The 288,358-nt window shown below is 38.7% G+C and overlaps 4 protein-coding genes across 7 annotated transcripts; 1 reads left to right on the top strand and 3 right to left on the bottom strand.

The window, feature by feature from the left end:
* Positions 1-130,004: 130,004 nt before the first annotated feature.
* Positions 130,005-179,537, top strand: CEP162 (centrosomal protein 162). Of its 3 annotated transcripts, XM_081942130.1 has the most exons (29): positions 130,005-130,180; positions 132,585-132,681; positions 137,984-138,093; positions 139,708-139,831; positions 144,128-144,250; positions 145,618-145,767; positions 146,332-146,518; positions 147,423-147,490; positions 148,569-148,651; positions 150,105-150,132; positions 151,126-151,245; positions 152,482-152,667; positions 155,014-155,095; positions 157,135-157,402; positions 158,295-158,550; positions 159,118-159,254; positions 160,503-160,727; positions 161,220-161,357; positions 162,665-162,777; positions 164,609-164,714; positions 165,517-165,643; positions 166,716-166,879; positions 168,396-168,500; positions 169,455-169,685; positions 171,660-172,312; positions 173,145-173,286; positions 173,997-174,095; positions 174,682-174,816; positions 176,551-179,537. In XM_081942130.1, exons 3-29 carry the CDS (start codon positions 138,034-138,036, stop codon positions 176,758-176,760), a joined length of 4,320 nt encoding a protein of 1,439 aa, XP_081798256.1. In that variant the 5' UTR covers positions 130,005-130,180; positions 132,585-132,681; positions 137,984-138,033; the 3' UTR covers positions 176,761-179,537. The 3 variants fall into 3 exon arrangements, with proteins under 3 accessions (XP_081798256.1, XP_081798255.1, XP_081798257.1); XM_081942129.1 differs by lacking the exon at positions 132,585-132,681; XM_081942131.1 differs by lacking the exons at positions 132,585-132,681; positions 144,128-144,250 and having other exon boundaries at positions 176,551-179,536.
* A 1,257-nt stretch (positions 179,538-180,794) lies between these two features.
* MRAP2 (melanocortin 2 receptor accessory protein 2) lies at positions 180,795-195,937 on the bottom strand. The gene is made up of 4 exons (XM_081945728.1): positions 195,808-195,937; positions 183,226-183,362; positions 183,013-183,112; positions 180,795-182,002 (listed from the first exon to the last, which is right to left on the bottom strand). The coding sequence occupies exons 1-4, from the start codon at positions 195,903-195,905 to the stop codon at positions 181,636-181,638; spliced, it is 702 nt and encodes a 233-aa protein (XP_081801854.1). The 5' UTR covers positions 195,906-195,937; the 3' UTR covers positions 180,795-181,635.
* A 4,369-nt stretch (positions 195,938-200,306) lies between these two features.
* CYB5R4 (cytochrome b5 reductase 4) lies at positions 200,307-235,833 on the bottom strand. Of its 2 annotated transcripts, XM_081945882.1 has the most exons (16): positions 235,653-235,832; positions 234,139-234,292; positions 230,364-230,464; positions 229,009-229,093; positions 223,242-223,283; positions 215,290-215,344; positions 213,545-213,602; positions 212,953-213,046; positions 211,909-211,941; positions 210,423-210,545; positions 208,864-209,004; positions 206,026-206,178; positions 205,594-205,744; positions 203,818-203,904; positions 201,673-201,837; positions 200,307-200,909 (listed from the first exon to the last, which is right to left on the bottom strand). In XM_081945882.1, the coding sequence occupies exons 1-16, from the start codon at positions 235,725-235,727 to the stop codon at positions 200,855-200,857; spliced, it is 1,572 nt and encodes a 523-aa protein (XP_081802008.1). In that variant the 5' UTR covers positions 235,728-235,832; the 3' UTR covers positions 200,307-200,854. The 2 variants fall into 2 exon arrangements, with proteins under 2 accessions (XP_081802008.1, XP_081802009.1); XM_081945883.1 differs by lacking the exon at positions 223,242-223,283 and having other exon boundaries at positions 235,653-235,833.
* Positions 235,834-240,975: 5,142 nt separating this feature from the next.
* On the bottom strand, positions 240,976-247,376 carry RIPPLY2 (ripply transcriptional repressor 2). The gene is made up of 4 exons (XM_081944833.1): positions 247,219-247,376; positions 246,918-246,984; positions 246,068-246,132; positions 240,976-241,195 (listed from the first exon to the last, which is right to left on the bottom strand). Exons 1-4 carry the CDS (start codon positions 247,299-247,301, stop codon positions 241,030-241,032), a joined length of 381 nt encoding a protein of 126 aa, XP_081800959.1. The 5' UTR covers positions 247,302-247,376; the 3' UTR covers positions 240,976-241,029.
* Between the last annotated feature and the right edge of the window lie 40,982 nt (positions 247,377-288,358).

Raw genomic sequence — 288,358 nt, 5'->3', positions numbered from 1 at the left:
TACTGGTAAATGAGGGGTTGAATTCCAGAGGTATCAGTGGTGAGCTGCTGCATGTTTGCGAGGGCTCAGGCGAACTCTTAACTCTGATTGCTGGCTGGGCCCATCCACCCACCACTGTTCTATGGTTTCCATTTATAACTAATTTTCTGGTCGTTGGCTGGCCCAGCTGTGATCTGCGCCACCTCTGCACTGGAGCTGCCTGAGTTGATTAGGAGCATGTTTAAAGCTCAGTTTCTCTCTGTTTCTCTCCCAAAGGGGCGCATGTGAGCGTAGCGAGAGAGAGAGTGCTCGCAACCAGTGAACCCATTGTTAAAGAAAGGGCAGCCCACCTCTGAGAGGTATCACTTCTCTATGGTGGCTTTGGGTCTCTGGAATGGCTTCTTTCTGGAAGTTCACTAGGATGCGCTAATCTGAACTTCCAAACATGAATTCGCCACGGATGTTTTATTGTTTTCCACTAATTTTTATTCAATTATGATATACATTTTGCTATTGCAAATGTTTTATCAATTTTTGGATGTTGTACATCACCTAGTATAACTAAATCCAGTTGACTGAGGTGATAAATAAATCCACTCACTCACACATTCACTCAATTAGTTAAATTATTGCATTTTAAGCCGGCATGACATCAAAGGTCGTGCAATGTGGAAGTATTACAAATGTTAAGAAACAAATATCTGAATAGCAGAATACAAAAGGGTTCAATACTGCTTTAAAAAAACCAAAATAATTTCTAACCTGGAGCTTTTGACAAGCAGTTATAAAGACAAATGGCATTTTTGGTGGCTAGGAGCTACCTTTTGTTGTGGTAGTTGTTGTTATTTGCACTGTGGGGTGAATCCAAGAGCTGCAGTATTTAGTGTGATAACACAATGATATCATGCAAAGGAATAGGAATTGGATTTCCTGCCAAATGTGAGCAGTGCAATTTGCCGGGGACCCAGGGAGGGTCACAATAAAGGGGATTTATAAGCCTCCTGTGGCCTGCAAGCCATCACTTACCTACTCCAAATATTACTCAATTTATTAGCCTTGAGGGGAAGGGAAGGCCAAAAAGATGTTGTCACTATGGAACTCACTACTCATTCCTAAAATAATCAGCATGGCCCAAGGCACTTTTTTCTAATTTTTATTTTCTAATCTTCTGATTTTAAGTGATAAAGACAGTGTATGAAATATAATCTCTTGGGACTGTAGGCGATAAGCAATCAGTCAATTATTATTATAGATCAAACTCATGATTTAAATACTTTTGATTGACTAAAATATATTTTCAATTGGACTTTTTTTAAAAAAATCTTTTTGATACAGGAATTATGAGTGATCCTTAGAAGGATATTGGCTAATCTTTCAGAGATCTAGTATTGCCTCTCCTAAAGCTCCCCATGGTAATATTATAATGCATTGCTTAAAAATGTTTTTTTCATATTATAACATTGTACCCATCTGTAAATCTAGTACATTAGTTAACTCTGCTCAACTAGAATTTATGAAGAATTGACTCCTTGATAATTGAATGAAAGTCCAACAAATTGGCACAAATTTTTTCTCCTTCTCTATGTAACATGAAAGCAGAACCTTTGTATAATAAAATCTTTTGAATTTTTGCTATAAGAATTTAATGCTTTGATGAAAAAATACTTATGATATATTGCTATCATATTGTAATGACTGTATGCCCAAATTAATACTCTATCCATAGATAGGTGTCCATTCCTAATCATGACAATATCAAAATGACAAAACGTGCATCATGACACTCTTCCATTCAACCCATTATGACACGCTTCCATTCAACATCCTACACTAGCATGTAAGAGATGGAGTAAGTATCATGAAGTGACAGTGTTAAATAGCCTTTTACTCTCCCACAATTCTTCTGTTATAGCTTCATTTTGCTTCATGAAGTTATGTAATTCAAAAGATTTATACATCTGTATAATTCTGTATCTGGAATGGCCTTTATAAGTCATTACCGATATTTTGCAAAGTCTAAATTGCAGTAGAACTGATTTGTGAACTCTGTTTGCCTTTTAGTTATTCTAGTCCTTATTATTCATATTCATTGCTACTCACACTTAACCTTTTGACTCCAATTCCTTCTTTTGAAAGATGCATGGACAGAGACTTTGTTCTTCCTGACGTGTCTTATAATTTTTATCTGTTGTCTATTTTTTCAGCCATTAGAGGAATCCAAGCACTTGGTATCTAATTTGTTTACATTCTTCATTTACTTTGTTTTAATGTTCTTCTTTCAACTCTCTCTTTAAATGGTTATTTCCCCTTGTCTCCTGCCTTTTGCTTTTTATCCAAATGTCTTTCTAGGATATGGAAGATATAATGGTGCTTGAGGAATCATTTAATGTGCTTCGACTCTTGGGGTGAATGAAAATGGAAACATATCCATATACAGCAATAGGGCTAGCTAAAATGAGAGAAATGAGATGGAGACATGATGATGACTTATTTTTGTCATTTTACTGAAAGGAAAGTTTAAAAAGAAAGTCTTAACTTAAATATTAGCTCCCAAACCTGGGTTTTATATGACTGTACTGGTTCATAGTCTGGATGTCATAGTTTCTCAAAATTTTCTAAAATAGTAGTCTATTGTCATATGATGGTTGGGTTACTTACACCCTATTTTGTGGTTGATTATGACAATTGTTCATAAATGTCAATTCCTGAATGCAGAAAAAAGAACCCTTCCAGCAGTGGTCATTGATAAAGATTCTTTGCTCTTCCAGTTTTGCTGACACTATCAAACATTCCAGGCCAAAGTCCAAACAGAATATAATATAAATTACAGCATATCAAGCACATGCCTTCTTGCTGTTTCTAGCCAGTCTCTAAACACCTGAATGCACAATGTACAGTATTATTTTGCATGACCAACATCGCGCAAAAACCATGTTCTGTACCTCTCTTGATGCTATAGTAAATCTGGTGGTTTAGGAAGTCCTTGGTGGATATTTTCAGACTGACAAATCGGAGTTTGTTATATAAACATTATGATAATTCTATTGCAGTGAAATGAAAATGAGTGGCATTAACTGTATATTGATGATTGAGAATTTCTTACAAATGAAGCCAAATATACATGTTGCATGATAATTTTGCAGGATCTAATCTGAGTCGACCATCAGGTCCAGACTTTTATTCTTCCAAGCTTTTGGATTCGTGCCAAAGCCCATCCTCAGAGAATTTCTGGAAAGGGAGAAGTTTCGGGCAGATGGGCTCCAGCATGAGTCTGAAAGCTTAGCAGAACAAACCTCTGGTGGCTGACTCAAATTGGATCCTGTGAGAAATTCTTAACCTAATTTTGTATAATCTACAGGAAATCTTCTTTTAGCAGTATTTAGCATTTAAACAAAGTAAGTTCCATAATTTTGCTTTCAAATCTTTAAAAAGATGGTTTCTTGAGGGTAAGCATTCTAGGTGGACCACTGCTGGCACATTGACCTTCAGAGCAATATTGCTAGACTGCACATTTGCCTACTCCCAAAGTAATTGATTGGAGTTGACAGGGTCCAGTCAACACATAATGTCAACACATAGGAAATTGTCCCTTTTAAGAAGAACTTAATGATGGACTGCTGTTATCAATGGCAATCACTTATCTAATCTGCATTTTAGCTTTACCCCATGGTACTTTCTTGATTGTAAACATCAGGATGCTATGGAATTCACTTGGCAGATGGAAAAGTGCATTTACTGTAAATGTATACAAAATGGAAAATGAGCATGGATAGAAATAAGACGTTAATACAAAAGCATCCTTTGGCTTCCAGTCATATAGGAGTTAATATGTTTAAGGTACAAGTGTAATGTAGAGCTAGACTTGAATTCGAGATGCCCAGGTTCAGATCCACAGCTAACTATGGAAATTAACTGGATGGCTTTGGCTTGTGGCTCTTTCTCTCGGCTGAATCTATTTCAAAGGATTGCTGTTGAAGGGATAAAAGGGAAATCCCCATGTAAGCCACTTTGAGCTCCCGGAGGACAGACATTATGTAAGTCTGACATATAAATAAATCTCCATTTTTTTTCTGGTCCTAATGCAGCCCCTCCCCTCAGCCAATGAGATCCTTCTACTGGCTATTGGGTGGGGAGGGTCTAGCTGTCTTTGAGGTGGTGGCAGTGGTGGGCTCTTACTGGCGAACCGGTAGTGGTTTGGCAACCCAGGCCTGCCACGCCACCAAACCGGTTCTCCTGGTGGAGCCATAGGCACCACCATCTTGTTTTTTGGGTTCTGCGCATGCACAGAACATTTTTAATCGCATTGCTCATGCATGCACAGTGCACATCAAGCGTGCATGAAGCACGTGTGCGGCACACACACAAGCAAACCGGCAGTAGTGCCTGCCGGAACCCACCCCTGGGTGGCAGGTGTAAAATATGGATAGGTAGTAAGACATTTATAGTGCTTCCAACAAGCAGAATATTTTCAAAATATATTTTGGAAAATAGAATAATAATCCTTCCTTCCTTTCCTCCCTCCCTCCCTCTCTTGGTAGCAAAATCTAGAAACATTGGCTGATCTAAAAAAAAAGCTACACAGGATCAGACATGGTACATGAGAACAAGGGAAGTCTTGTATAATCTAACTGAAGAATTAGGGGGAAATATCTTGGCAAAAAGTAATCTGAAACTACAGAAAATTACAGATACTACTTAGCCAATGAAATTAGATTGAAACTTTATCTGCCTTATACTTACCTGCCAATATGCCCCCCTACACTAAACATAGAAGGGTATATTATAGAAAGAATATAAATATGCTGTATTGGTAGTGGAATTTGTCATCATATATCATTCTGGTTTTGGGTGGGTGGGTGGGAAATCCTCATTGAGTACTATTCATTTTGGAAATGTCATGTCTGACAACCATATTTAAACTGCATGAGCATGAAATGCAGTAATACTGTATGTAAATTGTGAGTCCGGTTACACTATTTTTAAGATGAACTTGTGAACCTCCTCATCAAGAGACAGAGGTACCATCATCCGTTGAGTCTGTTTTCTTACTGGAAAACGACCAAACTACACGTCGACATTGCTTGGCTGTTCTAGATAAGAAATACTGAAGTAGCAATAATAAATTAATGGCCATGCAAGATGAAACTCCAGTTGCTCAGACGGCTGTCTCCACATAATCTGTATTTTATACAAAAGGAGAAAGAACTCCTATGGAATCTCAGCTGTGACGGAGAAAAACTGCCAACACAGTGTGATAAGGAAAGTCTAATGTGCGTATTAATCATGTTTATAGCTCCTCATTTGCTGATATATTAGCTTAGACTCCCTTTACATTTTTTTTTTAAAAAATCTAGTAGATACATTTAATAGGATTCCTATTGTTGTTCTGAATTGGATTAATGAAAACAAATGGACCATGAGGGTTTTTACAGTAAATCATATTTTATTTTTAATGTAGAGTACATAATATAGTGATTGTATTATAGAATATATAAGTTTCAGAATGCCTAAAATAATTAACTCTTTGATCATTTGAATTTTTACCTTTTTATATCTTCCTATTAATATCTTCCTATTTCAATATATTGGAGAGCTTTACAAAGGGTAACTTCAAGTTGGCAGTACTGCAGAATACAGAATAACAGAGTTGGAAGAGACCTTGGAGGTCCTGTAGTCCAACCCCCTGCTTCAGCAGGAGACATTGTACCTTCCAGCTACTCAATGTCTTCTTTAAAAACTCCAGTGACAGAGCACCCACAACAGTTTAGGCAATGTATACTATTTAAAATAAGTGTAAATACTTTCTAAATATAGATTGTACCTAATTTCCTAAAAGTGATTTGTTTATATTTGTAGGAATTCAATGCTTATTTTTTTCTAGATGGACAGAATTTATAATGCATTTTTTCCTTTTCTTTAACTGTACCCAGTTTTCCCAGACTTGTTCTTGCTTGCTTGAATAAAATAATGTACATTATTTTGAAAAATCATATACATAAGAGAGTAGCTAGGCAGACAGAGAGACAATTGATATGTTAAAGTAATATTCCAGTTCATTAGTACTTGGAGTATTTCAATTTTCCAGTTTGCGATTGTTGCTTCTCTTTTAATTTTTGCTTGTAGAAGAAAAATGAATAGTTGCGTAGGTCTCGCAATGCACATTGTTGTTAATAACTTGAAAGCAATCACTTTAATTGTTTTCACGTAATTCTGTCCACAAATTGGTTTCAGCACATATGCTTCAATACAACAATCTATTAATGTTCATATAAAAATGAAAGTTAATTTTGAATGATCCTTTAAAATCACTGCCATTAATTTACAATAAGTGTCCCCAATGGGAACATTTGCATGTTAATCAAAATAATTTTACTATACAAACTATTTAAATAGTTTCTACTACAAACATGGTTTAAAATCAAAAGAAAACATTACAATAAAATCCCAACCTGTCTATCCACCATGGAGGCTCTGATGTACCCGAACCTATTGGACATAAACAAGATAATAAGATTTAAGACATATTAAACAACCAAGAAAGACTAAAAACAAGGCAAGAACTGAAAGACGAGGGAATAGATATTGGCTGGTGGCCCTATTTACAAATATAGGCAAGGTCTAAAAAAGACAAGGAAAGGGATGGATTCTATAAGGAGCCGTAAGAGCTGAATAAAATTTTACAGGGAACCGAAGAAAAATTGATTAAAAAAATATATCACTACTTATTAAAATTTAAAATGGAAGAAGAAACTGTGAAAGAAACGATGATAACATGGGCGATAAACTTTGGGTATAGTGTAGAATTGGTGGAATGGGAAAAAATTGGGGAATAAACTACAAATTAACAATGGCAACGGCTTATAGAAAGAACATGTACAAGATGTTCTACAGATGGCACCTTCCACCAGCGAGAATTGCAAAAATGTTCCCGGAGTGTTCACCTATCTGCTGGAAATGCAACAAACAACCTGGAACATACTCCCATATGTGGTGGACGTGCACAGCTGCGAAAAAGTATTGGAAAAAAATTAAAGATTGGCTAGAGGAGATTACTGCACATCAAATTGCATTAAAACCTGAATTATTTTTGTTAGGGATTATAAAAGGAAATTATGAAAAAAAAACTTGATACTTAATTTTACACATTGTTACGGCAGCTAGAATTATATTCGCACAAAACTGGAACAATAATTATATACCAACAGAAGAAAATGTAGTTAAAAAATATTGGAATGTGCAGAGATTGATAGGCTCACAAAAGAACTAAAAGAGAAAGACGAATCTGAATATTACTCTGTATGGGATTTATTGTACAATTGGCTAGAGGAAAGAAGGGGAAAAGCAGGAAAGCAAAAAAGAAAGGAAGAAAGATCAACAAAACAATAGACAACTACAAAACCGGAAAAGGATTAAAAGATTGAAATATGAGATAGACTATAGCAAATAAATATTTCACAAAATGACGTAAATGTAGTAAAAACTGTTATACATAGAATATATAGAATATTATATATAGAATGAAAAAATGTATGAAATAATGTAAATGCACAAATATATAAAGTCATAGTTATAAAAGATTTATTTGTATAGATAAAACAGATACAACAGATAGGTAAAAAAATGTAATGTGTTGCAAAGATGTGAAGTTTGTTCAAACAAAATAAAATTTAAAAAAATAGTTTCTTAGTTTTTCCTTAAACAGAAGATAATTTCCATGTCTGGAATGAAAAGTTCAGGTGATGATGTCTGATGGTAAAATAAAAAATTACTAAGAATTGCCTAATTTTAGCCCGTGAACTAATTTGTAATGCTTAATATGTTATGATACAAATATCTATTTCATTCAGGAAAAATTTATCCTTAATAACATGACTTAATCCAGCCATCTTAATTGTTTGTCAAATGCAAATGTTCTAATTAGGGATTCAAATTAGCATTGCCTCTATCCGATCTTTTTATATAACAGGAGAACATTATTGCTAATATTCACTGATTGCGCCACACAATTGAAAATAAGAATGATAATCTTTTGGCATACTGTATCAGCCGACAAGTATACAATCACTCCATTTACTATGCTATTTCTCTTATAAAATATTTTGAGTTAAAATGCATTTCAAATTTAACATTTTATCTGTAAATCAGGATATAGAGTTTGCAATTGGCTCGTGTTCACTGCTTGGTGAGTAAAATTCTTGGTACAAAGGTTGACCAGCAGTGTAATGCTATTATAAAACTTCATGATATTAATTACATTTTTAAAAAATCCAGAAGAGAATGTTACCCTTAGTAAACAAATTTATCAGCATCTATATTTTTTGATGGAAACATGTTAAAAATCTCTCTTAAGCTGTATTTTACAGTTTTCATTTAGGCTAGTCATACATTTTTATTAGCCTTGGAAATCCAAATTATAACATTTAATAATAAGTAAAATTTCCTATTGCATTTTAATCATACTTAGCCACAATCCTATATCCTTGTACCTAGGAGAAAGCTTCACTAAAATCAAAGGGGTATATTTTAGAAACGACACATGGGATTGCAAAGTTAGTACCATTGACAAAGAGTTTCCCTTTGTCTAGAAGGTTCTCTCTGTTTTCTTTGAAAAATTTTATTTTGGTTTCATCAACTGGTTTCCAAGCAAACAATGCAAGATTAGATGCTATCATGGATGAAATTTCCTGCAACTGGCATCTCAGGATAGTGACAAGTGATTGAGGAAATCCTTGTTATTGCAAGGCAACTCCAGTCAAAACTGGAACAAATTGCCATCTTCTCCCTCTCAGAACAACTGTCAAAATGCACTGTGGAAGTTAAAATCCATATATTAAAGGCCGCAGTTACCAAGAGAGTGTGTTGGTTCTGTAAGCCTGCGTACATAATACATCGATGCCAAAACCTAACAAAGTGTTGACTGAATTCCAGTTGGTGGCAACATATGGTACATCAGCAAGCTTATCTTGGATACCTCTATGTGCAAACAAATGTGCATTTGTTCCAGCACCAGATTGATTTCTCCTCTTGCCCCCTGGGAAAGAGTATCACCTTTTCAAGAAAACCCAGCAAACTATTTCACGTCTTCAGCCGTTAAGAATGAGGAATAAGCCTTGCTGAGTGTACTGGGATATGTCCAAGGAAAAATCTACCACACTGCACTGCCAGCCTCCATATACCATTATCAAACTCAAGATAGTGTTTCTCCCAAGAATTTAACAAGAGAAGAAAAATAACAACTTGCTTGACAGTTAACATAATACCCAGGATAGGCCAAGAGTGCCTGAAATCTATAACCAACCAACCCTTATATATTCGTTACATAGGCTAAAAAGTTGAAATTATCCATAACTACTATAATACAGCCACTTGTCATTATAAAAATGCAATCACTCTACAGTCTACAGCAGGGCAATATTCCAGTGTATCAATTTGTGCAGTGCTTTAATCTGTTATAAATCTACATATAATATAAATCTATATTTGTTTTTATTTTTTCTTAACATAATGAGCTTTATGCACAGGACTTCTTCTTTTTTCATGAATTTGTACAGATCTTGTCCATATGAATCCTTCCTTCTCTTCTACAGGCAAACACACAGTGTCTGAAAGGGGTTGCATTTTAATTTTGTAGATCAGTAAATCAGGGCTTGAAATGTTCTGATTTTGCCAAAACAAACCAAGCAATATTTATATCAACAGGGCCGGCATCTGAACAATTTAGTCTGGAATTTTGTCAGTTCAATCATGTAACATCTCTGTCCTGCTTACAACGTTGTAAAACTGTTGTTGTTGCTGCTGTTGTTATGACCCTCTGCTGGCTGCAGGAACAAGTTATTGCAGTTTTCCTGGCAAAATTTTCAGAGATGGTTTGCCATTCCCTCCTTCCTAGAGAGATGGCTTGATCCAACGTCACCCAGCTGGCTTTCACATCTAAGCCCCAAATTAGAATTCACAGTCTCCTGGTTCTAATCGAGGAGTCTCTCCGCTGACTGTTCATTGCATTTAGTACAATGCAATTTGCATTGTTTTTCTTGCATGTTTTTGACCTAAGGAATGGGAGAAATCTGTTGGGACAATCCAAAGTACTAACATACACTGCCTTAAATAAATTTGTCTATCTGATTATGAAGGACCGAGCTATGAGGCAATGACACTTTCCTACAATTGCCAGATTGCTTCCCCAAAGCCAATTCAATTTTATTTCCTTTAGACTGAAACAGGAAGTAATTGATAAAATGCAAGCAAAATTCAGTTTGCTTGTATGCAAAACAAATCTAGTGAAATTGGGCAGACATATATATGAATGTTTTCTCCTGGGAATGGGGGAAAACATGAAACATATCATTAAGCCTGTTTTAATTCTATGATCAACATAGTAATTTTACCAAGGGTTCCCAGAGGAATTCAAGCCTGGATTCGTATTTAAATAGTAGATATAAGAAATAGATTCTCATATAAATCGTAGCTCATCAATACAATGGGTAGAAGAATACAGAAACTTCTGATGCCATATACATAGGACCTGAAACACTATTGCTAATATATCACCAAATAGGTTTTTTTGGAACTTTATTTCTTTGGCATTATCAGACTTGCAAAACTATTCTATAGACTAATGTGAGTATTGTCTCTAATAAGGATCCTGGAGCAATACAAAACTATAACGATCAAGAAAGAAAGATCAAGAAAGAATTGATATATGTAACTGTACGAATTTTGTGGGATTCAACATGCTATTAAAGCAATAGATATTTTCCTGTGCTTTGCTGCTTTTTATCTTTTGGAGTGGGTAAGCTTATTATGGCATTCAATTTAATTTTCATGCCATAATTTCTCCATGAATAAGGATGTTCTTTATTAAAACTAGGATGGGGGGGGTTCATTGATGAGCACATAAATGAATGGCTTCTGGATTCTCTAAAACATATGAAGAACGGTTGCAGGAACTAGGTATGTCTAGCTTAAGAGAAAGAAGGACTAGGGGAGACATGATAGCAGTGTTCCAATATCTCAGGGGTTGCCACAAAGAAGAGGGAGTCAAGCTATTCTCCAAGGCACCTGTGGACAGAACAAGAAGCAATGGGTGGAAACTAATCAAGGAGAGAAGCAACTTAGAACTGAGGAGAAACTTCCTGACAGTTAGAACAATTAATCAGTGGAACAGCTTGCCTCCAGAAGTTGTGAATGCCCCAACACTGGAAGTCTTTAAGAAGATGATGGATAGCCATTTGTCTGGAACGGTATAGGGTTTCCTGCCTAGGCAGGGGGTTGGACTAGAAGACCTCCAAGGTCCCTTCCAACTCTACTGTTGTATTGTATTGTATTGGATGACAATCAATGAAAAGTTCACCTGCTGAAAAAGATTTCCTCAAGATCCTACAATTACAGCTTTATTCAGAACCAGCAAGTTAAAAAGTTAAAAAAGATAGAACCTTAGTGTTTTGATCATGGTTATGTCACTTGACATAGACATCAAAACAAATGTATAAACATTTCAGCCAAAAAAGGTAGAGTCAGCCAACAAAATATTCCTTTTTTAGCAAAATCTATCTATCTATCTATCTATCTATCTATCTATCTATCTATCTATCTATCTATCTATCTAATCTATCTCCAGGGAGAAAGCACTGCAAGCTCATAATGAGAAGATGGATTTGCATAGAAGGTAACTCTATATTTTGCAGGAATTTGAAAGATTCCTGCATTGGATATCATGGTGTATCTCTTGATAGAGTCTGGCTTCTTAATTTCAGGATGCTAAAGATTGCACTTTACACTTCATATGACTCCAAGGTTGACTTCTTAGCTGACACTAGCCAAAGCATAGAAAAACACAAAGAAATAGTGCAAGATCAGATGCTATAGAGAGATGTGGACCATAGAATTGCTAAGAGTCAGACACAAATGGATGGATAACATCATCATCATCATCATGATACAAATGGAAATCAAACAAAGTCTTAGAGAGTCTTTAGAGTGTGGATAGTACCCTTTTGCATCCCAGGTAAATAATTAGATCCAGAACTACTCCCAGGTTTTGGGAGTTCCTAGCAACAGCCACACACTTGAAATACTTCTTGAAATACTTAAAATAAAGTACTTCTTCTTTCCAGAAAATATTCACATAGGATCACAACAGAGGTGGTATTCAGCAGGTTCTGACCAGTTCTGGAGAACCGGTAGCGGAAATATTGAGTAGTTCAGAGAATCAGTAAATACCACCTCTGACTGGCCCCGCCCCCATCTATTCTCTGCCTCCCGAGTCCCAGCTGATCGGGAGGAAATTGGAATTTTGCAGTAACCTTCCCCTGGAGTGGGGAGGGAATGGAGATTTTACAGTATCCTTCCCCTGCCACGCCCACCAAGCCACACCCACTGAATCAGTAGTAAAAAATGTTGAATCCCACCACTGGATTGCAACCCTTTTTATTATTTGCTCCCCCTTTCCTCACATCATATTCATTCTCTCCAGAAGCAACAATTCTTTGCTTTGGCAGCAAAATCTGTCTGGTGAGTTTCATAAAATTCAATTATCAACAGTATTAAGTATTTCATAGTTGCTGATGAGCAAAACCGAGATACTCCAAAAGTTCATAAACATTTCGTTTCTTCCACAGGGGCAGACCCCCTCCAAAAATTATTTAATTTTTTTATAATTAACCAAGATTAATGAGACTCTCATAAATAAGATCATCTCTGTTTGTTTAATGACTTATTTGTGTCTGAAAGATTTGTTCAACTGGGACTGAAGTTTGATAATATTCCAGTATGTGAAAAATTCACAATCAGACACACCATTTTTTCCACATAAAAAAGCAATTACCTCATGTTTTTATAGCATTTACAGAATGATTAGATTTTAGCATCACGGGCCTATCTAAAGTTTCAAAATCACAGCTGCCTCTCTCAATGTGGAAAGACATTCTTTTACTATTTCGCCTCCCTGTCTCAGTTATCTATCTGCAAAACGTTCACTCCCAATGCTGGTGATGAGTATGAAATAAGACCTACCATAACTGCTAGGAAGTAATTTCATTAGAAGATAAATGGCTCCACAGATCTGCCTTCTTGAATCAGTGGGATGATCCAGCTTCATTTTCTCCTCACTATTTAATCGTGTATATAAGCTGAGGAATAATGCCAAACAAGGTCAGATAGTTGCTCCTAAGATGACTCCCAGCTTTGGACAGGCAGGGGTTTCACTGTGAGAGGAGGACAGTGGAACAAATCAAGACTTGTGAATGACAGTCATTTGGCAACAACAAACAAATCTTCATTGCGTTGAATCTTAAGTACACTTTGGCAGATAAATGCTATTTCTGAATGAACGTCATCCTGACAGGCGAATAAACAACATTCTATGCAGATCTTAGTTAGTCTTAAACACTTTAAAAATGGAATAATCCCAGTCAAAACAATGTAACCCATTTTTTTAACCATTTGTTCACTCTATGGAACTTGACATGTTGAATATGTTATGCAGAAATATACAATGCACAGAAATCCACATGCATGACAAACAGGTATGTCTCGAGAACTTTTCACAGCTTGCTATTTTAAACATAGATACTCATCTCAACTCCAAGAGAGTTACAGGAACATATCCAGGGACGTGCAGTCAGGGGAGGCAGGGGAGGCAGAGCCTCACCACTCTCATCATGAAAAAAAAGGGAAAAAGGAAAAGGTGCTGAGGAGCCTCAGAGAATGGGACTGCGTGAGCCGTGGTCCCCTTCATGTTGACTTAGGAAGGCAGGGAATGGGACCACGTGTGCAGGACAGAGGGAGGTGCAGGAGGTTCCTCTAGCCTCAACCTCCCTCCTGCACATGTGGTCCCATTCCCCGCCTTCTGTTGGGTTCTGACGCCGGAGCTCATGTTCCAGGGCGAATGTGCATGTGTGAGCGGCTCCCTTCCTTGCACTGAGCAACAGCAGGATTACGGGAAGTTGCTCGCGAAAGCAGAAAGTGCGACGGACTTTTCGGACTGTCGGCTACCGTTTCCCTGCCAGCTTGCTCGCGAAAGGACCCTGGAAACCGAGTCATGGCCGGCGCCTTGTTAAGAATTCCCCGCCTTCCTGATGACATCACCAGCCTCACCAGCCATAAACCTCACCGCACGTCACTGAACATATCCATGCAGCTATCTTGCTATGTGGAAAGTGGTTTGCCATTGCTTTCGTCTAGACATGATAATAATGTCATGGCACCAGTGAATAGGTATCCAAAGCCAACTATTTCCTAAAATACTGGAAGGAATTCTTGTCTTTTAAAAACTCAATTTAAGATGGCAGTATTTATGATTTCATGATGGTGAATATAGAAAAAGATTGATACCAACAAAAGGAACCGTTTTATTTGACCCCACATAAGGTGACATTTGGCCACATATAAATTAGTTTAGTAAAATGTCAATGCTACAAAACATACAATTGCCCAGGCTTTGCTTCCATTTTTCCTGTATTCAATAAAATAGGCTTTCAGGAGGTAGTGCCAGCAGGTGATGGAGAGAAGAAACAGAAACCTGTTGCATCTGAGGAAGCTTTGAGTTCAAACTTTTAAAAACCCTTAGACCTTGACAATTCAACAAAATTGTACTATGAGTGTAAGTTCCATTCCTTTTAAAACTTTTTTAAAATACAGCACATAATTTGCAAAGGACATTGCATTATGTTACTTAAAATATAATGAAGCCAGAGTTTTGTAAATGCTGGTCATAAAGAGATGGATTTGAAATCAAGCCAAACAACAGCAAGAAAGCAAATGTATCAGAGCTCTTCACCCATATGCGTGAATAATTTTATGTGTTATTTAAACAGAGAATCTTCTTAACGCTATTTATTTTCTTGGATGTTTATAGGCCAAGCTTTGTCAGCCAGCTTATGCTGCAAATGGCCAATAAGCAGAACTGTTCCTGCTGAAGTGAAAGTGGAGGAGGAACAGTGTTGTATAAATAAACATTGCCAGTCTGACCATTCCTCTAATTCTGCTTTCAACCAGGCATGCCATGAGTGAAAGTAATTAAAGACAGCATGCAAAGGTTGTTTCAGAAATGTGTAAACAGCCGTACAGCATGAGTCCGATCAGGAAAAAAGGAAGGAGTTTGGCAAGGTAGACAGTTCATGCTTCTTTGACAAAGGATGGCATTCCCAATCAGGAAGCAAACATTTGGAGAACCAGCAGGAAATTTTATCACTGCAAATCACTTCCAAATGACTTTTTCTTTTCTTTTCTTGCTTGAAGCATATGTCGGTTGAACTAAAACGACAAAGCAATCTTCCCGTTCAGTCTTAATTTTGAACACCTCTCTTCCTCACAGGCTAGGACACGTTTAATACTCTGGTTGCAGATCTTGTAAACCTTTTGCCTTTTTTTTTCTTAATGGTTGTGATACATCTGTTTTTGAAAAGGCAATATTTTGTAAAGCAGTGCCATGAATGTTTGAGTATTGAGGGTATCAAATTGTTCATCACATGATGTTTAATTCTTGGTTTACCTTTTGGGTTCCCATACTTCCAAAGGTATTGAAAGCAAAATTTGTCCGTAATGGAATTCAATTTGAATGTGTAATTCAGTCAGTTGGGACTACAGGTAGTCCTCGACTTACGGCAGTTCATTTAATGACCATTCGAAGTTACAACAGCACTGAAAAAAGTGACTTATGAGCATGACATTTCACATTTATGACAATTGTAGCATCCCCAGGGTCACTTCGACCTTGGGGATGCTACAATTGTCGTAAATGTGAAATGTCAAAATACGGATCTTGGCAACTGACTCATATTTATGATGGCTGCAGTGTCTTGGGGTCACATGATCAGCTTTTGTGATATTTTGACAAATAAATTCAATGAAGAAAACAGATTCACTTAACATCTATGCTACTAATTTAACAACTGCAGTGATTCACTTAACAACTCTGGCAAGGAAGGTCATAAAATGGGGCAAAATTCATTTAACAAATGTCTCACTTAGCAACAAAAATTGTGGTTGTAAATTGAGGGCTACCTGCAGTGGTGGGATTCAATTTTTTTTTACTACCAGTTCTGTGGGTGTGGCTTGGTGGGCATGGCATGGCTTGGTGGGTGTGGCTTGGTGAGCATGGCAGGGGAAGGATACTGTAAAATCTCCATTCCCTCCCGACTCCAGGGAAAGGTTACTGCAAAATCCCCATTCCCTCCCTATCAGCTGGGTCTTGGGAGGCAGAGAAGAGATGGGGGCGAGGCCAGTCAGAGGTGATATTTACCGGTTCTCTGAACTACTCAAAATTTCTGCTGCCGGTTCTCCAGAACTGGTCAGAACCTGCTGAATACCATCTCTGGCTACCTGTATTATCTGGAAAATGAAAATAGCTTTCCCAAAATGTTCAGGGAAATCTATACATGACTATGAAGCAGCTGAGGACATCTGAGTGATGGAGAAGAGAAAGAGATCAGAAATGGTTATTATTTTCTCAACCATAGTGTTACAGCGGCTTTGCTGCCTACACACATCACCACATAGTTTCATATGAACCTCCTCTGTGGACCATTATTGTTGCTTCTTGAAAAGAAGAGAGAAAACAAACGTTGCTGATGTCCTTGTCCACAAACTCCTACAGGTCTTAGAATGGTTTTTGACCACTACATAGGATAATTATATGCTACTGGGAATTCAATTGCTGCAAAATATAAACAGGGGGATGTCAGTGTTCTTATTTCTCTGCTTCAGCAAAACCTGTAGGTCGTGCAATATGCCGCTTTCTTAATCTGCCATCATCAGCAACCATCAAAAATAATTTTGTCCTGAATACAAAATTCAGGATACCCTTAACTCTCTGAAATTTTTCTCATTCTTTTGAAAAACCAACCACAGCCTCATCTTATAGCACTTTTGAGTTTACCCTCCTACTCTGTGATAAAATGTTTCTTTCTGCCTGTTCTGAAACTTCCTCCTGTGAACTCCACTGAATGATCTATGATTCTAGTCTTTCATGAATGAATGAGAGCTTCATTGGCACTCTTTCTGTTTAGTTCCTGGCATTAGCCTGCTTTTATTTCCATCACTATCCAGAAGCCTGAGCACCCACTTCTGCTTGGCACAAATTGTTTCCTACCAGTCTCCACATTAGGAGACTGGTAGAACCATCCTTTAGCCTAGTTTTGCAGATTTTGAAACTGCAGAATCTTAAGAATCAATTCTGTTTGACTAGAGAGGCTGCCAACTGTGGGGGAAAAATCTGTGCCAAAAACAAGAGATTAGAAACAAGTTATAGAGGGAAAAATATAAATCAGGTTTAAATATTGCTTTGTGTGTTACGTGCCCGGTGAGTTATTCATAAAGGGCAGCACTCAGATAGTAGTTTTCTTCCTGTTTGATTGTTTATCTTATTTATTTATTTAGTTTGTCAAACATGTTCAAGATAACAGATATAAGGATAAATGTGGACATGAACACAGGAAATAGGTATGAATAAGTAGGGGCAGTAGGCAAGACGGTAGGCACTCTAGCGCACTTATGCATGCCCCCTTACAGACCTCTTAGAAAAGAGGTGAGGTCCACACGAGACAGTTTAAGGTTAAAGTTATGGGGGTTTGAGAATATAACAACAGAGTCAGGTAGAGCATTCCAGGCATTGACCACTCTGTTACTGAAGTCATATTTTCTGCAATCCCGTTTGTAGTGGTTTACCTTGAGTTTGTATCTATTGTTTGCCCGTGTATTATTGTCTTAAGCTTTTAGTGCATTCCTTGATGAGTTTTCATTTTAATATTTAGGATTGTACTTAAAACTATTGTTATAAGACTTTTTAGATAATGCAACTTCCAAGTGAAAGAAAAGAGAGAGTTTTGGGGGGAGGGAATCAGAAAAGTGCTATCACATCTGAAGGTATTTTGTGTGACAAAATAATATGAGATAGGATTTTGCCAAGTCTGGAAAAAGATTTGACAGTAACTTTCCTTAGTTAGGAGTCTCTTCTTGCTGCTATACCACTTATGTTTGCTAACATTCATTTAGTAGTAAGCTTATTTACTGCAGCTTCTTTAAAATATTCTTTTAGATTAAAAGAGCACAATTATAACCCCTCTTACTGTCTCAGCAAACTAGCAGTCTCAACAAAAGGATTTCATTTGTCTGTCACTATCCCCAATTTATTTAGCATAAATGTTTTAATTATACTGTGAATGTAATACATAATAGAAGCTGCAAAGTCAAACAAATAAATTTGGATCTCCTTTCTCCATTTGGTGGGAATATTCCGTTTGTTTACCAAAAGCCCCTGCAAGAGGTGTTCATTTCAGTTGAGGGATTTACTGAACAAGCATAGCAATGGAGCACTGCCATGAAGTATCCAAAATTTCACATCAGTGCATTCAGTAAGCTCTAATCTTTAAAAGAAAACATCAGTGAAAATGTCTGTTAACATTTCCCGTGTCCTCCAGCCCACTCCCAAATCACCCCATTAAAAAAAATTGCTTTTTGCAAAGCTTTAATGGCCAGTGGCCTAGTCAGGCCCACAAATGGTACAATTAATATGTTTCTGCTCTTAAAATGAGGATTCTTAAAGTATCTTTCTATTTAACTGCAAAGACAGTTTCTCAACTGCACTGGTTTTCAACCTTGGCAATTTTAAAGTGTCTGGACTCCAATTCCCAGAATTCCCCAGCCAGCATACTGGCTAGGGAATTCTGGGCATTAAAGTCCAGACATCTTAAAATCCCCAGTATGCTGGCTGAGGTATTCTGGGAATTGAAGTCCATGCATTTTAAAATTGCCAAAGTTGAGAGACATTGTTCTAGTGCTGGACTTTACATTACAGTCAGTTGATGGAAAGCTGGCTAAAAGAGCACCATGTTAATAAAAAAAAGTGTATAACTTTGGACAAGATGGATCGTTCTTAGAGAATGAGCTAAATATTTATAAAGTGTGTCTATTGTAGGATTTTAATTCACACCAATGTTACCTATTTAAGATAGCTTTGGGAACTCGAGTCAGCCATGGAGTATTTTTGACGCCGCGAGGCAAAATATTAATTTTATGTAGGATGTGCCTGGGATAAAAATAAAAGATGTTTTTCTTCTATTCCAATATTCCATAGCAACTTTCTTACAGGTATGTATGATTCAGTGTCTCTTTGCACTTCTACCATCGGGCAGAAGACATCAAAGTATAGCCAGCCGAACAAATAGGTTTAAAAATAGTTTCTATCCTTGGGCTGTCAGACTTTTAAATACAACCACAATCACTCCATGCACATGCGGAAACGTATGACTATTTTTTTCTTTTTCTTTCTTTTTTTGTTTCCGCTATAATTTTGCACCAGCGAGGCTAAAACCAATTTCATTGTATTTATTTTGTACAATGACAATAGAGACTATACTTCTGTCTTTACTTTACTTTACTTTACTTTATTTCATATTTCTAGACCGCCCCCTCTCCCAAAAGGGACTCGGGGCGGTGTACAGTCAGGCTAAAACACAAATGGAATACATAAAAATGAATACATAAATACACAAATACTTAAATACTTAAATACTTAAATACTTAAATACTTAAATGGAGGAGGCATATAAAAACTGTACCTTAAAGTAAAGCATTAAAAAACAGTATTTAAAACGACCCCTAAAAATACCCCAAAAAATTAAATTTAAAACAATTACCCAAGAAATTCCCGATTAAAAATATCTGCCAGGAGGTAAGATAAAACTATGAGTGGGCCAAGCCGGCTAATCGAAACAGGTGAGTCTTTAGTTTTTGTCGGAAGGAGCGGAAGTCGGTGGTAGTTCTGATGTCGGGGGGGAGGTCATTCCAGAGGGTTGGGCCCATCACAGAGAAGGCTCTACTCCTAGGCGCCACCCGTTGGCATTGCTTGGTGGACGGCACCAGGAGGAGTCCCTCCCTGTGAGAGCGAATTGGTCGCAGGGATGTGTGCGGCAGGATGCGATCCCGCAGGTAGCTAGGTCCTGTGCCATGGAGCGCTTTAAAGATGGTGATCAACACCTTGAAACGCACCCGAAAAACCACAGGCAGACAGTGCAGCTCGCGCAGGAGAGGTGTTATGTGGGAGTACCTGGTACTCCCCGTGATGGCCCGCGCGGCTGCATTCTGGACTAGCTGTAGTCTTCGGGCGCGTCCCAGGGGAAGCCCCATGTAGAGGGCATTGCAGTAGTCCAGACGAGACGTCACCAGCGCATGAGTGACCGTGCGTAGGGCATCCCGGTCCAGTAGGGGGCGCAATTGGCGCACCAGGCAAACCTGGTGGAACGCCCCCCTTGCCACGGCTGCCACATGGTCGTCCATCGACAGCCGGGCATCTAGGAGGATGCCCAAATTGCGCGCCCGTTCCACAGGAGGCAATTGCTCGCCCCCTATGGCCAGTGATGGTGTCAACTGGCTGAACCGAGGTGCCGGTAACCACAGCCACTCAGTCTTGGAGGGGTTGAGCTTGAGTCTGTTGTCCCCCATCCAGACCCCGACGGCTTCCAAACACCGGGACATCATTTCGACAGCCTCGTTGGGGTGGTTTGGGGTGGAAATGTACAGCTGAGTATCATCAGCGTACAGATGATACTCGACCCCAAAACCACGGATGATCTCCCCCAGTGGCTTCACATATGCGTTGAACAGCAGGGGCGAGAGGACCGACCCCTGTGGCACCCCACAAGTGAGTGACCTCAGGGTCGACCTCTGCCCCCCTGCCAACACACATTGCATCCGGTCGGAGAGGTAGGAGCCGAACCACCGCAAAACGGTGCCTCCAACTCCCATCCCCTCCAACTCCTATCCCCTCCAGCCGGCGCAATAGGATACCATGGTCGATGGTATCAAAAGCCGCTGACAGATCTAATAGGACCAGGATAGAGGAACAACCCCTATCTCTGGCCCTCCAGAGATCATCAACCAACGCGACCAAGGCCGTCTCCGTGCTGTGCCCGGGTCGGAAGCCGGACTGGCGTGGGTCTAGATATTCGGATTCATCAAGGTGTCGCGGAAACTGCTGTGCCACCACATTCTCTACAACCTTCGCCAGAAAGGGAAGGTTGGAGACTGGACAATAATTAGCTAGCTCCATCGGGTCAAGGGAAGGCCTCTTGAGTAAGGGCCTCACCACCACTTCTTTCAAGGCAGTTGGTAAGGACCCCTCGCCCAACGAGGCGTTCACCAGGCCCAGGAGCCAGCCTCGTGTCACTTCCCAGGATGCCACTACCAGCCAGGAGGGACACGGGTCCATTAAACATGTGGTGGGTCGCAGCCGTCCACGCAACCTGTCCAAATCCTCGGGGGCAACAGAATCAAACTCCTCCCAGAATGGTCTCACAAGACTCACTGTTGACGGCTCCTCTGGTCCACTGAAGGGGGCCCATCCGCTCCGGATCTGAGCGACTTTGTCCAGCAGATAGTCCCCAAACTCCTCTGCTCTGCCCTGCAAAGGGGCTTCCCGCGTCCTCTGTGATAAGAGGGAGCGGGTACAAATAAATGTACAAATAAATCTATTTTAAAAATAATTGAATTATGTTCAGTTATGTTTTGGCCAACATGAGGCCAAGACATGGAAGGAATGAGAATACATTTCTGTCATTGTTACTGGATTCTTGTGCAACCTTCTTTAACCCACTTAGTATTGTTCACATATTACAGTAAGTGCAAGTAGTCCTCAACTTACAACCATTCATTTAGAGACTGTTCAAATACACAACAGCACTGAAAAAAATGACCACTGGTCCTCACACTTACGACTGTTGCAGCATCCTTGTGGTCACAAAATCATAATTCGAGCCTGTCGGAAGAAAAAAATCTGGTCCAGCTCCAAGCTGGGAGAAAGACACTGGAAATAAAATGGAATCAGGCTGCAGGAAAGGAAGTCTCTGTTTATTTAGCAGCCAGAAACTAGTGACAACAGAATGTTTTGGGGTGGCTGACAAAATGGGGTTGAAAGTAGATGGGCTTTTTAGGTGGGATTTGTGATTGAGATGTCTGTTCCTGTGCAAGGATATGTCCTTCAATATTTTAATGGCTGTTGCCAGATTTCTATGGGGTCATGGCTGGCTTTACAGGCAAAAGGGAATACAAATCCTAGGTGTTTGTCTGAGCTAATCTTGTCAGTTTTGGCTTGCCTGTTGTGTTGCTTATTTGGATTTTCTTTTTTTTATGAATAGATTGGCCCAGCCTTTCTGAATGGATACAAAATCTCTGTTCCTAAAGTCTAACCTTTTCAAGCTTCTGCTTGAGCAAGGGTGGGTTACTGCTGGTTCACTCCGCACTCGTGTGCAGTTGCCTTTAAATAGGTCTGCGCATGCGCAGAACATTAAAAATGTAAAAAAAAAAATGCCCTGGCAACTGGGGAACCGGTTCGGGGGCATGGTGAGCCTGCCGTCTCTACCAGTTCAGCGACCCCGTTACCTTTTTCACTAGCAGTTTTCCCGAACAAGTGCGAACCAGTAACAACCCACCTCTGTGCTTGAAGCTGTTTTCCTATGGCAGGAAGACTGGGGCTGCTTTCTGCCTTTGTTACGATTTTTCTCCATTTCTCCTTTAGGGGAAATATTCTATCTTGCCTCTTGTTAATATGAAGAATAAAGAATATTTTAATGGGGGGGGGGTGTTGCTCCTATAAGCCCTTCGAAACCAGCAAGTATTTATGATAGTTGCAGCATCCCGGAATCACATGATAGTCAGGGATGGGATGTTGCCAGTTTAACAACCATTTCAGTAAGTGCATGGTTTGTATGCGCACACGCCTAAAACACTTGCATGCAGCACTGAAAATGGGGCAACCAAGTCCAAGTAGAACAGGGAGGAGGGAAATAGCTGTGCCGCGCAATTAAGATGAGCTAGAAAGCAGGAAGTTAAGGACAGGATAGGGAAAGGGTGGGTGGGTGGATGGGGCCAACTGATGGTCAGCACTACCAGATTGCCCAAACCGGTCCGAACCAGCTGAATACGACCTCTGATGGTAGCCATTTGCATCCTTCCCAGCCAGCTTCTGACAAGCACTCGGTGGGGAAAGCTGTATTTGCTAAACGATCGCATGATTCACTTAATAACTTCACTTAATAACCATGGTGAAAAAGATTGTAGAATAAGACACCGCTTAATTAACAAAAGCCTTGTTTAACCACAGAAATTCTTGTCTCAATTGTGGTTGTAAAACAAGGACTACATATAAATTAGCAATTAATTATTCCTTCTGGAGTTGCCCGCCTTTGAGAATATTAACATTGCAATTCAATACCCATGGTTTCTAAGAGTGAATTTTACTGAACACAGGGGGATTACATTTCAAACAACATCTGTCTCAACAGATTAATTCCCTTCATGTCAAGTAATTGCTGAACTAGTTGTTTAAATTTGCATTCCGTCTTCAGTAATGATAATGTTATTATTTAAAATGAACACTCATAATTTATGACACAAAAAGTATGCAACAAAAAGAAAAATATATATTTTAATGTTTTCTTTTTCACTCCCTATTAAATATGTCAGAATTGAAGGAAGTTCAAAAGAATCCCAGCAAATGCCTTTGACTTTCAACACTACAGATTAAAACGGGCTTTTCCTGATGATTCAATTAAAGTTTTATTTCAGTCACCAACTGTATCAAGTATTGACAATTTCTGCATTTCACTGTGTGTTTTTGAGAAGATGAGGATCATAAAGATTATGGAAGATTTTACATCCGCTGTTAAAGAGCATATGAAAAGCCTGGCCACATTCCATAAACAGCTGGATGCACACTTGATTTTCATGGGTCTATAATCCTATGCACATTTATGTTGTGAGAATTGCTTAGTAATAAGCAACCCAAAATGTAGGCAATTTTATATTATGGTTGCTATTTTTCCATTAGCACTTAACCTGCTTTGCTGATATTCTTTTAAACTTATTATTTATTTATATCCTGACTTTATTATATTTTATAATAACTCAAAGCAGCAACTTAATACTCCTCTTTCCTCCTATTTTCCCCCAATCTTGTGAAGTGGGTTCGGCTAAGAGAGAGAGAGAGATTAGCCAAAAATCACCCAGTTGGCTCCATGCATTATAATTCTGCTCTGTTCTAAAAAGAAAAGTCATGAGAATAATAACCCTGCATTTATATTCCATCCATAGTCCTTTCCAGTGTCTGCTTATTACTTGGGCAAATCAATAAGTCCCAGCTCCTTCCTTCTGCTCCACCCTATATTCAGAAACAGTAGCTGAGGCCAAATATCAGGAAAGACATGAAAAGATACAAGAGATGCATGCTAACCAGTGGTGGGTTCCTGCCGGATCGCACCGGATCGCGCGCGCTCCCTTTCAGCGCTCCACCTGGCTCGCGCGCTCCCTTTCAGCGCTACACCTGGCTCGCGCGCTCCCTTCCGGCACTAAAACCGGAAGTACCGTCTTGCCCCGCCCCTGGCGAAGCGACGACGCCTGCCTGCGCTCCACCAGCTCGGCTGGAAACGGAGATGTGTAGCGCTGAAAGGGAGCGCGCGAGCCAGGTGGAGCGCTGAAAGGGAGCGCGCGAGCCAGGTGGAGCGCTGAAAGGGAGCGCGCGCGATCCGGTGCGATCCGGCAGGAACCCACCACTGGTGCTAACCTAAGAACCTGGGATTGATGTCACAGTCTGGAGCAAGAGCCTTTCAGTCTAGCATCAGAGGTGATATTCAGCAGGTTCTGACCAGTTCTGGAGAACTGGTAGCGGAAATTTTGAGTAGTTCGGAGAACCGGTAAATATCACCTCTGACTGGCCTCGCCCCCATCTCTTCTCTGCCTCCCGAGTCCCAGCTGATCGGGATGAAATGGAGATTTTACAGTATCCTTCCCCTGCCACGCCCACCAAGCCATGACACGCCATACGCACCAAGCCATGCCCACAGAACTGGTAGTAAAATATTTTGAATTCCACCACTGTTTAGCACGGTTGTGCATAATTGGTTGGCCTAAATGACTCAGGCAGCATTTTTTAAAAATATTGTTTATAACTTTCAGTATGCACTTCATTTGGGGGTATGGTTTTTCTCCCTTAAAATGAAGCCCCTACATCCTTTTCTAAACCATGGTCACAGGTTTTGGTTGCCACAAGTTCCTTTTTAGCTATCAAAGATTCCCTGGAAATCCAGCTCCTCCTCCTCAAGGCACAGATTCTGAGGTTAACGTGACTGGCTCTTGGCCCCCAGGAGGGGAAAAGTCAAAGTTCATTTGGAAATGACACACTGTGACCTACAGTCTGCTGTAGCACATTAAGCCTGACAAATGTTCAGAAATGATGACTAACACAAGCCAGGGGAGAGAGTCACACTTTGGTTATTGTACCCAGCAGTTAACCTTATGTAGTCAGAATGTGGATGGTAGCCACGTCTGCTGGTTGAGAATAAACACAGCCAGTAAAAGTGTTTCCTACATCTTCCCTTGTGTTAATGTGGTTCAGTGCTTCTGTCATGAAAATGAACTCAAATGACTGTTTCCCACACTCTGAGTCACAAAGAACGTAGTATGTAATGCATAGCAAGGTGGCATTTTAAACTGCCCTGAACACTTGCACGTTGCAATGTTATATTACATAATCTGGAGAAGTCAAGCAGGCAGGGGGAAAAAATCTAAGCTTTTATGTGTTTGTGTGGTTATTAGGTAGCTGGGGAAGAGAATTCAATCCAAATCACGAAGGATTAAGCCTCATTCTGTTCAAGGCAAGGATACACAATACAACAAAGTTGCAATTTGCCATTTGAACTCAGAATTATAAAGGAGCACCAAAAGAAGTCATTCAGCGTTGTGGTTAATCAACTCAAAGGATCGTTTTTGTTGTGTCATCTTTTGTTATGTTACCTTCACCTTTTTAAAAAAAAAAAAACTAAAGCTAAAGGTAAAAAAACAACGGTTGGAGGTGAAGTGTTACTTTGCAGGAGGTGATGATCTTGAGTGTTGTCCTGTTGTTGCTGTTTTGTTGTTTTGCATAAGAGGACCACGCAGCCTTCAAGAACCACATTTTATTGAATTCCAAGTTCAGCTTGTGAAGCCTTGCATTAGAACAGCAGTTCTTTACAGAACGCCATCTGTAGGGATGATCAAAACAGACAAAATGGCAGGAGAGAATGCAATATACCTGTTTAGCGCCACCCCTGAAAGGGCCGCTCAAGTCCAAATTCCTTGACCCCCTTTCTTCAGGTACCCAGGCTCTTCCCCCGTTACACAGTCACTCACCGGGTATTTCAGTGTCTGTCATTCTGGACATCAGTCCATTCTGATCTCTCAACCAGGCATCTCCATTTGCCCAGCTCAGCTCACTTCCGCCATCTGCTGGCATGTCTCATCTGGGTCAGCTGATCTCTGCTGTCTCCTGTTATGTCTGGAACCCCCTCTGGTCATTGGCTTGCTCACTCGCCTTGGTCAGATCGCCTCCATCGCATCTGGCGCCCCCTCTGGTCACTCTTTCACCCACTCATCTGGATCAGCTTGCCTCTGCCATATTCTCCCTCAGCTGAAGCTCCAGCCCTCCACTCACTGATTTATCATAGTACTTGTGGGCAGGATTTGAATAGTAGCTGACTACAAACATGTCAGCAATAGCTGCCAAAAAGGCAAATAAAATTTTACACTGCTTGTAGTGTACTTTCCCAATGCACTATTAGGGTTCAGTAGTTGGTATTTTTAAACATTTATTCTGAGTTGGTCGGACACAATCGTGAGTGTTGTGTCCAGACTGGACTGACACATGAAGGTTTCAAACCAAGTGGGACAGTTTTGGAAAAGGAAAACGATCATCAAGAGACTAAAAAGTAAGAGGAACAGCAGTCTTGAAAAGATACCAAAGAGAAAAAGGACCAGACCTATTTTATTTTATTCCAAAATAAGTGACACATCATAATGTATTGTAGCTATAAGAAAGAAGATTCTGGCTGAATGATATAATTTTTTTTTAAACTGCGATGATTTAATTTATTTATTTGTAAAGTGTATTAGCTTCCCATCTTGCCACAGGATAACTCTCTGGGCAGCTTATAATATTAAAAAAATAAAACTGTATGATTTATAACAATATAAACACAATACTGTGAATACTATAGAAATAATGAAGCAACCCAGAAACAAGGTGAGCCAAGGCTGGATATCTTTGGGGAACATCTATGGAATTTCTCAATCATCCAGGTCATGACTGTCCCAAAAGTGCTTTTTCAAGAAGCAACAGGACTTTCTGGGGTTTTTTTTTCTTTTGAAGATGTTTCGCTTCTCGTCCAAGAAGCTTCTTCAACTACCATTGGATGGTGGGGAATGGAAGGATTTATACTCCTTACAGACAGTTGGTCATTTGCATTCTTTTAGAGAGTCATTTAGGCCACTTAGAGGTTTATCTGTGTTGACAGGGTCACCTGAGTGGTGCAAATAGATGTTGAGCCTTCTTGGAACTGTTGAAAGGACTGTGTTGTAGATTGGAGATAGATGATGTTGTATCCCTCCCCCTCTGTTGAGAGAGAGCTGTTCAGTTTTGACATAGATGGCCTCTTTAACGCTTCTTTCAAACCAGTGGTCCTCTCTGTCCAAAATGTGGGCTTTGCTGTCTTCAAAAGAATAGCTTTTATCTTATAAATGCAGATGGACTACTGAATCTTGTCCTGATGGGTTTGTTCTCTATTTTGTGCCATGCGTTTATGATTTGGGGTATGATTTAATTTACAGGGCTGGATTTGCTTGCCTAAACGACCCCTTCCAACTCAAAAAATCTATTATGATATGATTTACAATTTTTATGCAAGAACTGCCAGCACTTATGTCTAGAAAACTACAGGATTCATTTGCACATTGTATTCTTGGGCATCTCCTTGTGTACATCTGTGTAAGATGAGCTTGATTGTGGCTGGGAATCTATTTTCAATAGCTAGTATCTTAAGTAAGGAAAAATAAACACAAAGTCAAAATTTCCCATAGGAAAGTTAGATGGGAAAAAAAATCCGGGTTTATGTGATCAGATTGACTCAAAGCTGATTATATGGCTCCCAGAAATGTTCCCCTCCATATTTCTTCCATCCTTTGCCTTTCTTCATAAGTAGAATTTCCCTATGGTTTAAAATATTTTATAGTTTCAAGGTAAAAACAGTTTACAATAGAAAACAATGGTTGATGTTATTTTTTGTCAAGTCAGTGCAGGCAGTTCTCGACTTACGATCAGAATTGCTCCCAAAATTTATGTTGCTAAGCAAGACAGTCGTTAAATGAGTTTTGTTGCATTTTATGACCTTTCATGTCACAGTTGTTAAGTGAATCACTGTAGCTGTTAAGTTAGTAACACGGTTGTTAAGTGAATCTGGCTTCCCCATTGACTTTGCTTGCCAGAAGGTCGCAAGGGAGGATCACATGACTCCAGGGCATTGCAACAACCTTAGATGTGTGTCAGTTGCCAAGCATCTGAGTTTTGATCACAAGACCATGGAGATGCGCCAATGGTCATAAGTGTGAAAAATGGTCATAAGCTACTTTTTTTAGTATCATTGTGACTTCAAATGGTCAGTAAGTGAACCGTTGTAAGTTGAAGACTACCTGTAGTTTATAATGGCAAAATACAGGTAGTCCTTGATTTTCAACCATTTGTTCAGTAACTGTTCAAAATTATGGCTGTGACATGGCAGGCAAGCCACTCCCACAAAGGAGGCCATATCTACAGAAGAGGTTCTAAAAAAATTGGAACCCACCACTGCACATCACTCATGTTGGGGCCGCCTGTGGTGGCCCAAGCGCTCTGCCACTGAAAACGGGCTCCCAATCTCCATTTTCGGCTGTGATGGCCTCCTGCACCCCTCTACTAGCGAAAACAGAACTGGGGAGGTCCATGCATTGGCCCTCCCTAGCTCCATTTCTGCTGGCAGTTGCACCATGGTTTGGTCCTTATTGCTGTGTCCAGGGTGACCCTATGGGCCAGATCTAAGCACTCCATGGTCTGCATTCGGCCCGCGGGCCTTGAGTTTGACACCCCTGGTTAAGGCTGTGCTATCTTGAGAAATCTGTGGTGGAGATTTCCGTAGTACTTGCTGGCACTTGCTGGGGAGCAAAAGAATGCTTGCTGACATGGCTTTCTGAGGCAGGTTGAGAAGCCACAGGGGCTGAGGGGAAAAACAAATGGGTAAATGAATGCTTGCTGAGGCATCCCAAGGCATGGCAAGCAGCTGCAGAGTTGTGCAGTTCTGGGGCTGCTTGCTACCCTACAAAGCTGATCCACCTCCAGACCCTTCAGCGGATGGGAGTTCAGAGGATGAAGGTGAGTCAGCAGAGAAAAGCATGGAGCTGAGTGTTGGTCAGGATCGGGGATCAGAGAGTGCTAGCCTGATAAAGCGGCCTCAACTGGGTCGACCGGACAAGGAACAGACTGAGGCTGAGGCTGAGAGAGGCAAGCAAGAACCAGGAACAGCTGTTCCCCTTAGCAATAATCCAAGGACAAATAGAGAGGAGACAGGCGCAACACTGGTCAGCTAGAGTTCTCACAAGGAGGCAACTTCGCCTGTCATGAACAGCTGCACTGGCATGGCCTATTAACCCTGCTGGAGGACTTACCATAAGTGTTTTTGGAGTAGCATGCCCAGTTCTGAGCCTTGTGTTTGTGCCATGTATCCTGACCCATCCGAATTGTGGACTGCTTTCTTGGACTTTGTATGTGCCCATTGGACTTGGTTACCCAGTGACTCTGGGTTGAGCTTGGAATCCGGATCTGTGCAACGGATGTTTTCCAAGGACATCTTTGCGGGTTGAATAAACACCTGTAGAACTCTTGCACCTTAGTACACCCATGGGGGAGGGGGGAAGTGGGGCAGTACAAAGGCAGGGTGCAGAGTGGCCAGAAGAGCAGTGATGGGGGAAGAGATAGAGGGAAGAAGTTGAAGCGCCCCTGTGGTTGTTTGGGCAGGCTACCAAGCACCCAAATTTTTATCATGTGATCATGGGGGTGCGGCAAGGACCACCTTAACTTCAGATACATATTGTAAGTCAATTTTTCAGCACGGTTGTAACTTTGGCCATTTAAATAGTGGTCGTACGTCGAGGGCTACCTGTATCACCTTGTTAGATCCACTTTGGGTCACCGTGAGCAAGTAGGCAGCAATATAAATTTTCCAAAATAATAAATAAATCCTGGCTAACCAGTGTTGACTTTTTATTTCACTGACATTGTTTTCATTGTTTTAATGTGTTGATAGCCATTACTGACAGCCGTGCACTGTCCATGAAATGCAAATGTTAGTGCAAGTATCCGTGTTTCTTGATTTGCATTATTTAATTCGTGAAGCTTTGTTCTGTAACCGAAATCATAAATGCAGAACACAGCTGAAAATTTTAATAAAACTTTAGGTATGACCTTTAGCATTTGAAGACTATTGGAAATTTGTGATCAGAACCTGAAAAGAGACGGTACCACTCTTGTGGTAGCCTATTAGATATTGTTCAGACTTTGATTTACTGCATAACAAAAGAACATGCAAAATTTACATTTGATAATCAAAAAAATTAAAAGTAATTAAAATCTTTGTTAGATTTCTTGGCTTTAAAAAATGTTGGAAAATATCAGCTTTGACACATCAGTAAGAAAGGAATGTCCTGCTCCCAATTACCAAGACTTGAAAATATATATTAAAAATTAAGGTATGCCATTTGGTATTAGAGAAAAACTGGAGCTTCTAAAAACCCATGCATTCCAGTTGTCACTTTGAACTTTGGAACAAAGGCTAGCTTGTAAAAGCAGTTTATATAAAGTATTATGAAATACTCCACCTGGCATTTTTATGATCTTATTAAACAACATTCAAGGAGTATAAATTATATGCAATGAAAATAAGTAGGTTCTTTGACTTGAATTTAACATCAGTTGTGTGTGCATTAGTTTCAGGGAGGACCTATCTTCTGTAGAAAAAAGACCCTTAATATTTTTGTTTTCTTGCCCTACCAGTTAAAGTCACGTGAAAATCATAAATGTCATCTTTCATTTAGTTCACGGAATAAAATTATAATCAAATCATTTGAGGTAATGGCCTGTTCTTCCCTCAAGGTGTTAATTTAAATTCAAAGCATTCTTGCTTATGTTAAAGCCGCATTAATTTTCCACATGTACAAGACGAATAAATCAGCATCTCTAGTTCCAAAAGGCCACTGCTCCTTGAAGAATAGGAAATTCTGAGTTTCCTGCCCTGTACTTTTTCTTTTAGTAAGAACTTCAGTGTTGCTATTTATTTAAGGTTCAGGATAGTAGGAATGGGCCTGGGAAGTTGGGAGGATGAGCTAATGATTTGTCATTTAGAATTATAATAATTATTGAGAAAATGTGGTTTCCTAAGTCTCCATCTGGTGTTTTGGGACTGATAGTAAATCCATTTTAAATGATCTGTGGACACTATCGAATTTTAACAAGGATAACATTTAAGACACAGTCTTTCACATACACAAACTTCATTCTGGAATTTGGATAGCAGCTTATTTACTGCAACACACACACAAAGCCATACACACACACACACACACACACAATTTGATATATTGTCATTAAACAAGACTTCTAAAAAGCTATGATATCTTTAGTTATCTGATATCTCTAGTACCTTACCATTTTACTTTTGTGAAAGTTATGACATTTTTGTTATCAAAGCAGCCTTCCGTTCTGCCATGAAAGTTATCCAAGGACCTCTGGTAAAATGAATTCAGATGTCTTCCTCCCCACCCACTGGACTAATAAAGACCACACTATGTTCCCTTTGAAATCTCTCTGCTGGAGAACAGCCATTTAATTTGCAGAGAACATATCGGCATATGGGATGGTCAGAATTTTATGGTTCATCCATCTGTAACTTCAGAGTGTCTGAAATTGGTCTCTGGGTACCACTAACATCAGGTGTGGTCTACTGCAAGAGACTTGATATTGGTTACATCATCCCTCGCTTCTTGATAAACTGTATTTTATCATTTTTTTAATCTGTAAGTATGGAAAAATGATACAAAGAAGGCACAAGACAATTGTAATCTTCTGTAGGAGATCTTTTTGTTAGAAGACATGAATTAAAAAAATGAGAGAGAGAGAGAAATCTTTATTAAAGAAAAGTGATCTATTTTTACTATGTATCTTTTCCAGAGTTATTACTGCATATTCCAAATTCTTAGAAAACTGACAAAATGGAACACAGTTTCTTAAAAAATACCATACTGCTATAGGACTTGCTTTTTCTTTTGCAAGTCTTGTGCGATTCATTTATTTATTTGAGGCTCAAGGTAGCATACAGAGCACTCCTCTCGCCAATATTTAAACTATAACCCAGGGGTGTCCAAACTTGGGAACTTTAAGACTTGTGGACTTCAACTCCCAGAATTCCCCAGCCAGCTGTGCTGGCTGGGGAATTCTGGGAGTTGAAGTCCACAAGTCTTAAAGTTCCCAAGTTTGGACACCCCTGCTATAACCCAACCCTTTGGTAGATTGAGCTGAGACAAGAGTCCCACTAGTCCAAAGGTAGGTGCTGAGTTTCCATGGCTGAAGGTGCAGAAGTAGTGAAACTTCCCCCCAAAAAATGTATCATGCCCTCTTTACATATGTTCTTTAGTTCAGATTGTGAAATGATAGAATAAAATAGTTGAATCTTAAAACAAATGGAATAAAAAACTGGTCATCCATTATGCTAAATCAAAGAATACCCCATCATAATCCCTTGTATGGGCTCCAGAACTCCCAGCGTGAGAAAAAATATGGGCAAAGTGTCATCTCTTTTTTTGTAATCTTGAGGTTACTTTAACGCAGATAGTTATTCAAAGCATTTGTGCTGCTCCCTTAAAACTCCTCAGGCTCACCCCAAAATGACTCCTAACCCACCCATCTTTGAAGTGCAAGACTGACATGTGATTCTGGTTCAGCTGCATTAACTCATTGTTGTTTTCCAAGTCACATTTGATTTACAAACGTGTCGTGGCTTGTGACCTGCCCATCCCAATATGTCACTAACTAGAAGAGCAGCTCCACAATTAAGAGTCACTTAGGATGTGAGGCCACCCAGAAAAGAGCAAGAAATAATTCGTCCAGGGCCTTCTTAGAGATGGCACCATGCTGTGAAATTCTCTTCTCCTTGAGGTACAGCCCTTGTCCTCTTGGCTGCATTTAAAGCAAATTTGAAAATCCACGTTGTAAATTAGCCTGTTCTTCTTGATTGGCACTTTATATTTGTTACTCACATATTGATATCTTATGTAGTAAATGTGTTACTTGACTCATTTTATATTTCATCAAATGCATATGTCAGGCCTGTAATTATATTCTTTTTTGGATCTTTGGCCTGCCACACTTTCTTATAATTTTCTATGCTGTTTCAATAGTGTAGTAGTTGGGAGGGGGGAATAGAAAGGAGTAGGATTGTAGAATGGATTGTTGACATTCTTTTGTAGAAGCCAAGGTCATCTTTTGTCTCAGCACCTCGACACCTGGCCGGAAGAAGATGGGTGTACATGCCAGCGTGGAAGATGATGATTGGAACATGTGATGGATTTGTGGGTGTGGGGAGAGATCATGAACTTTCAACTGGGTGAACCCAGAGCATGTACTTCCAGAGTTGGAATTTCCATAGCCGTGCTAAATTGCCTGCGGAATAAATTGCACCATTAAGGATGTTTTGCCTTGGACAATGATTTATTTCTGCATGGTATTTAGAACCCTAACAGCATATTTAACTACTTATCTTGTGTTGCCAGTTATCTAGAGCTGGACCGTATTTATGTAGGTAGAATTAGGACAATAAATCAATGGTTCTGAGATTTTCCTGATCCTGGAGAACTCTAGCCAGTTTATATAAAGTGCAGCCTTCTGACATTCTCTTCAGGTACATTATACACACCTTTGAAATATCCTACAGATACAACTCTGATTGTGATATTTCATCACTATAAGTTGTGTTAAAGTAATCTGATGGATCCAGCTGAGGAAGGATAGGCAGAAATCATAGTTCTTTAGAGGTAAGTCAATGAAACTGTCCATATCACTTTTGCCACTTTTCCTTTGTATAAATATATTTTCATTTCTGCATGGCTATACAGTAAGAAACCCTCCCAAAGTTCATAGATGCTACTCCCACTTGTTTGGCTCCTACAGATGCATCTTCGATGTTGATGTTCTTCAGATAATCTAACACTATATCACCCATCATCCCCTATCAGCCTATATCATTTTCTTTTATTCATAACCTATTCTGATATTGTAGGAGGCAGTGTCAATTGGGGGAAAGCTATTTTGTAAAGGTTACTTATACAGGAGGATTTGTCATGTTGATAAATCCCCAGAACTTAACATTTAAGCAGAAAATTGACTTCAGACTGTGCCCCAACAGTTTTCCTCACTACCAAAAAAAAAAAAATCCCCCTAGGAATAATAAAGGAGAGTAGGAGAGAGGAATGCCAGTCTGGTATAATGGTTAAGGCACCAGGCTAGAAACTGGGAGCTCTAGTCCCACTGAAGGCATGAAGCTAGCTGGATGACATTGAGCCAACCACTCTCCCTCAGCCCTTGGAGGCAGGCAATGGCAAACCACTTCCAAAAAAACCTTGCCAAGAAAACTGTAGGGAGTTATCTAGGCAGTTGCTAGGAATAAAAACTGACTTGAAGGCATCAAGAAAGAAAGAGAGACAGAAACAGAGAGTTGCCTTTCAGATTACACCTGTCCTGCAGGCATCTGAAAGAAAGAGTAGGGGCTGCACACTCCCACCATCTGCTCTTTCCATTGAAGAGGGCTGCAAATTGAAATTCCATTGCAGTGTTTTCGGATTCAGTTGAAGCAAGGAGACCGTCAGAAATCCTCTTTAAACTCACCCTTATCCAAACAGGAAGCTGACCCCTGACCCCCGGATGTAACTGAACACCAGTGGAAATTTCATTATCCTGTTTCAGTTGTACTAAGTGAAAATTAATTGTGTAATTATCTGGATAAGCGCATGTGTAAAGGTTTACAATGTGCCTGTTGCATTATGTAACTCGTTAGGGATATGGTTTTAAGCAGAGGCAAGATTCTTGTATTTAAAAAAATGGAAAAGATGTTCATAAATTCTTTTCATGGGCGTGCACAAAGGCTGTCTGAACAAACTTTGATAATGACAAAGGAACGCTGCACTTAATATTAGAACAGGATTATTTCTTTACATATGGTTTGGGAAAGAGTTTTTTATGTTATGAAATAGATTATGAACATATTAAAGACACAGCTTCCCCAACCACAATTTATGTGATATTTAATGCTTTGCCAATCGAACAAAAGGCCATTATGTTTGTTTGTATACACACACACACACATACACACACACACACACACACACACACATTAAAAGAATAACAAAAAAATGGATTTTTTTTATTATACAAGAGTTTAGCAGCTATGCATGACTGCAGCACAGTCCAATTATGCATTTAAATGTATAATGCTCATAAATTAAGGAATAATATTTTATGACTTACTCTCTGTAATCTTGAGAATAACACAAAAATTACCAGGTTATTTGCATTTCAAAGCTACTGTGCTGTTTGGATAACAGGATACCAGGATGAAAGGTGCAGTTTGGATCATTCTGCACAGGTTTTTGAGAAGGCATATTTCAACAGCCAGCATCTTAGTTAAATAGCCTTTATTTACACAAAAGGAAAAGTGGTGTGTGTGTGTGAGAGAGAGAGAGAGAGAAAGAATTTTGAACATGGTACATATTTGGAGAAAAAAGCAGCAGTTGATTCTTGATATAACTGTGGAAACTACAGTCATCAAGAATGAGACTTACTGCTATGGTAAGTGAAGAAATGGCTTAGTAAAAATGCAAAGCAGAAGTGAAATATTTGAGATTTCTTTTAGAATCATCAGTTCTTCCTAGCGCTAAATCATCCTTTAAAACAAGGACACATATGAAAACAATCAGTGAAATTTCCTTTGGATTAAGGCCGAATCTCAGCATAGAGGTGACGGAGAAGGTGGTTGGTCTTTAAATGCTCCATTGCAATTTTTAAATAGTTTGAAATGAGGTGGATAAGAACTTTTCTCATTTATTTGGGTTTTTAAAAAAATAGAACGCTACAAAATATATTCCTCCCTGTATCCCAGAATGGTTCAGGCCTCTCTGTTTCTTTTGTGCATTTCTATTACCCTATCCTCTAGATCATGGGTGTTAAACTCTATCCGTCATGTGATGTATTGTAACATATCGTGACGCTTTTTGTCTTTGCGGAGCTGGGATGGGCGTGGCCTACACATGACACATTCAGCCTGCGGGCCACCAGTATGACAGGCCTGCTCTAGATCCTCATCATCAACTTCATCTATTCCAGATCTCCAATATGTTACCTTCTTGGTACATCACATTCTTGGACCACATTAGAAGAAAGAAGAGAGAAGTTAATATGATTTACATGAGTCTGAAAAGCAAGATGTGACAGTACCCTCTTTATCTAGAAATATAACACTATAAAGGTATGAAATCCACTGAAACATCCAGGGGAATGAACCCAGTTCCTCATGATGAACCCATGACAGGTATGTCATGGGGAACTATGTGGCATGAGTTCCATCATTGAAAGGCTGGATCCATGGGCCAAATAACTTCTCCAAAGAGCTAAGATATATTTGATGATTTGAATCCAGGAGCTTTAAGTAAGGAACTTACTTATAACTTTTAGGAACTTTCTTCCTTAACCCTTAACCACAGATGTAATATTTTGGCTACACTATTACAGACATGAGGTCATAATGAGCGCTCGTACAATTTTCTTAATCTATGAAAATAATAGGTGGGATATGTTGTTAAATTTACTTTGTATAGTTACAATTTTCATTTACTGATCAAATTAACAAATTTTATAAATTCTGTTTGCAACCGGAATGGTCCGTTTCTAAAAATAGGGGTGTTCCAAACATTTTGGAAAACTGCTGCGGTCACTATGACCTCCGGTCTGTGGTTAAGGGGTTAAAAAAGCAAAGGCATGTCTCTCTCTGAGACTTCCCTGAGTCCAACCATAATGGACAACCACTACCATCTCCAAGTTTTACTTTCTTAGGAAGATTAGAGCAGGTAGGCATGTCAACAACAAATTGTCTAGGTGAAATGTATTCTCTGGTTGGACTCTTAGATGTCCAAAATCAGTATTGGGTTAAAAACTGCTTTAGTTGTTCTGGTGGAGAAGTACCACTCTCCTAATCCTTTCAGACCTTTCAGTTGCATTCAGGACCATCAATCATGGTACCTTGCTAGGCTGCCAAAAAGGGGCGGAGTTGGGGAATTCTTTTGACCAGTGGTTCTGCTTTTTCCTCTGTGGGAGTTCCAGTCAGTAGGGGTGAGGAGAGGTCAGCCAGATGGTTGCTCCCTTGTTTTGCAACGTCTACATGAAACTGCTGGGAAAGGCCATCTATCAGTTCAGGGTGAGGTATTATCAATATATCTTCATGCTGGGCCAAGCTGGAAATGTGATGGAAGTCTTGACCTGGTGTCTCAAGTTTGCAGGGGACTGGTTGGGACAAAGCAAGCTGAAATCAAACTCTCCTAAGACAGGAGAGACGTCTTGTTCTGCTTGTTCAAAAGCTAACTGGTTTTCTGTCTGCTTCCTCTTTGACTCTGGAAATGGTAGCACTCCCCCTGAAGGAGCAAGCATGGAACTTGGAGTCACTGCTGCTAGATTTACAGATCAAGAGTAGGAGAGCAGGGATGAAATTCAGCAGGTTCTGACAGGTTCTGGAGAACTGGTAGCAGAAATTTTGAGTAGTTCAAAGGACCGGCAAATACTACCTCTGAGTGGGGAGGGAATGGGGATTTTGCATATCCTTCCCCTGCCACGCCCACCAAGCCCACAGAACCAATAGTAAAAAAAGTTGAATTTCACCACTGCAGGAGAGCATTTGTCCAGGTTCTGTTGGTATAGTTGTGGTGATGGTCCTTCTAGAAAGAAAGGACTTGATTATAGAAATGCACGCCCTTCTCATCTGAATGTTAAATTATTGCAATCCTCTTTTTATGGGACTGCCCATGTGCAGCATGCCTGCTAACAGGAAAGATTCAGTACTAAAGGCTCTGCATTGGTTTCCAATAGCATTTTGGGAACAATTCAAAATGCTGATGTCAACCTATAAAGCCCTTTATAACTTCAGGTCCCAAGTGCCTGAAGGAGAACAGTCTCCTTCAGTAGAATTTCCCTGTCATCAGTCTTTTCTAGAGAAGAGATGTTTAAGGTCTCCTACTCCGTTCAAGAGGTTGGTGGATCGGAGGCAAGATGTCCTCTGCAACCATACTAGTCTCACCAGAGAAGCAGATGAAGAGTATCTCCCCATTAAAAAATATGGTGAGATGTAAATTACAGAAGCACATACCTGGGTCAAGAAGTCTTTCTTGACCCAGGTGTTGACCTAGCTGGTATGTGCTTCTGTAATTGCTAGGCAGGGGTGGGTTTTGGCAGTCACTACTGCCAGTTCGCTTGTAGCCACGCTGCCCGTGCATGCTTCACACGCATGTGTAGTGCAATGCTCTGCGCATGCGCAGAAGCAAAAAACAGGAGAACCAGTTTAGGGGTGTGGCAGGCCTGAGTTGCTGCCGGCTCCAGCGACCCAGGCCGCCATACCACTACCGGTTAGGCTAAACCAGTCCAAACCAGTAGGAACCCACCACTGATGCTAGGCATTGAAGTTCCTGAACTTCTGGTGAAAAATGGCCTACTGGACTGCAGAATGGCCTACTGGACTGCAGAATGTTGACTGAACAGCCAGGGCCAGCTGCTGCAGAAGTCCTGGGAGGAAAGGTGTCTACACCTTTCACAGAGGTAGAAGACAAAGAAATAAAGATCTGTTACTACAGATCAAGCTCAACAAGAAGAGGATATTTGAAATGAATGCACCAATTCTGGAAAGAACATCCAGCATCCGAATCAGAAATAACACAACAGAGGCTATGAGGTGTGATTTATAATACGAAATAAAGTACTCACAGAAGCAGAATTGGAAGAATTACAAAGTTCTACTCAGAGCAAAGAAACCAAAGTCTTGCCAGAAATAACTCAGATTGTAGGGGCAAACCAGGAAGGGGACAGGAGGGACACGGCAGTAGCTGTTGAATTATTTTCACAATCAATTTCTTGCAATTGGTCGTTTATTTGTGTATCTGTATATGTGACAGGAAAATCAGAGATATCCTTCAATCCAGATAATCTCATTTGCTGAATGACCAAACAGCCTGATCCAAAGTGGACCAAATAAAACCTCTTCCTGTTAATATTTGCAATAAATAAAGGAAAGGAGATGCTAATATTAAATAGTATTTTCTAGGTAGTTTGGAGTTAATGTAAGAGTCATAATATTGGGTCCTATGTGTGCTCAGAAAACACTATGAAATATTTCTCAGACCAACTGAACCATAATTTATCATTGCATTATTTTATTGAGAACCATTTTGGCATCTCCTATATTTTATCTGGCATCTGAAAGAGGGAAATCTAAGTAGGAAAGAAGAGACTAGAAATCTAGAGCCAGTCATATAAAAAGAGTCCAGTTTTCCTAACTATTATCTCTTTGAATTAGCTTCCATTGTTTTCAGTGTGTTTGACTTTTAGGGACTGCTTCCAAAGATGCAGTTTAAAGAAAATGAAACTGATATTGATTGTAAATTATCAGGAGAAAAAACAGAAAGAGAGAAACTGAACTCAAATAATTTGGCAAGCAATTCCCCTAGCAGAACTTAATAGAAAAGGACAACTACAGTGGTCTAGAATTGCGAGCCTCATTTTCACAGGTGTGGGAATATACCTGAAATAATGTTATGAAACATGAAAGGCATAATCAGGTTTACAGCCAGACTGCCAACCCTATTAGAAAATCAGAAAGGGAAAGTTAGAGAAGACAAATTATTCCTTCACATGGATTTTTTTTAAAGGAGGTAAAATGTAAAGTAATACTGCTGGTAAGCTAAAAATAAACTGCAAAGTATCAGATCTTAGAAAACATAACACATTTTCTTGAAAACAGAAATATAAGACAGCAAAGGGAATTCTTTCCTCACTGTCCCACTTTTATCCCAGAGATCAGAGGAACTCAAATGAAAATTTCCTGGCATCCTGGGGTAATAAAATAATCTCCATCTTCTTGTGAAACCGCATTTGTGTGGATGTTGAACAGTGGCTCTTTGAGAATCGTAAGTGCTATATAAGCATCATTTTCCCCTAGAAATTCAGGTTTTGCTTATTTGCACAGACTTAAGTAGGAATGCAATGAGAAATAAATAAAAAAGAGAGAATCCTGTTGGGTGAGAATCTAATGAGTTAGCTAATGGAATGAGTGGATGAGTCCATAATTTGCACTTGAAAGAACTGGTAATTATTATAAGTGCAATAAATATGATGTTCTTGTCCATTGTTTCATTTAATTTCTGCTGCAGACTTTCACAAATTCACAAATTCAGACTTTCACAAATTCATCTTTTTTATGTAATATAAATATGGCCCGATAATCCTGGAAAAGAACATGTAACACCATTGAAAGGCACTAAGTTGGTATGAATATGTGTTTGGCTGTCCCTAAATACAATCTGTTCTTTTTCCTAGGCAACTTGGTTTCCAGAATGAAATAATTAATAATTAAAAAAGCAGAAATGAAAATGCCTTCAGTTGATGAGCTGGATAAAGCTGAGAATTTCTTGGCTACATATCTGGAAGGGGCCAACAAGTATAGTTGTTATACTTGTTATACTTTTGCTAGTGCCATTCTCTAACATAAGATAAGTAATAACTTATCAGATGTTATAACTTCTCCCAATTTCCTCCTTCCTTCCTCACCCAGTCACCCTCCTACTCAACAAGTAGCATTCCTTTATCCATCTGTTGTGATGATTCTCAGCTCAAACATTAAGAACCCTCTCTATCTGAAGTACTGAGGCTGTTATTGAAGATGATATTTCTCATTATAGCATACAGATTGTGTCAGTTTGATACTGACGAGTCATTACAAAATGCTTGCATCTACCGCTGTTCATTTTTTTTAATGGCATTGTTTCAATTATTAAAGGGCACTAACCATTTTAAATATAGATTGTGTTTGTGCTTGTGGCATTATTTACTAAGGTAGAAAAGTGGATTAGGAAATAGTCTTTCCAACTTTAATTAGATGTCTATCTAGAATAGATTTTCTGGAGCTGCGAGAGATGTGAATGGATAGTAACCAAGATTATGTTTCACTTTGATCAATTTCATATGATTTGACTATTTGGGATCTGTTATATATTTCTTGTAGTTGTAGTCTGAATAACATCACATTGATTGTAAGTGTTAAACTGGCAGATAAGGACACCATTATATACCATTCAGACAAAAAAACTGGGCACTTAACAAGTATAGTAAATAAATAATATACACACACTCATATATGCATATATTCATGTCCTTTTTTCAAGTAGAAATTAGGTATAAGTTTAGTATTATTCAAATGTAGTCTAGCTCTTTCTGCTGACTTCAGTCTGAAATTATATTACTATTATCTGTTTCTGAAGTGTGTTTTATTTTTCCATTCTAGCCTATCACCCTTATACTTCTTGATACTCTTCCATCCAAATAGTAACCCTCCCCAACACTGCTTAGCTTCTAAACTCAGACTACATCTGCCAGGTGCTGCAACCAATCAAGACTTTTATTATTTAATTGCCTATAGCCTAATTAAATTTCTGCTGTAGCTACAGATGAATGAAAGTTAAACGCTTTCATGTAAATCAGTTTAATCTTATGAAACTTAATGAGACTGTAGGGCTTAACCATTTTAGTGGTTTGTGGAATAAGATTGTAGAATTGTAATGAATTAATGGTTATTTTTTTGTGGGCTTTGACCTGCATTTTATTTAGGTTCATTTTCCCCCTATATCCTTATTTCTAAAATATAGAGTTTCTTGTCTAATAACTAAATCCCCCAAGGGTTCTTTCAACTCAAAATATAACTGGACTAATTTATTTGATTTAGAGCAGGGTAGCCAAACACTCAAGTTCTCAAAGTATTTAATGGGCTTTTCTGACAGGCTGAGATGCTACAAAATGCAAACACTCCAAATAAATAACTAGGCAAACCCAAGCTTCTCTAATTATCAAGTCTCTGAAATGTGATTTGGAAGATAAGACACAGAGACAAAATATTTACACTGGGGAGGAAGAAGGGGGAAACAAGGATTAAAGAACATGTAGGTAAATCACCCAGAAAACATAAAATGGTACTCTGTGAGCTAAGGGGACAAAGTGAGCTTATCTAATCAAAAAGAAAATTAAAGATTTTCCTTATATATGTCATAGGGGAGTTGTGAGATACATCTGTAGTTTGCTTTGCTCCAGATTGAAAAAAATATTTATTGCTTTGCTCCAGATTTCTATGAGTTCTTAAAAGTTCTGTTCCCAAGACTGGGATTACTAATTACAGCCATGCTATCTTGTTAATTTCTAAATAATTATCATCAGTTTTACAAGATCTATTTGGTTTGGTTTGGGATTTTGTCAGTGGTGGGGTTCAAAAATTTTTTACTACTGGTTCTGTGGTAGGTAGGTGTGGATTGGTTTGGTGGGCGTGGCCTGGTGGACATGGCAGAGGAAGGTTACTGCAGAATCCCCATTTCCTCCCGATCAGCTGGGACTCAGAAGGCAGAGAATAGATGGGGGCAGGGCCAGTCAGAGGTGGTATTTAGCGGTTCTCTGAACTACTCATAATTTCCGCTAGTAGTTCTCCAGAACTGGTCAGAAACTGCTGAATACCACCTATGGATTTTGTATGTGTGAGCATGTATATGCGTCTTTGTTAGAACCTCTTAGAGTCCCTATTCAGAACCTGGTAAAAAAGAAATAAGCTTGCAGAATATTGAGGGATCACATCAAACTTTCTTTCTTTCTTTTTTCACAGTTGAATTTATGGAAGGGTCATTTTGCTGTCAGAACTCAGAAACCCATTCCAATCTTCCAAAATTGGTCAAAGATTTACCAGTATATTATACCTGGTTCTATCTTCTCTGCAAACCTTTTTTTAAAGCAAATACATATTGAGAATCCTAGCCACTACCTATTTTATTACATCCTGTATTCATGACAGCAACTTGCAGTAGAAATTTAAGGAGGTAACTTTTTTAAAAAAAGTTTAAAAAAATACTCAGTTAAGTGGACATGTATGGCCAGGAGAAGTAAGTAAATAGGAGAAAATGGAACGCCAGAGCAAAAATAAATGGGATACCATTATGTCATGCACTCCATAAATGATTATTTTAAAAATTAAATATCTGGACCCTGGGCCAGTCACTGTTTCTCAGCCCAACCCACCTCACACTTGTTTTTTTTAATAAATGTTTTTATATTTTTTAAACATTAAAAAAAACATTAAAAATTCTCATCCATTACGTACAGCATGTCGTTTGGTTACAAGCTTTGTGCATCCATATTTTCAGTTACATATACAGTCACAAATTTTTTATCTAGTATGAACAGGTACCTTACTTTCATTTTACATCATATGTTCAATTACAATTAATATTTCTTTCCTTTCAGCAAGCCTAATTCCCTTGCATTCTTATTTGTCTATTTAATAACAATATACCTTTATGTAATCACTTATCTCATTCTAATTGTTTTTACAATGTAAAATTTTTTCCAACTATTTATGTTTATATGTCACTACTTTCAATTATGTGTAGTCCCACTAATCATCCATCAAGTATGTTTATGTTCATTGTTGTCCTTGTACACCATACATTCCAACAAAAATATTGTTCCTTCATTTTTAAATAAAGTATTCTAAATGCTCGCTTCATAAATATGCCAATCTTTCATTACTTCCTTATTAAACTATTTATCAACAACAAAATATCTTTGTATTATACATCACCACCTATGGTTAGGCATAATATTGCCAATCATCTATTAAATGTACACAGATTCATTATTATCCTTATCCTTCATTTTAAAACAAAATATTCTAAATTATTCAATTCATATGTAAGTCAATCTTTCATTGTATCATTATTAATCTATTTAACAACATAATTGTATTATTACTTATGTCCTTCAATTAAAACATACGTAAAACATTTTTCATTTCCAGGTTTTTTTGTCCAACCACTGATAAAACAAGTCCCATATCTTACAAAATTGCTCATCTTCTTGTTCTCTGATTTCAAATGTCAATTTGCTCATTTCAGCACACTCCATTATCTTTCGAATAACTTCCTCTTGTTTTGGTATTGTTTCATTTTTCCAGTTTTTTGCAAATACTTCTTGTTGTGGGAAAAATAGGAAGAAGAAGGAGTATTAGCTATGTTCACTGCAGGGGTGGGTTCCTATACCGGTCAGTACTGGTTCGCTGCACACACGTGCCAGCCGCACATTGCTGGCACATGCGCAGTTAACTAAAAATTGTTCTGCGCATTCACAGAAACATGCCAGCAATGGCATAAGAGATCAGGGAACCAGTTCGGGGGTGAGGCCTGCCTGGGTCACTGCCAGTTTTGCGACCCAGGCTGCAATTCCACTACCGGTTCAGCCGAATCGGGAGCACCTTTCAACCTGAACATAAATGCTTGTCATTTGTCAATTTCATTCTGCTAATCCTAAGAGACACTAAGAAGCCTTATCAAAGTTGGCAGCAAACCATTCAGTCATATTTCATTACTAAATTAGTGGCAAATGAGGAAAGAGGCAATGTACATTTCTCAGCTTTGCTATAAGTGGATATGCATGGAGTAAGTACCAGTCAAGCAAAGAAGAAAGTCCTGTGTATCCCCCCAAAAAATCACATAAAAGAACACATAGGAGATCCTATCTCAATCCATCGCCCACAAGTGGATGTCATCCAGATATTACCTTGAATGATAACTTATTTCACATCTATCCGGGAAAATGAGCTAGTCCATTCAGAAGTCATAATAAAAGGGAACATTTTTTTTATAGTTTGGGATATATGATGATTTATTCTAACATTTCACCAACTCAACATCTCAACATTTAGCCACACCAAAATTCAAAGAATAAAAATATTTAACATTTTTGGCGCAGTGGTTAGAATGTAGTATTGCAGGCTAACTCTGCTCACAGCTGGGAGTTCGATCCTGACAGGCTCAGGGTTTGACTCAGCCTTCCCCTTCTGAAGCAGGTAAATTGAGGATCCAGATTGTTGGGGCAATATGCTGACATTTATAAACTGCTCAGAGAGTACTGTAAAGCACTATGGACCGGTATATAAGTCTAAAACATTTCTTGTTCTCTCTATGAAAGGAACAAAGGACCAACTGCTGATTGACAAGCTAATCCTAAAGAATTCAAAGAAAAGATGAACCAAGCTGTTCATGGCTTGGGTGGACTATAAGAAAGCGTTTGATTCAGTTCCCCACAGCTGGATCAAGAAATGCCTGAAAATCTTTGGCATCAGCAGCAGCATACAAAAATTCATGGAAACTTCAATGACCCTCTGGAAAATGAAGCTTATGGCTAATGGAAAAGAACTGGGTGAAGATGAAATTAAACGAGGCATTTTCCAGGTGATTCCCTTTCACCCCTACTTTTTATACTCTCAATGTTGCCACTGACAACCATTTTGAAGGTGAACTGTGGATACTAACTTGCAAAGAAAGGACTGAAAATTTCACACTTGGTGTACATGGATGATTCGAAGCTGTTTGATAAAACAAAAGCTGAACTGAATTTAAAAATTAGCCAAGACATTGGTATGCAGTTTGGAATTGACAAATGTGCAACAATGGCAACCAAGGCAGGCAAGGTCCTAGAAGATGATGGAGTACAATTTGAGAATGAAGAAATGATAAAGGCAATAAAACCAGAAGAAGGCTACAAGTACTTGGGGATTTTTGAAGCCTCTGACTTAATGCATAATAAAGTCAAGGAATTAACCTCAGCCAAGTATATTTGATGAATTTGCAAGATATTAAAGTCCAAACTGAGTGGAGGAAACATCATAAAAGCCATAAATACCTGGGCTATACCTGTAATTCAACACTCTGCAGGAATAATTGACTGGACCCAGATGGAGTTGGACAATTTGGACGGAAAAACAAGGAAGCTTATGACAATGAATCATGCTTTGCACCCTAAAAGTGATGTTGACCGATTGTAGCTACCAAGAGCAGAGGGTGGTCGAGGACTCCTACAAGTAAAGCAGACTGTGGAAGAAGAAAGACACAGCTTGAATGATTACATCTACAAAAGTGAAGAACCAATGATTAAGGAAGTAAATAAAGGAGGCCTTTTGAAGACAACTAAGTTAAAAGCTGAATATAAGAAAGAAGTAATTGAGAAGTAAGCTGAAAATTGGAAAAGCAAAGCTATGCAAGGCCAATACTTGAAAAGTATTGAAGGCAAAGCTGACCAAAAACTAACTTGAACTGGTTAAGATCAGGAGTACTGAAAAAAGAAACAGAAGGCTTTATTTTGGCAGCTCAGGAACAAACTGCATGAAAGCAAAAATTCAACATGATACCACCAACAGCAAATGTCGCCTCTGTAATGAGAAAGATGAGACAGTCGACTACTTGATCAGCGGGTGCAGCAAAATTTCACAAACTGACTGCCTACAACGCCATGACCACATTGCTAAAATTATTCACTGGAAATTGTGCCAAAAGTTTGGATTTGAGTACAGCAAAAACCACTGGGACCATCAGATTGAGAAGGTTTTAGAGAATGAGAAAGTCAAGATCTTGTGGGACTTCAGAATCCAGACTGACAGGCACTTGGCCTACAATACACCTGACATAACAATAATTGAAAAGAAAAAAAAGTATGGTTCATTGACATTGCAATACTGGGTGATGCACAAATTGAAGATAAACAGCAAAAAAATATCACAAAATACCGGGACTTGCAAATTGAGGTTGAGCAACTGTGGAAAAAGAAATCATGTGTTGTCCCAATTGTAATTGGAGCCCTTGGAGCAATACCTAAAGGGCTATCTCGCTATTTGAAAATTCTAAATTTAAATGATTTGAACATTCTGACTCTACAACAAACCACCCTACTTGGAACAGTTTATATCCTCCGATGTTACCTTAACAGTTCCTAGGTCCTTGGTTAGGACTCGAGCTGTTGAGCTACCAACCAGCCCCAAAGGCTGTGAATCTCACCAAAGATTAACATCATCATCATCATATATTAAATGTATATGCTGCCTGACATTTCTTACCCATACAGAAATTACATTGGGTTATATAATAGATAATTTTGGCTATGCAATTTTTAAAAAATTATTTGCCAGTAATTAATTCCTGTACACTTCAGGGTCAAAGTTGCCTGTTTTATCTCTCTCAGAGATGATGAAACATAGATTAAAAGAGCTAAACAATTTAGAGAAGTGTGGGGGAATATAATCTTGTGACAATTAGAACAGTTAAGTACCCTACTGACAGCTGTGGTGAAAACAGCAGTAAAATTACACTTTGATGAAATTAGAAAAGTTCCTTTCTTTTTTATCCCTACTCAAATAAACTGACATGCTTTGTATCACTAGCTAGTTCATTAGGTAAATTTATCTTTCTGGTGACACAGACATAAAACATAGCTTTAAATATTTATATACGATCCTTTCAGTTTGCATTTTTGAGTGGCACAGAATTTGAAATTCTTACACATGGAAACAATGCTAAATCTTCAATTACTCATAAAAAGCAAACTCCTTTTAACTGATAAATTAAAGTTCAAGTGGCATCAGGTTCAGATGCGGGGGTATTGATTTTACTTCTGCATGATGCCCAAAAAGATAGATTGCAATGTCGGTGCCAGGTAAGGTTATTTTGGAAGAGAATGCTGTAATCCGAGAGCCGCAGGTGAGAAGATTCCTTCCTAATTGAATAATACATTTCTAGTACAACAGACTTACCAAAGAAGAAGGAAATCTTGATATCAAAAGAAAGCCAACATTAACCACTCCATTAACTGGGACAAGCAGAGTGACAAATATTAATTTGCATTACTACTTGTTCTGCTTATGTAGATCTATGATGAAAAAAATGTAGCAGTTTGCCAAAGCAGTAAAGATTTGGTACTTTGAGGAATTTGAACCCAGCTAACCCGTGCCCACACCAGCCTTCATCTCTCCCAGCCCCAGGCTGGCTCAGCATCAGATGGAGCAAGTGAGAATAGTTTTGGTTTTGCTTTGAGTTATTTATTCCTAGCACTGAAGTGGAGCACACAATCATGTCTCCCAAGGAAGAGTGAGTTATGATCAAAATGCTGTTTTAGAGAAGAGACCGTTTCTCGTTTAAATAAAAAAATACAGCTGCTTCTTGAAGTCTTAACTCTCAAACACTGTATACTTAAGAGTATACTGTAAGAGTATTTTTTTTCTTTGCACATTAAACTGTGTTTGTTTTCTTTTTCCCATTTCTAAGACCACTGTGTCCTGGTACAAAGACAGATCTTCAAATGCCAATGGTCAGTCCCCCAAAAAATTAGTATTGCATGCCAGTGAAGATTAATTGTTTCTGCCAGCATTGTGCTTTCTTTGGTTTTTGTCTTAAGCGATTTAAGGTGATTAAAGAACAAAAATTCCTTCACTTTTTTGCTTCCCAAAAAGGAAAGGTTCAAAGGAAACCTGCATGCTGGCTGAGGAAGTCTGGGAGTTGAAATCCACAAGTCTTTAAATTGCCAAAGTTGGGGGCGCTTGTCATATGGTACTTCTCATGTAGACCTTAGAATTTCAGGATATTAAAAACTGAAATCCAAGGGCTCCTGGAAAAGGAACTAAAATAAGATTTACTAACAGTAACATGTGGTAAGAGTAGAGTCCTTGATACTCTCTGAGTTTGGTTCTTTTCCTGGTATCATCTTCAACAGTTGGGTAATGAAACATCTGCAAGAAGATGACCAAGCTCTCTGAGCCTCAAGGACCCCACAGTTTTAACTCAGACCTACCAATATTCTCTTCCATTAGTCTAAAACAGGGGTGTCCAAACTTGGGAACTTTAAGACTTGTGGACTTCAACTCCCAGCATAGCTGGCTGGGGAATTCTGGGAGTTAAAGTCCACAAGTCTTAAAGTTCCCAAGTTTGGACACCCCTGGTCTAAAAGGAGTTGAAAGCTTTAGGATCAGCCTACAACATCCACATTCTTTGGATGAGTTGCTGAATGACTCTTTCAACACCCCAGTTCATACTGAGTTAGACCAATATAGGTCACCTGTTTTATCAAAATAACAGGCATATACAGATGGATAATGAGAAAGGGATTTACAGCCCATATTCTGCCTATATGAAATATATAGTCTGATATCCGACGGGTATGATGCAAAACATGTATGTCAGAACAAGTTATGAAACATTCATTGATTTCAAGTGCACATTTGAACGCCCCCATCAAATATGGAACATAGTTCTCTACATGTGTATATTCAGCCAGTGAAAGTTGACATATGGGTGACATGTAAAAGATTTCCATTTAAAAATATAGAAATGCCATTGAGGAAAAAAAGAAACAATAGCCACAGAATTCAGTGATTAAAGCTTTGAATGTTTAACTAAAAGAGGTAACGGTTCCAAAATGTCTTTAAAAAGGATCACCCGGATTTGTTTCTGTTTGGAAACCACTTCTAAATTTTGTGCTTGAGGTAGGAAAAAAATAGGAAACTTTGATTTTGGGTTTTGCTGATTAGATAAATTTGTTGTTATACAAACGGCGAGTTTATATTCAATATGTAAAAATAAAAAAGCATAATAATATTCTTTTAGTCTACTGCAATGAAAAGAATTAGAAGTCAATTTTTTCCTCTCCCTATCCTATACTTTTCTCTCTCTCCTTTTCCTTTCACCAGTTTCCTTCTCTTTTCATTTTTATTGGTAGTTCATATTCTGATAAGTTTAATTTAAAAAAAAATCTCATGGAAGTTTAGTTACGAACAAAGGAAAAGGAAAACATTAAAAGAAAGTTAGATCCTTTCATAGAAAAGAGAAGAGGATACAAATGAAGAGTGCCTTAGGCTGCCATCCCCTGGTGATTCCAGGGAAAAACCCATTATTAACTATTTCTCTGTCAAGATAACTCAACAAGTACCTCCTCCATCTGCTTGTTTGAATGTTTCCATTTCTTTTCACATAGGAGTTTCAAAGTACTCATTCCTCACCTAGAGAAGTGCTCCAACTGCTTTGAAATTTGAGTGTAGTCGATTTTTTATTTACAAAAATCAATGTATCTTTGTAACATATAATGTATGTCAAGAAACCCCACCAAATGGGATACCATTATGTCATGCGCTCTATAAATGATTTGATTAAAAATTAAATATCTATTTTGAAAAAGACAGAAATACCAGAAAGGAGATAATATCAGAGGTACAAAGGTACATAGTAACAAGAGAATACAATATATTACCTGCAGTTATAATAATAGTAAAAACTGTGATCACCCAGTGTGCAAAATCCACAATAACTCAGGTCTATATCTTTCTATAAATACTTAATCTGGGTATGAAAATTGACTGTCGCTAATATTGCAGGAGATACTAATTAATGTGACTTTAAAATAATTTTTGTAATCAGAGAGCGCATTTACTAATGGTGGTGATAGTATTATTTTAGATTATTGAAAGCTACAGAGTCCCTGATGGAGATACAGTGACATCTTAGCGAAAAAGGATGGAATTTTCAGCTTCCTAAACTATATTCTTTTCTTAATAAACCTGTGTTATTACACTAGCTAAGATAGCCTTCCATTGCAAGTATATCTCCCTTCTTATAATTTTTTACCTTCTTGCTCCTCTCTTTCATTCTTTTGGTTCCTTCGACTGCAAAATTTACATTATTAGTTCCAAGAAGTGTATGCTACTTTCTGTATATGTCACTTTTTACGCTTTTCCTTTTTGCATTTAATAGTATTAGGCATCATTTATTAGAACATTTGTTATATTTCATTTGGAATAGTTATATTTAGTACTACATGCATCGCACTGCTTTGAACATAGAAATATTTTTATATGGTTTGCATAATAAACACATTTTGGCTAGAATCCTAGCCAAATACTGGGCTCCCATATATCAATGAAAATGGATAGTGCATATGATGGGATAGAACAAAGTATGGCTATTATTATGTATTCCGCCTAATACATAATAGGGAGTACGCTGATTGGGTTTAGACCAGTGGTTCCCAAAATGGGGGACAGGCACCACAAGGGACAATTTGATTTTTAATGGGGGCAATTTGAACCTTGTTAAACCAGGTTAGTGGCCTTTTAGGCTTCCTCCGCATGAGTAGAGTTCACTTTTTGAGTAAAATAAGAATTATATATCGGGGGGGGCATCAGGATTTTAGAGATGCTTAGGGGGGGCATGGCCAAAAAAAGCTTGGAACCACTGGTTTAGACTTAATGTTAAATTTTATGAACTAGCAGCTGAAAGGGAGAGAGGGGGAGGGGGGAGGAGAGGGAGAGGGGGGAGGGAGACAGAGAGAGAGTTCACATTTTAAAAGGCTGGCTGATCTGTTGGAATATCCTCATATATTGTGGATGAGAAGAATGAAATAAAACAGAAACAAGGAAGTCCAAATATTAACTGGAGATCAGCCATTGCTAGATGAATTTATCATTCTCAATGTCAAATTACACCAAGCATTTAGGACTAAATAAAAGCATCCTTTATACATAGACCTGCACACTGATCATTCTAAAAAACATAAGAGTAATGAATTCTCAATGTATTTCTACCTTTGCAACAAAGCCTGAAAACTAAATAGAGGCAAGTGATAAAGAATCGGTATAACATTTATATCAAGAATACATGACTGTAATGCTAGGTGGTACGCTGGGAAATAGCAGTCACCACCAAACAATTTCACCAAGGCAGGAAGAAGAGGCCAGAGCATAAAGCCCCAGAGAATTTATGGGAGAAGAAGGTTGAGATCTCCCTCAGTTCACTCTATGGCTTAATATCACAGGTTGGTATTTGCTGCAATGTATAACTTCAATACTGTTGTGTATAATGACAATAGTAATCTAGAATTAATTGGATGCAATGCTTGAAGATAGTGAACAGAACTGACATTTAAAATATGCTTGAAATCTGAAGAACAGGTTTCTAAAGAGAAGGGATGTATAAAAATAGGGATGTATGTGCAAACATTTTGAGAAAGTGCTTCTCAAACCAAAGCATGTTAGGATGATGAAATATGTCGTCTTGAACATGTTAAAGTCATTGTCCTCTGGAAAATTTAGGAGTTGCTTCTGAAGACTTTCCCCAGTGGTCTGTGTATGGGCATGGATGCAGATGTAATAGTAAAACATCTGCAACAGCATGTATGTATGTGGTTCAGAGACAATCTAACATCTGCAAAAGCCTTCCAAAGATATGACTGCTTCAAACCATTGAGGAGGGTCTTTGTGATCGGCAAAGTCTCGTTCCATGAATTAGAAAATTAAGACATGCTGTATGGATCAAGATATGGTTGGAGTTTTCCCATGATATAAAGATTAAAAGGCCATGGTGACTGAACTAGCATCTATGTTGTAGTGGCATAGGGTTAGATTGCGGTATTGCAGGCTAACTCTGCCCACAGCCTGGAATTCAATCCTGACAGAGCTCAAGGTTGACTCAGCCTTCCATCCTTCCGAGGTGGGTAAAATGAGGACCCAGACTGCCAGCAGCAATATGCTGACATTTGTAAACCTCCTCAGAGAGTGCTGTAAATCTAAGTGCTATTGCTAACTAGCAACTACCGTATTTTTTGGAGTATAAGACGCACCAAAGTTTTGAAGAGGCAAATTAAAAAAAGAAAGTTTTTGCACTCTGCAAACCTCCCAAAAATGGGCCGTTTTTCACGAAAACGGGCCCATTTTGTTTTCAAAAAAAGGGCATGAATAAACTTTAGGAGGCTTGTAGAATGCTCTTGGGGGGGGCAAAAACGAGCAAAAAAAAGACAATTTTCATGAAAAATGGGGCCATTTTTGTCAAAAAAGAAAGCCATGGATAGCCTTTAGGAGGCTTGTAGAATGCTCCTGGGGGGGGGGGCAAAAACGAGAAAAAAAGACCCATTTTTGTGAAAATGGGCCCATTTTGTGTCAAAAAAGGGCATGGATAGCCTTTAGGAAGCTTATAGAGTGCTCCTGGGGGCTGGGGGGGGGGTAAAATTGAGTTTAAAAAAGGGCTTTGTTTGCTCATTTCTGCCCTTCCCAGCCCCCAGAAGCACTCTGAAAGCCTCCTAAAAGCTATGCACAGCCATTTTGGTGAAGGGGGAGGGGTTTCAGGAGGCAAAATGCTGTATTCAGTGTATGACGCACCCACATTTTCAGCTTCTTTTTTGAGGGAAAAAGGTGCTTCTTATACCTCCAAAAATATGGGTAAATCATTTTCCTACTTAAGAACACAGCTAAAGGGTTTTGACCACATCAGAATGACCTGCTCCGGCTAATCATTCTTTTAACCTTGATATTTTTTTTCAGTTCTATACACTCATGTGCCTTAGATACATACTGCAGATACTTTCTTCCAGATGCTTTCTTTTCTCAGCCGTGACTTTAATGCAACTTGAACTTGGCCTGGAGTTTTTATGATACTGTCTCATGGAGTGACCTGACCCTGGTATCATTTATATTGGTATAATAATAGATAATAGCCATAGAACTCAGTAAACCTGGTGTAAAGAAGATTAGAATCAAGCACTAAATATTTTGACATTCCCAGTTTACAACCATGCAACCACACACATCTTTGAGAACTTGAAAGGTTCAACAAGATCAATGTTGCTGTCTTCAAAAAAAACATTTTAGATATTAAACATTTCTATTTATGTTGTCTCAACATTGCTCTTAAGGGTGCCATAACTTTTTTTTTTGTTTATATATTGCTTTAATGAAAGTTTATGGTGGACTACATTTTTATGTTTTAGGGGAAATAATATTTATTGCTTAATGTTTATCAAATATTCCAATAACCGGTATGGTAAGGATCATGACATATATTATTATACAGATGCCAACAATTCAAGACCTTCCATCCAGTTGAATTTACATCTTCTCAAAAAAGTTCATTTTTCTCTAAATGTTACATACTTTCTGAGAATACTATTGCAATGACTCAAATTGAACTATGAAAAGATAATCATCAGTAGCATATGTAAAGTTTCCATCTAAAAACCTGTGTGCTTTAATTGGGATCCAGTCATACGAAACTACTGGTTTGAATAGGCTGATTCATATATGATGCAAGCCATTATAATGTTATTAAACAATACTGTCTACCATGACTAGGATTTAATGAGCTTTACTGTTAATATTAATACTGTATTACAACTACAATTCTACTACTGAATGTCAATAGCAAATCCAGAAATGAACAAGAAGGGCAGAGAAAGATTCAGAGGCAGAGGAGAAAGACTTTACAATATGTTTTCAAATGTTAGTTTATTGATTCTCCTGAGGCACCAACCTTCATAAAAAAGCAGAAAGAACTTTCATATTTTAGCCATTAAAGGTTTGGACAAATATTCCAAGCAAAGATTGTTCTCCCTCTGATAATGAACAGGTAATACCAGACAATGGAATAGAAGAATACATGATGAAAGAGCATAGCATAGCATTCTTAGAGAAATCCATCAAAGAGGATATTTTTATATTCTTGACTCATGCCAATTCATTTTTTAATCATGCAGTAAGAGAAACTCCTATGTAGTCTTTGGCTCCTCATGTTCACCAAATGTAGTTTGTTAATTTGTTTACATTTTCACAGAACAATAGCAATAGAACTTAGACTTATATACCATTCCATTGTGCTTTGCAGCACTCTCTGAATGACTTACAATGTCAGCATATTGCCCCCAACAATCTGGCTCCTCCTTTTACCAATCTCGGAAGGATGGGAAGCTGAATCAACCTTGAGGCGGTCAGGATTGAACTCTTGGCTGTAGGCAGTTTGCCTGTAATATTGCATTCTAACCATTGTGCCACCAGGGCTCCAACATGCTATGACTGAATAAATCTTTGGGCTCCATACCAATACTGAAGGGCATTCACAATGGCCTCATGTCATGTCTCAGCATACCATTTCCCATCTCCCTAAGAAAGGACTCTGTTCTATATTATGGAAAGTCCTACAGTATTTCCTTCAGGAGGCAAAAATATGCTTCACCAAGTATTGGTGTCCAAGCCAATTTGCAATGCAGTACATTTAAAATTGTTTAAACCTCATATTTCTGATCAATATTTTACTGGAAGGATTTCTATCAGCTAGATTTCTGTTTTTCATTTTAGCTGCAACATTTTAAGTATAATTTTTATCTCTTGATATATGCTTTACTCTTAGCTGCCATGAATACTATTTTTATTGTAGAGGTGGGATAAACTATAATAAACAAAATAAATACAGGTGCTCAAAATCATGGAATGGGTTTGTTCAGATCTTTGCACATCCGGAGATTTTGCACACATGGATGCTGATTAAACCAGAATTTACTTTCACATCAATAGCAAAAGCAGTCACTGATGCTTGGTATAATAATCCCAAAGAACTTCATATTTCGCTTAGTCAATAGGGTTGAGCTGTCATTAGGCACCTCAGGCAGCTGATTGGAGATGCCATGAAAAGGTATCTCAAACCAACTGTCTGATTGGCTAGGTGATTTTGGGTTAGTCATTCACTCTCAACCCAACCCATTTCACAGGGTTATTGTTGTAGGGAAAATAGGAGGAAGGAGGTATACTGGATATGTCTGCTACCTTGCATTACTTATAAAAATAATAAAGGCAAGACAAACGAATTAAAAATAAATAAATAATAAGGCAACAAAGTGGTTAATGCAACATATTTACTTTGGGTTGGATCAAGTTGGATTGCGTTTGGGGTGAGAGTTGTAACAATGAAGGAGAGAGGTTCTTGTGTGAAATTCTCTCCTATCCATCTTTCCAAGGCTTTGAGATGAATGGAATAGTTTAATCAATTTGATCCAGTTCTTGCAAGCCATTTGCTCAACCTCCCTTTTCCTCTGAGGAAGAAACAGAGGTTCAGCAAGCTCAGACAAATGTCAAGCAGATGATCCCCAGCATATGCCACCCTGGCATAGACACATATAAATAAACAGAGGAGCTAGGGCAGTTTCCTGTTAGGCAAGCCAAGATGTGAATGCAGCAGGCCAATCAAACTGGAAGGGGAAGATTCAGGAGAGATCAAATAGGCCACCTGGGTCGAATCAGATGACCAAGAGATAATACAACATGATGACTGGGGTGCAAGTGCAGCATAGTAGTTAAGGCAATGGTGGGTTCCTACCGGTTCCTACCGGTTCGGCCGAACCGGTAGTGGTCACTGGAACCGGCCGGTCTGCCACGCCCCCAAACTGGTTCTCCTGGCAGTGCATCTTATTTTTGGCTTCTGCGCATGCGCAAAACAACATCAAGCATGAGTACTGTGTGCCCACAAGAAAACCAGCAGTAGTAGCTGCTGGAACCCACCCCTGGGTTAAGGAATCAGGTGGGACGTAAGAAAGAACTTGCATTCTTGAATTTTGAGTCTGAGTCCTGTATCCCCCACAACTGAGGTGGATATTTTGCAGCAAAACTCCCATTCCACCTGGATAAAGAAAGAAAAGATAACTTCCTTACCAATTCCACCCATCCGCCTACTTCCATCTGTCTCTCAGCATAGCCAGAGTACAACTTGTCTTATTAATTTTTGTTTTCAAATCTGCAGTCATGGGACCAGATTCTTCCTTTCATATCTGGCCACTGTTTGTTCAGAGGACACAACTCTGAATCACGGTGGCTGAAAAATACCCAAAGGCTCTCCAAAGTCAAGACCTGCCACCCCAAACCCATATTTTGCTCTCTATTTTTAAGCAGCAGAAGGAAAAGTAGAAGTAGAGATAGGGAAAAGGAAAAGGAAAAGGAAAGGGGTATGGTTAGAAATTTGGATTTTGTTGAGAGAGGTAAGGGAAGAAGAGAGGGATAGGAGAGAGGGCAGGGGGGAAGACAAGAAGAGAAAGAAGTAGTGGAAAGGGGAGAGAGGAGAAGGAGAGAGGAAGGGGAAATAGAAAAGAGAAGGATGACAGAGAGAAGAAAGAAGGTAGGGAGGAGGAGGAGACAGAGAGCAGAAGAGCCAATAATTGTTTAGTAATTGTTTTTGGAAGTTGATGGTAAGACAAATTGATGTAAACATTTAATAATATAATATGATGTTGGCTATGTAATAGTATACATGTGGTTATATGATATGAAAATGAAAAAAATAAAAAACTTTATACATAAAAAATAAAAAAAGAAATTTGGATATTGCCTAATTTTGTGTAGAATAGACTTGTCAGGAATTTGGGAATATTACACACAAGATAATGAAATTTGACTGTCTTCAATATGGCAGTGTAATGTGGTTATTTTGTTTTGAATATCCATTCAAGCCACTCCCTTGTTTTGAGTCCCGGGTTTATATTCTATCTTTTCAGTTCCTTTCTACTTTAGTGAACTGATTCCATAGTCCAGAATTTTCTCTAAAGCAATTAAATACTTCTGCCTTGTTTCAGAGCATATATGATGATTCCTTATTGTGCTATTCCTTCCACAAAAAATAACTTATTTGAAAGCATTGTTACATTATTCTGATTTATGGGATAATTAAAAACATTCTTCTTTGATGTAATTTAACTCTGCAATGTATCAAATATTCACAACTATCTTCAGATCTATTTGCAATTTGCCTATGAAATTCATTTCTTCTTCCCCATCCACAGTTCTGTTTTCTCAATGGGAAGGGATGACCTGCAGCATAAAATAACATTATGCTTGTTTTCTTCATGTTACCCCAGTGCTAATTCATGGAACAGCATACATTGGAATATTATGGGCAACAAATATATTTTTCAAATACATCTTTTCTTAAAAAGAAAAGCAAATTTCTTTTTAAATAGAATCTTCTGTCATGTGACCAGTGCAAATGGTTGAATTCAACTTTCTATTTCCTTTTAAGTTGATAACTGGTTTAAAATATCGAAGTTCTGCCAGTAATCTATGGGAGTTTTCAGCCCTTGTATAAGGCCCTTGAGGAAGGAACGAGTGCCATGGTCACTTCTGTTGAAGGCTGAACGAGAAGCCTAAGGCCATCTTTCAGCAACAGTATCAGATTTACTGTGCTGTAAATATTTTTCTGGGCTGCCACCTTGATTTTATTAAAGGTGTTGGGTTTGACTATTAAGCAGCTTTTTCCAAAACTCGCATAGAGTCTTTACATTGTCTCTGGGAATTTATAGAAGCCATTTGGTTTTAGACAACATCAGCCTCTCTTGTCATGGTTTATTTGGGGCATTTTTACAATTTAATCACTTCATCAATATTAATCTTTTACTAGGTATTCTACCTTGAAATTTCCACTGGTGACATAGCTGTGAAGTATGATCTTAAATCAGTTGAGGTAAAGGTAAAGGTTTCCCTCGCACGTATGTGCTAGTCGTTTCTGACTCTAGGGGGCAGTGCTCATCTCTGTTTCATAACCAAAGAGCCAGCACTGTCCGAAGACGTCTCCGTGGTCATGTGGCTAGCATGACTAAACTCCAAAGCCTCATGGAATGCTGTTACCTTCCCACCAAAGGTGGTTCCAATTTTTCTACTTGCATTTTTACATGCTTTCGAACTGCTAGGTTGGCAGAATCTGGGTCAAGTAACAGGAGCTCACTCCATTACGCGGCACTAGGGATTTGAACCGCCAAACTGCCGACCTTTCTGATCGACAACTCAGAGTCTTAGCCACTGAGCTACCACGTCCCTATTAAATCTGTTTACTGAGAAGTAAATCAGTACCAATTAACTCAGTGGAAAACTCAAATATGTGTGCATAGGTTTAGAGCTACATTATTTTGGGTTAATTAAATTTTCCTGAGCTAAAACACATGTACACATATACAAATATTTAAGATCATATGTTTGTACATTTATTTTAATAAGATACAACAATACATATTTTTGAAAAATACTCAGGAATCTTACTCAAGAGCATTATTTATGAACGTTAAGGATGATCTCTAATTTATGCTATCTTAATTTTTTCCAGGATCAAATATTTTGTCAAAATATTTCTGAACTCTTTTTTTTTCAATTACTGCTATACTGCTGAGTTAAAAGGCTTTAAGCAAAAATAATACATATACCCATGTGAAGATCTCTGAGCCTGCTGTTTATATAGCAAGGGTAAAGCAAGTATATGCTTAAAGGCTCCACATGCAAGCCAGAAGATTTGTGTGTGGTCTGAATGAAATTCTTTTTCTTTCTTTTTTTCTTTTAATCATCCTGTTTGGGAACAAATTCAGGAACTGTTTCTGTTGGCAGTTTCCTCCTGTTGTGAATATGCTACTATCGTTCTCAAGGTCTCTGTACAGATCGGCTGTGTTAACAGTGCGAGCCTGGGGGCTGATAAACTATCAAACTCCATCAAGTCAGATGGTTGGTAATGAGATGAAGAAGAAAAGATGATCTCACAAGAAAGAAAGAAAAATGAGTGGAGACCATGACCATGGAGTGGACTCTAACTGCCATCTGTTTCACCATAAATGTCCAAGAGGGCCTTATCTCGGCTCTGAAAAGATTATGGGAAAGAAGTCACTATACTCTAAGGAAACCAAGTAGATCTAAAGATTAACAACAACAAATCACAAACAGTCCTGCCAAATCAGATCAAAGCCTTATATAATCCTGGCATTCTGCTCTCTTCAGTGTCCAACAGCTGCTTAAAAGAATCCCATAAATAGGACATAAAAGCAGTTGCACCATATTGTCTGGTATTCCTAGGAAAGATCATTCAAAGAGTTTGGCCCCATCACAAGACAGGGAATGTTTTCTTTATGAATATCAGTATCAATTCCTAGCAGTATCGGTTCTTCTTTTTAGAACATTCACTCTGTTTCCTGGGAAGGAATAATCATCTCATCAAGGATCTTCAGCTCACTGCTGGAATGTTGAGAGGCTTCATGGAAAGTTTTAATAACCTGACAGTGGCAAATTTCTCCAAGTCTCAAAGATGCAATGTTTCTGCAATGTGAAAAGCACATCAAACAGAGATAGTTTCAAGGGGATTCCATGGGTAGAACGCAGTATGCAAATACGTTCAGTGTTCTCCTCTTAGTCTCCTTTTCATCTTAATACAAATTCTTCCTTTTTACACGTTTCTCCAACTCCTATATCTCAGCCTTTAATTTTTCTTCTTTTTTTCTGATGCAACATACACTTTAGAATTTGTCAATCCATTTTTCCTTCTGCCTTTCTGACTCTTTCTGTACCTGGACCTAAACAACTGTACATAATCTTGCAGTCAGATCTTATTTGCCCTCAAATCTTGTTTGTACAACTATATTGATGAATCAATGCTTCATTCATCTTTGCTTGCTCCTTCTACTTTAGACTGCCGAGGATTGAAACATTTCAATACTGGTAGGATCTTTGCCCTAGTGGACAATCTATGTAGAGGGAGAGATCCAGTTTGGTCCAGTGGTTAAGACACCAAGTTAGAAACCGGGTGACCAGGAGTTCAAATCCCACCTTAGACATGAAAGCGAGCTGAGTGACTTTAGGCCCAGTTACTCTCTCTCAACTCAACTCACCTTACAAGGTTGTAACTCACGCCTTGAGTCCTTTATTACAAGGAATAATAGGATATAAATAAAATAAATAAATAAATGTTGCACTCAGAAGAGTTCAATTAGCCTTATTATCAGTTGTGTCTGTAGGATTGTGTGGTGGAAAATAGTCTGCATTTCCAGGAGAGAGGAGATGCATTCCAGAGGGCAAAGAGGCAGCAAAGCTTGAATAGTCTGACTGGGGAAAAAGAGAGTTAAAAAGGCTCCACCCTAGCAGTTCCCAGAATCTGTCCACAGTGAAGCAAATAGTCACTTTAGCTTTGGCAAGATTTCTGTTTATAGCTGACTATATTACTAGGTGAGTACCAGCATTAATAAAATGCAAGTAGAAAAATAGGAACCACCTTTGGTGGGAAGCTAACAGCATTCTGTGTGCCTTTGGTATTTAGTCATGCCGGTTACATGACCATGGAGACATCTTCGGACAGCGCTGGCCCTTCGGCTTTGAAACAGAGATGAGCACCACCCCCTAGAGTCAGGCACGACTAGCACATATATTCGAGGGGAACCTTTACCTTAATAATAAAAGAAAAACTGCTAAGAAGCAATTCCAGGTATCTTTCTTGGGACCTGACAGATTGCAGCATAAAAGTTAGAGAAAATAGGAGCAATATTTTTTTTTATTGTATGTTTATCACCAGTTTTCTTCTATAAATATGTTGGCCTTGTGAAGTGGTCCAGACAAGAAGCACAATCAAAAGTTCTTGCTCTACTTGTATTAGATTACATTAACAGAATCTTGCAAGCCTGAGAGTATTTCTCTCTCCTTTTACTCTCTGGAAAACTAGGGAGGGGGCCTGTTGAAATGCTTCCTACACACACCCCATCCCCTCTCCTGTGTGTTGAGACTTCTTTTATATGCTGGTTGTCCAGTCTATGGCTTGCTGTCCCTTCTCTCTCCCAAGGTCATTCTTACATACCATGATTATACCAGATTTAATTCAGGATCTGGTATTCAAGTTATGTCCTTCTTGTGCTCTATGCATGCATAAGATTTCAGCCACAGTGAAGACCATATGAGGAATTATCCCCTTACAAAGACAGAACTGAAAAACAGAGATGCCCCAAGTTGTCGAAAAGAACTGGTGTCTGAGCTGAGATTGGATCTCAACTACTAACTTGATTTTTTTAAAATCTCATGAGTCAGTCTGCCTTCACAGTGCAAAAACAAAGACAAAATAACACTTAGCAAAATATATCATCTAAGATTCTCATCCTAATGATCTCATTGGAAAAGTTCAGTTCACTGACTGAATGATTGGATAATTTGACATCCTGAATGACCTTGTTTTAAAAGGATAAAGTGCACAATGTGTCAATCAGCTTCAACGTAATAGTCACAGAGCTGTAAGAGTAAGAAAGTGCTTATAATTATGGAGCAAACTTCAAAATACATCAATGCATCTGAAATCTTATGCATGCTTCTTTGGAAGGAACACAAGGATATGATGTCTGCAATTTTTTTAAGACGTTTCTTATACAACACACTATATTTGAGAGAAGAACCAATAAATCAAGGTCCTGAGAATGCTATTCACTTCCTAGATCATGATTCTAATCTAAACTGTTGACCATTTTCACATAACTTTGAGGTGACCCAATTTTTATATTACTGTATATCTGAAAAATTATTTATTTGTTATTTATTAAGTTTTCATACCACCCTTCTTATTTAAGTGACGCTGGGCAGTTTACAACATCACAATAAAACCATATAAATACATTTTAAAAGCATACATTAAATTCAGAATGAAAAACAATTTAAAACTTACAAGTAAAAATAACAATTGAAGTTAAAAAATCTGAACTTTGACATAGAGCATTCCAATGATGCTCTGTTTCACTTTTTAAAAACTATTTAAGATATATGTAGATTATGAGCAAAGCATTCAAAACTTCCAAGAGTCATCAACGATGTCTCTACAGTCAGAGTTTGATTCAAAAGCAATTAAGAGAGAAAATTGCTAACAATCTAATCCAGCCAAAAAGGGGCTATTCTAAATGCAGTGGATGCTAACCGATTCAAATGTAAATAATGTAAAGTAATTTATTCCTACTTTTAATGAACAGTATTTTATTTCTGCAAAGCATACCCGACATCAATTCCTATGCTATTTTAATGTTTGCCCTTTGTTTAAAAAAGAGGAAATATAAAATGATTAAGCTAATGTTCCCAAAATTTACACTTACTTTATATGTAAACTGCAGTTTGCTTACTAAATCTAACAATTATAGAATACTTAGTTTGAGGCAGAAATTTCTTCTTGCATCAAATGGTTTCAGTATAAAAATAAATAGTGTCTAGTTAAATATAACTTTTAAAAAATGATGTCTCCAAGATTGTTTAAGTCTCTCCAGGTAAAATAAATTACACGTCTAAAAATATTAAAAATCTTGAAAAGTAGCACTATCAGTGAAAGAAAGCATGCTACTCAGAATTCTTTAGATTTATCAGTTAGATTAACTTTCAAAACCTCATGCATCCTAGTTTTGTCCAACTTGTTCTATTTTGGTGAACTGACTGCATCACCAAATAATCACTTTAAGAGTGTGATAAAAGCATATGTCCCTAAGAGTAACTAATTTAATATATTGCTTAAGAGCTATGGTGGCACAGTGTTTAGAATGCAGTACTGCAGGATACCTCTACTGACTGCTGGCTGGCTGCAATTTGGCAGTTCGAATCTCACCAGGCTTAAGGTTTTATGGTTCGAACCCCTAGTGCCCGGTAATGGAGTGAGCTCCCATTACTTGTCCCAGCTTCTGTCAACCTAGCAGTTTGAAAGCATGTAAAAAAAATGCAAGTAGAAAAATAGAGACCACTTTGGTGAGAAGGTAACAGTGTTTCGTGCACCTTCAGCATTTAGCCATGCTGGCCACATGACTAAGGAGATGTCTTCGGACAGCACTGGCTTTTCTGCTTTGAAACAAAGATGAGCACTACCCCCTAGAGTCAGGAATGATTAGCACATATGTGCGAGGGGAACCTTTACCTTTATCTTTACCTTTATATATTACCACTAGCTGTACCCGGCCACGCGCTGCTGTGGCCCAGTCTGGTTAAATGGAAAAGAAAGAAAAGAGAAAGCGCAAGTTTCTAATATGTTTAATTTCACAATGCTTGTGGGTATACAATATTTTTGCTGTTTCATTGTGTGTGCAGATATAGAGATTGTCTGGTTTGCCGACTCTAGAACACGCAACATATAATTGTCCATGTGAGAAACAATCCGTGTCTAGATCTAAACCGCACAATTCTAAAGATTGGCCCTGAGCTTTATTGATGGCGATTGCAAATGCCAATCGAATTGGGAATTGCAAACTCTTAAATTGAAATGGCATATCCGTTGGAATCATAGGAATGAGAGGAATGAGGACATCTTCACCTTTGAAAGGTTCTGTCAAGATTGTTGCTTCTACGACGTTGGTCATAATTTTTTTACTGCAAGCGGCGTACCGTTGCAAAGCTTTGGCTGGTTGATATTTCGCAGCATGATAATTGGCACACCAATTTTCAATTGCAGTACGTGCGGTGGCACCCCTGGCAGATCGAATGAATTCAAAAATTCTGTTGGATAATTAACCGCTTCATCTGCTTCCACAACAGTGTCGACGGACTTGTATGTGACTGCCTCACTTTGAATGTTAGACTGAATAATATTGTTAGTTTGTAGACGTCTTTGTTTTTGGCCGCAAGAATAGCTCGTTCACTCAGCCAATCGTGATTCTTATAATTGGTTTGAATATGGGGAAATACTTTTTCAATCAATTCTTCTTTTGATGTCACTAAATTGCAGAAGTTATGAGGCAATGAAATTCATCCTGAGGTCAGATCAACCGGCATTTTTCCGTTTCCAATTTCCAGCAATTTATGTGAGAATATTTCAGCTGATCGATCATTTTGCAGCTGGACATGCATATTTGTAGTTAATTTTAATGTCTTCACATGTCGCCACAAAGTAGAGTATTTCAGGCAAGCATTTATTTCATCTGCTGGTGTCGATCGAGGAATTACAGGTAATGTTTGCCTGAAATCTCCTGCAAACAATATTAATGCGTTCCCAAATGGTCTGATGTTTCCTCACAAATCTTGCAATGATCGATCAAGAGTCTCGAGTAATTTGTTGTGCACCATTGTGCATTCATCCCAAACAATAAGTTTGCATTTCTGCAATACTGTTCCCATGCCGAAATGTTGCACGTGGGAGTTTCAATGAATTGCATGTTCAATGGCAATTTCAAAGCGGAATGAGCAGTTCTTCCACCTGGTAGCAATGTTGCAGCTATTCCTGATGACGCAAGAGCTAAGGCTATGTCCTTTTGGGATGGAATTGCTGCCAGAATCAATGTAATTAGGGACATTTTACCAGTTCCTCCTGGCGCATCTAAGAAGATTTCTCCAACCCCCCTTTTCCTGGCAATCGTTCTTTCCTTGGGATCTCAGCGCAGACGCACATCCCCCAAATGCTCTATCCGAAGCCTTCTCGGTGTCTGTGCAGAGTTCCCAAGGAAAGCACTGAAAAAGAAAGAAAGTTCTAACAAAAAAATATATAAAATTGCAAAACATTAAAAAAGCAAAAACACGAACTGAAAAACAAAGGAAAAACCTGGGAAGCTGAATTCCAACACAATGTCACATGAAATAATTAAATCAAAATGAAAATTAATGGAAATGTATGAAAAATCAATATAACAATGCAATCGGAAACATTGAAATGGAATCGTGAAATATTTAGTACAGCGTGTGTTGCTTTTACGTCCAGCAGGTGGTGCTGATTTTCAAAAAAGCACATTTTTACAAAAAAAGCATGTTTTACCTGTCACAGGTGTGACATCTATATAATATACATATATAAAAACATGCACGAATTCGAATACAACGTTGTGTCAAAATCTCAAAGCAATCGGTGAAGAACTTTTGGAGATTTGAGATTTTGAACAAACAAACATTACATTTTTATTTATATAAATCAGAGGATTCATAAGCATCCATTTTGTGTTCAATTTTTTGTTATTTTGTTAAGCTTCTAGGCAAGAGAGAACAACTGCTTGACCAGTCTAGTGTCATGCAGCAATTTAGACAAAGACCATTTCCAGCAGCCAGGAATTAAAAGTGCTGAGCCAAGCATCATGCAACGGGATCAGCTCCTGTTACTTGTCCTGCCAACCGAGCAGTTCAAAAGCATGCAAATGTGAGTAGATAAATACTGCAGGTACCACTTCGGTAGGAAGTTAATAGAGCTCCATACATTTTATTATATAGTCATGCTGGCCACATGACAAGGGAAGTGTCTTCAGACAATGCTGGCTCCCTCAGTTAGGAAATGGAGATGAGCACCACCCCCTAATGTGAGATATACCTGGATAGGGGAAACCTTTACCTTTATATCCAGCAGTCACAAGAAGGCTCTGACACAGAAACAGAAAGAATGCCACAGAGCTGCTTTTGATCCTTTCCTGCAAGCTTCTGGGTGGCTCATACTCACTTGGGAGAGGGAGAACATAACGCTACGACTGTGGTCGGTTGTGGAAAATCATCACAGGACCACCACCATCCACAATTGGGGTGCCAAAAACATGGCATGAAAACAGGCATTCATCCTGTGTCTTGATTTTAATCAACCCATAATCCCATCTTAGGAACATATGAACAATTTGGGAATTGGTAAATTGTTCTTCTCTGCCAATAGCTATTTGGGAAGAGAGGCATAATACCAGAAAGCCATGTATTCAGAAGATCCCTGTTGTCTGTCTGTCTGTCTGTCTGTCTTTCATAAAATGAAAGGAGAATCAAATGCACATTCTATGGAGTGTGTTCACAGAATTCTAGCAGGACGCTGACTAGCAAGTATGTACATAACTACACACACATGTATGAAGAAATTTACAAGCTATAACATCCAGACATCATGAGGTTCTGCTAATAATTTTCCCAAAGTTGCAGATTGAAGTTACATTTATGACGTGTAGATTTATTGATTTTAGTTATTTTATCCTTCTCATAATAGGAAAACGTTGACCTATGCTTGTTATAAATATATTATCTTTTTTTATCATAGCATAAAGCATTCCGTTGGAATTCTAGATGTTATTTTGAAGAAGATGGTTATTAAAAAAAAATAAGATTTAACTTTTCAAATATGTATCAAAGATCCTTTTTCACACATCTGTTACTGCAACCAAGCTGGTTAGCCAAATGCAACAAGTCATTGTGACAGCTTTGGCATATACGAACCATGTGGCTCTTTTAAAAGTACTGTGATTTGAGGAATAGTCACTAATGCAAACTACATGAATAAAGGAGGATCCACAGAAGACCCATAAGCTATTGATTAAGGGGAAATATTTAGGATCTAGTCATTTGTTATATTCACAGGTCCAGACTACTACAAATCTTACCCAAAATTACATTTCACTGCCAAACAAGCTACAAAGAATAGTATAGTTTTCCTTTAAAATACTCTACAGGATAAAAGATATTCAGTATTGGCGGCCCTTCAGATGTGGTTTTGCCCCTTGGCAAAGATGCTGGCAGCTATAATTCTCACACTATCTGGAGAACCACATATAAATGTCATATAAATCACTGACAGAATTTGGAGTGAGGTGACCTTTCCTAGAACTGACCAAAAATAATAATAGTCCAGTATTTGAGACAATCACTATATTTGTGCCTGGAATGTAACCACTGGAGACAATGAGCTACAGCAGGGATGTCAAACTCAAGGCCTGGGGGTTGGATCCAGCCCGCGGGGTGCTTAGATCTGACCCGTGGAAACAGCAAAGGACTGGCTCATGGCCCCTCTGTCTGTGAAAATACAGCTCATGAGGGCTGCATGTGATCCTCCCGAGCGCCCTTTTCACTGGCAGAGGGTTGCAGGAGGCTGAAAATGGAGCTTGCAAGGGCCACGGGCTGCTGTCCCAAGCTCCATTTATGGTGGCAGAGGGTTGCAGGAAGCCATCGCAGACAAAAACAGAGCTGTCCACCACCACCCAAGCTATGCCCCTCCAGCCCACCCCCCCAAGGTCCAACATAACTCTGACGCGGCCCTCAATGAAATCGAGTTTGATACCCCTGAGCGGTAATAATAAAATAATAAAACAAAGTTATCTAATATACTAATTTTACACATTCCAATACTTCTATCATTAGCTATCTTAATTCAACACCTCAGCAAGTGGCAATTCCTAGGTGACTGTGGCTGATGTCAGAAACTAAGTATAGTTTGCCTTGATTAGGACAGGGCAAGGGGATCACCATGGAATTCCGGAGGTATTGGTTGGATCAAGAAATGTTTTAAAAAGAAAAAAGAAAAAAAGCCTAAGCAACAAATGTAATATGAAGTGGTTTACTGTTCTAGATGGAGTTTTCTCAGTAGACCAGGGGTGTCCAAACTTGGGAACTTTAAGACTTGTGGACTTCAACTCCCAGAATTCCCCAGCCAGCCATGCTAGCTTACAACTAAGTGGAAAAATTAGGTGATTAGCAATTAAATTCTTTAAAATGTGTAAGAAATCTCAACAAACAAATAGAAGTACATATGCAATCCTTATTTGCTAACAAGACATGGAGCTTTCATTTAAATATTTTAAATTGGTCCCTTTACATATGGTTGCAATGTTGAAAAATATATATTTGCAAAGAAAAATCCATGTCACTGCAAAGTTTAATAATTAAACTAAATTGTCCCACACCCATACATGCATATGCACACTTGTGACCCCGCATGCACCCCGCATGTGCAGCACAGACCCAAAGACCAGCTGGCCAGCGGGAGGTGCACACATGCATGGTGGAGCTGGTTGGGGCACTGGCTGGTGTGCCCGCAGAGAGGGCTCTACATGCCACCTGTGGCACGTGTGCCATAGATTCGTCATCACGGCTATATAGTATATTGATGTGTTCAAAATTTATAACATAGCAACCCAAGGCAATATGATGTAAAAACCATGCAGGAAAGTCATTTCCTGTCCCTTTTTCTTTCTCACTCTATGTTTTGTGTAGTTTATTGGATGTGAATGTTTTATACAATGAAAATCATCTGGGAAAGATGGGAGATGTGTTCACCAGGAGTGAGGTTGTAGAGGAATTTGAGCGAAAGAGCTGTAAATGTTTGGGCCCTTCTGGAATTATGAAATAAAAGCTGCTTTGCAATCCTCGTTTACTTCCAAAAGATGAATAAGGGTTTTGTTTTTTTGTGGGAGGATTATATGTTTCAACAGTTTAGATTTAATATGTTTGTTTCTGTTCACATTAACAAGGAAACAATTAACTTGGAGTCAAAAAGCCTTTAAAAACAAACCGTTTTAATGTTTTTATTTTAGGGCACAAAAGATCCATTAATAATGTAGTATAAAGGAAAATTTGTCTCCTCACCTATGATTTAAAGCTTTTAAAAAACGACCTATTGAAGTGAATCAGATATTTTCTTGTCAGCCTTTGTAAAGAAGAGGAATAAGTTTGATAAAAACAGTAATATTACAAAAGAGAAATAACTATGTGTCCCTCCAAAGATGCTTCCACAACATCAGCACCACTGTTCCCCAGTCTCTCCCAAGTCAAATCAAATGTTAACCCACAATTGTCTTCACTTAGGTTGATCTTCAAACATCAGAGATCATGGAAAGAAGACAGTTCAGCCAAACACAAGTCACTTTCTTTCTCTTCCACCGAAATATAGAAGACAGCAAATAATACCATCCAATCAATGTCCAGCCTTATGGGCTACCGTGGAGTAGCAAGGAAAATATCTTCCCTTCACACCACACCAAAAGGAAACCAAATAAATTGCTAGCACATACAGAGATGTTTCTCAGTATATGGATTTGTATGCATTTGCCTGTGGTTTGGAACAGAAACTCAGAGGATGCTACGATGTGAAGCTCTATAGGTGAGGTGAGTGAAACAAACTGTAAACAAAAATACTGCAATCCTCCCAAGACTTCTCAGCTCCCTGCTGTCATTCCTTTGTTGTATTTTAAATCCACCCTGAATTCTGAAGCTCTAATGATAGCATGGCAGCCATTTTACAAGCCGGCAAGCTTCCAATCTGCGATGACCACGATTGTATATTGTTCCAGTGGTTGAACTGGAAGCGCAAGGCAGTAGATTCTGCGCAACACAAACTGGAGGAGACGACTTCCAGAAACACACCCTGGAGTTCCAGGAGGGAGGGGGTAAAGAGGAAATAATAGATGGCTTGAGCCCAGGAGCTAGAAAGCAGGGTGAAGCATGCTTCTTGCCAAAAAGAAAACAGATTGCCAGCAAGATGTGCAAAGACATAACAATTCAAAAGAAAATACCAGATTTGCTGCAGCTTCTAATAAGCTTGAGCATAGTCAAGAATAAATCAACTCAGCTCCCCAAACCAGATGACTGTGTGAGAGCAATCGTATCAGGAACTGATTCTAAGATGCTCAAAATCTAAATGAAACCATTAGGCTTTGAGCCTCAATTTAGAAGTTGAACTACGTTTTGATGTACACACAGTTAATTTGCCATTCTGAAAATGAAGAGTTATTGTTTAGACATATAAAAGAACCTGTTCTTTCCACGGGTCATGCATTTCCATTGAGGTAAATGATCAAGGCTTTAAAAAAATAGATCAGCTGGATGGATGGGCTTTGGTAGAATTCGCATGAATGCAGCAATGTTCTGATTGCTGTGATTTCCCATTTCCTCTTGGCTCAGTGAGGATATGATATGGAGTCTTTCATCCAAAGCAAAGTGTCCAAATGGAGTCCAAGATGCTGACATGAACTTGTAATTTTATATAATCTATATATATATAAAAGAGAAATGTCATTCACGTGATATCACGAAATGTCCAGAACCGTAAAGCCTACAAACTTGAAATTTGGCTCGTATGTTCTTCTTGACTTCTAGGTGCTTGCTAAGAAAAGATTTTTTGAAATGACCATCAGATCATTAATATTTCTTATACAGTAATTAACACGCTCTGGTGCTAAGGAATTCTACTTCCCCTCCCCACCTGAAAAGAACTCTGTTCCAACTTCCAAGTTGCCTCACATTCCGTTACTTCAGTTCAAACTGGCAAGCGTTCCACTCCATCACTCAGGAGCGGTCTGGGGCTCCTTTACAGTACTAAACATCAGTACCTCACCAAAATGTCTATGCCTTCCATCAATGGAACTGTTTCCGGACTCAAGCTGGCAGGAGCAATATTCCCTTATGTGTTTCAATCACCGACCACCACTGAGCCAACGGATTGAACTGGAGTGAACTGGATTTCTCCTGCATTGGCCAATCACATAGTTTCACCACGAAGCACAGGTATCTAATTAGTTAACTTATATAATTATATAATTAAATGATTTTTCTCTAAGAAGCAAAACTTGTTAAACAAAATTCATTTCTCAATGAAAGGTACCTAGACTCCTTCCCTCATCCTACTAAAGTATTAACCTCATGTGATTACTGAATGTAATACTAATGCTCCAGAAGTCCTAAAAAAGCAGCAATAAGCCTTCATTTTCTAAAAGACATGATAAGGAATTCCCCTGCCAAACATATGCCAGTGTTTTCTTGAGATTGTCCCTTTACTCTTCATTTTTATATACTATATTACCCATCTTACGTTATAATGATCATGATCCCCCCCCAAATAAAAATGGAATTTAAATATCTTAACCACAAAACTGTAAAGTCAACAGAAGAACCACAAAGGGGAAGAAACCCAAGCAACTTGAGACTTTTGAGTAAAAGTGCTTAAGATTGCACTGTGCGGTTGCAAAGATTATAGTACAGATAGCATTGCCTTGCCAGCTAATCATCGGAATATTGTTTCCTCATAAAGATAGATAAGTTTTTTAATATTTGCATAATGTTTTATAGCAACAGAGCACATTTAATTTCTTTCCTATTAAACAGAGCCAAGAGTTGGATTTGATACTATTGTTTTGAGCTTTACTAGCATAAGAGTTTAGGCAGAACAGAGCAGTTCAGATTAGGCATGGACCAGAGTATGAAGGAAGTTGCCAGTCTAAAGTAGCTTCTTTAGATGCTTTTGCGCCAGATGGCAGAGTTGGCAGCTAGAAGGAGGTAGCTTTCTCTCCTGAACGGAACGGATGGAACTGCTGCCATCAGTAAAGATCTGATTGTTCTTTCCAAGTTGCTGGCTATGTCTACTATGAGTCAGAACTGGATCAGGGCACCTACCCAGATAACAGTAAACAGATGATAAAGGGACAGAACAAGGTCTTCACAACAACAGAATGTAGATGGAACGGACTGAAGGCAGCTGAAGGGATGGAACTAGGATTCATTTCTCCATGTTTCTTTGCAGAGAGACCTGCAAAGGGTCAACAGCAGTGGTACACTCACAAGTGTGACTTTCTCAGTTACAGCCCTCCAGAGCTGGTCATTAATATTAGCAGATTATGTCTGCTCTTTCCTGTCCTCAACTGAGAAGGGAGAAAGCTACTGCATAGCTGGCTTCTTGACAACAAGGTGAAGGGTAGCACATAAGCATGCATAAGTGCGCCAACTTGCCCACTGTCCCTGTCCTACTGTCCCCACTTATTCATATCCATTTTCTGTATAATCATGTTTGTACTTATATCTGTTATCTTATACATGCTTGGCAAAATAAATACAATAAAAATAAAATATTCATTCTGCCACCGGATCTCTTCTTAAATGATTTCCTGCTTCTGTCATTCTCAGATAGGCATGGTCAAATTGCAGACTTCAGAAGAGAGTTCTTTTTCCCAAAAAACTTAAAGTAAGGCTATCAGGTTAATCGAGGAATAAATTGAAGACGCTTCTGAGAAGAGAAGTGAAACATCTTCAAGGAAAAACAAATTCCAGTTGCATTTTGAAAAAGAACCTTTGGGACAAACACAATCTGGATGACTGAGAATCTCCATAGACATATATAAGTGTTCATGGCAAGTGAGCTGCTGTTCTTCAGCTTTATCCCCTTTTCCCACCTTTATTCCCTCTTCCCTAGTAGCTCATTATTAATGTTTTACCTTGCTAGGTGCAAATTTATCTGGCATCTGAGTGTCAAATCTGTCCTTCCCAAGTCATTCTTTTATTCCTCACAGGTAGTGTCCTTTACTATGATCCAGGGAAGCTTCAAGGTCGTTTCTACTCTATGATACAATTATTAGAAATGCAGTACTGCAGGCAAACTCTGCCCACAGTCTGGAGTTTGATCCTGAGGGCTCAAGATTGATTCAGCCATCCAAGGTCAGTAAAAGGAGGAGCCAGATTGTTGAGGGAAATAAGCAAATAATGCTTACATTGTAAACTGCCCGGAGAGTGCTGTAAAGTGCTAATAGGGATGGTGTATAAGTCTAAATGCTATTGCCATTGTTACTGAATAATATAATAATATCACAAAAATATGCTGCAAAGGTCGTAAGTGTGAAAAATGGTCATAAGTCACTTTTTCCAATGTTGTTGTAACTTCAAATGGTTACTAAGTAAAGGGTTGTGTCGAGGACTACGGTGTTTGTAGTTGAAGGCAACATATGATCACCCCGGAAGCGATTTATCAGGAAGCCCTCTGATGGGTTTGTTGTAACACCCCTTCTTGAACCAGTCGTGTGAATGGCTTAACAGCCTGTGTTAGATTTAGATTGCAGCATGATCAGTCTGAATTCTCCCAACTTTTTAAATAACCTCTAGAATGTATTCTGTCTCTAAATTCATATGAAAGAAGCATGCACCGAACCACATGTGGAGACCATGTGGAGGAAGGTACTCAAATTACCTTCAGTTTAGAGAATAATAATAACTTAGACATGTCATCACCATGCCACAGAAAAAGTCACATGCTGCTGAGATCAGAATATTCTGCTAGGTTTCTAAATCGGTTACCGCTGTCAAAGAATTAATCTTTTAACATCAACTGAACAAAATCTACAAAGTGAGAAAAATTGTCTGGGTTAGATATGCTGTAAATTCTACATTTTGTGAATTTGGATGCAAATGAATGCCTGATGAAAAATGATTCGTTTTTCCAAGTTTGCATCTCTCCCACTTGTGCATTCAGGTTTTGGCCCAAGCTCTGCTAGGTGACAGTCGCTATTTGGCCTCAGCTAATCCTGGAAAGCTAAACAGGATTGAACCCAACTAGCATTTGGATGGGAAAGTGCTAGGAAATACCAAGATTGTGGGATAGTCTGGAAAATTGAAAAACAGTCTGGAAGAAGGCAATGACAAGCTGGTTTATATTGCTGCTGAGAAAATTACATGAAAGTGTTTGTGAAGTCATCAGAAGTTGAATCTGATCTGAAGGAAATTTAGCTTTATTTCTGAACTCAGAAATTCCTGTTTAATCTGTTTTGATCAGCTATGCTCATACTGCATCTTTTAGAATTCCCAGGCTGTGGAGCCAAAGATTGCTGGCTGAAAGACCATCTCTCAGACATGTCGTGGAGGGGGGGGGGACATGTTGTGAGAAGGTCAAGTGCCAGAATGCCTTTTAAATACTTATCATAACATCATTGTGCTTGACAGGATTTCACTTAGGTAAAATCAGTACAGAAAATGCAACCAGCCATTCTTATTATATCCCAGGTTAATGTGTGATAATGTATTAGTGAAATTAAAAAGGGCAATGGCCAGATAGTGACTAAAATTTAAGATATAAGTAAGTATAGTATAGTATAAATCTTTATTACGGTCAAAGACCAGCAATGCACATTACTTTTTACAATATGTTAAAAAGTACTGACATTAAAATATAATTAAAAAGTATTGATGTTAAAAGTGGATAACAACATACATGTTCTCAAATTGTTCGGGTCACTCCCTAGTTTACCTGGATGCAAAGCCGATAAGTATGGGAGTAAATACAATGGTCCAGAAATTGTTAGAGATATGTCCAAATAATTGGTACAAGATGACAACTATACTTCTGTAACCATTTTTTTTCTTGTGGACATTGCAGCAACACAGAACTTTGCCACTGCATACGTGGTAGCCAGGTTTGTGTCCTGGAGGAGAAAGCCTTAAAATATAAGTAAAGAAGTCCAACATTTTTTTTCAGTAATTATATTACATCACCAACAACATTAATAGTTAAATAAATGTCATAGGCCCATTTCGTTTCTCAACTATCTACACCAGTGGTCCCCAACCATTTGGGCACCAAGGACCAGTCCTGTGGATAGAGGTTTTTCCGCAGAGCAGAGGGGGCGTGGTTTCATGTGCTGCCGCCATCCTACAGATGGGGATTCGCTTGTTTGCGCGGCCTGGTTTCTGGCATGCCGCAAACTGGTGCCAATCCAGACTGGGGGTTGGGGACCCCTGATCTACACTATATTGTTAGTTAAGTACTTAAAAGTAATCATAAATAAAATTGATTCCTATAGATCCATTTGGTTTTATTGCAACTCAAGATTTATCTACCACCATCAAGAAATTATTACCTAAATAATATACAAATTAGAAAAATTAATAAATCTTCACTAATCATGTGTTCTTTAGATACATTGAAAGCCTCTGATTCTCTAGAAATACAATTTTTAAAAACAAATATTACACAAATTGATATTCAGAACTGGCTTTTATAAGATGATAGGTAAGAACTAATTAAAACTCAATAAAACTTAATTCTGATTCAGATTCTATTATAATTTTAAGATGTACCAAGCAGAGATGACCCCTATTATCTTTATTAGTCAACTTAGCTGTAGAAACATTGACAATAACACTGACATCCAACCATCAGATTTACAGGATAAAATGGAGTGACAAGACATATCTTTTAAATCTATTTGCAGACAGCACAATTCTGATTCTTTCAAATGCTTCCCATTCAGCTGATTATTTTAAGGAGAAGTTAGAACACTGATGTCAAACTCAATCATGTCACATGACATATCACAATGTTTTTTTGCCTTTGTGGGGCTGGGGGGGGCATGGCCTGCATTTGATGCATCCAGCCCGCGGGCCGCCAGTTTGACACCCCTGAGTTAGAGAATCTGCAAAGGTTTCTGTGCTAGAAGTTAATTTTCACAAATGACAACTCTTTTTTTAATACACTCCCAAAAATTCATGAGGAAATTTCTACGGATTTAGGAATTCCAACACATTAGTGCATAAATCTTAAAATATTATTCCTGAAAATATTAACATTTTTCCTAATAATTATGTATCAAAATATCTGTTTAAATGTGTTTATATATGGGTTTTTGTGCACACTTAAAAAATAGATAAGGATAATTTAGGAATGGAGAGGAAAGGAATAGGGTTTCACTTGGATCTGCTGAAACACTGCTACCAGAAGCTAAAAATGAATGCTTTATTGATTGTTGAACCACTATTTTATTGCAATTTCAACAGAAAAACCCAAAACAACCAAAAGTGCAACAGTAGGAAATCTGTTTGATACGTATCAATACAAGTTCCATAAATTCATGCAAATCGTCTGATTAATTAGCTTGTACAGTTTTTAACTCATGCTCTTCAAAACCATGCAAAAAATGCTTTCAGATCATGATGTTTTTCAGGGGAGAAACAGCATTGCTATTCCTGGCACACAAATTAACCTCCTCTTTTGCAAGACCTTCTTCAAGAATGTTCTTTCACCTATCACCATGCCGAGTCCTCTCTGGTAGCTGCAGGTGCTATTTGTAAATGTGATGCCCTTCTCAAGAGCCATTCAGGGAAGGGGAAACTGATAAAGTACATCACACCGTCACAATGCAAGCTCTGCTCCTTTTGTATGTGCTCTGGAGTGCCAGAGCACATGAGCATGCATATGGGATGAAGCTTGGGCTGTGCTGTCACAAGTTTTGACATTAAAACAGATTTTGTGGTTGATACAGTAAGGGCCTCTTTTTTTGTCCCACAATTCTTTTTTTGCCATTCATTAATTTTATTGGCATTAGATGCATTCTAAACCTGGATTAATGCTGATGTCAAGCCACCATGCAAACTGATTCATGGAAATACTCATACCGTAGTATTTAATACTTTACAATAACACTGTACTTTAGTTTGGTTAAAAGGCGATTGTTTTTAGCACAGCCTCGGGAATTATTTGGACGTGTTGAGAGCAGAAGGCAAATACAGCATTGATCATTGCCTTTGTCTTCGTTAGAGCCTTTAAAATTTCCAGACTGCTTTAGAATAAGGGAACAGTTTCCTCCACAAGAGAGAGGGATAATCCATTAATTTGATCCAACTGTGATGCTTAATAGTGTGAAATTCAAAAGCGCCCCCTCCTGTGATGGTAGCATCCTTTGATTTGCTTTGTGGGGGAAGAAAAGTTTTCTGGTGAGTTGTCTCCCTTTAATTGCTTTCTTGTGCTTTCGTACATCCACATGAGATTATAAATCTGGAGCTTCGTTAATGTCTACTGAGATACACATACACCCCAGCCTAGCCTCTCACAAAATCAACTTCCCAGCCCTCTAAAGCTTTTTCAGAAACACAGGAAACGGTTCTTCTGTTATGTGAATTTGCAGTGTGGGGTCAATTGGTGGGGGTGGGAGATGGGGTGAATTATTGAATTATTATTAGATAGTTTATAATATGCTAGAGCAGGGGTGTCAAGATGCATCACACAAGTAGGCCGTGCCCACCCCAGCTCCACGGAGGAGAAAAACATCGGGAAATGTCATGTGACGGCAACGTGACGCAGCAAGTTTGACACCCGTATGCTAGAGGGCCAGATTGGTGTAATGGTTAAGACATCGGGTTAGAAACAGGGAAATCATGAGTTCAAGTCCTGCCTTAGGCACAAAGCCAGCTGGCGGACCTTGAGCCAATAACATTCTCTCAGCCCTAGAAAGGAGGCAATGGCAAACTATTTCCAAAAACCTTGCGAAGAAAAGCTGCAAGGATTTGTCCAGGGAGACTCCAAGAATCAGACACGATTAATTTTTTTTAAAGCGCGGGGGGGGGGGCAGGATGTGCTAAAGTGAGACAGATCAACCTGATGTACAGCAGCAAATGCAAATAACCTTCATTGGGGGAACAATAAAGGTTTCTGGACCAACTAATATCACCTCTAAATGTCTGGTTTCTGGAAGAAACAATGTGAATAGAAATACTGCTGAGATTTGTTAGAAATAAGACACAGGTGAATATATAGCCTTGTCCCAAAAATAAAAGCGGAATTGTTATCTTATACTCATGCTTTTAAAAAATGTTTTCTTTGGAATTTGTTTGCTAATTATATATCACACAATATTGAAGAATAACCAGACCTGAGTAGAGAATTAGGAATTTTCATTTTTGAGATTAGTTTTGTCATCAATGGATGTTCCATTCATTACTAAAAAGAAATATAGTTGGTAAACGTTTCACCCATTCTTCATTTCTACTTATCTCCAATTTGACAATATCATTCCACGTAGGTGGTCACCCAAGCTGTTTAACTACCAAATCTGGAAGAATAGTTTGTCAACCACCGTAGTATGCAATGTGATACGGTAATAAAACATTTTAAATAATTGTTTTTAATCACACAGTTCCGCCAAAAAACATAGGATGGAATATATAGTTCGCCTTTAAATCTAAGCCCCCACCTCTAAAAAAAACCATAAAAATGAGCATAACACATAACAAAATGAAGGATATAGAACTACTGTATTTTTCAGAGTATAAAATGGACCTTTTTCCCCTCAAAAAAGAGGGTGAAAATCTGGGTGCGTCTTATACACTGAATACAGCATTTTTGGCCTCCCAAGACCCCGCCCCCTTTGCAAAAATGGCCATGCATAGCCTTTAGGAGGCTTCCAGAGTGCTCCTGGGGGCTGGGGAGGGCAGAAATGAGTGAAAAATGGACTGTTTTTTGCTCGTTTTTGGCCTTCCCCCCCAGCCCCCAGGAGCACTCTACAAGCCTCCTAAAGGCTATGCATGGCCTTTTTTTGACAAAAAAATATTCTTGTTTTTGGAAGGTCTGCAGAGGTTTGCCTCATCAAAATCTTGGTGCGTCTTATATTCCAAAAAATAGGGTATATGGTAATGATTTTTCCTGGAAAGGTTTTCTCAGAATATTGGTGCCACCACTTTGAAAATCCTTTGTTGTGTCTTGGGGCCATGTATTTATGTACAGAACCGAGGGGGGGGGAGTGGCGTATATAAAGAACGGTTGCAGGAATTGGGCGTGTCTAGTCTAGTGAAAAAAAGGACGCGGAGAGATTCCATAGCAGTGCTCCAGTATTTGAGGGGCTGCCACACAGATAAGGGAGGCAAACTAGTTTCCAAAGCCACAGAAGGCAAGACAAGAACTGATGAATGGAAACTAATCAGGGAGAGAAGCAACCTAGAACTAAGGAGGAACCCAGTGGAACAGCGTGCCATCAGAAGCTGAAGGTGCCCCATCACCGGAGGCTTTCAAAAAGAGATTGGACAATCATTTGTCTGAAATGGTATAGATCAGGGATGGCTCACCTTTTTTGCACTGAGTGCCAAAAGCATACGTGTGTGCACCCATAATGCAATGTGCGTGCCCCACACATGGCCTGCCCCCCCATGCATGTGTGCACGATTCTTGTGCATGGGCCTCACCACCCACCCATGCGCAGGCACCTCCCGCATGTGCCCTGCCCCCCATGCATGCGCAGCAGAGACCCGAAAACCAGCTGGCCGCAGGAGGCGCACACACATGCCTGGTGGAGCTGAGCTGGGACGACAGCTCGCGTGCCTGCAGAGAGGGCTCTGAGGTGTGCCACCTGTGGCACGCGTGTCGTAGGTTCGCCATCACGGGTATAGATTCTCCTTCTCAAGCAGGGGGCTGGACTCAATGGCCTCCAAGGTCCCTTCCAACTCTGTTATTCTATGACTATCTGTTGTTGTTTTCAAAGAAGCAAATTGACTTCTTTTTCTCTCAAAGCACAGAAGCTGAAATATGCCTTTCTGATCACCCCAGGAATGTTTCACAGCCTGATCGCTTTCTGTTCTGCAGCTGAAATGCATCATTTGCCTTCAGCCTGTTCTCTATTTGGAATGAAAAACGTCTGTGCAGCCTCTGATGATCCACTTGCTGTTGAGCCCCCCCCCCCTCTCCCAAGGATCAGCCCCAAAGTCTTTTCAAAGACTAGTCTCAGCTCTACTGGATACGTAAGAATTATAATAAAACTACAGTGTCTTCAAGCATGTGCAGATTGCTTTTTCCATCACCACAAAATAACTAAAGTCAGCCTCACACATTTAAGATGAAGTAGACAATGTTTCTGCAATAGAAATGTGTGATTTTCCAGGAAGTATGAGTTGTGGTTTCTTCTTCTCCCTTCCCCCACCATCTGGCAAAAATAGTTTACAAAAAATCCTGGCTAGAGTTGTCATGTTTTCAGTTGTGTGAGACAGAGACTTTATACCCAATTTAACACTTAGAAAGAACAGAACAGTTCTCAATACAGGAATCGAATTCAGTGTTGCTAGTGCCTCTACTGACAGTAGCTGGGATTGCACCTGTTTTGCATATATTAGATTTCAACAGGAATTTGCAAACCATAGAATCAAGATCTCACACGTGGCCGTGAGCTATTTAGTAGCAGTGGAGATGGGGTTGCAATATTGTTTTTAAATCTCAGGCACAGCAGACTGGATCAAGCAGAATAGACAGAAAAACCTGGAGCATATTTTTAGAGATGTCCAGTGTTCCAAAGTTCCAAAAGATCTATTAAAATATGCTTCAATTTTAAAAAAAAATCAATAACCATATTGTTCATGAGCAAATATGTCCATTGTTCCAAAGCCATGTTTCAATCGCAGCAATTTTATTTATCCATTCATTACGAGTCATGGTGGCACCGTGGTTAGAATGCAGTACTTCAGGCTAACTCACTGCTCACACCAGGAGCTCAATTCTGACAGGCTCAAGGTTGACTCAGCCTTCCATCCTTTGATGTCCGTAAAATGAGGACCCAGACTGTTGGGGGCAATATGCTGATTCTGTAAACCACTTAGAGAGGGACGTAAAGCACTATGAAGCGAAATATAAGTCTGAGTCAGTGGTGGGATTCAAAAAAACTTTTACTACTAATTCTGTGGGCATGGCTTGGTGAGCGTGGTGTGGCTTGGTGGGCGTGGCTTAGTGGGCATGGCTTGGTAGGCATGGCAGGTGAAGGATACTGTAAACTCTCCATTCTTACCCTACTCCAGGGGAAGGATACTGTAAAATCTCCATTCCCTCCCCACTCCAGGGGAAGGTTATGCAAAATCCCCATTTCCTTCTGATCAGCTGGGACTCGGGAGGCAGAGAATAGATGGGGGCGGGGCCAATCAGAGGTGGTATTTACCGGTTCTCCGAAATACTCAAAATTTCCACTACCAGTTCAAAACCTGCTGAATGCCACCTCTGGTCTAAGTGCTACTGCTATCATTCCATTTTAATCATGGGAGTGATGTAGTGGCCTAGAGATGCTGCCTCAAACTCAGGAGGCTAAAAGGCCAATTCTGGAAAGTGACATATGTTTCTCTATCAGCACAAAGAAAAAAATATCTGCTGCAAACTCCGCAAAGGCATCAGGAAGGGCATCCGGCCAGTAAATGCTGAACTGCATTCAGTTGCCTCGACTCCACCCCAATACAATGGATTACAGGATCATAAAAGCAAAAAAAGAATCCATTTTAATCATTAATTAAATCGTATAATCTGCCCCATACATCCCTACGACCCATCCGCTCGCACAGAGAGGGACTTCTCCAGGTGCCGTCCACCAAACAGTGCCATGGGGCGGCGCCTAGGAGCAGAGCCTTCTCTGTGGCGGGCCCAGCCCTGTGGAATGACCTCCCCCCGGATATTAGGACCACTACTGACCTCCGCTCCTTCCGTATAAAGCTCAAGACCCACCTATTCCAAATAGCCGGCCTGGCTCAATCATAACTTCATAACGCTCCTGATGGGTGTTTTAATTCAGTAATTTTATTTAATGGGATTTTAAATTGTGTTTTTTAATTGTCTTTCACTTATGAGTCTACCTCCTCCATGCACATGTATATGTCTTTGTTCTTTATGTATATATGTTTGTCTTGATCTGTATTTTATCTGTTTTGATTGTACGCCACCCCGAGTCCTTCGGGAGAGGGTTGCGGCTAATCAAATAAAATTATTATTATTATTATTATTATTATTATTATTATTATTATTATTATTATTATTATTATTATTATTATTATTATTATTATTATTATTATTATTATTATTAAAAGGCTTTTTCAGTGAGCAACCATATAGCAAAATGTGACTTATGACGCAACAAACCAGTTGAGAATACAGATGGCCATTAAAACAGAACCTGTGTTAATCTGAATTGGAATTTATGTATACATGTTTTACATAATTTAATTATACATCTGCTTTAATTTTTTTATACGCCATACTCCCTGAAGTATAAAATGAGCAACAAATAATTCAGTAAAAGCAATGTATCACTGGGTTTTTGGCAATCTCTGAGTTTTATTGTTTTTTTGCAGATGTATTATTAGGCTAAGTATCATTGGCTCAAGGAAGGGGAAGAGGTATATATAGGAGTTTGCCCTGCCAATCTCAGTGGGAGTGTTGGCTCCTTGTTGATTAGGAAGCATTCAAAAAGGCAATTCCTTATAATGAACATTTTAATTAACTTTTTGGAAGGACTGATGTATATCAGTTTCATTCCAGTTTGTCAGTGCTTCAAGATAGCAATGTTAAAAAGCAAAGACAATAACAGACTTGGAATATATTTTAATGATGTTAGGGAATTGTGACAGAATTCTGGAAACCTGTCAAAGTTCTTTTCTACTTCACTTTATATCCGCCTCAATCAAGGCAGAGTTGTTTTGAGGTTTTTTTCCCTTCTCCTTTCTATTTTCTACTAGTAGCAACATAAGCACTATCCATCCATACAACTACAAGTATAATTGTTTTTCATGGCTTATTGCAGATCTGCAAATGTTCTGAAAGATTTATAATTCAATCCTAAACTATCTACAGATAGTCCTCAATTTACAGCAGTTAATTTAGTGACCATTCAAAGTTATAACGGCACTGAAAAAAGCAGTTTATCGTATGACTGTTTTTCACACTCACAACCATTGCAACATCCCCATGGCCACGTGATCAACAGATGCTTGGCAACTGACCTATGACAGTTGCTGTGTCCTGGACTCATACAATCACCTTTTGTGACTTTCTAACCAGCAAAATAAATAGAGAAGCCAGATTAACTTAACAACCAAGTTACTAACTGCAAAATCAATGGGGAAACCAGATTCTCTTAACAACTGTGGTGAGAAAGCTCATAAATGGGCAAAACTCACGTAACAATTGCCGTATATCACTTAGCAACATAATTTTTTCACTCAATTGTGGTTATAAGTCTAGGGCTATTTGTACTCTGTAATGAAGCCCACCATGAACATGCACCTGTTCCTACGGAAAGTTTGTATTCGACTCCCATTTTCATTTGTATTCTGAAAAAAAAAAGTGATAAATCCTTCTGAAAGAAAGCGCGGAACTACACAATGAGTTACTGCTAGCGATCAGTCTTGGAAAGTGCTAATCTGTAAAGTTTACCTTTGCAAACTTTTATTCTTTCATAGACATAAAAGAATGCAAAATTTATGTGTGGCTTTAAAAAATAAAGAATGGCAATTCTTCATCTATCCATAAAAACTCAATGACTTCAATATAAATCCCCCCTCCCTTCCCCTCCTACATTTGGGCATAGATTCTTCTATTCCACACCAAGGTATTGTGGATTTCCTGTTTGTATTAATATTTTAAGTTCTTAAGAAGCAAATAGTCTTTCTGACTTCACTGATCCTCTATCATCTTTCCAGTCCCTAAGAATCATGTACAGTTTCTGTGGAATTGTTTTGCCAGTAAAGTCAAAACATCTGGATGAAGATGACATGTGCAATGCAGACATCCATGTTCCATGTGCACCTCATTATCCCCATCCTTGACTTCTGGAAGATGGGTCTCGGTCTTGGACCATTTGCTGTTTTATTCTGCAACAAAATTTTCTCGGCCAAAAAAAAAATATCCCCCTTAAATACAAAAAGCATTTAGAAGTTTTGGTGCTAAACGAAACTAAGCAGAGGGGACAGGAGAAAACTTTACATTGGTAGGAGACCTTTGCTGTGAAATTCTCCTTAATCTGTTAATTTAGAGTGTATTTTAGAATATATTAAATATTTTTAAGACCTCAGATTACTACAATAAACTTGTTCAAGTATATGGAGGACTTTGGCACTTGAAAGTCCCACTTGACTGAAAATGAAAAATAGATAAATAAAAATATAATTGATTCCAGTCTAAACGCTGTTGCTGTTACATTAATCCACAAGATTATAATTTGGGCATCTTTTAATAGTAGATCTGGCAGGGTACCAATATTTTGATTTTAACTAGCTATTGCATTGGTTTGCTAGTATTCTGCCTAGTATGTGGATAACCATGTAAAGCAGGCAATCACTCACCTGTTCAATTTAGCCGGCCTGGCCTAATCCCAATTTTAGTCCCTCAAGTCTGCATTTTTAAATATTTAGGGGTACGCTTTTTAGCTGATTTTAACTTTTATTATTCTGTACAGCTGAATTTAGGTTTAATTCGCTTTTAAGGGTATTTAAGGGTATTTATCTTTTGTATCTGGTTTTTAATGAAATGCCTGTACACCGCCCCGAGTCCCTTCGGGGAGAGGGGGCAGTCTATAAATCTTGAAAATAAATAAATAAATAAATCAAGGCACCCTTCTAAATCCCCTCTCCCTATACCTCCACCTAAATTAATCATCATCATCATCTTTTAATGACCCCATAATCCCTTGTGGGTGGAGTCCAGGCAACTGAATGGACCTAGCAGAGTGTTTAATGGCCGCATGCCCTTCCTGTTGCTAATGCGGAGTTTTGTTCAGCAAATATATTCTCATTGTGCCCAGAGAGAAAATATCTGCCTCTACCTAGGATCGAACTCACAGCCTCCTGATTGTGAGGGGAGAGCTCCACTTCAAGGCCACCACACCACTCCACCTCCACCTAAAGGAATGTAAAAGTCAATTGAAAAGAAGAATGCTAAGCAGTACCGTCACGCTAGCCTTCATGTTAACCACATCCAAAACAGCCTGAAATTTTAATTTTTAAATTTGCACTGAAGAAATTGCTTAGTTAAAGGTAATCCATTATGATGCATATTATGAAGCAGCCACAGGAAATCTCTGATCTAATTCATGCTACCTTTCACATTTCTCACATTTTAATGCTAGTTTCCTCTCCATCTGCTTGAATTGTTAGCAGCACATCTTCTTGTTTTCTTTTCTTTTTTTTCCTGACTGTACAAAGTCAGCTGTCACCAAAGCACATTTAAACTCCAGCTGTTAGATTCCACTGATTGACATGTACGTCCTCATGGCTTATGAAATCCGAAGAAGAGGAGAACAATTTTCTAAATACCCTGAATGTTTTTTCTAAAAGCAGGTCCTGGAACAAGCTCCTGTTTTGAATGTAGTGACGTGCGGTGAGGTTTATGGCTGGTGAGGCTGGTGACGTCATCAGGAAGGTGGGGAATGGGACCATGTGTGCTGGAGGCTGAGGCTGCCTCAGCCTCCAGCACACGTGATCCCATTCCCCGCCTTCCTGAGCACGCTCCACCGGCTCGCGCTCCGCGATCCCCAACAGCAGCTGCTTTTCAGTGCTTTTCTGTGCATCTGGCGTTTAGGACATCCGGCTATCTACCTAAACACCAGACGCACAGAAAAGCACTGAAAAGCACTTCGCCTCCAAGCCACTTCGTCTTGATGACGTTGCCGCAGCTGCCATGCGCGGACGGACGGAAGTAGCCAGAGTGGCGCCGAGGGATCCGGGCAGACGAAAGAGCGAGCAAGCGAGCGATGGAGGATCAGGCAGCCTGATCCTCGGTTGCTCGTCTGCCGGACTGCCTCGGCGCCACTCTGGCTACTTCCGTCCGTCTGTGCATGGCAGCTGCGGCAACGTCATCAAGCCCCTGCCACTTCTGGACGTCTATTGCAGTCGCGACGAGCGCGCAAAGTACAGCGGAGGCAGGAAGGTTATTGGCGCTTCCGAGAACCCTCCTGCCTCTGCTGGTTGCCCAGCTGGCACCGCCCCGCGCGCGCTCCTCCTCCTCCCTCCTCTTCCTCTTATATATATGAAACTCCCTTGTGGATATTATTATTATATATTATTATTTCATGATGAGAGGTGAGGCTCTGCCTCCCCTGCCTCCCATGATCGCACGTCCCTGTACAGCTACGTTCTAAATCAAGCAAACATACGATGTCTAGAGTAAAAAAAATGTAATACAGGTAGTCCTCAACTTACAACTACAATTGAGCCCAACGTTTCTGTTGCTAAGCAAGGTAGTTGTTGAGTTTTGCCCCATTTTACGACCTCTCTTGCCACAGTTATTACATGAGTCACTGCAGTTGTTAAGTTAATAATGTGGTTGTTAAGTAAACCGGGCTTTCCCATTGACTTTGCTTGAAAGAAGATTGAAAAAGTTGCTATGTACAAAGAAAATTAAGTACATATTAACACATCTGCTAACTACAGCTAGAATAGCATTTGCCCAATGCTGGAAACAAAATGATACCCCCTTCGGACGAATTAGTGATTAAAAAAAACTTTGGATTGTGCAGAGATGGACAAATTAACACTGAAATTAAAAGATAAAGAAGAGTCAGAATATTATGAAATTTGGAACAATTGGTACAAATGGCTGCAAAACAAGAACATTAATTAAGCCGAAAAACAATATATATAAATACATATAGAACTGTGTATAAAGGTGTGTAAATATAGAAGCGAAATATTATATATATATATGTATGTATGTATGTATGTATGTATGTATGCATGTATGTATGTATGTATGTATTTGTGTTACAACCCCTGGTATGCCTATATATATATGTACAGATATGATGACACAACAATGTTGATATAATGACTGTAATGTGTTGTAGAAGGGAAAAAATAATTTTAAAAATCTGCAATAAAAAGAAAAAGTTGATTACATGACCCCGAGACAGTCTAACCGTCATAAATATGAAACAGTTGCCAAGCATCTGAATTTTGATCACATGATCAGGGGGATGCTGCAGAAGTCGCAAGTGTGAAAACCAGTCATAAGTCACTTTTTTCAATGCCGTTGTAACTTCAGTCACTGAACAAATTGTTGTAAGTCAAGGACTAGCTGTACAGACTTTACAGTGTTCAATATCCAGAGGTTTGACACTACCAATATGATAAGGAGAATCCATCTTGCCCAACTTTCTGGCTAAGCAACAATCCAGGAGTGATATCATTGTGTAAGAAACTAAATGTTCATAGTGGAAGGAGATGATAGCAGAGTTCCACAAGTTAACCGCAGTTTCAAAACTGGATCAAATATTACGTAAGGAAAGTGAAAGCAGCCCTTGAATCATGATTACCCTCTTGGTCTTGGATCTTGCATTCGCCAGCCATCTCCCACCGAGTCCCTGTTCCAGAAATAGCAGACAAAGTGGCTCTCTTTGCAACGAAAAAGCTCTGTTTGTCACATAAGGCAGAATTTGGTTTTTTTTGTTTTTTTTTGAAGCTAGTCAAGCTAGGTAGAATATTTGGCTTAAATGGTGTGTTAGAAGTCCTTTTTAACATGGTTAATTCCACAATGAAAGAAAAGAGCAATTAAAGGGGCAGAGCATCATTGCAAATCACAACATTCTACTGTTGTTGTTTTTAAAAATGCTAGATTTTGAAACGACGTGTAGTTTAACATCCTTGACCTTCTTGGTGCCCTCTACAACTGTGACAAGTTTCAAACCAGTTTCATTCAAAATGCCAGTGATTCCTTAGGTACAGGGGTGAAATCAACTCCGCTATCGGTTTGCAAATGTGAGCACACATGTGCAGAACATCAAAAATGGGACGTGATTACTTCCAGGCGGGTAGGCAGAGCCTCCTGCCGCCGTCGCTACAGGTTCGCCCGAACCGGATAGAACCGCCAGAATAGCGCCACTGCTTCGGTATTGATAGAATGGATCCACAAAGATCCATACAGCATAATAGTTACCTCATTTAAGGAGCATATGGTGCATTCTGCAACTCATCCTCCTAAGTCTATTTTCATTCTTTTTTTAAAAAAAAATTACTTTTTTTCAGTTATCTTTTTTGCAATTATCACTTCCAAGGGCTGCTGAACACAATGTATAAAAGTAATTTTATCACCCTTTTCTGCGGCTACAGGAAAATGCATGCTGTTTATACCACTAGGGAAAAATAAACTGGGAAGATTTAATAGCATTCATGAAATAATGATAGGATGATGAAATCGACCAGCTTGGGGCTTTTGAGGAATCTAGAAATGTATAATTAATAAAAAGAGGTGCAAAGGACTAAAGAGACAACAGGCATGGAGTGTCTTCCATCCTTCCAAAATTGGTAAAATGAGGACCAGATCATTGGGGCCAATGTGATGACTCTGTAAACCACTTAGAGAGGGCTGTAAAGCACTGTGTAGTGGTATATAAGTCTAAGTGCTATTTCCATTGCTATTTTCTGGCCTCTTTTTCTGTGGAGAGATGCCACAGGAAATTTGAAGGAGGGATTTAAGATGGATCCAGGAAAGCTATCAGAAGAATAATGAGAAGGCATCAGTAACCACATGTGGGATCAGTTTTCTAATATAACAGCATCAGTGTTATGAATGCAAATGAAATAATGCATTCCAGCCAAATATTATGTACTAGCAGAGAGAGAAGAAATTGAATGCTGGTACCAGAGAAAATAGGTTGTATTTTCCTTAAAAGAGGATGATATGTCAGCCCCTCAAAAGAGAGACGCTCTGCAAATGCAGGAAGGCTTGAGCGAACCCTTCTGCATTGTTTAATCAACTATATCCTTTACAAGTCCATGGGACACAGAACCACTGATTGGTTTAAAATTGGGAAAGGAGTCCAGCAAGGTTGTATACTACCTCCCTACTTAACTTACAGTATATGCAGAGCACATCATAAGAAAGGCAGGGCTAGATGAATCAAAAATTGGAATTAAGATTGCTGGGAATCTTATCAACAACCTCAGATATGCAGATGATACCACTCTAATGGCAGAAAGTGGAAAGGAACTAAAGAGCCTCTTGATGTGGGTGAAGAAGGAGAGTGCAAAAGTTGGGTTGAAACTATGATCATGGCATCCGGCCCTCTCAATTCCTGGCAAATAGAGGGGGAAGAAATGGCAGATTTTATTTTCCTGGGCTCCAAGTTCACCACAGATGGGGACTACAGCCAAGAAATTAAAAGACGCTTGCTCCTGACGAGGAAAGCTATGGCAAATCTAGACAGCATACTAAAAAAGCAGAGATGTCACACTGCCAACAAGAGTGTATATAGTCAAGGCTATGATTTTCCCAGTTGTGTGCATGACTGTGAAAGTTGGACCATAAGAAAGGCCAAAGAATTGAGGCCTTTGAACTATGGTGCTGGAGAAGACTCCAGGGAGTTCCCTTGGACTGCAAGGTGATGAAACCAGTCAGTCCTAGAGGAGATCAACCCTGACTGCTCTTTAGAAGACCATATCCTGAAGATGAAACTCAAATACTTTGGCCACCTAATGAGAAGGAAGGATTCACTGGAGAAGAGCCTAATGCTGGGAAAGATTGAGGGCGAAAGAAGAAGGGGACAACAGAGAATGAGGTGGCGGGATGGAGTCACTGAAACAGTAGGCGTGAGCTTAAATGGACTCCAGAGGATGGTAGAGGAGAGGAAGGACTGGAGGAACATTGTCCATGGGATCGCGATGGGTCGGATACTTTGCAATTAATAACAACAATCCTTTACAAAGCAGACACAGCTCTGCCTCAAAAGCTGCTCCTGGTAGTCCCTGCATGAGTACAGATACTCCTCTACCACAATTGGGACCAGAATTTCCATTGCTAAGCAAGGTGGTTGTGAAAGTCTATGGAGATTCTCAGTCATCCAGGTCATAGTTGTCCCAAAGATGCTTTTTTCTGGAGGCAACTGGACTTCCTTATTTTTTCTTTTGAAGACGTTTCGCTTCTCGTCCAAGAAGCTTCTTCAGCTTCGACTGGATGGTGGGGAATGGAAGGATTTATACTCCTTGCAGACAGCTGGCCATTTGCATCCTTTTAGAGGGTTGTTGAAGCACTTGGAGGTTCCATTCTTGGAGGTTCCATTCCCCACCATCCAGTCAAGGCTGAAGAAGCTTCTTGGATGAGAAGCGAAACGTCTTCAAAAGAAAAAAACAAGAAAGTCCAGTTGCATCCTGAAAAAGCACCGTTAGGACAGGTGATTGTGAAGTAAGTCACCCTGATTTTGCTATCTTTTTCGCAATGGTTGTTAAGTACATCTTTGGTGACGCGAGTCCTGCCCTGGCTAAGTAAATCCAGCTTTCCCCACTGACTTTCCCCATCGTGGGAAGCTGGCTTGGGAAGTTCCCAAATGGTGGATCACATGACCCTGGGGCACTGTTGCCAAGCACCAGAATGTTGGTCATGTGACCATGGAAATGCTGCGAGAGTTGTAAGTGCGAGGAGCAGTTATAAGTCCCTGTTTTCAGTGCCATTGTAACTTCAAACGGTTGCTAAACAAATGGTTGTAAGTCGAAGGTTACCTACATGCAGGTGCAGCCTCTTCACCTGGTTTAGCAAGGCTAAAAAACGACATGTCTGTGTTCACACTCACTCATGTTGGGAAGCACTTTTTCTAAATGCTTCAAAGCTAGAAGCAGGGAGCTTGAATTAAAAAGTGTGCTCCTTGACAGAAAACATGAATAGGTTTTTACTAATGTGAAGAGAAGTATCTGTATCTACAGGTCGTCCTCAACTTACAACAGTTCATTTAGTGGCTGTTTGAAGTTACAACAGCACCAGTGGTGAAATTCAAATTTTTTTACTACTGGTTCTGTGGGCATGGCTTGGTTGGTGTGGCAGTGGAAGGATACTGCAAAATCTCCATTCCCTTCCCACTTCTGGAAGAAGGATACTGCAAAATCTCCATTCTCACCTTACTTCAGGGGAAGGTTACTGCAAAATCACCATTCCCTTCCCACCTCTGGAAGAAGGATATTGCAAAATCTCTATACCTACCCACTCCAAGGGAAGGATACTGCAAAATCACCATTCCCATCCACTCCTGGGGGGAGGATATTGCAAAATCTCCATTCCCATCCACTCCAGGGGAAGGATACTGCAAAATCACCATTCCCTTCCCACTCCTGGGGGGAGGATATTGCAAAATCTCCATTCCCACTCCATTCCAGAGGAAGGATATTGCAAAATCCCCATTCCCTCCCCACTCCTGGGAGAAGAATATTGCAAAATCTCCATTCCCATCCACTCCAGGGGAAGGATACTGCAAAATCACAATTCCCTTCCCACTCCTGGGGGGAAGATATTGCAAAATCTTCATTCCCACCCCATTCCAGAGGAAGGATACTGTGAAATCCCCATCTATCCCCACTTCTGGGAGAAGGATACTGCAAAATCTCCACCCACACCCCACTCTGGGGCTAGCCAGAGGTGGTATTTGCCAGTTCTCCAAACTACTCAAAATTTCCACTACCAATTCTCCAGAACCTGCCAGAACCTGCTCAACTCGCCCCTGAACAGCACTGAAAAAAGGGAGTTATGACTGTTGCAGCATCCCGATGGTTACACGATCAAAATTTAGACACTTGGCAATTGACTCATATTTATGATGGTAGCAGTGTCCTGGAGTCATGTTTTGCAACCTTCTGACAAGCCAAGTCAATGGGGAAGCTCTACTCACTTCACAACTATGCTGCTAACTTAACAACTGCACTGATTCACGTAACCACTGTGGCAGTGAAAGTCATAAAATGGGGCAAAATTCATTCAATAAATGTCTCACTTAGCAACAGAAATTTTGGGCTCAATTGTGGTCATAAGTCGAAGAGAACCTGTGTTTGCTTTTAGGATTTAAATGCATTTTACTGGAATTATCTATTTATTCATACATGCCTAATGTTTAATGGAAATACAGTGCTACTGTATTACAGTATTGCTGAGAGACATATGAAAAAAAATTCATGGAGGAAATTGTAGAGCAACTGATAGAAAAATGACACCCAGGGTCTGCATTTGTATCTTAAACCTAGCCAAAATCAAATTTCCCATAATACCAAAGATCTACAATACAATACAATAGCAGAGTTGGAAGGGACCTTGGAGGTCTTCTAGTCGAATCCCCTGCCTAGGCAGGAAACCCTATACCGTTTCAGACAAATAGCTACCCAACATCTTCTTAAAGACTTCCAGTGTTGGGGCATTCACAACTTCTGGAGGCAAGCTGTTCCACTGATTAATTGTTCTAACTGTCAGGAAGTTTTTCCTCAGTTCTAAGTTGCTTCTCTCCTTGATTAGTTTCCACCCATTGCTTCTTGTTCTACCCTCAGGTCCCTTGGAGAATATATTGATTCCCTCTTCTTTGTGGCAACCCCTGAGATATTGGAACAATGCTATCATGTCTCCCCTAGTCCTTCTTTCTCTTAAGCTAAACATACCCAGTTCCTGCAACCGTTCTTCATATGTTTTAGTCTCCAGTCCCCTAATCATCTTTGTTGCTCTTCGTTGCACTCTTTCTAGAGTCTCTACATCTTTTTTACATCTATGGGCATGTTGATATGTTTTTGTGGAGTATTTGCTGTACAATCCAATCTCAAACCTTAGAACCTAATAAATCAGTAAAGAGATAAATCAGCTAGTTGAATTATTAAAGTATGACTTGAAGCTGCAGAGTCAAATTGTAACTCTAGTAGTATTAAATTATACTGTAACTTTAGATGGACTAAAGCAAGTAACGAGCTACGTAAGAAGCATCTTTTACTAAAATATCAAGCAAGAAAAAAAGATGGTTTGTTTTTTTCTGGTATCCCTGAGAATGTGTTTCTCAGTGTGGGTGTGTGAATGTGTATGATTTTAACTATTCTGCAAGCTTTATGGCTTTCTGCAAAACCGAAGTCTTATGACAGTTACAATCCTTGATTCAGGGAATGTGCCTCACTACCAATACTTTATATTTATTTACCAGATAATACTTGGGGCTTTGCAGGCTGACAACTTCCAGAGACTGAGCCAACTTGTCACCTAATCTTTCTTACCAGGATGGACTTTTTTCATCAGGCTAGGCCAAAACCAACCAACTGCATAATAGTTTATTGTTATGTGTCAACCAGATTACGGAGTATCACAGTAGTTTAGGGAAGAACCAATTTATGATGGCATCACTTTGCATTATTAGATGCACGTTGTGTTATCTTGAGTTACATATGTATGATTAAAGAGAGGGATTAGAAACGGAATTGTGAACAGAAGATTCTGTGCACGCATCTGCATGCAGGGAGAATATTTCCCAGCAGTTATCAACTGGATGTTAACTAGTTTATTGTGTCCAGGGTTCCTGTTACACAAGAATTATGGCTTGTGATGCGATGAAAAGGCCATATGTAGGCCCGTTTTTCGCCCTCCCCGAGCGTCCTTGTGCGCCCTGCACTTACCTGCCTCCAAAACGGGCCATGTGGGGACTCCTGGGAGGGGCGGGATGGGATGGGCAGAACCAGCCAGGAGTGGGTTTTGGGGGTTCTCCGAACTGCACAGAATCTTAGCTAGAGGTTCTCCCGAACCCCTGCAAACTCCCAGCAGTCCACCTCTGGAAGAATCATTTGAGCACCAAAAAGATCATTGAGACATGTCATAGTGTAATTACAGTGACATTGCCATGACTTGTTACCTGCTTAAGGAAACTAGTTGAGAACCAAAACAGCTAAGGACAACGTAAGAAGTCTCTGAAGTTGGACTGGGAAGAGAAGAAGGCAAGATCGTGAGCTAAAACAATAACTCCAGCACATTCATTTCATGGTGGCCCAGACTCAGTTTGAACCACAAGATAGCAGCATATAAATTAATAAATAAATAAATATTTAGATGCAGGTAGGGAAAGGATTAGAGAGAGAGAGGATACAGTCAGTCTAACACACAAAAGTATAGCTAAACAGTAGCAAATCACAATACCTCCGTATACACCGACCAGCTTCTAACAAACAGAGAGAGATCTAACAGCCATTCTAGCTCCCTCTTATGGCTGCTTGAGGTAAAAAGCCAATTACATCTCTGAATCATTTAAAGTAACAGTAAAGTAATCATAGCTTATATACATTGCCAAGCCAAGCCTAGGGTTACATCCCTAACACTATCCCTGAATGTCTGCTAGGTATGCACTCTTTTGTAGATCTGCCTCTATGCTAGTGATGGCTAAACTTTTTGTCGTTGTGTGCCGACACCCAGAATGTGTGTGCCCTACTTCATGCATGTGCCACGTGCCCCTGCCCCCCATGCATGCGCACATGACCCACCCATGTTTTGGGCCTAATAGCCTCCCTGCAGCCTCTTGGGACCAAAAAGGGGCCATGGGGGGGTGCACCCCTCCGCGCCCCATTTTGGACCAAACAGGCCTCCCTGCAGTCTCCTGGGATCAAAAACGGACTGCAAGCAGGATGTGCTGCGCTCCCCTACCTCCACACATGCATGTGTGACCCCCCCCCATCACTGCACATGTGCACGAATCTCCCACCTGCGCCCCACCACCCATGCATGCGCCGTAGAGACCTGAAAATCAGCTGGCTAGCGGGGGGGTGCCCGCTAATGCACAGTGGAGCTGAGCTGGGATGACAGCTCACGTGCCCGCAGAGTCATAGTGTGTCCTGGGTTTGCCATCACGGCTCTATGCTGTAGGTGGCTTCAGAAAGCCGGGATATAATTCACTGGCTTGCCTTTTCCGTCCCACAGTTGAGAAAGAGGATGAATTCCCAGCAGAATTCATTGTTGAATACTTAGACCTGAAAGTGAAATGTTCACCAAAGGCTTTCCAGCAAACAAAAGTCTTGTAATCCAAACACAGCTTATCATAATCATTTGCTGCCTTCTGGGATTTTGAAATACAGCCCTGCTGGAGTTACAAGACCCTTTGAAGGTTTCACCTCCTCCCATTACTTGCCTTTCACCTATATTATCCCACAGATGAGAGCCTGCTTGCCTGCCAGAGCCCTGGAGTTTAATCTTTTATGAACTAGTGCTTCCAACCTGTTCCATGCCTGGAGATGAACACCTGGGAGCACTGGAACAAGGAAGACAATATTGCTGCAGGAACACCCCCTAAAGATGGTTCAGATGATCAGTGTCAATAATATGATCACTGCTGGGATACCTTACATGCAGTGTTTCTCAACCCTGGCAGTGTTAAGGTGGGTGGACTTCAACTCCAATGGTTTCCCATCCAGCATGCTGGCTGGGGAATCATGGGAGTTGAAGTCCACTCAATCTTAAAGCAGCTAAGGTTGGGAAACCATGCCTTACAGAGAATTAGGGATGAAAACTGATAACTCAACTTGTTTCTGCCTTTCCAAGATGATGGCATTTTTAAACTATATTCTTTGGAAAATTAGTGGGATGCCTCAAGGGAGAAGAAAACCTGCCACATGAGCACCTGTCCATACATACGCATACGCATAAACATGCACATATACATATACTGTTAGATCGGGTAATGCAAAAGCACACTCAGGCTTAGGCAACAACAGCTCTTTATTGTAACAGAACAAGTATGTACAATCCAGCGAAGGTTCAGTCTGGCAGCAGCCCTTTTATAGGGAGCTGTCAGACCCTTCGACCAATGAGATTGAATCTCTGTTCCCGTCGGAACAGAGGACCTTGGTGGAAACCATTATATCAGTTGCTAATATCTTATATACATATACATATGTGGTGGGATTCAAAAATATTGACTACTGGTTCGGTGGGAGTGGCTTGGTGGGCATGGCATGGCAGGGGAAAATTACTACAAAATCTCCATTTCCTCCTGATCAGCTGAGACTTGGGAGGCAGAGAATAGATATGGGTGGGGCCAGTCAGAGGTGGTATTTACCGGTTCTCCGAACTACTGAAAATTTCCACTACCAGTTCTCCAGAACTGGTCAGAACCTGCTGAATACCACCTCTCTCTCTCTCTCTCTCTCACTCTCTCTCTCTCTCTCTCTCTCTCTCTCTCTCATTTCTTATAAGCCAAAAGCTAGGGGAAACTATTTTTTTAATGAAATGTAAAAAAAAATTAAAAACAAAATGGAAAGTGATTCTATCAAAGCACGGTTTTCCATGATATGGAATGGGTAGAATGAGTGCTTGGTAGATATATCATTTCGGGATTTTAAGGAATATTGTAAATGGCTATTCCTCCATTTAAATCTCAGATATCTCTTGCCGAATGGTAAGTATTCCCAACAAAATGGAGTTCTGATCTCATTAAAATATCTGGAACTACTATTCTGGAGCTTGTTTGGAATATTTCAAGAATCAATACATCCAATACATGTGCATAACTCTCCAAGGTAATGAGAAAATCAGCCTGAGAGAAAAGATTGGGAAGGATCCTTGTAGCATCCTTTGCTGCTACCAGAGTTCAGGTACGGTGGGTATTAAAAATGCCATTATGCACTAGGAACACTGCAGAACTGATGTGGCCCATAAAACTGCCTCTGCAGCTATAAGATTTACCTTTCTCTCCAAGATAATTATGTCAGAGATTATATATAGAGCACAACAATAATGAGAACTATCTTGAATGCATTTGGGTCAATATTAAAGGTTGTGGGGGAAATGACATTGCCATAGGTCTATACTACAGGCCACCCAACCAAGCAGAGGAAGAAGATGAACTTTTTGCTAGTCAGCTAACTAAGGTATGTAGGAAGCACACCACAATAGTAATGGGAGATTTTAACTACCCTGACATCAACTGGGAAACAAACTCTGCACCAAGTGGAAGATCCAACAGGTTCCTAACAAACCTAGCAGACAACTTTGTTTTCCAAAAAGTAGAGAAGGAAACAAGGGGATCAGCCATACTGGACTTAATTCTCACTAACAGAGAGGAAATGATAGAAGGTGTTGAAGTCATAGGAACCCTGGGGGCAAGTGACCATGCAATATTGGAATTCAACATTATCCAAACACAAGTAGTAGAACAAAGTCAAACTAGAGTCTTGGACTTTAAGAAAGCTAATTTCAATAAACTTAGAGAGAGCTTGGGAAAAATTCCATGGATGAGAATCCTCGAGGGGAAAACAACTCAAGAAGCTTGGGAAATTTTGAAAAATGAGATTAGAAAAGCCCAGTCTAACACAATACCAATGAAGAAGAAAAACAACAGCTCCCAAAAGAAACCAGCATGGCTGCATAAACAACTATCTGACAAACTGAAAGACAAAAAAAGTAAGTATAAAAAGTGGAAGGAGGGGGACATAACTAAGGCAGAATATCAGCAAATAGCCCGAGCCTGTAAAGATGAAGTGAGGAAAGCTAAGGCTCACAATGAAGAAAGGCTTGCCACAAAAGTAAAAATTAACAAAAAAAAGCTTCTTCCAACATGTTAAAAACAAGAAAAAAGTTAAGGAAACAATTGGTCCATTGCTAGGAGAAAGTGGCAAGAAGGTGACAAGCAACAGGGAGAAAGCAGAACTATTTAACTCATGTTTTGCATCTGTCTTTACACAAAGGGATAAAACAGTCCAACCTATCAAAAGCAGCACCACAAAATTAGGAACACAAATTGAAATAGGGAAGAAAATGGTAAGTGAGCACCTGTCTACCCTAGATGAGTTCAAATCACCAGGACCGGATGGATTACACCCCAGAGTTCTGAAGGAACTAGCAGACGAGATCTCAGAACCACTGAATTATATCTTTCAGAGATCCTGGAACACCGGGGAACTACCAGAGGACTGGAAAAGAGCTGATGTGGTTCCCATCTTCAAAAAAGGGAAAAAATTAGATCCAGGAAACTACAGACCTATCAGCCTAACCTCAATACCAGGAAAGATTCTGGAAAAAATAATCAAGCAACGAATTTGCGAACACCTAGAAGCAAACAAAGTAATAGCCAAAAGCCAACATGGATTTGTCAAAAACAGATCATGCCAGACTAATCTTATTGCATTCTTTGATAATGTGACAAAATTAGTGGACCAGAGGAATGCCGTTGATATAGTTTACTTGGACTTCAGTAAGGCTTTTGATAAGGTAGACCATAACCTACTACTAGATAAAGTAGAAGAATGTGGGTTAGGCAGCATCACCACCAGATGGATTGGTAACTGGCTGACCAACCGCACTCAACGTGTAGTTCTCAATGGAACTGCATCTACATGGAGGGAAGTATGCAGTGGAGTACCCCAAGGCTCTGTTTTAGGCCCAGTACTCTTCAACATCTTCATCAATGATTTGGATGAGGGAATAAATGGGGAACTCATCAAATTTGCAGATGATACCAAGCTGGCAGGAATAGCCAACACTCCAGAAGATAGGCTTAAGATACAGAAGGATCTTGACAAACTTGAACATTGGGCACTATCTAATAAAATGAAATTCAATGGTGAAAAGAGTAAGGTTCTACATTTAGGCAACAAAAACGGAATGCACAGGTACAGTATAGGTGATACCTTACTCAGTAGTAGTAACTGTGAAAGGGATCTTGGAGTCCTAGTGGACAACCATTTAAATATGAGCCAGCAGTGTGCAGCAGCTGCCAATAAAGCCAACACAGTTCTAGGCTGCATCAACAGAGGGATAGAATCAAGATCACGTGAAGTGTTAATACCACTTTATAATGCCTTGGTAAGGCCACACTTGGAATACTGCATTCAGTTCTGGTCGCCACGATGTAAAAAAGATGTGGAGACTCTAGAAAGAGTGCAGAGAAGAGCAACAAAGATGATTAGGGGACTGGAGACTAAAACATATGAAGAACGGTTGCAGGAACTGGGTATGTTTAGCTTAAGAGAAAGAAGGACTAGGGGAGACATGATAGCATTATTCCAATATCTCAGAGGTTGCCACAAAGAAGAGGGAGTCAAACTATTCTCCAAAGCACCTGAGGGTAGAACAAGAAGCAATGGGTGGAAACTAATCAAGGAGAGAAGCAACTTAGAACTGAGGAGAAATTTCCTGACAGTGAGAACAATTAATCAGTGGAACAGCTTGCCTCCAGAAGTTGTGAATGCCCCAACACTGGAAGTCTTTAAGAAGATGTTGGATAGCTATTTGTCTGAAACGGTATAGGGTTTCCTGCCTAGGCAGGGGGTTGGACTAGAAGACCTCCAAGGTCCCTTCCAACTCTACTATTGTATTGTATTGTATTGTATATACCCAACATATGTGAGCCTAATGGGGCTTAATTTGCATAAAACAAAATTTGAAACTGAATAAAATGTTTCTCTGTACCACAATTCTATAGCAAACGATTACAAATTAAATCTATAGTTTCTTTTAGTCCACAAAAATATGCAAATCTTTCTGGAAAACTATACGTCGATATATACAGATATATTACTCTGTGCTGGTATTGTTAAAAAATGTGAGGGGTATTTCATTCACACAATTTGGTTATAGCTCTCTTTTGATTTCAAGTTATAATATAATATAGCCCTGAGGGGAAAGAATAGAAGTTAAAGAGACATAGTCCCAATATGTGGAATTTGACATTTTATGGAGAACTTTGATTCTACTAAGTGTAGGGCTAAGCAAAAAGAATAATTCAAAATCCACAAATCAAGGCTTGTCACTGCATTATATGCTTTCTCTACATCAACAAATAGATAATAAACTTTCTTTCTACTTACTGGTACCTTCCATGCTCTTTTGATCAGAATTGTGCCAAACACCTTCCAAGACAAGCATAACAAAACAAATCCCCCTGTAGTTTGTGCCTTCACTTTTGTTACTTTTGCTTTACAATGGAGAACAATGACAGCATTTTTCCCAAACATCAGGCATGGATAAAGTCTTGAGTGTTCAATAATTAAGCTGCACATCCTCTCCATAAACAAACCACACCCATATTTTAACATTTATTCAGTTACACCACCCCTTCCAGCTGCCTTAGCAGTTTTTGACATTTATGCCTCCTTTTTCATCATTTTTTCTTGCACACTTATATTTGTCACATCCGTTTCAATTCCACTCTGTGACATGCCACTATCATTCCCATTCAAATCTTTAAAATAGCATGTTTTCTAGCATGTTGTCACTTCATTTTCAATCCAAATCATTTCCGCGTTTTTTTATTTTTAATTTAATTCACTCTGAATGCTACTTCTTTAGCTTTCTACATCCGCTTCCAAAACAATACTTTGTTTCCATCAAATCAATCACTCAACATTTTCTCTGTCTTGTTTAATCTTAATCCTTTTATTACATTCCTTGGAAGCATTTATCCTTTCTGTATGCAATATACAGCACCTTTCTCTCGTCCTCATTTTTTTCAGAAATCATTCCCATTCATATATATATTTATTCTCATCCACCATCACTTTATCTCATCATGCCTCAAACATCATTTCTCATTCTTCCTATTAGTATAAATGCACAGAGTAATTATTTTTATTCTGTTCCAAATGGCTTCTGAGAACTCTCTTCTTATGTCTACTTTCCGTTCCTTTTACTGCTGGACTAATCTAGTCCCCATTATTTTTTCTCTTACAGAACTTTTCTTACATATTTTCTCTTCCTGAAATTTGTTCAGTTTAATTCTTCTATTTCCTTGTGTTTTCTCTTGAGACTACAAAAAATGTCTGTCCCATTTAATACCTTAGGGCAGTGATGGCGAACCTTTTGTGGCTCACGTGCCAAAAGCGGAGGGAGCGCAGGAGGTTGTGCGTGGGCGTGCCAACCCATAATGCTATGTGCACAACCCCAGTGCGCATGTGAACACGACCAGTGCGCTTTCCCATTTTTGGCACGCTTTTTTCGCCCTCCCCATGCTCCGGAGGTTTTATAGAAGCCTGGGGAGGGCAAAAACAGCCTCCCCACCCCCAGAGGCCCTCCGGAGGCTTCAGGAGCTTCCCTGAAGCCTCCAGAGCACAAAAAACCAGTCCTAGGGGGAAACCGGAAGTTCAGGTTTTAGCCCTTCGGAGCCTTCACGGGCCTTCAGGAGGCTTCCCTGAAGGCTCCAGAGGGCAAAAAACGACCCTACGAGCAAACCGAAAGTGATTCATAGGATCATCTTTTGCCCTCCGGAGCCTTCAGGGAAATCTCCTGAAGGCTCCGAAGGGCTAAAACCTGCCCTACAAGCAAACCGGAAGTTCCAGTTTGCTTGTAGGGCCAGTTTTTCGTGCTCTGGAGGCTTCCAGAGGGTGAAAAATGGCCTCAAAAGAAGGCCAAAGTCAGCTGACCAGTGTGAGCATGCATGCTGGCCAGCTGACAGGGCAACACCTTGTGTGCCCTGACAAATGGCTCAGCGTGCACTTGTGGCAAGTGTGCCATAGATTCGCCATCACGGCCTTAGGGTCATCCTTATACCATTTACTTTGTACCTCCTAATGTTCAGGGCTCTAATAGATGGGCTATGAAGCTGGATAACCAGAACATGGCAGAAAAAGAATGCTGAAAAACCCCTTTGCTGCCATTTATAGCACCAGTCTGGACATGTGTAAGCTGGAGATGGTAGCCCTAATGGTTGAATTTGTAGAGAAAACACTTGAAATGCTTCAGCCAGCCAAAAAAATCATTCATTCTCATTCTCTTTGATAAGAAATATCCAATGTCCCTCTTTTTTCAGTGTCATTCCCCCACCCCCCTCAGGTCTATGCATTACATATTTCCCCTTTCTTTGATTGTAAAATATGTAGTAGAGGAAGGAACTATGTTTTAAGGCTTGCTGTGCAGAAGAAATCAAACAGATTTTTGATTCTCCATAAGTACAGCCCATGCTTTGTTTGTTTTTTACATAATGATCTCTTTCTCTCATATTGATTTTGAAGAATGAATAGGAATATCTAAAATCAGTGTACATTGCATTTTAGCATGCTCCCCTGGGCACCAAGTTTTGTTAATAAGTTATAATAAAAATAAGCAAGCCCCAAAGTAGAAGTACAAAATGATAGTGGATTACCGGTAGAGAGGCAGTAGATTCATAAAGATGAAATGAATTATGATTTTTAGAACGAAGACATGCCCAGGCTCAACTTTCCATTTCCAGATGGCGGACAAAAAAAGAAGGGGAACTTTTTTTTTCCAAATAAATATGAGCATGTTTGTTTCATTTTTAGAAAATGAAGGATAGAGACTACTTCAGAGTCATTCTTTTAAGTTTTGTGTTGAGCTTTAAAGATCTGGTTTGAATAAGATTTTTGTCTTCCTTGAATAGAAATCATATGTGATTCCAGGCAATAGCCTGGACTATTTTCTAAAACTAATTGTTGGTTAAAAGTAGGGTAGAAGATTGTTAAAGCTTTCCCTGGAATTATAATGTTTTTTGCAGTTTAGGGGGAAAATACTTATTTTCAAAGACTGGCAAGAAATTCAAGACAGCTATGCATATATGACTTCTCCCAATCTCCAGACAAATAGATACCTACACAAATGATGCCATTTTCCTAGCTGAATGATTACATGTAATTTGGCTTATTCTTCCCCCTCTTTTTCCTCCACACCATCCTCTCATATATAAAAATGCCAATAGCAAAATAAAAAAATAATATTAATCCCAGTTTATATTTTACACTCAAAATATTTGCAATGTGAGACTGGGCTCATTCTCCTGACCCACCATCTGTGGCATGAAGATGTCTCATTAATGATTTTCTTGATATCATCTTTGTCTCATCTTCATCCCATTGCATTCTACATTTGTCTATAGTTTGTTTCAGTGTAGAAATAATGTTTGCTTCCTTCATCTGATACGAATCTTGACTTACAAATGATTTATAACCCCTTTTCAACACTTGTGCTGAATAGAAGCTCGTTTTGCTTTTAGCAGGAAGCTTGGCTCATCCCCTGGAAGTACTGGGTTTCCAAACCTATAAAATCTGGATCAGACATGGGTAACAAAAGAACTGCTCCCACCTTTCTGCAAGAGCACATGGTGTAGAAGCAAGCTCTTTCCTCACCAACGCTGCAATTGTCAGATGATCCATAGGATTGGACTCCTGTTAATGGGAGAAATAAAGAGAAAGGGATATTTCCCCCATACACACAGCCAAATCTCCAACAACATGGACTAATTCCCAGAATTTTCGAGCCAGCCATCAAGGAGTTTCCACAGAAGATTGTGGAGAATAATAGAGCTAAGAATCTGTGGGAGTTCCGGATCCAGAAGAACAGGCAGGCATTAGATAATCAGCCAGAGACACTGTAGTAGTAGACAAATTAATAAAGACCAGAAGAGCTTGGGAGGCCAGGCAAGTGGGGCGAGACAAGGTGCCCCTCGACATGAGTGATATCAAGTTGATCACACCCACCCAATCACATGACCACCCAGTCACACCCACCCAGTCACATGATCACCAAGCCACAACCAGCATGCCACACCCACAGAACCAGTTGTTACAAAATTTGAATCCCACCACTGGAACTAACCAGACCGGTTCAGCCGAGTAGGTAGTAACTCAGCCTGCCACGCCCCCGAACCAGTTCTCTCAGCAGTGTCGTAGGCGGTGCCATCTTGTTTTTTATTTCTGCACATGTGCAGAAGCATTTTTTCAGTCCTGCGCATGCACGTGGAGCGTGCATCAAGCGCGGCACGTCCCTGAGCAAACTGGTAGTAGCCAGAACCCACCCTTGGAACTAACCCATGTGATTGGAGAGCCAGTGGAGGAAAGATTGGCACTCTGCTATAGCCAGGAAAAGACCTGACACTTCCTACCCCCATTGCAGGTGTGAAGAGCTTCTGTTTCCTCACATGGTCTATCCATCTATTTTTCAACCTATTTGGAAACACAGGTTTAGTGTTCTTGTAGCAGAGCTATATTTAAATGCAGTATAGTGTTCCCTAATCTCCTGCCATATGCAAAAACAGGTGAGAGGTGGTAGAATAGCACAGTGAAGTAGGAGGAGGTCCCACTTTGTTACCCAGACGGACGAGCTATGTGGAGAAATGAAAAGAGCTATTTCTAAACCAGATCTCACATCCTTCTGATCTGTGGAATGAGTGAGCATTTTTCAATAAAGCAGACCAGCTTAATTGCAGCGAGCACATTTTGGGAAATGACTCCACAGCCTAAACATTTGTTTACCATAGGTCATTAGCAGTACATTAAAATATGGAGTCATGTAGCCCAGAAAAGGGTCATTATATAACATTATGCCATTTCATACCCACTATAAATAAGCAATTCCTCTGTTACTACTAAATGTGGGTTGACGTTCAGACTGCAATTTCATACACACATATTAGAAACAAAATCAGATTCTGATTGGCTTTACTTTTGAGTATATTGTGTTCTAGATTTTTTTTTTAATTAGTTGCTTGTAGAGAGGAAAATATGACTCAGGTGGCTCAGTGGCTAAGATGCTGAGCTTTTCGATCAGAAAGGTTGGCAGTTCAAATCCCTAGAGCCAGGTAACGGAGTGAACCCACATTACTTGTCCCAGTTTCTGCCAACCTAGCAGTTAGAAAGCATGTAAAAATGCAAGTAGAAAAATAAGAACCACTTTGGTGGGAAGGTAACAGCGTTCCATGTGCCTTTGGCGTTTAGTCATGCCGGCCACATGACCACGGAAACGTCTTCAGACAGCTCTGGCTCTTCGGCTTTGTAATGGAGATGAGCACCGCCCCCTAGAGTCGGGAACGACTAGTACATATGTGCAAGGGGAACCTTTACCTTTAGAGAGGAAAATAACATATAATTTGCTCATGCCCAGTGGTTCTCCTGTTAAGAATCAGACCTTGTCCTAAATAATGGTGTGTTCTTATTATTCTGGGGGAGAATTAGATACACTATCATCTATTAATCAAACCAGTCAATCCTAGCTATTGTTTTGAATTTTGAATTCAATAGTTTGAATTCAGAAGTTTGAATTTATTAGGTGATAATAGATATTCCATGTAACTCTTGCATTTCATTCTGTTCCTACTATATAGGCCCTGGGAATGATTTATTGCCATATGGGAGGAATTTTTAAATCTCATTGATTCAGCCTTGTTTACTCATGTGTTAAATTGATTGCAGCCAGGTTTATTCCTTGGTAACCCTGATTAGTACTGCAGATTTAAAAAGTGTTGGAAAGTTGCTAAAATAATGCCACAATTCAGTCATCCTTGAATCAGATTTCTCAGATTAGGGCATTAACTCGTACATCCTGAGATTGTGCCTGATAAAGAATAATCAAAAACCCACAACAAAAGAATGATTTGCAAGAGCTGGAGAGGGGTTGTCAGGTAGGCTCAGAGAAAATATGCTTTCCCCCCCAAAATTCATAAGAGGCAGGAGCTAACCTCGTTGACTGCAGGTAGTCCTTGACTTACGACCACAACTGAGCCCCAAATTTCTGTTGTTAAATGAGATATTTGTTAAGTGAATTTCACCCCACTTTATGACATTTCTTGCCCAAGTAAATCACTGCCATTGATAACCCTGGTTGTTAAGTGAATCTGGATTCCCTATTCACTTTGCTTGCCAGAAGGTCAAAAAAGGTGATTTCCATACATCAAATTATAGTCTGTTTCATCTTCAACCTTTCTCCTCTCCCTCTCTCCTCCTCTCTACCTTCTTTCTTCCCTCTGCCATCTCTCTCTTCTCTACTTCCCTTTACTCTCTCCCTCTCCTCTCTCTTCTTTCCACACCTTCCCTCTCTCCTTCTCTTTTCCTCCCTTCTGCTTGCCTCTCTCCTGTCTCCTCTCTCTCTCTTTCTCTCTCTTTCCCTCCGCCCCCTTCCACTCTCTAATTTGCATGGTGTATTTCAGTGTCTGAGCAAGCTCCATTTAATTTGATCTTAAAATTGGTTGATAATCCCAGTCCATGCAATGATGTGATTCTATTGCTCTAATCAGATTTTTAATCCATTATTTGAGCTACAAGTCATGTCTTTTATCTGTGCCAGCATTTGCCGTCTAAGGAAATCCCTACATATATCATTGAACTAGCTGGATACCTATGCTTCAGGATGAAACTATGTGATCAGGCTGTGCAGGACAAATTCAGTTCACAGTCCATTGGCTCAGTAGTGGTCGGTGATTGAAACACATAAGTGAATATCACTCCCACCGCCTTGAGTCTGGAAGAGGTTCCATAGGTGGAAGGCGTAGACATTTTGGTGAGGTACCGATGTTTAGTACTGTAAGGCGCCCCAGGCCTCTCTTGAGTGAAGGAGTGGAATATCTGCCAGTTTGAACTGAGGTAACAGAATGTGAGGCAACTGGCTGTTGGAACAGAATTATTTTCAGGTAGGGAGGGTGAGTAGAACTCCTTAGAATCAGAGCGTGTTAATTACTGTATAAGAAATACTAATGATCTGATAGTCATTTCTAAAAATCCTTTCTTAGTGAGTATCTAGAAGCCAAGAGGAACATACATGCCAAATTTCACGTTTGTAGGCTGTACGGTTCTGGCAATTTCGTGATGATGCCTGAGTGGTACTTGGCTTTTATATGTATGTAGATTAGATAAATTACATTCATAACTTCAGAAGTTTATTGTGGAAACTTTTTGTTGGCAGATCTGATTCCTGATTGGGTAAATTTTGTGATACTTAGAGGTTCTTTTGGAGCTGTAACTAAATGTAAGAACCTAACTAAGATCAACATAATATTTCATGATTACTAATGTTGCTATATATTAAGACCTTAGAGACAAGTACATGAAATTGTGCCAGAAGGATTGAAGTACCCAGCTATTATGGTAGAATTATATTTACATCTTCTGGCATGTGATTCAACTGTAAATACAAATTATAAGGCATACATGATCTTTCAAACTCTTCCTGTTATTCCCACATTCAGAATAGTGTGCACCAATGGTGGATTCTGGATTCCGTTCCAACCAGTACGGTTGAAACGGCTCCGACGTCACCCACATGCATGATTGCGGCATGCACGCAAACGCATGTGTCCTACCTGTGAGCAAGGCTTCTGCAAGCCTCCGCGACCGTCCAGCTGCTCAGTGGAGTGTCGCACAGGCACTGAACGTGCCGTGCGCAGAAGCACGGAAGCCTTAAAAGACAGGTAAGGCGCTCGGGCGGGCAGGCCCTCCAGAGCACCGGACCGGAACAGTATCCGGTGCTCCAGGCTGGCTCCGGTACACCCATACCGGGGCGTACCGCCTGCAACCCACCACTGGTGTGCACTGTTCTGTGCAGTGACGTGCGGTGAGGTTTATGACTGGTGAGGCACTGACACAGTGCTGGGTTTCAAATATTTTTAGACTTGTGGACTTCAACTCCCATAATTCCACAGCCAGGCATGCTCAGTTCCAAATTAAAGCGACAGCATTTGTTTTTCTCCTTTGCTCCTTCTTTCTTTTTCTTCTCCTTCCCCTCCTTCCTCCCTCTCTCCCTTCCTCCCCCTCTCTCAAACACACACACACACACACACAGAGAAGTTGGATTGGACTATCTCTCCTACCCCTTCCCTCTCTCACTCACTCTCAAACAAACCCCCCCACACACAAAAGTTGGATTGGATATCTTTTCCAGTGGTTTGAAAGCAGCTCCTCTGCCATCCCCCCCCCCATTCCCCTGCTGCCTTTCCCAAACACCTCTACCATTGCAAATGCAGCCTGCTGTCTGGGTGGAAAATGCCTGGAACACAATAAAGCCCACCTACCACCTCCTGCTGGCAGGCTGGGGTGAGAGGAGAGGTAGAGAAGCCGGAGGGGAGCCAAGCCGAGCCTTCCAAAAGAAAGAGGCTGGGGGGAAGTGTGTGTACTACAACATGGCTCTTTGCCTGGCTTCCTGCCTCCTCCTGTGGTCTCCTCAGTGCTCGCTTGTGCTCTCCCTCCCCAAGTGCATTTTAATTGCAGGTGGAGCCACGTTGCCTTTTCAAACTTGTAATCAGTGAAGCTGGGCTAGATTTTTATATAGTTTTATCCAGCTGTGTGTGTGTGAGAGAGAAATGAATGGGGGCCTGGGGAGGAAGTCACTACACTTGGGGAGGGAGAGCACCAGTGAGGTTAAGCAGAGTCATCCACGGTGAGGCAGCAACTAGCTCAGCTTTTTCCTTTTACTTTTTTTTTCATGATGAGAGTGCCTCACTTGCCTCACCTGACTGCACGTCACTGGTTCTGTGACACATGACAGTAGAGACCAGAATAGGATCTGCACCATTGTACAACCACAAAACAATAAATGGATATGAGAAAAGGAATACAAGTCGCCTTTGACGTAGAACTGCACATAAGACAAAAATTTCCATAGCTAAACAAGGCAGTGGTTAAATGAGTTATACCAAATTTTATAAACTTTTCCTCCACATGGTTGTTATGCAAATCACTGCAGTTGTGTACTGATTCAAATGGATGTTAAACAAAACTACTTCCCCGTTGACTTTTTTGTTGGACAAATAGCAATGAAATGACCTTAAGACACTGCAACTATTACAAATATATGCTGGTTGCTAAGCACTCAAATTCTGATCATGTGACACTGCATTAGTTATAAGTGTGAGGACTGGTCATTCGTCACTTTTTTCAGTGCTGTTGTAACTTCGGTCACTAAATGAATGGCCGTAAGTGGAGGACTACCTGTATGCGCATACGCACATGCACTGTTTAAACACATAAAGGCTCCAATGTAGATTCTCCCTTGGCTTCAATGAAAAACTACATTGAGAAAATGTATTCAATGACTAACTCAATGTAAGCAGTGATAGGGCTCTTGAAGGAAATTCCACAGCTGGGATGGAACACCAAGGGCCTGATACAATTTTGCAATTTGGTCGTCTGAGTCATCTTTTTGTTCCAGCCAGAGACTTGAGCCTCAGCAGGACAGTTGGCAAATGCTGCGGAATAATTCCACAAGAACTTCAAAGAGCTCTCTGGAATCCATCCATCTATTGAATCAAGTCCTCTGTCCCCAGAGAAGAGAAAAATCTCAGCAGATAATGAGCTATCTCTCACTCAGTCCTATACCAAATATCAGGTACAGCTTCCAATATGATATAGTCTAGTTGAAATGTTGCTTCAAGTATCATATTTATAATATGGAAGAGCAGTTGATCCTGAGCGTTATTTACACTGTCGGTAAGCATTTGGATGCACTGGACTAGTATCTGTTTGTTCATGCCAGGCGGTTATGTGTCTGCCTTTCATTCTTGCAGCCAAACTAGACAGATGTATCTCAAAGTATTTTTTGAAATCCTTTTTCTCCAAAGCAATGATGCCACTAACCCAAAAGGACCTGCCATTTTTTTTCCAATCATTTCTTTATAACTCTATGGAAATGTTGGAATATTTCTGAAATGTTATCTGAGAAGTCATTCACATCCCTGTTTCCAATAACCACTGTCCTGGAATTTCAGATTTTGTTCGTGAAGTAAATTTGACATCTGTAAGTGACTTCCTAGTGGGTACCCACCATTGAGTAGCCACCGTAATAGCAGTAGCTGTCATCCCAATGAATTAGCAATTTCAAGGCCATGACATTAATAAGAAAATAGAATTTGCGCCTACGTATCTCAAAATCAAGCTTCCTTTTTGCCAGTTATTTTTGCATACCCACTGAATATTGACCTCAGCCCAAAGCAAATTACTGTATAGACACAAATCCGGCTGAACTGCAATTTGCTAAATGCTCATCAATTAAATTGGCGTTTTAGGATATGTGAGTTTAATAGACCTAAACTGTGCATTGAAGCAAATACACAGCTTCCATAATTTCAATAACAGATGACGCTATAATGGTAGAACATAGTACCAGATGAATACAAACTAGATAAACAGCATTTTATCTTCATCTCACTTCCATGGACATTCGCTGACACTCCTAAGTAAATCAATAGAGGCAAAGCTGAAAGTTTATCCCCTATAAATGCTGGCTCCATAAGTGTTTTTCAGCACTATATCAAACTCTCAATTACTTATCTAACTATTTCTGCAAGCAATCCTCTTTGCAGCACAGTCTACGCAAAACTGGAGTCGCCAAGGGCATCACATTCTCTATTAAAACCGTTCTAATCTGGCATTTTCACACATTACTAGTCAGTCACAGCTCATACTGACTTCAGCCAACAAGCTCATAATCTTCACGGTATGTTACCATCCCATTCTCCCACTCATCCATTTCTATTCTATCTTATCCTCAGCATGTGCAAATATTACCTCATCCACTCCAGTGCAGCTCAAGAGATTAACCCCAAAGTGATATGATTAATGTCTCATTAAAAAGAATCCCCTGATATTTATTTCTACATTTTTCTTTTAAGCCTTCTGGAACAGTATGACATTGCTACTAGATATTGATTTACAGAATTCCCAGGCTTAAGACCAAACAGAACATTAAGTTTATATGCATTTTAGAAACTCAATCTTTGCTTAAGATGGACAACGCAGGGTTGACAATTTATTCTAAATTTTCCTCTTGCAGTGGGCTATGAAAGTAAATATATCATCATAGACCTCTATCATTGCCCTACATGAAGAGGGGGGGAGGGCGCATATATGTGATTCTTCAATCTTATCTCAGTGGAATTTCCCAAGGCTCAGTCTTAAATTGGGCCATTGTTCCTTTAACGCAAAGCATTAGCATGCTAGCATTTTACAATCTGGATGAATGCTATGTTGATATGATACAGCGTCACATGTAAGTGACAAGACAGAACTTTAACCAGACCTTGGCCATGGAGTACCACACAATGGTCATGTTTAAAAAAGAAGAAGTATTTCCTTTCGGAAATCAGTAGCATTTCTTTTTTTCTTTACCTTTTGATATAAAAATAGCTGTTAATAATCATCAATGCGCAGATGGGCCGATAGTCCGTTTCTTTTAATAGAATAAATTATTTGCATAGCCAACAGCTGAAATTAATATTTGTTTGTGGCAAATTATTATAAATATCAAGAACATCTGTTCGACTATCTGTCACTATCTGAAGAGAGGCCTTTTCCACTTACACCTTCCTAGTGAGTTCCCTCTACTGTAGCTATTTTATTACTCAATGCATAAAACACAAGGATGACCTAAAGAGATATTTAGTCTGAGCCACTATAGCCGTTCACTGTTTTTTTAAAATAACCAGAGTCATGTATTCTCCAAAATTGCATAGCGGTTACAAAATCCAATATGAACCCTTCTGCTCCATACATGTTTTGTAGAAGTGGAAAGTCCAACTTACACCACCGTTTTCAACCTGTTAAAAATAAAGATGATAAGTCCTTGGTGTTCTCTGACTTTGGTTGTCTTCTTGCAGAAGTTTCATTACTCAAACTAAATAACATCATCTGTTCTGCTCATAAATTAACAAAATAAAGGTGTCCTAACATAATGGAAGGGACGTGGTGGCTCAGTGGCTAAGACACTGAGCTTGTCGATCAGAAAGGTCGGCATTTCGGTGCTTCAAATCCTTAGTGCCACATAACGGAGTGAGCTCCCATTACTTGTCCCAGCTTCTGCCAATCTAGCAGTTCGAAAGCATGCAAAAATGCAAGTAGAAAAATAGGAACCACCTTTGGTGGGAAAGTAACAGCGTTCAGTGTGCCTTCACCGTTTAGTTATGCCGGTCATATGACCATGGAGACATCTTCGGGCAATGCTGGCTCTTCGGCTTTGAAACGGAGATGAGTACTGCCCCTTACAGTTGGGAGTGACTAACACATATGTGCAAGGGGAACCTTTGCCTTTTTAACATGATGGAGATATCCTACAGATTCTGTGAAAACTGCTTAGAGCTCTTTGGACTGCACAGTGGATTATAAAGTGTAATAAAAATTATGTTATTCACCGAAAAATGAATTGTAAACTATAGTGTCGGATGAAATTGGATTTTTTTTTCCTGCCTTCATATTTTTAAGCAATTGGATTTTTTTTAACCCCTCTAGTTCTCTTGTCCCCTTCAAATCAGTAATCACAGATCCAAGTTGCTTCAAGCCCCTTTAAAAAACTCAAACCATTAGGTAAGTAAGAATGAAAAAAATGAACAATAATCAGCATCTGTGGAGACTTGAGGTCCCTAGAAGAACACCCACATAGGACATTTGTCATAAGAGTGATGCAGCTGCTGTAGCTTCAGAAAACAGGACTTTTCTGCTGGTCAAAAGGAGCAAGCGGCAAATGGGTTTGGTTTACGTACAACTATTTTTGTTTGTTTTTGTTAAACACCCTTACTGATTTTAGCCATCTGTATTTGTGAACTTGTTTCGTTCTTTCGTACTTCGGAGTACAAACAGTACCATATGTGCATTCGGACTGCTGGCTCAACAAAGTGACATATTCCCGTAGGACCGCATTTCCAATCAGCCTAGAGGTAGATGAGCTTGGCAATGAAACTGGAAATATTCAAACTGATGGAAGGGGCTGAGAAAACAGAACAACATCGGCAGCATTATTTGCTGATAAAACATTTAAATATGTGTCAGTCTTCAGTCAAGGTATATGAGCTTTAAAAGGAAGAGATCGTTTTCAGTTTTCTAACCCAATTCTTTTCACGTCATAAAACTGAGAGAAAATTTGTGTTAGCATAATCCTCAGCAACCCAGCTTTTCTGCCCAAGGACAGTGCATGGCAATAACAAGAACATCTGGAATTATAAGATACATGGATCAAGATGAATAATACTAAAACTGGGAAATGATTATCGTATTTTTAGAGTATAAGACGCACCAAGATTTTGAAGAGGTAAATTTTTTAAAAAGATCTCCCAAACCCCCTGCACACCTCATTTTTTTTGTGAAAAACAGGGCATGCAGAGAGTTTGAGAGGCCTGCAAAGTGCTGCTGTGGGCTGCAAAAATGAGCAAAAAACAGCCCGTTTTTCACAAAAATAGGCCCGTTTTTTGTTTTAAAAAGAGCATGCATAGCCTTTAGGAGGCTTGTAGAGTGCTCCTGGGGGCTGGGGGGGCAGAAACAGGCCCACCTTTTGCCCCAAAAAGGAAATGCATAGCCTTTAGGAGGCTTGTAGAGTGCTCCTGGGGATTGGGGGGGGGGGCAAAAATGCACAGAAAGTGGCCCATTTTTCACTCATTTTTTGCCCTCCCCAGCCCCCAGGAGCACTTTGCAGGCCTCCCAAAGCCTCTGCATGTCCATTTTTGTGAAGGGGGTGGGGTTTCAGAAGGTCAAAAATGCTGTATTCAGTGTATATGATGCACCCAGATTTTCACCCTCTTTTTGGAGGGAAAAAGGTGTGTCTTATACTCCAAAAAATACTTAATGTCAGCTAAATGGGCAGGAACCATTCAAAAGCGATTTCATGTCTTACAATGTTAATACTATAGAGCTGCATATTTTAGAACTATATATTTGTATTATTAGACAGCTGGTTTGATGTTATGGTTAAGGTGTCAGGCTATATACCAGGAGATAGTGAATTCTAGTCCCACCTTAGGGATGAAGGCAACTGTGCCAGTTATTGCCTCAGCCCTAGGAAGGAGGCAATGGCAGACCACTTATGAAATCTTTCCAAAGAAAACTGCAGAGACTATCTAGGCCAGGGGTGTCCAAACTTGGGAACTTTAAGACTTGTGGACTTCAACTCCCAGAATTCCCCAGCCAGCATGGCTGGCTGGGGAATTTTGGGAGTTGAAGTCCACAAATCTTAAAGTTCCCAAGTTTGGACACCCCTGATCTAGGCAGTCTTCAGAAATCAACACACACACACACACACACACACACACACACACACACAAATGTACTGTTGTTCCTAAGCACTACAGAAATTTCATCAAGAATTTATCAGAATAAGAGTTGGAATTTGGAAGGGATTATATACGTCATGGATTCCAACCTCTCTTCAATGCAGGAATCCAGATTAAGAAATTCTCAACAGATTGCTGCAATAGCTTCTACTTGAACTAATCTGGCAATATAGCATCAATTGTGTCCCTCTGCTGTCAAACTGTTCTAACTATTATAAGTTTTTCCTCAAAGTCACTTAGAAACCATTTGCCTGTAACAAGCCATAATTCTGTGTCTTGTTTCTGGGATGATGAAGAATGCAACTAGACCCCTTCAGACAATTAAAAAGTATCATAATATCCTCTCTGTCATCTTTTCCCATACCTAAACATGTATATGCAGTACTCAACTTCTATTCATATACTGGAGGAGTTAAACTTAAGCAGTTCAATTAAAGGACTGTCTATGCAACTTGAACGATCAAAGTTTTTGTTTAGGATTGGAGGAAATGTTAAGCAAAGCCACTGATTAAACTCTCTGCCTTTCCTGCCCTCTCTTTCTTCCTAAAATTACCAGCTGCCAAGAAACCATCCACCAATCACAATTTGCAGGCGGCTTTGATAGATGGGTGATCCCATGATTTTAACCATTTGTCAAAAAAACGATTATCCCCCCCCCCAAACTGCTGAAAGGCTGAGCTTTGGGATAGGGATGCTGCATGAAAAAGCACCCTCTCCTGCCTTATTGGGAAGCCTCCAGAGCATAGAACTACTCAAAGTACTGGAAGATCCTTAAAAGTGGAAAAAACCACCAAGACTTAGACATGGCTGGATGGATATCATCATCATCATCACCTAGCCCCCAGATCAATCACTGAGCTTGCAGATAATCTATGTATGAGATATGGGAGGCTATCCAGTAAAACAGAGAAGGTTCAAAGCAAGTCCCAAAGGTGCTCTGAGCTGAAAAAGCTTCTTGGATGAGAAGCAAAAAGTTCTATAATTGCCAGAAAATGGATCCCTTTCTTCTCATGTACATCAATGGCTTTCTGGTGCAGTTCTCCTATATTAATTTCCCACCATCCCCTCTCCCCACCACTGTCTTTTACTCTCTTTCACTCGCTTCCTTCTGAACAAATTGTGTCCTTCCGCAGTTGCTTTTAACTCATAACAATCATACTATTAGGTCTCAGATATTCTATTAAAACCAAGTTGCCTTCCTGCCCTGTAGTAAGCAATCAAGCTTCTTTTGCTTGTTTCCTATCAGGGGTGGGCTGCTGGGGGTTTGCAGGGGTTCAGGACAACTTCTAGCTAAGATTCTGTGCAGGTCAGAGAACCCCCATATCCTACTCCTGGCTGGCCATGCCTGCCCCTCCCCTCCCAGGAGTCCCCACGTGGCCCGTTTTGGATGCAGGTAAGTGTAGGATGCATACAGAGGCTCAGGGAGGGCAAAAAAATGGACCTACTAGAAGTTCAGGAAGGCCAGAAATGGGCGGTTTTCACCCTCCTGGAGGCTCGAGGAAAGCCTCCAGAGCACGGGGAAGGCAAAAACGCCCCTCCTGTCATGGTGCAGGAGGCCGACTAGGCCACGCCCACCATGGCCACATGCACCTAGCAACCAGGCAGAGAACCCCTGGCTAAAATTTTTGAAGCCCACCCCTGTTTCCTATGGACGTAAGCATTATTATATTAGCCACAAAGTCCCTGCACTTTATGCATTAATGTCCTTCCTGACTTTTCATTTAGCAGTTTATTTGGTCCCATTAACTTACTTTTTCACTTATTCCTCAAAAAACCTAAATTCTTATCCATTTTATTTTCATCCCCAGCAAGGGATTCAGTTTGAATCCCTTCTGATGATACAAGGTGTGCTTTGCATTATGCGTGGCTTATAAACTTGTAATGTATATTCCTGGATGTAATTTAGAAGGGGAAAAAAGAGATTAGGCGTTTGGTCAAAAAACTTAATTTTTTTAAGATTTAGGATTAGGTGTTTGGCCAAACTGTCAGGAGAAATGTCCTGATAGTTAGAACAATTAATCAGTGGTGCGACTTGCTTCCAGAAGTTGTGGCTGCTCCAACACTGGAAGTTTTAAGAAGAGACTGCTAATGTGCTGATTATATTGCCTGAAATAGTATAGAGCCATGATGGCAAACCTATGGCACGTGTGCCAGAGGTGGCATGCAGAGCCCTCTCTGTGGGCATGCATGCCGTCACCCCAACTCAGCCAGCTGGTCGTAGGGTTTCTGAGGCGTGCATGTGTGCCAGCCAGCTGAGTGTTGGGTTTTCAAGGTGCGCATGCACACCGACCAGCTGGTTGGCGGGTTTCCAGCGATTTGGCATACACACGCACCTTCCAGTTTGGGCATTCTGTGCCTAAAAGGTTCACCATCACTGGTATAAGGTTTTCTGCTTGAGCAGGGAGTAGGACTAGAAGACTTCCAAGGTCCCTTCCCATTCTGTTATTCTGGTGATCCTAGTATATATAGTATACTAGGACATATATATATATAATATGTATATAGACTTTGTGATGTTGTCCCTGATCAAACATTGTCTATATAACCTTACAAACAAATAAAATGGTAATGTAAATATGTGAACATGTGTGAAATTGTCTTATGCTAAAACAGGATGAGACCCAGCTGAGATCTTTTGTAGCTCTGCTACAAGGGGGTCCTTTATCTTAAGTCATTTGGAATTAAATCAGGGAAATTCAGCACATCCCGGTACCACAGTGATACTGCAACATACATTGGCATTTATGCAATATAGTTGTCCTCTGGGTCAGCAGGTGCTTCAGCAGTTTAACAAAATTCTAACCACTGATCCATGTGGCCCAGCCAGTACAAGAAGGGGTACAAAGCTGCTTGTAAAACATCAGAGCTAATTGACTAGTCATGCCAATACCATAATGAAACATTACTAAGCTCCATGGTAACCAATGTTCTTTCACAGGATAATTATAGGAAGGAAAATGTGACTCCACCTTGTTGTGCATCTTATCAGGATGGTTGGATTATGCTTTAAACTGAATTATAATTCATTCACTCTGGGGAACATAGGTATTTTTTAAAGAGTTCTGAGAGTTTGTCTACTGAGAGTAGAGTTTTTCCAGAAATATGATGCTACGTTTCCTTTCGAGAAAGAGGCAGCCACTATAAGTTTGGAAGTCTGAAATGATAATCTTCTTTCTTTATACGTTTTCTTTTTTCTGTTAGTAGTTTAGGATGGGAAGATTAAATGTTGTTTTATTATAATTGTTGTTGGTTACGCCTCCAGGCATTGACCCCTGCCATTTCGCCTCCGCTGAAAGGACCGTAGCTGTTCACCCTGGGCAATAGGACCCAGCCTCTTTTGACTCAGAATCTTCGTCATGGGCCATTCAGAGAAATACTGCTTACCCTTTTGGGCTCAAGAGACAGTTGGCTGCCAGCCAATCGGACGAGGGGAAGGGAGAATGAGAGAGAGAGGGAGGGAGAAAGTGTTCCATGTCGAGTTTCTTCTCTGGGGTTTGTTTCTCCACTCAGTCGCCTTGGTCCAAGCTAGAAAACCGTTTGCACACCACCACCATCCCTGAAATGTGACAGGACAACACAAGGGCCACAGGAAAATTAAACACAACTGGGTTGGGAAAGCCTTTGGATTTCCCCAACAGCTCTGCACCTCCACACCCCAACCCAGTTATGTTTAACTTTCCTGTGGCTCTTGTGTTGTCCTGTCAAATTTTTTGGGGGGATGGGAGTCAAGCAGTTTTCTAGCTTGGACCGAGGCGACTAGGTGGAGAAACAAACAGAGAGAAACTCAACATGGAACATTTTCTCCCTCCCTCTCTCTTTCATTCTCCCTTCCCCTCGTCCAATTGGCTGGCGGCCAACTGTCTCTTGAGCCCAAAAGACTGGGGTAAACAGTATTTCTCTGAATGGCCCATGACGAAGATTCTGAGACAAAAGAGGCTGGGTCCCATTGCCCAGGGCGAACAGCTAGGGTCCTTTCAGCGGAGGAGAAATGGTATGGGTCAATGCCTGGGGGTGGAATTCTGGGGGCGAACAAGGGGTGTCGAAGGGTACAAGGAGAACAGTCCCATTCTGCTTTCCAAGGACCTGGGATAGGCAGATGTTATTCTTTGAGGGTGTTAAAGGCATCGTCACAAGATGTAAGCTGTGTCCAGTAGAGCTGCCTTTTACAATTGACAAATAATGATTTTGTCAATGTTGATGCTGTTCAAATGGGCTCCATATGTTTTGGGATTGCACCCAAGGTGCCTATTACTATTGGTATTATCTTTGCTTTCTTTTGCTAGTCATTCTATTTGCAGGTCTTTATATTTTATTATTTTTTCCAGTTCTTTCTCTTCTGTTCTGCAGTCTCCAGGTATTGCAATATCTACTGTCCAGACTTTTTTGTCTTTCTTAAGTCTGTTAAGTCTGGAGTGATAAGTGCCAGGTACTTATCTGTTTGAATTCTAAAGCCCTTTAGCTTCTTAATTTTCTACTACTTTGTCTATTTGTGGTCCCACCAGTTCTTGCTTGCAGACAAAGGATATTTCTAGCAGATATTCCAATGCACCCCACTGTTGCTAATTTGTCATGCCATTGCTTGTAGTCAGTCTGGGAAGCTAAGTAGGAGGTACTGTATATTCTTCAATTTCTTTGCAGAGGTGGCATTTGCTGTTGGTTGCTATCTTCTCATTTCTGGCTTTGTTTCCCTTTGCTCTTCAGTTATTATTATTTTGTTTGTAACACACACACACATACATGCACACATACCTTACAGTATATTGCAATGTATATATGAAAGCCAGTGCAAAGTGTTACAAAGTTAGAGTTAAACTGAAGCTACCAAATTCAAACCTTCAATCAGGTATGTAGGTCTATGGAGATTTTCAGTCATCCAAGTCATAGTTGCCCCAAGGTGCTTTTTTCAAGAGGCAACTTTCGGGTTTTTTTTGAAGACGTTTTGCTTCTCATCCAAGAAGTTTCAGAGCTGAAGAATCTTCCTGGATGAGAAGCAAAACATCTTCAAAGAAAGATCAGGTGTGATAGGGTGAAACTGGGATACCTTGTGTATCCCTGTGACAAAAGGTAGTAATTTAAAAAGGGATTTTATTTGAGTAGTATTGTGCAGAGAGACCAAACTGTGTTAATAAAACTCAGGTCTAAAACTCCGAACCACATCATACATTAGAACAAGAAGCAACATTAACTTTTCACTGTAAATTGTGCCTGCTGTTATAATTTATCTATTCAGATCAAACTTCCTCTAGTGCTATTTCCACAAGATCTGGTTGCAGTGATTTGGTTGGCATCAAATAAAATCAAGCATGATTTAGCAATGAATAAATCATCCCAGGAAGCTGGGGAGAGAAACAAATCCTCACACATGCCAGCGTAATGGCTGTTGCCTTTCCTCCCACACTTGGTCTGCAGGTTAACATATGTTTTCTCTTATGCAACCATTTGCAATACAGGTGGGCTGCTGCATTTTTGGGGATGGAGTGTTATTAAGTGCTCTGTCCAAAACACAATTCCACACATGCCATCCAAACCACCAAAGATTAGTCAGACAATCAATCAGGGCCACAATAATTACTGTGCACATTTTCATACAAAAGCGCAGAATATTTATCATTAGCCACCAACTCAGCAAAAGCGGTGCTCCAGAAATCTTCAAAGCTGAAAGGTCTTTAATGGTGAGGAATGAATAATGTTTCAAAGACTTGTCCTAGGAAATCTATATCTGAATGAGATCAAATATCAAAGACCAGAGAACCCAACTTTTAAAAGCATGTGGGTGTTTTTTTTTAATGCTTTGGGGTAAATTGCAGAGCCATTTGGGGATATATCTGAAGGAATTTCAATAAAGCAACATATAATCAATGAAGCCTGACATATGTTCTAAGCAATCTGAATTAATGTTGATCATATGTATTGAGACAGATCTTTGAAAAGCATGAAAAAATGAAAGGGAGGAAGGAAGGAAGGAAGGAAATTAAATAGCCCAAATAATTCACCATGTTTTATGCTTTTTTTCTGGGACTATTGAAAACTACCTCCCATTTTCAGTGATTTATAATACTTACAAATATGTAAGCTCCATAATACTCTACTTTGGGACATATGGAATCTCCACCCATTCCAGAAATAAATTAGATTAGAGTGCTCAATACTTTATTCAATTCAACGTTGCAAGTTAAACTTACCTGCTGCAATAAAAGCAGGAAATGAATCGTCTTAGTGTAAAATGCTTGAATGGCATTATACCAGCATAATGGGCTGCAAAAATATGGACATAATAGTGAAAATGATCTTTCCGGCCAACTCACTGACACACAGAGTTTTGTACTCCAGTTTTGCTATATCCCTGCTATTGCATGTTGATTGTTAATTTTGATTTCTCCCTAAAAATATAGCATTTGGTGTCTATTTCAAAGTTAAGAGAGAGAATCAGAATCAACTAGGTCAACATTTGTTCATAAGCCCTGCAGTAAACGCTTGCTTTTTTTTTTCTTAAAATACCAAAGCGTATTAATAGAAAATAACTGTAGTACTATTTAAAATAAACCAGATTAGGAAAACTATAAGCAAGTTCCCAGGCATATATTTTCCTGACAAATACATTACTCTTTTGCACTGAAGATGTGTGGAGATAATCAAATAGAACATGGAACAAAGTATTATAGACTCTTCCATTTTGAAGAGCAGCTAACACACTGTTTAGGTACACATTTTATGCAATGGTGGGATTCAAAAATTTTTACTACCGGTTCTGCAGGCATGGCTTTGTGGGCATGGCAGGGGAAGGTTATTGCAAAATCCCCATTCCCTCTCCACCCCACTAACCTGCTTTCCAGCTTCGTTCTCCAGTTCAGGGCAACAAAAGAAGATCAGCTGGGAGGCTGAGAGGCAACAGGGGTGGGGCCAGCCTATTTGCTGGTTTTCTGAACTACTCAAAAGTTCCGCTACGGGTTCTCCAGAACCTGTCAGAACTGGCTGAATACCACCTCTGACTTTATGTAACTGGAAACGTGATAGGGGGAGAAGTGTACTTTCAGGTTCGAAAAACTGAATTAAACTACGTATCAACCAGTGGGAAAGAAAAATGTCTACAATTTTGTCTTCTAGATGTTAATGAACTTCACTGCATTCTTCACCATTCCACATGCTGACTGAGGCTTCTGGAACTGGTAATTCAGTAGCACCAGTACCTTCCCCACCATTAATCAACTTCCCCAATATTAAGGAACTATTTATATAGGACTCTAAAATTGTCCTCGGATTAATCAATTGGCATTAGAGTAAGATTGCCAACCCGGCACTGAAGTGTACAAGATAGGTTTAACAACTCCACTATGGTCATGGTGCTCTGTTATTCTGAAAAGGATACAATCTTCTCTTAAATTTTTCATTGACCAAAATGTCTTCAGTTATGATGGTCCTGAAAACCAGATATTTGTCCTATATATTTAAGCAAATATTATACTTTGAATAGTTGGTTCAGTTTACATCAGATGACAACTTGTACATAATGCTGATTCTGGAACTTCAGTTCCAAAAGGGTTCTTGTAAAGGATTTCTTATTTCCGAAAACATGGATTTCAGGAGACTGGTGAGAATCTCTTCCTGAAGGTCCTCAGAAGAAACTTCCATTCATCTGCTGTTTATTATACTTTAAAGGTACCCAAACAAAAGTGAGTGAATGAGTGAGAGCAAAGGATTTTTTTAGGCTGAAGAGAGAACTCAAGATGTGGGAAAATTGCCTATTGCTTATGTTATTTTTACACCCACTTTTGAATGCTTTGAGGCTACATTTCCCTTGAGTTATTACAGATATTGCCACCCACCTCAGTTCTTCCTGCCTCTGCCCTAACAGAACCTCTTTGTTTTTTTATCTAATCAAATTCAGAGCCTGTGCTATAGTTGACTCTTTTGTCTGTTCAAAGTAGCTATATTTCTGATTTCCCAGGCTTCAGAAGGACTAAAAATAACCAAGCAAGACTCTGCAAGGGATGGCTGAATCCTCTGCCAGCATTTTGAAGCAAGTTTATTAGAAGAAATAAAAGATGAGAGCAGACAAGCTTTGATGCTGGCATGGTGAGGAAACAAGCCTGAGAAGATGGCAAGAATGGAGATGATTCTTTTTTTCAGGCAAGCAGTTTTCTATTGAGTGATATTAAACAATTTTAAAGCACAATTTTAAAGCACTATGTTATATTCAATGGAACTCCTTCTCAGTCATTGCCTAGTCATCCCTCAAAAAAAATTGTGTGTAACAGCCCATGAATTTCACTTTTTGAGCATTTGAAGGCTGACTCTTGTTCCCGATGGGCTGGTTTAACATGGGATTTGCTAGGCAGTGCAACACAAGGAAATCTTAAAGAACCTCACCATGCTTTGATGAACTAGAGCAAATAGCTAATATCTCCAGAATGTACAAGTTGGGGATCCAAGAAAATATCACGCTCCACATGTGCTTTCATCCAGGAGTGATGTGGATTAAAATTATGCCTCAACTGACGTCTTCAGAGATTTAACTTCTTTCCTGTTGTTGTATCTGAGGAGGGTACAAGGAAAGCAGTAAAGAAAATTGTGCACCCTATTTGAATCCTGATAGTATCCTTCCTCCTTTGCTGACATCTCCATACCAAATGGTCAGACCTCCCTGAAGTTGAGGAACTATTGCCAGAAAAAAATGTTACCTCCCTCTACTAGAAACTGCAGAATTGCTTTCTTTTTGGATAATGGGAGGAATGTATCTCAGCCTATTAGAGAAAGGATCCCCAACCTCTGGGCCATGGAGCAGCACTGGCAACAGACCACCAGGAATTGGGCTGCACAAACAAGCAAAGCTTCATCTGTGCATGCACAGGATTCAGGCAGTCTATGGAAAAACTTCCCTCCACGAAGCCAGTCGCAAAGCTGGTGTCCAAAAGGTTGGGGGGGGGTGCTGCAGTAGAGGATTACTAGGTTGAAATGCTATAACAAATATAGCTACAGCATTTCAGAATTGAGAATTAATAAACAATCTTTGTTTCTTGTAGTGCTTTTCTCTTTTTAGGTAACTGCAGTTTTTTTAAAAAAAAAAACTGGTATTCTTCATCTTTTAATTTTGGAATGTTCTGAATATGCCAATAATACTGCTTGGAAACAGAGATCTACGTTTACAAATATTAATAATAGTTTTCTCTGTATATATTCAAAAAGCATACATAAAAGTCTGAAATTTTGACTAAATCCAGTAAGCAAAATCTTTTTACCAGGCTAATCTCAGTACAGGTGGGTCAATGATTGAATAGCCAGCTGTCCTAGAATAGTTTGAGAACTTACTATCTTCTTATATAGTAGGGAAGAGATGTGATGTTAGTTTGTTCTAATAGGTCTTACATGGTGTGTTTCTATTTGGGATAAAAGCTCCTTTGACCCTATGTTATTACCTTCAACTATGAAAGTCAGAGTTAAGCTGCATCAATAAAATTGATTGAATTTCCATATTCTTCACACTTTTTATATTAAAAAATGTCTTCCAGAAAACTAATGAAAATTCTGAGCTTTGAACAACTTGACCATGTGTGCTAAGCAATTCTTCTCCTTTTCCTCTTCCTTTTTGCTATGTGTGTGTATGTGTTGTGTGTGTATGTGTTGTGTGTGTGTGCGTGCAGCTGCTGTGTGTTATTTTTACTGAATAGACTGTCATTTAAGGGGAAATCTCCATTTACTGCTGTTTGTTTGCTTTTCGATTTGTATAAAGTTTCTAATGTTAAAAAAAGTCACTTTGAAAATGGCCAACAATTTATTATCATAATCTCTTGTTTCCCATATTGGCAAATCCAGTCCTGAAATACTGAAATTTAATCAGATGCCTTAATCTAACACATACTGTTCCTAATCTCCCACAGTTATAAAGTATCCTCATTTAGGCTGAATGCAATTCTGATGATATTTATTTAAAAACAAAAAACATAAGGTGTTTTTTTTATGAAGTACCATGGCATTGCTACCATATTCAAAAATAAAATACATTGCTTAATAAATATAAAAGAAAATATGCAAGAATATGAATATTTAAAACATCAGTTCAGAGTATTTCTTTGTCAAATTAGTAGCCACATTAGATCATCAGTTTAAGTTGCTTTTAATTTATTATAGCTACCTTAAACCTATGGAATATGGAAGACTAAATATTTTATTATGACGAACTTTATTATGATATTTTGTTGGTAGCCTTCTTGTGATTGATGCTTATGGTTTCTCTACTAACCCAGCCATTTTGAATAAGCTCCCTACTCTACAACAGACAGACTCTTCCAGGGAAGGCTTGGCAAGCTGAAAACATCCCCATGAAGGTGGAACCAACAACAGAGGCCAAGACTAAAGAACCAGTGAGTAGATCACTTCTTCAGAACTTCTCTAGATAAGAAGAGGATAGAAGATGCTCCAGATGGCTGCTTTTCACAAGGAGTCATGACAGCAGTCTTCTGCAGGTTTGAGCATCAGGAGACAAAAGAATTAGCCACCTTGCTGAAAATTGTAGCCGAGCCTTTTAAAAGACACTAAGTTTGAAAGCTTCACTTTCTAATCACTTTTTGAAATTACCTGTTAGCCATCTTAAAGCTATAAGAGATTTTAGGAATCACAAATTTGGAAAATCCCTGGGTGAGTTCAGCTTCCACACTGATAAAAAGAAAAACTAATTGCAAGCTTAATAACTTAAAGAATTTCAAATAAATAGCAGAAAACTAAATAAGATTTTGATTTAAGGAAGTTAGAAACAAATTAAGGGACTAGTTAAATTAGGAATATTGACTTTTACTATAAAATTTTGGAATGAACTATAAAATAGAAATAGCTTCTCATGGGAACCAGAGTTACTTTGGCTGTCTTGGCTCATAACAAAAATAAGCAGCTTTGGGATTTTAGAAACTGACACTAGAGGGGACTAACAATTCTAAATAGTAAGAAAAACAACAACATTGGAACTATTAAAGAGGATCTTTAAAAAGCTGAGCCATAAATTAATAGCTACAATATCAACAATGTCGATAATGTGTCTGATTCCATGGATAGATTACATAAAAAGATGTCAATGAAGGAATGATGGGAGCAAATTTTGCTGACAAGACAGAAAAAGTGAAACTATAAAGGCTAGACCAGGAGAATGATCTGGGAAAGGATGCTTTACTGGGTATATGGAAAAAACTGGATGAAGTTTTATCAATTAAAGGGAAAATACAAATGATAAACCAAGAGAACAGCCTGAAAAATGTTTTACTGGCTTTACAAAAAGTTGATGTTTTATGGATTTTCTTATAGAGAAAGGAAGGTTTGTAATCTTATAGGGAATGAAGTACTAAATTTGGCTATTCTTGTAAGGGTGGTTTGAAACCACTTCTTTATATACTTATTTTCTTTTTATTATATTCATTTCTTTCTTTTTTTCTTGCAATTTTTATTATTTCTTACTCCACTTTTTGCTTTAAGTTTAGTTTGTGTTAGTTTTTATACTGTATGCTGCCCAGTCGTTTATCACGAGATGGGAGGTTATATAAATTAATCTATCACTCAATCTATCAAAATTGTTTTTTAAAAAAAATATCCAAATATGTTGATCAGCTAAAAGAATGAGAGGCATTTGTATAACATTCTGGAAAAGGATGATAAGAATTGTCTGGATGAAACAATTTATAGTGAGCTCTTGCATTCAAAAGCTTTACTTTTTTTTAAAAAAAACTATTTAATAGTTGCTCCATATTTCTTGTGTTGAGTATGAATGAATAAGATAATAGGCTGCTCCTGAACTTTCTACTCTTTATTTATTCAGCACACTATATAGGCAGAGGACAATAAGGTTGTATAGGCAGATCCCTTGTCACTTTTTATGTTATTTATTTGCCCTGGATCAATCATTTTTTAATATAGTCAATATGTAGCATATATTAAAAGTATATGAGTTTCTTTCAGAGTAATTTAATTAATGCAAAGACTCATGGAAGCACAGATTCACATCTGGCAATTTGGCTAATGCCTCTTTGAATATGGCTCAAACTTGGACCGTATTATATAAAAATCATATTTTGCCCTTTGATTCTACATATGTTCCTCTTATTTTTTTAAAAAACCTACTAATCTGTATACTTTAATAAGTAAAACTGGGAACCAATATAAACCTTAACTAGACAAAGAAAATGAAAAAAAAATCTTCAAGACCAAGTGTAGTTTGATTAGCTTATAAATGTCTTGATATTTTCATACGAGAAAAATCAAGGACTCGGAAACATAAATAAGGACTTGTTTTCTTCAGCAAAATTATTTTACTTAACAGTGAGTAGTGCAGCCAAATAAAGCCAAATGATCCTCATATAATGAGTACTTTGCCAGGTAACATGCATACCCTGCTTTTGTTCTGAACATAGTTGAAAGCTGATGTGACCAAGGAAGCTAGGCTCTTTATTTTCTTTGCACTGACATTCTGCAAAAGTGTTAAACATATTCATAAAAAAGTGGAGACCCCTTAAACTTAACTCCTAGTGAATATATAGGCATATTGGTATTGGCAACAATTATGGAAATGGTTTTTCATTCTCTTCTTGCGGGATGTTTTGTTGACTTCCCAAAGTAGCCTTTAACCTTGAGAGTGTCTGTTGATCTTCCATCCAAATATTAGCCAAATATAATCCTTCTTAATTTTTTTTTAATTAGTCATATTTGACCAGGTGCTGCCACCACTTGTTCTGCTCAGTAATAAAACATCAAAAGATGAAGAGATTTAGCTAAAAGATTGGGAGTGTACTGGCAATAGATGGTTAACCTTCTCCTTGGGATTACCCCCCCCCCCCATCTCTCTCACACACACACTTTCATTTTATTATCTACCATAAGTCAGGACAGTACAGGGTAGCCATGAACAAGAGGATTCGATTATTTTCCATATATCTACGGTAGTTCCCGTAACCTGTTCAGAGTATTTTTGATTTTGGCACACCTAATAGTTCATGTGCTAGAGTCCAACAGGCAAAATATTTATAAGAAGTCCATTTTAAAAGGCATTTCTGAAGCCCCAGAATATAACCAAAGGGGGAAATGTCTACAAAGAAATGGCAGATGCATTAATAGGATTTTTTTTGTAGTAGCCCATATGCAGAGTTCTACATTCTCCTTTGATGAAAAACCCACACCATCTGCATCAGGCTTGGAAACAAATAAGATATCCATACATTAGCTTTAATCTTTTCTTCTCGCTTGCTGCTCAAGTGTATGCTCCCGTTTGTTGCAAGAAACAAATCCCTAATGTACATACTAAGAGCCTTTGCCTGTGGCGAAGCTAAAGTTTTAACCATCCATCAGCAGAAAATGATACCAGTATGAAAAATGCTTCTCCACCGCTGATCCCTATCTTGCCTTTCTGGTCTTCTACTTTGACTCACTGCCAGTCGTGCTGTCCTGATTTTGCTTGTGCAGTGAATGATAAACAGCAGCTAGTTGATTCCTCCAGTATTGCTGACCTCGTTCTGAATATCAAACATGGCACTGCAGGAGGAATGGTTGTAGATCTGGCTATAAGACTTTGCCTATCTTCTCTAGCTTCCTTCCTGTATCCCATTTTATAGGTGCCCAAATGGAGTACAGTGAGTAAAACAAAAACAAAAGCTCAATAGATTGGAGTTGCAAAGGGAGCTGAATCACAAGAACAATTCTGATTATGACGTCCTTCCCTTTTCTTTTTCTTCCTTTATAGAGGCGTGACCACTTCCAGATGCACATGTTCTGTTCATGAAGTAAGGGGAGAGAGTTCTATTATTCAGGCCTGTTCTACTATTTCAAACGTTGGCAAGTAAGCCAGCTCCTTAAGGAAACAATAGGAAAATTGCCATAGGTAAGAACATTCAGGAATCAGTCAGAAAAGAGCCTGAAACATTAGCCTGAAATAGTCCATAAGTACCGGTAGCTTTCTGATTTTATCTACCACTAACCACTCCATATGTTCTATGAAATAATACTTTTAACATTGGTAAAACTAAGGATGACTCAATCCCTATTCATGGACTAGATCCGTGATGGCGAACCGATGGCACGTGTGCCACAAGTGGCACGCGGAGCCATTTGTCAGGGCACGCGAGGCGCTGCCCTGTCAGCTGGCCAGCGCGCATGCGCGCACTGGCCAGCTGAGTTCACCTTTTTAAAAGCTATTTTTCGCCTTCCCCAGGCTCCAGAGGCTTTATAGGAGCCTGGGGAGGGCGAAGAGCCTCCCCCGCCCCCCCGGAGGCTTCAGGGACCGTCCCTGAAGCCTTCAGAACGCTTAAAACCACCCTCCGAGCAAACCGGAAGTGACTTCCGGTTTGCTCGGAGGGTGGTTTGAAGCGCTCCGAAGCCTCCGGACAGTCCCTGAAGCCTCCGGAGGGCCTCCGGGGGGTCGGGGGAGGCTCTTTTCGCCCTCCCCAGGCTCCTATAAAGTCCCTGGAGCCTGGGGAGGGCAAAAAAAATGTAAAAATGGGGGGGTCGCGCATTGTGCGCGCATGCACACTGGGGGGGTCGCGCGTTGCATTATGGGTGCGGCACGCCCGCACCCGACCCCCCTGTGCTCCCCCCACTTGTGGCACGTGAGCCAAAAAAGGTTCGCCATCACTGGACTAGATTAAGATAAAAGCAATGTCATAGGAATATGGGAGGGAAAAATGTTTCCAGAGTAAATTTGTACTGTGATTAAGTGTTTAAGTAGAGAAAGATGGCAAGTTGAGCCTTTCTATGAGGTCTTTGCCATATCCTCCCATTTTGTTCTGCTCTCCTGAGCCATTTAGGATGCAACAATGTTGATAATTTTAGCAAAGATAACCAGGTAAATAGCCTAACCTATAAACAGTACTGTCCTGGAAAGTTTTAAGAGATTAAGTCCCAGCAACTTTCTACCTCCAAATGCTTGATATCAGAATGGCACAATTAAGATAAATGTTTGTGTTACGCTAAGGATAGAGAGAAATATTATGCAGCTCCATTGCTTTTGTGTCATTTGTTCCTATTGATAGTTTTGGGGCTAAACCACATGTTAAACATTTAGAAAACAGGTTTCCTTATTTCCATATATCATTTCAGGATTTGTAGGGAGAGTTTTCTTTTATATTACTTTTTTTAAAGAAGAAAAATCAACCCACTGATTATAAATTGGTAATTATCAGTTTATCTCTTTTTCCCCTGCTCTTTAAGAGATTTGGGCCGGGAAACTGTTCTCTGAATCCACTGTGTTATAGGTAGAGCATTGATACAGCTGCCTCTATCTGCTTAAAACGCAATATAGAAAAAAGTATCTCATTCCTGCATTTATTCATCTATGCCTCTGAATGGTGTTACAGTGGGAAGTAGTGAAGTCATTTAATACTTATCCAAATATCAGTCTCTGGAACACCCAGTGCCTGTTGATCTTTTAAAGAACATGTCTCTTTTATTCACTTCCAATTCATACTCTCTTGCTCTTTCTGACTATATCTTTTCATGACCAACTGTAGGTTACATCATCTAGCAGACAGCAAGCAAGGAGATATAGCCAACTTCCTTCACTTTACTCGAGAAGTAACCAATACAAATCTTGCAGACAATCCTGAACCACTTTATTCTAGGGTCCAAGACTCGTCTGCCAAAATTGCAAAACATCAGTAGCACAATATGCCTCTGAATTTGGCCCGGGAAAAGGACATCCTTAGCTTTGAAACTAATAGTACATTGAACCATAAATTAGTTACAATGGCAGGATTCATACAATGCACCAAATCAATGGTTTCCAAACTTTCCTCTTATGCAGATCATTTGCATTATTAAAAGCTTCTGTGAACAGAATGTTTAACTCCATATATGGATAACACTAGTTGTAACACTTCTTCCCAAACCATCCATCAGGGATGCTTTAAACTGGATTCTGGCCCTGAGAGGGAATCATTTAGAGGTCTACGTGATGCCCCTCCAGCTTTGATATCGCCACCTTTTCCACACAAACCAAATACTATACAGAGATGACATATTCAGGACAAGGCACAACTTCACAGGTAGTTAAAAGTCAGTGGAGATTCTCAGTCATCCAGGCCACGGTTGTCCCAAAGGTGATTTTTCAGGAAGCAACTGGATTTTGTTTTTCTTTGAAGACATTTCGCTTCTCATCCAAGAAGCTTCTTTGGTATCAGAAGCCAGTTTCTTGGATGAGACGCAAAACGTCCTCAAAGAAAAACAAGAAAATCCAGCTGCCTCCTGAAAAAACACCTTTCGGATTCACAGGTAGCTCTTTTTTATCACCAATCTCAGAAGCTTAAAATAAATTCAGTAATCTGAACGGCATCAAGAGGCAGGCCCTAAGGATGGACGAAACCGCCCTATCTGGAGCCTGGACTAGTCCCCAAAACCGGGCTGCCAAAATCCGGATGGTCGTAAAAAAAAAAAGAAGAAGCGGGGAAACTTCCTCTTGGCCATCCACTTTTTACGATCGTCTGGATTTTTGCAGTCCAGTTTTGGGGACTAGCCCAGAATCCAGATAAGGAGGCTTTCTCCGTCCTTAGGGGCAGCCTCTCGATAACGAGCTTCCCAGAGGACTAGCAACTTGCCCTGCCTTTAGCAGGATGTACCGCGGCGTTTTCTGGGACGTACTGCTGTTGTGCGTCCCAGAGAAGGTAATAATGGTCCTGCCGCCGAAAAGCCGCCGAAGGTCGGAGCCATTTTTCCCTTCAATGGAAAAGTATCAAGGCGCAAAATCCCCAGACTGAAGCAAAACCCACTTCAAAGCCCTCCTTCGCCGCCGCCCAATCAGATCCCTTCCCGCCCTTTTAGATAACACGGAGTTCTGTTTGCGTCACGTGACCACGGGGAGACGGAAAAGTAGCCTTTTTTTCATAAGCCTTCTCCGTATCTACGTCACCGGCACGTAACCTATAACGGCACTGAGCGCTGGCTTTTGCGCTACGGCGGCCGCCCGGGTTCAGTTGGTTGCCTAGGTTACACTCTCCCCCCTCCGCCGATGCCCGGAACTTTCTTCAGTCTAACGGCTTCTCCCTTCGCCGATTCTTCCTCCTCCGCAGGTGAACTTAGTCGGCCCCTGACCTCCTTCGCCTCACTGCCTCCTGAAGGGGCGGCTGGCGCAGCAACTGCGCGGGGCCGGAGCGGCGTGACTCTACGTTCCCTCAGTCCTCGGTAGGAAGGCCTGCAGAGGGGTTGATCGAGGGATAATTAATTCCCTGCTAGTTGCGAATCCCGCTTTCGCGATACGGTATTCGGCTTGGCTTCCAGATTCCGACTCTCCCTTCCCCCCATGGATGCTCGCCTAGATGCTCCCAGAAGAAATGGGCGCTCAGGGGGCGTATGCATAGCATAAGCAGGGGAGGGGGGATAGCAGAGAGAGAGAGAGGGGAGACCCTCCAATTCTTTTTTGTTCTTCGTTGCGAAGTCGTGCACAACCCATCGCGACCCCACGGGCAACGTTCCTCCAGGCCTTCCTGCCCTCTACCATCCTCTGGAGTCCGTTTAAGCTCAGGCAGACTGTTTCAGTGACTCCATCCAGCCACCTCATTCTCTGTCGCCTCCTTCTTCTTTTGCCCTCAATCTTCCCCAGCATGAGGCTCTTCTCCAGTGAGTCCTTCCTTCTCATTAGGTAGCCAAAGTATTTGAGTTTCATCTTCAGGATCTGGTCTTCTAGAGAGCAGTCAGGGTTGATCTTATCTAGCACTGACTGGTTTGATCACCTTGCAGTCCAAGGGACTCGCAGGAGTCTTCTCCAGCACCATAGTTCAAAGGCCTCAATTCTTTGGCACCCAGCCTTTCTTATGGTCCAACTTTCACAGCCATACATTGCAACTGGGAAAACCATAGCCTTGAATACATGCACTTTAGTTGGCAGGGTGAGGTCTCTGCTTTTTTAGTATGCTGTCTAGATTTGCCATAGCTTTCCTCCCCAGGAGCAAGTGTCTTTTAATTTCTTGGCGGTAGTCCCCATCTGCGTTGATCTTGGAGCCCAGGAAAATAAAATCTGTCACTACCTCCGTTTCTTCGCCATCTACTTGCCAGGAATTCTTTGCTATCCCTTAAAGATCGTCCATATTTTTGCTGTACTGTCTGATCAGAGAGAGCCGTTTATTAGGCTTTTATAAGTCAGCGAAAAAGTGACCTGAAATTGCTCATCCTTATCTTGCATCTCTTGCCTCGGGTTTTAAGCGTCCCCTGTTGAATGACTCGGATTTCCTGGAGGTTGCCTTGAAGAAAAGGGTTAATTAAACTCTTCTGAAAGGCTTTCTTAAAAGCCTTTGAGGTTTATAGGCTGAAAGACAGTGAATGTTTCAGTACGGTAGTCTTCGACTCACAATAGTTCATTTAGTGACTGTTCAAAGTTTACAACAGCATTGAAAAGAGTGGCTTGTGACCGTTTTTCACACTTAACAAGCGTTGTAGCGTCCCATCATGACACAACGGATATTCGAAAGCTTGACAACAGAGTCATATTTATGACAGTTTGCAGCATCCTTTGGTCAGGTTATCTCCTTTTGCAACCTTCTGACAAGCAAAGTCAATGGGGAAGCTCGATTCACTTAACAGCTGTGTGACTAATTTAACTGCAGTGATTCACTTAACAAACGTGGCAAGGAAAGTCGTAAAATGGGGCAAAACCCACTTAACAAATTTCTCACTTAGCAACATAAATTTTGGGCTCAATTGTGGTCATAAGTTGAGGACTACCTATGTTACCTATTGAGTTTGGTGACTAGCAGAGTATTTTCATAATGGACCAACAGTCTAATCTCATGGTAGTGGTTTTCACTGAAAATGCTAAAATGGAAGAAAGACACATTGACGAGTTCTGAAATAATCTGTCTAAACTGGTAGAAAATAGGAAAGACAGATAATGTGATCCAAACTGTGCCTATTTAATACTGCTGGGTTCTATGAGTCTTGCTCCTTGCTGCATTTAAATTTCAATCAGACATAGATAAATTTGAAGTTTGCAAATGTAATGAGGCTGATAGATGTAGTGATTGAAGTATTGGAGACCTTGGGAGACCCAGGCTGTATATCACAGCCATAAGCTTACTGGGTGACTTTGAGCCAGTTATTCCCTCTTAAGTCCAATCTATCTCATAAGGGAGTGATAATTGGGGCAAAATATTAGGAGGAAGCACTGTATATGCTGCCTTGAGCTCCTTTATAGTATAAAAGACAGGATATAATGCTAATGAAATTGATTAAAATGTAGTCTTACTCCATTTGAGTTTGACTCCTGGCATTCAGTCATATTTTCTTTCCAACAATATGAAACTACCATTTTCCTAGTGTAGCCTAGTGTTTCCTGATCCAAGTGCTGTACTAATCAGGTCTGTTTTGCTTAACTGTTCCATGCAGAAGATTAAATTAGGTACAGTTGTTGGATACATTATGACATAAAGATCACATAATTAATAGATCAGAATATGGGTTAGTTGGGTGTTAGGGATTACTAAGAAAATAATGAAATATAAATAATTTTGAAGTTGGTTGCTATACTTAAAGAGCTTAAAACATTTATTTATATTAGAAATTATTCTGCAAACACTTTCTTTTTCATTAACAGTACACACTGATGGATTTTGAATTATTTCAATGAAGTCTTTTGTAATGTGGCTGTCCACTTGTGTTGAATCAAGAATATAGAATTGGATCGTTGTCTGGTTAGTATGAGTCAATAATATTTTTGTTTAAATTTGGTGTAAAAATATTATTGATGTCTGTATGAACATTGCATATTTAAAAATAAAGAGAGACAAACAGCATAATATTTTGAAATAATGGTATTTAGAAATCAGCATTAGAAATGTTTTTAAAATATGTATTGAATTAATAGTTTTCTGGTTATAATTAGTTTTGAAAGTTTATTTGAGTCCATTAGTATGCTTTAGTGAGTAATATTAATAAAACACATGTCCTCATCGCAAGGACTGTATAGTCCATCTCAAAACTAAAGCCTTTGTGAACTGGTATTAATATAATGGTTGTGTCTCTTGCATAAATGCTTGTAAGTAAACAGATGGAACCTAGTGCTTTCTTCATTGGGCGGTGATAGAAAGGATATAGATACCACTTCACCCTACAACCATATTCCCACCACCATTTTGAAGGTGTCTCAAAATACAGAACAGCTTTGAATGAGAAATGGGGAGGGGCTGCCGCAGAAGATCTATTCTGTTACTACAGAATTAGAATGTAGGAATCATTCTATTCATAACTCCCCCAAAACTGACTTGAAGGCTCTTTTCAATTAACAATTAACACTAAAGAGATAGGTCAAGGTAGTTGTGATAATGATGAGTCAAATAAGCAGGGGATCGTGGTCCAAAACGAAGAACTTTCTTCGGAAAGGCAAAAAGGGGAACCAGGTATCACACATCAGTCGCAGAAGAAGATCAAGGTATGTAAAAAGAGAAGTCACCTTCTGGTTGGTGATTCAATCGTAAGAGATGTTAATTTAGGAGAGGATAAGGAGGTTTTAAAAGAGGTCAGGTGTCTGCCAGGTGCTACTGCCAGCAGAGACAAGAGGCGTATTCTTAAGATAGTCAAGAATGCAAGTAAGGACTGTGACGTTGATGCTATTATACATCTTGGCACTAATGATCTATCCCAGAAAGATGTACTTTCTGTGCAGAATGATTTCCAGAACTTGGGGTATGAACTTAATAGTATAGGTTGTAGGCTTATCTTTTCAGAGGTTTTACCTGTATATAAGGAACAAAAAGGGAAGGGCCAGCGTGTAGCAGAGTTTAATGTTTGGCTAAAGGAGTGGTGTAAAAGGGAAGGCTTTGGTTTTATTAGTCATGAAGCCTGTAGCTGGTCCAATGAAAAACTGTACAAAAGAGATGGGTTGCACCCATCCAAGAAAGGAACTGAGTTACTTGGCATTAAATTCACAGATTTTCTTGATAAACATTTAAACTGAAGAGCGGGGACAGAGAATTAATAGATACAGAACATCTCTGTCCCCAGCAAACTAAAATTCATAGGGTTATAAATGCATGTAACATAGATGTGTGTGTGGGTAAGATTATCACTCCTGCTGTCAAGCAAAACCAAGCATGTAATAGTGATTGTCATACCATGTGCATGAATCACACAAGTGGCAAGAAAATAGGGGCAGTCAGGCATAATACAGGTTATGTAGACAGTAAACACAAGGTCAATCAAAATGGACTCAAATGTCTATATACCAATGCACAGAGTATGAGGAATAAACAGGGAGAATTAGAAATTCAAGTAAAAGAGGGCAGATATGATATTATTGCCATTACAGAAACTTGGTGGGATGAAACTGACAAATGGAACATACAGCTAGAAGGATTTAAATTATTTAAAAGAAATAGACCAAATAAAAGAGGAGGTGGAGTTGCACTATATATAAGAAATAACTATGTCTCTACAGAAATAGAGCACAACAATAATGAGAACTATCTTGAATGCATTTGGGTCAATATTAAAGGTTGTGGGGGAACTGACATTGCCATAGGTCTATACTACAGGCCACCCAACCAAGCAGAGGAAGAAGATGAACTTTTTGCTAGTCAGCTAACTAAGGTATGTAGGAAGCATACCACAATAGTAATGGGAGATTTTAACTACCCTGACATCAACTGGGAAACAAACTCTGCACCAAGTGGAAGATCCAACAGGTTCCTAACAAACCTAGCAGACAACTTTGTTTTCCAAAAAGTAGAGAAGGAAACAAGGGGATCAGCCATACTGGACTTAATTCTCACTAACAGAGAGGAAATGATAGAAGGTGTTGAAGCCATAGGAACCCTGGGGGCAAGTGACCATGCAATATTGGAATTCAACATTATCCAAACACAAGTAGTAGAACAAAGTCAAACTAGAGTCTTGGACTTTAAGAAAGCTAATTTCAATAAACTTAGAGAGAGCTTGGGAAAAATTCCATGGATGAGAATCCTCGAGGGGAAAACAACTCAAGAAGCTTGGGAAATTTTGAAAAATGAGATTAGAAAAGCCCAGTCTAACACAATACCAATGAAGAAGAAAAACAACAGCTCCCAAAAGAAACCAGCATGGCTGCATAAACAACTATCTGACAAACTGAAAGACAAAAAAAGTAAGTATAAAAAGTGGAAGGAGGGGGACATAACTAAGGCAGAATATCAGCAAATAGCCCGAGCCTGTAAAGATGAAGTGAGGAAAGCTAAGGCTCACAATGAAGAAAGGCTTGCCACAAAAGTAAAAATTAACAAAAAAAGCTTCTTCCAACATGTTAAAAACAAGAAAAAAGTTAAGGAAACAATTGGTCCATTGCTAGGAGAAAGTGGCAAGAAGGTGACAAGCAACAGGGAGAAAGCAGAACTATTTAACTCATGTTTTGCATCTGTCTTTACACAAAGGGATAAAACAGTCCAACCTATCAAAAGCAGCACCACAAAATTAGGAACACAAATTGAAATAGGGAAGAAAATGGTAAGTGAGCATCTGTCTACCCTAGATGAGTTCAAATCACCAGGACCGGATGGATTACACCCCAGAGTTCTGAAGGAACTAGCAGACGAGATCTCAGAACCACTGAATTATATCTTTCAGAGATCCTGGAACACCGGGGAACTACCAGAGGACTGGAAAAGAGCTGATGTGGTTCCCATCTTCAAAAAAGGGAAAAAATTAGATCCAGGAAACTACAGACCTATCAGCCTAACCTCAATACCAGGAAAGATTCTGGAAAAAATAATCAAGCAACGAATTTGCGAACACCTAGAAGCAAACAAAGTAATAGCCAAAAGCCAACATGGATTTGTCAAAAACAGATCATGCCAGACTAATCTTATTGCATTCTTTGATAATGTGACAAAATCAGTGGACTAGAGGAATGCCGTTGATATAGTTTACTTGGACTTCAGTAAGGCTTTTGATAAGGTAGACCATAACCTACTACTAGATAAAGTAGAAGAATGTGGGTTAGACAGCATCACCACCAGATGGATTGGTAACTGGCTGACCAACCGCACTCAACGTGTAGTTCTCAATGGAACTGCATCTACATGGAGGGAAGTATGCAGTGGAGTACCCCAAGGCTCTGTTTTAGGCCCAGTACTCTTCAACATCTTCATCAATGATTTGGATGAGGGAATAAATGGGGAACTCATCAAATTTGCAGATGATACCAAGCTGGCAGGAATAGCCAACACTCCAGAAGATAGGCTTAAGATACAGAAGGATCTTGACAAACTTGAACATTGGGCACTATCTAATAAAATGAAATTCAATGGTGAAAAGAGTAAGGTTCTACATTTAGGCAACAAAAACGGAATGCACAGGTACAGTATAGGTGATACCTTACTCAGTAGTAGTAACTGTGAAAGGGATCTTGGAGTCCTAGTGGACAACCATTTAAATATGAGCCAGCAGTGTGCAGCAGCTGCCAAAAAAGCCAACACAGTTCTAGGCTGCATCAACAGAGGGATAGAATCAAGATCACGTGAAGTGTTAATACCACTTTATAATGCCTTGGTAAGGCCACACTTGGAATACTGCATTCAGTTCTGGTCGCCACGATGTAAAAAAGATGTGGAGACTCTAGAAAGAGTGCAGAGAAGAGCAACAAAGATGATTAGGGGACTGGAGACTAAAACATATGAAGAACGGTTGCAGGAACTGGGTATGTTTAGCTTAAGAGAAAGAAGGACTAGGGGAGACATGATAGCATTATTCCAATATCTCAGAGGTTGCCACAAAGAAGAGGGAGTCAAACTATTCTCCAAAGCACCTGAGGGTAGAACAAGAAGCAATGGGTGGAAACTAATCAAGGAGAGAAGCAACTTAGAACTGAGGAGAAATTTCCTGACAGTGAGAACAATTAATCAGTGGAACAGCTTGCCTCCAGAAGTTGTGAATGCCCCAACACTGGAAGTCTTTAAGAAGATGTTGGATAGCTATTTGTCTGAAACGGTATAGGGTTTCCTGCCTAGTCAGGGGATTGGACTAGAAGACCTCCAAGGTCCCTTCCAACTCTGCTATTGTATTGTATTGTATTGTATTAACACTGAATATATAACATATTATACAAAATGGCTATATCTATAGGGCAGCATATGGCTTAGCGGTTAAGATGCTGGGCTTATCAGCTGGAAAACCAACAGCCTTACAAGCCTGTACAGATAGTCCTTGACTTAACACAGTTCATTGAGCGACCCTTCAAAGTTACATCAGCCCTGAAAAAAGTGATTTATGTTAATTTTTCACACAATCTTTGAAGCATCCCCATGATCATGTGATCAAAATTCAGATGCTTAGCAACTGGTTCATACTTATAACTGTATTATAACTTATAACTCAGGGTCATGTGATCACCTTTTGCAAATTTCTGACAAGCCTGATTCACTTAACAACCAGGTTACTAACTTATCAACTGCAGTGATTCACTTAACAACTGGGGCAAGAAAGGTTGTAAAATGGGGCAAAACTCATTTAACAAACATCGCACTTAAGAACAAAAAAATTGGGCTCAATTGTGATCGTAAGTCAAGGTCTACCTGTATATTGTGGTATAACAATATACGAAATTGCTATCTATAGCTACACAATACAAAAACAATTGCTAACTATCTACCATATGTGGTTATGTGGAAGAAGAAGAGTAAGCAAAGATGAATAGTAAGCATTATTTATAGATGAATTGAGAACTATGGTGGAAGCACCATCAATGCAAAATGCCATATCATGCATGTGAACAAAGTACCAATTTAAATTAGGATGTTTCTCTGGAGGTTGTTGAAACAGTTATAGTTTAATCTAAGAGTGTTTTAAACTTATATGGATTTTGCATTCCTTGCCCCAGTGCAACAAGAGCTTAAATTTGGTGATGCATTTGGAAAAATGTATAGTCCACCCTCATTATAGGCCAAGTGAAGTTTTATAATGTAAGTATAGAAAGTAATAAATTTAAAATCTTCCCACAATAATTATATGCTCCTTTTTTCATTTCAGGATCTGTTGATCACTCCAGTGACTTGGGAAGTTGAACTCTATTGCTAACTATGGCTCACCGGTTTTCAATTAAAGATCTAGATGAAAAGTTTGAGCAGTTTTTAAAAGAGGTACAGATATATTTTTATTATTTGTCTGTTTCCAGTGTAACAGTAGAATATTGTGCCCTTTTCTATAATATTGTTAAATGTCTTATCCTGACATCAACTCATATTTATATTAATTTATATTAAAGCAAGGGTCCCCAATCCCTGGTCCGCGACCTATCTGGAACTGGGCTGCACAAGCAAGGAAAGCTTCATCTGCACAAGTGCAGGATATAGGTAGCATGCAAAACCATGCCCCCCTCCCCCTGGGTCCCTGGTGCCCAAAAGGTTGGTGCCACTGCTCTAGAGAACCCCAAGCAGTGCTGTATTAAGGCATTTGTCAATTTCAAGTATGCCTTTGATTCCATCTTCAGACAAATCTTGCAGGATAAGCTGAAGGCCTCCATTAGATACACCCTTGCTCCTATATATTCATACAGTACATGTGAACAAAAAGTTATTATAAAGGTTCAACCATTGTGCCATATAATCTCCATTGCTTTTTTATTATCTATTATATGATAGCATGTGTGTATGTATGCATGTTTGTATATATCTATGTAATATACTGTTATATATTCTATTCTGTTATATTATGTTATTATATTTTATAATATAAATTATAAATTATCTGGATTTATGCAAGCTTGTACTCTGAAATGGCTTCTTTTGATTAGTAATTTTAAAAAAATCACTTACATTAAGGATGAATTTGACCTGGCCATTTGTGTCTTCACTTTGAAAAAAAATTTTCCAGGCATAGTTCTGCTACGAGCACTAAACCAAAACAGAGTACAATTTTTAATATCAAAGTGTGTTTCAAATTAGATTGGCTGCTACTTTGGTTCTTCCAGTATTGGCAAAGAAGAACATAATAATTAAACTGCATGGCTTATCAGAAGAATTATTTTCATAATTCGTATGAGTGAATTCACTTTCACTAAAAGGATCTACAAATACATTTGTGTTGTAAACATAGAGATCTTTAAGGATTCTATAAGGATATTCTGTGCTCTTTAGGAACTCTAGTGATTGGGAAGCCTGAAAATTGGCATACATAACTGTAAAATGAGGACAGTGTTAATTTGATGAACATGACAAAATCTAAGCAGAAATAAAAATATGTTGCCCCAAAATGTTGAATTTCCACAGATATAATCCAATACTTTTCAGTTGTAATACCCCTTCTGCCCTGCAAATTTTATCTCCTGTGCTCTCAGACTGTTATACATGATCTGTATTCTAGAAAATCTGTAAAGATGTTTTCTTGCATCGTTTTTTCCAATTAAAAAAAAGATTTTAAAAAAAAGCGTGGCTTGAAGAGGAACCACACATTGGAATTGAAAATGATCGAAAATAGAATCTGGAAAATAATCAGAGATGAATCTGTAGGCTAATTACTGTTGGAGGAATAGCTAGTAACATCGTATAAATACTACACTTTATCATAAAAATGTGACCTCGTCCAACAATTTATTACAGACATGTTCAGTGCAAAATTTTATTTTAAGAACCGCTGTATTTTAAACACAGAGTTAACTTTCCTTGAAATCAGTAACAGTTTAAACATGCTTAAACGTGGCTGGCTCATAAAAGTGAAGCAGTAATAAATAGTAAGTAGCCTCTCTTTTTATTCAGTCTCTTTCAGATGATTCACTTGGAAATGAACAAAATCAAAATGTTATTCCTGAATCGGTTGAGCAGTCTAAAAATAAAAAGCATCCTGTGCCATGGTGGATAACAGAAGATGATTCAGATGATGGTATGGTACTGAAATTTAGTCTATGTAACAACTCTGCCACAAGGTGTCAGTGAATCACTTTTGTACTCTTATTTGTGTCTATATATACATGACTGTGTGTGTAAATTTTCGGTGAGTAATTGTCTCTCACACCTAGCCTGGGAATTAGGATACATAACAACTCATACTAAATCTGCATGTAAATCAGTGAACATGATTTCAATCTGAAGTGGATTGATTCAAGCTGAATTTTATTCATATGTATAGAGATGGGGTTGTTTATGTGTGTATATGAGAGGGAGTTAGAGAAGGAGAGAAAATGAAATAGAAATTGTAGGACTATTTTTTTTAAAGAGGTGCTTAACAGTGTTAAACATAATGTCTTTTTCTGAGTTTGGGTGGCTGTTTCAGGAGTTGCTTGAAGCTGTATTGTGCTATATTCTACCTATATTTTTTGCTAATCATTTAATAAACTGATTATATGAGCAACTATAAATAAGTTCATTCTTTTTATAACATTTCAAAGCACTGTGGGATTGTCTCCATATTTACATAAACAAATAAGATTCAGAAGTAGATATTGGAAGTTAAACTTACATTCTTAATCATATATATTAGAGATCAAGTACCATTCCAAATAAATATTCAAGGAATCGTATTGTTAAGGTGTTTCATATGTTCATTGAGAAATTAATTATTAAACTGTAAAGCACATTGTATAGGAACACTTAGAACATTCTTTCCAACTAAATACCCAAATATTTGGATCTGGCAAATTTCCTCATTTGTTCGTATGGCACTGTCTTATAATAATGTAGATTGGGATTTTTGTATAACATTGGACTTTAATCATAAATCATTTATTCTGTTGCCTGTCCTCTAATGAAACTTAGTTGAAAGAAGCAACGTGAAGATCAATATACTTTCTGAAATGGGTGATAATCAAATAATGATCACTATTGGATAATTTTTTTTTTTTTTTATAATAAAATTTTATTGGTTTTTCAAGATTTATAGGGAAAAGGGTAAATGGACAGGTATACAAATTTTGGCAGTTGCAAAGTGTGTGAGGCCCCCCTCCCTCCATACCCATAGTATACATTTATATATAATGCATTAGTATATAATTGATTACAATCAGCATATTAGTTCTATTATTAAATTCAATCAAATTAAACATTACAGTATAAAATCCAAATATAATTCCATTTTCACTTTCGGTCAGTTTATAATAATATGATTTTCTTGTTTATTTTTGTGATCTGAGTCTTCTTGCTATTGCCCCATCTCCCTCCACTGGCAGAGCTCTGGCCCCTCCCGTGTCCTGCGTGTCCGTTGTAGTATCTGGTGGTTTCTCTAGGAGTGTTTTATTTTTTTCCATAAAGGCCTGCGCCTCTATGGGTGAATTAATTCTAATTCTTGTCTCCTCCCAGAATATCAGCATACCTTCAGGCATCAACCATCTAAACCACACCCCTTTCTGGTATAATTTATTCGCTAATTGCGAATAATTTTTTCTTTTTTCTCTAATCTTCTTAGGGATCTGCTTCAGAATGGTTATCTCCATATCATGATATGTCAATGCTTGCCCCCTTTGTACACCCAGAATTTCATCTCTTGTGCTTTTTCTAAGGAATTTGATGTGAACCTCCCTGGGTACATTGTGTGTTCTGGCGTAAGCTGAGTTCACTCTATAAACCAGGTCTATATCCCACCCCATCAGTTGTTTTTCTTTGTGTGTGTAGTCAGCCAGAATGTTTGTCATGATGTCCCTTATATTTTCCCCATCTTTTTCTATAACATTTTGAAATCTAAGATAATAGGACATTCTCTCAAATTCTAATTTCATCTGTTGGATGTCAAGATCTTTGTTCCCTTTCTGCACAGCTTCCACCCCCCCCCCTCACCTCCTCCACCCCCACTTCCACAAGATCCAGTCTCTGTGAGTTCTTATAAATTTGGGCTTGATTTTCTTTAATTTCATCTTTCATTTCCCTTAGCTGTTTCTTGATTTCCTCCTGGCCCTGTAAAATTTGTTGAAGCATTTGTTGAAAGTCCATCTCTATAGTCTTAGGTTGCATCAGTTCTGTTATCTTTGACTGTGTGGCTGGACTGGATGTTACAGATGTTGGAGCAGACGTGGCAAAGCCAGGTTTCCCAGGAGGTGGTCTTTTGGATGTCATCCTTTATAACATTAGAAATTCAGTCCATATATAAGATAAATAGTTAGAAAAGAAGGGTAGGCAGGTGAGGTCCGGGAGCAGAAGAACCAGGCAGAAGAGAATCTCTCTAATAAGTCTGGCAATAGATGAAAGGTTTCCCCTAGAAAGTTCAAAAAGTACCAATCCACAAGAGATTCCTCTGGGAGACACGGAGACAAAGACCGGAAGCCTGAATTTTAAAGGTGGAGTCAGGTTTCACAATTCATAAAGACAACGGAAGTGTGCCATCTTGCCCTGCCAGTTTTGGGCACAGAGGCATAACAAAGTTTTAAAAAGTTCCAAAAGTCCTCAAATCACAGTAAAAAGTGAAATTAAGTTGAAAAGAAAATCATCTCAACCTGGGTGAGGCTTCATTCGTTGGCTCTCCCCCCTCCTCCTTCCCCGGGGGCTGAGAGCAAAATTCTTCCTCGCCGCTTGTCCAAGGGGGGGGGGGGAAACCCCCTTCCTCCAGCCGCGCCTCCAGAATACTCCGAAAGTTGTTTTTTTAAAAAAAGCTGAATAATTCTTCCTACAGCATAGGGAATGAAGAGAGAAGCAACCTCACCGCACCGCAGCTGCTTCCTTCTATTGTTGCATTCTCCGGTCGGCTTTAGCGAGGCGCGAGGCGCAGAAACGCGAAGCGCCCTCCGATCTTGCTCCCCGGTGCCTTGGGCGCGCGAGAGACCTCCCACCGGCCGCCGCCGCTGCAGGAACTCCCCGCGATGCCGCCCCTCCGGCAGGACCCCTCTGAGGGGTGTCCTGTGCCCCCCAAGGAGTGGGGAAGCCCACCGGAGAGCCGGAGCGGGCAGAGAGCTGCCCGTCGCCGCTGCCGCCGGAACCGGAACTCGATAAAATTTTGTAGATAGTAGTAAAGCTTAATGAACTGTAAAGTATTTCAGTTTTGTGAAGAGTTAAGTTTGCAATGAAAATTCCTAATTCAGTGCCCTGTTTTTAATATAAAACATTTGTAAAGAAAAAACCCATTATAATATTTATAGCTCTTAAGCTACCATTTCAAAACAGATACTTTGAAGTATTCTTCTTTCTAATGAAAGAAAAAAGTACAAGAAAAAAAATATTTAGCAATGAGATGATAAAAGCAAATTCAGTTATTTAGCCTTAAGCTAGATTTGCAATTCTGCAAATGGAAAGATTCTCCAATCACAATAAGGAGAGAGATTATTTTTTACCAAATGTCCTTTCCCGTATAAGTCCAGACATCTTAGGAGAGCAGGGGACTAGAGTGGAAAAGATAAATTATTACACTTATGCCATTGGGAGCAAAACTCATCAGTTTTTGGAATCCCATTACGTAAATTTATACAATTTTAGATTGTTAATGAGTATGTAATTTGCAAATTTGAGGTTTTCAATGTTACGTTAATTCAATTATAGCTATTAAGGTTTGGGGACTACACAGTCTAAGAATCAAAATGCTTGTTTAGTGTTAATGCTTCTGGGATGTTTTTGCAGAAGAAATTATTATTATTATTATTATTATTATTATTATTATTATTATTATTATTATTATTATTATTATTATTATTATTATTATTATTGAAACGTGACACTTTTCTTGCAATAATTTCAAAAATAGAAAGGCAATATATAAACTGCGTATAATTCAAAATAGATTGTTTATCTGGAAATGTCTGTTTAGGCATTACCTCAGTTATAAGAAAGAGAAAGTAAACCATCCAGAAGTGCAGTCAAATGAAATAATGCTTAAAAGTATAAATTATTATTTTTGTTATTTTATTGTTATTTGAGAAAAGTTAGATTTGCGACATTTAACTTAAAATTCAGCTCTAAATAAAACAAACAAAACCACCTACATACATGCTTGCTAGCGCATTGCAATTTCTTTTCTTCGATTTAGCAGTGTTTTCTATAGTTTGAGGAAATTATCTCATATATTATTAGTTCAAGCAAATGATTAGAGCTCTTGGGTGCTATTATTTTTAAATGAAAATCTTTTCTGTTTCCAAACTTTCATACCTGACATGTCTAGAAATCAACGCTATCTTTACTCTGATTTTTTTAAATTCTTGGTGGTTTGATTTTACTTTTCACTCACCGTTGCAATCTTTTCTGTTATTTTCTTGAATTTCCAAAGTTCCAAAAAAGAGCAAGTTTATCAAAAGTTTATCAAAAGGGAATGAGAAGAAACGTATGCAAAGAACAGATGCAGTGGCTGAAGATTGTGAAAAGAGGGTATCATTTTCAGATAATGAGCCTGGTACTGGATTTCCTGTTTATAAATGCCAATGTTTGATGTTAGCTATGATGTGTTGTGACTCAAAATTAATTTATTTCTAGTAACTATGCTTTTACTTTGTTACTAATTTTTCTGATCAAGTAAGTGTGAGTTGTTGCCAATTATAATCTCAAGTGGAGTGAACTTGCTAAAATGAGGGTGCTAATTTGCATATATATATAAGATTAGTTAACCTATGTCATCTAGAAGCAGAATTGAAAATATTTTTAATCTGAAAATCTATTGAATCGCTACGAATCAGGGTATTCAATTGTATTTACTCCTGGACTGCCTTTTAGGTGAGTTTTTTTAAACCTTAAGCACCAGTCAGTAAAGAGCTAGGTGGAAATTTCCTATGTTTTTATGAAATATTTAATTCTATAAATTGGTTTTGAATCAAAAGCCATGTAATAAGCCATTGTTAAAAGACTTTCCAATATGAATTAATGTTTAAATGCACCATTTTGAAAAATTACAACAATCCTGCTGTGATTCAAATTTAGATAATGACAAGCATATGAGATATTTATTTGATCTCTTCGATGGCCAGTCAATCAAGTGAGAGCCCATATTGTGAAAGCTATATTTTTAAAAGTAGTCCTATAAATTAGCTGCGTGCATTGTATAAAGGTGATGTTGGTTCTTCATCTAAATGATAGACCTTCTGTTGCAAAATGTGTTGAGTTCGGTTGAAATATTTTGGTAAATATTCTGTGTAATTTTTAGCAAAATTATATTCCAATTATATTTATAAAGCGATTTATTCACTTGTATATTTAGGATTCATGGAGCAGCTAAACAATTATTCTCTCTGTACTGCAGTTGAATTTGCATTCAGTTCAAAACAATATATATAATCCAACCTTTAAAAAATTTACGTTTTGTAGTTAAATCTGTTGTATGGAACTATTTAAATATGAAATATTTTTCAGTAACATAATTTATCCTTAAATACATTACATTTATAAGATAAGTAGATCCTAGGTTCTGTGGTGTGAATCTAGTTTTTTGTTTTTTAAATTATCAATGAAACAAATGAGAACTGGATGTTTGTTTGTTAACAGTAATCTAGAAAATAGGGTTATCATTTTGTTGTGCTAACAAATTTAATTGCCATAAAATCCAATGACTACTGTGGAAAGCATACATTGGTAATATGACTTTTCACATCACAATTCTTGAGTAACTTTTTAGACCAAATGCAATATGTAAATTGTTTTGAAAATGGAGATTTTAAGTAGGCAATGTACTTGAACCCATCATTCAATGTATTTCTGTGTTTGAGTATAGATTTATCAATATTCATTCCATGTTTTCCCCCTCCCCCTCCCTCCTGGCTATGTTTTAAGGTATACGTGAGACCAGCAATAGCTTTCTGAAATCACGGAAGCTTTCTCCTTCTATCGAGGAAGCAGATGAAGATTTTGGAGAAGACCTCCAGCTCCCGCAGCTTCATGGTGTTTCTGTCTCTTTAAGCAAAGATAGTTTGGAATCAAATGGTAAAAGTGCTTCTGACATTAAAAGTCTCTTTTACTGTACTATATTTTAAGAATTTGCTAACAAATATATTGGAAGTATAGACTGTTTTTTTTTAAATGGTTTTTATGTTGCATAGTTCTGAAGAAATGAAATGGTCACTTCAAAACAATGTTATATATTTATTTTTACCCTGGTGCCACAATTTAAAACGCACTTTGATTGATTCAAGGAGTGTTTTACAACTCAGCTCTAGAAAATACATGGGCTTTAGGTTTCTGTACTAGTTGTATAATTGCCCCAGTCCAATAGTTCATTCAAACCATATGAGCTCACAAATCTATCCTGCTATACAGAGACAAAAGCATGTTTCTTTTTTCCTCTTTTTTTCTCCACTGGGAACCAGTCTGCCCACACATTCCTTTGTAGTCTTGAATTTACTTCCTATGTTTAAACAAATAGGAATTTAGAACCATATGCTAATATTCTTGTTTTCTTATTAAAAATGTCTGAAAGTCATTTGGCAGTTACAGTACTAAGGTATAAACTCATATGGTTATCTATATTCTGGTTCTTTTATCATTTAGATTCAGTTGTTGCTTTGGGACCCAGTGAGAATATTTTGGGAGATGGATTGGATACTTTGGAAGAAGAAGAAGAAAAGGAGAAGTTTTTTGCTGACCTTGAGAAAGGCGCATCCTCTACCATCGACTACTCAAAATTAAATAAGGAACTAGATTCTAATAATTCTGAAATCCTGCCCACATTTTTATGGTAAAGCAAACAAATTTAACAATGGTAGTTATATGTTGAATTACAGTAGTTTGGAAATATAACAATGAAACATTGTGAAAACAAATTGTGCTAAATAAATATTCATACTTTATGGTAGCATTGAAAAGTAGGGTGGAAGCTGTAGAGTAGAAAGTGACACCTTATGGATAACAAAAGGAAGCCGAACAAGAAAGTGAGATTGGAAATGGGAAACAAGCAGGTATTCATGGATGGACTAGAAAAATGGCTTACCATTTGTGATTCTGTTCATTTATGAAAATGCTCACCTCACAATGTTAACATAAATAAGACATAAATACATTGGAAAAAATCCAACCCTCCTGACCTTTTGTAAGAGCCTAAAGGCCTAGCTCTGCTAGCTAGCTGTATGTTTACCTTTTACGATTATAAGCCACACAGAGTTACCCTGTGGTAAGATGGGTGGCCAATAAAACAAACAAACAAACAAATGTTTAGTGGCCGTCTGTATTTTTACAGTATTTTTCTTAGGTCCAAACTAGGATTAATGCAGATACAATCTAGGAGCAATACATTATTAATTGAATACTGGACTAGACAGAGATTCATTAGTAAAGGAATTTTCACTACTAAAGCCTTCATGGGCTAAAATATTTTTTCAATTGTATATCTATAAATATAATTAAAGGAAAATTGGTGGTTATAGCTTTTTTTTTCCTTTTAAATACAGATTCTGTATTTTTTTTAAAAAAATTGACATGGATATTCACCGACTACTTCCACCCATCCTGCCTGCCTTTAGTTGCTTAGGAAAAATCTGGGGATGGTTGGAATATTTTTGCTGTTAGAACAGCATAGCATTAGAATGAATACCCTCAATCAAGTGTGAAGAGAAAAATATTTTGTCATTCCTAATATTTTGCAGCAACCAGCCTCAAGTGAAAGAGACAAAAGAAGAAAATGACAGTGAATGTATGAGTCATGAAAAATTTGGTAATTTCAAACAATTTGCTTAGTAACCTACGTTTAATGACTTATTTATTTACATGGTATTGATTTCCAAAGGATGTTGTCAATTTATTATTTCATCGTACAGATCCATGAAAGGCAGTCATGAGATGTTACATTAATGTAACAGGCAGTTCTTCATAAGTCAAGAGTTACTTAAGACAAATAAGAAAATATTGTTGCCATTAGGCCATTGAGTCTGATCCAGAGAATCTGTTACATTGCAACAGAATGTGAAGGCTTTATGCAACCAGTGATTATAGAATAGGTTTGGGTTTTGTTTGTTTTTTCAGTATCTGCATATATACTTTAAGTCAGAACTGGATGCAGTTTGAATAGAAAGAATGTCTTGATGCTTGCTGGCACCATTACAATTCAGTGAGAAACAGCACATTTCTGTTACTCCTGTAACATTATTCAATTTCTAAGCACAATTACATATCTGGCTGTTCTGCTGGAACAGGGGTGTCAAACTCACGTCGTTATGGCAGTGACGCGTGACACTTTTTCGGGACTTTTCCCCCTTTTGGTAAACTGGGAGTGGCCAGCATTTGGTGTATCCTGCCCACAGGCCGAGACTTTAACAACCCTGTGCTGGAAGAAGAATATTAAGCTATAACTGAAAGTTTTCCCAACTGTTTGATCTGATCCAATAAAGGAATGAAATAGATCTGTGATGGCGAACCTATGGCACGCGGACCAGAAGTGGCACACAAACCATTCTTCCAGGCATAGCCCATTGCTCTTCTGGGTTCTGGTGTGCACATGCGCGCCGGCCAGCTTCTCTTCATACATGCTGGCGTGCCAGAGACCGTGGAAGCTGGAAGCTCAGCTTCCCAGTGCACACATGTGCACCAGAGAACTGCTCTTCAGGTTTCCAGCACGTTCGCACCGGGGAGCTGTTCTTCCGGTTTCCAGCAGTCTCCCACGCACACGCTCCCGTTTCAGCACTCGGTGCTGAAAAGATTCGCCAACACTGAAATAGATCCTTGGAAAGGAAAATAGCAGTGTTTCTCTTATTTCTTTTGAAGAACTAAACACAGGCTTTCCTCCGAATATTCAGGTGATTATAGTGAGGATTTTGAGGAAAATTCAGAGTGTAATGAAGACAACAAAGCTGAACAGGTGGTCACGTCTGAAGCTACTGTGAGCATTTGTGATAAGTACAATCACTTCCTATTTTAAGGATTCTAAATGTTGTGGTTTCAATGTTTTATCTGACTCTGGGCTTACCTAGTTATTTACAGTGCTGTCTAAAACTTGTTTTTTGAGATGTAGGGACCACTGAGCTCAGTGAAATATGTATCTAGGTGAGCAGTCATGAGATGTTATGCCCTGAAACTCCAAATGTTCAAAGATAGAAATGTGCCATACAGTTGACTTTTAGTGCATTTATTGGCTTTGCTCCTGATGATACATATAGCTTGTAACATTTCATAGCTGGCATCTAATTATGTTCAGAGCTCTTCAGGCAATTTATACTTCTGGAGTCATAAAAAGATAGATTACCACTACAAAGCAAAACTATTGGAAGGATAAAAGAACAATAAGGGCTCAGCATCAATGCCAAAATCACATAATAATGATATTATTAAAGATCTTGATGCCAAACATAACTCTCTTGAGACATACATACTGTTTTTAATATATATTTTAAAACAGATTTGGGAATCACAGGATCCTATAATGGTAGAGCAAGGAATATTATTTCCAAAGGCATATGTTCCTGATTTAATAAAAGCTGAATCAGGATTCTAATATTTAAATTATATAATAATTACATTATCAATCTGTACAACATTAAAATTTATGTATGAAACATCTAAAAAATGAACAAATGGGCGTGTATAGGATTGCAAATAAATAATATACTCTAATCCAATAATATAAAATAGTACCATCTAAGTTTTCTTGTATTCCTAGCTATCTTCTCTGATTAGTATTTTGATGTGTACTCTGATGTATATCCAGTGCAGATGAAGCATTCTGTTCAGTAAAAGGGCTGGTTTAAAAGTACTGAACGTATTAATCAGTTTTCTTCACCAAAATCATTCAAGGGATAGCAATAGCACTTAAACCTATATGCCACTCAATTGTGCTTTACAGCATTCTCTGATTGGTTTGCAAGTTTCAGCACACTGCCCCCAAACAATCTGGCTTCTCATTTTACCAACCTTGGAAGGATGGAAGACTGAGTCAACCTTGAACCAATACTGCATTCTAACCATTGCACCACTATGACTCTTAATCGCTTGGTTATTGGAAATCAGTACATATTAGAATTCTTATGCCCAGAACAGAATTTTGAGGAGAAAGGCACAATGATTGGAATGATTTGCACATGCATTAAATGCAAATAATACTTAAAAGTATTATTCAGATTTTGAATATTTTTTTTAACTAGTAGTGTGTATCTTTTGACTTGATGCTACTCAGATTTTATGTAAGTGAAATATTTTATGTAAGTGAAAAACATCAAAACATCAAAATTTTAAGTTGTAAAATGGTAAATTATTTCAACAAAGTTTCCTATTTCATATTCAAAATAATTTTTTACAAGAATGAGATTTTTATATATGTATATTATTTTATTTTCTAGGAAGAAGGGACAGGCATGCTGGCCAAAGGTATCTCATTCATATAATGTGAAATTATATAATATAAAATGAGTTGGATCTTTCTGAATTTGGGAGATAAATAATCAAACATAATGGACCCATTTTCTTTAATTCTACTTATCATAGTGCTGGCTTTCCCATGAAATAAAAGCAATCAGTAGTAGTAGTAGTAGTAGTAGTAGTAGTAGTAGTAGTAGTAGTAGTAGTAGTTGTCCTGAATTTTATTAGAAAAGATTGCAAGAATACTTTGATGTCAACGGTAATCATATCAGTCACTGTAACTGGAAAAAGAAAGATTTACAGATTTGTATTATACAACTAACTTTGTCTAGAAGTCATTTTCAAAGACTGGTCAAAAATAAAAACGGCAATGTAAGTGAACAATTGACATCAACATTTATTTTTTAATTTTGGAAATAATATAAAGTTTAAAATAATAAAAATGTATGAATATATATTGGAATTGTATACTTTAAAATTAGAGGCAAGATTCAGTACAGCACCCATTAGTCTCTCTACAAAGAAAAACATACTACATACTGGGGAAAAGTGCTTTCCCTTGTATGTATGCTTACTTAAAAGAAGTCCCATTGAGTGACACAGCTTTCTACCTAATTAGAATACTTGATATTGCAGTCTTTTCCCCAACCATTTCCTGCAAGCATGAGGCATGATTACATCCTATTGTTGCATAAGCAAGAACCGTTGTTTGTACTTTAACATTTTGTTGCAAATAATTTATGATTGTGAATGATTTATCATTTTGTACATAATTTTACATCTTTTTCATTTTCTTATTTAAAGCCTTTTATATTTTAATACATTTCCTAAATATTTACTGTGTTATCTTAAAGTTTCTTATCTAAACAATTTTAGAATGTCTACATATTTAACTTTACTGCATGTTGCCCACTCCAGGGTTACAGATTGAGTGTAAGATTGGCGTTACCTTTTCTTCATCTACACTAATATAGAGAAGATACAATTCTTCTTTCTTTGTAGTTCTTCTGGATTCCCAAGAGTCAGTTTTAGAAACTCCAAAAGCCAATGAACAGCAAGATGCAGCTGTGGTAGAACAACATACAGCTCGAGAAATTACTGCAGAAGAAATGACTGGAACAGGTAAGGCTATTTTTTGTTTGTTAATTATTCCTTCTATTGATCATGCTCCAAACCAGGGGTGTCAAACTCAAGGCCCGCGGGCTGGATCCAGCCCACAGGGTTCTTAAATCTGGCCTGTAGGGCTGGCCTGAAAATAATAAAGGACTGGCCCGCGGTGCCTCTGTCAGCCAAAATGGGGCACATGGGCCTTTGTTGCCCTCCCACACCGCGTTTTCGACCTGGACACCCTGCTGGCCAAAATGGGGCATGAGGGCATGCGCATGCCCCCCCCCCCTGTTTTTGGCTGGCAAAAGGCGTCCATCCCATCTCCCCACCTCCAGCCAGCCCACAAAAAACTCCAATGCTGATTCAGACCTCGAAGAAATCCAGTTTGACACCCCTGCTCTGAACTGATGTGAGGCAGGAGCTGTCTGTCTCATTCCATTTGGATTTATTAAAATTACTTTACTGTAATTACTGTAAGAATCCATCTAAGCAAAACAAAACTTCCCACTGACTTTCCATTGATTTTAGTGGCAGAAAATCCAGTATTTAAAATCAAAGGGCCTTAAAGCATGCAACCGTAGCTTAAATACCGTGTTGGTTTTTTCCACATGATCAACAGACTACCTCTAGCCCTATATTCTGAATCTAGTTTTGAGAAGAAGGAAAATGCAAGAAAAAGCAGGGGATGCTATTTTTCGGTTCTTTGTCTTACTAGCTACTGAATTTAAGTTATAGTACTGTCTGTAAATATAATTTACGTTTTTTACATTAGTGCTTACTGGTTGGTTAGAATCTGCTGCTACAATCTGACATAATTACATTTCAATCCTAAATGTATTTATTGGAAATAATCCTGTTGAATTTGATGAAACTCATTACTAGATACGTTTGGATTTGAATCTCAGCGGAAGATGCTTTATAATAAATATGTATATGGGATTGCAATGAAAGGATCCAATAGCCTGTTGCCACGGACAAAAGTCCCTTTGTCAGGAGTTCCTAATAATGGAAAGAACCAGAGGGATTTCCCTTTGCTCACTCATAAAATCTGCTCTGAGCCTGAAAAATCCTGGGCTTAATTGAGTGCCTGCAACGGGTTAAAAGTCCTGTTGTTGCCTGATCAAGCTTTGGCTCTGCGTGACATTGGAATTTTGCTAGTGTCACACTAGGTTACTAGTGCTGTATTTTACTGATTTCTTCCTCATAAATATTTTATTTTCATCCGGAAACATTTCATTTTTCTCCTTACAGGTATTTCCAGTGGGAGAACAAACAGTGACCTTGAAGCCTTGCAGCAAGCTTACCGTCATGTTGAACAGTCTTTAGGAGCTACAGATGAGCAGAATGATGAAAAAATGGAAGTGGAAGAGAGCTTAGTCAATGACACTTCACAAAATAAAGATAGCTGCCCCCAAAATACTTCCATTACTAATTCTGGTAAATTCTGGTACTTCCCAAGATTGTTTGCACTTAAATAAAACATGTTCCAATCGCTGGACTGTGTTCTCAATCATGGTCCCCTCCAAAGAAGATATAAATAGCTCCTTCCATGATAATACTAAAAATTTCCATTGCTATTGCTGCTTCTGCTTTATCTCTGATGCCATCACTGTTTGCGCCAGAGAAAGTGCCGAACCCACCTCTGTGAATTGTGATCCCAGGTGACTGCATCATGTCGCTGATTTCCAAAATTGTACTAATGAAGCTAAGTACATGACTTTCCTATCAGACTATCATTCTTCTAGAAAGGAGGGCAGTCAATTATTTCATGGGAAAGAGATTTGTGTCATTGAGTCTGACTCCCACAAGTGTAGTTTTATTATTCATGCCCAAAGCCAATATTATGGGGTTTCCTCACCTTTTTATAGTCTCTGTAAATAGGATGAGCAATTCATGTTCTTATATTGTAGCCATTGTGCAGATTGTTTCTTTCATAGAATAAAAGTCTTTCATGGAATGTCTTTCATGAAACTTCTCAAAGAAGAAACATGTTCTTTTTGTAGAATGCAAAAGGTTTTACAAATTCGACTTATGAAACTGAAAAAGGGAAATGTTTTCCTTTAGTTGGTTTTTTTAAAATATATCAAAAGATGTATAACATACTCTGTTGGTAAGAAAATTAAATCTCTGTATAAAGTTCAAGACATTGAAAAAACAGAACTAAACAGTGGCAGTTCATTCATGCCCTTCCATCTTTAGTTGTCACCGTTTGAATTTTGTGATTGTATTAGCACCAATCAAGAAGTCACTTAAAGATAGATGTATACTGTAATGCAGACCAGCATAATTGGTGGTGTAGTTTTCTAGCATATGGAAACCCTTTAGATGCACAGTCTAGACATCCGAGGAAATCTATTTTATTGAAAGCTACACTTTGTATCTTGATTGTTTATCCTGGCTGACTATCTGATTATTGTGAGTTCTTTCCTCAGTTTTCAGGATGTTATTTATTTGACATCCAAACAAAATGAGTAATTCCTTAGTTAGCCAGCAGATTTATAATCTCAATGGCAGCAATGGCTGCTCAGTTATTCAGTGTGATCTGATGTTGGCCTAGTATTCCAATAAATTTTGTTACTTATACATTTGGTTGATCTCTTAAATAGAGCTAACAATATAAAGCTAATGTGCTATAGTAGTTAAAATGTTGAAACCTGCAATGCACAGAAACTCACTATGTGATTTGTGGCCAGTCATTGTTTCCCAACTCAACTTATCATGCAAGGTTGTTACTGTAGGAAAAATAGGCTATATCACTTGAAGAACTGTGTTGGTGTAGTGGTTAGAATGCCGTTTTGCAGACTAATTCACTGCTCACTCCAGGAGTTCGATCCTGACCTGCTCAAGGTTGACTCAGCCTTCCATCCTTCCGAGGTGATAAAATGAGGACCCAGGTTGTTGGGGGCAATATGCTGACTCTGTAAACCACTTAGAGAGACCTGTAAAGCACTGTGAAGCAGTATATAAGTCTAAGTGCTATTGCTATAAGACCCTGAATAAAAGATATTATGATATGATTGTTAACATATGGCATATTATTGTTAATTAAATATATAATTTCAGTCTAATACTATTCAGTAGCATTCTTTACTAACCAAATCACTAAATCAATAATCTCTAAAAAGTCATAACTTAGAGAATTACCTCAAATGTGTTGTTATTTATTAAGTTTCTATCCCTCCTTTCCTCCAGAAGCACAAAATGACACTTTTGAAAGCTATCATTGTATTCTCACAATTATGAGGAAGCTTGAGTACAGAAGTAACAATTTCCCTAAATCACTCAATATACTCTGTGGCTGAAATTTGATCTCACTGTTTCATGCCTAGTATTTGGGCTTTGCAAAATAGTAAAGAATAGGAAGGCTGCTGTAGAAGATAAATATATGAAAGATTGAAGTAAACTATGGTTATAAAAAAATTAAGCTTCAGTAGATTGTAATTGGGAGGTCACAAATTAAGAAGAAAAGCTGAAAGTAATGCTTACTTTTAGTTTAGTTTAGTATCCCTATTGTGTAGGTAGCCAATGTCTCCTAGAAATGTACAATAAAATGTAAAACCAAAGCTATTCAAAACAGTTTAAAATCAATGGTTAATACACTGCATTAATCACTGTAGAATGTAATTAGATGGACAAAACAAGCCAATCCCAATATAACCAGATATAGTTTATGCCAGTTTTTTAGTAATTTCTGACCAAAAAAATGAAATTGCATTCAGATTTTATTTGAAAATACTTTTGCTACAGAAGTAATAACAAGTGTCTTGTTTTCCTTCTATCTAGATTTGCCCACGATAGAAGAACTGATGAAACCTATCAGAGCAGATTCATCTTTTGTCAGGGGATTTGAACTAGACCCTATTAGGTATTCATTCTGGAAAATGTGTGACATAGCCAATGGCAATTTTCATGTTTTTGTTAACCCTTTTTAAAATGAATATATTACTACTGTAGTGTTAGTAGGATATCATTTGCTCCTTGAGTATATTATTCATAAGATTTAAATATATCTTTGCTGCTAACATCTGTTTAATCAATAATTGGAGTGAAGAATTTAAGCTGAAAGCTTTCAACCTTAAAATGGTATCTGTTTGCTCGGTCCTATTGCTGGCAGGATTAAGTTCAGGTAGTCCTTGATTTACGACCACAATTGAGCTCTAAATTTCCATTGCTAAGCAAGATGGTTAATTGAGTTGTGCTCCATTTGCCACAACCTTTCTTGCCACAATTGGGAGGTGAATCATTGCTGTTGTTTAGTAGCATGGTTATTAAGTGAATTTGACTTTCCCATTGATTTTGCTTATCCAAAGTTGCAAAAGTTGATCACATGATCCTAGAACACTGCAACCATCATAAATACAGGCCAGTAGGGTCCTGTGCTGTCCTGCTCACACACACACACACAACATAGGTGTAAGGAATCTTTATTAAGGCTTCCGAGCCTGAATTGGTATTCCCCAGCAATTCCCTGTGCTGTCACCAGCTCAAACAAGCTACTCAAATGAAGCCAACACTAGTCCTCAAGGCAAAGGCAAATCCAGTGCACTAGGCAAAAGCAAGTGCCCAAGGCAAAGGCAAGTTTCAAGGCAAAGCAAGTCCGCAAGACAAAGGGAAATCCACAAGACATGACAAGTCCATAGGGAAAGGAAAGCAAGTCAGGGCAAGGCCACAGATGAAGAGACACAAACCAAAGTTCAGGGCAAGAATACACAGCCAAAAAACGGAAAACATTATTCCCAGTATCATTTCACTCCCCTTGCTGAGCTAAAAGTGTCCTGATGCAGCTCATCAACAGGCGAGGCTACCTCCTGGCGAGTAGCCTGGCACCTTCTTTGTGCCTGCCTCCTCTCAGCCCTAGGTGCTCTCAGATCTGGAGGAGGAGGTAGTTCTTTATTTCCACCGACCAGCTACAGCTGTGTGCCCTCTCCACTGGAGGCCTCTGGGCTTTCCAGCTGCAGCTGAGCCTCTCCTGTCCCTAGCTCAGCCAGCTGCTCATCTGGTTGCTCTCCTGTGCTTAACCCCTACATTCCTGCCTCACAGCCCTCGGCTGCCAACTCATCTTCTTCTGAACTAGCATATGGGGATGCATCCAGGGGAATCATAACAGGTCCAAATTTTGTGACCATGAGATTCTGCAATGGTCATAAGTGTAAAAAACAGTCCTAAATCATTTTTTTCAGTGCCATTAGAACTTCAGATGGACATTAAACAAATGGTTGTAAGTTGAGGACTACCTGTAAAATAGAAGAGTTAAGGTATGTATGGGAAAGAATCCCCCCGAGCAAGATCCCCATATTCAGAAGACAAACCTTGACTGAGTTTCAAAGGGGTGCTTATGGACCCTACAATAACCCTATAACCCTATTATCTAAAACATAACCTATCTTAATAGTTCATGCCCGTGAAATCATAAATCTTGAAATCATAAAACCACATCTGATTAGACTTTATCCCTTCCGCCTTCATAAAGTGATCAGCCAACTTAGTTTACTAATTTTTTGTGTCCGCTGCAGGAGACAGAATATTTTTATGAGTGTTTTTTATTTTTTTAGTTTGTTGTATGCTAATATATAAAACTGTAAAATAAATAGGGTTCATTTTTACTGTATTGGGTATAGTTTTTTTTTATAGTCAAGGAGTTTTTGAATATATGGGAAACAACATTTCTCCTTTACCTGACCAAATATGAGATACTTCTTTATAACTGCTACAAAGTGATCTGTTGTTAGTGCTATTGTTGCTTAGTCCTGTCCTGCAGGATCGGGTAATTGTTTTACTGCAGTTCGTGAACAATTATATAAAACTAGTGTGCAATTCAGTATCAAATGTCCATATTTTTTTTACTAAGCTATTATTAACAACAAACTTTTTTATATATGGCTTTCTTTCCCTTACATCTCATAGTCCTGTGAAAGTCACACAAGATCACGCAGATGCATTAATGAAGCCGTCTAATGAAGCCGTGGAATCCCAAAACATTGGCTGTCTTTTAAACCATCCTGATGAACAAGAAAATACTTCAGTTTTAGAAGTTACAAATGAAAGTAGCAAAGATAGTCCTCATCTGGAAGTTATCAAAAAGAAATTAGCTAATAAAATTAAACATGATGTTATGAAATTAACCACTCTCTCAAATTGTCCAATACTTTATCAGGAGAGGAAATCTGGACAGGTGAGCAACTTTTCCTTGTGATACTTAAGGTAGAAAGAAGCAGGAAAGTAAATGAGAGTTTTATTCTTCTACAGCTATTTTGGACTTCTATAGTCCAAAATAAGCCATTAAACAAAAGGTAACCTTTCAAAACAAAAAAGGAACCAATCATCAGCAGGACAAATCTATTTCATAATCCCAAAATTAAAAAAAATAAGCCTTTGCCTGTCAATAAGAAGCCACCAGTGAAGACTCAAAAAGATCTGGCTTAGTAACAGAATTTAATACTTGGGTGCATATTTTGCTGGGAGAAATTCTGATCCTATTCTTCCAACCTATACTCCCTATTTCCTACTTATCTTCCACTTTCCTCATATTTCTTGAAACATGATTTCTAAGATAGTGAAATATCTTTCAAGGTACACCTGTTGACCACTATGGTTAGGTTACTGCTTAGGCAACTGACTATCAACTGTTTCCATGAGGAGAGGAATGGAATAGAATAGAATAGAATAGAATAGAATAGAATAGAATAGAATAGAATAGTTGGAAGGAATCTTGGAAGTCTTCAAGTCCAACACCCTGCTCAGGCAGGAAACCCTAAACCATTTCAGACAAATAGTTGTCCAATGTCTTCTTAAAAACTTCCAGTCTTGGAGAATTCACAACTTCTGGAAGCAAGTTGTTCCACTGGTTAATGTTATATATGATGTTTGAGTTGTTTATTTGTGATATAATCAAACTAATATAATTTTGGTAGAATTTATTTGGTAGAATTAGAGTTAAAAGTTTATCTTGCTATTCTATAAAATAATAATCCGGTGATTACATAACCTTATTTTAAATACTGAGCCTTTATTTTACATTCTGAAACCAAACTAGTCAATAACATACATGTATGTTTTGTTTACAGGTGCATCAACCCAACACTTGGAATAAAGAAAATCCAAATTTAGTACCAAATAAACAAGTAACGTATAAGAGCAGTAAAAACACAATGACTGTTCATAGAAAGAAACATTTGGCTGGGTCACATAGTTCTGTTAGAAGCTCTGGATATGGAAAACCCAATTCTTCGTTAAAGCACTTTCCTACAGTTAACGAGAAGACATTGAAGGAAAGCAACAAAAATCCACTTTTGAAAGTCAAATCTCCTCCAAAGCAAAAAGGTATATTTATAAAACATTTAATATTGATACGATATGATATGATATAGTATGTTAATATATACGTATATAAAGAAACTATTAAAAGTCACAATAACTGATCTTTTTGGCAAATAATAATTATTCCAAGAAATATATTTATATAAAAAATTATATAGTCCTTATTGCATTTTTTTTTAAAAAAAGACATACAGGCAGTCCTCAACTTACGACCACAATTTAACCCAAATTTTCTGTTCTTAAGTGAAACATTTGTTAAATGAGTTTTGGCCCATTTTAAGATTTTTCCTGCCACGGTTGTTAAGTGAATCATTGAAGTTGATAAGTTAGTAACACGGTTGTTAAGGGAATCAGGCTTGTCAGAAGGTTGCAAAAGGTGATCATATGACCCTGGGTTATAAGTTATAATACAGTCATAAGTATGAACCAGTTGCCAACTATCTGAATTTTGATCTATAAAGGCAGTAAGTGAAAAATGATCCTAAGTCCCTAGCTGTTGTAACTTTTACAGTCACTAATGAACTGTTGTAAGTTGAGGACTACCTGTAATTGATTGTTTTCCTTTCAAAGACACATCAATGACGAAAGTAACTCACACAAAACCCCATTCACTCTCACACAAAAGAAACGATTCTGCTGATGCTGGACAACTATCTCCAGGTGGATTTCTACCAGAGCCTAAAGAAAATGACAGTCAGGGTGACAAGGTTAGTGATACAGCCACTGTTCTTTGACGGGTATTTTTTTTTTTTAGGAGAATGTTCAAGAAAATGCAGAATAGGAGGAACGTTTTTCATTTGAAGTATTCTCAATGTCACTCACATACAGCATGTCCTCATTCAGCAACTGTTCGCAGTTACCATGGTGATGAAGAAGTAACTTTATTACCAAGCTTTCGTTTTTACAACCTTCGCTGTAAAGCAGGAGTTTGTTTTTTGGAAAGCAAAAGAAAGCTGAAGTAAGATAATAAGCACCTTTGCCGTTTCACTCAGCGACCATTTGACTTACTGGCTGAGTTGCTGGTTCCAATTGTAGTTGCTAAATGAGGACTAACTGTATACGCTCCTCAGATGTGTGAAAGGAAAATGAACACCTAGTTTGGCATTATACTTATATACAGTGAGCCCAAACCATAGTACAAAAAGTACATTCTTTTGTTTTAAATAATTCTTGTGATACCATAGACAACTACTTATCATTGGATTTATAATATGTGAATTGGATTCCATTAATAGAACTCATAACTTCAAGGAAAGGCAAAAAGGTAATTTTGACTTTCCTCAATCTGCAGTCCCTCAGTTTACTCAATACCTTATTTTGGATGCAGAGACAGGATGTGAGGTGATACAAGAGGAGGAGGAAGAGTCTCATTTTGTACATGGTCCTTCTTGCAAACGGGATAGATTGGAATTCCAACATAGGAGGCTTGTCTGAAAAAGAGATATAGTATAGTAATATTGCTTGTCTTATTTATAGCCTTATTTTTTATAAAACAACTTTTGGGAAATGTTGAATTACAATTCCCAGCAGCCTAAACCATTATGACTTGCTAAAAATTCTGAGGGTTGTGCAAATAGCTGGAGGAATAATAGGTTCCCCATCTTTGCTTCAGGGAGCTAAGGCCAGCTCTCTTGTTTTCCCATCTTTCTACTTATTCATTTGAATTAAAATTAATGTGGATGCATTCAAATGCTTCCTTGAGCATAGCACTTATTTGTCTCTATTTTAGGTACTTGAATTAATTTGGTTCTGTGGTAAAACGATGCATTTTCCTAATGAACAGCAGTGTTTTCATTTCTCTCTATAGTATTGAAATATTTTGCAAACAGGCTTGGAAAACATTAAACGTTTCATTTTTTATATGAAAAAAAATTGAAAAGAAAATTAGCAATTGAATTTGATTCTGCATTGATGTATGTATTTCCTATGTGTATGTATTTCCTATGTGTCATCAGGTAGCCCCAATTTCCTCGTTTCATAGTGAAAGAGAGCTTTATTTACTAAAAAGAGCACAGGACGCAGAGGAAAAATTGACTATAGCCAATATTTTAATTGAACGTCTGAAAACCACTTCCCTTCAAAGAGAGAAGGAAATGGAGGCAAAGATTCTGGAAAGGAAAGTGCAGCTAGATAAGGAACTGTCTCAGTTAAGCCAAGAAAATTATGTCCTTCAAACACAGGTACCATTTTATGTTCTTTTTATATTCTTTATATTCTGTTTAATAAATAGCATCTCTTGGTATATTCCATTAAAACAACATTTATCTTACATTTGATAAAAATGTCCATGAAACTACCCAACTTGCTCGTATTTTTGGAGGTGCAGCTCAACCATGCAAGATTGTCTTAACTCTTATCCAGTTTTATGTATTGAAATGCATATTACTAAACAATAAAAAACTACTATTCAATTCCTAATAATGACAGAAATATGGGACACTTTTATAAAACCAGATAAACCCATATCCAACACATCAGCTACTTGGAGGAAAAGCAGAATATAGATACGATGCTTCGTGTTAATAACATTTCAATAAATGAATGTTATTTACTTGACTAATGATACCTATATTCCGTTTCTCAATTATATACGTATTCAGCTTAGATGTAAAATTACTTTTTTCTCAGCATTTTTATAAGATGCGCTTAATGCTTAGGCATTTTCTTCATAGCTAAATAATATGAAGGACCTAAAAAAAGGAACAATGTGGTCAAGTATTCGGGAGAAAAATCCTAACGATGAAGCAATGTTGAAAGAAATCCAAAAAGAAATGCAAAATCAAGAGATTCTTCTCCAAGGATACCACCAGGTAAAGATCATATTGTGACTCTGAGCAATATTGTGATACTGGGCTTTTTGTCCTGCCTATCAAATGTGTTAGCAGTTCCGATTGTAGCAGTAGTTGTCTTGGCAGAACAAGAAGCTGAAGAAATCTGAAGCAAAATGACTTATTTTTGGAAAATTCAGTTTGAAGCCTTACCAGTATTTATTTGTTTGTCATTTGTTAGATTAATTTCCATGCAAATTAGACATTCTGAAATAGTTTTGAACTGAGAAATCACTTTGTCAAGACATCTAGTATTTTAATATTAAAAATAGATTTGAACCCAGCCACCTCAATTCTAGTTCAGTATCATAATACCCTTCTCCCTTTCTAATGTCTTGTTCCTGAGGGAAAAAAAAGAATACCTTTTGATGTTTCAAATTAATAACTGATTGTAAATGAACTCGATTCTTAAGAAGTAAATAAATTTGCACACAGAAATCTACCTTATGTTTGTGTGAATACTTAGTATGGCAAGTCAAGTCCAAATTTCATAATTTCTAAATTTGAAAATTCTTAGTAAATTTCTTCATCTCATAATATTGTATGTGAAGACAATATTTGCATTATTTGTATCAGGAAATAAGTATATCCTGCTGCCAATTTTTTTACTGTAACTGGTTCTGGTCATCTTCCTCTGTTGATGATCCTCTTGTTGAGCAGAAATGAAACTTCCAGCTGTTTCTCCGGCAATCAGCATATGTTCTTTCATTGAAGCAACTTTTTAAATGAGACTTAAGGACTAGTTTTGCCCCATCCTCCTCGCAAATTTTATTGTCTTAAGTAATATAATTTAACATACAGCCACTTTAAAACTACAAATGATACACACACCAAAATGTCAATACAATGTAAGACTTTAATCTATCTGTATTTAATTATATGCAGAAGTCCATAGTTTCTGTGCTGCTATCCATGCAACATTATTAATATAATAGATTCCCATTCAAATCCTGAAACATTTCACTTTTGTCCTATAAAGTAACAAGGAATTGTTGGATTTGAATTGTTTTAAACACTGGGTTTTTATTTGCACATTTATTCAGAGATAAGGTTCCTGAGGTTTGATTATTGATTCAGAAAATGAAACCCTGGGAAGCAACCTAATCTTTTGTGATATAAATTTTCTGAGCCAGGGAGAATGTTGGATGAGATCTGTCAACAATATTTTGATTTTATGTAACAAACTACTGTTGATCTGGAAATTCCAATCTGGAATTGGAAACTACAGATACCAATGCACATCTTTTCACATGAACCCATAGTAACTAATTGTTCTTTTTTTAATTAAGGAGAATGAAAGATTATATAAGCAAGTTAAGGAGCTTCGACTAAATAACAAGACAAATGAGGAAATTATGTTTAAAGAGAATCAGCATTTGATGACTCAATTAGCAGCTTTACAGTGAGTTTATTCAAATGTATGGCAAAGTCTATGATAAGTTTGCATAAATTATATTATTTCTGAGCTAAAGTAAATAAAGAAATGTGTCATTTATCTGGATGTAATTCCTTTTGAACATTTAGGACTTACTTCCAAATAAACACGATTATAATTGTGCTGTGTCTAATTGAGTTTTAGCTTACAAATCAGTTGTAACCATTCCCACCAAAATCAATGGTTTTAAGTGGCATTCTAATATTGGGTGGTAGTTAGATAAGAGTTGCCTTTCAAGTATTGCCTCATTTCTAAACTGTACAAAGTGGGTAGAATTCTATTGATAAATGTGCCCTTTTTTAACTTAATACTTTTGAAAAGATTTTGTAGACAAAAAAATCATTTTAGAGAAGTACCATATTTTTCGGACTATAAGACACACTGGAGTATAAGACACACCAAGGTTTTGAAGAAGCAAATTTAAAAAAAGTAGGTAGGTAGGTAGATAGAGGGATAGAGAGGGAGAGAAAGAGAGAGAAATACAGTAGGGAGGGAGGGAGAGAGGGGGTAGGTAGGTAGGTAGGTAGGTAGGTAGGTAAGTAGGTAGATAAAAGGAGAGAGAGAGAAATACATAGGTAGAGAGAGAGAAAGAGGTAGTTTGGCAGGTAGAGGTATAGAGAGAAATAGAGAAATACAGGAGGGAGAGATAGAGAGTAGGTAGGTTGGTAGGTAGAGAGAGAGAGAGAGAGAGAAATACAGTAGATGGGTGGGAGAGAGAGAGTAGGTAGGTACATAGGTAGAGGGGGGGAGAGAGAGAGAAATACAGTAGATAGGTAGGGAGAGAAAGAGAGTAGGTAGATAGGTAGGGAGAGAGAGACAGAAATACAGGAGGGAGGGAGGAGATAGAGTAGGTAGGTAGGTAGATGTTTCCAGGTGTATTTATCCATGTGCTGGAGAAGGAAATCGCTGACAATCTGTAGCACCTAAGACTTTGTTTCTGCTGGCACAGCACTTGATCAATGTAATTCTCATCAATCAGTTAAAGAGCTTTCCAAAAGGGGAAAAAAAGTTTTTGCACTCTGCAAACCTCCCAAAAACGGCCCGTTTTTTGTGAAAACGGGCCCATTTTTTCCCAAACAAAGGCATGAATAGCCTTGGGGGGGGGGGGGGCTTGCAGATTGTTCCGGGGGGGTAGAGGTGGGCAAAAACAAGCAAAAAACTGCCCGTTTTTCATGGAAATGGGCCTGTTTTTTGTCAAAAAAATTGCATGCGTAGCTTTATGGAGGCTTATAGAGTGCTGTTGCTGGGGGGGTGGCGTGTTTTTTGCTCATTTCTGTCCTCTCCAGCCCCCAGGAGCTCTCTGAAAGCCTCCATAAGGCTATGCACGGCCATTTTGGTGAAGGGGGCAGGGCTTCGGGAGGCAAAAAATGCTGTATTTAGTGTATAAGACGCACCCAGATTTTCAGCCTATTTTTTTGAGGAAGAAAGGTACGTCTTATACTCCAAAAAATATGGTAGCTTGAGTCAGGACAGATTTCTTATTAAGTTTGTAAATAAGCCACCTAATATAAAGTTCTGAATCTCATCATCCTGCTAGTCAAATTGAATAGCTTCAAAAAGGAAGTTATTCAAGAAATCACAATATAGAAATTTTAAAAACCTTATTCTGCTCGGAGAGAGTACCATCTAAATTATTCTTCAGATATTCTTGTCATTTGTAATAAACAAAGAAGTCAGCGATGGAGTGTGCATATACATATAAAAGTGAGATTCATCTGCAGGACATATCCAAAATAGAGATACTTTCTATCTTAAATATAAAACTGTACAAAAGTGAAAAATTTTTACTTTATAATAGGCAGAAGCTGGAAAAAAATAATGTTTTATCACTTGGAGTGCAGAATGATAAACCATCTGAGAATCAGAATTTCACAGACTTGATTTCAGAACTTCGAGCAGCCAAGGTAGGTCTTTTTGCAATTTTTGCTTTAATATTTAAAATATTGCAAACAGGTTCATACCATCAATATATCGGCATGTGAATAATTTTGTAATATCTCTATTTAACCTTCTAATTAAACACTATATTGGGCTGATAAAATATACTACTCTGATTTAACAGATCAACACAGAAAAATTTCTGTTCAATACCTTTCTGTTCCTTTGTTATGGCTGGGGACCAGTTTTTTCTTGCTGATGCCCTTAACAGCTGGGCAATTTTTGACAGATTTTATTTGTTTGTTTGTTTGTTTGTTTTATTTGGATTTATATGCCGCCCTTCTCCAAAAGGACTCAGGGCGGCGTACAACATTAAAAAACACACATCCCAAAAGTTTAAAAAAAATTAAAATTAAATCCATATCCAAAAAAATTGTTATTGTTGAGATTCACTTTATTGTTGAGATTCACTTTATTTTCCATATAACACTTACAAAGTAGAGCCACTATGACTTGCCCAATCATGAACTGAAATTGCAAATTAATTTTTCGTTTGCTTTCCTACCATAAGACTAAACTGTGTGATCTACATTACCATGAATTGGTGGGAATGGCAGCTGTAAATGATTAAGTGGCAATTCCACCTGGGCACTTGGACAGACTTGGTTTCTTGATAAAGAGGATATGGCGTATGTCGGTGGCATAGATCTTTGGATAGATCTGCCATTATTCTACACTGTACAGAAGGCTCAGTTCAATGGTTAATAATGTGTTTTGTCTGTCTCTTTTCTCTGATATCCCTGCACTGGGATGGCGTGGGAAACGAAGGCTACAGAAGCCAATTTGCTTGAAGAGAGAAAGCATTTAAGGCAAGATAAACAAGCCCTTGAAGTTGATTTGGCACAAATGAAGAAAGAGCGAGATTTGGCAAGAGCCCAGATTGTTTCGGCCTCAGGTAACATCCTGTTTTAAGAAGACTATTTCCCAGTGAACGCGATTGCTGTTTTGTTGTGTTCTTAAAAATGGAAAATATTACCTCTGTTTAATATTCAGTGTGTTTCTGCAAGGGATGCCTTTGAGAAATAGTGCAGCTTCAGCCTAAGTGTCCTCCATGCATATATATATACGCATATGTAGACAACAGTCACACTGAGTCTTCAAGAGGAGGCAGTGACTTTGGCATTTTAATATGAGGCATTTTGCTAGCCAGAATGCTCCATTTAAAGCCCTAGGGGTGAGATGCTAGCAGTGTTCCAATGTCTTAGGGGTTGCCACAAAGAAGTGGGGTTCAACCTATTCCCCAAAGCACCTGAAGCCAGGACAAGAAGCAATGGATGGAAATTAATCAAGGAGGGAAGCAACCTAGAATTAAGGAGAAATTTCCTGACAGTTGGAACAATTAATCAGTGGAGTGACTTGCCTCCAGAAATTGTGGGTGCTCCCACATTGGAGGTTTTTAAGAAGAGATTGGACAACCACTTAACTGAAATGGCATACGGTTACCTGCCTGAGCAGGGGGTTGGACCTTGGAAGACATCCAAGGTTCCTTCCAACTCTATTATTCCGTTCCTGGGCACGATACTGGTTGTGAACAAAATATTAAAGCAGCCACTTTAGTAAGGCTTACATGAGACCTCAGAAACAGTTTTGCAAGAAATGCATCTGCTTTAAAGATTAGAGGAAAATGTGCTCTTTTAAGGTCCCATGCATTGCAAAACACCTGCATTGCTTTCTTTTCATTATAAAACAAGAAACCCAAATAAGATCACTATTGCATTTGGAAGTCCTGTCTTAACCATAAAAGCCAGTGGGATGATTTTGAGCTAGTCACTTACTCTCACAGATTTGTTGTAAGGAAAATAGGGGGGAAGAAGGTGTGTTGGATATGTTTGCCACCTTGAGCTATTTGTAAAAATAATTAAGGTGGGAAATAAGTCAGTAAGTTTTTTTATATAAAAAATTAGCTCACAGTTTAAATAACAATGATGCTTCTAAAAGGATGAAGCATGAATCAGTTTATCTTCTAGGTGAGAAATCATATGAAATGAAAATTATGGAAGAGTCCTACAAAGGGGAAATTAATCGCTTACAAAAAAGACTCCGGTGGTATGCAGAAAATCAGGAACTTTTGGATAAGGATGCAGCTCGCCTCAGGGGAGCAAAAGAAGAAATCGATAAGCTGAAAGTAGAGGTGATTGTAGTATCAAACATCCCTAGAACTAAACCAATGCAAGCAAAGGCATCAAGTGCCGGATGTCCTAATTACCCCTTAGATAGAGTATCATGTAGCCTGAAGTTCATGTATTTAGTGGGGAGGGGGAAATCTATTGGCTGACCTCTTGGTGGGCAGCAGTAATGGTGACATATTGCTTCTGATTGTAAGTATATAATCTGCCAAAACAAAGGGGGGGGAGAGATGGGCCTTAGATAAGCAATTGGAGTTTTAGTGGCACTGTTCCAGCCTGTTAGCATATAAACAGGCGGCTACTTTTGCTGCAGTTTCTCTTCTAACCAGATCTAGGTGATGAAATCAGCCTGGATTTCTGCTTGACATCCCAAGATCTTAAGTTTAAGAGACAGTGTGATTTGTACCCTGGCATAAAACTGTTTTATGTTTTAGAGTTTTAGATTTCTCTTTTGAGAAGTAACCCAGAAAATGCATGGTTGGAGGCTTGGAATGCAAATTGACTCCATCTAGAATGCTCTCTTTTACTGGTTAGCTGGCCAGTAATATGGCCATTGCATAATCAATGTGCCCTAAATATTTCGAAATTTTTATAGTTCGAGAATGTCAGGTTACAACATTCATTCACACAGACGTGTGAATGAATGAGATCAATTTCTATAAATAAACTGTTCTTTCATCTATCATTTTTGTCATGATTTCTCTGTCATGTGTAACATTTCTGCAAGTTCAATAAAAAGGAAGGTAGAATTTCAGGTTCATTGTTCATATCAACTTCTCCCTTCCTTCCTTCCTTCCTTCCTTCCTTCCTTCCTTCCTTCCTTCCTTCCTTCCTTCCTATTCCTCCAATTGTAATTTGCAATATACAAAATTAAATATAAATTAAATATTGCAGTATGCAATATTAAATATTTTGTATGTATAAAACAAGAGAGACAAGGATATCATCTCCTTTATTTTTTTTAGCATTATTAGCTAATAGAGCTAGCATTAGAACCATTGGTAACCCAAATACATAAAAAAACAGAATTTTAGAAGTCAAATTAGTTGCACAAGTACATACATTGGAATTATTTATTAGTGATATTGTACTTACAATCCAAAGTATAGTCTCAGTCAAATTGATAAAAGAGTCCCATGTTGATATGGAATTGACAGAATGAAAAGCAACTTGTATGTTGACTATCAGGCTTTAAAATTATTGCTGTAAGGGTCAAATACTAAGAGTTTTTTAAAACAAAAAACAGTAAAGATCTATTGAAGACAGAGAAATTATTCGTTAATGTGAATGCTATCATAGAGAGGATAACTTACTATTTCCTGATAACATCATCAGAGCAAGGCACACCTAACATCTGCTATTCCAGAGGGAAAGCTATTACTGAGAAAATTCAATGTCAAGGTTCCAGTCCTCCTGTTTTCGTTAAGAAAAGTCTTCCGTTGAAAAAAAAATGAAAACTGTATTACGGGAATGTTGAATGGATTGTTTAGGCCACTGTTTAGTGTACTTTTACTTGTACAGGTTGAAAAACTTAGAAGTGAAGCTGGACATCATTCTGCCCAGCAAAGGACACGGCTAAAAAATAGGGCAGCAGATGCTAAACGGATTCAAGATCTTGAACGGCAGGTATGCAATCCAGTCCTTTTTCCTGTATTATCTTAGTATCTACTTTCATTAATAATTAGAATGGTGGTTTAACCGTGTTTGCTTTTAATCTCTTTTCCAGGGAGAAAATTGTTAAATAGTTTTCCAGATTGGGAATAGGGAATTAAAGCCAAATAATCTTCATACCAAAATAATGTCCAAGGAAGGATGTTTAGTTCATGTACATCAGGGGTGTCAAACTCCCGGCCCACAGACTGGTTGCGTCATGCACTGACCACGCCCAGCCTTGTTTTAGCAAAGGGGGGGGGGGAGTCGCAATACGTCACATGACGACCTCGTGACACCACTGGTTTGACAGCCCTGATGTACAGTAATTCAGATATTTCAGTCCCTTTCTGAGGCAGAGAATCTATAAAAAATTATATATCTATGTCTTTTCATTGCTCTTTCCCTCGATGCTTGAAATGTATGTTTTTTAACATACGGGTTTTGGGAAACGATCTGTGGGCATGCATGTCTGTCTATCCCAAATTTAGATGGAACTATTAAAAGGATTATTCTGATATTTTTAGCATGCAAAATATTTTTTTTGCCACCAAGTTCTTTTTGTCTCTCTTCTCATTAAGTAAGTCATTTTCACAGCTGAGGCTTGTGAGAAAGCATGTGTCAAATATTGATTACAGTTAAATTGTTAATTCTAAATTATAACTTGAACTGTCAATCATAAATCCCACTAGTTCTATTCAGTATACTCCTAGGAGTCTACCTTTAGCTTATTAATGGTATCGTCTGCATCGTTTGTACTGTTCAACTATGAAACAAGCATCCTTAGGTATGTTTAATATTTCAGTGTAAATATTGTCAGACATGTTTTTCTATCACTGAAAATATAAAATTAAAATGCCTTTCCTCTAAACCTTTTGATCTCCTAAGTGGTTTTTTTATTTTAATTGAATTTAATGTATCTTTTGAAAGGTTAAGGAAATGGAAGGGATTCTGAAGAGAAGATATCCTAATTCTTTGCCAGCTTTGATATACGCTGCTGCTACAGCAGCTTCTGAGGGAGACGGTGATGCTTCACCCAAAAATAATACAGTGGAATTTCTTGAAAGAAGAGTGAAAAAGTTAGAAACTGAACTGGAGGGTAAAGATGACGAAGCCAAAAAAAGTCTCCGTGCCATGGAACAGCAGTTTCAAAAAATAAAGGTGACGTACTTCACTAATGTTTTAAATGCTTCTTTTAAAATCTACTAGCTGACAGCTGAGAAGGATGAAACTGTTCAGAGGCCAATTTGACTGCAGTTTGAAAGGCCTCTTGGTATGGATGAACCCATTGCAAATTGTAATCTACTCTGCACTAGTAGAAATAATAAGGAATGCATTACTTGCCTCCGTTTTATCTGAACAGATGAGAGTGATTATTGCTTTTCTATAAAAACACTGGTGGAGATGAGCCAGGGCTTAAGCAGAAACCTTTGAGTCATAAGATCTTGGCAATTATAAACCTGTCTCAAACATTATATTCTGAGAAAGTTAAGAACTCTGAACACTAATTATCTAGGCCCATTTCAATTGGTCTTTCTGGCAAGATGTACTAAAATTGTTTGATTACTTTGGTAACCATGAGTTATGCTGAAAACTGGCTTGCAGGGCCATGGTTCTGGTTGCTTTTCTGGATATATCTAATACTCTGATGCATCTTGGATAGACTTTTAAACCTGGCTCTTCTCCTAGGCTTTGGACATAGCTGATTGGAACTCCTTCTTGCATGCATGATACATTGTTGCTGATAGGATTCAAGATGTTGTTTACTTTGTTGTTTTATGCTATGAGCCAAAATCAATTAAAGATGGACAGCATTACAATAAACAAATCATAGTATGATTTTGAATCGTCTGGCAGGATTGGGCCTTGTTTTCCAGTGATTCCAACTCTCCTTATCAGGCCATGTCCAGAAGATAATGCTGGGAAACTACTGGTTGACACCTAGGTCAGTGATGGCAAACTTATGGCACGCGTGCCACAAGTGGCACGCGGAGCCATTTGTCAGGGCACGCGCGCGCTGGCCAGCTGAGTTCACCTTTTTAAAAGCTATTTTTCGCCTTCCCCAGGCTCCAGAGGCTTTATAGCGTGACTTCCGGTTTGCTCGGAGGGTGGTTTTAAGCGTTCCGAAGGCTTCAGGGACCGTCCGAGGCTTCCCTGATGCCTTCGGAGCGCTTAAAACCACTCTCCGAGCAACCCGGAAGTCACTTCCGGTTTGCTCAGAGGGTGGTTTTAAGCGCTCCGAAGCCTTCAGGGATGGTCCCTGAAGCCTCTGGGGGGTCGGGGGAGGCTCTTTTCGCCCTCCCCAGGCTCCTATAAAGCCCCTGGAGCCTGGGGAGGGCAAAAAATGCATGTAAAAATGGGGGGGTCACGCGTTGTACGCGCATGCGCACTGGGGGGGTCGCGCGTTGCATTATGGGTGCGGCACGCCCGCACTCAACCCCTCTGCGCTCCCCCCACTTGTGGCACGTGAGCCAAAAAAGGTTCGCCATCACTCACCTAGGTTATTCCTTTTCAAAATCCCTACAAAATTTCTTCTCCATCACGCTGATCCACATTATCACATTTTCTTTAAAGTTCCACAATGCAATTTCACAAAATCCAATATTTGTATTTCATTTTACATTTATGTAAGCTAAAGCATGCATGTAAGTGGGCCTACTTTGTCACTTAAGCATCACAAGTTGACTTTAACTTTCCTAGAAAGTTGTGTACAAACACTTGCACATAATTGTTATTTGGGTTATTTATGCTACTCAACAAACTGTATTTTTTAAATATTTTCACTCTTAGTTATTGGTGTCAGAGTCTTTTTTTAAAATGACTGTTGTCAAAGCAGTGAGGAAAATGATGTGGTCTACCATACTTCATTGAACCTGTGTTCATAGCATTGGTACTCCTATAGGAACATGGCTTGGTGGCTTACATCTAGGAAAGATGGCAGATAATACACTTCTTAGCTTGGTATGCAAAGGGCCATAGTTGGATATTTCAGTCTGGATCCACCCTGGTGATTGTTTAGGAAACACAGTCAGGGGTTGTTATGGAACCATGAACTATTGCGCCCTCAATCTCCTTTGTAATTCAGAGCAAATAAAACCAAATATAGATGAATCTTCCTGCAATCTGTCTTTACAGCTTCAATATGAGAAAAGAATTGAGGAACTTGAACAACTGCTGGCATATAAACTGCTGAATGAGCCTCAGAAGCTTCAAGACAAGTCATCCAGCTTTGATCGGGAGCTGTGTCTGGTCAATGAAGCCCACCAGGAGACTGTGCAGAATCTTCAGGCTGAAATTGATTCCCTCCGAAGCCATTTAGCTCAGCTAGAAAGACAGAAGAACCCACGAGATGACGACGCAGATCTGCAGTCACTAGAATATCAGGTGGAGCAGGCTCGTGCAAAGGCCCAGTTGGTTCGGCTCAATCAGGAAATGATTGCCAAAAACCAGGAGATAAAAGACCTCACCAAAACTGTGGAAAGGCTTCAAAAAGAGAGGAGGAGGATGCTCTCCGGTACAAATTCTGGAAGAAGACTCGATAAAAAAGGAATGCTGGAAAAAGACACTGTGAGCCCTGAGAAAAAGGTCCCCAGGAATCCAGGGTTTTTTCTTGATAATCTCAAAGATAAGATATACCAGCCCAATGTCTTTGCTGACGCTCACATTTCAGAAGTCCAACAAGAAAACGCCCACCTGAAAGAAGAATTGGAAAAGTTGAAACTTGAACTAAGCGGGGAAAGGATATCATCTCAAGCAGCTTTGGCAAATGCTGAAGAACTTATGAGAAGGTAGTATTTTTATTATCTACAGTTTTTAACACACTATTACACTCTTAGGGCCACTCATTCCTGTAGAGTAGTAATGACTGCTGTTCTGAAGCTCTCCCCCGCCCCCCAAAAATGGCAGTCTCTGTCCATTAGAAGCAACACTCCTCAGCAGGGCCAGACTAAAAGCTTTCCCTTGCAGTTTAAGTCAAGTTTCCAATGACATCAGTTGAATTTTCATGCAGTGATGTTAATTACAAATACAATCTAAATTACAATTCTAGTCTTAAATAAATTATGGAGGTTAACACGTGGTACTTGCAGTCATTTGGACCACTAGGACAAACACAGGTTTTTTTTAAATGTTTTTTTTAATTAGACAAGTATTTTTGGGTCAGCTAGTGTTACAGAGAATCTTTTTATATTTATATTTATTTTAAAGGGGTCTATTTAATTAGTATAGAAATCATATGTACATTGTTTTTCCGCACTATGCATAATTTCCTAAGAACTTTGTTTAGTGCACAAATTATTTCATTTTGTAAAATATGCTTGTTTATTTAAATTGTGATTGATAGAAATGGCATGGTTCATTTCTTTTTTTGGCTCTGTCTTGGTCCTTTTTCAATGACATTGATGATGAATCTTTGGCTTGCTTTATTAGAACTAAAGATTTAAACAGTCCCCTCTTAAGATTGGTCCTAAAACGGACGTCTTTTTCTCCTTTCTGTCCCCCACTCCTCATGTATAAGAATGATGTAAAAAAAGAACAATGAGAAGAACAATTATGGTTGAGTTTACAGCTTCAGAAACTACTAGTACAACAGGGAGTGTTATTTTTTCACTGTGCTTATAGGGCAAAAGAAGAGCTACAAGGTCATATTGCTACTCTTAAAGTATCGCACCAGAAGGAGCTGGATAGGATTCTATGCCAGCAAGCAATAGAATATTCTACTTCCAAAGCAGCAGAACTGAACAGCAAGATTTCATCTCAAGAGGTAAAATTGGCTAGAGAGAGATAGACACACACACATGCCACATCACACCCCTACAAATACAAACAGGCACACATAGGCATCAACATTAGCATAAAGCTCATGGCATATTGTATCTTGCATACATACTTGCCATTACAACAAGTAGTTTTTTCATTCCATGATCTGGCATAGAAACTTCTGTACTATACTGCTCTGAATGCCATGTTTGTGTAAATTGTGTGTTTACACAATTTGCAAAGGTAAGAAATATACCAAGAGATATTCTTTGCACTTTGTCAGAAAGAACAGCATACCTCATGTTTTATAGCAGCATTTCCCCGATAGACTGAAACACCCACAATGGGAGAATGGTTTGTGAAGATAACAGAACTAGCATAGATGGCAAAAATAATTTGTTAATTAATTTGTTTGATTACAGAACTATCAATAACATTTATCAGAATATTTGTTTCATTTTAATCTTGTTAAACATTTATTCAATAAAAATTATATTAAAAATATGGAATTGAAATAATTCTCTGCATGTTATCTGCTTTTTAAGTAGAACAGCTAAGGTAACACAATACTCTTTCCAGGCCTAATCAATGCAGATTCTTATTACTAAAGTGGAAGTGGCTACACACCACCATATTTTTATGATAAAATTAAAATATGTCATGTTGAAAATTTAGAATAATCTAATCATTGAGATTATTTATGCCTTTCTGTAGAGCCTTATTAAGTACCTTCAGCAGCAGGTTCATGAGCTGCAAAAGGAGGAAGGAGCCCTTGTGTTTTCACAAAGGAGGGAGGCCATTCTTCAGAAGGAGGTAAATTGAAATCTAAAGTGTTCTAAAATTACTACAGCAATTTGTGAATTGGTGCGCGATCACAGGATCATGATTCAGGCACTTGACAGTCAGTTCTCAGTTATAACGCTGCTGTGTGCCACAGTCATGTATTCACCATTTGTGACTTCCGTTGCCAGTTTCCAATAAGCAAAGTCAATGGGGAAGCCAGAAGGAAGTCGCAAATGGCAATCATGTGACTGCAAGTTGCTACAGTCATGCAAGATATGGCTAACAGTGACAACTGTGATTACCGCAACTGCCATTTTAAAATGTCACAGTTATATTGTCTCACTGTATGACCACAATGCTTAGGGGTTGAGTTGCTGGTTCCAAATGACCATCCTTAAATGAGATCTACCTGTGTATATCTAGGATAGGTTTAGTAACATCCAATTATGCTGATAACATAGAAGAACACCAAAAAAACCTCTATAAATGTTGCATCCTTTATTATAGAATCATGCTTTTATATGGGTGATGTATGTTTGTATAGGTTAAATAATTGAATTAATACTGGTTAATCAGCTTAATTAAATGCTGGATCATTACATAAATTGCCTTCCAGATGGCAAAGTTATTGGAAGAGCTCAAAATAGCCAGAGAGAATCAGAGTCCGGAGTTGAAACGCTTTTCATATCTGGAACGAAAAATAAAACAATTAGAAACCAGTTATGAACAGAGAGAGCAAGACCTTCAGCAGGTAAGAAAACAAGGAATTATTAATCTTAAAACGTAAATATTTTATAAGCCTTTCAGAATCACAGTAAATATTTTCTGGCTTTGTGATTCTAATCTGTTGTGAAAGCATGCAGATGTCATTAATTTGTATGTTGAAAAATCATTATAAACATTATGGGTTTACAGTGATGTGCAATAAACTGATCTTACTAGTAAAATTCCTTCCATCAATGTAGTGGAAAAGTGTTGTTCCCTCATCCATTCTTCATCTCCCAAGATAAAACCTGTAAATTTGCTTTAGAGAGTTTGGAAAACTCCCAGGGTAGCTTTGGGAGAAAAGTCAAGGAAAAATGGGAGGTTATCAGTATCACACTTGAGTAGTCCCATGCAGCAAAAAATGACTGGTTTCATTACAGTCGTCTTCGGTGTCTATGTAATCTACTTCCAGACAGTAAGAAGTAGTCAAATTGTTATTTAAAAACGCAGCTTGGATGAAGGATGCTGCAAGTCACTTCTGATTCTTTGATTTACCGTATTTTTCAGAGTATAAGATGCACCTTTTTCCCTCAAAAGAGGGGGTGAAAATCTGGGTGCGTCTTATACACTGAGTACAGCATTTTTTTGCCTCCTGAAACCCCACCCCCTTTGCAAAAATGGCCGTATATAGCCTTTAGGAAGCTTCCAGAGTGCTCCTGGGGTCGGGGGAGGGCAAAAATGAGTGGGAAATGGGTGGTTTTTTGCTCGTTTTTGCCCTTCCCCCTGCCCGGGCTATTCATGCCCTTTTTTTTTTACAAAAAATGGGGCCGTCTTTGCGAAAAACCGGCCGTTTTTGGGAGGTCTGCAGAGTGCAAAAACTTTTTTTTTAATTTGCATCTTCAAAATCTTGGTTTGTCTTATACTCCCAAAAATACGGTAATATAAAGCTTAAAATATTCAGTTATAGATATCCTGCGGCACTGGATTCTGAAAAAGGACTAAATGACTAAAAAAGTATTGCCAAGCTCCTGTGAATCAGCATCTACCCTTGCAGTAGGGTGAATTCAAAAAGGTGTTTTCTTAATCCTCCCCTACCTCCTCCTAGGACACTAGAGTGAGGATTTGGACACAAGGGAATTAAGGCCTTTCCAGGTGAGAGGTCAGAAGCTGGGAAAGAAAGCCTCCCTTCCCACTCCTTGCTAGTGTTGGCTCTGCCAATGGCACCATAGTCTTTTCTCAGTTCTAGCTTCTGAAGCTATCTTTTTTTTAAAAAAAAAAAGGCAAGAAAACAAGTCATTTGTGGCAACTGTTATAAATTTGCCAATACACTTCTTCCCCTGTCAAATTTTTGTAGGTTCTCTTCATAATGAAGAGTCTAGAATTAAGGGCTTTTAATCAATTCTATGTGTTTCATAGAATTTTTAGTTGAAGAATTAGGTCTCAGAATTACTTTTCAAGGCCATTTCACGTTGCCAAGTCTTCTATCCCATCTTTTTTTCATTTTGCAAAGATACTTGTGGGCAATATCCTTCGGTACTCATGAACTGAATTTATTACAAGCCATGGGAGGTTTCTTTCAGGGAAACATCTGAATAACAAACACTTCAAAAGAGTTTACCTTAAACCCCGTGGACTGGTACCGTGAGGCATATCCCTTAGTGCAAGAATTTTTTTCTATTACATTTTGCCGTAATTGTTGCTGTAAATGCTCTAAGAATAAAATAGACTCGGAGATATTGATGAGCATGTGTTTTGCAATAACTGTTCTCATGCTGTACAGGTAATACAACGAACACGATACAATGCAGAAGTCGAACAGTTTTGGGAAACCGAGAAATGGAAGAAACTTGCTCTGTTGAAGACTCAAGAACTGGAAAAATTCCGCATTGAACTGGATTCAATGTTAGATGTTCTACGGCAGTTGCAGAAGCAAGGTGTTGTTATAACACCAAGTAGCTCGAATATGCCGGAAAATTATTGGAAAATTTGAACATCTGAGTTAATCAGAGACTGAGAGCTCTAATAAAAATAGAAATAAGCTGAAATTCTGTAAAGCTCACTGGTTAGTGTTTTTGACTCGGTCCAAATTTCTACTTCTGTAAAGGAGTTAAATCTGGAATTTAAATCTGATTTTTTTTTTTAATCCTTTAAAATTTTTCATATTTTAAAATAAATATTTTGGTAGACATTTTGGTAAATTTGATTAGATTTTTGTAAACATTACCAGGTTTTTTTTTTTTTTTTACCTCACAAGAGTTCTGGGAAACTTGGATGACACAGCAATTAGAAATGATGAGGCACTGGTAACCATAGGGACAGAACATAATGGTTGTTTTCACCAGTCCTGCTTTTTTATTTTAGTCAGCAAAAAATGATAGTTATTTCCAACAATTGCAATAAAATCTCTGAGGCATCATTTTTATTTGTGAAAATATTTAGTAAAAAAAACCTATTCAGTTCTATAATCTCTAATTGGATTCTTGTCCCATGAAATATTGCTAAATAACCAATATCACAGCTGGTTTAGTTGACTGTGGCCTAATCTACTGCCCAATTAGAGCACTTGATGTGGTATTCTGAGTGGATTTGGAGGAAGAATAGAATATCTTCCCTTATTAATTGCATGACCGTAGACCTTTATAGTCAAAGACCAACTATGTAAAATTATGTAACATAATACAGCTCATTCAAGGTAGAAACAATTATTACAGTCAAAGTCTACTGAGTAGGGCTAAGCCGTTTTAAGATTGTTACTATCAAAACTGTCATATAAATATACTGTGTATTTCATTCTGAGCAAATAGTCAGCATAAGAGTAATTCATAGAATATTCTAGAATCTTATTTTTGGCTTTTATAAAATATTTGAAAACTGTTGTGTTGGCTATGTTCTTCAATAACAAAACATCAGCTTTCTTTATACCTGCTCTCCTGAGACACAAATTTTCCATGTACCGTTCATTCCCATGTTGATTATGCTGATGTTTCATAGCTCTCTCCTTACTAGCTCTTTCCTTAACAGCATTGTCAGTCTCTTACTTCTAGGTGGTTTTTCTTCAAGTGTGAAAGCAGGGCTGAGCCTGGCGTTTCTTCATGTTCTTTTAGAAGGAAGCCCTTTCCCTGCCCCATCCTGCAATCTGGGATCTCCCTCTTAGAGAAAAGCAACCCTCTCCATTGCCTCCAATGGTAGACAAGGAGAGAGAGAAGCCTTCAGAGAGGACATGGCCACTGTCTCTTTAGAAAAGAAGAATTCAGCTCCTGCCCCCTTGGTCCATTGGCGAGAGAGATGGAGCAACACAAGGGAAGGGGAGAGATTCATGGAAAGATTCTGGGTATGGCTAACCGCAAGCAGCATTCCCATCAAGTGAGAAAGGAATTATATTAGGACTGAAATATGGCCAGACGGTGTTGATCCACGAAACTCATCCAGTTGTTGCATAGAAGCGGCAACAGCCAACACAACCTTAAGAGAAGTCGGTAGACGTTTCAGGATTTAGAAACTGCCTCAGTGACAAGGGATTCAGTTCAGCAACAGTGGTGATGCCATTAACGGACCAGAAAGAACAGGTTAGCGACAGATGGTCTTTGAGAAAATCTATGCAGTCACTAGGGATCAAAAATGACCTGATGACACATCATCAAAGAGCACATGAAGCAATCTGCAATGGAGCTCTTGTCCTTCTAATGTGTGTTGAATTACAATCTCCCAACAAGTTCTAGCATTCAGACCTGTTTGATATTGAGAGCCAATTGTGGCCATCATCTTTCTAGTCTAGCTACATTCCTTTTTTGTAATGACTAAATGTGACATATTTCATTATTGATCAGAGTTCTGGGCATGTTATTTAATCAACATAAATACCACATTCCCAAGGCAGTGTCATTGCCTTCCACTAGTTTGTAGCCTTAAGGCAATTCTACCGTGTAGCATTTTGCTCCTTGTCTACTGGGTTGATGCCAGTTGGATATGAAACCAGACTAACCACTACCTGATTATGAAGTATGGCAGCAATGCCTGCCAGGTCTACCCATAGTTGCCTTGGTCCCAATCTTGATTCTTTAGCTCAGTGCCTATGGAGATTCTCAGTCATCCAGGTCATGGTTATCCCAAAGGTGCTTTTTCAAGAGGCAACTGGACTTTCTTGTAAGAAGAAAGTCCAGTTGCCTCTTGAAAAAGCACCTTTGGGATTCTTTAACTCCAACACTCCGAGATCAAGCACTAAATATTTTTCACGGGTGGGTCTTTGAAGATTCATGTCTGCATGAGTAAACAGTAACCAGCAGTTATAGAATTATACATTTGGGAGGGACCTTCAAGGTCATCTAGTCCAACTTCCTGCTCAGCGCAGGAGTTTCTTGCTTACAATAAGCCATTCATTGCTCTTTAAAGTATTGTTGAGGTGAGGGGACCACCCGTATTTTACTATTATTGCCTCTTAAGCCAGGAGGGGTTTCACTCACCCTTTCAGCTCCATCCAAAGAGATACTTTCCACCAGCATTTGGTTAGCAAGACCCACTAAGGCAGGGGTGTCAAACTCGCAGCATCACAGTGGTGCCGCATGATGTATCCCAACTTTTCCCCTTCGCTAAACCGGACATGGGTGTGGCCAGTGCCTGACGCATCCAGTCCACAGGCTGGGACTTTTGACACCCCGGCACCAAGAGAATGTCAACAAGCCAAAAACAACAGGATTCTAATCTGGAAGTCCAGTATCCATTTGTGGTGTCAAGAGAAGGGAGGGGATCGGGGAGGGGGGGGAATTATCCCTCTTATTTGTTTGTTTGTTCATTTAATATGCTACTCATTTTGGCAGTTTACAATACAATAAAAACATGAAAAATTGACAAAGAATTTCAATGTTCTTTTGTTTTCTTATTTTTTGTTTTCTGTTGTTAGGAAAAGATTTGGGGTTGGTTTGTTCCTTGCTATACTTTTCCCACAGGAGATTGTACCGTGGGAGAAGGGCTAGCAGAGCCAGGGGGAGGAATTAAAAGAGGCATCAGTTAAAAATCATTACATAACCACAAGCGTGCTGACCTTTGTTTGAGAAGTTTCCCGTTCATAAGCTTTTGGCAATAAATCTGTTCATTTGAGCCTCCATGTATGGATCTGGTTTTTCAGACCTGACACTAAACACCCACAGAGGACCCTGCCCTCCCATTCCCACCATCACCAATCACCCCCTGCCTTCTGTCCCTCCATTTCCTTGCTTTTAGTTCATTGTATGTCTCTACCACTTATTTTCACCAATGGAGCTCTGGAAGGAGCAGTTAATAATAGACATACCTCAAGGGCTTTGCTGCAGATGATTTAGGCAATTGAATGCCAGACCACTTCAAGCAACAAGCCACTCCAGCTCCAAACAGATGGGATGAACAAGTAAACATGCAAGGAAATAATCAGTTTCACTTGTCTACCAGTGAATGGTTTAAAAGACAACATATCACCACCTTGCTAGTAAGGTTAAAGAATGAATCAGTTTTTCATAGTACTATTTATCAATGTTGTTGAAGAAAACCATGTAGCGACTGAGAACTGCCTCACAAAACACAATGGGGCTCAGGCTTATATGGAACTTTCTTTTCCAATGCAGAATCTCCAGAATAGTGACCAGTGACAAATTGGAAGGAGTTGACTAAAAAACCTCATAAAGTGAGCAGTCGGAGGAGAAACATTGCCTAAAATGCAACCAGATTGTTGGGGATAAGTGTGGGGGGGGTGAGGGGGAGATCCGTTTCACCCAACACGGTAGCTAAAGCATAGCCTTAATATAATTAATAGAAGTGAGCAGAGCCTTGGTGTTTTAGGAACTGCTAAATGCAATGCAACTCAAATCCCACTTTAAGCTACTGCTTGGCTTGAGCAGTCTTACAAGAATACATAAGAATCAAGTATTTTTGAACCCATCAGACTTAAGAAAGAGGTTATATATACTATTAAGTTATAATTATGCATCTAAGTTTCTTATTCTTTTTTTTTTTAATAAGGCAAAAGCTGTATTCCGGAATAAGTACAATCATTGTTTTATTGCTCTTAGTCTCACTCTTTTTGGGAATATTTGGTACAGTATAATGGGTGATAAGCACAGTAACAGACACCCATCTATTCCTATAAAGTAGGACATGACTCTTAAGACATTGAAAACCGGATTTCATAAAGACATTTGACCGCATCACATCACAGTACTTTATAAATGCTACTTTGCTGCAACGTTACCTGCATCAATGCAGAAGAGTGGATGCAAGCACTTGACACAGGATTAAATAGGTAATGGTGAGGTGATTTATTTTGTAATGTGACTACACCCAATTTCTTTGACTTTAGTTTTCTTTTTCTACCTTGAGATTAGCCTGTTTAAATTCAGCACATGTTACAAGAGAATTGTGGAATTTAAAGACTCTCTATACACTTTTCTTTGTATAGAGTTTAACAGAATCTCGCTGCAACTTCAAAATGTTTTTCCAAAGCAGCGAGCCCCAAACTTTCCAGCTTTGAGGACCAGTGGGGAGAGGGAGAGGGGACGGTTGAGGGCAGTAGAGCTGCATGCGCATGCTTGCCCACCACTTCCACAGCCCAATTCCGAACAGGATAAGGCTCGGTAGTGGACCGCTGCCCAGGGTTGGGGACACCTGTTCTAAAGAACAAAATGTGTAAATTTAAAAATGTGGGACCTTAAGAAGGAAATGCATTCCAAACCAATTCCATGTCATGCACTAAACTAAAGCATGCTTCATTATCCAAAGCCCTGAAACCCATAAAGGTAAATGGGGTGGGAATGCAAGAAAAAAGGTATTCTCTTTTAATGGAAATCCAAAGAGAATGATGCTACCAGCTGCAAGCTTAGGCATTTTGCTAAAAAAAATATTAGTCAAGAATCTGGCAAGAGACTTGACTCACTGGTTTGTTCTCCAAAATGATAGATGGCTCAGAAATTAATAAGTCATCTTCACCCAGAGAATCATAATTCACAAAGTTAGGAATGTCAAATTTCGTATGGCAGTTCAGCTCCGCTTCCAGTCGTCCACCATTCTCAATTACTTCTTGGAAATGGATGCTAGTGTCCATAACCGGCACCTTGTGACACTGCTTGGTTCTATTTGTGTCCTCAAGTTCATTGATGTAGCAATGGAGAAACAGTTGCTGAGAAAAAATTCTCTCAGAATCCAGGGGCTGTCCAAAGTCAGCTACAAAGTTGTTTGTGCAGGGTTTTTTCTCAGAAGAATGTATACGCCTACGAAACAAGGAGAGAGGAACAATGGATAGGTAAGTAATTTAGTGTCATTAATGTATACAATGTGAAACAGGAGATGCCAAAACAGATTGATTAATGTTGAATTAATTGGAATTACTCACTGCCATTCTTCCAGGAACTCATGGCGGCCATGTCATGTGCCCTTCATTTCCACCCTCAACAATCCTGTGAGGTAGGATCTGCTAAGATGGAAGGATTGGCCCAAAATGTCACTCACTGAATTTGAGGATGAACTTAAACATGTCCTGTTTTAAACAGCAGTTCTCACTTAACATATGCTCATTCCGAGACCGTTGAAAGATCTGATGATGCTGAATGGGAAATCCTTATCACAAGTCTTCATAGTTGTGGCTGTTGTAGGGCCCCTGCAATCACACAATCACCGATTGGGACTTTCCCGTTGGCTTCTGACAAAATCAATGGGGAAGCCAGCAGGAAATTGCAGATGGTGATCAAGTCTGTGGAACGCTGTTGACTGCTCAGGATTTGCCTAATGATGACAACTGAGTCTGCTGGAACTACTACTACTCTAAGTCGGCATTGTCAACATGACGTGCCTTACAACCACACTGCTTAGTGACTGGGTTCCCAGTCCCAATTGCAGTTGGTAAGTAAGGACTACCTGGACACTGAAAATGGATAATATTTCTAAAATATTATCAATTTGCAGTCCTCAGTGTTCTGAGTAAAAAGTTTCTTTCTTCCTCAGCTGTGACAACATCAGTAACGTGTTTCAATAAATCCTAATAAACGAGGGACACATTTACATTTTCATGTAGAACAAAGTACATGCATTTGTTGTGAAATATTTAAATTTAATTGTGAACTCACAGCATTTCTGGCATTAACGGTATACTTTTTGTAACTTTTCTTAAATAGCAGTACAAGTTGGCTGTTTAGTTCATGGCAATTTAAATCCCTGAGTCATTTGTTCAAAAATGCTCAGCTAAAAGAGATGATGATTTTTCAATGCCAGCAGCAGGACTTACTCTTGGTGGGGTACTCCGGTCTTGGTCAACAAGGTCAGCACGAAGAACATAAAAATGACAAAGACAGCAAGGCCGATCCAAAATCCGATCACAATGGAATCTATAGTGGAGAGGGGGGAGGGGAGACTGAATTCAAAATATACATCTTAAAATTTATAATTGAGAAAGAGTAAAAGAGGATTTGGACACAAAAATCATCCAGGTAAGACTTACATTTGTGAGCCTTGAGGTCTTCAAAGGAAACTGGGCCATATTCATAATATTCATATTCCCAGGTATAATCAGAATGAGACAATAGGGCATGTTTGGCTGTTTTGTTGGAAATATAGTGAGGTTCCGTCATCTCCAGCCTGACAATACATAAATAAGATAAGCTTTTGCAGAATAAAGTCATCTCAATGTCAACCTGCTTTATCCTATGGCAGTGAGGGCCAACCTTTTCGGCACTGAATGCCAAAAAGGGAGCATGCGCATGCACGCACAGCACCAGCTGCTGGAAAGGGGGAACTTTGCGCACATGTGCACGCTTTGTGCTTTGCGCACACTCATCTGAGCCGCAACCAGGAAGAGGAGCTGCCCAGGGGACATGTGCACGCCAGGAAATCAACTTCCGGTTTCTGACACATGCATGAGCACTGACCAGGAAGTCTTCCGGTTACTGCCATGCATGTGCATGTAATGGCTAGCTGGCCAACCCACATGTTCACGTCAGAAAATGGAAGACCAGCTCTTCCGGTTTCTGGCACTGCTGCATGCACAAAGGCCAGCTAATCGTCACATGCGCATGCACACCAGAAACCCAGAAGAGGAATGGGCAATACCACACGAAATGCCAGGCAAAATGGCTCCATGTGCCACTTCAGGCACATGCGCCATAAGTTTGCCATCTCGGTACTATGGTACCTCATCTTTCTACCTATCACTTTCAATGATTGATAGTAATCCTATCCTATTGCAAAGACTAGGATTTACCTACTCTTTCCAGTTTATTGCTAACATGACTAAAATTAGCAATGTCATAGCTGCAGAACAGACGATTCTAAAGGTCAATTTTATGTCCAATGTGAGATACAAACCAGCGCTCAACATATAAAACTAAATGCCATATTCGTTCTGAGTTGTGAAGAATTTACATCAGCCCTTCAAACTAGACCAGATCAGAAAAGAGACCATCATAAGAATTGTTGGAACTCTACAATTAGAAGGTAAAGAACAGAATCTTGAAAACCTGACAAGTTCTCTCCTTTTCCCTTTTGCTGTTTTTTTTTTCACTTACAGCTGAATGAAGGACTATGCAAAGTCAGATAATTGGGGGTTTTTTCCTACTAGAAGATCATCAAATCTTGTAGTTACAAAGTTGAGCTTCTGAAATTGATAAGCGATTTATCAGAGTTTGTTGCAGCAATCACATCCAGAAAGCACACACAGGTAACTGATTCAGCAGGATTCATTAACTTCTCATTATATATAAAATAGCACACGAAGTAAATATACAATACGAAAAGCAAATTTTCCAACGTGGTGGTAAATACAAGCAAACACAGGGAGATGAGAGAACAGTATCAGTTTCAGTTCAGAGCAGCAAACTAGTTTAGAGCTCAGCACAGACTCAGAGCTACAGAACTAAGCCATGCCCAGGTTCCTCGTTGTCTCCTTGTTGCTCACATAGCAAATACTGTTTCAATTTCCAAAGAGCCCTCATTGGCTGACTTAGTTGCTATGCCTATTCATTGGCTGACCTTGTTACCATGTCTCTTCCAGTCAGTCCCCATTGGCTGACCTGTTGCCATGTCTATTCCAGTCTGTGAACATACTCTGACACAATTATAATGCTTAGCAGAGCACAGGTGGAAGGAAGAGGAAAGTAGAAAAGGAGCAGATCTCACAAGATCTCAGAACATTCATGCAGCCTCATTATCTATTCCACAGTTTTCATAGACAGGTTCAAGTGGAACCCATTCCAGTGGAAGAGAAGTGCTGGAGAAAAATCTAGAATTGTTTTCCTCTCTGCTGGCATCTTTCCTCTTTAATACAGCATCGCCACTTCTTATATCTCAGCCTTTTCTTTTCACTGATTCCTTATCCCACTTCTCCATATACAAGATCTTCTTGCCCTCTTTTGCCAACCTTGTTTTATAGCATCTGATGTTTGGGAATAATTACTAGTTGTCTTCTTCAATACTATGTATCAACTCAACTACATCTGAGAAAAATACATGAAGAGGAAGAGCAGATTGGATTAAAGACAGTGTCTTTATATTCTAACAAAATGCATTTTTGCAGAATAAAATTATACCCAAGAGAAGAATCAATTTATTTTACTTATTTTTCACATTTCTGAACCACCCATCTCACTCAATGCTTCTGACGCAACTTCTTTCATTGTATATGTTGGAAGCATATGCCCCCAAAGAAAGTCAACTAATCATATCCTGCCCTTATACAGAGACACTCATGCTATCTGATGATGGAAATCTAAATGACAACTTGCTAGCCTTCCTGCTAAATATATCTTCTGTGTCACTGTGGCACAACTGTTTTGGAAGACATGTTACACATAAATTATCAAAATAAAGGTGTGCCTTCATGTGGCCTTACACTGCTCCTACAGCTACTTCCATTGCCCATTAAAATGCCCATCCATTTTAATAAGATTCCATCAAGAGCCTTTGCTTAAGATTTGTGGTCTTATTAACTCAACCTGTCCACCATTTTTTTCTGCTACCTTTAATGGCACCCAGTATTTTATCCTAAGCTCCTTGTACATATGTGCTTGTCTGCGTATACAAAACAGAATCCTCGTCAATTAGCATATGAACAATATACTGTAGCGTGAGAAGGAAGAAGTAGCTGGTAGGAATGAGCCTGAAATTTACACTCGTGAAGAATCTAATCAGGAGATGAAAAATAGCATTACCCCAAACCAAATAATTAACAATCATGGCAATTCCTCATCCACAATCAAAGGCTGTTAGACAGCTAATATATTATCCAGACAGCAAGCAGTAAACTCTTTATTACCAGCAGCTACCACTATAAAAATTGGCACCTGAACTTAAGCTACACTGCCGTATGGGATGGCAGCAAGGCTAGAATGTCGGGAAAAGGTTAGCCATCACTACTCTAGGCAAGAAGACCAGAAAATGTTTGGTAAGAAATACCCCCTTCTACAACTCTTTTCATGAAACACTTCTTAAATCACAAAGCAATTTTCTGCTTTGAAATTTATAGCCACAGTTTCTAATGGACCACATTTTTCTTTTTAAATTCCAATGTGTGTGTTTGTAATAGCTGCCTCAAGACTGAGCAAAAACAGTGGCCTGTAAAAACAACCTAATTAAAGTCTATTTCAGAGTTCTTAAGCAGTATAAGATTAATGAGGGTAATATTGTGGGTGCTTTTTCTAATGAATCTAATTGCTGTGTCTACAGTGGACACTTTGTTCGTCTTCACCTTCTATTCAATTCTCTAAATGACCAAAGAACAGGACAAGTAGCTCATAGCTTGTGGGGGGAGTGAGGAATTGATTTGGTGATATTAAAGGCTGACTCTGGTTTGCTCATATAATTTAGCCAGCTGGAAGCCAAATATAACAACACCAGGATGAAATCTTTCACAAGTATTGGCATGTTCAAAACGTCAGATTGCTTTGAAAGGTCAACTCACAGACTCAAATATTTGAAATTTTGTTTATTCACACAATTGGCAGTGCAATGCTTCCTGTTTCTACATTGGTGTTTTCATTAAATTTTATTTATAGAGATTATTAAAAGGAAGGAAAAGATTCAGATTATGCATATACGGTACATTGTCATTGGTCATTGATGATGACCAAAACAACTTCTCCCCATGTCATTGTATCAACAGTGTGTGTGTGTGTGTGTAGATAGAGGGAGGAAGGGAGGGAGGGAGAGAGGAAGAGGGAGAGGGAGAGGGAGAGGGAGAGGGAGAGGGAGAGAGAGAGAGAGAGAGAGAGAGAGAGAGAGAGAGAGAGAGAGAAGACATTGCAATAATAATATCACGGAGAATAGGATAAATAATTCTTCCTAAAATAGCTATCCAAAATGCTAGAGAGGCTTTCCTTTTTGAAAGCACTTTTTTCTTTGCAATGAATCATAAAATTACTAAAGCATTTCTGCCGAATTTGCTAAGTTTCAGTGATCAAGATATAAAAAAAGATAACACATATCATAATGAAACATTTGTAGTAGCTCAGTTATGATGCAGCCCTGTATATAAAAAAAACTTTTAATGAAAAAGTATCTTTCAAAACTCCATAGCTAAATCTCCAGGCATAAAAAAGAGCCCATTTATTTGGGGAAGGAGATGCAAAAGGGAGGAGAAAGTGGGATTCAAGGCAACTATTAAAGATACTGACTCAATGAAGCTACTTGGGAGATTCAGTACATATGCAGAGCACTGTTCCCTCTAAGGTGCGCGGCTGCACGGCCGTGCAGGTGGCAAGAAAACACCGCACAGCAGTTTCCAACTGCCGCGCAGTGTTTTGTACTGTCACAGGCGCCGGAGGTCCTTTGCAGGCGGCTAGAACTGGCCGCCCGCAAAGGACCTCCCCGGACTTGTTTTGATGAGCGTGGGGCGACTGAGTTAAGGAAAGCAAGCCCGGGGAGGTCCTTTGTGGGGGGGCCAACCCTAGCTGCTTGCGCCCGGCGCTGCGGCAAAAATAAACCCCCAAAGCCTTTTCAAAGCTCCCGCCGGCGCCCCCGCCCATGGTAGCGGCGCCTCCCCCTCTGTTCGGAGCACCTGAGCTGAGCCCCGCGTTACCCCTGCCCCCTCCTCCTCTTCTGTGCTTTTGAGGAGTCATGAGGCCGCAGGAGCCAGTAGGAAGGCGGCGGAGGGGGCGGGAGCAGGGGAAAAAGGCCTCATGGCTTCTCAAAAGCACGGCGGAGGAGGAGGGGGCAGCAGGGGTAACGTGGTGCCCAGCTCAGGTGCTCCGAGTGGAGGGGGCGCCAGCGGGAGCTTTGGCGGCTTCACTCCAAATGTGGTGGTGCTGTTTGAGGAGGAGGAGGAGGAGGAGGCAGCTGTTATTCTGGTGGTGGCAGGGGCTCGTCGTCGGCATCTTCAGCGGCAGCCCTGCCCCCTGTGAAAAAAACCGAAGATGGAGCAGATCCACGCAGATGACGTCGTCGCAACATGACTGGAGGAGGAATTCTGGGAGTTGAAGTCCACAAGTCTTCAAGCTGTCAGGTTTGAAGACCCTGGGTTTTTTTTTTCTAAAGGGTTAGGGGTGCAAGGGTCTTGCAACTTGACAGCTTTAAGACTTGCATGCTTCAATGCCAGAGTTCCTGAGCCAACATGACTGGAGGAGGAATTCTGGGAGTTGAAGTCCACAAGTCTTAAAGCTGTCAAGTTTGAAGACCCCTTGGGGTTTTTTTTCCTAAAGGGTTAGGGGTGCAAGGGTCTTGCAACTTGACAGCTTTAAGACTTGCGTGCTTCAAATGCCAGAGTTTCTGACCCAACATTTTGGTTGCTAAGCAGGAGCGTTGTTAAGTGATACTATATAACACTTTTACTTAAGCAGGTACCTTGAATAAACATAACTTTGAGTTTCAAATAATACTGATTTTGTTGTTGTCTTAGGTGACACCTGTGAAAAAAATTCAGGTGCTGCTCAGGCATAAAAATGTGCCGCTCAAACACTATACTTTTCTGCTCACACTGAAAAAAAATTAGAGGGAACATTGATGCAGAGTTCATTGAGGAAAGGAAGAAATGAAAGAGGATATTGCTGGCAATTACATGCTCCAACAGACAAAGATGGAAAACAAAATCTCATTTATTTATTTAGCTTTTTAATTAATAACAAATAAAAAACAAATCAGAAACGTAATAGTGATAAAGAGTCCTAGTGATAGTGTCAAAGAGAATAAAAACTACATGTAAAAAGTGATATAACAAGAAATTGAAAAATATGACCAAAAATTCAAATGATATGCCATTATACAAATAAACAGTTAAAAGTCTATATCCACTTGTCTAATGCAAGTTTTTTTTCTTAAATATGAGGCGCTTGTTGAATAATATATGCATTAGACAAGTCTTACATATTTAAGAAAAATTGAGTCTTTGGTAGGTCCTTCAGTAAAGATAATTCTATTACTGACATTACTCATCCAGCCTTCCAATCAGAAAGTTATTTAGTGCTCCCACCCGGTTTATTCCATCCTCTCTGAATTTACACATCAAGTAGGTTCTTCTATTCTATTCTTCTATTCTAGTTCCTAGAAACGCAACATTATGAAAACATTTTAGGTATCTATCTAGAAAGCAGGTTCAGAATAGATGTCTAGACAGTTTTCTCAGGAACAAAAATCTCAGACATCCTAAGTGATATATAATTAAGTTAAATGTATAATTCCATATGTGATTATTTCTTAAAGTTGAAGATTTAAGGGACTGTCTAGAAATGTAGCTAATTTGGATTAACTATTCAATAATACAACTAATTGTATAGTACTATAATTCTCTAAAGTAGAATTATAGTGTTTCCACTCATTGTTAACTTGCAGCTGATGAAATAAAATACAATAGCTTATTGAAAGAAGGCAACTGCTTCATCAATGAATGAGTGGCATGGGAGAGCATGGAATTTTATCTCATACTTCAAATTTAAAAAGTAGAAATCTGCAACAGACCATAGGTAAATATGTTTATTCAAATGCAGACTTTGGCCACAGATTTCCTTTCTATCATAAAATGAGTTGCTCTTGAGGTATTTGTTTTGAATTTACTTTAAAACGTTGTTTTTTCCCCCCTGGAACTATATCTTATTCTCAGTTTTAATATTCTGATTTGTGAGGGTGTACTACCAGTAGTGTTATAATGGCCTCTTTAATCTGTCCACGTTTTAAAATATTTTTTTAATGATTTAGCAAATCGAGCTTCACGTGGAGCTCTCCAAGGTGCTAATCTTGATTTCCCTTTCGGATTGCTTCACTGAGATCTGAACCTTGCATTGCAGCTCTCACTTGGCAGAGGCTGCTGCCTGTTAGTTTTGAAATGTGCATCGGCTCTTTTCTTTGACACTTAAGGACTTACAAGAGGTTCAGTTTCTTTCCTAAGTGACAGAAAAGGTGCTGAAGCCTAGAAGAAGTTTCTTCTCCATTTACTGATTCAGCACCTACCCACTGAAGTTACAGGGCAGCCTTCCTCAATTTGATTTACTCCAGATATAGTTGACTTCAACTCTCAAAGCAATCCAGTTTGGAAATTCTGCAGGGCAACAGTAAGTAAGACTGCTTTGCCTGAAAACTGAGGCTGTTGGCCACAAACATATTTGATTTTCTATAGAAAGTTTCACAGACACAACAAGGTAATAATCTCAGATTTTTAATTTGTTTCAGCCAACAACAGATGCATGTAGCAATACAGAAAGTTGGTTCCTGACCTCATGCTGACCCTTGCTGAATCAATTCAAGAACCAGTGCTTCCTCCCCCAGTGCTTTTCACCCACAGTAGGTTCTGCCAGAGAATATAAAGCTATTACATTCCATCTGATTAGAAATACATTTGTTGAGTTCTTGATGAAAACATGGACATTAATGTATGATTTATTCTCACCCACGCTTGGAACATTCTGACCCGCAATCATTCTTTTGATAAACCTACGGGGAGGGGAAAGGCTCAATCCAATTATTGCTTAAGTACGTGTTGCCTTGGAAACCTGTACAGAAGGACAGGTGGGATATAAATGTTTAAAAACAATTAAATGAAATGAATTAGCATCATGTCACTATTGTCAACACTGCTAAGCTTGCCTTCAAAGTTCTCTGTAGCCTTGCCTCACCCAGTCTTTCTGGTTTTATTTCCTAAATTTATATCTAAAACTTATTTTTTTATCTAAGGTTTTAATGCTGCCCCTTCCAAAAAAAAAAAATCCTTTCCATGTTTGTATTTAGTATTGTTCTATATCCATAGTGTAAGATCCAAAGCAGCAAACCTTCAAAAATAAAAAATACAAGCTCTGCAGTAGATAGTAGAAATCTCCTAAGCACAGGTGGTATTCAGCAGGTTCTGACCAGTTCTGGAGAACCGGTAGCGGAAATTCTGAGTACTTCAGAGAACCGGTAAATACCACCTCTGGCTGGCCCCACCCCCTTCTATTCTCGGCCTCCGGAGTCCCAGCTGATCGGGAGGAAATGGGGATCTGGCAGTAACCTTCCCCTGGAGTGGGGAGGGAATGGAGATTTTACAGTATCCTTCCCCTGCCATGCCCACCAAGCCATGCCATGCCCAGCAAGCCACGCCCACAGAACCGGTAGTAAAAAAGTTTAAATTCCACCACTGCTCCTAAGTGAGGATAAAGTTTCTCCAATCTATTCTGTAAAGATGATGGGATATTTTATTTAGACAGGACCTAGCAGTGGCTCAGTGGCTAAGACACAGAGCTTGTCAATCAGAAGGTTGGCAGTTCGGCGGTTCGAATCCCTAGAACTGCGGAATGGAGTGAGCTCCTATTACTTGTCTCAGCTTCTGCCAACCTAGCAGTTCAAAAGCATGTAAAAATGCAAGTAGAAAAATAGTAACCACCTTTGGTGGGAAGGTAACAGCATTCCATGCGCCTTTGGCGTTTAGTCATGCCGGCCACATGATCGTCTTAGGACAGGCTCTTCAGCTTTGAAATGGAGGGCAGCTCTGACCCCTAGAGTCAGGAGTGACAAGCACATATATGCGAGGGGAACCTTTACTTTTACCTAATATTTTCATCTTCCCCTTTATATCCAGCTAAATTAATTTTAAACCATATTAAAAACTCCTATAGCATCTGTTCTGTTTTTTTACTCCTTTTCACATACAACTCTAAATGCACAATCAGATTCACGTACTGTGGGATGCTGAGTTGTTGGCACTATAGGATAATGAACAGAACCTGAAGCATCTCCCAAACAAAATTAATTCCAGCTTCCTGTTCTCTTATGGAACTCTACAGTATGTTCTCTTAGTGCTTATTGTACAAGGGGGTTCACATGATACCACTTCTGTTTGCTCTGCTCAGAACCTGTCTCTTAAACGAATGGTTTTGCACAAGAAATGAGGTTACCAAATCTCTCAGGGTTCAGACCATTAAAGTATTTATGAATTTGGGTTGAAGTCATGCTATGATCCCCATCTGGAAACATCTGGAAACTTTGCCATCCACTTAAATCAAGTGGGCTGTAGGTAAAGAGATGTTTCTTGGGGACTTCCGTTGAGCTGTTGTTTGCCTTGTCTGCGGTATCTATCTAGCATTATTGTTTTTTTTCCAATTCTAAATATCCAATTCCTACTGCGACGCTGTTGCAGCAATGTCAAAATAAAGCATAAAACTAGAGATGCTCTGTATCAAAGGTCAGCATCAAACCACATTGATTTCATGTTTTCACTTTATTCCGCAAAGAAATTATTTGCCCTCCTGGGGTTGCTAATGTAAGATTTGGCTGACATAAAGCACCCAGGTTTAGCTCCTTCTGGAAGACAGGAAGGCACATCTCAAATTGATTTCCACTATTCTCCTCTAGCTAAATTATATATGATTCACACATTCCCAAACGATGTGGCTGAATTAGGCTTTGCCAACTGTCTGAAGGAGGAATAAAACTAGGAAACCATACTGTATTTGCTTCGTTGAGAATGGCATCACAAATACCAAGCAGGAGGAAAGAAAGTGAAACTAAACTGAAAATACAACACTGTCAAATAATTTACTAAGACTGTATTACTATTATTATTATTCTCTTCCTTCCTAGTACCTATCTCTTCCAACCTATAACCATGTTGCTTGTATCCTTCAATTTGTATTGTTTTATTTGTTTCCTAGTATGATTTGATAGCTTATTAGTAACCTTGACTATCACTAAGTGCTGTATCTTTTTATTCTTGATGAATGTATTTTATTCTTCTTATGTACACTGAGACATATTGTATGGGTTTTTATTGTACGCCGCCCCGAGTCCTTTTGGAGAGGGAGCGGCTAACAAATTAAATTTATTCTATTATTATTATTCATATACACCGGAGACAAATTCCTTGTGTGTCCAATCACACTTGGCCAATAAAGCTATTCTATTCTATTCTATTCTATTCTGTTCTATTCTATTCTAATCTACTCTACTCTACTCTACTCTACTCTATATTGGTTACAAGAGCAATAAATTTATAAGTTAACGTGAAGATCTCTGTGTTATCTGAAAGGCTACTGTAGGGGGAAAAAATTCTGGCAATATGAGTTAATTAGGCCCTGAGGAAGAAACTTTCTAAACCTAAAGAATAGCAATAAAATAGCCAAGGAACAAACATTGCAGAATAAACTCATTATAGGGAAGTATCCAGGAAGGGAGGGGGGGGGAGAAAATCGAGGTTTTAAAAGCATTGTTCCTCAATTTTCTCCAATTTAAGAGGCTGAAAAGAACAGGACATAATTTTTAACACTGCTTGAAGCAACAAGAAATTTCTTTAGAGCCTAATAACAAATCATCCAATAAAGCTTTTCAAACACTGCCTAAACCGCATTTTGCAGATGGCGCACTATCTTGTTGTGTGATCTCCAGATATGATGTGTTACTCCTTAGGATCATCGGATTTGTAGTCTAGACACATCTGGTAAGCATTTTTCAGGCCTTTTGTTTTCTCCTTCTCTCCAGTTCTTTTCTTTTGCATTTTGGTTTGCTCCTAGGAGTGCCTGTTTTGTGGCTTTCTAATTTTTTTCTCTAAAAAACCAACATAATTTGACACCAAATTAATGTGTTACAACTTCTAGATGGATTATACAATTTCTTGAAATTTCACTGCATCCCAGATTTTGCACTCTGTCCATCTGAGTTCAGAAAAAGCAGAAAAGGAGGAGGAAAACTATTTATTAATTAGTCCCATTTATACAGCTGCCCATTTCAATAAGTGATTACACAGCATACAACTATATTGTTGTATATTTTCAAGAATCATTTTGAAGATATCTTCAGTGTTTTCACTTGATCTGTTCTATCTTCTTTTGAAGGGACTAAATACAAATAGTATTAGGCCAAGAAAATTGTTTGACATTAACTAGAACTGGTTGAATTTTCTGAAAATGGATCCAAATTATTTTGTCTTTCAACTTCTTTGAAAGTGCTGTGGCTTTTTGAACTCTTGCCAAGTTCCCACATCATGCTGTAATATAGTTTGTCAGCCATTATGATTTATGCTTTAGCAAAGCCCATGAAGCAAGACCCTTGGGATTGTTCAGTCTTGGTTCAGGACAACACATGAAAGGAAAATGTGGTACAAAAAGAAAGCTGCAAAGGATGGACAAAGAGCTGTGAAACACAAAATACATTACAGTAATTACCACATCAGCACATCTTTTACCAGATCTTGAATATTTCCCTCTACCTTTATGCATCTACTATTTCCAACTTTTAGGAATCAATACGTTGTTTCTACTTGGAAACCATTTCTGGACTTTGTGCTTGAGGTGGAAAGAAATGAAACTTTGATTTTGGGTTTCACTGATTAAGATAGGCTTGTTGTTATAGAAATGGTTAGTTTATACTATTTTGCAAAAGTAAAAAGTTGAGGTTTGATCTTACTGCCTTATTCTACTGCACCAGAGGGAGTCGGAAGTCAAGGCCTTTTTTTTTTCTTTTTTCCCTTCTTTTCTATACTTCTCCCTTCCCTTTTCCCTCCCTTATTTTTCCTACTTTTAGCTTTTGTATTTTTGCGTTTTATATTATAAACCAATAAATAATAAAATAATAAAACAAGAACCCTGTCTACCAACCTGCTCCTGAATACCGCACAGTTCAATCCCCTCAACAGCTTCGAATCCTTGAAAGTCTGTTTCTGTTTTTGTTTTTTGTTCTCCATATAACCAGCCTACCTGTTAGGCTCTTCAGAATTCTTTTCTAAATCCACTTCACTCTAAAGGGAGGACAAGAGGTGGCAGTTCCCAGAAAAGACTCCTGGTGCAAAGCTAAGACTTTTTCGGTTGACTGAGTCTCTTTTAAAACTATAGCCTGCTGCTTTTTATCTCTAACATTTCCTAAGTTCACTTTTTGCTATTATTCCCATTTTATCTGGTTGTTAAATTGTGGGCATGATGTACTTTTTAAATCTGTATGCCATAGTTTTAATATCCTTTTTTGTTATGCATCTATGAGAATCTGCTTGAAGAATCAGAAGAAGGGGAAAATATTCTAAATAAATGTCTGTCATAATTCAATCAGCAGCAACGTCAGCATATAAACCAAGTGGCACGGAGAAGTCACCCCTTCCCTAACACCACCCGAGTGAGTAAGATCAACCTCAGGAGAGATAGGGAGATATTTCCTCCTTCCTCGTTTACATCTCAGAATTCCCAAACTGAGTATCTATTCTAACACCGGAATACTTTGCATAAAGCCAACCCGTATTAAAGTCCACACACAAAACCTCCCCCCTAACAGATCAATACGCTGCCCTACCGCCGCCTTCGACCCAGGGTGACACCTGTGCAACCTCTGGGGAGCCTTTTAAAAACAGACGCCGCCTCCCCCTAATAGAGGTGTAAACAAAATTATTTGGCAATCAGCCAGTGATCAGATGAATGGGAGCGGGTGGAAGTGTCCGAATCGTGCTGCCAGCCCTTCAAAGATCGCATCTGGCGACGCTTAAAGAGATCCCAAGTTCGCTGAGATGACATGATCCGAGGCGCATCTCGCCTTCTTCTCGTGTCTCCCACCCAACCACTATTGCAAATCACACTGCCTCCCTTGCATTTTGCACGAAGACAACCAGGCTGCGCGTTCCCTGGCTCCTTTACGCGTAAGAGAAGATTGCACTTACCCGCCCCACGTTTTCCCTCCTTTCCCTCCACTCGCCAGGCGCGCACCCGCGATCTTCTCCACCGTCCGCCGCCCCCTCGCCAGACGGCTTTCATTCATAAGACGCGGCGCGCTGCAGAGAAGCAATACCGGCTCCCTCACAGCTGCTGAAGGGAGGCGTCTGCAGACCTTTGGGTGCCTTCCGCCGCGCAGCAACCGCCTTTGAGCCGGTTGGTTTCCTGTGGCGTTTCTCAGCTGCCCTCTAGCGGTGGTCCGGATATTGCAGGCGAGATCCGGTGGGCAAGCAACAAGAATCAGTCAAAGAAAGTTGTAACATAACAAAGGACAAGAGGCCCAGCAACCAGCCTTAGACTTGGCAATGAAGATAATGAAACGGTGGGTTAGAGAGAGTCCATCCACTTTGCTGCTGGCAGTCCTTTTCTTTTTCTTTCCACCTTTCCCGGGGTGATGGACTTCTCAAAGCAGCCTTGTCTTCTGATAATGTGCCCAAAAGATAAGACTTTGAGCCTTGTCTTTTTTTTTCTTTTTTTTTTGCCTCAAGGGAGAATTCTGGATGACTTTATTTTGTCATCCATTTATTTTCTTGTCAGTTTCTGGAGACTTTTCCAACACCAGTAAGAAAGCCTCAGACTCCATCATTTTTTCAAAGTCCAATTTTTGCTACCATGGTGTCACAGAAATAAGCATTGTCCACACACAATTCTAATCTTTGTAGGTATTGAGACAACACAACATCTGTGCGTTTTCCAAGAACTTCATTGCCCTCCCGACAAGTGCCAGTCTAGGACTTATTTCTAGACTGCCAATTCTAACAGGCAGAGGCTATCTGTCACTTCAGTAACCACATTCTCATTTCAAAGGCTGGTCATCATATTTATTGCCATTATTTGGGGATTGCTTATATTTAACCTTAACACTTTTTTCCAATGCTTCTTAATACAATAGCAGAGTTGGAAGGGACTTTGGAGGCCTTCTAGTCCAACCCCCTGCCTAGGCAGGAAACCCTATACCGTTTCAGACAAATGGCTATCCAATATCTTCTTAAAGACTTCCAGTGTTGGGGCATTCACAACTTCTGGAGGCAAGTTGTTCCACTGATTAATTGTTCTAACTGTCAGGAAGTTTCTCCTCAGTTCTAAGTTGCTTCTCTCCTTGATTAGTTTCCACACATTGCTTCTTGTTCTACCCTCAGGTGCTTTGGAGAATAGTTTGACTCCCTCTTCTTTGTGGCAACCCCTGAGATATTGGAACAATGCTATCATGTCTCCCCTAGTTCTTCTTTCTCTTAAGCTAAACATACCCAGTTCCTGCAACCGTTCCTGCAATCTTGTTTTGCATTACTAGAGCTTACAGGTCATTTGCATTCTCAGCTGTCAATAGTGCCATCAACATAGTAGTTACTGATCTTTCTTCTGCCAATTTTAAAACTACACCCAGCTTATTCCAACCACGTTTCCCTCAATATATGTTCAGCATATAAAATGACTAAATAAGGAGAGAGTTACAGAAACATTATTAAGTGATAGTATAATGTATTGTTGCTTTGGCTAACATGGTCAGTATATAATGGGATACCCAGAACTGATCCAAATCCAATTTTCTAGTATTTCAAATCTGTCTCATGGAATTTTGCAGATTTCAGTAGCCTTCTGCAGTTTCAAGACGTCACTTTAAAATACTTCAACTATTTAGGATGGAGGAAAAAGGAAATGCAATCTAGGAAATGATTTTTTTAAAAAAAATATGTACATACAAGATTGTTCCCCCTTTCCTGCACAGCACTGTGGAGAGCTGTACATCTTTATTTCTAAGTAATGATCTCACATTGACTTTTCTATTTCACTGAAGGAGAAATTGTATCCGCATCCTTTTCAATTCTGGAAGAGGCAGGCAATTTTCCAGTGGTTTGCTTCATTTGTCTGTTACCATGACAACAGGAGACTCCAGAGCAAGTTTGTGCTTACACTCTTCAAAGGGAAAAAAAAGTCTATGTTGGGAACAGTGATAATATAAGTTGATGTTGGTGGAGAGGGTGGGGAGGGAGAGATGCAAGATCCCAGCTATTTCAAAATCCTAATAGCAAGGCACAAACACAAAGTTATTGTTCTCACCTTGTTCCTAATTCTCAGCATCAGGTATCCATGATAGGGTGTTCCTGAATGTAAAGGGTTATTTTGGTTATTATTTCAAACAACCACACTCATATACATGAACTTATCTAATGTCCTTCTACAGCTTTTGTGTGTTATCGCAATACTGTGCACCAGTTAAACGCCAGTTAAGTTGCATAAAGAGTGTAACTTCATTAAATACCTTCTCTATTAAATTCACCTGGATTCTCTAAACTGTTTATATTAACATTCAAAAATGTCCTATTCATTGGTGCCCACGGTACTGCTATTTTAAACTCTCAAGTAATAACACAAACTTTTTTTCTGCATTTGCTTTAATGTAAGTATTACTGTGAATGAATAAAATTCTACAACCATCCCTGGATCTCCCATTCTTTGTATCCAAAACCTTTGTATCCAATTAGTGTTTTCTCAAAAATAAGCTCAAAAAAGAATTCCCCTTTTAGATAAGCAGGGCTCCCTTTTAAGTTAATGAGGCTACACCTTGTAAAGATATTGCTAATCTTTTTTGCGCTCAATCTCTCCTAGTTTGAAAACACACAGCATTTTTTCCCCTTAATTTTCTATTGCATTTTTGTGTGGACATTCTGTTTGACTGTAATATTTTTTCCATCTGAAGCAAACTGTTAGGTTTCCTAAAACATGTCTTTGTTTCTCTCAAGTCAAAGAGTATTAATGAGTTTAACTATTACAATTTTCTATCGGTGATAAGGGCGAGGCACAGATTGTGGGGGCCATTTTTGCCCCCTTTTCTTTCTTTTTCTCTTCCCCCTTGTATCTCACACCCCCTTTCTCCTGTTCCTTTCCCCTCCCTTAATTTCCTATTTTCTTTTCTTCTTTGTATTTTATATAATTTTTAAAAAATGATATTGGGGGGAACCATTTTGTTGCACTCATTGCTCGTTGAGGGGAGAGGTTCCTAAACATTTTGCCATCACACCACCCTTTAGTGTAGGAGTGGGCAATTAATTTTCCCAAGGAGACACCTGAGAAACTGGGACAGTTATGGGGAGCCGAACAAATAGCCTGAAATTAAATCTGCTGTCGGCGCCCATGTACTGAGGGACGAGGGATTGTGGCCTCACTTTAATTCAGCTGCTGCTCTTCTGCCGTAGATGCAGGAAAAAAATTCTCTCACCAGCTGACTGAACAGCGCACTAAGCTTCTTCTCCGGCCCACTGCGGCATGCTTATTTACATTTTATCTTACTTCCAATTAACGTCATGCGGGCCAGACAGAGATATCCAAAGGGCCGTATGTGGCCCAAGGGCCATAAAATTCCCAGGTCTGCTTTAGTGTAAACTTAATGGCCACAACTCCTCTAGAAATCCAAACTCCAAAATGAATACAAATGAAAAATGAAAACAATACACTGAAGCTTTGAGAAAGCCGAATTTATAATAACGATGCAGCTAAAAGGAGCTTCACACTTCCTCTGGATTCAAAGTTTGTGAAACCCCAGTCTATGACGTTATAGCTGGGGTTAACCTCACACTGAACTGCAACAACGGTTAGAAAATACAATTGGACTTTGATAACCTATATATGAGGCCAATTCTTTGTTTTGTAATTTGTACAACACCCTTAATCTTGTAAGAGCTTTTTCGTATTAATAGATTTTCTCTGAAAATAGAAGAGACCAAATATTTTAGTATAATCTGGGGGGAAAAAACACCTTTGAATTTTCTTCCTGTTTTCAGTCAAGGAAGCGAAAGCAACTTGAAACATATCTCAGGTTTTTCCCTCCAGAGAGGAGGGGAACCATTTACATGAAGTGGGATCTCAAGGGGAAGGAAGAACCTTGATATGGAATTCAGTAAAAACTGATTCCCTGTGAGAAATACAGCTATAGATTCATTGTGGTACAGGCATGCATTTGCCCATTTTACTGTTGCTAAGTTTTATTACTAGACATTTCCATTTATTAAATTATAGCAGTAAAATCGATATTTTATTGACCCTGTTATACATTTTTCCATACTTCGATACAAAACAATCTTAAATATGTTTCAGAAAAGAAGGCCAATGTCATCAAGATATTAAATTAGAAGCAAGATATTGTAGGTTTGTGTCCAATTTCAGTCATTTGCAGAGTGGTGGTTGTGGAAAAGTAGAAGACGGAAACATTGTACACATTGCCTTAAACTCCTAGAGGAAAGGAGGATATAAATCTAACTAACAAACAATAATAGAGTTTCCTGACCAAGATTTCCAGAGCGAACTATTTTAAAATAAGTTCTTCAGTTTTTCTCTAGAAAACTGTCTTTAAAGACTACTTATCTTCAGAAAGTCATCCTTCCAGAATATGGGGTGTCAAGCAGTTCTTAATCTCCTAAAGTCAATACAGAAGACTGAAATAATACAAACATTTCTTTTTAATGTAACACTTCCTTGCTTTATTAGTCTTATACAAAAAGTAATTCATTATATAAAATTTATATATTGTGAGTAAGAACACAAAGCTAACATTTCTAACTCTAGAGCTTCATATTAATAGGATTATATTGTAACCAATCTTTTTCCTGAGTTAACCACTTTATATGTACTCTTCTAATATATTGCCAGTAAGATGTTTTACAGTAACAAATTATAACTTAAGAAAAAAGGTATCTAGTGCTTATCAGTGCAAAGGAATGCTACTAAACCTCCCTCAATGGAGGTTAAGAGTTCATTTTGCTCAATGTATATAAAATGAGCTAATTTATTTAAAATATTTCCGTTCACATTGTAGCAAAGATAAATATAATTACAAATAAGCAGAATATAAAATTATTTCTTGACCGAAAATACAGAATTCAAGTACTTATATTAAAATGAACATTATTCATGCATAATATTTTCTTGCCGAACTTCGAATGAAAGTAATAAATATGATGATGAAAATATCTGTACAGGAGTTCCAACGTTCTCTTTTTGTTATGTGGTAAAACAATGTACGTCATTACCCGAGTGTCCAAGAGTTTGCAAAAACCTGAAACAAAATGTATTAAAAGGAAAATTAGCCCCAATATAGTTTGTGTGGAGAAAGTAATGTAAAAGTCTGTTTTAATTTCCTCATAAGCTGTAAGGTTATTAAAAGTATACTCTGGCAGGCATGCCAGTTCTTAAGGTATGGAATGAAGGAGAGAAAGTTCATTTGTCAGGTTTACTATATTAATTTTGTTTAAAGTTTTTATTTGACATGTTTCACAATTGAAAACTAAATCAAAGTTCAATAGGAACTATAAATGTAGTTTTTAAAACACAGTCTTTGACTAGAACTCTATTCTGAGTCATATATTCATTTAGTGGAGCAAAGGTTATTGAAAATTGCTTCCAAATAGATCCTTTGAATATTAGCCTTAATTACTGATTCATACTGATAAATGTAACTATAGATCAGTCTGCCCAGTCAAACTAAGGGCTTTATGTGGCAAAAGATGGCTTGTCCAATGAGCCATGGCTTAAGCAACAGCAATTAACAAAAATCATATGTTCATATGTACTCTGTTATGGAGCTTACACACTTACATAACCTAAGTTAAAATATCCAAAAAATGCAATTCAACCCACAATGATTCAAACAGCAGTAAAGCAAACTGATATAAATTTGTCCATGTATTTAATGTACTCTTCCCTACTTATGAAAAACATTTCACATAAAGTGTGAGGGTGAATGTTTCAGTTGTTTAAAATATGCAATGTACAAAAGATTCAGTTGAACAGTATTTATCTCTTGTTCGCATTTCACTTACTGTATTCCTTGTTCCATAAATGGCAATGGACCACAAATGCATATAAGTATTTTAGACTCATGTTTACTTCTTTTGACAAATTCAGAAAGCAGAGAAAGGGAGATTTTTCCTTGTTTGCCTGGCCATTCTTTCTTTGGCTCTGAGAGAACAAACTGAACGTCAAACCTGAGAAACAATAATTAAAGACACCAATGTTTAAAATGCACATTTCAAATGCTTAGAAATCCACATGCATTCCATCATCCTCATGTAAATACCAATTCATGCAGACCAAAAAGGTAGTTCTCCACTAGCAACTGCCTTGCACAGTGACTGTCAGCAATTAAGGTGGTGATGAAAAAGTAACTTTACTACCAATCTTCACATTTAGGACCTTCACAGATCCACAAAGCCAAATAAATGCTAAAGTAAGACCTTAAGCGATTAAAGCAACTTTGTTTAATGACCAGGTTGCCGGTCCCAATTGTGGTTGCTAAATGAGGACTATCTGTACTTCCAGTAAGAAAGTGAATTGGCATACATATCCTGGATAGTTCTGCTTTATACTCTACACTGCTGGCACGATAATGCAACAAGTTGGATCCAGAGGGGCCTTTCCATCGGCTTAATGGGCTGAAATCACTACTAAAAGACAAATTGTTTTTCTCCGCACACTGCTACATTGTTCTAGAGCAGGGGTGTCCAAACTTGGGAACTTTAAGACTTGTGGACTTCAACTCCCAAAATTCCCCAGCCAGCCATGCTGGCTGGGGAATTCTGGGAGTTGAAGTCCACAAGTCTTAAAGTTCCCAAGTTTGGACACCCCTGTTCTAGAGTGTCTTTAACCTGAAGTAGATTTTTAGGGATTTCAAAAAGACCACTGAACAGAAGGAAATTGCATCCTATTCTCTTCCTTGTCCGGAAGGTGCTTTTTCAAGTGGCAACTGGACTTTCTTGTTTTTCTTTGAAGATGTTTCGCTTCTCATCTGAGGAAGCGAAATGTCTTCAAAACAAAAAACAAAAAACCACCCAAGAAAGTCCAGTTGCCTCTTGAAAAAGCAACTTTGGGACAACCATGACCTGAATGACTGAAAATCTCCATAGACATTTATTCTCTTCCTTGAGCCAATCAGTGAATGACTGCTCACAAAAGGTCTGGGTGCCCATTGAAAAGTTGATTATTAAGATAAGGTGCTAGGACAGCCATTTATTTGAAGTATGAATCATTTTCAAATATTCTGGCTGTCTACTTTTAGAACATACTACACAGGTAATGAATTTTGCTCTCAAATAACAGGTTCTACTTGAACCTGTTTTATATAGACATTCAGTTCTTGGGAGTATAAAAATAGAACCTGTTACTTTTGCATACAGGAGAGAGTATCATCTGCTCTTATTAGCCTTGCCTTCACCCAACACTGGCAATTCATTTATTTAGCTCAGTGTATATATAGACAATCCCGGAATGCCATAGCTATTAGCATACATATTGTATTGTATGAATGCTTATATAGATATCAGCATATATACAATACACCTTGTGGTGAGATGGGCGGCAAACAAATTTAATAAATAAAAATATTGTATGTTAGAGATATCAAAGAGACATAGAATGTGGCCATAAAGTTCAAAAACAATTAAAATAATTATGATTATGTCTCCATTATTCTAGAGGGCAGGGCATGGAACAATGGATTTTGATAGCAGAACAAAATACTAAGAGAGGCAGAATCCTTCCTTCACTGTCCAAGTGGCTGGCCATTTAACATGGATACTTTAATTGGATTTCTGAGTGGGACAGGAGCTCAGATTTGGGAGCCTAAGTAATGCCCTTCCAACTCCACTGATTGTTCCCCAAAAGAGAGAGAGAGGGGTTCCCCTCACACATATGTGCTAGTCGTTCCCGACTGTAGGTGGCAGTGCTCATCTCTGTTTCAAAGCCGAAGTGCTAGCTTTGTCCAAAGATGTCTCCGTGGTCATATGGCCGGCATGACTAAATGTCAAAGGTGCACGAAATGCTGTTACCTTCCAAAAAAAAGTCCCCACTTAAATTTTGAGCTTTTGTATCACATTCTTATATTGTGAACAGCAGATAGGGCTTCAATATATCAGGGGAAAAAATGCAAAGTCATGGTATACATCAGTTTCTGGAAACTATTAAATTACCTTGTGTCCTTAAGGGCTAACTGCTCCAGCTGACTTTTCCAAAGTATATCATCTTCTGTTTTGTTGAAGAACATCATTTTTACTGCCCTTAAGAGGATATTTCAATATTTAATGTTCAGCTTTTAAAAACAAAAAGTATTCTTTGAAAATCACAACCCTGAACACCTCAGTAAAAATTCCCAGAATGCTTTTAGCTAATCCACTTATTCAATTCTAGAAGCAGATCTCTGAAACACACAAAAATAGTAAGATGTGATGGTTCCAGCTTTCTATTTGCCCTTTCTTTGCTCATATCCCTTCATTTGAACAATACAGAATCCTGTATAAATGGCATTTTGGGAGAACAACTGAGTCCCTTATGAAAGGGTACTCCCCTTTATCCACTGGGACAATCCATCCCATCCCACTTCATTCTCTTTCTTGAACGGAGAGAGACAAATTAATCCTTCTCAACTGTCTTCTCATTTCATCGGGGTTATAACTACATATTCTAGCCTTTTAAAAATAGAAATAGACTATCATTTTTCATTATTCCACCAATTATTAAATACGGAAAGCCCATGTTTAAGAAAGTGGGGGCCAGGTTTAGTTCAGAGTTATAAGAGTCAGTAAAGGCAATGAAATTAGATGAAACTCATTTCATATTTTTATTTCAGCAATTTGATTGCCATAAAGAACAGGAATCTCACGGCATCTCGGCCAAAGGATAACATGCATTTATGAAGTTGATGGTGTGATTTTCAGCTATGCCAGGAAAGTTGCTATTCTAGCCAAACATTAGAGATGGTATAGATACAAAAATAATGTCTCTAGACTACAATCAATATGTCATGAGGTAGGTATGTAGGTAAGAAGGAAGGAAGGAAGGAAGGAAGGAAGGAAGGAGGGAGGGAGGGAGGGAGGGAGGGAGGGAGGGAGGGAGGAAGGAAGGAAGGAAGGAAGGAAGGAAGGAAGGAAGGAAGGAAGGAAGGAAGGAAGGAAGGAAGGAAGGAAGGAAGGAAGGAAGGGCATTTCCCCATATGCCCTCAAAGGGTCACTGCTGGATAAAGTAGAATTGTTGTTCTTATTAGATTCCCCAAAAAAGTGGGTGAAAGCCAGTGTGATCATCACAAAATTTATTAAAGGGAAATATTTACAGGCAATCTCCCTGTGACAGACAACAGGAAGGTATGCTGAGTTCTGACATGGCACATCCATGCCAAGGGACTGGTTTGTTGAGTTTTATAACCATAAAACAAGTTGCATGAGAAACTGATGCTTTATTAGTAAAATGCCTTGCCTATGGATTTTTCAGTGGCTCTGCGCCTGGCATTACCTCTATGTGCATTCCCAGATGCAGTCTGTGGTGTGGTGTGCATCTCACTATTTATTGCATGTGGTGGTTAAACATGATGCTAACTTGGTTGGGGGCACACAAATAGGAAAATACAAATGGAATAAGTTGTAAGAGCTTGAAGTTACACTTCGCTTTCCGCATAAAGAATTTTGTCTTTAAAAGGAATTTACTAGGATCTTGTTGATGGAATGGGGGAGGCAGCTAATGCTGTTGTAGTGGTGTTGTAACTGGCATGTGGCAATGACCTTGGGAAACAGGAGGAACAGCTACAGATCAAACAACTGGCATGTGAAAGTACATGCGGGCAATCATTATTGTGAAGTTGGTCACTCATCAGTTATCGGAACAGCATAGTTTATTTGAAGCAATAAAAAGAAAAGGCTTTGAATGACCCAAATGAAAAGGAAACTTTTATGATAGGTCTTAGAACAGAAAAATACCTGAGGGTAGCACTATTACTGAAAGCATAATTGAGCAGTTTCACCATTGGTGTGAATCCGGTGCCTCCTGCCAATAAAAACAAATCTTCTACATCTTCCAGTTGTGATTTTTTAAAAATGCCTTCAGGATTACTCAAAGAAATGTAGTCTCCTGTTAAAAAATGCAATAGGAGAAATATAGTACAATAAATGTTAAAGGATTACAAAATCATGATAATTCTGTTCCCTGTGACAGATACAAGTTAGCATCCTCACAGGTATTCTACAGAAAACAATGGAACAAATGAATGAAATTAGACTGTCTGCAGTCTACGCAATACTATTCTTTTTTAAAATGCAGAATATATTTTTGAAAATATTTTTTAAATGAAAAAGAACAAAATAATAGATTTTCAAGATGCTCTGAGAAAGGAAGAAAAATGTGTGCCTTACCTATTTGTAAAGTGTCAAGCACCGGTGTAAAAAGTCCTCCAGGATAAATTTTAATCATAAAAAATATTTGTGCCTTATCATTGGAAGAGGGGATTTTGAATGGTGATACCAAGCAAGACAATACTGGTGTATAAGGCTTGACTATCTCTGTACCTAAAGAAAGACCGTGCAAAAGAACAACCCATAATAATAAGCATTAAATATTACAAACAGCTTTAGGGCAAGAAGGTATAAATATTAAGAACAAACATATTAATATCTGGGGAATAAAGAAAAACGTATACTAAGTATGGCACTCGTAAACAATTTATTTCAAAATAAGCCAAACATCAATGCATGATCATGCTATAAACTATCTTTTAAATGTTATATTATTTTGCTTCATTGGAATATTTCTCCTATCACATTTATTGTCGACCTGTTTTGTATATCATTTGTCTCTACTCTTCTTATCCAATCCATGTTATTACTTTTGGCCAAGGAGTGTCAGTGTGGGACCCCATAGGAGACCCATTTATGCCATGCCAAAGATCAACACAAAGTATCTTTGTGTGTGTGTGTGTGTGTGTGTGTGTGTGTGTGTGTGTGTGTGTATTTTTTTTCATAGATTTTCATGGGTATAGGTATGCAGGTCTTGGCATATTCGAGTCTTTTCCCGTGTAAGATTGACAGTATCTTGGCGATGTTTCAACGAGATCACACTCGTCATCTTCAGGCTGGTGCCTTTGGCTTCGTGCTTGTGCGAGCAAAGCGTGATCGGAACTGCCGTTTTTCTATAAATATAGGTGGAGGTATGTGGAATGTTGGCTTTGTTGCTTTAAACGGATTGGTTGGCTGTGTTGTCACATCTTGATTGGTTGATGGAATTGATGTTTGGCGAGGGTGATTGGTGATGGTGTCCTGTGTTGTTCTGAGTCCTGTGTTGGTTTTTGTGGCTGGGACTTGTTTATTGACTATGGCTAGTTTCCAGATGTCTGGTAGGCAGGAGGTATCATCACATTTATTCATGTTGTGGGGGAGCTTCTCTATTTCGATAGCTTCCATAATTATTCTCTTGTTGAAGTGTTCAGTTTTGGAGATTAACCTGGTCCCGTCTAAATCAATTTCATGTCCTGTTGCTTTAAGGTGCTGGAAAAGGGAGGAAGTTTTTTCTTTTTTCTTGCGTTCTTGTGTTCTGCGATGCATGCATTTATTCTCCTATTAGTTTGTCCAATGTATGTACCTGGACAGATTTTGCATGGTATTTCATAGACTCCTTGGTTTTCTAGCTGGATCTTGTCTTTGGGGTTTCTTAAGATGTTGGCTATTTTTGGGTCAGTGCCGAAGGCTGTCTTGATATTGTGTTTGTGGAGAATTTTGCTGATTTTATCTGTGGTCCTTTTGATGTAAGGGAGGAGGTTCCCATCACATACTTCATCCACAATGGACAAAGATACAAATAGATAGAAGGAGCACCTATGGGATCACCCCTCTCACCCGTCATCGCAAACCTACATGGAACACTTTGAAACCAACGCCTTAGATGAATCTGAATATAAACCCAAACTCTGGCTTAGATATAAAGATGACACTTTCATAATTTGGCCACATGGGAAAGAAAAACTGGACAACTTCCTCACACATCTCAACAGCATACACCCCAAAATACAATTTACTATGGAAATAGAAGCTAACAACCAACTTCCCTTTCTGGACATCTTAATCTACAAAAAAACCAATGGCTCCCTAGGACACACCATCTACCAGAAAAAACACACACACCAACTGCTACTTAACACACAATCCCTTCACCACCCTGCACAGATCAACTCCATAGCCAAGACCTCATCTCCAGAACCAAATGCCTAACTGACAAAGACCACCTGAAAACTAAATTACACACCCTCACAAAAGTATTAATTTCCAACAAATTCCAAAAAAACACAATTACCAACCTAATCCAGAGGGAGACCCCCCCCCCCAAGAACCGAGACAAAGTACAGGACAACGGCATCACACTCCTTCCTTACATCAAAGGCACCAGATAAAATCAGAAAATTCTCCACAAACACAATATCAAGACAACCTCCGGCACTGACCCAAAAATAGCCAACATCTTAAGAAACCCCAAAGACAAGATCCAGCTAGAAAACCAAGGAGTCTATGAAATACCATGCAAAATCTGCCCAGCCACATACATTGGACAAACTAATAGGAGAATAAATGCACACATTGCAGAACACAAGAACGCAGTCAGAAAAGAAGAAAAAGCCTCCTCCCTTTTCCAGCACCTTAAAGCAACAGGACATGAAATTGATTTTGAAGGAACCAAATTACTCTCCAAAACTGAACACGTCAACAAAAGAATAATTATGGAAGCTATCGAAATAGAGAAACACCTCCACAACATGAATAAACGTGATGATATCTCCCGCCTACCAGACATCTGGAAACTAGCCCTAGTCAATAAACAAGTCCCAGCCACAAAAACCAACACAGGACCCAGAACAAATGAAGATGACGAGTGTGACCTCGTCGAAATGTCGCCTAGATACTGTCAACCTTACACAGGAAAAGACCCGAATATGCCAAGACCTGCATGCACGCACACACACACACACACACACACACACACACACACACACATAGAGAGAGAGTCAAAATCACTCAATTGCAGAAAATATCTTATAATACTGCATTATTATCAAATAGATGAGCACAAAAACCCTGCTGTATGATATAATGTATAAGATGTATGATTTTTCCCTTGGTAAAAGAATGAACTACATGTGCATTCCTTGAAAATCAAAATTAGAACCAATAAATTCTAGAAGAGAGGTAAGATTTTCACCCCATTACCTGTAATTGTTTGTTTGAGGTAAAGATGGTGTCCCACTGACACTTGGAGATGAGTTCCTGGTGGTAACTCTACACAGAACAGTCTAGTATCATGACTGATATTTGTCTTTGACAACAGCTTACATTTCCTGTAATACAAACCTTAGAAACACAGAAACCGGGGAATTACCTGAATTCACTTTGCTCAAGTATTAACACTGTTAAATGTTTATGCTTCAAATACATTTAAAATCTTTGTTCTGTTCAGGAATTTCAGAAAGAAATTTCTCAAGTCACCTGAACTCTCTTTACAGAAACAGAACGAAAATTCTAAATCTAAGTCACTGAAATTCTCTGACTTTTACAAAGTATATCAAAAAAATATTCTGCTGACCACTATTTTTCATATATTACATTAATATTTTAATCTCAAAATATTAACATTTATATTTACTGGTATAGTAATAATGCCAATGTATTCAAATTCTCTAGATATATAAAGTGAAAGAACATTTCTAGCCAAAATGTCTGGTCCACATATTCAAGTCTTACAGTGTAGAACAAATCAATTACAGACATGATGATGCAAAGGTACATCATCACAAACTGATGCTATGCCAGTATAGCAGATAAGAGCCACTTTTTTCTCCAAGTGGCAAACAAAACTGTCACAGTGAGCCACACAATGGTCTAATCCTCATTAATGTTGCTTTTTCATCCAGACTCTCCTGAAAATTTATTCGGAAATAAGTATATCAAGCTACTGATAAGCAATCAATGCTTCAACAAAAGCAAGGGTGAATAGAAGGTAGACAGAAACTCAAGCACAATCAGGGGACTATCACTATCCATCTTGCTTTAGAGGCACTTCCTTATATCCTCAGAGTTTAGAGCAGGGTTGTCAAACTTGCGGCCCCCGCAGGCCAGATGCATCACGCGCTGGCCACGCCCACCCCTGGTCGAGCAAAGGGGGGAAAGTTGCGATACGTCATGCGACAACATCATGCCATCACGAGTTTGACACCCCTGTCACCTTCTGTATCATTCTGCTTCCAGCCAAAGCAAGACCACAAGTTTGACAGACATCCTGCTTTATTAATGGGACCTGTAGGACTGCCTACAGTTGCTTGGAGGCACTGACATTCTGAGCTACACAGTGTACACAGTTATGTATGATTCACCAAAGAACATCTCCTAAAATTGGCATATCCTTGTAGATATTGATTCAGATCCTGTAGAGAGAGGCTAGGGCAAAACCAAGTATGGAAGGAGTTCAGGGGAGGGTCTTAATTACAGTTAAGATGCAGAAACAGAATCTGAAAAGCCTGCCCAAGTTTTATTCTGTCCCATCTAATACTAAACACACTTAAGGTGGGGTTTTCTTGAGTTTCTTTCTCATGGCCTCCTCTGTGTAACCTTTTCTGTGTGTCCCACCTCAATGGCTTGCCCCGGCTTTTCTGAAGGTCAGCTCTATATTCCTTCACAGCTGTATAGAATGGGAGCAGAAGTTTCTGTTATGCCCTAAAATTAAGAGGAGGTGTGCAGAAATGAACTTTGAGCAGAACAATAAAATGTATTACCTCTATCTGTACATTTGACAAAAGAATTATGGCTCTTTAGAGGCTGACCAAGTTTTTTCCAGGACAAATTTTCTTTCTTCTTCAAGACAAATTCCACTTTTCCCACTTTTTCAGAAATCTGTACTAAAAATATACATAGTATTTGTTCTATAGCAATACACCTACAACATTTTGCACAGGTAATGCAATTTTACAAATTATTACCCATCAGCTGCTGGTGGAGGGCATTTTCATTCAGTTTTTAAAAACGGAATGTGTAGTACATGTAGTCCTTGACTTACAACCACAACTGAGTCCAACACTTTTGTTGCTAAGTGAGATATTTGTTAAGTGAGTTTCGCCCCATCTTTGTTGCCACAGCTGCTAAGTAAATCACTGCCATTGTTAAGTTAGTAACACAGTTGTTAAGTGAATCTGGATTTCCCCATTGACTTTGCTTGTCAGAAGGTCATAAAAGGTGATCGATCCCATGATCCCAGGACACTACAAAGGTCATAAATGCGAGTCAGTTGCCAACTCTCTGAATTTTGTTCACCTGGCCATGGGGATGCTGTAACAGTTGTTAAGTGTGCAAAATGTCCATAAGTTATTTTTTTCAGTGATGTTGTAACTTTGAACAGTCACTAAATGAATTGTTTTAAGTCAAGGACTACCTGTATTACTGAATGAAACTTTTTTTATACATGCATAAATTTCCAAACTATTTGTCTGTCATAGACTGAAAGCACATTTTTACAGTTAAGCAGTATTTGGATTAGATCTCTTTGCAACGGTAACAGAATACAAATGTATACAATAAAAAAAATTAAAATATAAAGCAAAATTCTTGGGGCAGGGAGATGTATACACCTTTGAGTCAGTGTTGAGTCCTGGCGATTACCTGGACTAATCCTTGCAAAGTTTTTCAGAAGTGGTTTGCCTTTGTCTCCTTCTTACCACCAAGGGAGAATGACTGACAGAGGGTTATCCAGTTGGTTTAGCTTTGGTTAAATTTTGTTATTGTGGGGTCCTTGGTGCTCTCTGAGCTTGACAGTTTTCTTGCAGACTTTTCATTACCAAACTAGGTAACATCATCAATGCCTAAAGATATTGCTATTCTTGTGTATTCTGGCACTCTTTTTTGTGATCTTTTAAACTAAAGAAGAAAGATTGAAAAACAATGCCTCTGACCTGATTCTAGAAATAATTTTGGAATGTGGAACTATTGAACAATTATATCTACTCCAATATAACTTGTAAGAATAGTGAAATTTTCTTTCAGTTTTTTGAAAATTCCTTATTAGTTTTATACTTTGAAAGTTTTCAATAAATTCTTTGTTCCTGCTTTCCTTCTATTGTTTTCTTCTCTTTCCACTAATTATTTTTTAAAAAATTAAAAATACCAGAAAAAAATCAAAATGGGATATTGATATTACATCAGCTCCTATGTTAATAAGATAAAGAAAAAAAAAACAAGTTTGAACCACAAAATAATAGACTTACTTACCTATCATATCTTCATAAACTGCGTAACTCAGTTCTAAAACAGATCCATATAATTTGGTTAAATAAAGTCTTTTTACATAAGATTATTAGTTATATTATTAGTCTGTTAAGCACTAAGGTAAAAAGAAAATGTGAAACTGTTTAAACATGGATCAGGGTGTAATTCAGTTTATGAAAGTCTGTACAATGAAAATTTACACAACAAGCTATTTGTCACAATTGCATTACTACATGAATGAGGCTTAGATCTGTGGAATTTTCCTCTCTTTCCATGGTATCTAATAGTTCCAAAACTGTTTTTGCATGTAACCTGGAAAATACAAATTTGGAGCAACCACTCGTGTGTAATAAAGAGCTTTGATAAAATATATGCAAACCAGAGGTTTTCATGTAGCATCAAATCACTGAAGCTGAGCAAGAAGTGAACATATTTGAAAATATATGCTCACTTCTTATAATTTTACTGGAAAAAGGAATGGATAACCCGGTGGTAGATCAGATATGCTGTATTCCTAGTTAAATCCATGGTTTCTTTAAGATGGACTTGGAAACACTTGAACATAAAATTCAGAGAATTGTTGCTTCTTATAGAAGACATTTCGGACCTACTTCAAACAATATATCTTAAGTGTTTTGATGCTTCTTAGATTTCTATTCATTAGATGTGCCTAATGCAGAAAATACAACATGCATTTTCCATTTGCTCCCAGTTACTGAAATTCAGTATTGAGGAATCTGAAATTTTGTTATAATCTCACTTTTCACTTGGTTTAAGTGCTTTTTGAACATCTTGCTCAAGAGCAGGAACAAGTGCAAAGAAAAATAGCTCCAAGAATAAACACTTTTTCTTCTATCACACAATGTAGCACATTTTACATCATTGTATCCTAGTCTTATAATATGAATGCAGCCTTCACCATATACAAAAGCTGACAAATGCACATAATATTGGCATTAGCCGAACGTGTGTTATGTTAATGCAGTCTAATCCATTTATTGATTGATAGAAGTGTGAACTAAATTAATATGCCAATCATGAGCTTACCAACATGTATAAGGTAAGAGAAGTCTTTCACAATTATTTCTCCTCTTAATGTACGTTCCTGAACATCTGCAATCACCGATTCAGAATTCATATCCTTTCAGAGGGAAGGAAAATGGGGAGAGGGTACAGACAGCTGTTACAACATTGTTCTACATTATTATCACTAGGCACAATCAATAGCATTTTACAAAGGAAAAAGAAGCAACAAGAAGAAAGTGAAGATGAGGGAAGTAGGTGAAGAATGCACATCTGGTTCATTTAACTATTTAGGTTTAGATTCAGAAGGTGATTAAAAATCACAAAAAGATGTTTTTGACAGTAGTAGGAGAAGGGTTATACTAATAGTCTAGAAGTACACTTTAAACATGTGCAACAGCAAAAAAAAGATGTGTGAGGGAGATGATAGCAAAAAAACATGTCTGAGGGAGATGGGTGGTTAATAAATAGGAAAGAAAGAGTTCTCAAGAAATGAAGTAAGATACATTTAAATATTTTAAAATAACAGCTAGAAAAGGAACGAAGGCGAAGCCTATACCGAAAAAAGACAAGATTACAATATTGGAAATCTTTTCTAGCAAATGAATGTATTTACCTTTTGTTTAGTGTATATTACTACAGTGACTGAATCTTCTGTCTGGAACCAGTCATAACTGAAATAAATTGAGAAAACTTTAATTTTTTTAAAACATAAGGATGTACCTCCACAGGGATTATTCTTCATGCATGAAATATTATTTAATAATGCGGCTGTCATAGGAATCATTTTAGGCTTCCTTAAACTGAAGGAAAACATCACAAGAATTTTGATAAACAAATGGGATATTGACACTGCTATTACATTTTACTATCCATTTAGGGCACTAAATGTAAATAAAGTTCAGTAGGAAGAGTGGAGAATTAATTCCATCCCAAATCAACCTTATGTGACTTTGTAACAGTGGCAAATATCTTTAGCTCGGGTGGATGAGGGTGAAGGTTCGTTTTCCGAGCTTGTGGATTGGTTTCCAAATGTTTCATTGCCAGGCTAGGTAACATCGAACACCAGCTGGCAGTCAAATACCATGATCCCAAATCCTTAACGTCTACCCACACTGACACCAAACAATACCAGTTCAATTGGAGCCACACAAAAATCATCGGCAACGTTACCACTTGTCATATTCACGAGTTCATCAAAGTTTAGCATTCCTCAAGCAATTTCATCAACAAACACATTGACCTACAACCCCTTCAGTATCCAAATCAATCACACAGCCAACCAGAGACGGCATCGACCCTCAACCAACTCACACAACTCCCCCACAAGTTTACCTCCCAATGACCCTGACCTGATGTAATCTCCTTATCACAAGACCCATCACAAGATTCGCTGATGATTCACAGCCGATCCATTACAAGACCCGCACTTGACACCTACACCTGAAGTTCTTATAAAAAGAAGAACACTGGTACCCCCCTAAACTCCGCTGAAGATGTTACTTAGCCTAGTAATGAAAATTCAGAAGCCAACCCACAAGCTCAGAGAATAAACTTTCACCCTTATTATGTGACTTATCCTGACCTATCTTGATAACTCATTGACACTTTGAACCAAACTCAAAAATGTTACTTGCATCAGAGTCAATCTATAAATTGTGAGACTTAACCCGAGACCTGGACAATGGCTTGATATTCAGTTTGATTGTCTGAAACAGCTACGTGCTAAAAGCAATACTGATGTCATTAAAACTGTATGACCAGCAAACCCTGAACATGCTATGATATCATAATTATTCTGAGATCTGAAACAATGGCCTACCATTGCTCAGTATTTAGACTGATTTATCTGACAAATTGGCTTTGACCAGAACTCTTCCAAATAGCCCTAGTCAGAAGAACCAAATATTCATCTATTCATTTTTCTGAGGCATAACCACAAGGCAGTAGAATGCTTATGTGTTCTAGCAAATAATAATAGATTTTTTGATTCCTGAGCTACCTACAACAACATGAACATTCACAACTATATATATATATATTTCCAGTTGAAATCAACTCCAAGAGACTTCATGGAAACACTCATGCAACTTTCTTGACAAAATTCAAAATGGTTTCTTGATGCCTTGTTTTCTTCTGACCTCTTAATCTATTTATAACCCTGGGCAATCTCCCACGCAAGCACTAGCAAACCAGACTTTCAGAACAAAATTATGTTAAAATGGGGGGAAATTAGTCTCTACAGTATGGCTGATTTATTCCAATTATTCCATAAATTATATAATATACTGTACTTCTAATATATTTTCATTCAGTCCTTCCTTAAATAGAATCCCACTTAATGCTGAAATATGACCATACCTGGGAACAATTTCTTTGGAACAGTCATCCAAAACTTTTTTTTCTGGAAGTATACCTACAAAATATAAGTTCATTAATGCACAATGGTTAACATTATTCTAACATTAAGGATTTATCAGCCTAATCTACTCCCCAGGACAGCAGGAAAAATAATGGGGATAATATGTTCCTGATTTTCATGAACAAAGGGTTAGGTAAAATATACTATTAATTTTTGTTACTTATCATTTCATTCAAATAATCATAAAAGCTGATGGAGATTGCTACTAGGAAGAATTCAGAACCTCCAGTCTCTAATTTGTCTGTTTAAGATAAATATTTGGTTATACGATCCTAGCATAAATAGCAGGAGGGACATCACAGACCATTTTACACTAAACTATTATTATTCACATTTATTATGACCGACCATTCAAATGTCTTATCCTTTTCAGATACAGAAATATCCAGAACTACAGAAATGAGGAAAATGTTGGCTTGCAGGTCACTTTTTTTAAAAAAGCCACATGAAATGGAAAAACCTTGGCATGTAATTTATTTTTATATCAGATGAATCATGAGTATTTGCATATCAATTATGTTTACCGATGTTTACAGATTTACAGAGTTGAAAGGGATCTTGTAGGTCATCTAGTCCAACCCCCCCTCGCCAAAGCAGGAGTCCCTACACCATTTCTGACAAATGGCAGTCCAATCTCTTCTTGAACACCTCCAGTGATGAAGCTCCCACAACTTCTGAAGGCAACTTCTGTTCCATTGGTTGATTGTTGTCACTGTCAGAAAATTTCTCCTTATTTCTAGGTTGAATCTATCCTTAATTAATTTCCATCCATTATTCCTTGTCTGTGTTCGGGTGCTTTGGAAAATAGCTGGACCCCTTCCTCTCTGTGGCAGCCTCTCAGATATTGGAACTTTGCTATCATGTCTCCCCTGGTCCTTCTCTTCACTTGACTAGCCATGTCAGTTCCTGTAACCGTTCTTCGTGTTTTAGCCTCCAATCCCCTAATCATCCTGGTTGCTCTTCTTTGCACTTTTTCTAGAGTCTCAACATTTTTTTATAGTGTGGTGACCAAAACTGGATGCATATTATAAGTGTGGTTTTACTAAGGCTTTATAGAGCGGTATTAGTACCTTACTTTATCTTGATTGTATCCCTTTATTAATGCAATGTAGGATTGCATTGGCTTTTTTGGCTGCCACTGCTGTCTTATATTTAGCTGGTTGTCCACTGAGACACCATGATCCCTCTCACAGTTACTGCTATTAAGCCTGGCTTCATGCAGTGCATATTCAGAAACATCAGAAGAAATCACTTACAAGGTTGCCAAGCAATTCACCCTAACCCTAACCTATAAAAAAACCTACCCATCCTTAAAAAGCAGTGTCGACTATATAACAGCACTTTTTTGTGCTTGCACAAACTCTCCTGAGTAGAGGGGTAAAAAGAGCACTAGCTCCAATACACACAAAGGGACACAGTACAAACCTCAATACTTGGTAATGATTCTATGACAATCAGCTGAACTTAATTTTCAAAACTTATTTCAACATCTTGGATTTCCTTACATAAACCTATTTAGTCTGGCTTGACTTTAATACAGGTGGGGGGGGGGGGGGAAGCCAACATTATTATGGTGTATTGGGGTTGTGTGGGTGTCAAATAAGGATTCACTCTTACGCTTCTCTGAATCTTAAAAATTATGTTTGCATATTTTTCTTTTAAGAAAAAGAAATATTTTAAGACTATCAGATCTAGATTATAAAAATCCAAGCCACCATAAATTGGCAGCAAAGAGAATTTATCAAGCTCTAATAAACAAAAATAGGTTGTTGAAACTGTTGGTTTAAAGCAACAACTCTGGATAAGAAATAACAAAGCAGAAAAACTATTACAAAAAGATAAAAATAAATGATTATCAATGGGATTGGTAACAGCTTCCTCATTGACACATAGGAATCTGTCAGGAGAGCACTGGAAATAACAACCATGTGACTGTGGCTGACCTCAGCAGCACTGCTCATTGAAGGGGCCACAATTTTTCCAAATTTCAATCCGACAGAAGTAATAGGAAAATGGGATTTTGAATACATTCTCTAAGACCATTTGAGGTACCTTTGTTCAAAAACCAATGCCCTATGATGACCATTTCATCCAATGGAAGATTACCAACAGACAAACAAACCTAAGTTTTAATTATTATATAGATGAAAGATAATAAAGGTAACCCTTTACCTTGGTTTTGACATGCTATTAATATTAGTATTGTTATTATTAATGAATTTTAATAAATTATTTTTACTGTAATCAAATATTCTACATCATAAAAAAGAAAGAAATTCTTTATAACACCTCTGATACTAACAAAAGCCATTTCTCCACTTCTTACAATGTCTTCAAAGCATCACACAGCTGTTGTTCTTGTCCTTGTTATTTTGGCATAATGAAGTCTAAATGGGTCAGGAAGATGCTATCAATTGTTAGTAGAAAACAACTGTAGAACACTAGTTTCGGGCCTTGATCCTTGACACCATTTCTTTTACTTTTGTTTCTAGAAGGAAGCTAAAAGGGGAACTTCTTCCTTCATCTTCCTCTCTAGAAAATGTGCAGTCCATAATCTAAGTCTGTGATTTAGCCCAAAATAAATCCGAACCTAAGTACAAATCCAAAATAAACACATTTAGAAAACAGCCAAGCACACCACATAAAGGAATACAATTGCCATGCTGGTTGCAGAAAACAGCACCAGCAACATAAAAAGTATTGTTCTTTCTTACTGAAGAAACGAAAACAAAAGTCTCCACCAGAGCAAAATAACAAAATATACCACAATACTGTACATCTTCATTCCCAGTAAAAGATACTCCTATTTATGAACTACTGTATTTTTTTTCCGTATAGCATGACCTGCTATAAACCCATTGGCTTGTCGCAAGGCTGCCTGGTAAGCTTACCAAGTCCTCAAGGGACCTGAGGCCTGAAGCCTCTGCAAGATGCAGGAGAGCCCCCCTAGCAGTTATCGAAACACCGATGAATTTAGAATAGGGAAAGACCAATTATCCAAATTAGAAGTCAATTTTGGTAGGAAAAATAGCCAATTTATCAAAATTGAAGGTAGGAGAGATCAAAAGGCACAGTTAGTCCAAGAATAGCCTGAGTCTAAAGCTGGGAGGAGCTACTACAGAGGGCGTGTCATCACAACTTGTAGACTCAGTCCTATTGGATACTGGACAGAGTAAACCCATGCCTGGATGATGTCTCCACCTACTAGGAGAAACCCCTTTTCCCTACTTCTAATGGAACTCTAGTCCAGCAGAATCTTGTCAAACCATGCCCCTTCAGAAGGTTTTATGCTAAGCTTATTGAAAAGATTAATTTCCTACTGTAATATAGACAAAATATTAAATTGTTAGAACTTTGGAAAAATTTGTATTATATTTTATCTCTTCCAGTATTATTTTAGATGATCACATCTCAAGCATCTTTGATACCTTAATAATCTTAGCTCAGCTGAATATAAATGATACTTTCACACCATGATAGTTCTCTATTGTGGATCAAATTTTAATCATACATCTCTAACTACTGTCTAATTTCACCAAAATCAAGTTCACCAACTTTGGAATATATCAGAATTCTAAAATAAATCTGAAGTTGATTTCTGTAGCTATTAAATAATTTCTACTATCCAGTTCTGCTGAAAGCAGAAACCTATACTGTTGTATTGTATTGCATTGTACTTTTGTACTTTCTATACTGTATTGTAAAAAAGGAGAAAAAGCTGTATTAGCAACAAACGTTTCTACAAAATTCAGTATCAGATTTGATTAATTCTGGGATTCTACTTTATTGTGTTTTTTGAGATTTTGCAAAAGAATAGGAAAATGGTCATAGAAAAATAGAAGAGACCAAAAGGTCATTTGGTGATTTTAGCCACACTAAAATAGGTTTAGAAATAAATTCAGTTACCTGGATATCTCTGGAAACCAGCTGGATATTTACAATATTATTGTATCAGATTAAAAATTAGTATTTCTGCCTTTCTCTGTATGAATTACTGTAATACTAAAAATATTGGATACTTCAAGCTGGCAGTTACGCTGAATTATCAATTCACTGCTACACTAAACAAGCCAATGTATTTCAGAGCTACTCCATTCACAAGACAGCCCCTTTGTCTATTGAGATGCAAAATCAGTTTATACATGGCCATCCTTTTCATTACACATAATCCTCGACTTACAACCAGGCGCTTAACTAACCATTCAAAATTATGACAAACACAGGAAAAGTTACTTCCAACTAATCTTCAAAGTTAAGACTGTCGCACTACCCCTCACGTAATGGCATTTTGAACCACTGGCACCTGTTCACACTTACAACCAGTTGCCAAGTATCCTTGTGATCACCATTTTTAATTTCTCTGCTGACTTCCCCAGAAAGTCAATGGGGAAGCTGGCAGGGAAGTTTTCAATCTGTTGTTGCCTCTCCACTCTGCATAGTGGGAGGGGATTCTTGCAGTGGATTCGAGAAACAAAGCCTGGATCATGAAGATTCAAGCATGTTTTTCACCAGTCCAGTATGGGAGTTTCCATCCACCTTCCATGCACAGAACAAAACGATAGCACTGGGATAAGAAAAAGCTGCCTGGATTGTCAGGATGCAAGCTTTTTGCTTTAGCCCAACACTGGCGTTTCTCCCATCCATGCACAAAAGAGAACTCCAACACTGGTCTGGAAAAAAGAAGCTTGGATCACATAGATCCAAGTTTCTTTCCAGCCTTCCTACAGTTTAGAAACTTCGTGTTTTCTAGGCTTCTAGACAGAAATGTTTCTGAATGGTAGAAAGACTAGCACACAAAGGGGAGGGAACTCCTGGCAGAGGGGTGGGGGGAGATCCAAAATTTCCTTTCTCTGGTCCAGTGCTGTTCTCGTCTGCACATGGAAGAAAGATCGGTAGACCAGAGAAACGAAACTTGGGATCTGAGCTTCGTTTCTCTGATTCAGTGCAGTTCTTTTCTGCGCACAGAATTATCAAATTAAACGTTGATATGCATGTCTGCAGCTCTTTCCATGCTCAGGAATATAATTTAGCTAGAACAGAGGTATGGTTTAGCAAAGGACCTAAGACATGCTTTGAATTTCCAGCCACTAATAAACTAATCCCCTAGTAAATGTAAAATATATTTAAAATACCTCTGTAAAACAATTGGATGGTCTATGATAGACAATATAAACAAATAAAGTTATAACCTAGTTAATAAACATTTTTAAAAATCAGTTATTCCTTGTTTCTTTACAAATGCTGATGCCTTAACCAAATTTTGAATTTCTATCAATATGAATATATATCTTAGATAAAAGATTTTTGTCTTGGGAAAAAATGAGTTTCTGGTAAAAGAAATTAATGTTAGGTATTAAATTGCCTAATTTAGAAAACATCTGTTTCCTCTTAGAAGGACATCTAAGACCTTCTACATTCCAGAAAATGATTAAAATATGTCAAAAATGCACATTAAGCAGTTATTATAGTCATAGGTCAAGGGCAAAAGCAATTACTAATTACTTGTGATAAATGTTTAAAATAACTGAAAATGAAGCATAAACAATCACAAAGGGAAAAAACAAAAAAGCCTAGAAACTAAAAGAAGATGTTTAAAACCAAAGGAAAATACAATGAAAAAAGGGAACTGAAAAAAGAAAAGAAAAGAAAAAACAAATCCAAAAATTGTACTGCAGGGATTTCTTTACTCCTCGCCTACCCCAAGCCAAGGTGGTCCATCTCCCTCTAGAAAAATACTACATATTTCAACACTGCACTTATTTTCTTCAGATGATTTTAAAACAATAAGCTTCTGTCCAACTTAATAAGCCACAGGAATCACTGGAAAAAGAAACTAATTACTCCATTGTTTTGTTGCTAAATGAATTTTACTGAATAACTTCTGCTGCTAAACAATCTGTGTAGGCAGCTATGAAAAAAAAATCATATTTTTAAAATATTTCTTACCAAAGTTCCACTTGCTAAGACCCCACTTAGATAAATATATATAAACCCATAATTATAGATCTCAAAAATCTCACAAAATAGGATTGAGAGTTTATACTGAATAGAAGCAAATGTCTATACAACTTTTTATTTTATTGATTTAGTTATCAAATTTAGATAACTAGCCCATCTCACTCTCACTTTCAATTTCTGGCTTATATTTGTTCCTGCTTGAGTTTAAAAAAAAAACGACTTCTATTTCTACATAAGTGCATTTACAAACTAATTTTGCTCAGCTTTATAAGGAATGTTTAAAAATCATAAATTTCCATAAACTGGGCCCTGTAACATCCTCCTGAATGTCTATCTTTTTAAAAACTGTTTCTCGTTCCGTTACATATTTCAAGCTCAGTCATCCTTGTTTTGCATGAATCAATAAATGAGGGATTTGGTGCTACCATTTTCTGACCTAAAATACCTACTTTATCTCTGAAAAACACTTTTTCACATAATGCAGTGATTTTTTTATAAATTCAGTTTTTTTCTAGAAGGCTGTAATTGATGGGAAAGTGCTTCGGAAGTGAAGCAGTCCCATCAAGTTTTCTCAGTTGCCTTTTCTAGTCAGGAATACTTTCAAAGCTAAAGCTCTGTGCTGTTGTTCAGTTTGCTCAAGAAATGGTTTTTCCCTCAGGAGGGAAGTGAAGTGATCCTTTTTTTATCTTCTCAACTTCAGACCCACAATTTATCACCACAAAGCAGCGTTATAAATGAAGAGAGAGAGAAAAAAAGGTTTTCTGCTTACCAGATAAACTCTTACCTGGGAAAGATCTAATACCAATTTATCACGAAGCCAAACAGAATTCCAAAGAAAGCTCAAACTAGAAGATTTTTCTACAGGTAGTCCTCAATTTACAACAGTTCATTTAGTGACTGTTCAAAGTTACAACAGCACTGACAAATGTGACTTATGACCGCTTTTCAGTTATGACCTTTGCAGCATCCCTGTGATCATGTGATCAAAATTCCGATGCTTGGTAACTGGCCCATATTTATGACTATTACTGTGTCCCGGGGTCATGTGATCCCCTTTTGCGACTTTCTGACAAGCCACATTCACTTAACAACTGGGTTACTAATTTATCAATTGCAGTGATTCACTTAACAGCTGTGGCAAGAACAGCCATAAAATGGGCCAAAACTCACTTAAGAAATGTCTCACTTAACAACAGAAAGTTTGGCCTCAATTGCGGTTGTAAGTCAAAGACTACCTGTACAATGATGCAAGACAGAATGAACCACACTGTCACATTCGTACATAAGCATGTTTCTATGTATTAGTTTCCCTCCATTTTTAGGAGAGGTGGAGAAGAAAGCTGAGCTTTAAATAAACTCTGCTATATGATATTCAAGCAAGGTAATGTAAGAGTTGGAAGTAAATACAAGGGAGAAAATCAAGAGCAGAGCCTTCCTGTATAAAGGCCAAAAAAGAATTCAGAACAGTACATTCTCATTCTCTCTCTTTTTAATAATGCTATTATTTTTAGACATGGCATAAACAAGAAACGGGGGTAAAACATAATAAAAACCTGACTACCAATCCAAACCGTTTGCTTCCTGAGTAGCATTAAGCTTTCTTGCTTTCTCTTTCTTTCTTTCTTTCTCCCTCTCTCCCTCCCTCTTTCTTTCTTTCTTTCTCCTTCCTTCCTTCCTTCCTTCCTTCCTTCCTTCCTTCCTTCCTTCTTTCTAAGTTGTCTGATGCTTTTAAATGTAGTTCGAATCCCTTTTTGTTATTCATTGCCACACCTATGGAACATTGTGGCCCAGTTGATAGAATAGTGAACTGGGGACAGAGGGTATATTTCAGTAGGAAATCCAGTACAGTACAAGATTTTGCTGCTCCATGGATGAATACATATTTTCCTTTTCTATACTGTATAAAAGAAATGGTGGATGTTATCATACTTACCATTTAAGGTTCTGTTTTCTTCAGTTACAGGGAGACAAAATTCTGTAAAGTATGCAAAAAATTACTGTAGTGATCACAATAGAGAAAACCGCTCCCATTATGATACTATGTGCAAACATTTTGGGCAAAAAAAAAGCATCTAAAGCTTTATTCAAAAAAAAAAACCTAAGCGTTGAATATTAACCAAGCAAAATATCAGTTCTGGAAATGTGAGCACTAAACTGAAGAGAAAGCTACTTCCAACTACATGGAGATACTTCCTTAACAACTGCAATCATTTTAAATGCATGAAATGTGAGCAGTGTTGGTGCCCATAAAAAGCATACTAGCATTACGCTCTCATGTGTAGGATGTCATTTAGCGAATGACAAGCACACTTGGCATCTACTGGAGGTTACAAAATCATGATAGCCAAACTGCATGAACATTTTATGTTTCAGTAATGGAAAATGATGGCATCTATGAAGGTACAGAGACAATGTCTAAGGTAATAGCACACAGAAAGTTTGTTGCACGGTGGCAATATCACAAGAAGCACCAATAGGACAGAGGTACAAAAATGAGCCATGGAATGAGCCCCTTTAAAAGAAGATGAAGTCAAAATACATGGGCTTTTCAACATATGGGGGAATGGGTGGCACTGAAGAGGAGTGCAGCCTTAGAAACCCTTGTGTTACTTGAATTATCCTGAAAAAAAAATAAAAACTCCCCCAAAGCTAATGACACCAATTTAACTTTTTAATATCTCCTAAATATGCAAAACTAGACTAAAAATATTCAACCATATCTACTCTGTTGATGTCATTTTTCAGAGTTTTCCCATCTCTTGAATAAAATGGAATGCAGTCTTTTATATCAACAGAGGGAGCTGTAACATGAAAAAAGTGTCTTTGTGTCACCAGAAAATTCTAATTATTGTTTTTAAACTGCAGCTTTTTATACTTTATATTGCCACGTTTCCCCCAAAATAAGACAGGGTCTTATTTTCTTTTGACACCCCCCCCCCAAAATAAGCACTTGACCTTATTTTCGGGGAGCTCTTATTATTTTTGAGGTGCAGGAGGCGGCGAGCATGGTCACCTCATGGCTGCTGCTGTGTTGCAATATTTTTGGGGAGGGCTTATTTTTGGGGGAGAACTTATTTTGGCGCATGCGCTCAAAAGCCTAATTGGGTTTATTATCAGGGGAGGTCTTATTTTTGGGGGAAACGGGGTACCAATAGGTAAATAAAGAAAAATATTATTAAAATACTAAGAAACAGTCTGTTAAATTGGGTTGAATATACACTCTACAAACTCCAGTAAAACCCGTGAGTGTCAGAAGCTTTGAACCCTCAACATAAAACACACTTTTTTAAAACACTGGTAAATTTTGACAACACTAGGGTGCAGCTGACTAGCGTGGAATGCACTATAATTCCTCCTATTGATATTACCAGCATCCAAAGACAGAGATTATGTAATTTATTTATTTATTCTTAAAACTACTGCACCATTCCAAACACAGCGAGAAGGCACAAAGGCAAAGCTGCACAGAACCAGATGCAGAGCAAAACAATTGAAGGGAAAAGCAGCTAACAGCTGGGGGGGAAACAAACTATAATCACTCACAACTCTAGGAATTGTCTAGCAAACCTAGTCCCTGAATCTTATTTTAATCATGGAAAGGTTGGGCAAAATTGGCTTCTTTTATAAGCTGTTTGTGCTGTTGTTAATGTTTACCAACACACAGTTATGATTCTGATGCAATTAAGTCATTATTCTGCTAGGCCAAATATTGATTCGACATTGTCCAGAGAGCGTAAGCTACACGGCAACAGCAAAACTCAGTGTTCGAGAGATTTCTCTAAATCGATTAGATAATTAGTTTTAAAGAAGAGGACAAAGATGTCAACAGTATGATCACAGTATCACACACGTTTTTCTGATTACTGAGTCGAGGCGGGGGAAGGTTCATAATTTCACATCGTGAAATTTCAAGATGCTATGTAATTATGAGACATTAAATAGCTCTAAGCCAGCAAAACCCTGTTCCGTGATGTTCAAATGCTGCAGGTTGAACAGGTGTTCATACACATCTGCAGGAAGAAGTATTTCAGAACCATCCACTTTTCAACAAAATCAGGGGTTAAGGAATTAATTTGAAGTCAACAGTTAGTAAAAACATGGAATTGGTCGCAACACACATGAATCTATGCTTCAGCTCTATGGAATTATATGGGGCTGCTCGGAAAGTTGATTTTGATGCACAAAGCACCTTGGAAGCAACTGCCCATATGTGTGTGCATTGTGCAGTCTGTCTTTTGTTTTTCTTTGCTAACCTATAGCAACCGACGGAGGTAATGTAGCTATAATTCAGCTCTTTATCAGCATAATGTATATCATAATGTAGTAGTATGATGTACTTCTGCAAAGGTCGTTTCACAGCTACTGCACAAAAAAATCAGAGACATGGAGATTTGTTGGCTTTCCATATTCCCCCCAGGAATAATCAATTCATCGCTTCCTATGTATATAATGAACCCATATGTAATACATTGTGTAAAGATAAATTATGACTGAAGAAACAAATACTTTTCTAAAAGTTATGGTCATACGGCAGTGTTTTATCCCTAACAATATCCACCACCCGTCTCCATTCTAAACAGCAAAAAAAAAAAAAAAAGCTATCTCTGACATGTTTAATTGCACTTTTATTATTGTTCTTCTGTTTTAAAATACATGTTAGATTGTTATTTAGTGCTTTCCCATTAAAAATGTAAATCTCCTAGTGGAATGCAAAATTAGCATACACTAATCGATTATCAGAAACAAATCAGTTTACAAACATGAAATGGAGGTTGATGTACACATAGCTATTTAGTAGCAGTATTTTTCTCAATGAAGCACTGGCAAATTTCTGTCAATTACTTGATTACCGTATTTCGGAGTATAAGATGCTCCGAAGTATAAGACGCATGTAGCTTTTGGGGAGGAAAATAAGGGTGGGGGGAATCTGTCTCTGCCTCCCAGCAATTTTCCTCCTTGCAGCGAACAGCAAACATTGCTCTCATCCCCTCCCCCGATGTCTTGGAAATGAGGAAAAGGATCAAATAAAATCCCCTGCCCTCCTGAACCGGGGGTACCTGCTCGATGGCCACTATATCCAGTAAACGCCTGATCTCTGTCTGCATCAGCTGGCATTTGAGGGGCGATTTGGGAACGGGGCAGCGGACGAATATCCGCGGGGGCATCGATAGAAACTCTAAGGTTAGGCCGTAATGGATCATGTTCCGAACCCAAGCGTCCGTGCTTGTCTTCTCCCATTGGTTGGCATACAGCTGGAGCCTGCCCCCAATGGGAGGGGGCCTGTGACGGTCACTTTGTTCATTGAAAGGAATGGTTTGAAAACCCCCCTCAGAATGTTCTGCAGTTTCCCTGCTGTCTATTCTTATCCCTGAATGTGGACCTCTCATGGGAGCGGTCCTGTGACTGGGTTTAAGGTCTGGTGTATCCCCTAGAGGTAGAGGGGGTGTCTGCATTACGAAAGGGCTGCCTGCGAAAAAATGAGTGACCCTTATGGTCCGGTTTCTTGGTGACAGCCAGAAGGACCTTGCGTTTGTCCTTGGACTCAATGAGTCCTGAGTCCAAGGCCTCCCTGAACAGCTTGCCACCCTTGAAGGGGGCCGAAGCTAGCTTCCATTTTGCCTTCATGTCCACCTGCCAGTGACAGAGCCACAGTAGGCGACATGAGGTGACATAGGAGGAAAGAGCCCTAGATGAGAATTTGGTGGCATTAAGAGAGGCGTTGGCTGAATACTCTACTGCTGCAATTATTTTGTTTACATCCTGAAATTGCACTAGTACCCTTGGCCGCAGGATCGGGTCTGCTGTGCTTACTGATGGGTCCTGTATAAACATGTATAGGTAAGATGATATAACAAGGTACAAATGTTAACATAATGACTGTAATATATGGTGAAAAGAGTAAAACATGTATAGATAAGACGATATGACAATGTACAAAATGTTGACATAACGACTGTAACATATGATGAAAAGAGAAAAACAATAAAAATTACTAGGCAAAAAAATAAAAGTGCATCTTTTTTACTGTCCAAAATGGCCACCACAAGCTTGGAGTGACAATGGGGCTGCTGTCGGCAATCTGGAGAGCTCAGATGAGCCTCTGGGGGTAAATAGAGTCCTCCGACAGCTTAAACAGGGATCCTGACCTCCTACCTTGCCCCTGAGCTCGCAGCAGCCTCAACTGCGTATTAGCGTGGAAGGCTGGTTAGCTCCAAGCTGCCTGATCCGCACGTGAGGAAAGTGAAGAAGCAAGGAGAAACGCTTTCCAACAAGAAAATAACAAAACTTAAAGCTATCTAACGCTACACAGTGAACAAAAATAAGAAAAGGCTACACTAATCTAATTTGGAGAGTCCAGCTTGCTGTCCAAGGACTGGATCTCCCCAATGCGTCCTTTTAGGGTGACTGAGTTTTTCAAACTGAACTCTAAAGGGAGCAGGAGGTGTGGCTACACTAAAGATTTAAACTCAGTTCTTGGGCAGCAAGCTGAAGTTAACCCGTGCTTGGACACTCCAAGCAGTGCCTAGGAAAACCGGAAATTCATTTTCAGTCCTCTGGAGCCTTCAGGGACCTTCAGGAGGCTTCCCTGAAGGCTCCGAAGAACTAAAAACAGCCCTACGAGCAAACCGGAAGTGACTTCCGGTTTGTCCGTTGGGTCATTTTTCATCCTCCGGAGCCTTCAGGGAAGCCTCTGGAAGGCCCTGAAGGCTCCGGAGGGGTTAAACCGGTCCTATGAACAAACCGGAAGTCCGTTCCTGAACTTCCAGTTTGCCCATAGGGCTGTTTTTTTGCGCTCCGGAGGCTTAAGGAAAGTTCCTCTGGGCAGGGACGGGGGGGGGGGTGTTTTCACCCTCCCAGGGCTCCTATAAAGCCTCCGGAGCCTGGGGATGGCGAAAAATGGCTTTAAAAATGCTGAATTCAGCTGGCCAGCGCACGCATGCACGCTGGCCGCCTCGCATGCCCTAACAAATGGCTCCACATGCCACCTGTGGCACGCGTGCCATAGGTTTGCCATCCCGGCCATAGCCTATTGCCATCTCCGCAAGCCCCATTTTCCCATTTGCTGCAAGGAGGTAAATTGCTGGGAGGCAGAGGCCAATGGGTAGGGGCTGGTGGGTGGGCAGGGCTACATTCAGTGCACCCAAATCTTCACCCTCTTTTAGGGGGGAAAAAGGTGCATCTTATACTCCAAAGATTTTGGTACCTTGTGGGTAATAGCAGCAATACCTTGAATACAAATCACCATATATTCCTAGCCAGCATTTTTTTAAAATCCACTGCAAAGTAGTAAACCTCATGCTTTCTAAATAACGTATTGTAGAGTGTATTGACAATGAGTCTTATATTTAAAGTTAACATGTTTAATCTTTGTCATAGAGATAGGCATCCTGATATCCTCTATATATTCTAAGGATAAAAACACCCTCAAGTTCACCTCCTAATAACTACATAAACAAATCTATACTATTTTCCTGGCAGCAGCACAGAAGAAGCTTACCGTTGTCTATTTCCAGAATATTGTTTCTACTTACCATCTATTCTATATATCTGAAACTCCCTAATAGCAAACTTAATTCCTAAGCCCAGATAAAGTCAGCCAGCTGCTACTGCTGTTGAAACATGTTATACAAGACCCCTCCAATAATTCTTGACTCAGGTCACTGAAATTGAGCACACCTTATGGAATAAAGAGAGTATACCTTTTAGAGAACCTGCAGGTTTCAGGGCTATTCTTCCAATCAAGCATTCTTTCAGCATCGATTCATAATTGACCCAGCGATGAACCTGTAAAGAAAAATGTAAGTTTATATTTGACATCTGTTCATCTAACATACTTAATCACATACTTCTAAATAACCATGAAAATGTTCTAAATCTCATAAATTAAGCAACGCTAATAACCAAGTTGCTAAGTGAACAACATATAGACAGTCTTCAACTTAAATTGTAATTGAGCCCAGAATTATGGCCGTAATTCATTGTAGTCATTAAGCGGGTCACCATACGACCAGACCTCAGTTTACAACTTTTTTTTTTTTTTTGCAGAATTGTTAAATGACACCATGGTTGTTAAACAAATCCATTATACCCAGTAGTTGTTTTGCCAGAAACTGGCAAAAAAACCCATCAAAATTGCAGATACATGAATGCAGGATGCTACAAATGGATGTAAAAGTGAGCTAACTGCCAAGTACCCAAAATGTGATCATGTGACTGATGTGAATGGGCAGGATGTGAATGGGCAGGATGGCTTATGGCTGTCATAACTTTGAAATTGGATCATATATAGCTTTTGAAGGTTCAGCTGTAATTTTGAACAATCGCTAAGCAATCGATCATAAATTGAAAACTACGTGTAATTCCTGAGCTATATGTAACATTTTCTATTGTACATATTAATCCATAGCAAGAATAGATGACGAAAGGAATTATGCCTTTCCTCCACAGGTGAACTCTAAATATGTAATCCATTTTTTCAAAATTAAATGTAACTATGTTGTGCATTTTATTTTATTTTTTAAAGAGAACTTCAGTTCACAACATTCACTTTAATCTGAGATGAATTTTTAGGTAAGGCAAGTTTATTTATGTATCTGTATATCTGGAGAAAGAGGGGTGGGAGGAAGGAAGGAAGGAGGGACACAGAGAGAGAGGAAGGAAGGAAGGAAGGAAGGAAGGAAAGGAAGGAAGGAAGGAAGGAAGGAAGGAAAGATAGATAGATAGATGATAGATAGATAGATAGATAGATAGATAGATAGATAGATAGATAGATGATAGATTGATAGATAGATGATAGATAGATGATAGATAGATGATAGATAGATAGATAGATAGATAGATAGATAGATAGATAGATAGATAGATAGATAGATAGATAGATAGATCATTTGTTCATCTCCTTGGTAATGCTTTGAGTTTATATAATAAACTAACTATTATCCCTTAAAATGTAATGTTTTAATGAGATACTTTACAAAGCAGCAGTTTTTTCTTCTGGGAAAATGTGCAGCACAATGTTTTTATAAATATGACACCAACTACACTCTGTTGCTACCTGATCAAATAAATCTGTGCCATCAGTTCCTGCAGCTTTCATTAACTCATCTTCTCCCCCAGGGTGATATTCCATATACGGTGTTACGTTATATACAAGCCCTAGAAAGCAATGAACAATGATTAAAAATACCAGTTAAACGAGGAGGTATAAAGTAAAGGTGGTATAAAATGTCATGTTTATTTTGAACATAGACTGAAACAATGAAGCTGGTTATGCTTTGCTGGTTGTGTTAGCTGAATTGAATGGCATAAAAAACATGTATTCTAAAAATAATTGTCAAAACATTTCATCCATGACAATGGACCTCAAGCAAGTACAGAACAATAATCTTGTATAAATTAGCTATTTTTTTTAAAAAAACTGTTAAGACATGCTTCATTTCCAAGTGATCTCTGTGTTCTGCGTAAAGCACACAGTAAGATGGAACGATGTAATACAACACAGGAAAGAAAACCAAATTAGAATGACCTCCTAATGAACTGAGTCAGAAACCAACAGTGAAACATAAATTGGAAAATATTCCCACTTCCAAGGCTGACATAAATATTATAGATTATGGTTATATAGTATTTGCATTTTTTGTTATTTGTACTAGGAATGCCATCTAGTGCAAAATATTTATATTACATATAAAATGGCCTTCATTAACATTATATATTATCTCTAAGGTCAGCTTCATTTACTTTTCTGTGTTGACAAATGAATTTTATCACCTCCTTCATCATAAAGCATCAAAATGTATTAATGTGCCTCATGTACCTGCCTGTTCAAGAAAAAAAAACATAAATGAGCATAGGCAAAGCATCTTCACTTGATAATCCTATGGAGGCACTCCTCTATCAAAGAGGAATAAAACAATAATTCCTAATAGAGAAGTCTGCCTGTTTTATGATAAATACACTTGATACAGGTTTAATTTGAACTTCATAATTTTAATCTTGTGAAGCTTTATATTTTTATAGATTTCAGTTCAACAGTAATTTCCTAATGACAGAGAATACACATACACACACATATGTATATGTATGTATGTGTATGTATATATATTTGTGTATGTGTGTGTGTATACACACACACATACATATACATACATACACATACACACACAAATAGAGGTCATTTTAAAATTATAGTCATTAATATTACAGCTAATTCTGTAGATTTGCTTTTGGAAAGATGGGCAAGTACAAGATGGATGGATGGATGGATGGATGGATGGATGGATGGATGGATGGATGGATGGAGAGAGGGGGAGAGGGAGATACCGATAGATAGATAGATAGATAGATAGATAGATAGATAGATAGATAGATAGATGATAGATAGATAGATGATAGATATAGATGATAGATAGATAGATAGATAGATGATAGATAGATAGATAGATAGATAGAAAGAAAGAAAGAAAGAAAGAAAGAAAGAAAGAAAGAAAGAAAGAAAGAAAGAAAGAAAGAAAGAAAGAGTACATTTAGTACATTTTTATTTTATGTTGGCTAAAGATCAAAAAATAGTTTACTGATAGATAGTAAAAGAAACTAATGGTGAACAGTATTGGCTGCATATTTGTGCAATAATGTCCTAAGTCCTTTCTTCTTCAGTTTGGCTTCTTTTCTGGCAAACAGAAGTCAAGGAATTTCCATATTTAAAAGTTGAAACTCACAATTTCAGCTGACCTCATCCAAGCAAGCCTTTTCATGTTTTTACCTGAAGGCTGCAAACTGTATATACAATATAGTGTAAATTGGAGGGCTGAAAAGATTTTGTGACAACTTGATCACCAGCACAATTCTTCACATGATCCATAAGCCGTAAAGGCAGCTGACAACCATGTACAGTCCTGTTCTCTTCCTATTTTGGACTCTCCACACATTCTGACAAATGCCTGAAAAAAACTGTGAGCCAACGCCATACTCACTAGCAGTGATGATGTTACCTATTCAGGAAATGAAATGTCTGCCCACCAAGCAACCAAACTCGGAAATCACCAAGGATTTCATAGGGAATATTCTAACTACCATAACTTAAATAAATGGTTGAAGAATTCAAGAAAAGCCAATAAATGTACAATGCATATTAATATTTATGTATGATACAGTACATCATCATACAGCTTCATCAACAGCTTTTTCATCATGGCAATATACTAGGTGTGGCCTTGTCTGTGTATCTTAAGCAGTGACTTGCGGTGAGGTTTACGGCTGGTGACGTCATCAGGAAGGCGGGGAATGGGACCACGTGTGCTGGAGGCTGAGGCTGCCTCAGCCTCCAGCACACGTGATCCCATTCCCCGCCTTCCTGAGCGTGCTCCGCCGGCTCGCGCTCCGCAGTCCTCGAAAGTGACTGGGGAACGACGAGAACCTTCCTGCCTCTGCTGGACTTTGCAGTCCAGCAGAGGCAGGAAGGTTCTCATCGTTCCCCAGTCGCTTTCATGGCTTCGTCATCCGGGAGCGCTGACAACATTTCTGCCTCCGCAGCTCGCGGGCGCGGACGGAGGTAGCCAGAGTGGCGCCGAGGCAGTCCGGCGGGCGAGCGACCGAGGACCTCCATCACTCGCTCGCTCGCTTTCATCCGCCCGGACCGCCTCAGTGTCGCTCTGGCTACATCCGTCCGGCCGCGCCCGGGAGCTGCAGAGGCAGAAATGTTGCTGGCGCTCCCGGATGACGAAGCCACAAAAGAGACTGGGGAACGACCTTCCCCCAGTTGCTTTTGTGGCTTCGTCATCCGGGAGCGCCGACAACATTTCTGCCTCCGCAGCTCCCGGGCGTGGCCGGGCGGATGTATATAATATTATATACTATTATTTCATGAAGAGAGGTGAGGCTCTGCCTCCCTTGCCTCCCCTGACCGCACGTCCCTGATCTTAAGTATAACTCTTATCAGTGCTGCAACTGATCCTGTAATACAGAGATCATTTGGATTGCATATTCTGCACAGAAGCTCCCTGAGTGACTCTGAACCCATCCTATCTAACAGTTATTATGGGAAAAATATAAAAAGGAAACATCGTGTATGTCATCTATTGTTTCCAAATGAAAGATAGTGTCTCAAACTAATAATAAAAAAAGATCTGCTTTTCCTTCATTTAAAAAAAAAATCTAAATTACATTACCATCTCTGCCATTATGATTTATATTTTATAGCGCATTAAATGATATATGATTTAAGCCAGTCAGCCAAACGTGTAAGAATTGAAGCACCAAAACCAACAATACATACACTAAATTCAGTTTCTCAGACAGGGAATTCCAAAGGAACAGAAAAAAAAAACCTATGGTTAGTAAAAAAAAAAAGGATGTCCGTGAATTGAGCAGACCACATCTCTTTTTTCATTAAAGTAGTTCCCTTTTTTCAAGCTTCTGCAAGAGCTTGGAAAAAAAAGTTTCTTCAAAGAATCAATTTATTAAAAATACAGTTCTTAAAGCAACATTATCTATGTTGACAGGCTAGTGCAGATCTGTCCCAAATTGAGGCTGTTTGGGGCTGCACACTCACAAAGGACTGAATCATTTCGGAAATCATGCACAATCCTACAAAGTAGATCTTGTGAATACTTCTAAACACGGAAATAAGTCTTACAAAGAATGTCTAAGAGGATTGGGCAGCAAATGCTAGGATATTTTATTAGCTATACATAAAACATAAGATATTGTACCGGCTTAAAAATCTTCTATTCCTTGTATTTTTTTCAAATTACCTGGCCCTAAGATTTATTATCCTATATCAGTTACAGTGAAAAACAAACGGTATAAGAATTGGCAACAGAACAACCCACCTCTAATACATATCCAACAGTCATCTCTTTTATTATGTTTCATAAGCTCTTCTTCAGTAACTTCTAATAATCTTCCTTTTAGACCAGTTAGATCTTTTCCACTTTTGGTTAACCGTATCCAGTCCATAAGACTTCGACCTGATTTCAAAGGTACCTAAAAAGAGAAAAGATGAAAATAAAGAACATAAACAGAATAAATGAAATTGACATAGCATACTACATAATTGTCTTAAAAGATAATTTTGGTATGCTTTTTCTTAGCATATAAACTTCAGTTCTTATATGAAGCAACTGTGAATTTACTGCAATGTTCCAAAGCTCATATTACAGATATTCATCTAGTAACTGATTCAGATTAACAGAGTTGGAAGGGACCTTGTAGGTCATCTAGTCCAACCCCCAACCCTCGCCCAAGCTAGAGACCCTACACCATTTCTGACAGATGGCAATCCAGTCTCTGACACACAAAGCAAATTGCTACATCAATTCAATTTTTCCAAGTAAGTATATTACACAAGGAGCAGAAATTGAGTAAGAAAGTGTAGGCACAATATTAAAGGCACAATGTTAAAAAAAGGAAATGGTTATTTGACTCTATTTTCCTAGAAGAGGCTTCAAACATTTCATAATCCTTCTGCAATGTGGGCTACTCTATCACAACGGCATCCTTACTAGGTGTGCCATGAGCTCCTCCATTGGTCTCTGGGGAACGGAAGCTGCTGACAAATTGGTACAGTTATCAAACTGTATATAAAGAAACTTTTATGTTCTCTACTATTCCACTTGCCAGACTTTTACAGGCAAATCAGATCAACGACTTGGCTTCCCAGTTTCACAATCACAAAATCCACAGTCCATATTAATAAAGAGCATCTTTAAAGCTCACCTTCTCACATACCCCCCCCCCCCCAAAATTGATGGCACATAATCATATTGTTTCTCCACCACTTCCAAAATCTGCTTTTCCTCTTCCCCCATCTCCCTTTTAATCTGATCCACGAATATCAAATCTAGGCATGGGTGGGTGGGGGGATTAATTACAAGCATCTAAGAAAGAGAACCAGATATTGTTCTTGTAAATCAGGACTGGCAGAACAGTAAACTGTGTTCCAAAACAAGCTGAAATACAGGAACTTCCTTCTGTTCTGCAAATGACTGATTAGGCAAGGAGTAAATGTTTTAGATCTCTGTGACCCACAAAAAGCACACGCCATTAAGCAGCCAATATGACTATATAAAACTTTTTCTGTTTAACTGGCCAACGCGATTTTTCCATTGGACCATTTCTCCACGACAGGCAGAAATTAAACAGGTGCGACGTCTCCCGCTACAAATCGCACCACCTGGTGATTTTACAATGCAAATAGCCCTCCTTCCCCACGTCTCTTCTAACAAGCGCTGCTCCGCAAATCCACCCGACACCCACCAACCCACCCTCGAGTCTCCCGTGGGACGTGAGACAGAGCAGCCCCACCAGGTAGGGGGGACTCCAAAGCCGCTACCCAGCCCCGCACCTTGCTGCGCCCCGCGAGGGCCACCCGCTGCTGTGAGTCGGGGGCAGGAAAAGATTGAGAAGGCACGTTCAGCATCTTCTTCTCCCGCTGCAACCAGACGGGAGGCCGACACAATCCTCCGCTTCCCTGAGTAAGGGGAAAGGGTGGGGGGGAAACCAGTTCGCCGGAGAGAGTTTAAACCGCTTCCGGGTTCGGCCTGCTGTGAAAGCAGCCCCGGGTGGAGAGGCGGGGGTGGGGGAGAGTGCGCAGGCGCGTGCCGGGAGAGCACGCGCGAGCTGATCCTGGTAGCTGCCGCTCGCGCTTGAGTTTGGTCGATTTGATTGACGCGGGGAAGAAGTGTCGGCGGCGTTCGCTGTTACGGAGGAAAGCCCCCCCCCCCGCTCCTCCGTTTAGTTCACCTTCTCCCCCCACCCTGTTGCGCCCGCGCGCCCTACGCGCTTCTGCTTCCCCCCCCCCATTAACCCCACTTTGTGAAATCCTTCATATCCTGACATAAATTGTTTCAACTTCTGCCCTGAAAACGACGCTATAGGGCACTGCACACTAGAACAACTAGACACAAGGTCAGTTTTTCCCGAATGCCATCACTCTCCTTAACAACTAATTCCCACAACACTGTCAAATAATTTACTAAGACTGTATTACTATTATTCTTCTCTTCCTTCCGAGTATCTATCTCTCCCCACTTATGACTATAACCATGTTGCTTGTATCTTTCAATTTATATTGTTTTTGTTTCCGAGTACGATTTGATAGCTTATCAGTAACCTTGATTATCACTAAGTGTATCTTTTTATTCTTGATGAATGTGTTTTATTCTCCTTATGTACACAGAGAGCAAATGCACCAAAGACAAATTCCTTGTGTGCCCAATCACACTTGGCCAATTTTGTGCTCATTGAGAAAGACTGCCCCAATCTATTCATAAACAAAACACCTTCAACTCCGGCTGATGGGATTAAGAAGAACAGGACATGACTTTTAGGACATTATAGGATTAACCTACCACCATTAGAATAGCAAAAGACAGAATGCTCACTACATTGCACAACCCCCTGGAGTATTTCACACAAAACCCCAAATAATGTGTAAAAGTCCACCTATCCCAACCTCATTTTGTCAGCTGTCCCAGAACTGTCAGTTCTGCTAATCAATAAACAAGAGTCCTTTTTAAATCAGCCTCCATTTTATTTCCAGCGCCTTTCTCCCGGCTTGGAACCAGACCAGATTTTTCTTTCTGCATGAGTATTAAAATAACCCTCTCAAATATATTTGATCCATTAATTCATCATTTCAGGATGGAGTAAACCAAGAAGGGTCTCTTTATTTTTGCTGCAAAGGATCTATGCCTAAAATGAAGTCTTTTACACTGAGCTTCAGTCTTTATTGTTAGCAAAAAGTGGCAGGAGCAGGACAGCAGACAATACATGATGATGTGCAGATCAATAACATTTAAAGATGTGCATATACATTTGAACAAAAGTTGAATGTATCCATATATGACCAACAGTTATCAAGGAAAAAAGATTAATTTTTAAGACTGGAAATACAAGGTGAGCCCAGTATAGGTAGTCCTTAACTTATCACAATTGAGCCCAAAATTTCTGTTGCTAACAGAGATGTTGAGTGGGTTTTGCCCCATTTTATGACTTTTCTTGTGACCGTTAAGTGAATAACACAATACTGCAGTTAATAACTCAGTTGTTAAGTGAATATGGCTTCCTGATTGACTTTTCTTGTCAGGTTGCAAAAGGTGATCACATTGCAATCGTCATAAATGAGTCAATTGCTAAAAATTTTGATCACATGACCTGGGAATGTTGCAACGGTTGTGTGAAAAACTGTCATAAGTCACTTTTTTCACTGCTGTTATAACTTTGGTCACTAAACAAACTATTGTAAGTTGAGGACTACCTAATGTCATTCCTGGTTCAATTATATGTAAACTATCCCCAGGTGCCTTTTAAGTGACTTCCTATAAGTAAAGTAAAGACTGATCAATATTACTTTGCATGATCACAGCCTGATATGTTAAAATTAGCCTGTTTTCTCTTATGTGTAGTGTGTTTTATATTTTTCAGTATGTTTTATCTGTGGGCTGTCAGACTCCTGAATGCAACATAACATCATAAGTATGTAGTACGATAGGCTTGGAGGTCTGGCACATGTTCATATTGGTGCAATATATTATAATATAATGTTGAGAACATATATGTAGAGAGGATTGTGTGTTGTTCGTATGATTTATTGGGTTAGGGATTTTCTTTCTTTCACTGTGATATGTATTTGTTGGGGGGGTGCACTAGGGGAGGCTCAGCCAATCTCACTGTACACATATTGTGCACTGACAATAAGTTTGAATTGAGTTAAAGTATAAAAATAATTGATATCTTGGAAGTGACATTTACTTTCAGGTAGAAAGCACCCAGTTATCCTATTCATGTCACTGCAAAAGGAAACAATACTGTATTTTGCAGCACTTCAGATTTGAAGGCAAAATAGCAGTTCCGAAGGGTGTCAATCTCTATAGCATTTGCCTGCAAGTCTTTAACCTGAACGGTCATATTTCACCTGTGGAGGGCAGCCACATGACTGTGGGAAAAGCTGCATCTGCTCTAAGGAACTGCAGGCAGGTGCTAAGTTCATGACCCCACACGCTCCTCAAACACTATTTTCTCTATCAGAAACACTGCCCAGCTTTTATACTGGATAGAGCTTAAAAATGGGCCCATTTTTTTTGCAAAAAACAGGGCATGCATAGGCTTTGGGAGGCTTCTAGAGTGCTCCCAGGGGCTTGCCCCCCCCCAAAAAAACAAGCAAAAAAACGGCCCATTTTTCGCTTGTTTTTGCCCTTCCCACCCTCTGCACCTCCATTTTTGCAAAGGGGGCAGGGTTTTAGGCCAAAAATGCTGTATTCAGTGTATAAGACGCACCCAGCTTTTCACCCTTTTTTGGGGGGGGAAAGGTGCGTCTTACACTCCAAAAAATATGGTAGGCATCATTTAATTTAAAAGTTACTAATTTGGTCTAAAGTCCTATGCCCATGTTTGAGTTGAAGTGGATTTAGGAGCTTGCAGGATTCCAATATTACAATACAATACAATACAATACGATACAATAGTAGAGTTGGAAGGGACCTTGGAGGTCTTCTAGTCCAACCCCCTGCCTAGGCAGGAAACCCTATACCGTTTCAGACAAATAGCTATCCAACATCTTCTTAAAGACTTCCAGTGTTGGGGCATTCACAACTTCTGGAGGCAAGCTGTTCCACTGATTAATTGTTCTCACTGTCAGGAAATTCCTCCTCAGTTCTAAATTGCTTCTCTCCTTGATTAGTTTCCACCCATTGCTTCTTGTTCTACCCTCAGGTGCTTTGGAGAATAGTTTGACTCCCTCTTCTTTGTGGCAACCTCTGAGATATTGGAATAATGCTATCATGTCTCCCCTAGTCCTTCTTTCTCTTAAGCTAAACATACCCAGTTCCTGCAACCGTTCTTCATATGTTTTAGTCTCCAGTCCCCTAATCATCTTTGTTGCTCTTCTCTGCACTCTTTCTAGAGTCTCCACATCTTTTTTACATCGTGGCGACCAGAACTGAATGCAGTATTCCAAGTGTGGCCTTACCAAGGCATTATAAAGTGGTATTAACACTTCACGTGATCTTGATTCTATCCCTCTGTTGATGCAGCCTAGAACTGTGTTGGCTTTTTTGGCAGCTGCTGCACACTGCTGGCTCATATTTAAATGGTTGTCCACTAGGACTCCAAGATCCCTTTCACAGTTACTACTACTGAGTATGGTATCACCTATACTGTACCTGTGCATTCCGTTTTTGTTGCCTAAATGTAGAACCTTACTCTTTTCACCATTGAATTTCATTTTATTAGATAGTGCCCAATGTTCAAGTTTGTCAAGATCCTTCTGTATCTTAAGCCTATCTTCTGGAGTGTTGGCTATTCCTGCCAGCTTGGTATCATCTGCAAATTTGATGAGTTCCCCATTTATTCCCTCATCCAAATCATTGATGAAGATGTTGAAGAGTACTGGGCCTAAAACAGAGCCTTGGGGTACTCCACTGCATACTTCCCTCCATGTAGATGCAGTTCCATTGAGAACTACACGTTGAGTGCGGTTGGTCAGCCAGTTACCAATCCATCTGGTGGTGATGCTGTCTAACCCACATTCTTCTACTTTATCTAGTAGTAGGTTATGGTCTACCTTATCAAAAGCCTTACTGAAGTCCAAGTAAACTATATCAACCAAGTAAACTATATCAATATTAAATTTAATAGATTAAAAATCAGACTACTTAAAGGGCAGTTTGTAGAGTGAGTATACAGGTAGTCCTCAACTTACAACCATTCATTTGGTGACTGTTCAGTTACAATGGCAGTGAAAAATAGTGACTTATGATAGTTCTTCACTTTAGACTGTGGTAGCATCCCCATGGCCATGTGATCAAAATCCGGAAACTTGGCAACTGGCATGTACTTTTGATGGTTGCAGTTTCCCAGGGTCACATGATTACCTTTTGCAACTTTCTGACAAGCAAAGTCAACAGGGAAGCCAGATTCACTGAACAGCCATGTTAATAATTTAAGAACTGCAGTGATTCACTTAACAACTGTGGCAAGAAATCTCGCAAAATGGGACAAAACTCATTTCACAATGAGTTAACCTTCTAACTCAAAATCTGTTATAAATCTTTCATAAAATATACTGTGATATGATAGAAGAAATGTATTTTCTAAATGTATCTTTAAATGCATATCTGCTATTCTTTTTTACAAATTAATTTTCTAATGCTAAGATTTTACATCTATTGCTATGTATTTTCTTGCTTAGCAACAAAAATTTTGGGCTCAATTATGATCGTAAGTTGAGGACTAACAATATTTGTATTGGTATAAAACATGGAAAGTTGTGTTTCTTCTTTTCACATGCTACTATTATAACTCCAAAAACCACAAGGCTGAGAAGATTTGCATAATAATAAAGTAATAAATAAAAAATAAATTTAAAAAAATCACAGTTCTTTCTAAAAAAAATCTATTGAATCCCAATATAGAACCTTTCAACCCATCTTTTCTACCATCTCACTCACTCAATCTGGCCACTCCTGCAGTTTTATATCTTTTCATTTTATGAATTAATATATTAGTATGGTTTAATTCTTGGCATAACTAAATCATTGATTTCAGAAGGACAAGGGAGGAAAGATTATGCAGAAGACATAAAACCCATACAAACCAGTACTATAAAAATAATTTTAATTTCACAATAACTTACATATAAATTAGCTTAAAATATTATGATAGCATTTTGATATTAATATTAAATAAAGGAATATAAACAGGGTCATTTGGAAACAGTGCACTTAATTATCCATTTCTGCTCCAGACTCATGGTCTGTGCCATCACTATCTTCCTCGTTCTCTGATTCATCATAAAAGAAAATAGTTGCTTGGACAGGAAAGTTCCTCAGAAGTGCTTCAGCTTCATGATACATGTAGTCAAAACACTTGGATTTGGGCCAGAATAGCCTAAAACAAATAGACAAATTTGTAATTTAACATGTAAGGAATAATTAAAATCACTTCGTTTCATTCTACTTAATCTATCATTAGCTTAAAACAATTTAGTAGCTTAAAATAAATAATCACTTTAATATTAGCAGTATTTGACAACAAAATGGAATTATACACAATTAGAGATATCCGTTTCTTTTTAGGCCAAGTACGTGCTACTGAATTAATTGATGCATAAGTTTGTTCAAAGATTGCCTTTATGCTCTCAGGGGATCTAATTGTTGTTTAATTTGTAAAAACATAGAAGTCATATTTGCATTAGCATTCCACCTCAAAATCTGTCATAAATCTTTCATAAAATATATTGTGATAGGATAGTTTATTTTCTAGATTTATCTTTAAACATGTATCTGCTATTCTTCTGTGCAGATGATGGTAAAGTCATTATCTAGGCAGAATAATTAACACTGAATACTTAAAAGCACCTTCTGAGATTTAAACTATTCATTTTTGACTGCCACTTTATTGAGCATATTCAAGAACATTCAACAGGGCTATTCTAACATTTCTCAAGAGGCGCTTAAGAACAGAAAGTGCTTTTTAAAACTGGAAGGATTTTAAAATAACCATAAGAAGTGCACATAGGCAAGAAGACATGGTAAGTTCATTTAAGGTCACACTACATTTAATTACAGCATGACCTCTTTAACACACATCTGCAGAAGTAGTACAAATAACCAGGAATACTTACGGGAAAAATCAAAGATTGAAAAGGAATCTTTAATTTTCCCAATCAATATCCCAGTTTCTATTCTTACATTAAAAGGCAATGATTTAAGACTTTGAAATTTTGCTTGATTACACCAATATTAAAGCACACAATAAATGTTTAATGAGAACTTCAGATTTTATTCAACATATAAGTCATTTCACATTTATAATCACCCTGCATAATCAAATAAGCAAATATTGAAAAAAATGGTATCCAGTCAAATGCAACTTTTCTGGCACAATTCAAACACACTGTCTGTTATTCCTACATTAAATAGACTTAAAGATATCTGGTATGGAGTTTTATGGCTGTGGTTTTTAATAATTTGGGGCACATAATAACTCCAAAGAAGTTATTAGTTATATCCAGTGAAGAACGTTTAGCACTGCACACAAAAAACAAAGCATCTTTGTTGCTTATTACAAGTGACACACAGGTGAATGTTCCATTATCTGTTAGCAAAATAAAACAATTTTTTAAAAGTAAATATACCATGGCAGGTTTCTAATTCATCCTATCCTGTTCTCACAGAGCGTGACTAAGTCTGTAAAGGAGGAGAGAAACCATACAGAAATTATATAAGTGGCCATGGATCCTGAGGTCCTCAGCTTACATCTGATAGTGATCCAGTGTAACCAATATGCAGCTGTAGCTATCATAAAAATATTGACTGCTTTTGGACACATCTGCTGCAGGGATCCATGCCATGACTTCCTTATCAACTGCTTTGAAAATCACGTCCCATGATTTGGAAAGTACAGTGATCAGTTCCAAAGAAAACTGCTGAAATATGTGGCCTTGGATCAGTCAGCAAAATTCAACCAAATAACAGCTCTAGGGATCTTATTCTTGACTGTGGTACATAAACATGAGAAGAGCAGAATATAGATCTCATATAAATTAAAAAAATTGACATAGATGCTACAACATGGCCAGAGGAAGAGCGGGAAAACAATAAAGTTGTAAGCTTTCCAGAGTCATGATGAATGGCATGTACATTTAATAATTAAATAAGATAGTACAGTATGGGTGACTACATTAGAGCCAGTCTTAAGGTCTTTCCCCATTATTGAGTTGAAATGCTTAAGATTTAACAATTTGGAGTTCACAAAAACTGCTTGCAAATTCTACATGATCGGTTGCTTGCCAGTCACTCATGTCCCTTCATTTTCCTCCAAGGTCATAGTGATAAAACCACTTTGGGCAGAAGGCTTTGTAGGAGCCAACATTTCCACTGAAATAGTGAAAGCTGTATGACTTGTCACATCGCCAGCTCACCCCTATTGAATGTGCAGAAAAAGAGACAGAGTCTATGGCAGTGATGGCGAACCTGTGGCACGCGGAGCCATTTGTCAGGGCACGCGAGGCACTGCCCTGTCAGCTGGCGAGTGCGCATGTGCACGCTGGCCAGCTGAGTTCACCTTTTTAAAAGCTATTTTTCGCCTTTCCCAGGCTCCAGAGGCTTTATAGGAGCCTGGGGAGGGCGAAAAGAGCCTCCCCCGCCCCCCCCCAGAGGCTTTAGGAACTTCCAGGTTGCTCGGAGGGTTGTTTTAAGCGTTCCGAAGGCTTCAGGGACTGTCCGGAGGCTCCCCTGACGCCTTCGGAGAGCTTAAAACGACCTCTGAGCAACCCGGAAGTGACTTCCGGTTTGCTCGGAGGGTGGTTTTAAGCGCTCCAAAGGCTTCAGGGAAGACTTCGGACGGTCCCTGAAGCCTCCGGAGGGCCTCCGGGCAGGCGGGGGAGGCTGTTTTTGCACTCCCCAGGCTCCTATAAAGCCTCTAGAGCCTGGGGAGGGCGAAAAAAGCATGTAAAAATGGGGGGGGTCGCACGTTGTGCGTGCATGCGCACTGGGGGGGTCGTGCGTTGCATTATGGGTGTGGCACGCCCGTACACGACCCCCCTGCGCTCCCCCCACTTGTGGCACGCGAGCCAAAAAAGGTTCGCCATCACTGGTCTATGGCATGATGGAGTGGCACTGAAAATGAGACAGACCCTGGAAGGAGCCAGACTAAATGTTATCTTAATACAAGCCAAGCTATGGAAGAGGTTGGGCTGTCTCACTTAAGAGTGAAGGTGAAGGAATATGGCAAGGAACATCCAAGGAACATGGCAGAAAAAGATATTACCAGCCAGGCCAGTTTTGGTAGAACAATGACCTAAGACATTTAAGTGTGCAGAAAACAACAACTCTCTCAATCAATATTCAAAACCCCAATAGCAGGTAAAAATTTTCATTTGGCACTTGAGACAAATCCTTAAAGTCTGTTCTGAAATAAGAAGAGTGTTTGGGATAGCAAGATGGGAGACACATAATTTTAATAATTAATTAATACTAAAGTAAAAACATTTTTTCAAAAATAAATATATTTGAATTGGCTCTTTTCACAGGCAATAAATGTATAAAAATAACAAGAAAATAGTATTTTGCTGTCTTCTAATTAGTTCAAAAAATACTCTGCTAATTGACATGATCAGCTCCAGATCATATAAAAAGTCATCTATTGTAACTGCTATTGCACATGCTAAAAGGAATAAAGACATAAGAGAACATCACTAAAACCACAAAATTAAAACAACATATACTGTAAATGTTGAAGACACTGGGAGAAAATCTTCTTAAGGCTTCAGAATACAGATAGTCCTTGACTAATGACTACAACTGAGCCCAATATTTATTTGTTAAGCAATATAGTTGTTAAGTGTTAAGTGTTTTGCTCTCTTTTATGAGTTTTCTTGCCACAATTGCTAAGTGAATCATTATAATTGTTAAATTAGTAACATGGCTATTAAGCAAGTCTGACTTCCACATTGACTTTGCTTGTCAGAAGGTCACAAAAGAGAATCCATGACCCAGGGACATTGGAACCGTCATAAGCACATGTCAATTGCCAAGCATCCATATTCTGATCACATGACCATAGGGATGCTGCAATGGTGTGAAAGTGGTCATAAATCACTTTTTTCAGTACAGTTGTAACTTCAAATGGTCACTAAACAAGTGATTGTAAGTTGAGGGCTACCTATAGTTTAAGAAAAAGGTTAAAGTTTTCTCTGACCAGTTGTGTCCAACTTTAGGGGCGGTACTGATCTCTGTTTTCTAGCTGAGGGAGCCAGCATTGTCCAAAGACATTTTTGTGGTCATGTGGCCAACATAACTGTAGTTTGAGGCAAGTACCTATTTATGTACTTGCATTTGCATGCTTTTGACCGGCTAAGTTGACAGGACAAGAATGGGGGCTCACTCTGTGGTGCGGTGCTTAGGTCTTGACCTGCCAACCTTCTGATCAACAAGCCCAGTGTCTTAACCGCTAGGCTAATAATTGGAGAAGCCAGAAATATTGTGAAATCATGTTGCAAAAGCTATATTAATTATTTACTGATGTTATGTTTTGTTCTATTTATATTCTGCCTTTCATACAGAAGAAGTACTCCTATTTTTTCGCACACAATGCTGTAAAATAAATTGGACTGAGAGAGAGAATGAGAGAGAAAGGGAAGAAAGGATAGAGAGATAACAAGAGAAAAAGAAGAAAAAGAGAGAATGAGAAGAAAGCATGGAACAAGAAAGAATGAGAGAAAATGAGAGAATGCGAAGGAAAAAAGAGAGAGAATGAAAGAAAATGAAAGGGAGAATGAGAGAGAAAACAAGAGAGAATGAGAAAATTAGAGAGAAAACAAGAGAGAGAAAAGAAAGAGAAAAAAAAGATAAAGCAAGAGAGAGAACATGAGAGAAAATGAGAGAATGAGAGAAAGAGAGAAAGAACTAGAGAGAGAGCAGGGGGAGGGGGGGCAGAGGGAGAGAGAACAAGGGAGAGACAACTTCTACCGGTAGCTACTAGTTTAAGTCCTGATATGTTTTGTGTGATTTCAGATGCTATTCGAAATAAATCTCTTACATACAATCCTATCATTTTCCTTGACACCTTTCTGTATAATTAACTACTACCTGAAAACATATCCAATTGAGGGCTTTACCTATTGGATCCCCCGCTCCCCCCCCCCCAATAGGTAGCTTTTTAGGGCACAGGAGCTCTGCTGGGAAAAATGGAAAAGATTAATCCTGAGAGTCTCAGTAATACTATGTTTTAGGAAAAAATGAAATTGTTTTATCTTACCTCACTGGATGAGTATATTGTGCGAGTTTTACAGAGTCTTCTGTAGCCTCAGAAGGGCTGTGCAACTGGAGCAGGAAATAAAGGTCAACAGAATGGTTGAAATTTATAATACTTTCAGAAAGAAGAAATCTGAAATTATTTGATATTCCTATATATTTTTATCAATCAAAGCCACCCATTTCAGGAAAATAACTCTGGGTGGCACATAATAAAAGAATACATAATGTTATTATTAAATATTATGTTTGTTTCCTGTTTTTTGTTCAGGAAGTATGTTAGGCACTCCCTTTTCCATTTTTTTTCTTCAACAGCAACCCTGTGAGGTGGGCTGGGCTGAAAGAGCATGACTGACCTAGAGCCGTCCAGTGATTATCAAAGTAAATATTGGATTTCATTTTAGTCCACGCACCCGACACATTGTAACGCAAATACATGGTTTATTTTCCCCTCTCCTGATTGTGCAATCATCATAAATCTTAAAATTCGAATTAATAAATTGCTGCCTTTCATAGTGCCTAGCACAAACTGATACGTTACATTGCAAAAGGCACAACCAATTTAGGAATTACATTTCAGTCCCATGAGCCCCACATGCAAACTTAATTTAGTAATGAAAACCATCCTTTTGCTTGTTGTTTTTAAAAAAAAGGGTCCTTCGTGGAATGCTCTGTATTGTTGTCAATCCGCCAATAACCCTAGTCGAAAAGTAGCAGCAATCGTTAATACCAATACATTTCCTTCCTTTCACCGAAGTGAAAGAACCCTGAATTAGTCAATTGAAGAAAGATTATCCTGCAGTATAATCCCACTTGGAAGGGCGGTTGTAATTGTGACTACTGGACACACTCACCTCAACGTTTTGTTGTCTTTCGGCATCTTTTGGGACGGGGATCCAAGGTCTCCAGAATCCTTCCGACCTGCAAATATATTAGACACGCTGCGTTAGCCGCGATGTGGCAATAAGACACAGTAAAAAAAAAAGGGTAGGGAGGATATCAGTTTCTGGAAGCTCCCGGGACCCCGGACGAGGCTGGCTCCATTTTTCCCGCGCGATCAAGAAGCAGCTGGAAAAGATGGGGGGGACCTCCCTCCGCCCCAAGGCTTGTCCAGGTTGCCCATGACGGGCTCTCGTGGTGATTGAGCTCGGCTACCCTGAGGAGTCTTTAGAGCAGATCCGGCAGTTTGCGGTTCCAAGCGGCGGAGAATTGTGGAGACAGAGCGGCGAAGTCTCCATGCTCTGACTGTGGCCGCTCTTTCAACCCAGCCAACCCACCGGTAAAACGTGGGCAGCCCTCTCGTTTCCTCTCCTCCCCCGCGCTGGGCTGTGTGGATGGGCTGCCGCCCGAGGGGCTTTTATAACGATTGCTTAGCAGCCTCCCAGCCACCTTATCACATTTGCCGGAGAGGTAAACAAAAAGGCTGCGCGTGAAAGCCGCAGCGGGGTAAACAAGGAGCGTGGACGCGTGCAAGCTCCAAATGGCCCAGGGAGAGATTTGGCAAGTGAGTGTTGATCACACTTGAGCAGACACATGGCTGTTGTCCTGAAGAGGGGATGCTCACGCTTGGGCTCTCGTCCGCAGGGTCCTGGGTGAGAAAGCCATGAGAATACCCAGAGTTTGCGACGGAAAAAAATGGCACCAGCACCCTTTCTGTTCCACGATATTGTTATCCGTTCATTTATGGATATATTTTGCTCTTCCAGATGTGGAAATCCAAATAGTCCGAGCAATCACATAATAGAATTAAGCAACAGAAATGGAACTTAATAATTTAAATTGTGTCAGCAAGAAGAGAAAGGAGGCAAGACAGAACAGCTAAAAATGAAAGCTATGCCAGCATCCAGAAACAGCAATAAGTAACACAAATTACTTATATAGCTTATATTATGATGTCATTATGTAATATATTATTATGAATTATAAATAAGTAGTCCCTGCCAGATATTTGGTGAAGTAGCTAAGGTGCTGGCCTAGAAACCAGAATACTGGGAGTTTTCGTTCTGCCTTGGCATAAAAACCAAATTGGGTGACTGAGCCAGTCATTTTTTCTCTGCCCAACCTACCATTCAGGGTTGTGGCTGAGAAAAACAGGACGAGGAAAAAAAATTATGTTTGTTCTCGGCCTGGAGTTACGTATAAAGTAATAAAAGTGAGATAAAAATTAAAAAATAAAATATTTTGGACAACTACTTCTCTAATCCCTTGCCATTGGCCAATGCCAGCTGGGGTCAAAGTTTTTAAAGATCTATTGGGCATTCACTTGTCTGGCGTTTGGTATAGTCCAACAGAAAAAGGATTGTCTTAGACCTTTGTAAGAATAAGTAATATTTGACGATAGGAATCTGATTTTTGAAACTTCCTAGGCCCAAGATGCTTACTTTTTTAAAAGATTGATATCATCAGGAATAACATTTCAGAATACTGTGTATCTGTACAATAAAAATACAGTAATATAGAATCTTTTACTTTGGAGTTGGCTCGATCAACAAATTTGTAACTTCTTTGAAACAATGGAAATTTCCAGAATGTCTTCAAGCAGCTTCATACAGAAGCCATTCCATTCCATATATCAGACTTCCATTTTGTAATTCATTTGATAAGAGCTCAGTAAAAAAAATACTACCTTACTTATTAGATTCTGAAATGTTTCTAATGAACAAACATGACTTTTTCTCGGTTGTAGTAATTTAATTTTTGTGTAACTAGAATTTGTGCATTCCGTAAGGTCATTCCTATTGAAGAAAAATTGCAGTCCACTTATCAAATTTGATAAAAAGTACATTAACTCATAGAATCCACATGGAGCTGGTTTTAAAATTACTTTTAAAACTTCAAAACCTGTCTTTTCAGAGAACACTATAATAAAATTATTCATGTCAAAGTTAAGTCTGTGGAGATCCTGAAAAAAGAGTTCTGACTTTACAGAAATAATCCTGCAAAAGCAAGAGAATCTTGAAACAGAGTGAATACTACTTCTGTCTGCTGTAGATTAATTAAGATAAAGATGTAGATAATTAAGTTTCACTAATTACTAGCCAATAACCGGTGTTGCCTGGGTATTTATTTATAGGGGGGAAATGTCCTGACCAAACGTAATTTCTAATGTTGGATTTTCCCCCTTACCAGAGAGAGCCCCCTTGTGGAGTACTGTGAAACCATTACTATGGCCACTCCACTGCGCTGTACAGTAGAATCAATTTTATGGCAGTACAGTAGAAGCCATTTTAAGGCACAACAGGCTGTATCTTAACAGAACACACCCCAAGGGCTTTTAGGGAAAACAAATATCCAACGGTATTTGTTTCCAGAGAGTAAGTCTTCTGTGTACCAAGTTTGGTTGAAATTGCTCGAGGCGTTCCAGAGTTATGCTGGAATATACACACACACACACAGCCGTTTTTATATATATAAATTCTTGAGGAGAGGTCCCCAACCCGCAGTCCATGGACCTGTACTGATCCATTGCCTGTTGGAAAGTAGGCCATGCAAGCAATAGAGTGCGCGAATTTTCATTTGCACATGTGCCAGATTAGATTATGTACGCAAAACCATCCCCTCTCTCCCTGCCGCCGACACCTGTCCTTGCAGCCAGAAAGATTGGGGATCACTGTACTAGAATATTGCAGATCCTAGACACTGATTCAGCATGTACTATCTGGCTAATACAGCAAGCAGGAATAACTGATACAAAATGGGACACTTGCCATGGCCAACTTGCTGCAGCCAATTCACGTGGTCAGGAAAACTCACCTTGGGACAACTTGCTATGGAACAATTTAACAATTCTACTAATTATTTAAAATAAATAAAAATTATTTTAATTTTGGCCATTTACACTTCATTCTGTTCCTCCCTTTGCATCCTTTCTTTAATTATTCTATTCCACTATTTCACTGATATTAGTATAACTCCTGCCTTGAAGTGAATTTCCTGAAGCAAGTTGGCCATGGCAAATTGGCCAGGGTGACTTGGCTGTGGCAACCCATTCTGATAATATTTAAACCCATTCCCTGAATTACTTTAATTGGTGGTTTTATATAGATTTGAAAAATGATGCATAAATGCCAAGGATCAGAGCTAAATATTACTGTACAATGTTTGTTTGTTTCTTTGTTTAAATTTATATGCTACCCATCTCACTCTGTGAAGCGACTCTGAGCTTATGAATCACCAAAGCTTTGTCCTGCCAACCCAGAAAAGTGCCCCACATAGATACCATTTGTGATTGAAAGTAGGAATGGGAAAAACAGTCCATGCACAAACAGTTCCATGCATGGAACAACTGGTTTCAGATGGTCTGTTTGCAAACACAAACACACCTGTTTTGGGTAGTTTGGTTCACGCATGAAACAAAACAGATCTATTTTGATCTGGAATTAAAAGAATTGTTTAGTTATGAGGAAAGTAGTTGGCAGGAGCTAAGGAAAAGCTAATGACACTGGTGGCTGAGGAGAGACAAGGAAAGCAAGGAAAAGAAAGTTCTAGGAAGATATGGGTATGGAGAAGCTGGATCATCAGCATTGGTGGCAACAAGTGGGGGAAGAGGGGGGAAATGCTCGGAAAATCAGGGCAGGCAATAGAATAAAGAAAGGTGTTAAAAGTATGAGGAAGGTTGGAGGACAGGCATACCAGCTAGCTGTGCTATTCTAGGAGCCGGGAGAGGTATAGGGCATAGCACACACCAATATTACACTATTTGCCCAGTAAGTTTTTGTTTTGTATGAGCAGCCAAAGCTTTTCAACTTCTAGTTCTATTAAAACAGAGCTGAAACCCCCCCCCCCCAAATCAGCAGATCTTCCATAATATGATGGTTATTATGGGATTCACACCAACATTTCCCCTTTTATGCAAACGCCTAAGGATCCTAACTAACAGGGTCTCCTGCCCCTCTTCCATCCAGACTATTGTTCAGTCTGACCAAGACTGTTTCTGTATCGGCTTTATCATGCATGGCTCTCGAAACATATTTGTTGGATTAAAACATACGGCTGCAGTCAAAAGCTGACATATCTGCAGAGGAATAAGCACAAGGGAATAAATAATTGCAAAGGAATCCCTAAAAATATGCTATGCTTCAGGAAGGTTGTTCCTGCTGGTTTTTGATGTGAAATGCGGATTTACTTTGAAGATCTTACGATTTAAAGACACCTTAAGTCAGGAGTGTCCAAACTTGGGAACTTTAAGACTTGTGGACTTCAACTCCCAGAATTCCCCAGCCAGATGCTGGGGAATTCTGGGAGTTGAAGTCCACAAGTCTTAAAGTTCCCAAGTTTGGATACCCCTGTGTTAAGTGAATCACTGAAGTTGTTAAGTTAGTAACACGGTGCTTAAGTGAATCTGACTTCCCCATTGACTTTGCATATCAGAAGGTCACAGAAGGCGATCACGTAACCCCAGGATACTGCAACGGTATGAGTCAGTTGCCAGGCATCCGAATTTTGATCATGTGACCATGAGGATGCTGTAATGGTCATAGGTGAAAAACGGTCATTCCCTTTTTTTCAATCCCATTGTAACTTCGAATGGCCACTAAATGAACTGCTGTACGTTTAGGACTGCCTGTATGCAATGAAAAGTTGTGTATCTTAGCATTCCCATAATCAAGAGCCCCCTCCCCATTTTTACATAGGAGTCATCATTATGGCTTGTTGGAGCAATGAATCTTGTTAGTACGTCCACCAGCTAAGCTTTCACCAGCAGAAGCTTCAGGGTAATAAATATCAGTGACATTCTGTTAAACAGTTAAGCCTGGAAGACTTGGTTGTTCTCCCAGGCCTTGGGCTGAGATGGATGGGACCCCTTACTGAGTGGGTGTTTGTTGTTTTTGTCTGTATATAATGACCAGATCCCATCTTGGTTTGGTTTGAATTAGTTTTTTTTATGGCATTACATTGTGAGCTGCCAAGTGTTAGGTCAGAACTGGGCAATGCCTAAATTGATTTAAATAAATAAAAGTACTGTAAATGAAAGACAAAATCTCCTTATTAACACTCATGCAGCAGTATGAAGGTGATTTGTCATTGGGTATTTTTTGGGGGAGGGGGGGATGTTTATCCCAATTGAGCCTGCAGCCCTGGTAATTTCCCATTCAAAGTAGTAATCAGTTCCAGCTTTTCTTAACTTCTTGGCCCACACTGATGCCGAAACTTTACGAATAGACAATTGTACAAATGTCCATAACGTGTAAGCACACTACCCTAATGAGATGCTTATTGATGGTTGGCTAGGCTGGTGATTGTCAGGCAGAGTAAATGAGAGGGCCTGTGTAAATGCAATTTCTTGAAAGACATGATTTCTTGATTTCTTCCTTTTATATAATAGACTATTTATTTGGTGTGATGCAAGAAGTCTTTTTAAGGGATTCCTGATCCCAACTGGTATTAGGCAGATCTGTGTAATCTCTTCCCTGCTGCTCAGTGTCATAGCTGATGTTATAAGAAGGAAAGGAAAGACAGGAAAAGGGGGACACAATGAGACCTACTTACTTAACTGATTTCATATTTACCAGTGGCAGCGCCATAGTTGCAGGCAGTGACCCAGGAGCCACAGACATCTTGAATATTGCCACGCATATCAGAGGTGGGATTTACTTTTTACTACCAGTTCTATGGGTGTGGCTTGGTGGACGTGGCTTGGCTTGGGTGGCATGGCTTGGCTTGGTGGGTGTGGCAGGGGAAGGATACTGTAAAATCTCCATTCCCATCCCACTCCAGGGGAAGGATACTGCCAAATCTCCATTCCCTCCCGATCAGCTTGGACTCGGGAGGCAGAAAATAGATGGGGGAGGGGCCAGGCAGAGGTGGTATTTGCCCGTTCTCAGAACTACTCAAAATTTCCGCTACCGGTTCTCCAGAATTGGTCAGCACCTGCTGAATACCACCTCTGACGCATATATCCTATGACACAATAAAAGTTAATGCCAACCCAACAACAGTTTTACAGTCTGCTGCCGTCCACGAGATAATCTAGTCAAGATAGAGCAGGTTAACTAGTTTAAATATCTCAAATCACTGGTAGAAGAAAACATCATCAAAAGCAGAAATATAATCCAGAATGTGCCAGCCCTGCTATCTTGGATAGTTAAACTGGTGCACAGGGAGAAAACAAAATGTTTCAGTGAAAAGAAAGTTTTAAATCTTCTGCTCTGCCACTCTTGTTATATGAGTCTGGGATGTGGACACTGTTAAAAGCAAACCTAAATAAACTTTGACGCTTCTTAAAAATATAGGACCTATCTGGAGAATATCCCTGCATGTCCATTTCAATGATACTATCAGATTGAAAGGCAGCGTCCACCTGTAGTTCAGGATTAAATACAAAAGCGCAAACTAACAAGGTTTGGACATGGATGCTGAACTAATAGAACATCGGCTTTCTTATGAACTGCTGTGGAGAACATGACCTGCATAATGGGAAATCCAGTGAATAGCAGCAAGGAAAATGTGGGCGAAGAAAACTGGAGGTCATCTTAAAAACCTGAGGCTCAATTTGAGTGATATGATACAAGCTACCCTCAAATGAAAAAAAAAATTATAAGTTATAATTATATAAATTAAATTATAAATCCGTAGTCCAGCAACAAAAAAGCTAATACAATCATTGGTTGTATAAACAGGCATAGAATCAAAATCATGTGAAGTATAAGTACCACTTTATAAAGCCTTAGTAAGGCTACAACCTATAACTCCATCCACTTTTGGTCACCACATCACAAAAAAGATGTTGAGGTTTGGAAAAAGTACAGAGAAGACCAACTAAGATGATCAAAGGCCTGGAGACAAAAACATTGGAAGAACGGTTGCAGGATTTGGGTTTGGCTAGTCTAGAGAAAAGAAGGACTAGCTGTATTCCAGTATTTGAGGGGCTGCCACAAAGAATAGACAACTTATTTTCCAAAGGCACCAGAGGGCAGGACAAGAAGCAATGGATGGAAATTAATCAAGGAGAGAAGCAACCTGGAATTAAGGAGAAACTTCCTAACAATGAAGTTGAACTTGCCTTCTGAAGTTGTGGGTGCTTCCTGACTGGAGACTTGTGCTTCATCACTGGAGGCTTTTAAGAAGAGACTTGTCGGAAATGGTCTCCTGCTTGAGCAGGGAGCTGGACTAGAAGACCTTTAAGGTCCCTTCCCGCTCTATTCTATTCTTATTCTCAACACCCACAGCAACTTTCTTGGTCAGCCCCATCCAGATGATAATAGACTGCAATCTGGATCTAATTACTTTGCTGACAAAGAAGAGGGGGGGTTAGATTATCACATAATAGCAGCCCCATGTGCTTGCTTTGCCAAAAGCAAAGCAGCTATCCACGTTATAATTTCCAACCCAAAGGTACCTTTACTTCCATTTCTGCTCATTTCCCACCTCCCAATAAATGTCTTTGGTTATCATCATCAGTATTTGCAAGACCAAACTGGGAAATAAGAGACACACAAATGATATGGATGGAAAAACCATCAGAGAAGAAAAAAGTTGTATTTTTTCCTATGATATTCACTGATTGAAGCTTGCTTTATGTTTTTTTTTTAAGATGCAGTTGAGTCAAAATATGAAGAGACATAGTTATCTAGGTACTATCCATTAGCCAAAGGGCCAAAATGATAGCTATAAGGCAGCCCTATGAGCCTTGTTCGCATACAGCATGCGAAATGTGTGTGAGCATCTCATATTAGTCTGGTTAAAAGTTCTAAGCTCCCTGTTGTAGCATTCTCTAATAGAAAGTTTTCCCTCCCTCCCCCCCACCATTTCACCAAAGGGGAGACACAACAGGATGACTTTTCTATTTATAGGTAGTAGATGATAACCATGGGTTTTTGACCCTCCTGGATCCAAAGATGTGTTATGTTTGGCTCTCACCAGAGTAGCACTCCACCAGAAAGAAATGATGAGCAGTTTGATGGGCCTGCTGGAGTCACAGGTGCTGCTTGAGAAGCAGGTGGCAGCTGTGGCTAAAGAGGAACTTTGCACAAATTCATCTTGTGAGCTAATCTGACACGTAACTGGATCCAGAGGGGAATCACTCATGCCTTGGTCATTTTCTCAGTCTAGAACAGTGATGGCTAACCTTTTTGCCACTGCATGCCAAAAGCGTGGGGAGCGTGGGGGGGGGGGGTAATGTGCGCATGTGCCCACACCCATAATTCTATGCACCCTCCCCCGTGCATGCACGTGTGACCCCCCTGCTCTCCACCTGCTTTTGGCAAGCGATAGCACGATGGACCTGTTTTTCGCCCTCCCCAGACTCCAGACCCTTTCTAGGAGCCTGGGGAGGGTGAAAAAGGCCTGCCCCCCCCCCTTAGAGGCCCTGCGGAGGCTGGAAATGGTCCATTTGCTGATTTCCGGTCAGACCGGAAGGCCCATTTTTCGCTCTCCCCAGGTTCCAGAGCCTTTCTAGGAGCCTGCGGAGGGCAAAAACGGCCTTTCCCACACCCCCAGAGGCCCACTGGAGCCCAAAAAACAGTCTGTTTTCCGACTTCTGGTGGGCCCAGAAGGCCCGAAAAATCAGCTGGTCGGCACATGCATGTGGCCTGGAGCTGAGTTCATGTGCCCACCGATATGGCTCTGTGTGCCATCTGTGGCACGCGTGCCATAGGTTTGCCATCACGGGTCTAGAATGTAGCAATGCACATAGTTTTCCATTTCTTTCCAGGTATGATCAAATCAGCTAAGCTCTTGTGGGGTTGCCTCTCTCTCAGAGTATCTGCCAATTTACCAGGTCAGATAGGATGGGCCAAATTCCAGGTTCCTTCTCTGAAATGTTGCCATCTAGCAGGACAATAGGAAACATACTTTGGTTATAGTGGAATTTCTGTTCTGTGGAATACCCTCCCCCTAATATTCAGCAACCTCTCAGTCTGACATGGGTAGCAATACAAATTGGTTAAATAGCAATAGGATTTAGATTTATATATCACTTTACAGCGCTTTAGAGCCCTAAGAGATGTACAGAGTCAGCCTATTGCCCCCCAAAAACGTAATCTAATTGTATTTGTAGTAGGTTTACACTTTAGGCAAATATTCAGTTCTGGGGCAAAGCTGCTAGATTTGAATTCCATGGAGTCTCACAATGTTTAGAAGTCTGAGCAATTGTAATATCCTGAATTCATGCATTGGCCATCAATAATAGCAATAGCAACAGCACTTAGACGTATACACCACTTTACAGTGCTTTACAGCCCCCTCTAAGCGGTTTACAGAGTCAGCATATTGCCTCCAACAATCTGGATCCTCATTTTACCCACCTCGGAAGGATGGAATGCTGAATCAACCTTGAGCCTGGTGAGATCGAATTGCCAAATTGCAGTCAGCCGGCAGTCGGCAAAAGTAGCTTGCAGTACTGAATTCTAACCACTGCACCACCGCGGCTCATCAAGTAAATAAATATCAGATTATTGCTATGGGGTGCTGGGAGTTGGAATGTTAGTTTTTATTGTTTCTTTTATCTACTTATTGTTGGTGTGAACTGCCCAGAGTTATGCCACATATGGTAAGTGGATAGCTAAGTCTCTTAAATAAATAAATTACATAAATCGAATGGGGCGGGGGGGGGGGAATCAGCTAATGGAGAAAAGTTTCTCTTTGTTTTGCTAACCCTAGCTTTATCTGTCTAACTCTGAATTCTGAATCTTAGTGGTATCACAGGTAGCCCTCAATTTACAGCAGTTCGTTTAATGACCATTCAAAGTTACAACAGAACTGAAAACTGTGACTTATGATGGTTTTTCATAGTTACAAGCTTTGCAGCATCCCCACAATCACATGATCAAAATTCAGATGCTTGACAACTGATTCATATTTATGACCGTTGCTGGTCATGTGATCCCATTTTGCGATCTTCTGACAAACAAAGTCATCGGGGAAGCCAGCTTTACTTACCAGCTGGGTTACTCACTTATCAGCTGAAGTGATTCACTTAACAACTGTGGCAACAAAGGTTGTAATTTTGGGACAAAACTCACTTTAAAATGTCTCATTTAAAAACATAATTTTTTAACAGAGAAATAGACATAGACTGGTGGCCATACATACAAATACAGTCAAGGTACAAAAAAGATAAAGAAAGAGATGGATTTTATAAGGAGCCACAAGAATTGGATACAATTCTACAGGGAACCAAAGAGAAATTGATAAAAAAAAATATCATTACATATTAAGATTAAAAATGGAAGAAGTAGTCATGAAAGAAACTATGATAATAGGGGCGACAAATTTCAGATACACTATAGAATTGGCAGATTGGGGAAAAATTTGGGAAATAAATTATAAATTAACTATGGCAATGGCATACAGAGAGAACATATATAAGATATTTTATAGATGGCATCTCCCACTGACGAGAATTGCGAGAATGTTCCCAGAATGCTCTCCTACATGTTGGAAGTGCAAGCAACAACACAGAACTTACTATCATATGTGCACATCTGCAGAAAAATGTTGGATAAAAATAAAAGACTGGCTGGAAGAGATCACTAGACACCAAATAGAACTAAAACTGGAATTATTTTTACTAGGAATGATAATGGGAAATTACAAGAAAAGTATCAAATATTTAATTCTACACATAATCACGGCAGCGAGAATTTCATTTGTACAGAATTGGAAAAATAAATACACACCAACGGAAGAAAATGTCATTAAAAAAGGAAAGAGGAAAAAAAGTAGGAAAGCAATAAAGAAAAGAAGAAAGACTAAGCAAATTAAAAACAATTACAAAACCGGGAAATGAAATAGAAGATGGAAATACAAAATAGACTGTAGACAATAAATAATAGGAAATAAAATGATTTAAGATGATTTAAATGTATATAAAGATTGTTAAATATAGAAACTGATAGAAAAGATATATGTAATAAAATATGTATACACATACATAGTATAGTTACATAAGATTTACATGTACAGATAAAAGAAATGCAATGAATATGTAAAAGAAGTATAATGTATTGCAAAGATGTTATGTTTGTATAAACAAAATAAAAACAGAAATTTTAGACTCAATTATGGTTGTTAGTCGAGGACTACTGTATTATGTGACAAATCTGTTCTTTTATTTAAATATTGTAGTTTTATAATAGTACAATCAATATTCGCCCAGTATTGTCATGTAGAAATTACCATATTAAAATGTTTGGTAACATTAATTTGTTCTATTATTTTAAATTTACCAATACTATTCATTTTGCTTTAATAGCTACTGTTTTTAATTAATTCGAAGTAATAGCATGGATACATTTGAATGAAAGTAAATTGTGTAGTAAATTGATTATTGTGAAAGTAAATGGATTATTGTGAAAAAAATACCTTTTAATACCGTAATACATTTTTATTTCAACTTTGTATAACTTAACTAGATATGATGGAGAACTGGTTATTTTTATGGAGAGAGACAAGGAGCAGCACATTTAGTTATGGATGGTTTTCCGCTGAAATAACTGGTAACTTGCCAGTCTAATAGAGACATCAGTATTCTATGTCTATATTGTACAGATGGAAAGATAAAACACAGATAGAAAAAGAGATTTTGGGAAGACCTCCCAAGAATACCATGAGGTTCTAATTAACAACTTAAACTCTTAATTAGATTCAGAATCAGATTCAGACTGCCGTCGACTATCATCTGGGAATAAGTCCAGTGAACAGTGAAGGATTTATCTCTCCAGTAAGCATGCAGGAGATTGCAATGCACAAACCAATTTCTTACCAATAAAGTATATGTTCTTTATTTTTCTGATTCAGGCATTACTAGTGGAAGAATTATGTAAAATGTAGCATCTGATTCCTGCAGAAGCACTACCTTACTGTATTTGTATCACACATGCTGATTGTCAAGCAGTTTTTAAACAGATTAGAAGACTAAATATAATATTTTATATGCCACAAGATAACCTGTGCCCCATTATCATTCCAGAGACATTCTTTATCTAACAGAAACAGAATGACCCAAAAAGTAATAGGAGTAAGAGACACTTCAGACTTCCTGCTGGCTTCCTGATTGAGTTTTCTCTTGTGGGAATTGGGCAGAGAGCATCAGAAATCTCCCTCCCTCCCTTACTTCCTTCAACAGCCTAGCTTCCTGCTGTGCCAGGCAGGGATGACATATTGGGATGGTGGTGGCATGGTTTGGGAAGGGTGCCTGGGGGTGCTTAAAAGTGTGCAAAAGGTGTGGTGCAAGGAGTTCCTTACTTCCTCCTTGTTCTTCTCTTCCTCCCACCCATCCCCCTTCCCTTTCCTTCCCAGCTGACTGGTAAATGGCGACTGCTGGGGGGAGGAAGTGAGGGATTGGGAGACTGATTGGGAAATTGTCATGGAACTTGAAAATGAAGATCATATGCCCACAGCAGCAGGTCAGTAGTCCAACAGTAGCCAGTAGCGCTGAAGCAGGGACTAACTCCCCAAATTTTATTCCCTTGGGAGTCATCAGTCCAAGATTTTGGATACATTCTAAAAGTTAGCCCATTTTCATGCAGTTAAAGGTCATGATGAGAGTTTTAGTAGCACATAGATAAATAAGAGAATACAGATAAATATGGGAACTATTGAGGCACACATTGTAAAAAATGAAAAATTTGAACAGTAGTGGGAAAGCTACTATTTTCATATTTTATGTATATGCTTGCCCAAACTTCAGTGAGCTCTGAAATTCTATTATATCAATGCTATTAATTTGAAATACATTGTGTAAATATCAAGCTATATCCTAATTCTCAAATATAAGTTTATTATGTGTTTGTTTTGTTATTGTTGTTGTCATTGTTTGTTGGATTGATATCCGCCTTTCCTTCAAAAACATATTTTTACCTATTAAATAAGCAGTTCTCTGAGCAGATGACCAAGTTATTTAAAAAATAAAAATAATAAAATCAATATGAATAGTTTTTAAAAGTGTATTAATAAATACAAAAGAAAACGTAAATTATAAAATAATTGTTTACTTTAATATGAACTTCTTCTTTTTTTAAACTCAGAAATTATAAAAATTGCTAAAAGGCAGAGGATGAAGAGCAGCAAAGGAACAGCAGGAGTGCCCGGTGCCAAAGAAATAACCAACATTTCTTGACTTTTTGAACTTTTGCTTTTAGGGCTCATTAGTATAGCTGTAATATTTCAAACATTCAGAAGAGGGATTTATCTTCTTGGAGTTATGTACTCTAGGAAATGGAGAAGGCGGAAACATTATAATTCAAGTCATTATGAATTGCAATTGAGTTTGTTTAGATAAATGTTTTACGTGTCAACATTTAATATGCCACGCTATTTAATAAAAACACAGGAGAGTATACAGTGAGATCCTGGTAGATTGGAGTGTGTTATTCTAAACAAGTAGTGTGCTCACAGATGGCTCAGGGTGAGATTTAACATGATGGTGCTAATGGCACTTTTACATGGGAATATCTAGATGGAAAACATTCCATACTCTTAATATCTACTTCTGTGTGAAGGTGATTTAAACATTATTCTTGCTGGAAAGCATTGTATGCTTTCAGTTGTGTATAACAAATAGAATTCTCTACCCGTTTTATATATATATACAATGTAAGGTTGGATGTGTGAACACGTCTACTTGTTCAGCCAGACCTCTGCTTTGTTTCACCAGGGATGGGAGAAAAACATTCACAGTAATTAGTTTGCTGCCTCTTTATCACTGCTGACACTGCGCGGTTGAGAACCTTTTATTACCAAAGATTCCACGGTCTGAATGACTGGTGATTTTTAACTCAGAACAGTCTTCTCTCACTCATTCACACTGTTCAGATGGAAATCAGTTTGACTCTACATTATATGCATTGATAGTGTATTGATGAGTTAAGATCAGGATATTTATTCAGACCACTAACAAGGGTGGCAAAAAAAAAAAAAAAAACTAGTATAAAAACCTTTTCTCTGTTAAAAAAAATAACATCAGTGTGTGACTTTAACATGTAAGTGTGATTGTATAAAGCCAATTCATTGGAAGCAAAAATGCTGCTAAAATTATCGGGATTGCTGCAGGAATAACTATGATCAGAGGTGCATTTTGCCACAGCATTAGGAACTATAGGTCTCTAATGATATGCTGATCATTTAAAATCAGTTGCATCTGTAAAATGACTTATCACAAGTGGCCTGGAAAACACAGATGCAGTTACTGTATGCCTGTTCTCTTCATATGGAATTCTGGCCCTGTTCATTGAGATCTTGCTGCAAATAATAAATCTAATAACATTACAACTTATATGTTCCTTACCTCTAAGATATTTTTAAAAACAGTTCAGAAACCCTCAATTTAGTAACGATCTCAAAATAATTCAATACAATTATTTTCTATGCATCGTTCAACTGCTAATATATCAGGTCTACACTTCAATTATTGTGCATCCAATTTCTAGAAGGAAATGCTAAATTGAAAATGAGTTTCATTGCATTTTTCCACTGAAAATAGCCTTAAAATTTAGGTAGTGAATTTCATGTAACTGAATTAAACTTGCTGGAATACAGGGCAAACGTTTCCTATGTTAGTGCCCAGATTTTGGAGCCTACTAATTGTGGAGTAACCTTTGTCATGTCCTTCATACTTTCTTGGACAGCATTTAGTCCCTAAATATTTATATTTCTCAGCAGACATTTGATCTTCATTGTAATCTTGTTTGAAGTGTTTTATATGCTACTTTTTCTCTAATATTATTTCATCATTTAAAAAAATACTTGGTAAGATGTTAAGCTATCTTGGGCTGTATTTTAATGAATAAGTGCAGTATATTTATAATGATTGGATGGCTGGCTAGATTAATCAGTGAGTTCAGTGGGCACAATTCTGGTAAATGCACTTGCTTAGGACTGCAGCCTCAGTATGAGGTGGTGTGAGCAAAAAGGATTATGCCTGAGGAAGCAGTAAAACCCAATTCACCAAACGTAAACATGTCTCCTTTAATGCTGAATAAATACAGTTTTAACTTCATTTCAGATAAAAGCTTAATAATGTTAATAAAAACAACCCTACCATTGCAAAAGTAAAATTTCTTTCCTCACTCACATACAAATGGCCAGAAAAGCTGCAAATATCACAGTAAAAGAAATTGTTTGGGTATTAAATGAGTTAGGTCCAAGAATATTACTTGTCAACCTGAACAACTCAGGATACTTCCAGGTTAGTTTTGACTCCTGGCAATTGCCCTGTATAGTTTACTTGGCAATCCTTTTTTGGAAGTGGTTTTCTCTTACCTGCTTCCTAGGGCTGAGATAGACTGAGTGGTCCAAAGTCACCCCAATGGCTCAGTTTCCTGGTTTCTGGCCTGGTGCTTTACTAAAAGTTAAATGAACTTCTAACTTGAAAAAAGATGATGCAATTTATTAATACAGTATTCTTAAAAGTCATATACATTTTAATTGAGTACAAGAATTTTAGATTTTCAATTTTCCTATCCTAGGCTAACTGTAATTTTTTTTAAAATTAATTGTGGTAATAATGCTTAATTACAGGTAGCCCTCCCTTAACGACCACAAATGAGCTCCGAATTTTGGTCGAAGTCATTGCTGTTGTCAAATGTATATGTGATCCTGTTTGATTTTACAACTGTTTTTACAATGGTCATTAAGAAAGTTTTGTGAATCATGAGGTCATTGAGTTAATTCATTCCTCTGAATGGACAACCGGTAAAATATGCCAGAAACTAGCAAAAAATAAGCAGAAATCATGATTATGTGACCTTTGGACATTGAAAACTGTTGTAAATACAGGTTGGTTGCCAAGCACCCAAAATGCAAACACGTGACTGGGGGGGAGGGGAAATACAGCAGTGGTCATTTCAAGGACAGGTCATAACTTTTTGGGGGTAGATCATAATTGTCAACATTTGTTAAGTGATCACCATTAAGTAAGGACTATCTATATGCTAGTATTTCATTTGAACTGCCAAGATGACTGCTCAAGATGACTTAATACAATATAAATGTAACATTTTTAAAGTCCAATAAATAATATACCCATTCTATAACGGTAATCATAGTGAGGAAAAAGAGGAGAAAGGAATGCAGACATGAAAACCAGCTTCATGATATTCTGCCACTCCGACTCAGAGGTGGGTTGCTCCCGGTTCAGCCCAGATTGGGCGAACTGGTAGTAGCGGCGGCGGGAAGCTCTGCCCACCTGCCCGGACCCTTCTGCACATGCACAGAAGTCGTGTGCGTGGGAGCGTGCCCAAACCGGTAGTAAAAAAATTGGCAACCCACCACTGCTCCGACTCTCAGAGCTTTGCCTGGCAATGTGATTACATGCTCTCTGCCAAATGACAATCTGAGATACTCGAAGAAGGTTGATTGGTTGATTAGTTTGGTTTAGATTAGATGGTTGGATGGTTAATTTATAATTGTCCATACCTATGTAGCAGTCATTCTATCACTCAGTAAATCCTCAGTTATTGTGGTACAAGACTCCATAAAATGTTTATAAATTTCTAAAATTTGAAGTATAGGTAATCTTTGATTTATGACCACAATTGAACCCTAAATTTCCATTGCTAGGTAAGACAATGGTTAAGTGAGTTTTGCTCCATTTTATGACCTTTCTTGCCACAGTTGTTAAGTGAATCACCACAGTTGTTAAGTTAGTAACTCCCTTGTTAAGTGAATCTGGCTTCTCCAATGGCTTTGCTTGTCAGAAAAAATCACAAAAGATGATCACATGATCCCAGGACGTTGCAACTGCCCCAAATACAGGCCAGTTGTCAAAGAGTCTGAACTTTGAACATGTAATCATGGGGATGCTATAACATTCCTAAGTGTGAAAAATACAATAGCAATACCATTTATACTTAAATACCCCTTCATAGTGCTTTACAGCGCTCTCTAAGCAATCAGCCTATTGCATCCAATAATCTAGGTCTTCATTTTACCGAACTCAGAAGGATGGAAGGCTGAGTCAACCTTGAGCCTGGTGAGATTCGAGCTGCCAAATTGCAGACAGCCAGGCAGCAGATGTAACCTGCAATACTCCACTCTAACCACTGTGCCACCGTACGGTCATAAGTCACCTTTTTCAGCGTTGTTGTAATTCTGAACAGTCACTAAAATAATGGTTCTAAATTGAGAAGTACCTGCCTGTACTGCCTGTTTCTAATTTATCGCAATCCAAACAGTAACAAATCTTATGGTGCCATAAAACTAGCACATTTATTATAGATAACTCCATGGCATTGTAACATGCTATCTTGGGAATTCTGGAAGCCATAGTACCAACACATCTAGAGCAGCGGTGGGTTCCAGCAGGCACTACTGCTGGTTCACTCGTGTGCATGCTGCACGCGCGCTTAATGCGCATGCGCAATGCAATTTAAATTGTTCTGCGCACATGCAGAACTGAAAAACAAGATGGTGGTGCCTATGGTGCCGCCCGGAGAACCAGTTTGGGGGCGTGGCAGGCCTGGGCTGCTGCCGGTTCCAGCGACCCAGGCCGCCAAAACACTACCGGTTCAGCTGAACCAGTAGAAACCCACCACTGATCTAGAGGGTGCTAAATTGTGGAAAGCTGTGTAATCTATATAAAAACATCAAACATCAAAATAATATGTGATGTATAAAAACATATTTATACAGGTAGTCTTTGACTTACAACCACAAATGACCTCAAAATTTCTGTTGCTAAGTGAAACATGTTTTAAGTGAGTTTGCCCCATTTTATGACCTTTCTTGCCACCGTTGTTAAGTAAATCACTGTGTTTTTTTAAATTAATCAAACTGTTGTTAAAAGAATCTGGCTTCCCCACTGACTTTCTTGTCAGAAGGTCACAAAAGGGAATCACGTGACACTGCAAACTGTCGTAAATACGAGTCAGTTGCCAAGCATTTGAATTTTGATCACAGGACCATGGAGATGCTTCAACGGTCATAAGTGTGAAAACTGGTCATAAATCACCTTTCTCGGTGCTGCTGTCATTTTGAACAGTCACTAAATGAACTGTTGTAAGTCAAGGACTACCTGTATATTAATGCAAACTTAGTAATAGTAGTTAGGATTGCCGGTGTGTAATTTATATTCTAACTAAATTAACTGTAGGCATAGGAACCAATTATTATTTTCTATTTAGTCCAGGGGTGTCCAAACTTGGGAACTTTAAGACTTGTGGACTTCAACTCCCAGAATTCCCCAGCCAACTGTAGGCATAGGAACCAATTATTATTTTCTATTTAGTCCAGGGGTGTCCAAACTTGGGAACTTTAAGACTTGTGGACTTCAACTCCCAGAATTCCCCAGCCAGCTGATGGGGAATTCTGGGAGTTGAAGTCCACAAGTCTTAAAGTTCCCAAGTTTGGACACCCCTGATTTAGTCACACTGCTTATCAGATAGTTGCAGGTAATCTTTCAAAATTCTGGGGGGGTTGTCAATATTTTTTACTGTTAATTTCGCAGTCATCAGACTTTACCAGTCTAAATGTATATACAACGTTACAAAGTCTTGAAAAGGAATACCACTGCTACTAATTTCTGGAGAAATATATTTAGGATCCAAGCATTTAACCAGTCTTATTTTTTACTTTTTACTTTCAAAAAGTCTCTCCCCTCCCCCCCCCGCCATATGATGTAATCTTATTGCTGTAATTTTCTTTTCTTCTTTTCTTCTTAATCTGGCTATAGATGCAGTACAGCATTCTAATCTGATTCTAATCTGATTTTCCTACACATCGAAGTTCCTTATTTAATGGTCTCTATATGGAGCCCAGAAATGCACAATATTTTGCAAAGATAATATAGATATTTTCAGCATATTTGTCTACATTGGGTATATTTTTAAAACAACTAAGGCTTGAAACATCTAGTTTCAGTCAGAAACAATGATGATTCATATTCCTTCACACTTTCCTACCTACAAATCTTGCTTGATTTCTTATCATGTGATGGCTTAACTTTTGATGACTCACAACTACAAAGCAAGGCATTATTATTAAGTGCTAGTCACTTAAATGGAGAATCTGATCTACATACTTTAAACTTGGATTATGTGGATTCAGTTTGATCCACAAGTGTCAACACATTAGATAATTACCAACCTTAGTTTCAGATGAGTTTAGTAATCACAGCCTTAATTCTGTGTTAAGACTGAGTTTTGTGTTACTTTCGGATAAAATATCCGGGCTTTACCAGTTTGTTAATTAGGGTGTAAGTCTGGCATTGATTTGTCTCTCGCTGCATATATTGAGTTTAAATACTTGGTCTTGCTCAGGAAACCAGTTAGAATAGGCCGAGGGAGATATTTCTTAGGATGCCTGAATTTTTAAAAACTGCAAAATATCTTTTTTGAGCAAAACTTAACGGTAACTGGTGACATTGGCAGAATATCCTAGAGATGTTAGTTTGCTAATTCTTGTAGTCAAAATAAGTCTGACATTAGAAGAATTTGTTTTATAATTGGTACAACTTAAATATTATGTTTAAGATCAGTTGACAGGTGTGGTTAATTTTGAGAATGACAATACTTTTGCTAAATGATATTATTCATAAGTAAAATGATAGATAAATAAGTAGAATCAAAATATGATGAGCTATTTTATTTATCAAATATATATACCTAAATGACTCTACCTATTAGCATTCATATTAAACAGTGCTCTCTTCTGTTTAAATCCTTGGATATCTGGTTAAACAGATGGCATTGGCATTACTTTAGAAAGCATAATTGCAGGAAAATGGGCAAAGGGGTGTATGCTGCAGCATCTAGTTATCTATAACTGATGTAGTAAACAAAGGGTAAGCCTACTTTATATTTAGATGGGTTTATGTAAGACTGTAGATAGATCCGGAAGTCAGCAAGACATATTGAAGGAGGGCTGTGATTGCCAACCAGTTCTGTTTCATGCTAAATAATGCAGATTAATAAAGTGTTAATCTGGCAAAAAACAAGCATATTCCTGATGCTCAGCAACAAGACATAAATATAGCTACAGTACCTTACCATTACTGCATAATTAGCAAAGTGGCAACTGGATTTTGTGAATTAGACACCTCTGAATAACCAAATGAGAATGAACATCCCCACAAAATACAACCCTTTCACACCCACTTCTCCAAATGAACAAGGAACAGAAATTTTTGTCTCACCTGAAATTTCTCGCCTGCAAAAAAAAAAAAAAGGGGGGGGGAGGGAAACAAAGTATTTGCAAGCACTACCCATGTTCTTATTTTACATTGTGTGCATTTGTTTGGTTTTGTGTAAACTAGAGGAAGAGGGGGTGGAATTTAACTGAACCTGGGACTGGGGCACCAAAATGCATCTGGCCACCTTTCTTTTTGGAAACCTAAAACCTAGGAGATTGGCATTGTGAGGCGGTATGAATTTCTGCAAATGGACAAGATCAATGTTTCTGGAACTACTTCCTGTGTGTATAGTCGTCTGTAATCTCAATGTCCTTAGTCCCCCACTGATTTTGACCCTTGGATCATGATATAGAACAAATATCCGAATTGGTTCAATAAATCTAGTGAATTCTGTGCTATTTATGACATTCATAAATAGAGAAAATTGGCTAAACTTTAATTGCTGTTGGAAGGATATATTATGACATAAACTGGCAAATATGCAGAATCAATCACTATGATCCCTTCTTCCAAAAACTTGCTTTCTTGGGTTAATATTTCTTCTACTTCCTTTTTCTATTTTGGGTAACATTCTCAGTTACTTTTTATAAATGCAGGCATTAAACTCTTTAAATATCTACTTCCTACATATGGCAGGAAATACTTCCCTAACTTTTATTTTTTGCAGCCACATTTGATGTCTATACCACTGTATTCAGCTTTCTCCCCCATATGCAATGCTAACCCCACACAAAATTTTCTGGCGCATGTCTCCAATCCTTGTAGACTATAAATGGAAACGTTAACTACAGTATTTAAGCATCTCACATGTGGGATTAATAGAAGTTCTAAAAAACATACACAACCAAGTAAATAGCATATGCTGTTTCTGTTTCTTGTCATTCTTTTCAATAATTAGAGAATCTGAGCTTTAAAATTCTCTCTTTAGAAAGCACAGTATAGTTTTGTCAAACATGAAGGATTTTCAGTATGTCCCTCATCTTCCATTTCGCCTTCAAGGGTTAAAGAGAAACTGTGCCTTTGTGTGTGGGAAAACAAATGGGGAAAAGGTACAACTCAAGGGGAGGGAAACCTAGAAAATGCTGAAAGACAGAGAATCAAATTATCTCTTATGACTAATATGTAGATGTAAGCATCAAGGAGCTATTCCTTCCAGAAAAATAAATTAGTAACATTGCCTGATCGTAGTTGACTATGCCATTTAGATCTTCAGAGAGTTAAACAGTCCACCCCAATAAATCTAGTTTAGGACCTGTAAATAAAAAGGGAGAAAGGCTGGTAATTAATGGCTACTGTCTACTGTCTACGGAACTTCCATGGCCAATAGCAATAATGATGAGATAAATGCTTCTCTTTTCATCTCCAGGGAGAAAATGACTTGTATTTTGTAACTGTGCTAAGTGATAGCTAAGCTTCTACAGAGAAATTAGCATACAAAGTAGTTCTGTGTTGCTTAATTATTACGTGACCATAATCCAGGAAAGATAAGGTCAGAGATTCCTCTTCCTAAATGTTCCCCACTATAAATTCATACCACATGAAGGAAGATTGGTGCTGCAGAGAAGAAGAAAGATAATTTTGCATAATGGGATACTAAAGGATGTGTCTGTGTGTGCAATATATAAGTGATGTGGATGTATCTAATTGCATGCATTCAAAAAGATATTTTTAACCAACTTCTGAATACGAACCATGGTGAAAAGCGGTGCAATCTGTACTATAATTATTTTGATGAATGTGGCTTAATTGAGCTATATTAATGCAACTGTGTGTGTGTGTGTGTGTGTGAGAGAGAGAGAGAGAGAGAGAGAGAGAGAGAGAGAGAGAGAGAGAGAGAGAGAGAGAGAGAGAGAGAGAGAGAGAGAGAAGCAGCTATCTGCTACTGAGATCTTTGATTTCAAAACAGGCAGACCCAAGAAAAGCTCAGAAAAACGAGGGCAAGTCAGGGAGAAGAAATGAAGGTGGAGAAAAAGAATCCCAAAGGAGGAAAGGTATGAATTACTCACTGGTGGAGGATGAGAAAGTGAAGATGAAGCATCTGGGGTTCTGATGGAATTATTTTGAGCACATCTTGATAAGGTTATGTTGCAAACTCTAAATGGACTATATTTCACACTTCTGAAAATGCATTAAAAATACAACGATAAAACATGCAGCCACCATGGTTGTATCTGGATTCCAATATTCTTCTGTCTTCATTGATTTGTGAAATAAATTGGTTGGGCTTTAAGGTTCACAAGATTCTAGTGTGTTTGCTACAAAAAATTTAACGCAATTACCTGTCTTTGGGACTGTCTTCTAGTGTAACTCAGTATTGACCCATAGATTATTGAGAAAACATGAATACGCTTATCTCCCTTTTCCCCCCATTCAAAAAACAATGTCTTTATAAAATGATTAGGGCAATTACAACCAGCTAGTTTTTTAGTAATCTAAGGAGGCTATCAAGTTGTGCATTGGGCATTAAACAATTTCATTTAAAAAAATCTGATAAAGAATTTAAACAAAGACTGTCGTGTCCCTTAAAAAATAAGCAAAAATATTCTCCCATAAGCTATTTTTTTCCATACATACAGAGTGTGATTCTAAGAATTGGTCTTTTTTTTCTGTACAAGTCTCACAATTGTTGGGGAGAAAGAGAAGGAAGGAAAGAGGTAAAAGATAAGGGCAAGGATACAGAATTATTTTTGATACTATAATAATCACATATTAGGTGAGAATAAGAATTTCCAGGAGGAGAGTTCAGCAACAGGCAGGGCCTCACTGTTGTCAAAAATCACATCCTCAGAACTGGCTAATAAACTGGATAAAATATTATTAGGGAAATGGGAGAAGGGGGTTAAACAAAATCATTCCAGAAGAATAGAGTGGCAATTCACTTCCATCACTATTTTATAATGAAGCCTACAGGAGTTGACCTTGAGATGAAGTCACCTTTACATTGATCCTTGTCATGCCGCTGAACAAAAAGTTACAGAGACACCCCCCCACACGTGCTGTCTCGAAGGGAAATAAATCCATCAAAGTTTGAGTTTTATTGTCCTGAGAAAGGCTAGGCTTAGGCAAACAGTTGTTTTAGACAGGGAAGGTGTTATAAAATAGGAGGATTGTTTGAAACCCCTCCTTCCAAGAGCTTCCCAGGCTTCAGCCTTTCTGCCAGAACTTCTTCCCTTCAGCCCAACTCTAGGAGAATTAGAACGGAAGGTGCTTTGAATCTGTCTGCCCAAAGAACCCCAAACACAAGCATTAACAAACCTTGTTTAATCTTGAAATATAAAAGATAGCATTGTACTCATGCAGGAAAAGGTTTTTTTCTGTTACAATTTGTTTTATTTTAATTTTAATACGTAATTTTTATTAAGCTTTGTACAAAACAAAACATAAAAATCAAACTCAATATCCATTCTTCCCATTCCTAAGACATCAGTATATCCCCTTTTGTTTAGCATCTTACATACTTTCCATTCATTTTTCATTTGCAATTTCCTCTTTACATTTATAATTCCTATAACCTAATATTTACATATATCAATATTCTACTTTCATTCATTATTCCTATTCTCTAACCACTGATACCATTTGTCCCATACTGTATAGTATTCTTTTTCTTCTTTATCTTGCAGTTTGAGAGTTAATTTAACCATTTCCGCGCAGTCCATTATTTTTTAAATTATCATGTTTTTGGAAGGTTTTAATAAGAAACTTCCTTTTAAAACCAGTGAAGCCACATCTCTAGATTAAAAATGGACTATTTTGGAAAAGGGAAGTAACAATTAAACACTCAGGTTTCCAAATAAAATTAGTACAGTCACCTAGCTGCACATGTTACTTATTACTACTCTCTCTTGAAATCTTTGCATCTTTCTTCATCACCATTTCCTTTCTTTTTACAGAACGTGCAAGTGATATGATACGATAGCTTTATTGATTAGCCTATAGGCCATATCAAAGCACAACGTTCAAACACTTATTGCCAATAAAATCTTATGCAAACAATTTAAAATAATAATTAAAAAATGTAAAACGTGCAAAGGAAAACCAGCCCTTTTCAGAATACTGACTGCTGCTTTGCCGAATCAAGGATAATGTTCCGTTTCTGGATTTTGGGGTCCAGCCAGCAAATCAGATATTATCTCAGAGTCAGCCCACTTTTCCTTGGAATAATTAAGGCATAGTCTGGTTTCTCACGTTTTGCCTTTTATAAATGGGATTATACCAGGGGGCACATAAAAACTTCAGATTCATTAGTTGTTGCACCTTACTAAAACTAGGAATTTGTAACACACGGAAGTGGTAAAGAAGAGGTAGAATTAGGTTTCATTTGAAAGTGACTAAAGATGAAACAGCCATTACATAAACATTATTGCCTTGGATAATAATGCAGTGTGAAAAAGTAGCCCTGCTCTATAATTAATCCATGGGATAAAGTGTAAAATCTTCTCATTAATAGGCCTTGTAGTGGAGAAAATGAATCTAGGAAACAAAATGGAAACTGCACCCCTTCCCTTCCTCCTCCCCACCTGTGTTCTTTTGCATTTGGCCAGGGCCAAACTCATTCTTGTTTGTTTGTTTGCTTTATTGGATTTATATGCCGCCCTTCTCCCAAAGGATTCAGGGCGGCGTACAACATTAAAAAATGCATATCACAAAAGTTAAAAGGAAATTAGATAAGGATCCAAAAAAACCAAACCCAATTAATATAACAATAATGTTTAAAAAATTAGATAAAATTGAATAAATTAGATAAAATTAATAGGCCAGGCCATCTTGCTGGAATTCTTCTCTTTGCCTAATCCCATCAGACTCAAATTGAACTACTCTGCTCCAGACAATGCACCCTGCAATCCCATCAAACCAAAGAATAAAGATATCCTCACCCTTTCACACTACAGCCCAAGGGCAACTCAACCCTTACAATAGAATTGCAACATAGAGATACTCCAAATTTGCATCCTCTCTTTATCTACTGATGACCTCATTCCATCTCCTTTAATCTATGAACTTCCTCAGTTCTGCTGTCCTTCTGGAAGGCCCATCTTGCCTAACAAGAAACCTACCTCAGGTACAAGGACCTAGCCAGTTTCCCCAAACTAGCTCGTAAATTAGATTCCCTAGGACTTCTGACCTTATAGCCTTCAGATTTCTATAAAACTATTTACATGTCCATTGTTCAAGGTTTCTTGTAAAGCAAGCACCCAATAATGCAATAAACATGGTTTTTTGTCCTCAGTGTTGTGCTCCTTGCTTGGCAAATGCCAGGGCAAGCTTTTTGTGGAAGGGTTAAAACAATGAATGACCTGATATTTTGCAATATTTTTTGATGCATTGAACAGAAATGGTCCCAATGACATATACCTGATACATGTTTGATTTATCCCAGTTTGTAGAGTAATCAAAATATCAAACTTTGCATTATTAGAGAAATAGCGTAAGAAATAGAGTTTTCTGCTATAACTACAAAAATAAGATTGTATATGTACAGAGAAACATCTTGGATGTCTCTTACTACAACATAACATCATTGATGTTTTCAGAATTTCAAATATCTCTCAATGAAGAAGTTTCAAAGTGAAATTAAAAATAAAAACAGGAGCATATTTTATATGTATCATAGCACATAATTTAAAGGGTTAACAAAACATTAGTAATCATAATTGAGGTACATATAAAAGTTCAAATTTCCATAAAGTCTTACTGGTCTCCACGCATTATACTGAAAAGGACACTTAATAGTTAGAAACTATAAGTGCATAATATAGTCTAATAAATATGAAGACACGAAAATAAGAACATAAAGTAAATAACTTATTCCAGACTGGACTATTCCAACTGTATCAGGAGAATGCTATTGTGCTATATTTCTAAATGATGGTAACATTTGATCAAAAACATATATTTCTATTTTAAACTATTCAATTCTACTGGAGGATATGGTTTCCTATATGGATATTTAGCGCCATCTATTGACTAAATAAAACTATTTCCTATATCTACAAGATTAGTGCTTTTCGAAGTACAGAGAGGAGGAGGATCAAGGGGGAAATGAGTTATAGAAAAAGGTAGGAGTGAAATTTACGAAGGAAGGGCACCTTGATGTTAAATATATTTGGAACTGGTCTGTATCTCCATAATAGGCCACTTAGAAATCCCATAAACACTATATAATGGAAGCAAGGTACAATACTAGTAAATCAGTGAATAGTTATTTAAGGGCAGAGTATCCGTATAGGCTAGGGAACGCAGTGGCTCAGTGGCTAAGAGGCTGAGCTTGTCCATCAGAAATGTTGGCAGTTCGGTGGTTCGAATCACTAGTGCCGTGTAACAGAGTGAGCTCCCGTTACTTGTCCCAGCTTCTGCCAACCTAGCAGTTTGAAAGCATGTAAAAATGCAAGTAGAAAAATAGGAACCACCTTTGGTAACAGCATTCCCTGCACCTTTGGTGTTTAGTCCTGCCGGCCACATGACCACAGAGACTTCTTCAGAGGGTGCTAGCTCTTCAACTTTGAAATGGAGATGAGCACCGCCCCCTAGAGTCGGGAATGACTAGCACGTATGTGTGAGGGGGAACCTTTAACTTTACCTTATCCATATATGAATTTCTGCAATTCTCCAGTGAATAAAAATTATGAATAAAACTGAGGTAAAATGGGAACACTGAAAAAACTCACTCACATTTTGCCTATAAAAGTTGATTATCTTAAAAAATACTGTGACCTTTCTAAATTGCTTGGGTCCATCCAGATGGTCACAACCCACAGTTTAAAATCACTTTAAAGGAAACATTGGCAGAAGGAAACTGACTTCTCAGTGGGAACATTTAATAAAATCAAATTGCAAGAGGTTCACAGAATGTACTCTCTGATGAACTGGGCATCCAAATGGGAATTGGTATGGTGAGAAAGGAGGTAGCTAAGCCAAAGAGTAAAGTCAGTTATTGGTCTGCATACTATAATCCAGGGGTTGGCTGGGGAATTCTGGGAGTTGAAGTCCACAAGTTTTAAAGTTCCCAAGTTTGGACACCCCTGCTATAATCAATATCCATTGAAGACATCTAGGCTGCTGTGTATGTGGCTACAGTAATAATAGCAATAGATACAGAATAATAAAAGGATACTTTTATTAGGGCTAATCATGTTAGCATAAAATTATGAGCATTCTTCTGATTGAAAAATAATTATTGTATAAAGAAATTGAAATCTTGGGAACACTTTGGTATTCTATACTTAATAAACACTCCCAGAATTTGTGGGATCAAACATAAACTATGTAATAAATAAATATCTTTTCAATAACTGCTTTGTATGGATTGTGATTCAGTGTGTGTACATTTTATAAGTATGTGTTGTGACTTTGACAAAATGCTCAAGCCTCTAGAAGTTACTTTAAAAAGCTCTTGTGAAATCTACATTTTTTAATCCCCCAAAACCCCAGACGTATATTTACAATTCTATAGTATTTGAACTTGAAACTCTTCCACAGCAGCAACTTCTTTGTTGGGAAAGCATCCAAATGCAACTGTATAAGTATGCCAATATTTGAATTTAAAGCGATAGGCAACTTTGCTGAAACAGGAGAATCTGCCCTTTCCCCTGGCAAAGATGCATCACCCTCAAATTACCTAGTGTGTTAGTCTTCTTTGCCTTCACTGTTAATGATATTCTCCTTTAGCATTCCGACACTGGCTGTCAAGCATGTTCTAAATCAAATAATAAACGTTGCAATTCTTTATGTTAGTTTCCCCTCTTTTTCTGTAACGTAAGGGTACAGTGCAGTGACGTGCGGTGAAGTTTATAGCTAGTGAGGCAGCAATTTTTTTAGACTTGTGGACCCTTGTTCCCCAACCCCCAGGCCGCGAACCAGTGCCGGTCCGTGGATCAATCTACGCCGTGCAGCGCCAGCGTCGCGTATTTGGTGTGGACACGCACACGCGGTCTCCAGCCAGCTCCAGCTAAACGCAGTTCATTGCCGCCTGACTTGTGTGACTTCAGGATTCTCCTTAATCAGTGTAGGTCAAAAATAAAAAAGGGAAAGGGGCACTTCAAAACAAGCGCCCCTTTCCCTTTTTTCTTTTCGACCCACAATGATTAGGAAGGATCCTGAAGTCGGGCGGGGCTGAGAAGCGAGGAGGGAGAAAAAGAGACAGAGGCCAAGGAGCTTCCCCCCCACCCCCTCCCCCTCCCAGCAAAAATCTAACCGGGAAGCCGGGCGGGCAGTAGTAAATTAGCCGATCACGCGGCGTGATCGGTTAATTTGCTACTGCCCACGCGGCGTGATCGGCTAATATGCTACTGCCCTCCCGGCTCCCCGGTTAGATTTTTGCTGGGAGGGGGCGGGTGGGGGAAGCTCCTTTGCCTCTGTTTCTTTTTCTGCCGCCTCGCTTCTTGGGGCTGTTTTAAGACTGGTGGACTTCAATTCTCAGAATTCTGGGAGTTGAAGTCCACCAGTCTTAAGAGCCAATTTTGCCCAGGGATCTGCAAAATTGGCTCTTAAGACTGGTGGACTTCAACTCCCAGAATTCTGAGAATTGAAGTCCACCAAGGGCATCAATCACTCTCAGAATTCTGGGAGTTGAAGTCCACAACTCTTCAAGCTGTCAGGTTTGAAGACCCTGGGTTTTTTTTTTTCCTAAAGGGTTAGGGGTGCAAAGGGTCTTGCAACTTGACAGCTTTAAGACTTGCACACTTCAATGCCAGAGTTCCTGAGCAAACATTTTGGTTGCTAAGCAGGAGCGTTGTTAAGTGATACTGACATTATATAACACTGGAACCATCTCGTTGCAAAGAAACAAGCTCAGGGTTCTCATTGATTTGGCATTCTAGTGAGTTAAATAAAATAAATCACTTTATATTCATTTTTTGGTGTAGCTGTATTTTATTTTGAAGGCATGTTTAAATACAATTAAATTAAAATTATTAAATCAAAACAAGCGGGCCACGGAAAAATTATCAAACATTTACCGGTCCGCGGCGATAAAAAGGTTGGGGAGCACTGTTGTGGACTTCAACTCCCAGAATTCCACAGCCAGGCATGCTCAGTTCCGATATAAAGCAACAGCTTTAAACTTATTTAAATAAGTTTTCTTCCTTCTTTTTCTTTTTCTTTTACCTTCCCCTCTTTCCTCCCTCTCTCCCCCCTCCCCCCTCTCAAACACACAAACACACACACACACATACACAGAAGTTGGATTATAGTGTTTAATTCCATGTAGCTGATTTCCAGGGCAAAGGAGGAGTTATTTTTGCCCTGTCCAATGGCATTTTCTTTGATAAAAGGGACGGAAAGATGGTCTTTGGGTTCCCTCCTTGAATGAGAGAATCCCTTTTAGTCAAAACGTTCAAATGTAATAAAATGATCTTCCTGTCTCGTTCTATTTCATTGGAAAAGATGCCCGCCTGAGGAAAGAGCCTTTCACGTCTCTGAAAGCCAGCCCAGGGTGGGATCTCTCCAGGATGGGCGCAAGACCGATCCATGTTCACCAGCAAAGGGCAAAACTCTCTTTCATGGCCTCATTTCCCACCCGAAGCTTCCCCGTTTCTTCTCCATTCTTTTGCTTTCAACAAAAACAGGGGCGCGCTTTGGGAAGGCGGGAGCCCAGAGGAGCCCACCGGCACCCGCACCGCCCGCTCTGGAAGCCAAACTGCCAAACTTCCCAGCTCAGCTGCTCCCCGGGCGGGTGGCGCCTGCCAGACGGGACGACAGGAGCTGTGAGGGAGCACGGGCTCCAGGGGCTCTGAGCGTCCACCAGCCTGAGCTGTGCCGCGGGCAAAAGAAAGCGCTTTAGTCAGTGGGGTGTCAGGGGAGAGGATAGAATCTCTCCTCCTCTCCCCCACACCCCGCTGACTAAAGCGCTTCCTTTCGCCCGCCTGAGCTCTTCCGCGGGCGAAAGAAAGTGCTTTAGTCAGTGAGGTGTCAGGGGAGAGGATAGAATCTCTCCTCCTCTCCCCCGACACCTCACTGACTAAAGCGCTTTCTTTCGCCCGCGGAAGAGCTCAGGCGGGCGAAAGGAAGCGCTTTAGTCAGCGGGGTGTGGGGGAGAGGAGGAGAGAATGCCTGAGCATTCTCTCCTCTCCCCCGACACCCCACTGACTAAAGTGCTTTCTTTCGCCCGCGGAAGAGCTCAGGCGGGCGAAAGGAAGCGCTTTAGTCAGCGGGGTGTGGGGGACAGGAGAGAATGCTCAGGCATTCTCCCCTCCTCTCCCCCACACCCCGCTGACTAAAGCGCTTCCTTTCGCCCGCCTGAGCTCCTCTTCCTCTTATATATATGAAACTCCCTCGTGTATATTATTATTTTATATATTATTATTTCATGATGAGAGGGGAGGCTCTGCCTCCCCTGCCTCCAATGACCGCACATCCCTGGTACAGTGTTAGATTTATTTTTCATCAGCAGATTTATACAGCTGGCAGTGTCTGTATATTGGACGCAAAGTTACTTATTGCAAATGCATTATCATCAGAATGATTCTGCCTTCAGAAATAATAATCATGATAAATACCTTCCTTTGCATGATAATTATGTAACTATGCTACATTAATGGATAAACCCAGACACAACACAACACTAGAAGCTAAAATCATGTCTGGATTACTTTGCTAAAATTATGTCTGATTTACTTTGGCCATGTCATGCAGGCAACTTCATGGGAGAAGGCAATGATGCCAGGAATGGTTAATGGAACAAGAAGAAGGGGCAAGCAAAGAACACACTGGCTTGATAACTTCAAATCCGGTATAAAGTTGAACATCCAACAATTGAAAGACGCCGTGCTTGACGGGGTAGCATGGAGAACATAAAGTTGCCAAGAGTTGGACATACAACTAAAACAACAACAACATTAATGGATATTATTGAGAAACAATATGTTTCCCTTGGCATTTTCTCACACCATCACTGTATTTTTCACAACCAGAAAGAGAAACGTAATGTAATAGTATTTGTAGTAGGTTTACACATTAGGCAAATATTCAGTTCTGGGGCAAAGCTGCTGGATTTGAATTCCATGGAGTCTCACAATGTTTAGAAGTCTGAGCAATTGTAATATCCTGAATTCATGCATTGGCCATCAATAATAGCAATAGCAACAGCACTTAGACTTATACACCACTTTACAGTGCTTTACAGCCCTCTCTAAGCGGTTTACAGAGTCAGCATATTGCCTCCAACAATCTGGATCCTCATTTTACCCACCCGGAAGGATGGAAGGTTGAATCAACCTTGAGCCTAGTGAGGTTTGAACTGACAAATTGCAGACAGCCGGCAGTCAGCAGAAGTAGCCTGCAGTACTGCACTCTAACCACTGCGCCACCGTGGTTCACAATAGCAGTTTAAATAGAAAAGCCACTCCCTGAGAGTGATTAGCACAACCTGCTCCTATAATTGATTTGATGCCCCTGTGCAGGTGAGCTGCCAAGCATCCAAATGTTGATCAGATGACCACAGGAGTGTTGTAACAACCATAATTTCTGGGACCAATCATAAATACCATTTGTTCAGTGCTACTATAAATTCAAATGGTTACTGAACGGTCGGAACAACAATGCAAATGTTGTAAATATATTCATTAGAAAAACTTGCTTTCTCATGAATATAGCACAGGGGTGTCAACTCATGGCATCATATTGTTGTCATGTGATGTATCACTACTTTTCCCCCTTTGCTAAACTGGGGGTAGGTGTGGCTAGCGCATGACACATCCAGCCCACGGGTCGCAAGTTTGACACCTGCTGTAGCAAAAGGTTGAACCAGTGTTACTCAGGAAAAGCATAGAAAATACAAAATGTAATTTTCATTTCAAAAGTAGTAGTTGTTCATTTGATTCTTTAATTTGCTTGTTTGTTTTTATTTATTTGATTGATTGATCAGCATGGACTGTGAAAGCTGCACAAAACCAACACAATGCCTTAAAAAAGACACAATAGCATGACATAAAGCTAAACTATATACCCCAACCAAAAACAGACCACACATCAAATGGGTAAGTCCTCAGTCTATCTGAGAGCTTCAGGATGCCAGGCTTTATGCTTTGAAGGGCTTTATAGGTGGCAGCCAGTACCATGAATTGTACCCAGAAGCTCACTAATAACCACTGTAGCTTGGATAGTACAAGTGCTAAGTGTAGGCATAATGAGTTCAAATCTGAATTGCTCATGCCATTAAGTTCTAGACCAGCTATGGCTTCTGTAATCAGGCCCATGTAGAGTGCATTGTGGTAATCCACATGTAAGGCTGTATACATACATACAGATATATATGCACTTTATATGTATGTATATGTGTACATCCTTGGGCACAAAACCAGCAGCTGGATAGGCTTGGACCAGTCACTTTCTCTCAGCCCTAGGAAGAATAAAGTGGCAAACCACTTCTGAAAAACATTGCCAAGCAAACTTGAGTTGTCCAGGCAGTCTCTGGGAACTAAAAATGACTGAAAAAAGAAACACAGAACAATATAAGTCTGCCCATCGAAAGCAATTGATAGGGAGACTACAACAGCAGGGGAATTGAGCAATGGGAGGATGTAGTAGCCTACAGTCCTAAATGAATACTTTGCAAGCTGTGGTCAGAGCATCTGACTCCAGACAGGCTCTCTTAAGTTTGCTTGAGGTCCAGCTGGCATGAGTACAGGACAAGCAGAGCTGAGAGGGATAGTGCAGATAATCCCTTAGACTCCCTTCCCCAGACTTACATTTTTTCCTGACAAAACCAAATTCTCAGCTGAGCAATTTGACAATTTTTATAAACTTTAACAAAATGGTTCCCACTTACATTGGAAATTGGGTAATATTTCTTCCCTTGCATATAAGCTACATCCCAATTTGAGAATTCATGAAAACTCAATTATTTAAAGAAAATATGAGCTTTGAACTATTTCTTAAGCAATGTTTGATTTGTAGCAATGTGCAAGTTAATTATTATACCACATTTATTAAAGGTCTGTTGTACAGGAAACACATCAGAACTTTTCCTCCCCCCCCCCCACACACCTTTTTTTTAAAAGAACGTGCTGCTCTGTTCTCAGCCTGCAACTTCATTCATTTTCAAAATCCAATCTCTATGTAAGCTTTTTTTGATTACATGTTTAGGTTTATATTTCTAATTCTAATATCTAATCTCAGATGGGATATAATCAACATCAACATAAACTTAAAGAAACATAACATCTTTCCACAGGCAAGCATTATAAGGTCTGCAAGGAATATATTTTATTTAGGAGAGAAAAAGCCCTTCCCCCAACTAAAGTATAAAATAGCATTCAGTATGTATAGCAAGACTGAAATGTATTGTCTTGCTGTTTAGTGGCTTAATAATTGTATGTTCTAGTATGAAAGCTGGTAGTTTAAAGAAATGACAGATGAGTGAGAAAATTTTTTGAGCTGACAGGTGGGGCTCACTAGAACATTGCAGTGATGTTACTGCTTGTCTTTCCACTCAACTGGGAAAGTAAATAATTCAAGCTGTCTTTGCATCACTTGTAACTCAAAATGGTTGAATACACTGAACTTTAACATATTTATCTGTAATTTAACATTGAAGCATGAGCCAAATTTTATCAAAGAGACGTTGCAGTTGAAACCAGGATTTTAATATACCTTCCCTTCCTTCTCTATGCAATACTCACACAGAGATACACACACAGAGATACACACACAGAGATACACACACACACACACACACACACACACACACTGGATACACATACATAAAACATACATGATTAATGTTAATTACTACTTATATTAATAATGAACTATATCAATTTAACATTATTCCACCAAAAGAATGGTGGCTTGCACCTGTAGGTTCATTTTATATGGCAGAAAATGCCTATCCATTCTGGGGAAAAAAAAAAATGAGTTAATTTTTTTTCCAGATAAAAAATAATACCTTCACTATCAATTACAAGTACACTAAGCATGCAGATTGACAGTATCTTTGTTTTTCTAATATTTAACATTAATCCAGTGTCATGAGGCCCTCACTGGTTCATGGAATCCATCCAACCGACAAATATGTTCCTGTATTTTTTTTCTTTTCTTTTTAGCAAAAATAAAGGAAGTTATTGGTTTCTCTTCTCACTTGCTTGTTTCATTTTTCAAAAAATAAAGCAGCATTTCCTTACAAAAGCTAAAGAAGCCATACTGTATTCCTTTCTTGTACTCTTTCATCTTCCTCTAATCTAATAAGTATTAGTGAAGGGGCAAGACAATTATAAAACAAAAGCTTTATTTATATGCATCCCTCCAAGCTTTCTAAACGTATGTATCACTCTTTAGAATTTACACAGTGTCACTGCGTTAAATTGTTTGCTAGCTTGAACTGAATAATTACTGATGAGTTACTGCGCAGGTCATAAGGTCTTATCTGACAATGATGTCCTGCGCATGCTTAACATGTTTATTACTTCACACATTCCAGAGACTTCTCTTCCCTTTTGATCTTTGTCCGTCTACCAGGAAACTGATAGACAGAATTGCTTCTTCCAAAATGTAACAATTAGATAGTTTTGTTTTATTTTCCATTTCTTATTTTTGTATTAAAGTTTGTTTTTTTAATTAGAATATGTTTTCCGGAATTTCATTTTCGCACCTTAAAGAATATGCCTGTTTGGAAACGCCGCAATCTAAGCCTCATCTAGTTCAGGGTGAAATATTCTTCCCCTGACACACAGGTCCCTAATGTTAATGAAATATGTGGACTGCTATTCCGTTATATTTAGGGCTAAGTGAATATGTTTGGCTGGTGGTTTCTCGCAAGCTTGTAGGTCTTCAACATCCCATGAAAGCCATCTGCATCAGAAAGAAATATTTGTGGAAGGAATCTTGAGACCCTTCTAGATCACTTCAGTAGTCTTTTTCTGGACCCAGCCCCAGATCATACACATCTGTAGCACTGAAAAACTGCCTATCCCATCTCAAGACATCCACCCTTATTTTTGCCTTCCTCTCATGTAAGTCCTTTAAGTGTCAGCAGCTTTTCCTCTTCCTTGCCTACACTGTAGCAGCTCCTCTTTCTTATGAGAAAAGTAGTGGCTGTGAAAAAAATATTTTATCTCTACATTTACTAACTAAAAAACATCACGAATTTCTGGGCGAGTATATAATAGGATGACAGACAGCCCTGGCTGTGATATTTGTCACACATGTTTCATTTTACTTTCATTAATGACTTCAATTTCATAATGAACTATTATTGTCTGCACACCTAATTTTTTAAATATTTTGATCTCTAGTATGGATTCCAGCTGTCACCCTTTCAAGATTGTCTTTTTAAATATTTATTTTATAATTTAGAAATGATATGTGTCGTTATCTTACTCCCATTTATATTCTGAGCCACTCCATTTCTTCACATTAAATTCTTATGATGTTGTTTTGTTTATAATAATAGCAGTAGCAATAGCAAGACATATATCGCTCATAGTGCTTTTCATAGCCCTCTCTAAGCAGTTTACAGAGTCAGCATATTGCCCCCAACAATCTGGGTCCTGGAAGGCTGAGTTAACCTTGAGTTGGTCAGGATTAAATTCCAGATTATGGGCAGAGTCAGCCTGCAATACTACACCGCGGCACCATGGCTCCCTTCCTAATAAAGAGTTCTTGTTAGAATAATCAGATATGTACCTATTAATCCTAATGTGGAACACATTTAGGCATGATCTACACAAGCAAAGACCTCAATAAAGTTAACTGAATGTCCTTTCAATTTTCTTGCTTTTTTATTAGTCTGTTTTTGTTGTCATAACTGTCTGATCTCAAGCTCTATCTTTTATGAAATCTGCCTGGCATTTGGCATTTCTTTTTCCATATGGCTCTATTCTTATTTGTAAGAGTTTAAAACTGTTTGCATGTGGAAAAAATACTAAGATCAAGTAATTTACATGTTTTGTTTGCACTTCTCATCATACTGATCTTTTCCAATTTCTAGGACACTCTATCTTGTTCTCTGTTGACATAGAACTGTTAAAACTTTCTCTCTTGAAGCAATAAACAATTCACTGACCATCTGAATCTGAATCTGGTACTTTCTAATTCGCAGATCTATTGTCTAACATACACAATTTTATTTGTCATATATTCTCTCTTTGTAAATGTTGTCATTTTATAAATCTGTTTAGGGTTTTGATATAGTTTTACAATCTTCTTTCCCCTCACTGGTTTCCATTACTTCAGGGTTATAGTTCTGTAATCTTTCACCTTAGTGATATTTTTTTTTGTAACTTCTCTAGTCTTTTCCATTATTTATTAATATACTTGAGATTCTTTTCTTGTTTGGCATTTAAAATCTTCATTGTGCAGTCTTTTTATTCCCTAGCTGGCAATAACAGTCTGTTTTAAAAGCCATAGGAGATTTTCTTTTTTGAAGTTGTAAGATTTTTCTTGACTTTTTCACACTATGATCTATTCTTCGCCTTACTTTTTTCTCATACAAATTATGTACATTAAATCTATTTCTTAGATTGAACTCTATGTCTTCCTGGTCAAATCTTGCGGCTATATTTATCTACGCTCTTTAATTTTCTAACCTTAAAATGCTTATTTGATACAAATAATTCATATTTTGTTTACCAATCTGCAGTTTGAAGAAACCTGGAGGATCAAAGAATATTTTTGATATTGTGCATGTTACATTTCTCATTCTGCAATGTATTTACTTCCAATGATATCCAGTTGTCCAGTTATTGCATTTGTTATATAAATATATTTATTACTTTTGTACGCTTCCAAAAGATTCATGAGGGCTTACTACAACATAATTCACAGTTAAAATATCCATGGTAAAAGAACAAGATACAGTTTATTTACATAAATCAATACAAAGCCACAAAGTTATATCCAATCCCCCACAAAGTACTTACAATCCTGTTTGATGGTGCATGGTCACTTGCCAAAGGCCCTCACAAAAATCAAAGTCCACATTAATGTTTAGAAGCTTAGCTTCTAGAACAGTGCTTCTCAGCCTCAGCCCCTTTAAGATGGGTGGATTTCAACTCCCAAGGGAAATCTGGGAAATGAAGTCCATGCATCTTTCTTTGGCTTAATCTCCTCTCCATCTCAGGTTAATCTCCTCTCCATCTCATGCTCCCCCACTCTGCCCCCACCTCCCGGACGAACATGAGCATCACAAATAGCTTCTCCAGGGATATCTTCTTGGACCAGTTGGTTCTGGTTTAGCCAGACAAATCCTGAAATGCTAGGTCTCCCAATTTCTTTGTCCAATTTCCCTTCTAGCAATCCATGGCAGATATTTCTCAAGGTCTGATTAACAATATTAGCAATAAGTTTGCACTTTTCTTTGTGGCAGCCCCTTAGATATTGGAACACTGCTATCATGTCACACCTAGTCCTTCTTTTCATAAACTTGACATAATTCTTCTTTATAAAAGAAGTCTACTTTGTTCTCAGCTTTAGTATATGTTCAAAATTGTTTGTTCAGAACTTCAAAACATTCCTACAAGGCATAAAATAAATCACTATTATTTTTACTTGTATTACAGATCCGATGGAAGATTGGGGAGAATGGCTTGTCTAAAATCACTTTAGATGTACATGACAAAGATCAAATTAAAAAAATATATAGCCCAATCTCAACTACAATATACAAATGCTCATTGTTACATACCATAATGTTTAATTCTGCCAAAGTCATTTCTATCAATTTCTTTCAATCTATTAGCTACACTTTAATAGGTAATGCATATTTGAAACAGAGGTTAAGCAATGCCTCTAATGATATAGTTCAACTTGGACCTGCTGTAGATGATGTCCTTATCGTTCCCATAGCCTCAAAAGCCCCATTTCAGTAATTAATGCTATTAATTCAGTAATTCATAACTTCAGTAATTAATGCTGTGGTGAGAGTCCTATATAAATGCAATAGCAAGCATAGAGCAGAGGAGCAGGCTATTGCCGGTAGCAACAATTATATGAACGGATACTTTCTTAGCAGAAACAGAACAGGAACTAATTAATACTAAATCCATTAATTATAAATCCATATACTACCATAAAAGTCAAGGAAAAAGGGAATATGCATTTACACAATCAGGAAATCAGATCTTTAGGAACGCTTTGGCCTTGTGCATGCAAAATCCATCTTCTATGATTGATTCCCCCTGTAAATATACCTATATTTACCACTGTAATCATTTCTGCCTGGGTAACTTAAATATTTTAAACTGACCACTGCTTTTATAATAGGTATTGCGGTTAAAGTCTCCGAGTTTGTCAGCTGGAAAGCCAACAGCCTCGGTTCAAGGCTCAAATGCCATGCAGTGGGATGAGCTCCCGTTATGTGCCTCAGCTCTTGCCCACCTAGCAGTTTGAAAGTGTGCAAATGCAAGTAGATAGATACCACTTTGGTGGGAAGGTAACTGTTCTGTGCTCCTGGGTGTATCTCATGTTGGCCACATGACACAGAAATGTCTTTGGACAATGCTGGCTCCCTAAGGTAAGAAATGAACATGAACATCGACCTCTAGTGTTGGATACGACTGGACAGGGGAAACAAGGCCTTAGGTATAGCTTGAATATTGTTAGATACTTGCTCTAACTACAGTGGTTTCCACCAAGGTCCTCTGTTCCGGTGGGAATAGAGGTTTAATCCTATTGGTCGAAGGGTCTGACAGCTCCCTATAAAAGGGCTGCTGTCAGACTCAACCTTCGCTGGATTGTTCTCACTTGTTGTACTTAATAAAGAGCTGTTGTTACCGTTAAGCTTGTGTGTGCCTATCCATTACCCAATCTAACAAATATATACCCTGACTTTTGGGAAGATAGTAAAGAAAAATATTTCTTTCTTACTGGAGAAATGTTATGAGAGCACACATTGAACAACATAATTTTATTAGCAACTATATATGACAGTTCAACAGATCTCACGTCAAATGTCTTTCAAGCTGTTTTCTCCTGCTCTGAAAATTGAATGGATTTGGAGAGGTCAAACTCATATTGATTCTAAAATGTAGATTTGTATCCTGAATCTATTACTAGATTTCATTCTGACATTTCAATCTTCAAAGGGTTCATTGCCTTGAAAGGCACAAGTATTCAACCTAAAAAGAATGCTGACACAATGTTCTACTCTACTTGGCTAGAAACTGAAGTTGTATTTGTTTTATTTTGGGTTTACAAATGTATATGACCAGAACATTAGACAAGCAGTTATTTGCACTATAAAGGACAAAATAGTTATTCTCTTCAGCTTTTGGGCAGGATTATATTATATTTATAGTTGTAGTTGTAGGTTCATACATTTATCTGGCTATACATGCATGGTTCACACAATGCAGTTTCAGTGACAGAAATTTATGATTGGGAGAGCCATTGGTTCATGCAGTTGACATAAAGAGCTAAGGGCTTGATTGAGAAGAAAAGAAAACCCATAATTTTAAAAATATCTAAGATGAGATAGTGAGGCTGAAGACAGAGGGCAGTGTAAATATTGGGGAGGTTGTCAAGTACATGAGATCCAGAAAACAAACTATAATGTATAGTATATCTCACATGCGTGTAATATGTTAGATATTTCTGTATTTCTCTACTACTATCTTGTGGATGTCTGTATTTTTGTAGCCCAAATATGGTAGCTATAACTAAAAGCATAAGGTAGAAAGCCATTGGAAAAAGTGTATTTGGTGAGCTTTCCTTAGTTTGTTCATAAATAATGTATATATAACATATATATGAGTTTATTTCTAAAACATTACAATCAATAATAAAAAAATCTACATTGGAAGTAGGAATCCAACTAGAAGGCAAATGGACTACTGGATCATAAGGAGAAAAAAAATGCTAAAGGAGAGAGATGCTATGTTAGTTACTTCCACCAGTCCTCACTGTGGAACATTTGAGACACTGCAGAACCTTCAGAATAGTGATGCTCACTTGAACAGACTTTTCAAATAACAATGGCAAGAAATTAAGCTTTAAGCTTTATTAATGAATTAAAAATTGACAGATCGCCAACTTTGAGATACCTACCTCATAGTTTTGAAGAAATTCAAATGTGAAAGAAAGATTGACTTTTTATTAGATGATTGGGATATGGTCAAGCTAACATTCATTTTTCAAATCCCAGAATGTTGCCTAAGTGCCAGTTGATTCAACACTTGCATATTATGTTGAACTGTGTAACACTGATTTACAAACCACAACAGCTTTTTCACACAATACAATTACCTTTGATGCTTCATGTGTCATGTGAGCCCAGCTACCTGTTTTGCACTCATCAATAATCTATCACAATGATCCACATTGGGATCCTCAAAATATAATGCAACTATAAAGTACAGTAGAACTTCTGGTCATGAATGCTTCTGACCATGACCAAATTGGGTTCCGACCAAAAAATTCACAATCCTCCCCCCCCCCCCCCTGGCCAATTTTCCCATTCGTGCCTTTTGGTCTAAATAATAGTATGATTAATAAGAAAAATCAATATTTCCTACATACCCCATTCACAGAAAAAAAACATTTTGAACTCTAAAAATAAATGTACTTTTTTTGTATTTTGCATCCTTGTTAATAAAGGAAACAAGGCTTTACAGAAGTTACATATAATTGGCTGGGTTTCCAGAATACACTGGAGCATAAACTCTTTAGCCATATTTTACTCTGAGGGCTTATGGAAACCTAGAGTCCTGTGAATTCATTTGCAGTTTCAGTGTGACTACAAGTGAAGAAAGGTGAAGGAAAAAAAGAGGACGTCCGGCAAAACAAAGATCCAGTTTGATTAACGACTTCAATAGCTGGTATTACAATGGCACTGAAGAACGGAGATACTTAACATAAGAGACCTGCCTTGAACTACACATCCTAAACTTGGTATTATCTCTCAATTTTCGAGCAATCGCATTTAGAGGCGAGGCTTTATTGGTTATCTACTAAGCCGCACCAGTAATAATATTCAACTGCTATATTAACGCAGAAGCTGAGGTCGAAAGAACTTGAAGACAGGACACATAACAGAAACAGAAAAACGGATGAACAAGGTTGGCTTTCACATTTTGCAATCAAGTGAAAAGGATTATTTTACACGCATCCCCATCTGACGCGTGAAATAGGATCTAAGGTACGCACCCTCCCGGTGCAATAAAACAAGCCAAGGGCAGAACTAAGCTAACGGGGAAGGAAGGACCGTCTCTGCTGAGAAACCCAGCCAGACCTGGGTTAAAAACGTTGTCCCTCACGTGGTTAAGCGCCTCGTTCCTTCTCCGACGAGCAACGGGG

Source organism: Natrix helvetica (genome assembly GCF_964273705.1).
Source record: "Natrix helvetica genome assembly, chromosome: 2".
NCBI classification, from domain to species: Eukaryota; Metazoa; Chordata; class Lepidosauria; order Squamata; family Natricidae; genus Natrix; species Natrix helvetica.
This window is presented reverse-complemented; position numbering and strand designations above follow the sequence as displayed.

Excerpts from the sequence above, each read along its gene's own strand:
- CEP162 (XM_081942129.1), top strand. The coding sequence starts at position 138,034 with ATGGCTCACCGGTTTTCAATTAAAGATCTAGATGAAAAGTTTGAGCAG. Across the intron at positions 146,519-147,422 it reads ATCCTGCCCACATTTTTATG|CAACCAGCCTCAAGTGAAAG; the intron begins GTAAAGCAAACA and ends AATATTTTGCAG. Across the intron at positions 168,501-169,454 it reads TTCAAGATCTTGAACGGCAG|GTTAAGGAAATGGAAGGGAT; the intron begins GTATGCAATCCA and ends ATCTTTTGAAAG.
- RIPPLY2 (XM_081944833.1), bottom strand. The coding sequence starts at position 247,301 with ATGGAGACTTCGCCGCTCTGTCTCCACAATTCTCCGCCGCTTGGAACC. Across the intron at positions 246,985-247,218 it reads TGCTCTAAAGACTCCTCAGG|GTCGGAAGGATTCTGGAGAC; the intron begins GTAGCCGAGCTC and ends ATATATTTGCAG. Across the intron at positions 241,196-246,067 it reads CAATATACTCATCCAGTGAG|GCTATTCTGGCCCAAATCCA; the intron begins GTAAGATAAAAC and ends TATTTGTTTTAG.
- CYB5R4 (XM_081945882.1), bottom strand. The coding sequence starts at position 235,727 with ATGCTGAACGTGCCTTCTCAATCTTTTCCTGCCCCCGACTCACAGCAG. Across the intron at positions 215,345-223,241 it reads AGAAAACAGAACCTTAAATG|GTATACTTCCAGAAAAAAAA; the intron begins GTAAGTATGATA and ends TATATTTTGTAG. Across the intron at positions 211,942-212,952 it reads CTCTTACCTTATACATGTTG|AACTGAGTTACGCAGTTTAT; the intron begins GTAAGCTCATGA and ends GATCTGTTTTAG.
- MRAP2 (XM_081945728.1), bottom strand. The coding sequence starts at position 195,905 with ATGAATGAAAGCCGTCTGGCGAGGGGGCGGCGGACGGTGGAGAAGATC. Across the intron at positions 183,363-195,807 it reads GGAGGGAAAACGTGGGGCGG|GCTGGAGATGACGGAACCTC; the intron begins GTAAGTGCAATC and ends ATGTATTGTCAG. Across the intron at positions 183,113-183,225 it reads AGACCTCAAGGCTCACAAAT|ATTCCATTGTGATCGGATTT; the intron begins GTAAGTCTTACC and ends TCTCCACTATAG.